Source organism: Capricornis sumatraensis, chromosome 3, assembly GCF_032405125.1.
Source record: "Capricornis sumatraensis isolate serow.1 chromosome 3, serow.2, whole genome shotgun sequence".
NCBI lineage: Eukaryota > Metazoa > Chordata > Mammalia > Artiodactyla > Bovidae > Capricornis > Capricornis sumatraensis.
The window spans coordinates 115,918,109-116,157,985 of record NC_091071.1 but is presented as its reverse complement, the minus strand read 5'-3'; the positions used below and the strand labels follow the sequence as shown (position 1 = coordinate 116,157,985).

The following is a 239,877-nucleotide window of genomic DNA, read 5'->3' as shown; positions in this document are numbered from 1 at the left end:
CTCTGTTTCCTCTGCCTTTTCTAAAACCAGCTTGAACATCTGGAAGTTCACAGTTCACGTATTGCTGAAGCCTGGCTTGGAGAATTTTGAGTATTACTTTACTAGCATGTGAGATTAGTGCAATTGTGCAGTAGTTTGAGCATTCTTTGGCATTGCCTTTCTTTGGGATTGGAATGAAAACTGACCTTTTCCAGTCCTGTGGCCACTGCTGAGTTTTCCAAATTTGCTGGCATATTGAGTGCAGCACTTTCACAGCATCATCTTTTAGGATTTGAAATAGCTCAACTGGAATGCCATCACCTCCACTAGCTTTGTTGGTAGTGATGCTCTCTAAGGCCCACTTGACTTCACATTCCAGGATGTCTGGCTCCAGAGTTAGGCATTGCTAAATGACACAAAGAAAACTAGAAGCTGGGGCAGAGGGAGGGCTGGTGATCTTCCACAGACTGGTAGGGAAAAAGAAAAGTCTTGGAGTGAGGGCCTGAAGGAGGTGAAGACGCGCCCCTGCATGGCCTGCTCGGTAAGCAGGGTGGCTAGGGGTAGGGGCAGAGGGAAGAGCCCTGGGACAGAGGCAAGTCAGACAAGACAGAATTGAGCTGAAGGGGCCCCCAGACCTTGGGCAGAACATCAAGGGGTTCAGTGGAGGACCTGCTGGCTGGAAGAAGGGCTCTTCCTAGGCTTTGGCACCACCCCAAATCTGAACAGCTGGGCTTGGTAAGCACAGCTGGCTTCTGCCCTCTGTGTTGTGGGCTGGGGCAGTTCAACAGGAACTGGAGTTGCCCAAAGGGCTTCACTCATCTGCGTGGCATCTCAGCTGGGGTGGCTCTTAGGAGCAACTGGGTTGTCTTGGGATCTCCAGCAGGGTACTTGAAATGACTCAAGCCCCTCAGAGTGAAAACTGAAGCTCTAAGACCTACTAAGGGCAACACCCAGAATCACACAAAGTCACTTCTGTTCTCTGTTATTGGGTGAAGCATGTCAGAAGGCAGTTTCAGGGATAGGAACAAGATTCCACCTCTATTTTTTTTTCCTAATAGTATTAAAGTGTTATTGTTGTTCAGTTGCTCTGTCATGTCCAACTCTTTGCAACCCCATGAACTGCACCACACCAGGCTTCCCTTTCCTTCACTATCTCCCAGAGTTTGCTGGAACTCATGTCCATCCAGTTGGAGATGCCATCCAACCATCTCATCCTCTGTTGACCCCTTCTCTTCTTCCCCTCAATCTTTCCCAGCACCAGGGTCTTTTCCAATGAGTTGGCTCTTCACATCAGATGGCCAAAGTATTGGAGCTTCAGCTTCAGTCCTTCTAATGAATAATCAAGATTAATTTTCTTTAGGATTAACTGGTTTGATCTCCTTGCTGTCCAAGGGACTCTCAAGAGTCTTCTCCAACACCACAATTTGAAAGCATCAATTCTTTGGTGTTCAGCCTTCTTGATGGTTCAACTCTCACATCTGTACGTGACTACTGGAAAAACCATAGCTTTGACTATATGACCCTTGTTGGCAATGTGATGTCTCTGCTTTTTAGTATGCTGTCAGGGTTTGTCATATTTTTTCTTCAAGGAGCAAGTATCTTTGAATTTCATGGCTGCAGTCACTGTCCACAGTGATTTTGGAGCCCAAGAAAAACTGTTTGCATTTACAGTATTAAAGTAGAGAAGCTTTCTTTCTCTACTTTTAAAAAATAGTTTCATCAATAAGTGATCTTTGAATTTTAGCTCAATAAAAAAGCAATGATACAGCCATTAAAAAGAATGAAATAATGCCATGGATGGACCTAGAGATTATCATATTAAGTGAAGCAAATCAAAAAGATAAATACCATATGATGTCACTTATATTTGAAATCTAAAATATGATACAAATGAACTTATCTACAAAACAGAAACTCACAGACACAGAGAACAAACTTGTGACTGCCTAGGAGGAGAGGGTAGGAGAGGGATGGATTGGAAGTTTGGTATTAGCAGGGGCAAACTATAATATACAAAATGGATGAACAACAAAGTCCTACTACATAGCACAGGAAACTATATTCAACATCCTGTGATAAACCATAATGGAAAAGAATATGAAAGAAGGTGGTATATATATGTATAATTGAGCCACTACCCTGTACAGCAGAAATCAACACAACATTGTAAATCAACTACACTTGAAAAAAAAAAAATGATGACAATGATGCATCATTGGGGGAGGGAACCGGTCATGTACAGATGAAACCAAAAAGGGCCAGGGCATGAAGCTGGGTGATATAATCATTAAAATATTCTGTCATTTTATGTACAGGTTTACATTTTCTTCCATAGTAAAAAGTTTCTCTAAAAAACTATCTGGGCCATGTACCCCATGGAAAGCCTTCCTGAGACCCAGGAATTAGATTACACTGTTTGAAAACTGTTTGGTCTTGAGTGCCATCCACTCAGTCTATCAGGGCTATCTCTACCCAAGCATTACCAGTGTTTATACAGGTGAAAGCTGTATTGTACTTTTTATGTTTACTGATCAACAATGGAAACATTTCTGTCAATATTTATAAACCTGCTTCATTGTCCTAAATTGTTGCCTACCACACTAGTTTAGAGAAAGGGTCCTCTTCTCCCCTTCTGCTTTATCCTTTTTGCTGTCTCCTGTCAAAGGTGGTGGGCTTCCCAGGTGGCGCTAGTGGTAAAGAACCTGCCTGCCAATGCAGGAGACATAAGAGACAGGTTCAATCCCTGGGTTGGGAAGATCCCCTGGAGGAGGGCATGGCAACCCACTCCAGTATTCTTGCCTGGAGAATCCCATGGACAGAGGAGCCTGGTGGGCTACAGTCCACGGGGCTGCAAAGAATCAGACATGACTGAAGCCAATTTAGCATACAGCATGCACATCAAGGGTAGTGTTGGGGTGAGAGAAATAGGCTGAGAAAGGTTATAGGTTGAAAGAAATATGAAATCTTGGTGGATGAAACCTAAGGACCTAAGTCATAGGCGGGTGTGCTCTGATCATGAAAGATTATTCCCTGTAACAATTCATCCCCTCACCAAATCCCCTCTTCAATCATAGATACCCTCTGCAACATTCCTGTTTTGTGGTGAATTAGCCCACTAACTCGGAGGAGGCAATGGCAACCCACTCCAGTACTCTTGCCTGGAAAAATCCCATGGACAGAGGAGCCTGGTAGGCTGCAGTCCATGGGGTCGCTAAGAGTCAGACACGACTGAGCAACTTCTTTCACTTTTCACTTTCATGCATTGGAGAAGGAAATGGCAACCCACTCCAGTGTTCTTGTCTGGAGAATCCTAGGGACGGTGGAGCCTGGTGGGCTGCTATCTATGGGGTCTCACAGAGTCGGACGCGACTGAAGCGACTTAGCAGCAGCAGCAGCAGCAGCCCGCTAACTGCCTCCTACATGAGATAGAGAATTCGGTCTCCTTAAACACAGCTGAATTAAGTAAAAATACACTTGGCTGCAAGTAATAGAGAACACGATTAACTGTAGCTTAAAAACATGATTTTTTTTTTAACCTAAGTAATCTAAAGGTAGTTGGCTGCCTATAGTGGTTCAGGTCAACAGTCCTATAGAATCCAAACTCTTACTTTTTCTATTCTGCCATCCTTAGTATGTTGATTCTGGTTTTTATGCTTCTAGCCTACTGACCACAGGAGGGCTGCAGTGTTTCCAGCTCTTCTTCCTGAGTTTCAGAAATGAAAGGGAATGGGGAAAATATCTCCTCTTCCTGTAGCCTTGTCTTTTTTTGGGGGGCGGGGGGCGTTGCACCATAAGGTTTGCAGGATCTTTGTTTCCTGAACTCTCAGGTCCACAGGAGTAAAAGTGTTGAGTCTTAACCACTGGACCACCTGGGAATTCCTAGTAAGGCTGTGTCTTTAATTCAGGGAAGGACGTCCCAACACACCCTGTCTCATCGAATGGGATTAACTGCCTGAAATAGCAGGAGAAAAGGATACCATCATTGGTTTAGACCAACTAAAATTCACACGGGGTTTGGGGGAGAACCTGCTGTCTCTGAGATTAAGGGCTCATTATCAGCTTCTTTAAAAAGTCCAAGATCTATCAGCAGGCAAGACAGGGTGTTATTAGGAAGAATGACTGTGGGCAAGGTGTTGAAAGTGCCGACTGGAATAACCCACTTTTGGTGGAATGGTCCTGGCCATGGAAAGATTTTTCCTCTAGTGAATGAACATCCTTACCCTAGATTTCCACCAGTATTTTAGGTCCTGGTTTTCTCTCTGCAGTCACAGAGAGGAGTGGATCCAGGTTTTGTTAGTTCTGAAAACCAAACAGGTGTGGGGGGCAGGGGGAGGGGGGGGCTTAAATGAAATAAGACAAATTTTAAGATTTAAAATGAGAATTAGGGTCTTGGAAGGGGCCCATACAAGTCAGGAGCCCTAAAGCTTAAACCTGATGATCTTCATGGTAAATCCGCCTTTGCCCACAAGAAGATAGTTGCTCTTTCATATCACAGCCCTTTAAATAATGAGGACATTGGTCCCAAGTCTACAAAATCCTTTCCTTTTGTCCTGATTTCCAAGCTCCTTACTTTCTCAGTCAATTTGGCTGAACTGGTTCACATTGGTGGGGCTATTCATGCTGAGGCATCCTGAGCAGAAAGAATTCCAGAATGAGTCAGTCTTACTGGAGGCTGAAGGGGCTCTGCCTTCCAAAAGCCTCCATTGGGAAAAGACCCTTGGTGATTAGTAGAACAATTCTTAAGTCAGTCTGTGACTTCCAATAAATGGCACTGTCCTGTCAGCCTTGACTCTTGAATTGTTCACTCTGGAGGCCAGCAGCCACCATGTGAAGATACTCAAGAAGCCGTAGGTAGCCACCTGGATGGAGAGGAACTTAGGCCCCCCCCGTCCAACAGCCAGCACCCAGTTGCCAGTCATGTAGGTGGTCTATGCTCCAGCCCCTCAAGCATTCCTGTGACAAGGCCCCACCAATATGTATCTGTGACTGAGTCAGAACCACCTACCTCCTGTCCCACAGAAACTATGAGCAGTAGTAAATATCTGTTGCTATTTTAAGCCATGAAAAAAAGGAAGGAAAGAGAAAGAGAGAAAAGAATAAAGAAAGAAAAGACCCTTTTGTTGTTTGTTGTTCAGTTGCTCAGTTGTGTCCAACTCTTTGGGACCCCATGGACTGCACCATGCGAGGCTTCTCTGTCCTTCACTATCTCCCAGAGCTTGCTCAAATTCATGTCCATTGAGTTGGTAATACCATACAAACATCTCATCCTCTGTCGTCCCCTTCTCCTCCTGCCTTCAATTTTTCCGAGCATCAAGGTCTTTCCAGTGAGTCGGCTCTTCACATCAGGTGGCCAAATTATTGGAACTTCAGCTTCAACATCAGTCCTTCCAATGAATATTCAGGGTTGATTTCTTTAGGATTGACTGGACAGTGGAAATCAGGAAGAGTTTGTTTTCCAGACACTGGATCAGAGGAGCACTAACTAGTCAAAAATGCATGTAAGTGAAAAAACAGAACACAAAAACTCATCAGGAAATACCACTAAGAGTTTCATTAGCATACAGCAGTCTAGACTTCAATTCAGAAGCTAAAAGACCCAAAATAACTTTAAGTCTGTAAAATGAGGATGATACCACCTTCCTAACAGGGCAGGTATGAGATTGGCATAAAATAACTTATCTGAAAATGTTTTCAGAAGCACACAACACTACATATAATGTAAATGTTACTGTCCAAGGAACAAAGGTACTTATGCACTGCCAGTGGCAGAGGCGGGGTCAGCAGTGTAGCGGGGTCTGTAGCCTGGACCTGCGTTCATGCACTTGCATGGCTTCCTTTACTCAGCTAAGTCCCTCCTGAGCCAGAATCTCATGTCTGCAAGTTCTCCCTCCCTCTCTTTGCAAGTATTCCTGGCAGGAGTAAGATCTTAAACTAATTCATACTAAAGTATTAGCCACACAGGCTAAACGAAGGACACCTTAAAAGAATGGGGAGAGTTGGGGTAGAGCTGTGCAGAGATGGGACGTGCAAAATAAACTGAAGTCAAATCACTTCCCCCTCCAAAGCACAGTCAGGCTTTTCCATACTTTTGGAGATTCAGGGCAATAAACCTGAGCATTCATATTCCATGAATCCATATTTCATGCTTCGTTTTGTTCAGAATTATCTGGAACAGAACACTGCTGATCTGGTGGTAGACACGCCTTGTTTATTCTGCTAGGGAAAAAAATTCAGAAAACCCTGGATGGCTCCAGGCAAGTTCATAATATTGAGTAACAGAGAGGCGGAAGTGAAAGCATTTTCCCATCAGATTTGCCTAGTGGTGAAACCAGGATGAGACTGAGAGAAAAGGGGTGGAGCCAAGGTGCAGAGCTTCTAGAAGTTACTGTGCCTCTGAGTCCCCTGGAGATTTTGTCACAAGGTTTATGTCTGGGCTGGGACCTGAGAGTCTGCATTACCCACAAGCTGGCCGTTGGTGACAATGGCATCCACAGGCTACACGCTGAATAAGGAAGCCCTTAGATGACGACCCCATACCTGTGACTATCGTGTGACAGGGCCCACGAAGGTACTAGGAAATCACACAGTAGGAAGAGCAGCACGGGCCATGCTGCCCTGAATTCACAAGGACAAGCACCTGTCTTTCCTGGTGTCAGTTATCTACAAAACGAGGTAATTAAGACACATGCTTCCTGAGGTCTCTTTCAGATCTTAAAATCAGTGATGCTATATCTATTTCAATGCATAAGAGGATTTCATTTAATTTTACGTAAACCAAACCTCAAAATTCTTTTGAAAGGAGAATTGAGAAACACAAATTATCATATATTAACACATAAATTTAGAATCTAGAAAGTAGTACAGATAAACCTATATGCAAAGCAGAAACAGACACACAGACGTAGAGAACCAGGAAGGAAAGAAGGGATGGGATGAATTGGGAGATTAGGACTGGGACTGACATATATACACTGTTGATACTCTGCTTAAAATGGATAACTAATGAGAACCTACTACAGACCACAGGGAACTCCATGCAATGCTATGGTGACAGAGGGGGCTATATATGCACATATGGCTAATTTAGTTTCAGTTCGGCAGGAACTAGTAGAGGGGCTTCCCTGGTAGCTCAGCAGTAAAGAAACTGCCTGCAATGCAGGAGACACGGGTTCAATCCCTCGGTCAGGAAGCTCCCCTGGAGGAAGGTAGGGCAACCCTCTCCAGTATTCTTGCCTGGAGAATCCCATGGACAAGAGGAGCCTGGAAGGCTACAGTCTATAAGGTTGCAGAGCGTCAGACACAACTGAAGTGACTGAGGACGCATGCACAGAAACAGAACATTGTAAAGCAACTAAACTCCAATTTGTAAAAAAAAAAAAAGTTTAATTTTGGAGGAAAAAAAGAGAATCATCCATTTTAAACGCTTATTTTCTAAACACTGATTTAGAATGTGAGGTCAGGTTAAAGTTATGACAGTGATTGTTCAAACAACTTCAAACATATAAATTGGTACTATTTAAAAAAAAATAATTTCTCAGAGAATATTAACTTTGGCTGTAGAATCAGACACCTCCATTCACTAGCTACTTAACTTCCAAAGAATAAACTGTTTTAATTCCCTCACCTGTAAAATGGAGATCCTCAAATAAAGCTTTGAGGATCAAATACAAAGGTGGGAGATGTGCCTTTTAGGGGCACTGAACCTCATTCTTAGCACAGTTAATGCCACAGAAAGCAGTGGGAGGGAGTTGGGAAGTGAAGCTGGCTGTTTAAGCAGTAACCACTTCATAGGCTTCTTGGTTTTCTCAGTGATAGCAAATCTTTATTTTCAAAGGATGGATTCCATTCCTGGCAACAGACAAGAGTCAACCAGAACATAGTCGGGTGAATGTGTTGAAAAAAACAAGGAGTCTGAAAGTAATGGGCTAAATAGAGCCCATGAAACTGACAGCGTAAGAACCTTGGAAAATCCTCTCCTTCAGAATAGCAAACAGCAAACAATAAAACATGGTCAGAATTAACTTTTTTAAAACTCTGGATATTAACCAAAGCTTTGCAACAATCCAGAGGTGTTTATCAAGAAAAAGAGCTGAATTTCGGTGAGAGCAGTGAGTTTTATGGCATTTTGACCAGCCCGAGTCTCATCTTCTCTCCCCAGTTCCTTTGCAGCCTTAAAACCAGCAGCTAAAGGGCCACTGGAGGGAGCAAAACAGCCTCAGAGTTCCTTCAAACCCTGTAGAGAACTGTTACTTTATTTGACCTAATTCATGGCTCAAAATGAAAAGCTGGGAATAAGATGTCCAGTTAAATGTTAGTTGCTCAATGTTGCTCAATTTTGTCCGACTCTTTGCAACCACATGGACTCTAGCCTGCCAGGCTCCTCTGTCCATGGGATTTCCCAGGCAAGAATACTGGAGTTGGTTGCCATTTCTGTAAGGTGTCCAGAGGAGGCTTTGAAAAGTTCTGACACATTTCTGTGAATCTTGAAGTCTACTTATGTGCACAGTGCTATGTGCAGGCCCAGCTCTGAGAACATGTTAATGTTTGAACCTAGTTATAATCCCTTAGTTTTTGTTGCAAAAAACAGATCCCAAGTGTATCATCTTTTTTCTGTTCCAATTCCAGTTCAGTTGCTCAGTCGTGTCCGACTCTTTGCAACCCCATGGACTGCAGCACGCCAGGCCTCTCTGTCCATCACCAACTGCCAGAGCCTACCCAAACCCATGTCCATTGAGTCAGTGATGCCATCCAACCATCTCATCCTGTCGTCCCCTTCTCCTCCTGCCTTCAATCTTTCCCAGCATCAAGGTCTTTTCAAATGAGTCAGCTCTTCGCATCATGTGCCCAAAGTACTGGAGTTTCAGCTTCAACATCAGTCCTTCCAATGAATACCCAGGACTGATCTCCTTTAGAATGGACTGGTTGGATCTCCCTGCAATCTAAGGGACTCTCAAGAGTCTTCTCCAACACCACAGTTCAAAAGCATCAATTCTTCGGTGCTCAGCTTTCTTTACAGTCCAACTCTCACATCCATACATGACTACTGGAAAAACCATAGCCTTGACTAGATGGACCTTTTGTTGACAAAGTAATGTCTCTGCTTTTTAATATGCTGTCTAGTTTGGTCATAACTTTCCTTCTAAGGAGTAAGTGTCTTTTAATTTCATGGCTGCAATCACCATCTGCAGTGATTTTGGAGCCCAAAAAAATAAAGTTAGCCACTGTTTCCACTGTTTTCCCATCTATTGTCCATGAAGTGATGGGACCGGATGTCATGATCTTAGTTTTCTGAATGTTGAGCTTTAAGCTAACTTTTTCACTCTCTTCTTTCACTTTCATCAACAGGCTCCTTAGTTCTTCTTCGCTTTCTGCCATAAGGGTGGTGTCATCTGCATATCTGAGGTTATTGATATTTCTCCCAGCAATTTTGATTCCAGCCTGTGCTTCCTCCAGCCCAGCATTTCTCATAATATACTCTGCATATAAGCTAAATAAGCAGGGTGACAATATACAGCCTTGACATATTCCTTTTCCTATTTGGAACCAGTCTGTTGTTCCATGTCTAGTTCTAACTGTTGCTTCCTGAGTCTCTTATAACAGTCTTGCTCATACCAATTTTTAGTAATTTTCAGGCTTTCACAAAGTTTCAGTGACATCTTTAAGAAGCTTTTGGAAAAACGCTACCCCTTTTCACATGCACATTTCATTGGCTTAGGTAACAGGTAATTCTAAATGATATAGATAAATATATTTGCATATGTAGGTTAGCAAATAGATTTTAGTAAGCTTCCAACAGAATTGGTAGAATTAGCAGAGCTCTGGCATAGTTGAGAGCACTCAGCAGTGGCAAGGGGAGAACATGAGCAGAAAGCAGAGTGCTAGTATACTGAGTAGGGTATTTGGATGCTAGTTAAGAAAGCTCCCATCACAGACAGAATATTAGTAGGAATTAGAGCAAGATTTGTGCAAGTATATGACAATTCAGAAGTCATAAAGGAGCAGATTAATACATTTGTTTATAAAAGTATTAAAAATATCATGTCCTCCCCTAGACCCAAATAAAGTCAAAGAATGCTGTAAGAAAAAACGTTTTGCAACATATATGACTGTCAAATGACTAATTAATTGCCAACATCTCATATAAACAAACATTAAACAACCTGATATAAAAGTGAGCAAAGGATATCAATATAGAATTTGGAGAATAAGAAATAAAAGAGATCAATAAAGATACAAAAATCTATTCAACCTGTTTATGAGTGAACTGTAGGTCAAAATAAGATAATAATTCACGTATGAGATGAGCAAATAAATTACTTGATATCAGTCTTAACTAGAATATGGGGAAATGGATATTCTCCTAAGTTTGGTGGAAGCATAAGCTAAAAAAAATCTTCTCTGAGAGCAATTATTAACATTTAAAAATGCAGGTGCCCAATGGCTTAATGATCCTACTGCTAGAAATTTACCTTATGCATAGACTTGCAAATCTTTAATGAAAATACTTGCCTGAAGATGTTCACTGCAGCATTGTTCATACAGTATAAACCGGAAACAAATTAAGAAATTAAACTATAGCATATCCATCTGTATGATGGAGGTCAAGGCAGTGATTAAAAAGAATGAAGTAGACCTGAGTGTGTTGATATGGAAATGTTTTAAAGAGGAAAAAGCAAGCTGCAGAATATATTGTACAATTCCTTTGTCCTTAACAAAATGTACATGTACACACAAATACTTGTGCAATATTTTCCGTTAGAAGACAGGAAATTAACAGAGGTTGCCATTGATTTGAAGGGGACTGTTCTTAGGGGCAGGCTTCCCCAGTGGCTTAGTGGTAAAGAATCCACCTGCAATGCAGGAGACTCAGGTTAGATCCCTTCATTGGGAAGATCCCCTGGCACAGGTATGGGACAGAGGCTTTCATAACTCCTCATGGGTCTTCATTATACTATTTGAAGCTTTAGTATCATGCACGTAAGAACAGAGGCATGGCATTTACTTTTGGCCCGGTGGCTCAGAGAGTAAAGAATCTGCCTGCAATGTGGAAAACCCTGGATCAGGAAGGTTCCCTGGTGAAAGGAATGACTACCCCCACTCTAGTATTTTTGCCTGGAGAATACCATGGACAGAGGAGCCTGGTGGGCTACAGTCCATGGGGTCACAGAATCAGACATGACTGAGTGACTAACACTTTCACTTTATTTCTAGATATAAAATTAAATGTTAATTTTCTCCAAGAAATTTTTTTATAGATGAGAAATGGCATACCCAAATGTACTTAGGGAAGATATGAGGCAAGTGGACTTCAGACACATAAAAAAAGGTCATTTACCTTGACTGACAAGGTCTTATGGTAGGAATACCAGAGCAGAGAGGCTAGTGCAGGGAGAAGTGAGGAATCCAGCAGTGCCCAGTGAAGGAGCGTCTCATCAGACGTGCTTTAATCTTCTAAACCCCTTTTAGTTCCTGACTCACCCACTCACCCGCAAACACAACCACTACATCAATAATTCTAGAAATAAAATTTGCATCTAACATTCTCCTAGTCTATGACCACCCAATAATGAAAATAACCATTGTTTGAAAAGCCCAACAATGAAAACTCCCATAAAATAAACTTTAAAACTCTTATACTTAAATTACTAAAGCACATCTTTATTTTGCAACTGAACAATTTAAAGTCACAGCTAGAGTTTTTTCACGTTGAACCTGAACAACTATTTCTCAGTCAAAATGAATTATGGCCAAGAAAATATGTATAATGACTGCATTTCACATAAATTGCTTTCAGGGTTAAACAGTTTCAATGCAAACCAACATTTTTATCCCATTTGCTGTTAGTACATAAAATTCATTGCAGGAATTCTAATTTTTCATGGAAATTAAGACAAATCCACAAGGTCTTTCAAGCACACAATAAGCTGCAGTGACAAATGCATAGAATGCATAGTGATGATTTCAAATAACCCAGTGTTGACCAAATTAAAGTTTACAGATTTTAAATGAACTATATGATTCTTTGTCTCCTAATTACGGGAAACCATATGGAAAGAGGTATTTCTGTGAAATGGGGGAAGAGAATTTAAAAAGTTAAGGGGCTAATTCCATTTAGCTACTAGTTCAGTACAACCAAACGTGAAATGGCAGCAAACAATGTAAAATCATAATCTAATTAGAAAATTAACTAGACTTTTAACTAGGTGACTTTTTGCCCTTCATATTTACATATAGCACCTGTTACAAGAAAAAAATCCCAAATTGAAACAGTCTCTACATAGAAATATTATTTTTAAAACTACTACTTAAAAATATCACTGATGAATCTATCATATACTATCTGTCCTAAAATTAAGCCTACACTGTAGAAAATAAAGACTAGCTTTTCTTATTTAAAAGATTACAATATGGGATGTAACTGCAACATCCTGATGCTGTTGAACACCAGGCTGGACAGTTTTTATTTGCCTAAGCACTAATACTCTAATGACAGAAAAGGAAAACAGCTTAATGTAAACTTTTAGTCTCTTAAATCTTGCCCTTCAACATGTATACAAAGTGTCAGAACTTTGCCCCTTTCAACTTGTGGTGAAGCACTGACTTAACACCTAAGTACAACTCAAAACAAAACAAATGGATTCCAGGTGTTCATCATGTAATGTACAAAAATGCAAAGCAGAACGATTTTAGTGAACCAAATGTGGCTGAAGCTAGCTGAGAGAACTCAGAGTCTAGCAAGACTGTCAACTGGGTAGTCTTTATTGTACCAAATAAATTACAGAAGAGTGGCAAAGCTAAAATCACACAAGTTACCTTTTAAATATCAAATAATCAAGGGATCATTGTAAAGCATTTAAACGTGGGTCTAAGCCAATGAGCTCTATGTGCTAATGTTATATTTTTCCATATTTACAAGACTCTAGGATAAATTTTATCTTTAAATGTATAAATTAAGTCAGTAGTAAGCTTGAAATAAAGTGCTATTTGAAATTCAAAAAATCAATTTCAGCAATGAAATATGACCTACTCTACTGGATACAAGAAAGCATGAATAACTGGAACACAATTCAGAAATAGAAAAGAAGCAGCTTCTTTTAGTAGCAGGTAAAATGGGTTCAAGTGTGCCTACAGTGAATTTAGGGAAAACACAAATCAGAACCTATTTTGGCCTAAGATTGTAGGGCTGAGTCTCCTTAATGATTTTATGGTGATAATTTCATGTAGCAATGTGACATTTTAGTTAAGATTATCAGATTATCTGCTAAATTTTGGAAACTCTCAAGGTTGAGGGGGCCTGATATTAATCTTTTAACAACTGTAACAAAAGTTAATGAAGGAAAATATTACATCACAAAGACTCTACTATAAATGGAAGTTAAAAAACCTTTTTTACCTTGGAGAAATTTAAGTAGGAGCCCAAATAATGAAGGCCCCACTGAGTCAAGCTCAGTGCATGATGAATAATAAATACTACCTTTCAAAGAAATTGTTGAACAAATTAATCATGCCTGTTGGTTTAAAATGTAGGGCTTTTTTGTCTTCTGTTCAGCTAAATTAATAAACCCTCAGCCATATAAGACACCACTGCTATAGGTCAGAGTTGGGCTCAGTGGTTTTACCTGTCCAAAATATTGAGAATAAAAAACAAACTATCTGTCAGGGCCTTTGCACCGATTTACTGTGGTGTTAGCCACAGTTTTCACTGAAGTCACATACTCAGACTGCTGTCCTCATCTGTAGCTGAGACAGTGACGAAGCCTGAGAACTTTCCTTCACAGTAAACACATGCAGCAGAATGCTTACTCTTACACATACATACTCCCCCACACTCCAGACGTCTACAATTTAATGATTTTATACTTTAAAACAGTATGCACACATTTTTTTGGAAAACTTCTGTTCTAGAGCTAACTCAAAGCAAAGTGAAAAAGAAGGTATTTGAAATATGCTTCAATAATGATCATTGTTTATAAAGAAAGTGACATTTTCTTCTAAAATTGCATTTTGTATAATGAAATGGGAAACACTCTTTCTTTCCAATTCCTTGCTAACTTTTTTTAAAACAAAGCATATCCTTACCCTTAAGATCAAGTCTTAATTCTAGTAACATTTGAAAGATACATTCATTTCTTTACAGCATGAAAGACAAATATCATTTTTTTTCCTTTTTAAAGAACAAAGCAAAAGAAGTTAACAGTTTCAATCTTTTGTCCATAGAAAAATATTTTCTATATAATTTACACAACAATAGGTAGGAAAGTTCTACAGTGTTTAACTGAAACTTTCTATGAGCAAAACAAGGCTTTCAAACATTTTCATTCTTGTACTGGTTTTAGGAACAATCAGAGCCTCCTCCTAAAACTATAGTCTTAAACTTGCAATATTGCTAATACCTTTCACTTTGTAAATTAAAAAAACAAAAACAAAAACAAAAACTGGTTTACTTATTCACTGAACCCTGCCTAGTCAGCATTGATGGACTGTACCCCAGTACCCCTGGCTGCCCAATCAGCTTAGATTATGACAATAAAGATAACAATGACCACAAAACTTTAGAAATCAACAATAAACTGTGGAAAAAACATACAAATAAGTAGCAGCAAATTTAGATATGGGAACAGAAATAACTATTTGGTGTCTACCCACAACAATTTCACCCAGATTATAAAAATAAAATGTGTCATTTCTCACTGAAATAGGGATTGTTTTTGATAACATTGTAAGGCTTATTGCAGGAATTGCTACTGAGAAAAATGAAGTCTGTGTATAGTAAAACGTTGTGTTGAAAATAGTTGTAGACATTGTAAAGTAAGTTAATCCCCAAAAGTACAATTTTGAGATTAACTTCATGAGCTCTCTGTAAAATTGCTGAAGTTGCCTATTAGCAGTTAGCCCTCAAATAAATTTTGCTATTATACAAATTCCTTTGGAGCTATACAATTCTCTAAAAACTTTATAAAACAGTTGCTACAAGCTGTGTTGTGATCACACTGAGACACCAATAAAACTTTGCCAACAGATCAGTAATTCTGATACTTGATAAAATTAATCCAATGGGCTTTAAAAGCATAGGTATTTTACTTAGAGGAAACACCAGGAAAAAAAAATGGTTGCAGAAACTGTAGTTGGCTAGCTGAAGCAAACATGAGTAGCAATAAGCTGTATTAATATAAAGCAGTTACTTTGTTGATGTGGCCATTTACACACAGAAGTTGTGGCACAATTTATCTTTCTCTTGTATTATTAAAAGGTATTTGTTCTAACAAATATTTACCTTAATGTAAATGACTTAAATGCAAATTGATCAGAACTACAAAATAATTACTACAAAATAAAAGAGGTGTAAACATATCCCACATTATTGTGTTATAAATAATTTTTATGAATTCAAAACTACTTTGGCAACCTTACCACCAGAATATCTTTAAATATTCAAAACACAGATATTACACAGAACATTGTTAAAAATCCTTATTTCCTTCTTCCTTCCTGATTTAAGATTATAAAACAAATATAAATGCTTTAATTCTACATGTTCACATTATGAACATAAATTATTTAACTGGACATACATTCGAAATCTTCGTTCTATGTTTCAAGTGCTTTTAAAAATCAGTCTTCTAATTTGCATTTTCGAATGTTTTCACACTGCATGTACATCAGCCCAAATACTTGACAAAAGCTATTGTTTAATCAGGGAAGCATGACAAGCAGACAGAGTGGAGCCCTAATTAGATTGCTTTTTAAAGCCTACTTGTTTTCTAAATGAAGTAAAAATACTGCCTGAGTATAATTCTTGAGCTGAAACAGACTAAACTTCACAAGAATTTATGATATTCACAAGTTACCTATAGTAATAGAAGGTGAGTCTTGATAAAATCTTTTCAAGTTTCTTTCAGCTCTCACGTTGTGGTACTTCTAGTGGAGACGGGAGACTTTTGTTCAAATAGCCGATTAGACCTGGCTAATCACCTGCCAACAGATTATGAACAACTCCCATAGTTAACATAATCCTTTACCCCTGTTAGTATCAGCCTTGGTGAAACACACAAATGCATAATCGCATAAAACATCTCTATGTGTATATACTAGTATTGAAACCTTCAAGCAACTGTCATAATGGCTTAACATATTTTTATACACTCGAAGTCAGTTTTTATATATAAATTTTCTCTTTATTCTTAATCAACATGGTCAACCCTTTCTACCCTCCTACTTGTGCCAGCAGGCTATACAAAGGAAGTGAATTCTTATGCTATTTATTCTGCCTTTATTTTGAATTATGCATTGATTTAATAAATACTAAGTGTTCTTCTTATGAATGCAGTCTATTCCAGAATATTCCTCAACCTGTGTACACAGTGCTGACACAAGTCAGCTGGTCAACACAACACCTAAAAAGAATGTGGTAAAACCATCCTGAATCAGAGGCAAGGTTTTTTACAAACATTCTTAGCATTTACAAAAGTCCTTTGATTCACCACTACCTATTTCCAGTTGTGAGAATAGCAACATTGATTTCTTGCACATGTGGGTTGTTTGGGGGAGGTAGGGTTGGCTGCTGGAGAGGGGAGTAGTTTAGATACAAGGAATTTGGCATTTTTGTCACATACTATTACACTGATATGAATGGAACCTAGAACTACCAAGTGTACGAAAACTGGGATTATTCCTAGAACTCTACTTAAGATTTATGAACAGATCAAAAATATTCCGAGGCAGGGAGTCCCATGGAATTCCAGTGGTTAGGACTTGGCTCTTTCACTGCCATGCATATGGGTTCGATCCCTGGTTGGGGAACAAAGATCCCAAGGCGTGGCCAAAAAATATCAGGCATAAACTCTTATTTGTTAGGTGACCAGGGAATCATAACTAGCAATGTTTACTTTAAAAAGCTGTAGGGATAATTTAAGTTTAAGATCCTAATAAATATGTCTTTGAAAAAGGATATTTTCTGTACATAAAAATACTGACAGGGTGTAGCTCCCAGAAGAAAAATCCATATATGAGAAATTTAAAGGTAATTAAAAATTTTTAATATATTATCATTTAAAAACTGGCGTTAATGATTTACAAAGGCAGCAGTGCTCATTGCCAATAAATGACCAGTTACTTTTCAAAGTGTAAATGTAACCCTAAGTCAAAAAACACGACAATATGATCTGCTTACATCTATACAACTTTACCTCTGTCTACGGTTGTCATATTCTGTCCATATAGTTGGATAGGTTTTCTTTTTAATTCAGGTAAAAAACTACTGCCAAAACAGTTACTCCCAACATTTTACTTTTTTCACATTTCACCTTACCATGATGTCATACAACAGTCTAGATCACACCTATCTGTTGGCAGAGAATGGAATGTTCAAATAAGACTGTGTAGCTATTTACTATCTTATACTGTCTTGACTGTGAAATTCAGAAATAGATAGAAGAATTTCACTTTGAAATAAAGGTAATGCTTACTTTTCTCTTTTAAAAAAAGTAAAATATTTTAATACAACAATGTATTTGGTATTTTGGCTATTAATGTTTAGGACTTAACTTCCTAAGATTTACTATTATGGATTTTTAACATTTGAAATAACATCATTTGGATTATACCAAAGATTTTTAAATGTACATTTTTCCGCTCACACTAAGTGACGTTCCAAAATATCTACCATTCAACTGTAAATTTTATCAAGACTATACAGAAATATTCAGAAACCACTAGTAAATGAATCTATTTTAACCATAATCCATATAAAGTAATTTGTAATGTAACATTTCAATAGCTGAGAAAATTCCCACTTATATTAAAACTGGATAATTTTAAAGTTCTATCTCTCTGAGGACTTAAAAAGAAAAAAGCAACGAAAAAACCTGAAGAGGATAATATACACACTCTTATCAGGTCCTCCATCAGGCTGGACAATCAAAACTCTCCATATTAACATGCCTGTAACTTAACAAGTATATATAAATTGGAGTAATTTAATTGTACACAAAATGACAAGAAAGTCCTCATCTTAGCTGTTGAGGGATTACATTTAGAAATAACTCAATAATATTTTATACTTTGTTTGTAGTATCCCAATCAACAGACCAGTGTGAACAAAGCTTGACAAGCACTGAAATGAATGCTAAAAAGGGGTAATTTAGTTAGTGATAGAAACAAGTCACAATTAGCTGCTTTAACTTTAGCTTATTCATATGTTTAACTTCAAAGTGTATATTAGGTGCCATTTCTAAAGGTAGGGGTAAAATAAATATGAAATTTGAAGAATAAAGCATCTTTTAACTTCAGCTGCTAAACTGTAACCCCTGTCCCTCAGGAAAGGAATGTGCAGGTTTTGAATAATTCCATAGCAGCAGAGCACTCACTCAGTAGGTCACAAATTATCTTGGCTTCTTGTGGCAAAATACAGGAATTGAGTAAGAAACAGAATTTCATTACCCTCCTTTGACTGCATAACTCTCAATACGAGAAGCCATTTTAAAAATGGTGAACTGATTCAAAATGCATAAAACTGTAAATGTACAATATACATACATACCTCCTAGTAGGGTCAAAGGAGTGCCTTTTCATTAGACATACAAAGACGTCGCAAGGCACTTAAGGGGTTAAGACACAATGCATGCATTCCTTTACATCAAGTATGTGAAATCACATGATTTGGAATAAGCCAACCTTATGATAAATGTAAGTTATATTGTTAAATTCAAGAAAATTTGTAGATTCATATTTATACTTTCTATAAGATGCTGGTAAATGGACAATGTGCAGCATTTCCTGGGAAAAGCAAATTCCACTTTCTTCTTCCAAACAGCAGGTCTCTACGGGGGGAGTGTAGGGGAAGATGTGCTGCATCCATAGGCAGTGTATTGGCTAATATTGAGAATGATATTGCTAACATTTAAAAAGTAACATCTGGTCATCAGTATAGTAAGAACACGAATCACTGGGAGACACCAGAGCAGACTCCTGATGTTGAATGCTTTTTGCTTTCAAGAGACAGGTATACAACAGAGATGCTGAGAATTCTGAGCCTTGTTTGTGGCAATTCTACCAGAAGGGGACGGCATGGCACCACCACAAGATGTCATAAATTACCCTGAACATACTCAGTTATTCACTATTTGTTTGGAGCAAAGAATGAAATAGTCTTCAAACACATGAATTATAGATTTTGAGAGAGTGACTTTTTCTTTAAAACATAAAGTGCAACAGTGCTGAAGTTTTCAGTTTTTTTAGTTCTTCTTCTTTTTTGTCTGTTTAGATGCCATTTCCTGTGAGCAGTGTTATGGCACAGTGACTATAAAATAGAAAGCAATTTCCAATACATTTCCCAGACCTTTGCTTTCTTATTTATTTGATGACGTCATTAAAGGTTTAACAAATCCTTCTTCATAAACTTTCAAGATAGCTTCACATACAAATCTGTATTGACTCTGAAAAATAAAATATAAAAAACAGAATTGATCAGAAAGACTAGAAAATAAACAAACAAAAAAGATAAACATCTCACCTGGCTTGCTTATACAAGAAATACAAAGTAAAACTGCACGGATACATAATTTTTCACTAAGACTGGCAAAAAAAGTCTGACAACATATTTTGTTGGCAAAACTCATTCATACATTGCTAATAGGAATGTACAATACTACATGCCCTATGGGTGAACACCTGGCAGTATCTAACAAAATTACATTAATTTATCTATTGACCCAGCAATCCCACTTCTAGGACTCTATCCAAAAGATAAACTAGAAAAAGAAATTGAAAATATTTATTCATAAATGAGGCTATTCACTGCAGATTTATAAAAACAAAAAAGTAGAAGCAATTCAAATTGTCATCAGTAAAGGGCTGGGTCAGTAATCAGGTACATTCTCAAAGTGGGTACTATGAAATGGAGAGAAAAGGAAAAAAGTCTACAGAATATTATAGAATGATTCTAGGATATTTTGCTAAGTAAAAAAAGGCAAGACAGAGAAAAGTGCATATATTATCTTTATAAGCGAAATGGGACAGGGATATAAATATGTACCTAACTCAATGTGTAAGAAAACAGAGAAGGAAGGATAAATCTTTTTTTTTTTTTATGGCTTGCTATAAGGAAAGGAGTCAACAGGGTGAAGGAGAGAGATAGAGATTAGACTTTATTGAATATACTTCCTTCTTTCATAAATTTCACTTTGGAATCATGTAAAGACAGTCCATAATTAGAACATGAATTTTAAAAGCCTCTATAAACTGAAAATATAAAACATATCCACGTATCTATCTAGTTGATGGCATAACCACACAGAAAGGAGCTATTTCAAAGGACTTTGAAACAGTAATTTGACTATATATCTTTTGTAGAATATATATTCCAAAACAAAATAACTAGAAAAGAACTGAAAATTCTTTTTGGCAATCACACTGTTTGTGGTGTTAGCTTTGTTATTCTGAGACTTTGTTGGGTATTGTGTAATAAAACAAATGAGTACTTGTGACATGCTGCTGCTGCTAAGTCACTTCAGTTGTGTCCAACTCTGTGCGACCCCATAGACAGCAGCCCACCAGCCTCCTCCATCCCTGGGATTCTCCAGGCAAGAACACTGGAGTGGGTTGCCGTTTCCTTCTCCAATGCGTGAGAGTGAAAAGTTGAAGTGAAGTCGCTCAGTCGTATCCGACTCTTAGCGACCCCATGGACTGCAGCCTACCAGGCTCCTCTGTCCATGGGATTTTCCAGGCAAGAGTACTGGAGTGGGTTGCCATTGCCTTCTCCAAGCATTTCCAGTACCATGGAGAACCTGCACTCTTGTTAAAGAAGAAAAGGGACAAAGATGTTAAGTAGAAAATGGTAAGTGAAAACACTGTGGTCTGAATCTATAGCAGAAGCACCAGTATTAACTCGTGATAAGTTTGTTTTCCCTCTTCTGGCAACCGAAGATTTTCAGAGACACATACTGACACTTACCCAACAGCAATAAAAATCCCTCAGAAGGTGGTCCCTAAAATAATTCCCCAACAAAAAGGACCAGAACTTTATGGAGAAATTACTAATGCTAAGTCTGGGACAAGAAATGTACAAGCTGGACATCTATACTGATAGCAAATAAGCTATCAAAGTCACTAGCTCTTGACATAAAGGCTCAGGAGCTAGAATGAACAGTCTCCCAGGAACCAAAAATGGAATAAATTATGCATATTTAAGAAAAATAATTGCAATGGGTTGAAACATATCACACATGTTTAAATACATGAATTCAAAACAATACCAAAACAAACAAAAGTAAGTGGTCGCCACTAGGAGAGGCCAATGAACTAATTCATTACATTAAAAACTTGTAAGTAAAGGGAAAGCATCAAGTATTTATCTTGCCTTTCCTATGCAGACTGTGTCACCAGTTAACCAAACAGCAGATGAGAAGTTTCTCTTTTAAAGAAGTATTCCAACTAATAAATAAAAAAAGGAATAATAGAATATCATCATTTTGCAAGCCAAATGGATAAGTGATGCAGACACTGATCACCCAAGGCAAAGGAAGGCAGACACATCATGTGCCTCTCGAAGGAAGAACGTAACACCACTGAAGGTGCTATAGGCTACAGATCCGTTTACCAGATAAGACAGAGAACACCACCTTGTTCCGTCTAGAATGCAACCAGCAAAACCTAGACTATGGGAAAACATGCAGCACAAACATCCTGGTTTGCTTATCAAATAAACTGCAAGATAAAGAAGAGAGAATGGACCTCTCTGGTGGCGCAGTGGATAAGAATCCTCCTGTCAATGCAGGGAACATGTGTTTGATCCCTGGTCCAGGAAGGTTTCACATGCGGAGCAACTAAGTCAGTGCACCACAACTACTGAGCCTGCACTCCAGAGCCCATGTGCTGCAACTACTGAAGCAGAGCGCCTAAAGCCTGTGCTCCGCAACAAGAAGTCACTGCAATAAGAAGCTCATTTACTGCACCAACGAGTAGCCCCAGCTCGCCACAACTAGAGAAAGCCTGCACAAAAGCAACAAAGACCCAGTGCAGCCAAAATAAAAAAGAGAGAGAGAGAGGTAGGAAGAAGATACAGATTAAAAGAGGTTTAGGAGACACAGACCAATCAAAATATGTAGACCATATTTGAATATTGACTTTACACAAACTCTAAGAACAAAATCAAAAACTTATTATATATGATATGATCCAGCAATTTGACTTCTGGGTATATATCTTAAAAGATTGAAAGCAGTGTCTAAAAGACACTCATGCTCACATTCATGAGACATTCATGCTCACAGCAACATTAGGCAACAAAACCTAAAAGTAGCATTACTAACTCAATAGACATGCGTTTGAGCAAATTCTGGGAGATAGTGAAGGACAGGGGAGCCTGGTGTGCTGCAGTCCATGGGGTTACAAAAGTTGGCCATGACTTAGCAACTGAACAACAACAAAAGGTGAAAACAAACCAAATGTCCAATAATGGATAAAAGGATAAGCAAAATGTGGTATACACATACTATGGAGTATTTTTCAGCTTTAAAAAGAAAGGAAATTCTGCCACACAACATGGACGAGCCTTGAGGATATTATGCTCAGTGAAATAAACCAATCACAAAATCATATATGTACGATTCCATGTATATGATATATCCAGAGCAGTCATATTCACAGAAACAGAAAATAGAATGATGGCTGCCAAGGGACTGGAAGAGAGGAAAATGGACAGTCATAGTTTAATGGGTACAGAGTTTTAGTTTTTCAAGATGAAGAAGTTTTAGTGATTGGTTATACAACAGTGTGAATATACTTAACACTACTGAATTGTACATTTAAAAATGGTCAAGATGGTAAATTTTGTGTTCTGTATTTTACAACAATTAAAAATAAATCTATTATGTATGGATATGGATATAAAAACCTCAAGAAAATACTAGCAAATGAAGTCAAGCAACACATTAAGAGAATTATATACCATGTCTAAGTAAGATTTAGCTCAGGAATGCAAGGTAAGTTTAACATTCAAAAATTAATTAATCTAATACACTATATTAATAGAGTAAGACACAAACCACATGATCATCTCGACAGATACAGAAAAAGCATTTGACAAAACTGAACACCTTTTTGTCATGAGACCACTCAGTAAACTAGTGAGAGGGAACCTTCTCAATTTGATAAAAAAGCATTAATGAAAAATCTTGATACTTCATGGTAGAAAACAGAAAGCTGTCTTCTAAGGTCAGGAACAAGACAAGGATGTCTAGTTTCATCACTTCTACTTAACACTATACTGGAGGTTCTTGCCGGGCCACTTGGGCAAGATGAAGAGAAGATATGAAATGAGATAAAAAGAAAACCATACCTATATTGGAAAGGAAAAACTAAACTATATTTGCAAATGACACAATTTTGTATAGAGAGAATCTTAAGGAATCTACTTTCACACATACAAAAAATTGAGTTAATAAGTGATTTCAGCAAGGCTGCAGGCTACATGGTCTATATACAAAACCAGCTTACTTCTATATTTAAGCAATGTGTAATCCTAAAACAAAATTAAGAAGACAAGTCCACTTACAATATGACCAAAAAGATTAAAAAACTTAAGAGTACATTTAACAAAAAGAAGTACAAGATTTGCACATTGAAAACTACAAAATACTGCTGAAGAAAATCGGTGAAAACATAAATAAATGGAAAGACATTTTGTGTTCATGCTTTTGAACATGGATTATTATTAAATGGCAACACTCCGCAAAATGATCTACACATTTAATGCAATCCCTATCTTGCCTTTTTTGAAGAGAGGACAAACTGTTTCTAATGCTCATATGGAAATCCAAGGGACCTAGAACAGCCAAAACAGTCTTTAAAAAAACAAAGTTGCAAGATACAGATTTCCTGACTTCAAAATTTATTATAAATTTTTAGTATTCAAGACAGTGTGGTAGTAACGTAAGAACAGACATAAAAATCAACGGACTACAACTGAAACTCCAGAAATAAACACTCATATTTGTGGTCAACTGATTTTTGACAAGCGACCCAGAAAAAATTCGTGAGGAAAGAATAGTTTTTTCAACAAATGGGGCTGAGACAACTGGAGGTCCATACAGAGAAGAATCAAGTTAGAACACTACCTCAAACCATATGTAAATATTAACTCAAAATGTATCAGACACCTAAATGTTGAGACCTAAACTATAAAACTCGTGGAAGAAAAGGGAGGGATAAATATTTGTGACTTTAAATTAGGCTGTGATTTCTTAGCTATGACACCAAAAGTATATGTGATTAAAAAGAAAACTAGACTTAATCAAAATTTTAAAAATTTGTGCTTCAAATTAATCAAGAAAGTGAAAGATCAGTATAAAACACTTGCAAATCACAGATCTATAACAGACTTTATTTAGAAAATATAACGAACTCTTTAACATTCAATGATAAAACAAAAACCCAAATTGCAGAACAGGCAAAAGACTTGGATATTTCTTGAACAAAGATACACGGATAAATGACCACATGAATCATTACTTATTAAAGAAATGCAAATCAAAACTACAATAAGATACCACTTTATATTTAGCAGGATGGCTAAAATAAAAAAAAGATAATGACAAGCAATGACAATGATGTAGAGAAAATGGAACGCTCACATACTGCCAGGGGACTGCAAAACGGTACATCTGCTTTGAACAGTTCCTCACATGACTCAGCAATTTCACTCCTGAGTATATACCCAAGAGAAATGAAAACATTTCCACACAAAAACATATATACAAATGATTATGGTATCATTATTCACAATAGTGAAAAAGTGGAAACAATATAGAAGAATATGTATCTATTCAGTGCAAAAGGAATGAAGTACTGATTATACTACAGAGTGTATATCCTTTTAATGTTATGCTAATTAAAAGAAACCAATTATAAAAATCAAATTATATGACTCCATTCACATGAATGGTCCAGAATAGGCAAACTATGGAAATAGAAAGTAGATTAATAGTTGCCTAGGACTAGGTTGGGGAAGGCTGGGGAAGATACTAGGAAAAATGGGTACAGGGAACCTTTTTTGGAGTGATGAAAATATGCTAAAACTAGATAGCAATGATGGTTGCCAAACACCATGATATACTACAAACCAGTGAACTGCACATTTGTTAAAAAGGTGAATTTTATGGTACGTGAATTATATAAAGCTATTCTAAAATATGAGAAGACATGATTAGTAAGAAACAACTGGAAATTTGAATACTGGCTATTGCTAATATTAGAGAATTATTGTTAATTGTAATTTGGTGTGATAATGGTAATACAGTTTTGTTTAGAAGGAAAAACACTCCTTATCTTTTAGAGAAACATACTGAAATACATATAGACAAAATGATATGGTATCCAGGGTTTGCTTCAAATATGAGGAGAGTAGGTAGTCATATAAAGGAAACGTGATGGCCAATGCCAGGGCTGAGTATGCAACACAGTGTTCAGTACATTACATTGTCTGTTTTTGTGTATGTTTGAAATTCTCTATAATTAAATGCTAATAATATAGCAGGCATTTATTAGACCACATAGGTCAGTTCACTTGAGTAACCTTAATGCTGCCAACAATGCAAACATTTCACAATGGCTTAATATAAAAAATAATATTAACTTTAAAATTTCATGATTCTTCTTTTGATTCTTGGAACATAATTCAGAGTCATTATAGAATACAGTAAGTTAATAGCTTAATTTCTATGATTTTTGTTGTTGCAATTTAAGTTCTTATGGAAAAAAGAGAGGCAATTTCCTTATAGGTGTTTCACAGAAAGCAGCTCTATCAAGATTCTCCAGTCTAGGGACACTAGTGTCTCCAGTCTAGGGACACTATCATTCTCAGCATTCCATTTGACTAAGTAATATAGGATAAGTTGCTTCTCTGCACCTGTTGAAGCAGTCAAAAACTAGCAAGCGAGGGTAGTGTTGGCAAACATTTTCTACCCCCAACCCCCTCTCAAACATTTTCTATAAAAGACCAGATAGCAAACATTTTTGGTTTTGCAATCACATGGTGGCCTGCTGCAACTTTTCAGCTCTGCTACTGTAATGTGAAAGCAGCCATAGATAATATGTAAATACATAGCTGTGGCTGTTTCCAATAAAACTTTATTTATAAACACAAGTGGCAGGCCAGGTTTGGCTCATGGACAGTATCTGCCAATCCCTATGCTAGGCTTATTACCTCCTGGAAGAGAATTAAAAAGAGAAAAGTATAGTCTGGAACATACACGGATAACAAAAAACCATGACGTTGAGAATATACACTTACACATGAGCTATGTAGTACTTACAGGAGTTTGGATCATCATGGCTCGCTGATCTCTCATTGTTCTCACAATATCTAGTGGATAAACTGGCTGATTGCATTCAATGAGACACATGGCTGTTTCCATAGTAATAAGAACCCCAGTTCTTCCAATCCCAGCACTAAAAAGGACAAATATGGGGCAAAGTCTTACTGAAACTGTTCTGTTAAACTTCTTATGCCTTTTGTGCAGAAACTTATAGAACTGAATCATATTACAGTAGAAGAACAACTTGATTTTAATATTTTATATTAACAAAAGTGGCAAGGCAACTGGAAACTATTTTGAAAACAACAAAAAAATTTCACTTAATACAGATTAAATGGTTTGTAACCACCTCTCCCCCACTGTTAGTTGCAATATACAACTTTAAAAGTGTTACATTTCAGTTTTTAAAATCTGAACAAGGCATAGAAGATTAGTGACATAACAGCTTTAAAATGCAAAATAAGAGAATTACAATAATAAATCATTAACAAAAGCAAAAAAGACAGCTAAAACACTCAAAAAATTAGCTTTTAAAGCCAAATTTAGTTTTCATTAAACTTTACCACTGAGGTAGTTAAGAACAACTTCGTGAAGCATTCTGTAGCTATTGAGAACTAAGGATACCCAACAGCCAAATGTGCCCACCATTCCTGTCATCTGCCTCTCAAATAACTAGTCTACAATCTGTTTTGATGGATGTGAAAGTCTACCCTTAAAAAGTACTGGAAAGTATAAGGATAAAGAGATACCTTAATACAACCTCTGAATCAAATCACTTAATAACAGAAGTAACAAGGAGAAGGAGAAAATAATTCCTGGCTCCTAATTTCTGGGTCTGTGGCAGTGAGGCTGGAGTCAGTGATTTCAGTCCCTTGAGGGCAGATGGGTACCTGAATCTGAAAGGAAGGAGCGTGTCCGCTACTGCTCACTCCTGCAAGTGGCACATCCTGAGGTAGTATTAGGTGGAATCATCACTGACTCAATGGACATGAGTATGGGTAAGCTCTGGGAGTTGGTGATGGACAGGGAAGCCTGATGTGCTGCAGCCCATGGGGTTGTAAAGAGTCAGACATGACTGGGCAACTGAACTGAACTGACTCCAAGGAGGTGAAATGCCAATGAAAGGTCTTAGGAGGGGCCAGGATGGAGTACCTCGATGGAGGGGGAAATCCAAACCTTATGATACAATCTAATTCTTACAATATTGTTATTTCATCAAATCTATAATACCATTAAATTTAAGACATAACTCAAATTCAGAAATGTCTGACTATGAAAAAGACAAACTTTTAAGAACTAGTATTATTTTTACTTTTTATGATAAAGTTTCTGTCAATTGTATGTATTCTTTGCTTTCTACCTTCAGAACACAGCTTTGAATTCTAATTACCAGAGTGACAATCACAACTTAAGGGCAAAATAAGAGTACGTATTCCCTTTAAAAAATGACCTATTTAGTCACTTAGTGTTAGTCACTCAGTAGTGTCCAACTCTTTGTGACTCCACAGGGGTCAGAGCCCACCAGGCTCCTCTCTCTGTGGGGTTTCCCAGACAGGAATACTGCAATGGGTTGCCATTTCCTTCTGGGCTTCCCTGGTGGCTCAGACGGAATCTAGTCAGTTACTCAATCATAAAAGACAGAAAATAAAATACCTGCAATGAACAACTATAGGTTCTTCCTTGCCAGCCCTCTTATTTCGTACGTGGCAAACAAAATCCAGAAAGTCACTTGAATCGTCAGGGACTCCATGGTCGGGCCAGGCTATATACTGGATCTGGGTGAGTGGACGACTCTCATTTTTCTACATATAAATGAAAGATTATACAACTGACTTAGAAATAATCCTTAAAATATATGTAAACATTCATGTCATTTTAATTTTAGAAGCAAAAGAAACTACTTTCATTATGCCCCAAAAGTAATGTATAAATTCAATAAATCTCAAAAGTTTAAGGAGAAGGAAAGAAACCACTTTATAGAAACAGCTCTATCCATTTAAGTATCAGTCACCTGGATTATCATTCTTCTTATAACTAAATTTCTATATTTGTATTTTTAGGATGATAATCAGGTAAACAGACAAAAGTATATTAAGATTCCAGAGAAATGTTTAAAACAATATAAAAATTAGGTGAGCAAAGAAGGTTAACAAAAATTTTTTTTTAATGAACAAAGTTGGGCTAATCCTGATAAGCACAAGTGAAATTATGGACATCAAGAAAATAAAATCTCAAGGTAAATGCAGATTAAAAACTGGAGACCATAAAACACAAAATCAAATCAATATTTAATTCTTCTTTGGGAACCAATTTCCCCACTGGTATAATGGAGAAAGTAAGGTATTGAATGTATACATCTTAGTTCAAATCTCAATTTCGCCGGTTAAGACAGTATTTCATGGTCTCATTTTCTTCAACTGAAAAATGAAACAACATCTACACCTAAAAAGGACAGTCTTAAGTTAAAATGATTCATTTCAAGGACCTGCAAATCATCCAATCACAGCTGTTTGGAATCATATACTCAGTCAGATTCCAACACTGTGAAATCTGGTTACTGTCACTTACATTGGATGAACTTCCAAAGAACATGAAAGTAAAGGTACTTAAGAAAAAAGAATTCCCAGAGAGACCTCAATTCAATCTGGTTACAGATAATTGAAGGCATCTAATACAGAATACCTTTGACTATTACTGTTAACAAAAGAACTTAATGGTAATAATTAAGTTCTTGCAGAACTTAATCTGCAAGAAGGGTAATTAAAATAATACTTTATTATGTTTTGGGGTAGTGTTTATCTGTTTGTCCATCTATCCATCCATGTACGTATGTTTTTATGGCAGCAAATTAATTTTCCCATTATATTTGGCTCAAACCTTAGAAAATAATTTGTGTCTCAGCACAGTTCTGAGATACTCAGGACTGCAAAGAAAAGCCACTATAACATGTAAAACTGCCATGGATAATCTGTAGGTGGAGAACAACAGGATATACATATTACCTGATGCGACCACTGACCATACACAAGCTCATCTTTCATGTCTATTTAGGAAAATGAAAAAAAACAGCTTCTTGGCTTGCTTTGTTACATACAAACACTAGTTATACAGCACACATGCCCAAACCCAAAATTCATTCTGATATTATTATTCTAGCCCATAAGGTTTTGAAATTGTATTTTCTTGTAACTTCAGTTTTATTCAGTGCCAGATTCCTGCAGTATATATTAGCACAACTTCTAGCTCCTTTCCTTTCCGGTCAGCAAGGTCCCATCTCACTGGACTCTTCTAGTCACTTTCAGGGACGGGGTGCATTAGGAGTGGTGTGTGAGTGGAGTTAGGGGAGATGTGGTCTCATCTCCGAAGGCTTCACCGTGGATGCCTGTGATATCGGCTCTTCTCCAGCAATCACTCCTTTCTTCCTACAGCCCCTTAGCCCCAGGATGGCTGGTGTAGGCACTGGCAACCTGACAAGACAAGCAGATTCTGCCTCCACATACATCTTCCGGTTGGGTTACTGAGCTGGCATTTATTCATCAGTTTGCACTTCTGGCTTTAATCTGGAAGCCAAATGGAGGGACTCAGGGAGCAGGTAAGGAAAACAAACAATTTAAAAGCTGTAAAGACACCCACTCCAGTATCGTTGACTGAGAAATATCATGGACAGAGGAGCCTGTCAGGCTACAGTCCATGGGGTCACAAAAGAGGTGAACATGACTTACTGACTAAACAGCAGCAGCAATCTGTCTGATGTTACAGTGTCCTGCCTACAATCTTACCCTCCTAAATAAAGAGGAGATTGTGAAACTGGTCTTTTGCACTCATTTCAAGTTCAGTCACTCAGTCGTGTCCAACTCTTTGTGACTCCATGGATTGTAGCATGACAGGTTTCCCTGTCCTTCACTAAATCCCAGATCTTGCTCAAACTCATGTCCATTGATTCAGTGATGCCATCCAACCATCTGGTCCTCTGTCATCGCCTTCTCCACCTGCCTTCAATTTTTTTCAGCATCAGGGTTTTTTCCAATGAGTTGGCTCTTCGTATCAGGTGACCAAAGTATTGGAGCTTCAGCTTCAGCATCAGTGCTTCCAATGAATATTCAGGATTGATTTCCTTTAGGATTGACTGGTTGGATCTCCTTGCAGTCCAAGGGACTCTCAAGAGTCTTCTCCAACACCACAGTTCAAAAGCATTAAGTCTTTGGCCCTCAGTGTTCTTTATGGTCCAACTCTCACATCCATAGAGAACTACTGAAAAAATAATAACTTTGACTATAGAGACCTTTGTCGGCTAAGTAATGTCTCAGCTTTTTAATACACTGTTTAGGTTTGTCATAGCTTTTCTTCCAAAGAGTAAGCATCTTTTAATTTTCTGGCTGCAGTCACCATTTACAGTGATTTTGGAGCCCTCCAAAATAAAAGTCTGCCACTGTTTCCACTGTTTCCCCATCTATCTGCCATGAAGTGATGGGACCAGATGCAATGATCTTAGTTTTTTGAAGGTTGAGTTTTAAGCCAGCTTTTCCACTCTCCTCTCTCACCTTCATCAAGAGGCTCTTTAGTTCCTCTTCACTTTCTGCCATAAGGGTGGTGTCATCTGTGTCATCTGCATATCTGAGGTTATTGATTTCTCCTGGCAATCTTGATTTCAGCTTGTGCTTCACTTAGCCCAGCATTTCACATGATGTATTCTGCATATAAGTTAAATAAGCAGGGAAACAAGACATAGCCTTGACATACTCCTTTTCCAATTTTGAACCAGTCTGTTGTTCCATATTCAGTCCTAACTGTTGCTTCTTGACTTGCATACAGGTTTCTCAGGAGGCAGGTAAGGTGGTCTGATATTCCCATCTCTTGAAGAACTTCCCACAGTTTGTTGTGATCCACATAGTCAAAGGTTTTAGGACAGTCAATGAAGCAGAAGTAGATGTTCTGGAATTCTGTTGCTTTTTATATGATCCAAGAGATGTTGGCAATTTGATTTCTGGTTCCTCCGCCTTTTCTAAATCCAACTTGAACACTTGGAAGTTCTCAGTTCACATACTGTTGAAGCTAGCTTGGAGAATTTTGAGCATTACTTTGCTAACATGTGAAATAAGTGCAATCGTGTGGCAGTCTGAACCTTCTTTGGCACTGCCCTTCTTTGGAACTGGGATGAAAACTGATCTTTTCCAGTCTTGTAGCCACTGCCGACTTTTCCAAATTTGCTGGCATATTGAGTGCAGCACTTTAACAGCATTAGCTTTTAAGATTTGAAATAGCTCAGCTGGAATTCCATCACCACCATTAGCTCTGTTCATAGTGATGCTTCCTAATGCCCACTTGAGTTCACATGCCAAGATGTCTGGCTCTAGGTGACTGATCACACCATCGTGGTTAACTGGGTCATTAAGATATTTTTTGTATAGTTCTTCTGTGTATTCTTGTCACCTCTTCTTATCCTCTGCTTCTGTTAGGACCATACCGTTTCTGTCCTTTAGTGTGCCCATCTTTGTATGACATGTTCCCTTTGTATCTATAATTTTCTTAAAGAGATCTCTACTCTTTCCCATTCTATTGTTTTCCTCTATTTCTAGGCATTGTTCACTTAGGAAGACTTTCTTATCTCTCCTTAATATTCTCTGGAACTCTGCATTCAGATGAGTATATCTTTCCTTTTCCCCTTTGCCTTTCACGTCTCTTCTTTTCTCAGCTATTTGTAAGGCCTCGTCAGACAACCACTTTGCCTTTTTGCATTTCTTCTTATTGGGGATGGATTTGATCACCACCTCCTGTACAATGTGACAAACCTCAGTCCATAGTTCTTTAGGAACTCTGTAAGATCTGAATCTATTTGAATTCTATTTGAACCCCTTGAATCTATTTGTCACTTCCACTGTATAATCATAAGGGATTTGATTTAGGTCATACTTGAATGGTCCAGTTATTTCCCTACTTTCTTCAATTTAAGTCTGAAATTTGCAATAAGGTGTTCATCATCTGAGCCACAGTCAGCTCCTGGTCTTGTTTTTGCTGACTGTATACAGCTTCTCCATCTTCAGTTGCAAAGAATATAATCAATCTGATTCTGGTATTGACCATCTGGTGATGTCCACATGTAGAGCCATCTCTTGTGTTGTTGGAAGAGGGTGTTTGCTATGACCAGTGCATTCTCTTGGCAAAACTCTGTTAGCCTTTGCCCTGATTCATTTTGTACTCCAATGCCAAACTTGCCTGTTACTCAAGGTATCTCTTGACTTCCTACTTTTGCAGTCCAATCACCTATGATGAAAAGACATCTTTTTTTGGTGTTAGTTCTACAAGGTCTTGTAGGTCTTCATAGAACCATTTTACCTCAGCTTCCTCGGCATTACTGGTTGGGGCACAGACTTGGACTACTGTGATGGTTTGCCAAAATGAATGGTTTGCCCTGGAAATGAACAGAGATCATTGTGTCGCTTTTGAGACTGCACCCAAGTACTGCATTTTGGACTCTTGTTGACTATGAGAGCGACTCCATTTCTTCTAAAGGATTCTTCCCCACGGTAGCAGATATAATGGTAATCTGAATTTAATTCATCCATTCTGGTCCATTTTAGTTCACTGATTCCTAAGATGTCGATGTTCACTCTTGCCATCTCTAGTTTGACCACTTTGTCCACTTTTAATTTACCTTGATTCATGGACCTAACATTCCAGGTTTCTACGCAATATTGTTCTTTATAGCATCAGACTTTACCTTCACCACCAGAAGCATCCACAACTGGGTGTGTTTGTAACTTTGGCTCAGCCTCTTCATTCCTTCTGGAGCTATTCCTCTGCTCTTCTCTAGTAGCATATTGGGCACCTACCAACTTGGCGAGTTCATCTTTCAGTATCATACCTTTTTGCCTTTTCATACTGTTCATGGAGTCCTCAAGGCAAGAACGCTCATTAAAAAGGGGGAATAATCTAATAGCTGTTTGTGGTTATTTCCATTTCCATCTCCATTTCCATTGGAGATGTACTCCAATACCTTACTGATATTACTTGGAGGAAGAGATGTATAATCAACACCCTGGTATGATTTTTATGAATAGGGAAAATAGTAATAAGTATTATTTACTCAATTATTTTTTCACTGATTATTCATACTTAGCTACAGAAATTGGAAATATTATACTAAAAGAACATATTTTATAAGATTCCAGTGTATCCTAATGAAGCAAATAGTTCAATAATTTTTTGTATTTCCTAATAACTAGGACTCAAGATTAAAAACATTTTCATCTTTCAAAGCCTTTACCTTGAACATAACAGCTCTAACCAGTAGGCACCCCGTTCCCCTACCTCCTGGTTGAACAGTGTCATCTTCCTGAAGACATATGCAGTGTTCCCCTCTTCTGAGTGGCAGGTGACTTGGTAGCAGCCGTAGGATGAACTTCCTGTGGGATCTGGCCAATACTGGTGACACTTAACCTGGTATCAATAAATTTTAGAAATAGACATAATTTAGGTTCTACGATTTTTTTAATATTTTAATTTTTAAGAACTTTCAAGCTTAAAGAAATGTGACTAAATAATTTAATGAATTCTCATATACTCTTCAATTGCACTCATCTCACATGCTAGTAAAGTAATGCTCAAAATTCTCCAAGCCAGGTTTCAACAATACGTGAACCACGAACTTCCAGATGTTCAAACTGGTTTTAGAAAAGACAGAGAAACCAGAGATCAAATTGCCAATATTCGCTGGATCATCCAAAAAGCAAGGGAGTTCCAGAAAAACATCTATTTCTGCTTTATTGACTATGCCAAACCCTTTGACTTATGTGGATCACAATAAACTGTGGAAAATTCTGAAAGAGATGGGAATACCACACCACCTGACCTGCCTCTTGAGAAATCTGTATGCAGGTCAGGAAGCAACAGTTGGAACTAGACATAGAACAATAGACTGGTTTCAAATAGGAAAAGGAATATGTCAAGGCTGTATACTGTCACCCTGCTTATTTAACTGATATGCAGAGTACATCATGAGAAATGCTGGGCTGGAAGAAGCACAAGCTGGAATCAAGATTGCTGGGAGAAATATCAATAACCTCAGATTTGCAGATGATACCACCCTTATGGCAGAAACTGAAAAAGAACTAAAGAGCCTCTTGATGAAAGTGAAAGACAGTGAAGAAGTTGGTTTAAAGCTCAACATTCAAAAAACTAAGATCACGGCACCTGGTCCCATCACTTCATGGCAAACAGATGGGGAAACAGTGGAAACAGTGGCAGACTTTATTTTTGGGGACTCCAAAATCACTGCAGATGGTGACTGCAGCCATGAAATTAAAAGACACTTACTCCTTGGAAGAAAAGTTATGACCAACCTAGACAGCATATTAAAAAGCAGAGATATTACTTTGCCAACAAAGGTCCATCTAATCAAGGCTATGGTTTTTCTAGTAGTCATGTATGGATGTGAGAGTTGGACTATATAGAAAGCTGAGCACTGAATAATGATGCTTTTGAACTGTGGTGTTGGAGAAGACTCTTGAGAGTCCCTTGGACTGCAAGGAGATCCAACCAGTCAATCCTAAAGGAAATCAGTCCTGAATATTCATGGGAAGGACTGATGTTGAAGCTGCAACTCCAATACTTTGTCCACCTAGTACGAAGAGCTTACTCATATGAAAAGACCCTGATGCTGGGAAAGATTGAAGGTGGGAGGAGAAGGGAACAACAGAGGATGAGATGGTTGGATGGCATCACTGACTCAATAGACTTGAGTTTGAGTAATCTCCGCAAGGTGGGAGAGGCCTGGCCTGCTGCAGTCTATGGGGTCACAAAGAGTCGGACATGTCTGAGCGACTGAAGTGAACTGAACTTATACCCTTCACAAAGATCTGCCAATGAGCAACATTTTTTTGGTCATTTCTTCTCTTTGTAATGAGAGTCTGTTTGGATATATTTTGAAACTTCAAATATCTTGTTTACAAGAAGCTTCCAACCTGAAGTAATTGTTACTATGAGGGTGGCAAAATGGTATACTAATCATTATATTTCTTAGATTTAATAGTAAGAAAGACTCTTCAACTAAAATGGGAAATGCAATCCATTTACTTTCATAAATTAGGATACAAAATAAGATTTAATGACATACAATTCTGTTACATTCTATTCAGCCATTTAAAACACACTACTCTATCATTTTTAGAATATCCACAGAGCTGTGTAACCCTCACCACAATCACTTTTAGAACACATTCATCACTCCCAGAGGAAGGCCCACATCCATTAGTAACGACCAGGCAACTCCTCTAATCCACCTGTCTCCTTCCATCCCAGACCTGGGCAGCCAGTGCTCTACTTTTTGTCCCCTGTGGCCTACACTGGACATCACATATAACTAAACCATAAAATATGTTGTGTTTGGTGACTGGCTTTGTTTACTTAGAATAATGTTTTCTAGGTTTATCCATGTTGCAACATGTATCATTTTTTCATACCTTCTTATTGCTAAATAATATTCAACCGTATGACTACACCATATTTTATCAATACATTTCGCTTCTTTCTACCTATGGGCTACTAAGAATAACACTGCTGTGAACATCTGTGCACCAGTTTTTGTGTGGACATGTATTTAATTCTCTTGGGTATTTCTATGAGTGAAATTGCTGAGCTGTAGTCACAGTGTGTTTAGCCTCTTGATGAAATGAAGGGTGTCTTCAAGGGTAAATAGTTACACCATTTACCAAATCCATCAGCAAGACAGCAAGTTCCACTGTCTCCACATCATTACCAACACTGATTATTTTCTGTCATATTTACTTTAGCTATCCAACTAGCTATGAAGTAGTATCTCATTGTAGCTTTCACTTGCATTTCCTTGGCGACTAATGATGCTGAGTATCTTTTCATGATCTTACTGGTCATTTGAATGTCTTCTTTGGAGAATCATCTATTTAGATCCTTTGGCCATTTTTAAATGGGATATTGTTATTTCATGGCTAAGTTATATGAATTCTTCACACATTATAAATACAAATCACTTATTCAAATATATATTAGTCCATTTAAATAATAATAATAATGGCTAACATCACATTTCTTTTAACATAGTATGTGTTAGTTGCAGTTTTAAGCATTTAACCATGATGATTTTAATCATGACACCATAAGAAAGGAAGTTTAAAGATTACAAAAGAGATTAAATCATATGAATATTTTAACTATAGATGTAACATAATTTGAAAAATGTCTGAACAATGTGTAAGATTCAAGTATGACTTACTCTGCCACGTTCAACCTGTGTGGTCAACATCACAACCATGGAGGAGCCTTGTTCCCAAGTCATCTGCCAAAAATCTGTACAAGTGTGTGGTAATGGCCCTTGACAAGCAATGTACTGATTTATAATTCTAGAAGAAGGAATTTCCATCTAAAAAGAAAAAGACACAAAACCAAAATCACTCTGCATTATTACTTTTTCTTAGGATCAAATATAGGAAAATCATCTACTAAATGATAACTAAATGCAATTAATCTCAATAAATTGCAAAGTCAGTAAAACAAATCTCTATCAACTATTTTATTTGAAGAAGTTTCTTGGCAATGTGCAGTAGCTATATATACTTATCTTTCAATTAGTGGAAACAAAAATTTAAATATTTTCCAAAGTACTCTTATGAAATTAAAAGCATCTATATAGAGAATCCTGTTTCACAGGCAGGGACTTGGTATAGAAATAAAAAATATTTCTCTCTATATAGGAAACAAACTACTATATATAAAAATAAACAACAAGGTTCTACTATAAAGCACAGGGAATATATTCGGTATCTTTTAAGTTAAAATGGAAAAGAAAAAAACTGTCTCTAAACAGTTTATTAGTAAATTTTGTGAGAAGCAAAAATTCTGCCATTTGCTTTAGTTTAGATTTTTCATATTACGTATGTGTTTATATATTATGTAATATGCATACAATTATATATAATATATATATAACATGAAAAGATTGCAAGTATTTTAAATTCATTATTTTCAGAAGTTAAGACTGTAACTATTTGGGGAAGATAAACTATCATCCTATTACATTTTAAACACTGAATTCAAAAGGTGTGTGTGTTTATTTCTGGGCTTCCCTGGTGGCTCAGCTGGTAAAGAATCTGCCTCCAATGTGGGAAACCTGGGTTTGATCTCTGGGTTGGGAACATCCCTGGAAAAGGGAATGGCTATCCACTCCAGTCTTCTGGGCTGGAAAGTTTCATGGACTGTATATAATCCATGGGGTCGCAAAGAGTCAGACATGACTGAGCAACTTTGACTTTTACCTCACTCACCATACTATTGTAACACTTTGAACAATAATAACAACAAGCACTTAAATTATTCACATAAAGGAAAGTACAAATCAAATGGTAAGAAATTACCATTTTTTACCTATTAGATTGAAATATCAGAAAATTTGATAATACCATATACACATATGTAGCTTTTATCAGAAACCACGGGTTCATATACGCATTGGAATTCAGAATTTGGGGGATTTTTGAAAGGTTCTTCAGTGCACACACCATGTAATGTAATAAGTAATGTTCCTTGCAGGCTACAGGTCATTACTCTGTAATCAGTCATTATCGAAAAGTCTACACATAATAAATGCTAGAGAGGGTGTTGAGAAAAGGGAACCCTCTTGCACGGTTAGTGGGAATGTAAATTGATACAGCCACAATGGAAGATGGCATGGAGATTCCTTAAAATTCTAGGAATAAAACCACCATGTGACCCAGCAATCCCACTCCTAGGCATACACCCTGAGGAAACCAAAACTGAAAAAAGACACATGTACCCCAATATTCACTGCAGCACTATTTACAATATCTAGAACATGGAGGCAACCTAGATGTCCATCGACAGATGAACGGACCATATACAAATGGTACGTATATACAATGGAATATTACTCAGCCATAAAAAGGAACACATTCAAGTCAGTTCTAATGAGGTAGATGAACCTTAAGTCTATTATACAGCATGAAATTAAGTCAGAGACAGAAAGATAAACATCGTATACTAACACATATATATGAAATCTAGAAAGATGGTACTGATGAATTTATTTCTGAAGAAACAGATATAGAGAACAGATTTATGGACACAGGGAGTGGGGTAGAAGGTGAGATGTATGGAGAGAGAAACATGGAAACTTACATTGCCATATGTAAAATAGATAGCCAATGGGAACTTGCTGTATAACTCATGGAACTCAAACAGGGGCTCTGTATCAACCTAGAGGGGTGGGATGGGGAGAGAGATCGGAGGGAGGTTCAAGAGGGAGGGGACATATGTATAATACTTACAGCTGATTCATGTTGACGTTTGACAGAAAACAACAAAATTCTGTAAAGCAATTATCCTTCAATTAAGAAATAAATGAACTTTTAAAAAAAAGTTCTCATCAGAGGTACAAAGTAAAGTTGATCCTCATTAATCATGGATTCTAGAATAAACCTCAAAGTTTAGATCAGCCCCTCTTATTCCAAATGACTAAGGTATAATTAAAGAAAAAACTTACATTTATATAATTTGCATTGATATAGTCTTCATTACCCTTTAAAATGACCCGTGTAGCATCATCTGAAAAAATTTAAAAGAAAGAATATTTTAATAAAGTTATATTAAGAAGATAACAGATACTTACAAAGAGAATAGATACTTACAAGGCGAAATATCTCTGTATCTATTTTTGGAAATATTCTGAGGTAATTTGGCACAACACATTGTCATTCCAGGCTTTTTCCGATATAGTTGCTAAAAAAAGAAAGTACAAGACAAGTTCAGAAAGCCATTGAGAGTTTTTACTTTTTTAGACTTGATTCTACGCTATCAAGAAATGGGTTTTTGCCTTGGAATACCTCCTCTATACAATGATGTATCTTAGGTTAGTAAAATATTGAACCAGGTTTGCAAAGCTGAATTCTGCAAAATTTCTAATATGATTTATAAACATTTTGAAAAATGGTAAAACATGTAAAAAAACAATTTTGCTTACAGAAAGAGTACCTGAAGTTTTAAATAGCAAATCTATAGGAAATATTTATTTCATTTATTTTATATTTGAAGGTACTCCTTCATTTCTTTTTTAACATATATCCACTCTTTGTTAGATTTTTCTTCCCATTTAGGTAGTGTTCATTTAGAGGTGTTTAAAAGGAAAACTGATGTGCCCTAAATATGTTATAATCATTATCTATAACATATACTCCAGAGCAACAGATATTAATGATGGATAACTACATTGAAAAAAATTAGAGAAGGATTAAATATGACAAGGCACAAAAACTATTCTTTAATTCAGGATTTTTAAGTCTATAATAGTCTATCTTCATCTGAAACCTTTCATAAAAACAGCTATTTAATTATAGAAAAAAATGTTTGATGACATAGACCTATAAAATCTCCCTCTTTTAAACTGATACCTATTAGTGAAACCACAGCTAGAATTTGGGGAGTAATTTTTAAAGCTTTACATTTTACAGCTCTTTTTGCCAATATTTCTCAATAATATTTTATTAATACATTATAACTGATACTAGATTAGGCAGTTAAGAAGTCATGAAATTAACAAGAAAATATGGCCAAACACCTTTTCTATATCATGTTACTTACATCAAACTGTGTCAGTACTGTTCCAGTGATAAGGCCCTCAGCCAGCTGGATCATCGACTCTCGCAGGGAGTGGTCATCCTGATGGATGCTGTCGAGAGGGGCTTTCTCAGGAATGTACTGGAAGTCTGGCTCATTTTCTAGCTTTTCTTCCACTACATCATACACAGCTACAAAAACAAAACCAATATGGAAACCTTAATGAACTGGCAAAAGGAATTTACCAGATATTATTTAATTTTGTGTCAGAAAAAAATATTCACTTATTTGTCACTCATCAGATCTGAGTCTAGGGTCACTGCATACGGGCCAAGAGTGTTGTGGAGTTGAAGAAGTACCTCTGGGGATAAGAAGGGTTCTTGGCCATTATTGCTGAAAATGTCTGCAACTTGCAGAGACAGTAAGAAAAAGAGGAATGTCAAGAAGATCTGCTCTGAACATATCTGTCCTTAATCTGTGGAATCAAAAGCACCAATAGAGGCCTATCCACCACACATGTAGACAGGAAGAGTTACACATGAACTGAAGAGAATGCTAACCTAAATATGTTCTATTGTTGTTTCTCGACATATTTATCAAACAACTTAGAGGACTAGATTTTTTTCTTTTTTTAATATATTTCTTTATTTGGCTGCACAAGTTTTAGTTGAGGCACTTGGGATCTAGTTCCCTGACCAGGAATGGAAACCAGGCCCTCTTCTACCTTGGGAGTGTGGAGTTCTAACCACTGGACCACTGGGAAGTCCCAGGAAACCAAATTTCAAAGGAGAATTCTAGGCCAGAACTCATAGTCATGGGAGTGAGGGGAGCCAAACTCTAAGCTGTAATCCTTAGCCCAATCTCAGCCTGCCCTCCTCTTCTTTCCACCCTCAGCTCCACTCTGTAATTCGGGGGCCTATAAACATACCATGAACAACATCTCAGTCCACACAGAAGCTCAGTCTACACCCCTGTGGAAACTGCTTCTTATGATACCTTATTGGCCTATATCCTGTCATCAACCCTTGGGAGAACAGACCTGGGAAAACTGGCCACAAAAACCCAGGAAGCAGGCTCAGAGATATTTGGTCAGAGAACTGAAGAGTTGAAAAAAGTGGTCTAGAAAGGAAGGAGAGGTCATAGGTGCTGGCTTGCATGCACCCTTGGTCCTGCAGAATCCTGACCCCCATGGGGACAGCAGAGCTCAAGAAGAGCAGAACCTTCTAAAGGACAGAGTCAAGCTCCTGCCTTTAAGAGGCTTTGTTTCTGCTCAGATATAAATGCATTTTTGAGAAGAACAGATTTCTGAAATGAAGAATGCAAAGACAAAAAGATATAAATGCATTTTGTCTAAGAAGAAATAAGATTTAAAGGAGAGAAGACCAGGAAAAACAAGCTCTTATTCTCTGATATTGTAACCTAATTAACTGATGACAGCTGTGCTGGGTCTTCACTGATGCATGTGGGCTCTCTCTGGTTGTGGTGCAGAGGGTTCTCACTGCAGTGGCTTCTCCTGTTGCAGAGCACGAGTTCTAAGCTCTCAGGCTCTAGAGCGCAGGCTCCGCGGCTGTGGCACATGGGCTTAGCTGCTCTGCAGCATGTGGAATCTTTTGGACCAGAGATTCAACCCATGGCCCCCGCACTGGCAGGCAGATTCTTAACCACTAGACCACCAGGGAAGTCCTTTTCTGATATTTTTGACAAACATAATTTAAAATTTTGATTATACATATATATATTTTTTTTAATGGACATGACACCTGCACTGAAAGTGAATCCTGGTCCAGATTTTATTGATAAAACAGTATTAGAAAGATATTTGCCAAAAGAAGTAGGTACCAGGTGGGTTCCTCTCCTAGTTTAAAGTATAAATGGGGTAAATCGGAATTGCAAAATGACCATGCCTTTTCCATTATATAGACTTTTGTTCATATTCTCTCTCTGTACTAGTCATGAATTTGCAAGCAGGTAATGAATGTCTTGGTGAATAAACGTCTTCAACTATAAAACGATGCTAATTCACTTGTCTCACTGGATGGCTGTAAACATTACATGAGAAGGTATGAAAGAGCCAGGTCTATGGAAAGCATTTTAAAATTATTAGCTAATATGATTATTAAGTTCTCCAGGGTCTGTTATCAAGAGAAAACTGAAAAAACATCAAATTCAGAGACAACTCTTAGTATGAAAATTAAGTTGTTTTATGTGACAGAAAATGCCTGAAAATGAACCACCTAAATATCAGATCTAAATAAATGAGTTCCTTTAAAAGTCAAAAATGGAATGGTCTGTTGAAGTCTTCTAAATTTTCCTAGAAAGCTGATTTTTTTTTTTTAACTAATTGAAGGTTTATGGCAATTCTGTGTTGAGCAAGCCTACTGGTATCATTTTTCAAGAAGCATTTGTTACTTTGTGTCTCTCATATTTTTGTAATTCTCCCAATAAATTTCAAACTTTTTGTTTTTATTATATTTGTTATAGTGCTCTATGATCCGGAGAAGGCAATGGCACCCCACTCCAGTACTCCTGCCTGGGAAATCCCATGGGTGGAGGAGCCTGGTAGTCTGCAGTCCATGGGGTCGCTAAGAGTCGGACACGACTGAGCGAGTTCACTTTCACTTTTCACTTTCATGCACTGGAGAAGGAAATGGCAACCCACTCCAGTGTTCTTGCCTGGAGAATCCCAGGGACGGGGGAGCCTGGTGGGCAACCGTCTATGGGGTCGCACAGAGTCGGACACGACTGAAGTGACTTAGCAGCAGCAGCAGCTCTATGATCAAAGATCTTTGATTTAGTATTTCAAAAGATTATGACTCCCTGAAGGTTCAGATGATGACAGCAATTTTTAGCAATATTTTTAAATTAAGGTATGTACCTTACATACTTAACAGACTATAGTATAGTATAAACAAAACTTTTATATGTATTGAGAAATAAAAAAAATATGTGACTTGCTTTACTGTAATATTTTATTTATTTACTGTGATATTTATTGTGATGGTCTGGAACTGAAACTGCAATATCTCCAAGGTCTGCCTGTAGAGAAGATAAAATGAAAATGTCTGTACCCAAGAGGCAAAATAGGTGTGTAGGGGAGTAGATATTTCTAATTACATTTTGTTCCTTATGGTATGTAGTCAGCAACTAACAATGTAACATTAACCAATAATTACTGTTCTGACTAAAACTATGATTAACAATAAACTGTTCAGAACAAAACTAGAAGAATATGTCCAACACTAGACAGTACAGGCACTTAAGAATTTTTTCTCAGAGGAGAATGATTAATGTTGAGGAAACCTGAAACTATGCCATTATGAACACAGGTTGAAGGACCTGGGATTGTATAACTGGAAAAAAAAAAAAGGACAGCTTCTAGTAAAACTCACTGCAAAACACTGATGAGGGATTGAACTTATTCTGTATTACATTTATTCTGCATAGCACAGAGAGACAGAACTAGAAATGCTGGGATTGAAGGAAGATGGACTTTTAGGTCAATTAATAGTTTCACACTGTCCACAGGGGGAATGAACTGCTTCAGGAGTCACTGAGCACTCCATGTGGCAGGATATTCTTGAGGTTGTCATGGAAACTAAACTCTAGCTTGTTGGTTTTCTACAGGTGGAACAGCAAGTACATCTGAGTATCTAGGACTCCTTGAGCACCTTGGGGGTGAGAGAGGCAACTGCAGTCATGGTGGTCTGGAGAGAACTTCCTGAGGCTGACATCTCAGCAGAGACCTGAACGATGTGAAGGTATACACTGTACAAACATCAAGAGGAGTGCTTTAAGCAGGACCATCAAGAAGGCCAGCACAGACAACAAGAGAGTGAGGAAGGCAAAGGGGCAGGCAAGGTGGCTGAGAATTTGCATTTGACTCTACATGTGAACACTTCTCTGGTGGCTCAGTGGTAAAAAAAAAATCCACCTACCAATTCAGGAAATATGGGTTTGATCCCTGGGCTGGGAAGATCCCCTGGAGAAGGAAATGGCAAACCACTCCAATATTCTCGCCTAGAAAATCCCATGAACAAAGGAGCCTGGTGGGCTACAGTCCACGGGGTCGCAAAAGAATTGGACATGACTTAGCGACTAAACAACCACCACTATGAATGGAAGCCACAGGTCAGTCTGATGTGACCAAGTTCTAAGAAGTCCACTCTAGCTGCTGTGTCTAGTAATAAACATGAGGGAATTATTAAAAACATGCAGTAAATCACGGAGTACTCACCATTAGGTCGAACTAGAAGGACTAACTCCCCAGAATGTCTCTCACAGCTCGCTTTGATCAGCAGGACCACCTGGTCGTGGGTGTGCTCTGCAATGTCCTGACCATTGATCAGTACCACTTGGTCCCCTTCATTCAATCGAGGGACACACAGGTCAGCCTATCAAGGGATGCAAAGAAGGTTTCAAATTCACATGTAGCTTTCTGGAAGTAAGGGATGCAAAGGTTTCAAATTCACATGTAGCTTTCTGGAAGCAGTTCATTCCCCCTGTGGACACTGTGAAACTATTAATTTACTTTTATAGACTCCAGAGCAGAAATAAAATTACATACAGAAATCATCTATCCATTCACTCATCTATTAAAAAAAAACAGAAATAGAAAACTCACTTTCAGACCTCCCTGGTGGTCCAGTGGTGAAGAATTCATCTGCCAATGCAGGGGACACAGGTTCAGTCCCTGGTCCAGGAAGATGGGGCAGCTAAGCCTGTGCACCATAACTACTGAGGCTGTGCTCCAGAGCCTGTGCTCCGCAACCAGAGAAGCCACCAAAATGAGAAGCCCATGTACAACTAGAGTAGCCCCTGCTTGCAGCAACTAGAGAAAGCCTGCATGCAGCAATGAAAACTCAGCACAAACAAAAAGAATTAAAAACAAAACTCACTTTCCTATAAAGACATTCTTTTTTTCCTTCTTCATTAATAATTTTTCCCCTGATGCCCTAGTACAATTCCAGACATACAAGTAAGACCAATGCTCTCAAGTGCATAGATCAAGGTAGCTCTCACTTTGCACTGTCCAGATACATACTAATTTCAGTTGCACAGCTGAGTTAAATAACACCAGTCTGCTAACATCATGCGAATTTCAGTTACTGCATAAATTACAAGTAACTGCATAAAGTTCAAAATTCGCTGTTAGCCTGACAGTCCAAAAATCACTATATAAATCATAAATATGCAGCATGATCAATGACCAATCACATCCCTTCTTTCCAAGTGTATTGGTGGCCTGTTGTTATGCATCAGTTACTCAGTTCATGTGGAGATAGCAAAGCAGGTACTTGTGTGGTCTCCTTGTCTCCCAAAGATAAACCCACTTTGGGTAAGGAGCAACTGGCCAAAAAGTTACAAGAGCAGCAAAGAAACAAAAAGGGACAGTGCTGAAGGTAAAATTCAAAGTGAACATAAATGGAGTTATAGAAGAAGTAATTTACTATTTAACTATCAACATTTCTATTGTTTGAGACCCTAGATATGCAGGGAAAGGAATTTAGAGAAGATGAACTTATTAGCACAAATGATGAAAGTGGCTGTGACAAGAAGGATGAAGGTGTCCAAGAAAGTGATGCTGGCAAGAAACTTCTTGGGACTTCCCTGGCGGTCCAGTGGTTAAGACTTCACACATCCAATGCAGGGGATATAGGTTCTATCCCTGGTCAGGGAAATACCATCCCACATGCCACAGTGTGGCAAAAAAAAATTAAAAATTGAGAGGAAATAAAAATGGAAACATCTTTAAAAAACAAAAACTCAATACAGGAACTCCTGGAAGGCATTTCATATCACTGAAAGTGCAAAGGACAAGTGGAAGTGGGATTCAGACTTAGAAAGAATTATCACTATTTGTTGAGATAAATAAGGAAAAATGCACAGCCTGTAATTTAAGTTATATGACAAGAAAAAGAAAAGCACTGTTCACAAATTACCTTTGGTAAGTTTTCACAAAGAAATAAAAGACTTTGATTCTCAATGTTTCTGACGTTCTGAATTATAGGATAATTAATCAGTATTATTTTATTATTTCTTCATTTCCCAATACATTTAAAAGAGAAAGCATCAGAAATTTTAATGTTTTGACAAAAAATTTAAAAGTCATGGAAAAAAACACAATTTTCCCCATTGACTCAGTATGGATTCAGGCCACATGGTTATCTTTATAGCTGTGCACTACTGTGTGAAAACAAACAAGTAAATAAGGTAAAAGAAATCAACAGAAATATGGACAGCCTGTTCCAGGAATACAGTAATGAGAACACAACAGAATTAAGTTTGCAGGATGATGGGGCTGGGCCTTACAGAAAGGGCTGTGGCAAAGGCTTGAAAGATGGAAGCAGGACTAAACTCACTCTACAACACCAAGTCAACACAATTCAACAAGGTACTGTCATTAGTAGAAAGAGTACTGATCCAGAAGTCAGGTTCTTCCACTGCTGCTTATGAAATGTGTGATTTTAGACACCTGAAATGCTGAAAATGGAACAGGTATCTATTTTAATTATGCATAGTTGTAAAATTTTAAAAATGAGATATTTCAATGTAAAGAATTAAAACCTGGGAAAATTTAAAATCAAGGTTCGGACCATTCCCTTGAGGTGCTCTTTCTCTACTTTTCTGCATGTTATAGCACACTATTAGTTACCTGTTATAACTGAAGGGAACCCTCTTACACTTAATCTTCTTCTGCTCTTTGTCAGATAATTTCTTACTTGCATTTCATTCTGATTTGGAGTCTACATCAGATGAATTTTGCTGGGACAACAGCTATTGGCTTGAATATGATCAGACAGGAAGAAATATACGACTTTGGAAATTGCTGTTGTTCAGTCACAAAGTCATGCTTGACTCTTTGCAAACCCATGGACTGCAGCACGCCAGGCTTGGAAATAACTTGAAAATTACTCTGTCCATTTCAAAAGGTGTCCAATAGAGAAAATGACGTTAAAATATTTTAAACACTGCCCTTTTCTACCAATCACCTAAAATGAGGCTTCTAAACACTGTAATGGTCTCTAAATTAATAATATTTCATTTATTTTGTATTTATTTAATTGATTCTAAAGTCAGCCACTATTTACATTGTTCTGGTAGAAAGGAAAAATTACCAATATAGTAATCTGTATAGCCTAAAAAGAATATATAGAATCATAAAGTTCTGTTTGGAAATTAACCTGTCTATAGAGTGCTCCCTGAATATCCTTGACTGAATTGCAAACTATCCACGTTCACTGCTCAGAAAAAAATCAATATTCATTTTATGACTTTACCTGGCATACAAATAAAAAAAGATTTCTTTCCTAATTTTAAGGGCAAAACATGCTCACCATCACGATTCAGACAATTAAAAAAAGGAAGCAAGAGATAAATATCAGTAATTCCACCACCATGATGAAATACTGCTAACGATTTCAGCATGTTTCCAGATTTTTAAAATATAACTCACAATTTAAAAAACTGGATTAAACACATATGAAATTATAATATGTATTTTCATTGAGTATAGCTGATTTCCAATATTGTGTTAGTCTCAGATGTACAGGTAAGTGATTCAGTTATACATATTAATATAGGTATGTCTTTCAGTTCTTTTCCATTACAGGTTATTACAAGTCATTGAATATAGTTCCCTGTGCAATAAGGTAAATCTTTGCTACTTATCTATTTTATACACAGTGGTGGGTATCTGTTAATCCTGTACTCTTAACTTATCCCTGTTAGCCTCTTCCCTCTTTGGTAACCATAAGTTTGCTTTTTATGTCTCTGAGTCTATCTTTGTTTTATAAATAAACTTATTTATATTATCTTTAGGTTCTAAATATAAATGATACCATATAATATTTGTTTTCTTTCTGTCTGACTGACTTCACTCAGTTTGATAATCTCTAGGTACATTCACATTGCTGCAAATAGCATTATTTCACTTTTTTATAGCTGAGTAGTATTCCATTGTAAAATGTTTTTCAAAATACTATCTTATGAAAACCTTTCCATACTTACATAAAACATCATCTATTATTTCAATAGCTGCAAACCAAAGCATAATTTATTTAGTCAGCTCTAATGATGTACATTTTGATTTTCCCTCCAATTTTAATTTTCACCAACAATACTACAATGAACATTGTTGTATATCCTATGTTCTGTTTCATAAGAGGTAGTTCCTAAAAGTAGAATTATCAGGTCAAAAGACATATATTTGACTTTTAGTTAAAACTTTTGTATTGGGGAAAACTATACATTGCACAGTTTAAACAGCTGACTTGCTCTGTAAGATTATGACAACAAGAAACCATTTCCTATATTCTTCCCTATGCTCCCCTCACCAACACCCACCCTCGCCACCACCCGGTGTGAGGCAACTTATTTCAACATTTTAGCTACAGCTTTTGTATTTACCTTAGTATCACTATGTAACTTTCTAATTTCATTATTTAGTTTTTATTTTAGACATTATCTTTCTACTTGATAAATGAGAATACAGCCCCCTCTCACCTCCTCATCTTGCAGTACCCCCGTCCCCCAACACATATTTTCCAATACATACTGAACAAATAATTTTGGACTACTTCCCTTATCTTTCACATGTGTAGTAAGTTTATTTTATACATCACATCCCTGTCTTGTCACTTTTGATCACAAGGGATTTGTTTAAAAGAGGACATTTGATCCGAGATGAATCTATGAGGTCTTACTTTCTCTGAGTCTGTAATTTAGAGTGAGGAGTCTAATGATTCTGGGGTGCTAAGCTGGGTACATAAAACACAAACCCAGAAGTTGCTGGTAGGCACATCCCTTCAAAAGAACTGTGGGACATAATGGTGGTAGCTACACAATTTCTATTTAGTTGAAATTTTGGAGTCACCATCATATCTAAACAAAGAGTGTGTCTGTGGTGCTTGGCTTGAAGCTGCTACTAAGTACACTTTTCATTTAGAATGTATTTTATTGTAGCTTGAGAGATTAAGCTGATTCTAGTACAAACCAGTTTACACTGAGAAAGAAAAATTCACAAAAACAAAAATGGACATGAAAAGTAGTTCTGATGATTTGTAAAATTCTTTCTAGAAGTCTGACTACATTCCTGTCCTGGGGTTTTGTGATACACCTCTACAGCTGTACGAAAAATTTTGTATTTATAATTAAGCCAGGGGTATGCAGTGACAGACTTTATTTTCTTGGGCTCCAAAATTACTGCAGCCATAAAATTAAAAGACATCTGCTCCTTGGAAGGAAAGCTATGACAAACCCTAGATTCGAAAGCTGAGACATCAATTTGCTGATAAAGGTCCACGTAGTCAAAGCTATGATTTTTTTCAGTAGTCATGTATGGATATGAGAGCTGAATCATCATAAAGAAGGCTGCTACAGAATTTCTATTCAGTAGGGATTTTGGAGTCACCAAAGAATTGATACTTTCAAATTATGGTGCTGGAGATGACTTTTGAAAGTCCCTTGAACTGTAAGGCGATCAAACCAGTCAATCCTAAAGGAAATCAACCATGAATATTCATTGAAAGGACTGATGCTGAAACTCCAATACTTTGGCCACCTGATGCAAAGAGCCGACTCACTGGAAAGGACTCTGATGCTCGGAACAATTTAAGAGGAGAAGGGGGCGACAGAGGATGAGATGGTTAGACAGTATCATCGACTCAATGGACATGAATTTGAGCACACTCTAGGACACAGTGAAGGATAGGGAGTGCTGGAGTCCATAGGCTCACAGTGTGCTGTAGGCCACGGGGTCACAAAGACTCAGACACAACTTAACAACTGGAAACAACAAAAATTTCACAAGTACCCTGTTATTTGCAATCAACAAGTTCTTAAAAACCAGAACCAAAAGTATATATCATGATATCCTTGATCAATCTTGACTGTGATCTTCAAATCAACTTTGAGGTTGCTGCAAAGCACCAAAATCCCATAACTGGTCTCTTTCTCTCAGGCTGTAGGTTCCCACCTTTCCCAGGACAGAGACAGTTAAATGATACCGGGTACTGACTCAAAGTTCTTAAAGAAAAATACAGTTAAACAAAATAAACAACAGAAACGGGAATCTGAAAGCAGTATTTACTATACAAGGAGCAATAAAAATGATGTACCCACAATTTATTAAGAATTGTCCTTATGATTCATAAGCAGAAAGTTTATGAGTACTGAAGCTGAAGGATAGGGCAAGGGGGTGGGAGTGTTTTCATCATCATGGGTACATACAGTATTTTCTTTACTTTTGCTTAGCATGTTCACAATAAAGAGTTTCAAATAGATATTTTAAACAGAAAGTAGACAAATAGAATGTAAGTAAACAATTCTAAATGAAAAAAGAAGTCAAGGAAAAAGCAAACAAACTATACCTCTGTCTACATTTTGCTATTTAGAGGGGTTATTTTGATAGAGTCTAGAGTATTTGTAAAAACAAGTATTTGAAAAACTGTTCTAGAAGATAGGGAAGAAATAAAAATTAACTTCCCAGCAATTTAGGAGATTCAGCAAACAACATGTGATACTTGACAAACTAAATGATTCATTTTATTGTTTTATTTATACTAAGAAAATAAGTATGTATTCTTGAAGCTAGGATCACTGAGAAGGCTGCTGAACTCACAGGGGTTCCTGGCGCAACTCGGGACACGATCACAGGCATCTTCTGGTCACATCCTCCCTTTACATTAGAGCAAATCAAGCATTAGTCAGCATTACAGATACAGAAACACCTTATTTAAAAGATGAGTGCAATACAAATTCTAAGTTACCTTTACATTGAATCCAAACCTCCCATTTTCATCAGGTTTCATTCTGATTAGAACGAGATTATCATGTGGAATACCACCATTAGGCTTAAAAAGACAAAAATAGATGACTCATCATTCTCATTTATAGGCTACTTACTTTCAGATATACAGGAAGCATGCTTTGTGTATGTTGATATTACCTAAAGTGTATAAAGAATCATAATTCAAATTTCTCTCTTGCCTTACCGCTGTATACTAGACTATAAGTGCCAGAGTAACAGGGCCTTTATTACTTACCTAATTAATTAACCACAGTGTCCCTAGAACCTGGCTCAAAGCTTTGCACAGAGCAAGTATCTGTAAGTTTTATATGAATTCATTATATTCCCTCTGCTTTTTAAAAACAGCTTCATTGAGACACAATTCACATACTACACTTCACCCATTCAGAGAGTATAATTCAGTAATTTCTACTACAGTGACAGAATTGTACCAACACCGCTACTATTTAATTTTAGAACCTTTTCCTCATCCCCCAAAGAAACCCTGTGTCCATCATCAGTCACTCCCTCTCTGCTTGCCCCCATCCCCCAAGTCTTATTCAACTCATCTATTTTCTCTCCCTCTATATATACATACTTGACTATTCTGAACGTTTCATGTATGTTGAATTACACAATATATGGTCATTTGTAACAAGCTTCTTTCACTTAATGTCGTATGCCTATTCTGTAAGGTAAGTATCTGACTAATTCTTTCTTATCCTTCCAAGACACAGGTCTGAGACGATCATTTCTGGGAAATCTTCCCTTAAATCCACAGCTGAATTAGTTGTATTTATATACTTGTGAATTCCCTAAAATCACTTCTAATTACAGAACTCATCGTCCTCAAAGCACCGGTAGCTTCTGACACAGGTGATTACTCTCTCCGTGACCTTCTTCTCATCAGCTAGCTGGCTAGTTCTCTTTCCTACCATTTTGGCTGCATCTTTTCAGTTTCCTTTGCTTTGATCTCCCTCATCTTTATAGCTTGGAGGACTAAAATTTCAGAATCTCTTATTAAGGTAATCTGAACACTCTACACTTCCTGCCTCATGCTTTTAAATATTTTGTCTACATGCCATCAACTCTCAACATTATAACTTCAGCTTCAATCCCTCTCTTCAACTCCAGAATCATGTCTCTAAATGGATTCCTAGTAGACATATCATTGTGCCCCTATCGAGCTTCTGATATCCCCCCACACCTGTTCTACCTGGAACCTTTTACATCCCAGCAAATGGCAACTTCATCCTCCTAGCTGTTTAGGCCCCAAATCTTATTATCCTTGATTCTCTCTCCCTAGTACGCTACAACCAGTCCATCAGCAGACTGTGTCAGCTGTACTCTAAAACTCCCCCAGAACTCAGCCATGGTCTTATTTCTTCCACAGCCATGCTGGTCCAATCACCACTGCTTCATGGGATGACACCTCATAGCCAGTTTCTCTACTGCCACCCTGCTTTTGATTTTTTCTCAACATAAAAGCCAGAGTGAAACCATTCAAACCTAAGTGACAGCACACTGCTTCTCTCCTCAATTATGTCCATTTGCTTGCAATCTCACTTACAGACTGGACAAAACCTTTACAAAACCAGGCATTTAGGATCTGGCCCTTTCCTGTTCCTTCTGGTTTGCTCATTCTGCTCTGGCCACACTGACCCCCTTGGTGTCCTCTGACAGGATCAGTCACACCCTGTCTTTGCACTGTTGTTCTCTGGGCTTATCTGCTCTCCTGTCAAGTATCCATGTGGTTTATCACCAAACTCATCCCTGGCTCAAACTAAGTTAAAACTGTAGTACTCCACTCTGGAAATTTCCTAGCCCTTTTCTGCCTTGTCTCTGTAGCGTTTATCTAATAGGTTATAAATTTATTTACTTTGTTTACAGCTTGTCTCATCCTTATCCTTAGAATATAAGTTCCTTGCAGGCAGAGTTTTTAAAATTTTATTCTACCATATTCCCAGAGCCCATAACAATGCATGGCACAGAGCAGGTATTCAATAAGTAATTTTTGCTTGAGTGATAAAACAAACTAGACTGTAGATTATTTAATAGGAGGGATGATGTCTGATTTATATTTGTATGCCCCAAGTGGAGTCGCTCAGTCGTGTCTGACTCTCTGCGAACCCATGGACTGTAGCCCACCAGGCTCCTCCATCCATGGAGTTTACTAGACAAGAGTACTGGAGTGGGTTGCCATTTCCTTCTCCAGGGAACCTTCCCAACCACTACCTACCTTAGTAGGTAAAGAAAGACCTCAGTTAACTATGAACCAATGAATGATACATAGGAATCACCACACAGGTAGCACTAAAGCTGTCATTCATTTTGAGTAAGGATTTTGATCTCTATGATGTGTCTGTGGTGGTACAGTGAGTGTGGGAGAACTTTAAATGGCCGCCTCTGGCTTTTCACTTTTAGACAGTGCAGGAGGACTATGGGTGAAGAACAAGAGGGAAAGTGAGCAATGGCCAGCAGGGCGTTTGGCATCACCCACACTTGCTGTGGGGCTTCCTCTCCTTGTATCTCATTTTATTCCTTGATATCGCTTTAAGTTTCCTGAAATACACCCATATTTCTGTCTGTCCTATACTTCTTCATAAACACAATGTATCCTTAAAATTTATTAACAATCTGACCTTTGATTCATCTACTTGAAAAAGCAATGAAAATTCACAAATCAGGGGATTCTAAAAATTTACCATTTTTGTTTGGTACAAAGTACTAAAATATCTCATGGATATATTTTTAAGAACACAGCAATTATATATTCCAAAGACCTGCATTCAATTTCAAAAGGTTGATTAAAACGATAAAGTTGCTGCACTTAACTATATAATAAAATTAATGGTATTTAATAGGCTATTAGCATTTGTTCTGGAAATGTGTTTTGCAAGGCTGAAAACAACAAATCTGTCAAAAATTAACTTCTAGAGCAATGAATGTTTTATAAACGATGATAAAAGAAAATTCCACAATTGGGTTATATGGTGGCACAATTTATGAGTAAACATATGATGAAAAAGATAAAGTACTGTAATATAATTTACAGATAAAACAGGCTAGGGTACAAAAGAAATTTCATTTACAATTAAACATTTTCAAAGAAATGTGAGAATATTTGAAGAAGCTACTTACAGTAGATTTTTCAGGAGATGATGGAACATCGAATGTTTCATTAACATGGTTTTCCAGATCTTGTTGAGAATGTGAGTAATGAATCTGGCTCCAACTGTTCTTCTTTGATTGTTTGGGTGGTAATGCTGGAGGCTGCCCATCTCCAGGAGTCTCTTGTGATCTAGTTAGGAAAAGAAGGGGAAAAAATTAAGTATTTTGGAAGCTGTCTTATATAATTATTTTAAAAGCTAGGGTCAAGCAACTCAGATATTTACTATGTCTAGTAGGAGACAAGCTTTAAATACCATATTTATTTGCAAGTGCACTGTTTAATGAAAACTTTCTTAACTTTGAAGTTTAAAGTAATATATCTAATTTCTTAATTTATCAAATCTGTAAACAATTCTACAGATTGTTTATATAATAAATAATAAAATATACTTTAAGGATACCCCTATGAAGAGATTTATCGATCTACCATAACAATGTATATATATTTCCAAAAACCCCTTTCTAAGGTCTTCAGTGGAGTTCTATGGGCAGGCAGAGATGAGAACTGAGAGCCACGCTGTGCACAGATACCAAGCTATAACACATATACTCAGTGCCACCTTAGAAATCAAGGGATTGTCCATTTTATTTGGAAATAAAATGCAATTTATGGAAGTGATGAACACAATGGGTAGGAGTGCTGAGTTCACTGAGGAGACAAAACTGGAGAACACAGTGTGGGAAAACCTGATTTTAGGTGAGGATGCAAAAACCCAATTAACATTAGAAAGCAGACACCTGAGGCAGAAGCAGCAGGAGCAGATGAGCTGAGTCTGACAGGGGAAACCTCAAGGTTAAAAATACACCTTTTAGGAAGGAGCACACTGTATGCAGTAAAAGGTGAGTTTTTCACAAAGGCCAGAAGGGGGAACCAGTGGTTCAACTTGGACCCCAGAAAGCCTGTGTCCATAGAAGTCCTGGACTTGAAGGGACCCGGAAGGGGAAAACTGACCATCAGTGGGGTTTTTATTTATCTCAGAGGTAGCAGAAGATCCTTTGGGGAAATAAAAGAATTTTTATCCCACTGCCTAAGGACAGGTGAGAGAGTTGACAGCTGCTGTCTCAACCTCATGGCTGCTGCTGTGGTAATTAGGACAGAGTACAGATAGATGCTAAAGGCACATCTACAGGCCTGCAAGCAGCAGAACTGTACCCTTCAGTCCTCCCTGGCTGACATCAGGACTGGCTGTATGATGTGCTCTGGCCAATGAAATATGAGTAGTCTCTTCTGAAGGGAATATTTGTGTTTGTGTTTCTCTCTTCCCTCAGGCAGGAAACCAGCCATGTCCCAACAGGGGCTGCTATCAGTCTGAGCCTTAAATGACCATGACATAGAGCAGAGCCACAGGTGATCCGTGAGTATACGGAATGTAAGGAAGAAAGAACCCTTGTTGTACGTTATGGGGAGAATCTGCTACCATGGCATAATTTGGCCCAAGATAATTGACACAGAGGTTATTGCCAGAGTGGCTCTTGGAGATATGCTGCTATTGGTAGAGAAGCTATGAACTTACTGAGAGACTTGCTGCTAGACACCTGGTAGATATGGTACTGATACTAAAACCTGCTTAGTGCCAAGGTAGTGAGCCAGGATTAACACTGAATGATCTAACTTCTCCTAAGAGAAAATATAGCTCTTTTAATCTAGTATAAATTATACTCGCTAAATACACAATAACAACCACTCAGCAGTCTACGTGGAAGACTTCAGGGCTCAAAATGCTCTAAATTCTGCTAAGTCTATAAAGACCGCATCAGACAGCATATCTCCCCATTTCAGCAAAAAGCTTCTCTGAGGTCTATCTTGATGGCTAGAGACTCCAGGTCCCAGATATACTAGTTTTTATTCTGCTAATTTCAACTGCCAAGAACTCAAGCCTCTAAGATCCAATACATTCAAGGGCTGGTGGTCCAAGAAAATGTCCTCACAGATTACAATAGAGATGTGTGCTTCCACCATGGCCTGCTGTAGGGGATTAGGACAGGTAACTATAGGCAACCCTCGGCAGAGCCTCAGATATGAAATTTCTAAAAGGCAGTTGATTAAAATACTCCAACACCTCAGGAAAACCAGAAGTCATTGGACTTCACATGGATTAATCAATAGGTCTCATCTCTTCTTTAGGACCAAGTGTAACCATGAGGGGAAGGTGAAGAGAAGCTTTTTTTTTAGTTTTGCGTATGGCTGTCACACCTGGGAAGCATTTCATATTAAAACTAAAGGTCTTGGCAAGACTACAGGGTTAAGATCAGGTGGGAATGGAGTCAGAGCAACTATCTTTATCCTTGGTTCAGCTGTCTAAACATAGTGCCAAGACAAACAACAGGGACAAATGTAAGCCTGATAGGCAGCACGGTGTCTAAGTGAGCCATGCCTGGTGGGCAGGGGCATCACGGTGGCAGCACTCAGTTACAAGAGGGGACAGCGCTGACACACTGACAACATGGGACATTCTGCTCATTGATGAATCCGCATTTCTGGGATTAGAGACTAGGGGTATACAGTCCAAAAAACTACAGACATGATTTTTATTATGTGCTTTTGATTAGTACCTAGAGAAGGAAGTGGCAACCCACTCCAGTCTTCTTGCCTGGAGAATTCCATGAACAGAGGAGCTGGGCAGGCTACAGTCCATTGGGTCGCAAACAGTCAAACACGACTAAACAACTAACACTCGTTTTGATTAGAAATCATTGTCCAAGAACAGTGGCTGCAAATTCATGGCTTCTGGGCCAACTTTAGCTACAGACATTTGGCCTTTTCACTGTAAAACTGTGAGTTGACTACATTTAAAAAATTATGTATCTGGATTTCCAGAATGAAAAACTTGGAAGCTCTGGAAAAAATGGACTAGCATTACAAGTTGTTAACAACTGAACAAAGCCAAGTGATAGCTGCTGCTTTTAGGTGACCATGGGCATTCCAGTCCACGTGAATCCCACCCACACTCTGGTAGGTGTCTGACTGTACCTTCTCCTTTACTTATTCAGAGTCTGCAGGAAGACACAGGAAGGAAGAGAGTTTAAGTATACTGGCCTGAGTTGGGATTTGAGTCGAACTCTAAAGAAAAGGTAAGGAGAATACAGTGCAGGCTGGAAGGACTAGGCAAGATCTCGGAGAGGAAAAGACAATACAATTTTGGATTCAGGATAGGACTATCTGTCTTCTTTCATTGTTTTGTTACTTTTTTGTTAAAGTAACTTCACAGAGAGTGAGACAGGCTCTCCACAAGTCTGATTTATTGCAGAATGGTCTGGGGAACTTTCACTAATTATGTGCTCTCCCAGTAATCCTGGCAGCAATTACCCTTTCTGTTTTTTCAACTTCAATAACCAAACATTCACTCTCTCTTCTTTCTTTCTTTCTACCTACCTATCTTTCTACAGTGTATAAAAGCAGTCAAGAATATAAATACAGACTCCTAAAATTCTTATTCTGGGCAAAAGCTATCAATTACATTTTAAAAACATACCCATATTAACTCATCTTATTTTAAGAAATAACTCCCATGTTCATATTTAATGTAGAAGTATTACATGCAGTCAATCTATTACTTAAACAATTATCTAGGAAGATGACATTTTTTAATGCAACAAATTTTATTTAGCGTAGTCAGTCCCAACATTCAGCACAAAAAAAGTTTACAGAGGATAGAAAGTGCATTAATAAAAGCCAGTCTTTACCAAAAGAAAACAGAAAACATATTATTGATTCAAAATATTTTACACTTGAATGATAAACTGCAATAATATGTTTTCTGTTTTCTTTTGGTAAAGACTGGCTTTTATTAATGCACTTTCTATCCTCTGTAAACTTTTTTTGGGGGGGCACCTACTGAATTAAGGTGACTTCCCTGGTGGCTCAGACGGTAAAGTGTCTGCCTGCAATGTGGGAGACATGGATTCGATTCCTGGGTCGGGAAGGTACCCTGGAGAAGGAAATGGCAATTCACTCCAGCACTCTTGTCTGGAAAATCCCACGGACAGAGGAGCCTGATAGGCTACACCCCATGGGGTCACAAAGAGTCGGACACGACTGAGCGACTTCACTTCACTTCACTGATATAAGAGAAAGGAAGAGAAGAAAAGAATACTTTAGAAGAGTTCAATCTCCATCTGGTATCAGGGAAGTCAGTAGAGGTCACTGAGACCAGTAGTCTCTCTTGCTTTCTGCATTAGTGCCCTCAGCTGGAACTGTTTATGGGACAGAAGACGCACATGCTTTAGGAAGATGTCTAGGTCTATTACTCCCCGCCTCAAAGCTTCTCCCAGGTGTCTTCAATAGCATTTTCCTCTGCATACAGATTTAGGATCTGTTTGTATAGTGGGGCTGTGGGAATGACAACTTCATCAATATCATTGTTTTCAGACTGATTTTCCATTTTCTCCAGAGGAGAACTGAGTTCTTTCTCAAAAGTTCTATGTTTTTATCAACCTCAGCTACTTCTTGATCTAAACGGGTAACCATCTCTTTGAGTTTCTGGTGACCTTTCTTCAGGTCTTCCTCTATTCATTTCAAGGCACTGAATTCTGCCTGGGCACGATCCATTTCCTCCTTCATCCGCCATCTCAGTCTGTCACTGACCACTGAGATGAGAGAGGCTCGGATAGTGTCCTCACTGATTGTGCCATCCCTACTGGGACCAAAAGTGGTCACAGGAGGCTGGGAAGGGTACTAGGAACTTGTTGTGGCAGGATACTGACCACCAGGTCGGTAAGGACAGCCTGGGTAACCACTGGGATTGGGAGGGTACCCGGATGGGTATGCAGAAATCCCACTTGGCAGACCTGGCACGGAGGAAGTATTTGATGGCTCTACTGCCTGGTATGGTGGATAGGATGCTGAAATAGTAGGACGAGAGAAGACTGGAGATTCATCTCCAAACACCACAATCATGACTTGAATAAGCTCCAATAAGTCTGACTGTGGGTGCTTCCATTCATGTAGATAAGGAAGATATATCTTACCATTAGCATCCACATGCTTTCCCGTTTTAATAGTCATTGAGCTAGTAGGCTTAATGAAACAGATAGGGGGATTATATGGATTTGTGTCCAGCAGCCACAGGCAGATTGGAATACTATATGTATTACTTCTATAAGGCACAGGAATTGTGCCAGTAAGGTTCATTAGTTCTCTGGAATTGCCGTCATTAAAAACGTATGAATCCAATACAGGTTTGAGATCTTTGTATAAAGTAATAACGTTAACAGTTTCACATACAGTTAGGTCTCTGTATTTGTACTTGGACACCATTTTCTTGAGCTGGCTCTTCGACACCACCGTGGCAGCCGCCTCGTGACTCTGGTCCCTGCAGGCAGAGGATCAGCCACTCCAGGGCCGCCCCAGGCCACCCCACACAACCACACATGGACGAGCCAGCCGCCCCACTCCCACCCTCCCTCTAGCAACAGGAAGTTGGCCTCCACCGGAAGATGACTTTCATAGGTAAACCATGTATTGTAATTTAAAATTATAATACATTTGAAATAATATCATGAAATAGGCCAGTTCTTTAAAAAGCTTCTATTTCTAGGACAAAACAAAAACAAACAAAAACTGCCAAGGAAAACAGAATGAAGAGACATCACATACTCTGGAAGGACAACCAGGCAGTGTAGTGGAATGAAGCCCCACAAGGAATAACAGCTAGCATCTGAAAGAAGGGACCTATAACTTAAAGGAAGACCAGCATCTACTATCAGGTAGTTTAGACAGGACTTGGGAAACAGGAACAAAGTAAGAAGAGGGATCAGGGTGTGGCTGGGGTCTTACAAGTAGAAGTAATCAGTTGGCTTTAAGTATGGGAGCTGGGGAAAAAACTGGTCATACAGACAGTAAAGAAAATATAATCCCAAAGAGATTATTATAATTACTCATAAAAAAGAAAAATGAACAGGATAAACCCTGAAAACTGTAGAAAAAAAAAAAAGCTGCCCAAAGTTTAACCGTACCAATACATCTTTCATACATATAAAAGTTTATTCTAAGTTAAGAGTAGAAAACAAAAACCATACTCTTGGTAGACACTAATACAAACTTAACAGAAATGATGGCTCCTTTTTCATTAAAACTCTTATTTTCTTAGATACACACCAGGAGCTCTTGTCTCATTCAATTACAATCACTAGTGTCACCTGTCTTCATTAGGCATTTACCCTTGCCATACTTCTGTGAGATACAGATAAAATTCTGGTTCAAAATTCAGGCTTCTTGATATTTTGGCTAATTTAGTAACATTTAGAGTATTTCAAAGTAAACACCATTTCAAACTGATTACTAATTTATGCTCAAGACAATTCAAGTGTTTAGAAACTCCCCAGGATATGATTGGTGGTGGTGGTTTAGTCGCTAAGTCATGCCCGACTCTTGTGACCCCATGAGCCGTAGCCTGCTGAGCCCCTCTGTCCTTGGGATTCTCTGGGCAAGAATACTGGTGTGGACTGCCATTTCTTTCTCCATAAGATATGATTAACAGAAGAATACACTTGAAAATGTCATATTGTTTTATCACTAGGCATCTACTCCAGAAGCAAGGTGCCAGACCTGAGATTTCTGGTTTCAACCAAACTCTAAGTCTCCGACCTTCGCTTCCAAATGCAAGTCCTGGAGACTTTTGCCAGAGCTGGATGGCAGGTAATCATACTTCAGTGAAACAGCCTATACCTGCACTTAGTCCTGCTCTCACAGGTACAGCATCTCACATGGTGAATCCTCTGAGGCCCTGTGGCTTAATACTCGTACATCAAACCCTCTTTCGTTTTTTTATTTCCTTGTCCTAGAGCAGTTGAGTATTTGCAGGCTAGACTGGATCAAGAATGGCATGGGAGCTGGGTTACACTGAGCCTGCAGGCAAAGTGATCAGTGCCAATAGTTCAGAGAAGCAGAGGGAAAGCAAAGCTTTGAGGACTAGTCAAAAGGAATTGAAGAGGTAGGACAAAAACACAGTGACTCATTAGACACGACTGGAATGGGGCAGTCTAGGAGAGAATAGCTCAGGGAACTAGATTTAACATTTGATGATTATGAAATCTGCAGTCTCTGGTGATTAGGAACTGAATAATGAAGTTGAGAATTTGGGGAATTCCTCATTGTGTTCAACCGAACATCCATACTTCAGACATGCAGACAGACAAAGGGTTGATAATATACTTAAAAGCTACTGGTATATACCCTCCCCCAATTAAATGAAAGATGTATTTGTATTTATTATAATTAACATATACTAAGTACATTTTCCTCTGCTGAACTACTAATAAGCATCTCATTAAACGTTCACAGCAGTCCTATGAGGTAGATAAGATCGTCCTGCTTTTACAGACAAGGAAACTAAGGCTTACAGAGACAAAATAACTCACCCAAGGTCACGTAATTAGAAGTGGTGGAACCAAATTTTAAACCCAGTCTGAATCCAGAGCTTGTGCTCTTAACACTAAGTTATAGTTGCACCTCAAAGAAAACAACTGCAAAAAGCAGGAGGAAACTTATTTTAAATCAGGGGTTTCTTTTAACCTGCAGCACGCACACATGGTACACAAACTTTATGGGCTTCCCAGGTGGTGCTAGCGGTAAAGAATCCGCCTGCCAGAGACCAAGGTTCGATCCCTGGATTGGGAAGATCCCCTAGAGAAGGCCATGGCAACCCACTCCAGTATTCTTATCTGGAGAACCCATGGACACAGAAGCCTGAGTCTTACAGTCCATGAAGCCACAAAGAGTTGGATATGACTGAAGCAACTTAGCATGCATGCAAACCATGACTCTTTTCTTCAAATGAAATGCTGCTCAGAAGCCAGTTTTTAAGACAGACAAAAACTAAGACACATACCAGGAGCTCTTGTCTCATTCAATTACAATCACTAGTGCCACCTGTCTTCATTAAGCAACCCTCCTATCTACTAGTATCTGAGGCTTCAACAGACCTTATCAGAGCAAATGCTGAACATGACTATTTTCTTTCATTCCATTCTGCTTTTAATGGTAGTATCTTACATTCTACCAGAAACTGTTTGTCTTTAAAATGAACAGAATACAAGATCAGGGCTCTAACAACATCCATATTTACTTTAATTGATAATATATTCCTAATGGAAAGGTTTTTGATATATCTGAAACCAATAACTTGCCTAAAATGATCCAAAGTGGGGGCTGGATGGGAACAAGGACTTGAAACACATACTGTTCAAATTTTATCCACATAAAAAATTTATGGACAAATTACCACCCGTCTTAACTTTTGGATGTTAAGAAAAAAGGAGAGCCAGGAATGCAATTCTACAAGTGTTCCAATGCCCAACTTTCAATAATATGCTTATCTTAAACTCGGACATTTTGGAAAATGTTATGTGAAGAGCAAAAAATGAAAATATTATACTTAAGTGCACTTTGCTGTTACAGGCATATTTTAACACAGCAGCAAAAGAGTTGTTAAAATTGTCAATCAAGCCAAGTGGGTAAAAAACTTTCCTGACTTATTTCAGTCCAGTCAGTTTTAAATTTCCTCATGAATGCTTCAACAACATCAGTGATGTCATTTGCTTACTCTGCAGTCAAAACAGTTCTCTATTACAGCCTTTAGCAATCTGTATCATAATAAAAATAAAATTTATCCATCTCCCATTCACATGCTCTGCCAATTATTTTTTAGAAATAATCAAACTTCCCTGTTACTTATCGGTATTGTGGTGTGAATTTATTTTTTCAAAAATCTGTTAGGTATTTTACAAGTAATTTAGGGCTAATGATTATCTTAGAAAAATTACAAACTAAAAATAGTCTGATTTTCTGTGGAACATTTAATGAAAGGAAGGAAATGGTAGGATGTAGTTTCAATCACCCCTGCCTTTAAATGGTAACTTTATTCTAAGCAATAAAACAGCCTCCTATTTGTTTCTACAATAAACACACCTGTGAGTTAATAGCATTTTCTCCTGTGAAGCGAGCAAGCTCACCCAGTGACCCAAATCAAGACTCACCTTAATTCCCATGGACTCATTCAAAAACCAGGCAACTGGTGAGCTAGCTCAACATCTACTTCCATGCACTACTCTGAGATGCTCTGTGCTTAATCCAACATATTGCTGGAACTCTTTTCACATTTGACCAAGGTAAAACTAAAATCTATGGAGTCCAAGTTGAAAAATATTTGCTCTAAATGGAAAAAAAAAAAAATCAACAAAGCCTTGCCCAGGAAGTTCTACAAAGTTCTACAGACTGGCTCACGTAAGAAAATCCGAGTTTTAGTTCTGTAATTTGGAACAAATGCTGTATGTGTGGCTTTTTCTCTTCTATAAAGTGGGGTTATATATCTTTTCTATTTTATTGAGTTCTCTGAGTAGAACAGTGAGATAATTTATGAAAAAAACTGATTGTAAGCTACTAATGTTAGTTACTATTATTAGTTTACCATTATGCTTGTCTTTTCAGAACTCTCTCATTAAATTGGCCGAATTTCAGATGCAGTGTTATAGATTCAAACTGAATACAAACATATAGGCTTCATAAAATACACATCCAAAGAGAAAGCCTGAAACATCCGAAATTCTTGTGGACTGGGCAGGGGAAGCAAACACTCTGCATGGTTCCAGTCTATGCCAAACCTGCTTTTCCATTTCAGGTCAGGAAAAGACAACAAAGGTATTCTGAAGAGGGTAAGTGATTTGGGGGATTTGTGATTCTATACAATTCACAAAAGGAAATACTCAACTGTATGTGTATGCAGATGTGTATGTGTCTCCATGAAAGCAGCCCTTCAAAAACCAGACTGAGACCATGTGGTCAGGCCCCGGGAGTGACACTGATCTGTCTATAATGAGATGGGCTTTGTCATTCCTCTATGTGGTCAGCTTTCATGTGCTGAAAGCATGTCATTCTAAAATTTAATCAGTTGGCATTTCAATCACATCCTTAATTACTGTACACTTCTTAAAGTTTCAGAAGTAGAAAATACCTGCTTATTATTTACAATCAAACAAAAAGGTTACAGTTATAATTTTTAAAGTGATAAAACATAAATTTCCACCAATCTTAACTCTCGTCCATTCACAGTGCACATAGGGCACATTCCATGGTGTGCAGTGTGTATCTTTCTATTCCTCCATCCTTTATAAAGTACATACTCGGTCAAAATCTTTCATGCAGCTCCACATTAGCCAGACTAACCACCCAGTGGTCTTGACAGCTTGGCCGCCTTCCCCGGTGGCCACACACTGAGGACAGCAGTGCCTCCTCTGGACCAGGCGGGCTTTCCTGGAGAACAACACTCCACCTGCTCTCCATCTTTCCATCATTTAGACCCACCCTTTCTTCAACCCTGATTACTTTCATTATATTTTAAACCTCTTTTTCCTTCTCAACAATTAACAGATCTTATCTATTATCTTATAAAGTATCTTTTTCCTAATTTGTACACTGTATTTTTACTTCCACATGAATTAACTGCATTATATGAACCAATAAATCAGGAAACTGCCTATTAATATGAGGTAAGCATGCTGGCATTAAACTGACATACTGAGTTATGAAGTTTAATTTACGCAGTTTGTAATGAGATAGAAATGAATTTTAGAAATGGTACATGCATGCTTTCTAGAACTTATTGTCAGTGTGATCTTTTCCCTTGCTACTTAATTTCCCCCAATACTGCCTATTTATTCCTATGGCTTCCTTCCTGAAAAATATTAAGAAAAGTCTACCTTTCATCACCTTACTGCCAGACCACAGTGATACATTAAACTACAGAAATATGTAATAGTATGAACTCAAGTTCAAGTATACACAGAGTCAAAAATGATAACAACAGTGATTCTGTGAAGTGAGGGGCCACCAAGACCTTCAGGAACACATAAGCACATTTACAAATATATGACTTTTTAAAACATTGTACAAATAAAATCTTGTATCAAATACCATAATTTCCCAGATTATTTCAAATGAAATAATTTGGGGCATTATTATTTATAAGAAGGAAGCTAAATGAAAAAAAGGCTTACGGTGATGATTCCAAAACAATGCTATTAGCTTGTGTGGAGGATGGAGAGTGATGATTCCCAAAGGCCTCGCTTGGGGAAGTGTGGACTACGTGGCCCACCAGATGACCCACCGAAGATGGCCGCAACCGGGTTCCCTCTTGGGTGAATGCAGAATTTCGACTATGAGAAGAGGAAGAGAAACTGAGTGAAAATGTGCTTTACCTCAGTATTTTCAAGTTTCTTAATTATATGATTGCATTAGAAAGTGGATGTGTGTTTTTAAGACTAACCACATTTTACTAAGCTGAGTCTCTGACAAAGACAGTATGGGGTAAACAGAAAGAACACAGTAAGTCAAAGATCTGAGCTATAGTTAGCAATCTGCCATGGGGATTTTATCTATTTCAATCATCTGTTATCTCTACCAACCTTAATGTTTCTGGGTTTTAGTCACTACAGATTTGCATCTTAAGCAGCATTTACAAAATAAAAGGAATAAATAATTCAGAAATATCTTTTCATATTTGGTCTGAACTCTTTTTTAATCCTTTAATAAATTCTTTCATTTATAAATGGGGCTTTCTATAATTTCTAAGAATAGAGATACTGAACACAATAGTTCCATCCTCATAAGAGATGTAGTCACTTTAAAATTTATGGAAAAAAAAATTTTTTTCAGATCATACCTAAAATTGTTTTATTACCAGAAATTTTGACCAGAGTTAGTGACAATTAATTAATTCAATTGTCTGGTTTAAATTTCTTGTGTTTTCTACAATTTTCTGTAATTGTTTAGAGGGATACTGGAAACAGGAAAGGCTGGCTGGAAAAGAGACCAGGTTCGGGATCTTCTTCAAGCAAGTTGAATTCAAGCCTTTGAATTTATACACGGTCTATTATAAGAAAGATAACTTAGCAAAATACTGAGAAACTTTGAGTCTATTTTGTTTCTAGTAGTAAGGAAGACAACATGCTATGAAAAAAACTGTTTATGACCATACTTTACATCTAACACAGTAGAAATTTACTCTTAAACTGACACTCATTAGCAAAACAACTTTTAGGATTTAGTGCACATTTACTGAACATTAATGTGCATAAAATAAGTCCAAAGGAACTTCTTTAAATATTACATTCCATGTCAAACTTCAAATATTTTTTGGGTTAACGGTCAAATTCAACTGACACTCAACAGTCAACTGACACTCATATTGTTATCATTATCTTAACCACATACATATAATACAACACATCTGTTAACTCTACAAAATTAAGATAACATCTTTGGCCAGAACACGTGTATTATTATTACTCCCTACACCGAAGCATCCAGCTTTTGTCAGAAATGCTAGGATGAAACATATTCACAGAAACTGCTGAATATCTGTGCTCCTCAGCAGAGCTATGGCTGCGCCTGTGGGAACTGAAGCTGGAGACCACTGTTTCCTAGAACACAGTCGCAACCCAAGAGCAGGGTAGGAACTTAAGTAAGAAAATCACAGCACCTAGCATATTCAAGTAATGTGGTCCCCTAGAAACTGTGTTGGAGACACACAAGGAAAAGGATTATGTCATCAACAACCATACCCCCAGATTTTAAGTCTACTAAGAGATCTTTATTTATTGGTCAGTAGCCTGACTATGAAGGTCAGCTTTGTAGTTAAGTGAGCATTTTTATTTCCTGCTCTGCTTACACTGGGAGTTCCAAGATAAGAAAAATAATGCCCTGGAGCAATGACAATCATACCTGAATGAACTATTTAAATTTTACATATTATGATGTTCAGCCCCTGGAAACATACAGCCAAAAATTTAGAACCTAGCAAAACGTACTCCTGATGTACTTACTGGTTAGGCGTTCCTGGTGGAGATCGTGATGGAAGGCTCTGTGTTTCTAACCTGTCATCAGATAGTGAATTCCTGCTGACTACTTCCCAATCCATTAATTTCCGTGCCAAGGGCTTACTTGGGGATCTGGAGTAACAATTTAAATAATATGTAAAAATTTTTATTTTTAAACCCCAAACTATGTACTAAACTTTAGAAATCATCTTAATAGATTACAGTCTAGATGAGTAAACATAATGCTTTTACTTGTAAGAAATCAATGCATCTGGAGGCTATTTACCAAACAATTTCTTAAGACAGTAAATCTGCTTTATATGAAGAGAGAAGGCTAAGAAAAAGAAGGAAAGAGAATAAGGAAATAGGAGAAAAAAGAAACAAGCAAGGACGGTAAAGAAAAAAACAATGAAACAGCTGGTTAGCAAGTTTTCCCGGATACTATCAGTATTATAGACATTGTCTGTCTCTTTTCCACAGTTTCTGTGAATCTTATCTTGGGATGCTTTAATTCCTAACGTATCATTTCCTGGGTGTCCTTAAACTGAAACCCTGATCCTCTGACTCAATGAGGACAGGACAAAAACGCTGTGTATATTTATTTAAATTTTCCCCTTTTAAATACAGTAGGCCAGTGGATTTTTTTCTTCTTTAGGAAACATTTAGAAAGTTAACTATTTTGTCTCATGGTGGGGCACAGCATATGTTTTCTTAACTTTATATGGTCAGTTACTATAGTGATAAAAAGACTAAGTGATCTTTGCAGAGAACAAAAACCCTTAGAATTTTAGGTAAATTAACAATTGAAGTCATTTGTTATACAAATTCAAAAAGTGGTCAAAGTTTATGAAACATATATGATATCTATTTAAATGCTTAGCTTTTTGACATGCAGAGAGTCATATGAAGATTAATGTAATGAATTAAGTAAATTACATAAAAACACATACTATATCATCTTCTAAACTCAGGTAGTTTTATATTTCAGCAATAAATTCACTGATGCACACAGACCAGATTTTAAAAACATGGTAATACTGAACAAGAGTACCCAAGAAAATTTACATACATAGTAGAAAACATTAAAATAATGACTGGGGACCATCAATCCTAGCTTTGACCTTCCTTTAGACATACCACTTAGGCTTCTCCATCTAAATACCTAAATTTACTTGTAAAATATATGCTCCTAAGGTCCTTCCCTACCTTCTGAAATGACCTATGAGCATATAAATTTGCAGTGCAATGTTTTAGTTTATTAATTTTACTAAATCACAAATAACTTTACTTCTGAATTCAAACCACACAAATGCTCTATCATTTCATGTACTCATAGACAAAAATTTTTACATTGGACAATGACATTGCTTTTTTTTTTTAAACTGAAATATAGTTGACTGACATCTCCTTAAGAACACTGAAAGTTTTCTAAAAGAGAAGTAATGTTATCAATCAAAAAAAAAAATCATTGACTCAGACTTCACTTTTCATAAGTGAATTTGAAGTAATTTAAACACAAACACTTCCCACTATCATGAGTTTAAATTACAGGATTTTCTGATTTGAAAATAACTCGGTATACTATTTAGTCTGCCTCATCATTCACAAAAAAGTAAATAATCTCATGTATTAGATTTTTCTAAAACTGAAATAAAGATTATTACAATAAATAGTATTTATACCTTTTCTATTAATGCTAATTCTTACTGTAATAAATAATTACTCACATATTAGATTATAAAATGTAAACTGTTTAAGTGAGTTCACTAACCACAATCAGATATCACCTATTTTCATTTTCTAAAGGAGGGAAAGAGTTATTTGAAGGAGGAAAAAAAATCTAGTTATACTCACCTAATGTAAAGCATCAGAACACTTTACTGTTGTTAATAAACTAAACATGGATGGAACTGCTTTGCATTTAAAACTAAATTTCAAAGTATTTTATTTTATTAACAGTTTTAACCTCAGAGACCCACCCACTCAAGCTTGCTGTCTATGTTTCCTGTTCAGTGTGGAAATTTCAGAGAAAAAAATACCACACTTCATCAGTGTTTGCAATGTGGTAAATTTATTTTCTGACCATGGCACTTTATTTTTCTGTTGCATGGGAACATTTTTTTGTTTTTTCCTTAGATATTATGTGACAATTGAAAAAGTCTGGAAGGAATTCAAAGAACTGATGTATCAGAAAAATAAATTAATATTTATTATTGCTGAAAAAGCAACATTACATAAAAAGTTTAAGGAGAAACCTTTTCTATCTATTTATACTGCCAACTGAAATCCCAAGGAGTGAGCAAGGGTTCTAGAATTCTCTAATACTCTAACAAAATAATTAAATAATTGCTAAAAACCTCCAGGGTATTGTGATAGATATGCACCAGATTACCAGAATCCCAGAAAAGCTTAGTCTTTCAGAGCTAGTAAGATCATTAAAACAATACTAATAAAAACCCCATCCTAGTGATGACTTATTATTTCAAAGAGGATTCATACAATTTCAGCAACAAAAGGAACATGACACTTCTTTGGGGCCCATCATATTGGAATTTTAGCTCTGTCAGTCACTAAATACTACGTATTTGTTTTATAAGATAACCAATTAAAACAATTTCACACTTTAATGATGTATATATAAAACAAAGAACTATCTGACCAGTGATCATACTACTAACTGACGTAAGTCAGACAGAGAAAGGCAAGTATCATACAATACCCCTTATCACATGGAATCTTTAAAAAATGATACAAATGAACTCATTTACAAAACAGAAACAGACTCAAAGACTTACAGGACAAACATGGTTATCAATGGGGAAAGCTGAGGGGCAGGGATAGATTGGGAGTTTGGGACTGATATGTACACACTGCTATATTTAAATAGATAACCAACAATAACCTCACATATGCAGATGATACCATCCTTATGGCAGAAAGTGAAGAGGAACTAAAAAGCCTCTTGATGAAAGTGAAAGAGGAGAGTGAAAAAGTTGGCTTAAAGCTCAACATTCAGAAAACGAAGATCATGGCATCTGGTCCCATCACTTCATGGGAAATAGATGGGGAAACAGTGGAAACAGTGTCAGACTTTATTTTGGGGGGCTCCAAAATCACTGCAGATAGTGACTGCAGCCATGACATTAAAAGACGCTTACTCCCTGGAAGAAAAGTTATGACCAACCTAGATAGCATATTCAAAGTAGAGATATTACTTTGCCAACAAAGGTCTATCTAGTCAAGCCTATGGTTTTTCTTGTGGTCATGTATGGATGTGAGAGTTGGACTGTGAAGAAGGCTGAGCACTGAAGAATTGATGCTTTTGAACTGTGGTGTTGGAGAAGACTCTTGAGAGTCCCTTGGACTGCAAGGAGATCCAACCAGTCCATCCTAAAGGAGATCAGTCTTGGGTGTTGATTGGAAGGACTGATGCTAAAGCTGAAACTCCAATACTTTGGCCACCTCATGAGAAGAGTTGACTCACTGGAAAAGACCCTGATGCTGGGAGGGATTGGGGGGCAGGAGAAGGGGACGACAGAGGATGAGATGGCTGGATGGCATCACCAACTCGATGGACATGAGTTTGAGTGAACTGTGGGAGTTGGTAATGGACAGGGAGGCCTGGCGTGCTGTGATTCATGGGGTCACAAAGAGTCAGATACGACTGAGCGACTCAACTGGACTGAACTGAACTGAACTGAAAGGCTTACTATATAGCACAAGGAGTTCTGTTCGACATTCTGTAATAACCAAAATGGAAAAAGAATTAATATTTGTATATGTGTAACCGAATCACTTTGCTGTCCACCTGAAACTAACACAATATTGTTAGTCAACTATACTCCAATATAAAATAAAAATTTTTTTTATATTTAAATAAAATTGAAAAAATAAAATGTATTGGGAACCACTCTGGGAAAAAAAGAACTAAGATGCAGGTGTAACTATCTGCATTATTTCTCAAAATCTGATATGCTCAAAATATTAAAGCATTCAGTTCAGTTCAGTCGCTCAGTCGTGTCCGACTCTTCGAGACCCCATGAATCGCAGCACGCCAGGCCTCCCTGTCCATCACCAACTCCCGGAGTTCACTCAGACTCATGTCCATCGAGTTGGTGATGCCATCCAGCCATCTCATTCTCTGTCGTTCCCTTCTTCTCCTGCCCCCAATCCCTCCCAGCATCAGAGTCTTTTCCAATGAGTCAACTGTTTGCATGAGGTGGCCAAAGTAGTGGAGCTCCAGCTTGAGCATCATTCCTTCCAAAGAAATCCCATGGTTGATCTCCTTCAGAATGGACTGGCTGGATCTCCTTGCAGTCCAAGGGACTCTCAAGAGTCTTTTCCAACACCACAGTTCAAAAGCATCAATTCTTCGGCGCTCAGCCTTCTTCACAGTCCAACTCTCACATCCATACATGACCACAGGAAAAACCATAGCCTTGACTAGACAGACCTTTAACACATACAAATAAAGGAAGTCACTTGCATGTGATATTAATATTAACATATAATACATCTATGATTTGGTATTCATAGTAGAATATCATATTACAATAGAACCAGTTTTGAAATCATGTTCAGTGTTTTTATAAATATCAAGCAGCAAAATAGTTAAGCTTCTTGTTAGGAAAAGAATTTAAAAAATATAAGTATTTTGTTATGGTGCAGTTTTAACAGAGAAGAATCAGGGAAGTATTTATTTTGATTTTAACAAGTCTGAAAGGAGTGTTGCAAAAAAGTTATAGTACTAAGAACTAGAATAAACACATATACTCTAAGTTAAAGCAGAATTGATAGGAAGTAAATTATTTCTTTCTCAAGAGCAATTTCATGGAAAATTATTTCAAATTAACATTTTGCTGTTCATTTTATCTTTATACAGGTCCTTAGAATTTTCTAACTGGAAACAAGGGTATCTACGACTGTAGAAAGGAGGAATTTGAATAATTTCAGTAGGCATATCTATTAGGGTAGACAACTTAAGTGTTTTTACTCTTTTTTTTGCTCCGTTCTGAATAACCAAAACACTAAGATGACACTAAGATTTGTATTTAATAGAGAAATAGACAATATTCCCATCAATAAATCTAAAAATAAAGCCAAAATAAACCAATTTCAAAACTTCTTTGAACAAATGCCAAAATGAATTATATCATTCCAATTCAAGTTAAACTCATCACAGCAAAATGCTATAGCCCTGACCAGCTAAATCTTTCCTGTATCAAGGCATTTTTCACCAACAATTTTCCAATTGGGTAGATTATTCATAGACAAATCAGGATGAAGGTAAATCAGGAAAGAAGAAAAAAAATTAAGTAAATTTTATTATTCAAACACACAAAAATCACATTTTAATGATTTTGTTTCAAATGCCTTACTCAAAGGTACTTGTAATATTATTTATTATTTATTTTTACAAGCATTCCAGGAATAGTGCTGGCACAGCCTCAGATTAAGTAATGACCCTTGACTCTGCAGGCAGATAAGTGGCAGAACAAAGGGAAGAATCTTAAGAGTTAAAGCTACACATTAGGCTAAAAGGATTTAGCTGTTTAAGATTTATTGGCATAAATGACTGCAGATTTTTCAACACTGAAGAAAATTCCTATGATATGCTGACAGAAAAACAAGCAAGAAAAAGCATGAAACAATTTTTGAAACAAATACAGACATACATAGAAACATCTCGGTGAGCATACATATGGTAAAATTTTGAACAGTACACATTGTTTTGGGGTCAAATTTTTTCTTTACATTATTTGACATTGTTGGAACTTAAAAAAAAAGTGAACTCTCATTTATATGAGCAGAAAAAAATAAAGCAATTTATACTTTTAGAGGAAAGAAAAAAGAAACAAAAACTTTTTACTCTAGAAACACAAAACAGAGAGGTCTTTCGGATAAAGACTAAGAAGAAAATTAAAGTCAAAAACAAAATTCCCTAATTCTCATTTATTAAAACTCTCAGGCCTCCACTGGCAGCAGACTCTCAGCACGGGAACTCTTTAAAGAGCTGTGGTTACTATGGTGAGTAAGACGGAGGAACTGCCATCCTCCTAGAGTTGACATCCTAGTGCAGGAGACAGACAATAAATAGGATCATCGTTCACATCTGTGGCAGGGAAGGAATCAAACAGTCACTTGTCTGATGCACAACAGCAAAAACTACCGCAAAGAGGTTAAAAGTGTGGTTAGAACCTAGGATACCTGGTTAGAATCTCATCTGCATCCCTCACTATCTACATAACTATCTCAGGTATGTTATTCAGACTTACTCAGTTTTCTCATTTGTATTAGATTTACTACAGTAATTCACTGAGTATGGAAACTGTGAGTTAACATACAAAAACTGACCGGCACAGATAAGTACAAAATAAGTATGAGCCATTATGAGATTACCTGATCACTCTCTTTTCATTCACACCCCATACAGTGATCCTACCCCAGCAGCCAGGATAATCTTCCACCCTCCCCTTTATTTTTATTTTGAACATTTCAAACATAAACAAAGTAGAAAGAAAAGTTTGATAAACTCCATGTACTCAGGACCCAGGTTTAGCCATCAACATCATGAGAATCTTGTTTTGCCTTTCCCACCAATTTTTCTGAAGCAAATCCTAGAAACCATATGATATTTGGAAATATTTCAGTTTATCACTCCAAAGCATGAGAATGCTACCATATTTTTTAAAAATGTAAGTCAGTTTACATCCCTCCCAGGCTCTCAGTCCCCGTGGCTCTTACTTACACTCCTAAGTGCTTACCATTCCCAGCACAGGGCCACAGAGACTCCAGCTGCCGCCAGCCACTCTATTTCCTTGACTGTGGCCTTGCACACTCTGGCCCATTATGGGCTCCAGCTTCACGGCCTTCCCTGCCACAGTCCTTTACCTACTGTAGGTCTCTGTTGCACCAGTTAGAGTTTAAACTTCATTAGACTCAAGATGTCTATCTTGTTCTTCACTGTATTTCCAGGGCCTGAAATAATGTTCAGCATGGTAGGTCTTCAATTTAATATTTGCTGCCACCAATCTGGTCATTCTCCTTCATCAGCTCTAATTATGTAATCATCTACTGGATAATACTGTTAGGTTACTGCTCAGACATCTCAAACTAGACCTGTGCAGTTTAACTTTTCTATTACTATCCGTTTTCTCCTGTACTGCTACTGCTAAGTCACTTCAGTCGTGTCCAACTCTGTGTGACCCCATAGATGGCTCCCCCGTCCCTGGGATTCTCCAGGCAAGAACACTGGAGTGGGTTGCCATTTCCTTCTCCAATCCATGAAAGTGAAAAGTGAAAGTGGAGTCACTCAGTCGTGTCCGACTCCTCACAACCCCATGGACTGCAGCCCACCAGGCTCCTCTGCCCATGGGATTTTCCAGGCAAGAGTACTGGAGTGGGGTGCCATTGCCTTCTCCGTTTCTCCTGTAACCCCTGTCCAATTTGCATCACTCCAATCTGGTAGTCTTTTCCAGATACTCCTGTCTCTCACATACCTCCACCAACTGGTCAAGGATTTGTGCTAGCTCTACCCACAAAGTAAATTCCTCAAATTTGTTCCCAATTAAACATTTCATTACCAGTGTTTTAGTTCAGGCCTTGGCTATTTTCATTTGGATTACTGCCTAACTGCTCTCTGGGTATCCAGTCTTTACTTCCAATTCATTTTCTGTCCTTACTCATAAAACTATTTTCTAAACCACAAATCTGATCATGTCATCTCACTTTTAAAAACCAAACTGTTATTTATAGATCTTAACAAATGAAGATAACAAAATAGTACCCAAATAAAGCAACTTAATAATATGATTTAAAGAAAGATGGAAATGGGCTGGATAATACATGAGTTATGTTTTTCAAAAGTGTTAACAAAAGGAAAAACTTCCAACAAAATTTAGCATTTTTTCCTCAACATAATTTATTGTTTAACTAAAGACAGGATTATGTGGTAACTCTGTGATCATATGTGGGAAAAGAGTTTTTAGTAATTTTAATCTTGCTTTGAAAACAACTCAAGACACTGAATTAGACGTCACTTACCTTGCAAACACTCTGTCTTTATTTGCCTTTTCTTTGCCATACTGAACTGACTGAACTTCAGTTCTCCCACTGAAATACATAAATATGTACAATAAGAAAACCTTAAAGACAACTACAAGATAAAATGACACACAACATGATGAGATTACAACTACATGAGATGATATTTCTAGTGGAGAAAATAGCGCAGAGGGTAAAAAAAATGGACTATAATCCACTTCAGTCTGGATGGATGAAATTTAATTAGTTCTTCCATTAATGAACAAGAACTTGTTCCAAAGACACTGTTTTCAGATACTCTTTCATTTGGAAGTTAGTGTGAAAGAAGTAATTTTGTGTGAGAGGAAACCCCCTCTGCTATGCTCTGGAAAGGCACTCCCTCTAGACTCAGACCAGCTCATATAAGCCCGGCCGTCACTCCCCACATCTGTGGTTTGGCTAGTGTCTTTACTACTACTATGACTGAAGTGACTTAGCACAGCACAGCAGAGCACAATCAAGGGCCGGATACATGCGGACATCTTCAAGAACTAACTGCTCTTTCCCTGGGAAGCTTTTCTTCCTAATCTACTGATAATGATCATAGATATATCCTCAAAGCTCTTCATGTCCAGAGATAGGCAACTCCAGATATTTGTCATAAGAGAAGGAACAAAGGATAGAATGTGGTTGGGAGTTGGGTACTTAGAGCTGATCTGTCTCCAAGCACACCATTTATGTATGAGAAGTGAGATTCCTCTGTGGTACTCCAATAGTTCAGAGAAAATTTATTAATTAAAAACCTGGTTCTCAGAGAACCCATTACCTGACATGTAACATACCTGAGTGAATGAATATAAATGTCTAGAATACCAAATAAAAAACCATTTACATAGATAGAAATTTAATATATACAAAAGCAACCAAATACAGATTTCCAAAGCTAAGCAATTTTAAGATCATCTTCTATGGACAAGTATAGATAAATGTGAACAGAATGGCATGTTTGTTGAAGTTTTAATGCAAAAGTCAGAAAAATTATCATGATTTCAAAATTTAGACAGGTTGATGTTTCTTGAGAAAACATATTTCCTCTAAGGATAAACTATACTTGCAACTGTGAACAAGGTAACAGATTTAGGTTCACTATTGCTTTGTATTTCCACACTAGAACAAGGACTATAATGCCCTGAATATTTTGGAACGGCGATAATAAGGGTATGCATATGAGGAAGTTGGTAGAGGGAGTACTAAATCCTCTGATACTCCAAATTCCACCCCTCAGTCTTCATAATATTTCAACATTTTAAGTATGACAATAGTTCTAGTATTCCTGTGTACGTGCTAAGTCCTAAGTCACTTCAGTCGTGTCTGACTTTTTGCAACCCTATGAACTGTAGCCCGCCAGGTTCCTCTGTCCATGGCATTCTCCAGGCAAGAATTCTGGAGTGGGTTGCCCATGCCCTGCTCCAGGGGATCTTCTGACCCACAGATCGAACCTGCATCTCCTGTGACTCCTGCATTGTAGGTGAATTCTTTACCGCTGAGCCACCGGGGAAGCCCCCTAGTATTCCTAACCACTGCTTGTTATGAGGGAGGGAAAAAGCATTTATCTAATGTGCATCCATTAGGCACAGGACTGTGTCCAGACAAACATTTGTCCTGCTGCCATTCCTATATCATTTACAATACTATTAATCACTTCAGCGATTAAAAATATTTTGGATACGTCTTTTAAAGTTCTTAGGACTAGAAACATAAAACCTAACTTTTATAACTATAGACATACATGGTTTACTTATACACTCATTTAACTGCATGTTAACTGAGCCGCCAGAGGCCTCAATCTGTCCTCTGCTCAGCTCAGCTCTGCGAGAGGCTGGAGGCTCCTCTGCAAGCTGGCTTTGTTAGGTTCTGTTTTTTTCTGGTTTGGAGATCAGAAAGTGGAGCAAGTCAGAAGCTGGGGACTGTCAAATGCTGGAGTTGCTGGGATAGAACACACAAGGAAACAGAACCCTGTGGATGGCGCCATCCCGTCAAAGCGGCACCTCCCTGGCAGGTCCAGAACCGACCTACGGTGCTCAACAGTGTAGCAGCAGGTCTAGATTTGTGGGCTCTGTAGCCCATGAGTGACACAAGCTTCTAATCCTTAGGCATTACCCATTCTTCTTGTTTGCTTCTCCAAAAGCCCCCTTCCCTTTTGGATTTTTCAGTCTTTTTAACACCTGTGTAACCAACTGCCATAATTAAGTTGTCTTTATTTGAAAAATCAAAAAGGCTTTCTATATTCCTAACTGATATGGTACTTTTCTGGTGAAGAGGATTCAAACGGGACACCACTACTCAAAAGGCTTAATTAACAAATCAAATTTCATAATAAAAATATATAAAGATTAAATTAAAATATAAGGGAGAAATTGTTTATATATCATATTATCCATAACATTATTCTATAAGGGTTTAGTATAATTAGAACACAGTGAAAAACTGTACCACAATCTAAGAACAATAACCTCTGACAGTAAGATACTTGTCTTTAAAACAATGAGAAAATACCAGTTGGTGAAAGAATACAGGTTTATTTTAAATGGTGCAAGCAACATATACAAGCACAACAAAAAAGTAAACAGATTTAGCCACAGCCATACCCCTAAGAAATAAACCCCATTCTAAGTAGGCAAAAATCATTCTGAAACTCTCTACTTACATAGGAAAGACTACAAATATGGACATAATTCTATTACAATGTCACTATGTTATATACATCACAATAAAAATATTAAATGGATTGCCTTTGAATTAAAAGAAAGAAAAACGCTACCATTCATTGTTTTTTTAAAGAAAGGAAATGGAGAATGAAAAGGCCAGGGAAAAGCTTAAAAACTTAGCATATTAACATTTAATTGTTAATATGCATTCTCATAGTTCACTAGTCCCTGCTTCCTCTTGCCTTCTTAGTTATATTATTGCTTGTACTTTGTCAAAGTTTACAACATATATTCTATTTTGAGGGGTTTACACTGGGTCTTCATTGCTGCACACGGGCTTTCTCTAGCTGCAGTGAGCAAGGGCTATCTTCACTGTGGAGCACAGGCTGCTCAGTGTGGGGGTGTCTCTCACTGCGAAGCACAGGCTCTAGGCCTGTGCACTTACAGCATGGGGCCTCAGCAGCTGCAGCTCGTGGGCTCTGGAGCAAGGGCTCAGTAGCTGTGGTGCTTGCACTTTACTTGTTTGCAGCATGTGGAATCTTCCTGAACCAGAAATAGAAGGACACAGGTGTCCTCTGCACTGGCAGGTGGATTCTTATCCACTGTATCACCAAGGAAGCTCATAATATTTTAATACTATTCTATAGTTTTAATTTTCATAGTTGTTAAGGATTGGTTCCATATTTAAAGATTTTAATCTTTATTCTTAATTAGCTCATCAAGATTATTCTTAGTCATTTTGATTTCTCTTGAATAGCTTAAACTTACCATTAAAAAAATTATTTTTTTCAAAATGAGGTCAGACATGTTATATTCCCTGAGGTTTTATATATGTGATAATGCCTATCTACTGGCCCTTGTTCTGAATGGGAACCTGGTTAAGTTTAATATTTTCTGCTTACTTTTTTCCTTTAAGACTTGGTAGACAAAGAGTGGCCCATAAGCTACATATAAACTTGAAGCAAGGTTTTATTTAGCATTTACAATGTTTAAAAATATTTAATCTAAAGTGTTAAACTTTTAACAAGACTAGTAAGGGATAATGACAAATTATCAATAACAAGAATGAGAGAAATGACAGTAGTAGATTCTAGAGATATTGAAAATATAATAGAGAAATATTGCAACTTTTATACCAAAATGTTAAAGAAATTAGACAAAACACATTCCTTGAAAAAACATGAACTGTCAAAGCTCACCTAGGAAGAAAGAGAAAACCTGAACTGCTTCATTTGTGTTAAAGAAAAAATGTGCTGTTCTAAAGCCTCCTAAAAAAATCACACTTCTGCATTAGAAGAATAGAACAGGAAAATTCTATCAAATATTTAAAAGGAAATAATATTACTACAGAGACTCTTTTAGAAGACTGAAAATGAAGCAATACTTCCCAACTCATTCAACGACGCCAAAATTACCCTGACACCAAATCTGTTAACAACATTACAAGAAAACTGAAGATAAATATCCTTCATGGACATAGATACAGACATTCGAAACTAAATGCAAGCAAACTGAATAAAATAATATACAAAAAGTATAACAGATCATAACTAAGTGGGATTTCTTTCAGAAATGTAGGGTTACTTTACCACTTGAAAAATCAGTCAATATAATTCAGCAAATAAATAAAAAGAAATCCCATATGATCATTGTAATAGGCACAGAAAAAGCTTTTGATGAAAATTAACATCCAATCCTAATAAAAACTTACCACAAATGAGAAATAGAGGAACTTCCTTAACGTGCCTGATATACAGCATCTGTGAAAGCCCAAAACCAACAGCACACTTAAGAGTGAAAGACTGAGTGTCCCCCACTAAGATAAGGAACAAGACACGATATCTGCTTTCACCACTTCAACTCAACACTATACTGGAGCAATCAGTAAAGCAAAAGAAATAAAAAAGATTACCACTACCCTGGTGGTCCAATGGTTAAGAATCCACCTGCCAATGCAGGGGACATCTATTCAATCACTGGTCCAGAAAGATTAAGACGGTGTGCCAAACTACTGAGTCCACATTCTAGAACCCACAAGTCACAACTACTGAGCCGATGTGCCACAGCTACTGAAGCTTACATGCCCTAGAGCCTGAACTCTGCAACAAGAGAAGCCCAAGCACAACCAGAGAAAGCCTGCATGCAGCAATAAAGACCCAGCACAGCCAAAAATAAAACAAATGATTTGAAAAAAGATCAAAACAGAAAGGAAGAATTAAACTGTCTTTATCCTACAGGAAGGAAATCTGCTGGAAAAGAGTTTTTAAAAGCTCCTAGAAGACACGAGCTAAAGCAAAGCTTAAGAAAATGTAAGAGCAACATAAAAAACTGCACTTATAACTGTGATGAACAATCTGAAATTAAAACACAGTAAGACAATTTCTAATAGCATCAACAAAATGAAATAATTAAGTATATATTTGACAAAGATGTGAAAAACCTGTATACTGAAAACTACAAACAGAGGAATAAGATTTAAATAAAAAGATACCATGTTTCATGACTCAGAAAACTCAGTTCAGTTCAGTTCAGTCACTCAGTCGTGTCCAACTCTTTGCGACCCCATGAATCGCAGCACGCCAGGCCTCCCTGTCCATCACCATCTCCTGGAGTTCACTACGACTCACGTCCATCGAATCCGTGATGCCATCCAACCATCTTCGTGGGTCGTCCCGTTCTCCTCCTGCCCCCAATCCCTCCCAGCATCAGAGTCTTTTCCAATGAGTCACCTCTTCGCATGAGGTGGCCAAAGTACAGGAGTTTCAGCTTTAGCATCATTTGTTCCGAAGAAATCCCAGGGTTGATCTCCTTCAGAATGGACTGGTTGGATCTCCCTGCAGTCCAAGGGACTCTCAAGAGTCTTCTCCAACACCACAGTTCAAAAGCATCAATTCTGCGGCACTCAGCCTTCTTCACAGTCCAACTCTCACATGCATACATGACCACAGGAAAAACCATAGCCTTGACTAGACGGACCTTAGTCGGCAAAGTAATGTCTCTGCTTTAGAATATGCTATCTAGGTTGGTCATAACTTTTCTTCCAAGGAGTAAGCGTCTTTTAATTTCATGGCTGCAGTCACCATCTGCAGTGATTTTGGAGCCCCAAAAAATAAAGTCTGACTGTTTCCCCATCTATTTCCCATGAAGTGATGGGACCAGATGCCAGGATCTTCGTTTTCTGAATGTTGAGCTTTAAGCCAAGTTTTTCACTCTCCTCTTTCACTTTCCTCAACAGGCTTTTTAGCTCCTCTTCACTTTCTGCCATAAGGGTGGTGTCATCTGCATATCTGAGGTGATTGATATTTCTCCTGGCAATCTTGATTCCAGCTTGTGCTTCTTCCAGTCCAGCATTTCTCATGATGTACTCTGCATAGAAGTTAAATAAGCAGGGTGACAATATGCAGGCTTGACGTACTCCTTTTCCTATTTGGAACCAGTCTGTTGTTCCATGTCCAGTTCTAACTGTTGCTTCCTGACCTGCATACAGGTTTCTCAAGAGGCAGGTTAGATGGTCTGGTATTCCCATCTCTTTCAGAATTTTCCACAATTTATTGTGATCCACACAGTCAAAGGCTTTGGCATAGTCAATAAAGCAGAAATAGATGTTTTTCTGGAACTCTCTTGCTTTTTCAATGATCCAGCAGATGTTGGCAATTTGATCTCTGGTTCCTCTGCCTTTTCTAAAACCAGCTTGAACATCAGGGAGTTCACGGTTCACGTATTGCTGAAGTCTGGCTTGGAGAATTTTCGGCGTTACTTTACTGGCATGTGAGATGAGTGCAATTGTGTGGTAGTTTGAGCATTCTTTGGCATTGCCTTTCGTTGGAATTAGAATGAAAACTGACCTTTTCCAGTCCTGTGGCCACTGCTGAGTTTTCCAAATTTGCTGGCATATTGAGTGCAGCACTTTCACAGCATCATCTTTCAGGTTTTGATACAGCTCAACTGGAATTCCATCACCTCCACTAGCTTTGTTCATAGTGATGCTTTCTAAGGCCACTTGATTTCACATTCCAAGATGTCTGGCTCTAGATTAGTGATCACATCATCATGATTATCTGGGTCATGAAGATCTTTTTTGTACAGTTCTTCCGTGTATTCTTGCCACCTCTTCTTAATATCTTCTGCTTCTGTTAGGTCCAGACCATTTCTGTCCTTTATTGAGCCCATCTTTGCATGAAATGTTCCCTTGGTATCTCTAATTTTCTTGAAGAGATCTCTAGTCTTTCCCATTCTGTTCTTTTCCTCTATTTCTTTGCAGTGATTGCTGAAGAAGGCTTTATCTCTTCCTGCTATTCTTTGGAACTCTGCATTCAGATGCTTATATCTTTCCTTTTCTCCTTTGCTTTTTGCCTCTCCTTTTCACAGCTATTTGTAAGGCCTGCATTTCTTTTCCATGGGGATGGTCTTGATCCCTGTCTTCTGTACAATGTCACGAACCTCATTCCATAGTTCATCAAGCACTCTATCTATCAGATCTACACCCTTAAATCTATTTCTCACTTCCACTGTATAATCATAAGGGATTTGATTTAGGTCATACCTGAATGGTCTAGCGGTTTTCCCTACTTTCTTCAATTTCAGTCTAAATTTGGTAGTAAGGAGTTCATGATCTGAGCCACAGTCAGCTCCCGGTCTTGTTTTTGTTGACTGTACAGACCTTCTCCATCTTTGGCTGCAAAGAATATAATCAATCTGATTTCGGTGTTGACCATCTGGTGATGTCCATGTATAGAGTCTTCTCTTGTGCTGTTGTGGTTAGGGCTGAGAGCAGAGCCCTTGGGGGATTAAGCTTACTTAACCTCCTGGCACTAACTCCAGTATTTGCCCCAAGTGTTACCCCAGCTTTCTTTCCTATAGCTCTCAGCTCCCTAAAGCATTTTATCTTGATGTCCTTTTCTTTCCCATTTCTTCAAAGCTCCTGGGAATTTCCTTCACTTTCTTAGAACCCAAGAATGCATGTTTGTTTCAATGTATCTAGAAGCTATTAAAAAAGTCCTTCAACTGACTAAACTACAGAAGGTGAAGGCAATTCTTTCAATGATTCATCAAACAAGTCTTTATAGAGCCCCTATTTTTGCAGACTGGGAGCTGGGCTGGCAGACACTGTATAAGACACTCTCTGCCCTCTCAGAGCTAGCAGATTCAGCTCAGTTCAGTTCAGTTCAATTCAGAAGAAAACTCAATACCATGTCAACACTCCTGAAAGTGATCTATAGTTTCAGCACAATTCCAGTTAGATTTCCAGAAGTGTTTTTTGTAGAAACTGATCAGCTAATTCTAAAATTCAGATGGAAACACAAACAACTTTTAAAAAGAACAAAGGTAGAAGACAAACGCTACTGGATTTAAGACTGTTTATTTAAGACCCATTTATTCTCTAGTTTTGCCAATATGGAGACACCCTCCTTGAAAAAGGCATTAAAATCCTTCCATTCACTTAAACACCCTGTGCTGAAAACACTGTGTTTCAAGGTTTAACTATAAGACTCAAGTTCTCAGCACTAATTCTTAAGCCTCATCTAGATTTCTCCCCATGGGTCAGGGGGAGATGATTCAAACACAGTGAAGAACATCTTAGGATTGTAGGCTGGGCTGGCCCAGAAGATTTTGCAGCTCCCTGACCACCTGGCTTGAGGATTTCAGGGTTAGGACCCCAAATGGGCTGTGGCCACCAGCGGTGGAACACCCCTGTCCTGGGTGCACCTGCCTGCCACCAACACGAATGGTACCCCAACTCCTCTTGTCCTCTTCACTGCATATGCTGTGACCTGGAGTTTCTGGATTCCAGGCAATCTCCGGTTACACTTCTGGAAACACACCTGCTGCCTCAGCCCTGCTGATCCACACCAAGGTGGGAATGACACACAGAACTGTTTTTCAACATAGCATCATTCCACACAAAATTATTTTCCTAAGCTTGCAGATTGTTTTTCATTGGAGCACATTCTCAAGGCTGTGACTTTCTCTGACTCTGTGGCACCACTGTGAGAAGGCTGGATGTGCGTGTCCAGTGCTGTGTGAGTTGGGCAAGCCCCCTGGCTCCACGCTGGTGCACTCTCCTGAGGAGCTGAGGACGGGGCCCTGGACTCCGCAGCAGGACCCCATCTTGGGGGGGAAACTCAGGACTGCAGAGTAGTTCTGTCCTGAAGTGAGTCCTGGAGTGACAAAAGCCACATGCACAGGATTACTCCACGGAGCAGCCGTACAGGACTAAGCTGGACCCACAGATGGGTCGTTGATAGCTGACCATTTTTACCTATCTTCACAGACTAAGAGTCACTGTCCTTCCTTTCCTGCCCATAACTGTACCTGTTGCTGGCACACACAAGGCAACCTTGTGTTCTGGGACTAGCCAAGAACTGAGACCCTAGCAGGAGGCCCTTAGTTCACAGTAGACAAACTCCCCATTGAATGACTGCTACCTCATGGTGTTCTCGATGCTTCAGAATTGGAAAAGGATGGAGAGCACAGCAGTGTGCAGGCACCTCACCGTGATACTCTGAGGGGCACCAGAACCTCACCTCACTCGGCCCCCCAAGCACAGACGACCTCTGTGCCCACCTGTCCTATGGGCCCTGGGCGCACCTCCAGCCACTGGCAGCCAGGACAGAGATGCAGGTGCAGGGCTCAGTGCGCAGCAGGCTCTGAGTCCACCCAGACCTGCCATGGTCCCCAACATCCCCTCTGCTGGGAAAGCTGGACTAAGACTTACTATTTAAAAAAGAGTCCAGAAATATATCCACACAAATATGGACTACACTGATTTTCAGCAAAGGTGCAAAGGCAATGCTGTGGAGAAAGAGTAACCTTTTCAACAAAAAAATGCTGGAACTGGATATCCATATACAAAAAGATAAACATCAATCCATACTTCACACCATATACAAAAACTACTTTCAAATGGATCACAGACCTAAATATAAGAGTTTAAACTATAAAACTCAGAAGAAAACAGAGGAATAAATCACTCTGTCAGTTAGGCAAAGATTTCTTAAATATGACAAAAGAAAGATCTATGAAAGAAAAAACTGGTAAACTGAACTTACCAAACTTATATGCTTTTCAGAAAACTAGCCACATGAAAAGATACCAGGAGGCAGTGGTTTGAATGTGGTGGAACTGGAACTCTCAAAAAATGATCTAAGTTCTTTGGAAAATGACCAACAGTTTCTTAGAAAGTTAAATACACATCTACTATATGATCTGGTCATTCCACTCCTAGGGAACTTAAAGCAAATGTCCAAACACATCCTTCCACACTAATGTCCACAGCAGCTTTATTCCTAACAGTTCAAGCCCGAAAGCAATCCAAATGGAGAAACAGTCTGTCTGATATCCACAATTAAGTGAATGGATAAGCAAATTATGTTATACCTACACATGGAATACTACCCTACAATAAAAAGAAATGAACTATCAATCCAGGCAAAAAAATGGATCAATTTCAGAATAATTATGCTGAGAAACAGAGCATATAACAAACAGAATATTTTACATGTGTGGTTCAATTTATATAAAATCCTACAAAATGCAAACTGATATTTAGGTATAGAAAACATACCAGTGGCTACACAGAGACAAAGAGAGGTGGGAGAAAGGGCATTTCAGAAGAGTATGAGGAAAATCCCAGGGTGGATATACTTACTGTCTTAATTGTGGTATGGGTTCAAGGATGTATATACATTATATATTTAAAACAAAAAATTTTGATCTTTAAAAATGGTAGCTTATTGTGTATCAATTATATCTTAATAAAGTTGTTTTTAAAATGTAAAATCTGCCAGGACTAGATCCACATTCCCCCAGGGCAGGAACAGCCTGAATGGCAAGTGTTGCTCCCACGCAAACCAGTATTTTCTTCTTATACAGTTCTTGAGCTCATTTTTCAAAAAGAACTATTTAATTTACTATTCAGTACTTTAACTTCCATAATGAGAAATCTGCCTCCTCCTTTTTTGTTTTGTTTGGCTGCACCACGTGGCATGTGGCATCTTAGTTCCTTGACAAGGAATCGAACCTGTGCCTTCTGCAGTGGAAGCACAGAGCCTTAACCACTGGACCACCACGGAAGTCCATTGAGCTTTTTTTTTTCTAATTAATATCCAGGTAAAAATTTCATCCTGTTTCAGGGATGATTTTCTCCCAAAGTCGTTTCTTTAACCGTCTTTTGTATCTAGTCATCATGACTAGATTTTGTTTTCTATGGTACAGTCAGGGTAAATTACTTTTCTTTTTTCACCTGAGTCTGGTTTAAATTATGGTTAAAGACTGGTTACTATTATTAATTTTTTTATTGCCTAAATGAAGTGGTATGTGTATATTTACTGTGTATATCATATTTTCAAGAAGAGAGGGAATAAAAAATTCTGCAAAAGTGTAGTTCTTGCATAACAAGCCTGGTGGTCTTTAGGTTAGGGATGCAGTTTATTGGGGGAACGCCGTTATGGTCTGCACTGCTCTCTCATGGGGATCTCATCTGTCCCTACTAAGATTTAGCACCAATAGATAACACTGTTTGATTTTTCCTTGACTGTCACAACTGTTGTCATACTCACTATCTAAATCTAATTACCTTTAAATTTACAAGTACCAATACCTTACTTTTCCCAATACGGCTTTTGGGATGGTGACAGGGAAGTCAATCATAACATCAAGCCACTTAAGAATGTTCTGTGCCTTTTTTGTGATTACAATTTCCTTAATTCTAGTTAAGTGCTGATAATGAGTTTTTGGGCTATTGTTACTACTTATTTGGAGAAGGATGTCTTTTTGATGGTATATCCTGTACTACACTACATGCTATGTTTTGTTTTTTCTGACTACAAATAGGGCAATTATAAATGCTTGAGGTTTATAATATAAATCTTTTCTGGGCCACACGTGAATATTTTCCTCATGAAAAGGTTTTCTTGTAAATATTTAACAAAGATACAACGGAAATTATAACATGGGTAGGCTGTAAATAATATGGTTGATTTTCTTTAGAAAACTATGACCTGGAATTGTCAATGGAACAGGTTTCTTAAGTCTGTTTATATGTTGAGAACCTACAGAACTTTTTGCTGATATAAATAAAGGAGGCCACATTTCATGGAGATTTTGACTCAGTTGGCATGTATGAGTTAACAGATTCTCTGGTTCAATAAACTAGACCTTTATTTAAGGGGAGGAAAAATCAACAGTAAAGAATCAAAGCATAAGCAATACTTACCAGTACCGAAATTTTGAACCTAATGTAAAATAATGTGCAAAAAAATTCTTTTGAGGTGGAAGTGGTCTGTCCAAACGGAAGAATGTGTGATGTTCTACACACGCTTTCCATAAGTTTTTACATGCTCTGTAATTCACCATGTTAAATCCCAATAATGTTTCTCTAGATTCATGCTGTAATAAATGACAAAAGGCAGAGAATATCATGAAAATGTCAGAATCTAATGCTCCATTTATTTTTTTTACAGATAAATATTCTAGTCCTACGAACGCTAATCCTTCTTGTGTCTTTTCTGCTTATTCAATAAAGAAGCAGTAATATAAATAGGTGGCAAAATGTGGACCTTATTTGGCAATGTTACAACTCATAGGAACTTTTACTTTAGAGTACAGTTAGAAATAAATTTAGGGCTTCCCTTGTGGCTCAGCTGGTAAAGAATCCTCCTGCAATGTGAGAGACCTAGGTTTGATCCCTGGGTTGGGAAGATCCCCTGCAGAAGGGAAAGGCTACCCACTCCAGTATTATGGCCTGGAGAATTCCATGGACTGTATAGTCCATGGGGTCGCAAAGAGTTGGACACAACTGAGCAACTTTCATAAATAAATTTAAAACTTGATATATACCTATTTTCAAAACTTAATAGCTATAAGCATTTCAAAATGTAATCCTTGCCCACAAATTAAACTTTAAGATACATCACCACACCTTTCAACAATATTTTTAAATTTATAAATCTGTCTAGATTGTAAATAAGTAAATAAAAACATTCAGTACTTCAGAACACTATTTTGAAACTCATTTTAAAAATAAGTAGCAACAGAATAGAAGTATTCTTTTAACTTTTTAAAAACTTTGGCACCAATTACTATTTAAGTAAACAGTTTTACTGAAATAATAAACTATTTATAGCAAGGCAGACATGCCATAAATGTAGAGCTCTGATTTTCACAGTGACTGTAACCTTTGACCCTCCCAACCTGATTCAGAAATGTGTCATTAGCAGCACCTGTGAGTATCCCTCATCCTCCCTTTCTACCAGATCACCTCTATAAAGGTGACTACGCTTCTGACTTTATGACCACAGATTGGTTACGCTTGTTTTCAATTTTATATACATGGATGCATACATGTGTATCTTGACTTCTTTTGTTCATTATTATGTTTCTATAGTCCTCCATTTAATTGTGAAGCAGTAATTGACTCATTTTCACTCTACACAGTATTCTCTTGTATGAAGAGACCACAGTTTATTTATCCACTTACTGTTGACAGACATTTACTGTTTCTAGCTTGGTAATGTAAAAATATTGCTCCTATGTATATTTCCATATTTTGTCTGATGCATGTAGGTGTGAATTTTTGTTGTTGGATCATAGATGTCATGCGCTCAGTTCAGTTCAGTTCAGTTGCTCAGTCGTGTCCAACTCTTTGCGACCCCATGAATCGCAGCACGCCAGGCCTCCCTGTCCATCACCAACTCCCAGAGTTCACTCAGACTCATGTCCATTGAGTCCGTGATGCCATCCAGCCATCTCATCCTCGGCTGTCCCCTTCTCCTCCTGCCCCCAATCCCTCCCAGCATCAGAGTCTTTTCCAATGAGTCACCTCTTCGCATGAGGTGGCCAAAGTTCTGGAGTTTCAGCTTTAGCATCATTCCTTCAGAAGAAATCCCAGGGCTGATCTCCTTCAGAATGGACTGGTTGTATCTCCTTGCAGTCCAAGGGACTCTCAAGAGTCTTCTCCAACACCACAGTTCAAACGCATCAATTCTTCGGCGCTCAGCCTTCTTCACAGTCCAACTCTCACATCCATACATGACCACAGGAAAAACCATAGCCTTGACTAGACGGACCTTACTCGGCAAAGTAATGTCGCTGCTTTTGAATATGCTATCTAGGTTGGTCATAACTTTTCTTCCAAGCAGTAAGCGTCTTTTAATTTCATGGCTGCAGTCACCATCTGCAGTGATTTTGGAGCCCCCAGAAATAAAGTCTGACACTCTTTCCACTGTTTCCCTATCTACTTCCCATGAAGTGATGGGACCAGATGCCATGATCTTCGTTTTCTGAATGTTGAGCTTTAAGCCAACTTTTTCACTCTCCACTTTGAAAGTGAAAGTCATGTGCTCACCTCTAGTAGATACCAACCGTTTCCCAAGATGATTAGCTCAATATTCACTTCCCCTACAAGCAATGAAGGCTCCACATACTCCCAAATCACTGGGTTTACCAATCTTTTCATTACACTATTCTGATGGCTGTGAGGAATTATCACATTCTGATTATAATTTGTATTTCTCTGCTGTTTAACAAGGTTCATATTACTGGACGAGGAGATATTTTCAGTTCTGTTCTGAATTCTGGAGTGTCTGTTCAAGTCACTAATGTATTTCTGGATTGGCTTGGATATACAACCAAGGACATGGTGTGTGTGTTTATTATACACATATTCTATGCTATTTGCCATAGTTCTTAATTTTAACACAGTCTAAATTATCGATCTTCTCCTTTAATGTTTGTTTTCCTTCTACGTCCTGCTAAGGCAATCTTTGCCTATCAAAAGGTCATGAAGATTTTTTTCTGTAAGTATAATATAGTAAAATGTCCATGTAAAAATATTAAATAATGATGCTATAAAATACGTTAAAATATTACTTATTGATCATCAGAGAATTCTTAATTATGCTTAAGAGTTGCTTTGTATGTACTAACACTACCTCAGAGAATCGCTGTGAAGACTAAATGATATGAAAATAGTTAATACACATTATCAGGCACGTAGTAAGATCTCCAGAAATGTTAGATACTATATTATTACAAATAACAACAGTACCACAGGAAGCAAAATGGAAAAATTGGCTTCAATATCACCTACCAATATAACTATCGAAAGTAAAATGTCTGTTCTCCAGTTTCCAGACATGATTTAATATATTTTATTCCTCTAAACATATATTGAAACATGTACAACAGTGTTCATTAACACCATTAATCATAATAGCCACATTCAGAAATGGCAAAACTATCCATTAACATAATTAAGAATGAGTAACTAATTGATAGTATATTCATTCAGTAGAATTCCAAATAGCAATGGAGCAAAATACTGCTCTATGTAACAACACAGAGGAATCTCCCAATGCTAAGGGAAAGAAGGCAGACAAAAACATTCTGTATGATTTCATATTTTAAAAGTTCAAAACAGGACAAACAAATTAATGATGCTACAAATGAGAATAGTATTTACCTTTTGGGAGAGTTAATAACTGCTATTGCATCAGCTCTATTAGCAATAATACCAGCTTCTGAGGTGGCAGTAATGTTCTACATAATAACATTGTATATTATATACCTATCAAGCACTATATTTAATTTCTGCCTGATTTATTTCAAAAACTCTCTTTAAAAAACTTCCATATTTTGTGAATATAAATGATGATGAATTATACTCAATAGATCAAGATCCTCTATAAAATACATTTGATTCAAATACATTTTGCACACAAATAAACACCCTAAAATATGTGTTCATTTGTCAAGACTTCTAATAATGTCAGTCAAAGGATAAGGCTAATTTAATTCAATGAAATAGATAAAAACCATTTATAAGATGACACTCTTTACAATACTGTACTTTCTACGATAACTCAACATGTTGTATTTATTGATAATATAAAAAAGGACATCACCATTCTAACAAAGGCAGGAAATGTACTACACGTTCATGAACTACAAACAAAACTAAACACTCAGATTCCCTACAATGAAATGAACTTACAAATAAAAGGAAGTGCTACAGATTTCGTTAACAAAAAGAAAGATACAAAGAAAAAGGACATATAAATCCTCAGTTACTGACCTTATGAATAGAATACGGGGACTGACAATGACTATCACAACTGAAATTAGTTTTTATGTTCAAGAGACAGCAGAACAGCTATCTAGAATAACCTCAGATCAGAACCACAGAAACACTGGAGAAATACTTTGTCACAAACTATAAATTAACTTAGTTGGCAGTTATTAGTAGTATTAATAAAACTTTTATTTACACTAAAAGTTCTGTAATATTTATTTCTTTATAAAAAATTTATATTAATAAGAACAATACTCACCAATTCTTTCCTTAACTGAATAAAAAACTGTTTGCACTTAAAAGAAATTTTCACAATTTTCAACCTGGATAAAAAGAGAATGAATTGAAGTATTTAAAATATTGAACAAAGATAAAAGTATCAACCAAAGAGTAGTTAAAAATAATCTTTTAATTGTATGTTTAGTATATCCATTTAACTATATGTACATATACACCAAAGAATATATATATATATATATTAAAAAATCGAAAGTTTTTGGTTTGTCATGAAAAAATAATTAGAATTTATACAGTGAGTTGAGCTGTTTTACCAGAACATTTATTGAGAACTTATCCATTTTTCAATTTTGTATCCGAAATTTACATAAAAACACATATTACAAGTTAAAAATTCAAGAATACCAAAAATATAGTTTATTCTTTAAAACTACAAGTAGTTTCCTTGTTCTATATGCAAAGAGCTTAGAAATCACCACTACATCCTAGCAACAAGTAAAAAGCTCAAAAGGCTTAAACATCATCAATTCTTCTTGGATCCAAAAGAGAAGAGCACAGAGCAAACTCTACCTCCAAGATTTGAGAGATGAATTGGAAGCAGAAACTGCCAGAGGAAGCAGTGCCAGGGTAAGAAAACCGGAACTGTATTTCATGAATTGTTGAAACTATTGTTTGTCATGTTGGTTAACTATGAGAGTGAAAAACTCCAAGAGGACCCAGTCATAGGGAGGCCCTCACAGAATTCTAAGATTAATCTCCAGAAGCTCAAACAAATTTCAACAGTAAATATCAGAGGAAAATACCCTCAGGTTTCCGACAGGGAAAGGGGAAAAGAAACCATGCTGAAATAGGCCAGAGCACGCTGCTCTTAACAAGGTTTGCATTTAGGGGAAACAAGTTAACAAGAGCCTTAAATGATCCAGGGAAAGAAAATACCTGATTTTAGTCCACTCTAGAAATCTTGCCCCATCCAAAGAGGGAGAAAAAATTGAGAAACACTTGTGAAGCTCACAATCCAGAGGTGGAGGCTCAAAAAAACACAAAGCTAGTCATAGGACTACACCCACCACCACTCCCTCATCACTACATTCAGTTCAGTTCAGTTGCTCAGTCGTGTTCGACTCTTTGCAACCCCATGAATCACAGCACGCCAGGCCTCCCTGTCCATTACCAACTCCCAGAGCTTACCCAAACTCATGTCCATCAAGTCAGTGATGCCATCCAGCCATCTCATCCTCTGTTGTCCCCTTCTCCTCCTGCCCACAATCCCTCCCAGCATCAGGGTCTTTTCCAATGAGTCAATTCTTTGCATGAGGTGGCCAAAGTATTGGAGTTTCAGCTTCAGCATCAGTCCTTCCAATGAATACCCAGGACTGATCTTCTTTAGGATGGACTGGTTAGATCTCCTTGCAGTCCAAGGGACTCTCAAGAGTCTTCTCCAACACCATAGTTCAAAAGCATCAATTCTTCGGTGCTCAGCTTTCTTCACAGTCCAACTCTCACATCCATACATGACCACTGGAAAAACCATAGCCTTGAGTAGATGGACCTTTGTTGGCAAAGTAATGTCTCTGCTTTTCAATATGCTATCTAAGTTGGCCATAACTTTCCTTCTAAGAAGTAAGCGTCTTTTAATTTCATGGCTACATTACTAACAGCCTATTTACAGCAGTTCCTTTTACCAGTTCCTTTTACCAAAGTTACCAATCAACCCTGAATATTCATTGGAAGGACTGATGCTGAAGCTCCAACACTGGCTATGCTATGTGAAGACCCAACTCACTGGAAAAGACCTTTGATGCTGGGAAAACTGAGGGCAGGAGGAGAAGGTGGTGACAGAGGATGAGATGGTTAGATGGCATCACTGACTCAAGGGACATGAGTTAAAGCAAACTCCAGGACATAGTGAAAGATAGGGAACCTGGAATGCTGCAGTTCATGGGGTGGCAAAGAATCAGATACAACTTAGTGACTGAACAACAATCTTTTACCAGGATATCAGATCGGCCCATCAAGAAAAAATTACAAGGGATACCAAAAGGCAAAAAAACAACATAAAGACACAGTATGTATCAGGACCAGATGTGAAAGGAGTGCTGGAATTATCATTCTGAGAGTTTAAAACAACTTAATTAACATGCTAAGAGCTCCAGTGGATAAAGTAGAGAGCAAGAAAAGACAGGCAATGTAAGCACAGAAATGAAAAGCAAGAAAAAGTGTACCAAAATATAAAATTAATATTCAGAAACTGGCTCCACTTCTATACATTAACAACAAACTAACAGAAAGAGAAATTAAAACAATCCCATTTATTATCACAGTAAAGAGAATAAAATACCTGGGAATAAACCTACCTAAGAAAATGAAAGACATGTACTTGGAAAACTGAAACACACTGCTGAGAAACATTGAAAATGATGTAAACATATGGAAAGATACACCGTATTCTTAGATCTGAAGAATTATTATTGTTAAAATGACCATATTATCCAAAGCAATCTACATATTCAAGGCAATCTCTATCAAAATACCAATGCATTTTTCACAGAACTAGAACAAACAATTTCAAATTTTGTATAGAAACACAAAAGACTCTAAACAGCCAAACAATCTTGAGAAAGAAAAACAGCAGAAGGAATCATGCTCCCTGACTTCAAACTATACTACAAAGCTACAGAAATCAAAACAGTATGGTACTGGCACAAAAACAGACACAGAAATCAATGGAAGAGGATAGAAAGTCCAGAAATAAACTCAAGCATGCACCTATGGTCATGAATCTATGACAAAGGAACAAAGAATATACAATGAAGACAGTCTCTTCAATAAGTGGTGCTGGGAAAACTGGACAGCTATATGTTAAAAAATGAGGTTAGAAAATTCTCTAACACCATATTCAAAACTAAACTCAAAATGGATTAAAGACTTAAATATAAGACTGGATACCATAAAACTCCTAGAAGAAAACATAAGCAAATAGTCTTTGACATAAATCATAGCAACATTTTTTGGGAACTACATCCTAAAATAAATGAAATAAAAACAAACAAATGAGACCTAACTAAACTTAAAGGCTTAGGCATAGCAAAGGAAACCAACAACAAAAAGACAATCTACTGAATAAGAGAAAATATTTGCAAATGATATGACCAATAGGGGTTAACATCCGACATATATAAACAGCTCATACAATTCAACATAAGAACAAAACAAAAATCAAACAACCCAAGTAAAAATTAGAACTGAATAGATGTGCTTCCAAAGCGGAAATGCAGATGGCCAACATGAATATGAAAATATGCTCGATACTGCTAATCATCAGAGAAATACAAATCAAAACCACAAAGGGATACCAGTTCACACCTGTCAGAATGGCTAGCATCAGAAAGACAATAAATGTTGGGTGAGAATGTGGAGAAAAGAGAGCTCTCATGCATTGTTGATGGGAATGTCAATTAGTACAGCCACTTGTGGAAAACACTAAAACTACACCAACTAGTTAAGGGATATACAGATCAAAAGATGCAAAATATAACATTAAAAACATATAATATGAAAGGGGAGGAGTATAAAAGATATTTTTCACAGAACTAAAACAAATAATCATCTAATTTGTATGGTACTACAAAAGACCCAAATATCCAAAGCAAACTTCAGAAACAATAAAGCCGGAGGTATCAGGCTCCCTGAGATCAGACTATATATTACAAAGCTACAGTAACCAAAACAGTCTGGCACTGGCACAGAAATAGATATAAATATCAGTGAAACAGAATAGAGGGCCCAGAAAAAAACCCATGCTCACATGGCCAATTAATTTATGACAACAAGGAAAGAATGTACAATGGAAAAAAGATAGTCTCTTCAATAAATGGTATTGGGAAAACTGGATGCTAAGTGCAGAAAAATGAAACTGGACAACTTTGTCACACCATACACAAAAACAAATTCAAAAGGGATTAAAGACAAAAATGTTAATACCTGAAAACATAAAACTCCAAGAAGAAAACACAGATAGTAACCTCTTCTGACATCAGTCTTACTAATATTTTTTGGATATGTCTCCTCAGGTAAGAGAAGCAAAAGCGAAAATAAACAATGGGATTGCATCAAATTAAAAGATTTTGCACAGTGAAGGAAACCAACAAAAAGAAAAGATAGCCCACCAAATGAGAGAAGATATTTGCAAATGATACACCCAGTAAGGGGTTGATATCTAAGTATACAAAAAACATACAACTCAATACAAAAAAATTTTGATTAAAAAAATAGGCAGAAGACTGGAAGAGGCATTTTTACAAAGATATACACATGGCCCACAGCGACATTAAAAGATGCTCAACATCACTAACTATCAGAGAAATGCAAACTACAATGAGACACCATCTTAGACCTGTCAGAATGGCTATTATTAAAATGACAAGGAATAACAAATGTTGATAAGGATGTGAAGAAAAGAGAATCTGTGCATGGTTGGTGGGAATGTAAATATGTGCCATTATCATGGAAAACAGTATGGAGGGCCCCCAAAAAATTAAAAGCAGAACTACTGTATGATCCAGCAGTTTCGCTTCTGGGTATTTATCCAAGTAAATAAAAACACTGAATCAAAAAGATTTATGTATCCTTCTGTTCACTGCAAGAAGCAACATTTAGAACCTTATATGAAACAACTGACTGATTCAAAATTGGGAAAGGAATACAACAAGGTTGTTTATTGTCACTCCATTTATTTCACTTATACACAGAGCACATCATGTGAAATGCTCGGCTGGATGAGTTACAAGGTGGAATAAAGATTGCTAGGAGAAATATCAACAACCTCAGATATGCAAATGATACCACTTTAATGGCATAAAGAGAAGAGGAACTAAAGAGCTCCTTGATGAGGGTGAAAGAGAAGAGTGAAAAAGCTGGTTTAAGACTCAACATTCAAAAAAACTAAGTTCATGGCATCTGGTCCCACCACTTCATGGCAAGTAGAAGGGGCAAAGGTGGAAGCAGTGACAGATTTTCTCTTCCTGGGCTCCAAAATCACTGCGGATGACTGTAGCCATGAAATTAAAAGACAACTGCTTCTTAGAAGAAAAGCTATGACAAACCTAGATAGTGTATTAAAAAGCAAAGATACCACTTTGATGACAAAGGTGTGTATAATCAAGACTACGGTCTTTCCAGTAGTCATGTACAGATGTGAGAGCTGGACCATAAAGAAAGCAGAGCACTGAAGAACCAATGCTTTCAAACTGTGGAGCTGAATATGACTCTTAAAGAGTCCACTGGACTGCAAGGAGATCAAGCCAGTCAATTTTAAAGGAAATCAACCCTGAATACTCATTTGAAGGACTGATGCTGAAGCTGAAGCTCCAACATTTTGGCTACCTGATGTGAACAGCCAACTCATCAGAAGACTGCCGCTAGGAAAGATTGAGGGCAGGAGGAGAAAGGGGAGACAGAGGATGAGATGGTTAGATGGCATCACCGATTCAATGAACATGAACTTGGGCAAACTCCAGGAGATGGTGAGGGACAGGGATGCCTGGAGTGCTACAGTTCATGGGGTTGCAAAGAGTCAGACACAATTTGGCAACTGAACAAGAATGTTCACTGCAGCACTATAAAGAAATAATCTAAGCGTCCACTGATAATGAATGGATAAAGAAGATGTGATGTATGTGTGTAGATGTGTATGAATATTCAGTTCAGCTCAGTTCAGTTGGTCAGTCGTGTCTGACTCTTTGAGACCCCATGAACCTCAGCACACTAGGCCTCCCTGTCCATCACCAACTCACAAAGTCTATCCAAACTCATGTCCATCAAGTCGGTGACACCATTCAACCATCTCATCCTGTCATCCCCTTCTCCCAACCTCATCTTTCTCAGCATCAGGGTCTTTTCAAATGAGTCAGTTCTTCGCATTAGGTGGCCAAAGTAGTGGAGTTTCAGCTTCAGCATCAGTCCTTCCAATGAATACCCAGGAATGATCTCCTTTAGGATGGACTGGTTAGATCTCCTTGCAGTCCAAGGGACTCTCAAGAGTCTTCTCTAATACCACAGTTTAAAAGCATCATTACTCAGTCATAGAAAAGAAATTCTGTCATTGTGGCAACATGGATGGACCAGGAGGGTATTATGAAAATGAAATAACTAGAAAGAGAAAAACAAATACCTTATGATTTTATTTATATGTAGAATCTAAAAAATGAAAAAGTGACTCATAGATATAAACAGCAAATGAATGGTTGCCAAGGGGAAGCGTTGGTGCAGATAAAGACAAATATGTGAAAGGGATTAAGAGCACAAACTTTCAGGTATAAAGTAAGTCATAGGAGTGTAATACACACAGAGGGAATACAGTCAAAAACACGTAATAGTTTTATACAGTGACGGATGAACACTGAACTTGTTGTAGTGACTGTTTCATAATGTATACAAAATACTAAACAACTATGCTGTATACCTGAAACTAATGTTATGCTAATTATCACTCAATTTAAAAAACTGTTGAAGCTTGTTTTATAGCTAGCATATTGCTTCTTCTAATAAATAAGCTATGTATCCTTGAAAGGAATATGTATTTTGCTATTGCCAGGCACACTATTGAAACAAGAGGGAAGTGGGCAGGGCACAACCTTTAAAAGAATGACACAGCCACAGGACATGACACAAACTGGTTAGAACCAACTAGATCCTAGATGGTGGAAGATCTGATTTCCAGTGGATCTTGAGCCTCATTATTTGCTTACTGTAATGCATTAGCTACATGACACACCTGAGCTTCCCACTGAACCTGACATTCAGTGCTAAAGAAACCACATGCAATGTAGGAGACATGGGTTTGGTCCCTGGGTCAGGAAGTTCCCTGGAAAAGGAAATGGCAACACATTCCAGTATTCTTGTCTGGAAAATCCCATCTTCCCAGCTTATTATTATTTGGCAGTTTACTTGCATGAACTCTGCACCCCAATCTTCAGTTTATGTTTCTGCTATTGCTCTTCAGGAAGGCACAGCCCTGGGTGTGTCCAAAGTAATACTGAAATGACAGTAGTATCAGTCACCCCATCCTTTCAAAAACCACACCCAGCTGTGAACTTCTCTAACTGCCAATACATTGCTCTATTATTTTCAACAGTGCCCTATGTCATGAACTCCTTTAGAAACTAATTCAATTCAAATGGTGGCTATTCTGAAGGAACAGTTTCTGTGGTAAGCATTTGAGGCTTTCTCTTCTACTGTCCTTGATTTTCTCTCCCCTTTTACCTTTGGGTTTCCCAAGACAGTCCTTCTTAATTGGTCTGAGCTTTATAGTTAAATTTTGAACCTTTGTTATTATACAAGAGCCCTGGTGATGTGGCAGTTAAGTCTGGGGTTGGGCAGATGCCAGTCTCTACTCCTGTGATATGGTCTCAGTGGGTTAGCGGGCTGGGCCTCCTGGCTGCACCCTTCAGTGCTCTGCAACTCATCCCTCCCGAGCTGAAACAAAAAGTAGAGAGGGCTTCCCTTCCTCCACCTCGGTTAGGCCCTGGTAACATCCATTTTGATTAAGTATAAATAAACTTCCTTAAGGACAGATCTTTGCTAATAAGAAAAGAAGGCTCTGAGCATATTTCAAGCTACTTTCCTGCTCAACCCCTATACCCTGCCCTTCGATCACAAGCGGATTTTCTGTCAATCTTGGCCCTGAGATCACTGGTAGCAAAGGGCCCTTCCTAAGTAAGCAGGGCCTGAGGGAGTGTTTATCTGACAAGCTAGTCTCTGCTCTGTCTCCAGCAATTTGTCAACCACCCTTTATGTACTCCTGCCAGGTACTGCTGTAGCGGTGGTTTCTAGACCTGGTAAGCTGTCCTTTCTTGTATTCATCTGTTTCTCCAGTTTTCAGAAATGCAGTATGCCCTGTGTTTTCAATTCTCTGACAGATCTAAAAAGAGCTGTTGATTCTAAGTTTTTTCAGTGTTTTTTTTTTTCTTCTGAGAATACGAGTAACAAGTTGCAAAATCTTTACCTGCTAGACTGGGAACCACAACTGTCCCCTTCCCTTTTTGTTTTACTAATGATGTTTTTTTGATGAGCAATAATTTTAATGAAGTTTAATTTACAGAATCCAAGTAATTCCCAATCCAATACTCAACATTTTAAAAGCATGAACTTGAACTGGATAATTTAGGGCTAACCATATATAGAAAGAAATGAGGAAGTATATTTATCACATGGAATGTAACTTTTCTACACATAACTCTACTTTTGAAAGAAGAGGTTAAGTGAGAAGCTTGTGTTTCAGAATCTGAAAGATCCAAGTTTAAGGTTCCACTTCATATTTATCAAACTTATTAACCTTGGCCCAGTTAGCTTCTCTGGCATTTCTTATTCCTTATCCACAAAACAATGCTAAGGATATCCAAGTTGCAGGGTTATCAGGTACAGATAAAATGCATTAAAATCCATGAGTGATTTTCTTCCTTGCTTTAATCTCCTTCGAAAGGACTTAGGCCAGCCCACTGTGGCTCCCAGGACTGTTGTGGTCAGTGACCCTGACCCTGTTGACCCTGATGCTGGGAAAGATTAAGGGCAGAAGGAGAAGGGGGCATCAGAGGATGAGATAGCTGGATAGCATCACTGATGCAACGGACATGAACTTGAGCAAATTCCAGGAGATGGTGAAGGACAGGGAGACCTGGTGTGCCGAGGTCCATGGAGTCACAGAGTCGGACATGACTGAGCAACTGCACAACAGCAGATGGAACGTACAAGATCCTTTCAAACTCTGAATCCAACTTCTCTTCTAAGCAATATCATCTTAAAATCTTACTCCCTTGCTTTGTCCTCAGTGAAGATAACTAAAAATAAAAAAAATCAGGGGCTTCCTTGGTGGCTCAGTGGTAAAGAATCCACTTGCCAATGCAGGAGATGTGGGTTTGATCCCTGATCCAGGAAGACCCCACAAGCCACAGAGCAACTGGGCCCAAGCACCAAAACTATTGAGCCTGTGCTCTAAAGCCTGTGAGCTGCAACTACTGAGCCCACATGTCACAACTACTGAAGCCAATGTGCCTTAGAGCCTGGGCTCCTCAGCAAGAGAAGCCACTACAATGAGAAGCCACTGAAACTAAAGAGTAGCCCCAGCTCTCTGCAACTAGAGAAAAGTCCGCACAGCAACCAAGACCCAGCACAGCCAAATATAAATGAATAAAAATCAAACCATGTATCTCATCATTTGAACTTGCCACATCCTTTCTTACTATGAAAGAAAGAAAGAAAGTGAAGTCGCTCAGTTGTGTCCGACTCTTTGCGACCCCATGGACTGTAGCCCACCAGGCTCTTCCCTCCACGGGATTCTCCAAGCAAGAGTACTGGAGGGGGCTGCCATTTCCTTCTCCAGGTTCTTACTACGAGGCCTCTGCAAATGTTGGGTACCTTTACCCCAAATTCTGACTGAACCTTCCACACACACATTCCTCTTCCATACTCCCTCTTCATTGAGGAAATTTCTATTCACCCTTTAAAAACCACCTCAAACATGGCAAAGGCCAACACAATATTGTAAAGCAATTATCCTCCAATTAAAACAAAACAAAACAAAAAAATCACCTTAAATATCATGAAGACATTAAAATTTTCCCTGGTAAAATGATATCATTGGTACTTCCAAAGTAATTTGTCAAAAACTCTTCCAGAATCTTTATTTTATAATAATAAATATATATATATATGCACACATTAAAGAATTTTGAAAATACAGAAAAATTTAGATTATCATTTTAACCCATATCATCTGAAAAGAATTTCTGATTTTGACATTTATATAATATGTAAAGTTTATAAAAAATGTTTAATTCTCTTCAGTAAATCAGAAAAACATTAAAATTGAAGATACACATTTACCATTATGAAAATAAACAATCATAACTGTTTTTTCTGGAACACTTAATTCACCAATCTTATGTTTTGTAATTAATTTTATGTGCTCACTTTTAGGTAAGTACCATGTCTCAAGCTGTTTTGTACTTTCCTCTAACCATAACACAAGTTGAATTACACAGAAGAATTTAAAGATATGACATGAAATATTAAATGACCTTTGGCTTTCTTTTATGAACTTTAGAGAGGTATAATTTATATATAAAATGAAATATCCCAATTTTAAATGAACAATTCAATGAGTTTTGACAAATGTATTGAGTCGTATAACATCCATCCACCAAAATCACCATATAGCAATTTGCATCACCTGAAGATGTCCCCTTAGCATCCCTTTGCAGTCAATTTCCTCCCATTTTTAATCCCTGGCAACCAAGTGGTCTGTTGTTTCTATAATACGTGTTTTCTAGAATTTCATATAAATAGAAACAGAGCACGTCATCTTTTGTGTCAGGCTTCTTACACTTGACATGTTTTGAAGGTAGGGTCACCCATATTGTTTAGTGTGTCAAATAGTTCACTTCTTTCACTGCTAAACAGTATTCCACTGCATAGATGTAATTTGCTTGTGCAGTCACCAACTGCTGGACATTTAAATTCTGTTTTGTGCTATTATGAATAATATAGCTATAAACACAGTGTGCACATCTTTATATAAACTTACATTTTCATTTCTCTTGGGCAAATATCTAGGAACAGAATTGCCAGATTAGACAGTTAATCTAAATTTAATCTTTAAGAAATGCCAATTTTCCCAAGTTGGTCTATTACTCTGCATTCCCACCAGCAATATATGAGATTTCTAGGTGCTCTGCTTCCTTGCCATCACTTGGTGCTATCACTTTTTAAAATTTTTAAATATTTATTTGGCTGCACCAGGTCTCAGCTGCAGCATGTGAACTCTTATTTGGGCATGTGGGATCTAGTCTGCTGAGCAGGTATCAAACTCAAGTCCACTGCACTGGGAACATGGAGTTCTAGCCACTGGACCACCAGGGAAGTCCCACTGTTCTTTTTAATTGGAGCTATTCCAGTGGGTACATGGAAATAGTTCACTGTGGTTTTAATTTGCATTTCACTGATGACTGAGCATTTTTTTGTATTTATCTGCCATTTGTATAACTCCCTTGGTGGAAGTATCTATTCACAAATTTTGCCTATTCTTTTAAATTAAGTTAAAAAGTTAAGGACCTAACAGTCTTTTACATTTTTTGGATAAGTCCTTTATCAAATATATACTTTACAAAAGACTGAGTTTTACCTTTTCATTTTGTTTTGAGTGTCCTCTGGAGAACAAAAATATTTAATTTTGAAGAGGTTCACTGCATCAACTTTTTATTTTATATTTAATTTTTTCCTAGATAGTGACCTGCCAGGGAAATTTATGTTTCTTTTCTCAACATAATTGTGGTGATTTTCTAAAATAAAAGCTTCTGTCAGTTATCATATTTCTATTAAATGTTATATAAGTGACTAATTACAAAAATCTATCAATAATAATCACAGATATTGAAAAGCCTGGCCATCTCATTTCAGAGATATATAAATAAACAGATTGATCCAATATAATTGTTTTATACTTTTTTCTTCCTTAGAAAGGGCCTTGGCTTGGCCTTAGGGCTTCCCTGGTGGCACAGACAGTAAAAACTCTGCCTGAAATGTAGGAGACCCAGGCTGGATCCCTGGGTGGAGAAGATCCGCTGGAGAAGGAAATGGCAACCCACTCCAATATCCTTGCCCAGAGAATCCATGGACAGAAGAGCCTGGTGGGCTACAGTCCACTGGCTTGCAAACAGCTGGACATAACTAAGCGACTAACTTTCCTCCTTTCTTCCCTTAGTGAAAAATCACTGCGTTTAGTTTTTTAAAAACCTAAGGTATTTATATGATATATGCTCAAAAATCAACGTGGTTTTAACAATTTTCAGGCTATCCCTTAAAGGGTAGTGGTAGATGCTGCTTCTCTTTCTACCTCACTCTGGGATACTAAAGTGATGGTTGGTGAGTCAATGGACAGTAAGGACAAGGACAACATGCTAAGGGCAGTAGAGCAACGAGACAAAAGAAACATGAGCTTCAAACCACATGGAGTCACCATACTTTCCCAGCACCAATCTAAACCATGCCAGTGTTCCAACTAATAAACTAGCACCCATCAAATTCATTTAAATGAGGTACTGTATTCAATACTTTGTACAATGCTCCAATACTTTCGCCACCTGATGTGAAGAGCCAACTCACTGGAAAAGACCCTGACGCTGCAAAAGACTGAAGGCAAAAGGAGAAGGGGGTGGCAGAGGATGAGATGGTTGGACAGCATCACCAACTCAATGGACATGAGTTTGAGCAAACTGGGGGAGATAGTGAAGGACAGGGAAGCCTAGCACGATGCAGTTCATGGGATTACAAAGAGTCAGACACGACTTAGCAACTAAACAACAACAACTGTATCCAAAGCAACTGGCAAGGTGCAAGAAACAGAGTATACATGATGATATTAGCTATTATACTACAGTACAAATTTAGAGATTGTCTCAATAACATCAGATATGCAGATGACACCACCCTTATGGCAGACAGTGAAAAGAGGAGAGTGAAAAAGTTGGCTTAAAGCTCAACATTCAGAAAACGAAGATCATGGCATCCGGTCCCATCACTTCATGGGAAATAGATGAGGAAACAGTGGAAACAATGTCAGACTTTATTTTGGGGGGCTCCAAAATCACTGCAGATGGTGACTGCAGCCATGAAATTAAAAGACGCTTACTCCTTGGAAGAAAAGTTATGACCAACCTAGAGGGCATATTCAAAAGCAGAGACATTACTTTGCCGACTAAGGTCCGTCTAGTCAAGGCTATGGTTTTTCCTGTGGTCATGTATGGATGTGAGAGTTGGACTGTGAAGAAAGCTGAGTGCCGAAGAATTGATGCTTTTGAACTGTGGTGTTGGAGAAGACTCTTGAGAGTCCCTTGGACTCCAAGGAGATCCAACCAGTCCATTCTGAAGGAGATCAGCCCTGGGATTTCTTTGGAAGGAATGATGCTAAAGCTGAAGCTCCAGTACTTTGGCCACCTCATGAGAAGAGTTGACTCATTGGAAAAGACTCTGATGCTGGGAGGGACTGGGGGCAGGAGGAGAAGGGGTCGACAGAGGATGAGATGGCTGGATGGCATCATGGACTCGATGGACGTGAGTCTGAGTGAACTCCGGGAGCTGGTGATGGACAAGGAGGCCTGGCGTGCTGTGATTCATGAGGTCGTGAAGAGTTGGACATGACTGAGCGACTGAACTGAACCGAACTGAAGAGGAAAAACTTGCAAAGTAGTATTTTCTTTAAGCTAAGAAATTTTTGAAAAAAATTATTCAACTATTTTTGTAGTAGATTCCAAATAAGTGGGATAAAGTTGTATGATAACATTAAATAGTTCAACAAAAATATGAACTACATTTGGTAATACAATAGTAAAAGTGAAAAGTACTGACAGAAGTTCTTACCATGGAAAGGTATTCATTCGTACTCTGTTCTTATAAATCAGAATTCCTCCTGACATCACTCCAATCATAATTTCATTGTTACTTTGATCCTTCAAAAAACAAACAAAAAAAAATGGGAAATCTAAGATAATGAGTTTTAACTGATAAAGATAAAATTTTTAAATATGATTAGTTCTTTTACATAATGTGACATTATATAAAAGGCAGCAGTTAACTGCACAATATATATAAACCCATATGGTAACTATTACATCATAAAAATAAGACATGCTTCAAATCAAATTTAAATGTTGCATTATTAAAATTCATTAATATAAAGCAAAAATAAACTTTTCCATAGTTTATAACTGGAACTGACTCTCTGGGATAGAAAATCCAAGACTACATCTCGTGGAACGTTAAGTTAGTATCCATCTTTCCATTTCTAAAACTATTACAATCCAATCACTGTGTAAATATGGTGTTAGGATTGCAAAAGTGAATAAAACCTGGAGTTCAGAGCATGGAGAAAGGCAATTGATAATAAAACAGTATTTCCAATATTAGGAGAAATTCTTTAACTAACATAATACAATAAAAACATCACAGGAAAACAGAGTGGGGAACACTGCTGGAGAGAGTGGAAGAAAATTTGAATTGTGTTTTGATGAGTGAGTTTTCATGCTGTTTCAACTTGAACAACTGACTTGCAACTATTAACAAAGTAAGTAGAATTAAAAGTTTCCTCACTTGCTAGAAAGTCTTGAAATAGTTTTGCTTAACTTGAGACCCACTCTAGTATTCTTGCCTGGGAAATTCCATGGACAGAGCAAACTGGCAGGCTACAGTCTATGGGGTCACAAAGATTCACACAACTGAGCACGCATGCAAGAGTGCTTAATCTGAGACATACTATAGGCAAACTAATATGGCAATAATGCTTTTATCCCTAGCATTCATGTGATCAGAAGATAGAACTGACTGATGAAAATATAACCAAGAGTTTGTAACTGTCTCCCTAGGAAAAAATCTCTAAAACATAGTTTCAATAATTTCTAATTACTACAGTAAAAACTTGTTTCCCATCAGGTCACTTCCATCTGTTTTGTATATCCCTAATTATATGTTCTATTAATACTGTTCTCATCTCTTTTTAATGTTTCTCTGATGGATCATATCAAACCTAACCGAAGTCTACATCAAGTCCAACTTCTCTGTGAAAATTTCATTAGACCTATAGAATGTACTGAATTATACCATGAATATATGATCTGCAAAGTCCAGACTGTGGGAAACTAAAGGTGAAATGGCCCAGTTCTTTAACAAAAAAATTCTATACAGTAAAGGAAGAAGGCATTAAAAGACATTTAAAGTTATTCAGTTAAAAACATAAAGCAAAATAAATTATAGTATCTAGAAAGGCACACTGGGTGATAAAACCACAAAAAAATGCATAAGGTAGGCAGGAGCTGGGACAGGGTGTAAAGAAGGTTTCTGGAATGGCTGGCAGAAGTCTAAGGATGGCCTGGGTAGTATTTACAAAACTGTCACGAAATCAGATTGATTATATTGTTTGCAGCCAAAGATGGAGATGCTCTATACAGTCAGCAAAAACAAGACCAGGAGCTGATTGTGGCTCAGATCATGAACTCCTTATTGCCAAATTCAGACTTAAATTGAAGAAAGTAGGGAAAACCACTAAACCACTGAAGTGAAGTGAAGTGAAGTCGCTCAGTCATGTCCAATTCTTTGCAACCCCATGGGCTGTAGCCTACCAGGCTCCTCTGTCCATGGGATTTTCCAGGCAATAGTCCTGGAGTGGATTGCCATTTCCTTCTCCAGGAGATCTTCCCAACCCAGGGATTGAACCCGGGTCTCCCACATTGTAGACAGATGCTTTACCGTCTGAGCCACCAGGGAAGTCCCTAAACCACTGAGGTACAATCCCTTATGATTATAGCTCCTGCACTGCTTTCCTGGTGGCTCAGACAGTAAAGCGTCTGCCTGCAATGCAGGAGACCTGGTTCGATCCCTGGGTTGGGATGATCCTCAGGAGAGAGAAATGGCAACTCAGTCCAGTACTCTTGCCTGGAAAATTCCATGGACTGAGGAGTCTGGCAGGCTACAGTCCATGGGGTCGCAAAGAGTCGGACACAACTGAGCGACTTGACCTTCACTTTCACTTATGATTACACAGCAGAAGTGACAATAAATTTAAGGGACTAGATCTCATAGACAGAGCACCTGAGGAACTATGGACGGAGGTTAATGACACTTAAGGAGACAGGGATCAAAACCATCCCTAAGAAAAAGAAACACAAAAAAGCAAAATGGCTATCTGAGGAGGCCTTACAAATAGCTGTGAAAAGAAAAGAAGCGAAAAGCAAAGGAGAAAAGGAAAGATATGCCCATATGAATGCAGAGATCCAAAGAAGAACAAGGAGAGATAAGAAAACCTTCCTCAATGATAAATGCAAAGAAACAGATGAAAACAATAGAATGGGAAAGATTAGAGCTCTCTTCAAGAAAATTATACATACCAAGGGACCATTTCATGCAAAGATGGGCAAGAATAAGGACAGAAATGGTAGAGACCTGACAGAAACAGATATTAAGAGGAGGTGGCAACAATATACAGAACTATACAAAAAAGATCTTCATGACCCAGATGATCACAATGGTGTGATCTCTCACCTAGAGCCAGACATCCTGGAATGTGAAGTCAAGTGGGCCTTAGGAAGCATCACTACAAACAAAGCTAGTGGAGGTGATGGAATTCCAGTTGAGCTATTTCAAATCCTAAAAGATGATGCTGTGAAAGTGCTGCACTCAATATGCCAGCAAATTTGGAAAACTCAGCAGTGGCCACAGGACTGGAAAAGGTCAGTTTTCATTCCAATCCCAAAGAAAGGCAATGCCAAAGAATGCTCAAACTATTGTACAACTGCACTCATCTCACACGCTAGGCAAACTAATGCTCAAAATTCTCCAAGCCAGGCATCAACAGTATGTGATATTCAAGCTAGATTTAGAAAAGGCAGAGGAACCAGAGATCAAATTGCCAACATCTATTGGATCACTGAAAAAGCAAGAGAGTTCCAGAAAAACATCTATTTCTGCTTTATTGACTACAATAAAGCCTTTACTGTGTCGATCACAACAAACTTTGGAAAATTCTTCAAGAGATGAGAATACCAGACCACCTGACCTGCCTCCTGAGAAATCTGTATGCAGATCAAGAAGCAACAGTTAGAATTGGACATGGGACAACAGACTGGTTCCAAATAGGAAAGGGAATATGTCAAGGCTGTATGTTGTCACTCTGCTTATTTAACTTATATGCAGAGTACATCAAGAGAAATGCTGGGCTGGAAGAAGCACAAGCTGGAATCAAGTCTGCCAGGAGAAATATCAGTAACCTCAGATATGCAGATGACACCACCCTTGTTGACAGAGAGCAAAGAACTAAGAGCCTCTAGATGAAAGTGAGAGAGAAGAGCAATAAAGTTGGCTTAAAGCTCAACATTCAGAAAACTAAGATCATGGCATCCAGTCCCATCACTTCATGGCAAATAAATGGGGATAGAGTGTAAACAGTGACTGATTTTATATTCTTGGGCTCCAAAATCACTGCAGATGGTGACTGTAGCCATGAAAATTAAAAGAAGCTTGTTCCTCGGAAAAAAAGTTAAGACCAACCTAGACAAAGGTCCGTCTAGTCAAAGCTATGGTTTTTCCAGTAGTCATGTATGGATGTGAGAGTTGGACTATAAAGAAAGCTGAGTGCCGAAGAACTGATGCTTTTGAACTGTAGTGTTGGAGAAGCCTCTTGAGAGTCCCTTGGACAGCACAGAGATCCAATCAGTCCATCCTAAAGGAAATCAATCCTGAATATTCATTAGAAGGATTGATGCTGAAGCTGAAACTCCAATCCTTTAGCCACCTGATGCAAAGAACTGATTCATTTAAAAATACCCTGATGCTGGCACAGATTGAAGGCAGGAGAAGAGGATGACAGAGATTGGGATGGCTTGGATGGACTCAATGGACATGAGTCTGAGTACACTCCAGGAGTTGGAAAGACAGGGAGGCATGGCATTCTGCTGTTCATGTGGTCGCAAAGAGTCAGACACAACAGAGCAACTGAACCGAACTGACCTGATAGGTCAACTGGAATTCCATCATCTCCACTAGCTTTGTTCATAGAGATGCTTCCTTAGGCCCACTTGACTTTGCATTACAGGATGTCTGGCTCTAGGTGAGTGATCACATCATAGTGGTTATCTGGATCATGAAGATCTTTTTTGTAAAGTTCTTCTGTGTATTCTTGCTACCTCTTCTTAATATCTTCTGCTTCTGTTAGGTCCATACCATTTCTGTCCTTTATTGTGTCCATCTTCACATGAAATGTTTCCTTGGTATCTCTAGTTTTCTTGAAGAGATCTCTAATCTTTCCCATTCTATTGTTTGCCTCTATTTCTTTGCATTGATCACTGAGGAAGGCTTTCTTATCTCTCCTTGCTATTCTTTGGAACTCTGCGTTCAAATGGGCATATCTTTCCTTTTCTCCTTTGCCTTTCACTTCTCTTCTTTCCTCAGCTATTTATAAGGCCTCCTCAGACAACCATTTGGCCTTTTTGCGTTTCTTTTTCTTGGGGATGGTCTTGACCACTGCCTCCTATACAATGTCATGAACCTCCATCCATAGTTCTTCAGGCACTCTGTCCATCAGATCTAATCCCCTCAATCTGTTTGTCACTTTCACTGTACAATCGTAAGGTATTTGATGTGGGTCATACCTAAATGGTCTAGTGGTTTTCCCTACTGTCTTCAATTTAAGTCTGAAATGTGCAATAAAGAATTTATGATCTGAGCCACAGTCAGCTCCTGGTCTTGTTTTTGCTGACTGTATAGAGCTTCTCCATCTTTGGCTACAAAGAATATAATAATCTGATTTTGGTACTGACCATTTGGTGATGTACAAGCATAGAGTCAGTTCTCCTACATTGCAGGCAGATTTTTAGCAGCTGAACCACGAGGGAAGCCCAAGAATACTGGAGTGAGTAGACTATCTCTTCTCCAGCAGACCTTCACAACCCAGGAATTGAACCTGGGTGTCCTGCATTGCAGGCAGATTCTTTACCAACTGAACTACCAGGAAGCCCGTCAACATTAGTCATTAAGAAAATACAAAGTAAAACCATGATGAGGTAAAACACACTTATCAGAAAAGCTTAAAAAGTAACAAAACAAAACGGGCAGTACCATATGCTAAAAAGGATGTAGAACTATTGGAACTTGTAAATAAGCTGGTGGGGATGCAATGAGGCTCAGGTACCTAGAAAACAATCTGGTAATTTCATATAAAGCTACATATACACTTACTGCATGGTCTAGAAAGACCTTTCTAGGATTTGCATTCTACATAAATGAGAATTTAAACCCACACAGAAATTAGAAATCAATTTTTGCAGTAGGCCTATTTAAAAAAAAGAAAGAAAAATTACTGGAAGCAACCCAGGATGTCCTTCAATGGGTGAATGGAGAAACAAACTATGGTACATCCATACAACAGAATACAATTCAGCAATAAAAGGCATAAACTACTGAAGCACAGTATCTCAGATCAATCCCAAATGCATTACTCTAATTAAAATAAGTGAAGTGCAGTGAAGTGTAAGTCACTTAGTTGTGTCCGACTCTGCAACCCCATGGACCATACATAGTCCATGGAATTCTCCAGGCCAGAATACTGGAGTGGGTAGCCTATCCCTTCTCAGGAGATCTTCCCAACCCAGGGATCAAACCCAAGTCTCCCACATTGCAGGTGGATTCTTTACCAACTGAGCGATCAGGGAAGTCCCTAAGTAAAAGAAACCAGTATCAAAAGGTTACATACTATAGTATGATTCCATTTATAAGACACTCTGGAAAAGACAAACTATGGAGTCAGGGAATAGACCAGTTGTGGCCAGAAACTGCGGGTAAGAATGAGGCTGGACTACACAGGCGGAGCAGGCGCAGCAGTTTTTAGGGGCAAGGCAGGGGTGGTGGTGATAGAATTTTTCTGTATTCTGTTTGTGGCAGTGGTTACACAAATCTACATGTGTTATAATTCACAAAACTGAACACCAAGAAAAAATGTATTTACTGTGTTACTTTAAGAAACAAATATTCCCATGCTCCCTCCCCTCAAATCTTTTTTCCTTCCCTTTAATCATGAAGTTGTCATTCACTCTTTACTTTTCTACAGTTCTCTTATTCATATAATCCTCTAGGCATACCAAATGTCTTCATGTTTTCAACCAAGCCATGTTCTCTCTTGATTTCAGGTCTTCCTTCATTCTGATGGCTCTACGATGGGAACTACTATTTTAGCTAATTAATTCTTACTCATTTTTCTGGCTTCAGTAAATTACTCCTAAGAAGCCTTTTCTACGCACTGCTCCCAAGCTGGATTAGAAGTTCCTGCCATAGGACCCCACAGCATTCTGTACTTTCTCTTTCATGTTCTCAAATGTTCGTTTGTACAGGTCTAGTCTTTTCCCCTCACTGTGTTGTGTGCTTCACAAGGACACGGATGACTGATGTTTTGTCCACTAAGTCATCCTCAGTGCCTACAGTGTATAAGGCGTGTGACAGATGCACCACAAAGAAGGTTCTAAGGTGTTTCGTATCTTGCAGATTGCTATATGTAACTTGGTTCCACTCTGATCTTTCTTCAGCCTATAGTCTAGAGGTAGAGAGAAAAGATCTTACTTTGCTTTTCAAAATAAAGTATTATTGTATCTTCAATTAAATACTGTGATATTCAATTAAAACAAGTATTTTCTTTATGTGTCCTCTTCCCTCTTCCCTTTGTCCCTTTTTGTTTCTGATGCTGCAAATTTCCCTTCATGTTCACTTAAAATCTGCACATTTTCTTAAGTTCTCCATATCCATATACAATAGAAACACCTTTTCCTAGCTCATTTTTTTGGGAGTCTGTACAAAATACTTAAAATTTAAATTCCTTTAATTTGGTACTCCACATTTATGGTTTTCTGAGAAAGAGTTTTACAGTGTAATAATTTAAACAACAAAAAAGCAAATCAATAAAAAATAAAACAGTTAATTATGTATGAGATCCAGCCATGTCACTTAAGTTAAAAAAGGAGTATCTAACATTCTTTGGTGGGCTCAGCGGTAAAGAACCTGCCTGCCAATGCAGGAGATGTAGGTTCAATCCTTGGGTCAGGAAGATCCCCTGGAGAAGAAACTGGCAACCCACTCCTATTCTTGCTTGGGAAATCCCATGGACAGAGGAACCTGGTGGGTTACAGTCCATAGGGGTAGCACAGAGTCAGACACGACTTAGAGACTGAAGAATAACAACAAACATTCTTTGTACTTCACTGACAGTCAAAGAAAGCAGATAGCAGTCTAAACTACCTTTAGAAAACTGTTCAGGACTAAAATGACTGACTTTAGTGGTCTCTTTACTGTTAACCACAGTCTAGTATACATATTTACAATTCCATTTGTTTTAAGCTGTATTATAATAAAAAAACAAAATCTAGTGACAACTTGTTACCTTTGGAGAATCATGTCCAAAAGTAATAGCCACAAAGAGAGAGGAAGGGTGAAGGGCCCATTTTAAAGAATATAAAAAGTTCAAGAGGAACTTACTTAAAACACTTTAAATTGAACCAGACAGGTTTTCAAGTCACAAATGCTCAGAATTACCAAATACAGTCATGTGAGTAAAGCAAGTCATTTGATTATTTAAAGGAATGACTGACACAAGCTTTGCAAAAAGTAAGAACTAATCAATCCTCCTCTCCAAGAGAATGGCGAAAAGAAGCCCTATATAAAACCATTACATGGAGTAGGACTCTGAGTTCTCAAACTGTCTGTGGGTCTGTGTATGTCTGTATACACAAATAAATTCAGAACAATTATCTAAGGAAAACTTTAATCCCTTTCAGGTTGGTATCCTTGTAAGGCTTAGTAGTTGTCCCAGAAAACATAAGCCTATTACCAATTCAACTGATGATTACCTATAATTCCACTTTTCATCAGGTATAGAGAACAGCTGCACCTCAGGTACTTCTAAAGGAATATAGCCTCTTGATAAAACAATCATAAAAAGGAACAGAGGTGAAGAGGCACACAAACAAAGGACAGCCACATACATGTATGCTTCTAGTAGGAGGAGAACAGTCTTCTGGAAGCATCAAATTGACACAGTGAACAAGAAGTTAGGGTGTTATACAGGAAAAGCCAATAATTATAAAATTTTGTGTTAACAAAGGCACGGTGTAGGGGGAAAACTAAAATATGCAAATACAATTGATTTTGTGCTTTATAAGTAAAAAATTATAATGATATCACTAGATAATGAAAAGAATGTAGTAACACAGGCATCGGTGAGGTGAAATCATCTTTTATAATAATGATTTTCATAAAAACAAAACTACAAATAACTGCTCTTCTTATAACATTTATTTTGCAAAATAAAAATTCTAAAGACACTGTCTCTTATGGTCAGCAAAAATTATCCTTGTAACACACTACCATGAAGAAAAATAATATGTAAAATTCATGATTCTTCTTGTCAGGTAATGAATCTTGAGTGACTGGGTTAGTAAAATTACTTATATTCAGAGGAAACTGTCAATGCAATGTTGGTGGCACTCACTATTCCATTTGTTGCCTAATCCTATCAGGGAATCAAAAACTTTTTTTTTTTTTAACTGAATATTTATGCTTTAAGTCAACAACATCAGAATGTTTTCTTCACTTACCCTTGCATAGTGGAATTCAACTCCATAGAGTTCTAAGGTACGTGCTGTGTTCAGGTAACTAAATTCTGCTTCTGCAGGAGATAAGCCTCTGTAAAAACATCACTAGGTTAAAAACTGTAACAATCACAAATATGACCAAGTTACATAAAGGTTATTTATCTAGAAAATTTTCAGCATTCTAATTAAATCTTTTACAAGATACAAAATGTACGAGTATTCCTCTTAGTTACATACAGTAACAGCTACCTTTTCTGGAGGGTACATTTTAAGTAATGCTAACTATTTTGTAGAATATGTTCTTATTTTCCAGAAACACAAGAATGGGTTAAGTTTTTAAAGTTCCAAGCTATACTCATGGATGTTACAAAGTCACTCTCAGACAAAAACAAGTATTCTTCAAAATTTAGTCTACACTCCACATGTGCATTTTAATCACACAAGGTACTTCTGACATGCAGTCTTTGGGGCAAGCTCCAGAGCAGGGTTTCTCAGGGTGTGGTGCCCAGACAGGTGTTGCCTCATAACAAGGACAGAAATTAAGAGGGTCACAGCCTTTTGTACCACTTTGGCAGAGTTATTTTACATCTGTTGCATCTAACGACAACAAAAAGTAACTGTAATCTTTAAAGCCTTTGTTTATTGCTCCATTTTGTTTTTTGAGTAATTCATTTTTATTATATTTTTCAGAAGTATTGTTCCATGAGAGACTGGGGGAAAAACTGGTCTTTCATCACAGATAGTTTCAGAAGTACTGTTCTATACAACCCAGTATTAGAATAAAAGGGGTTCAAGTCGTTTATATTTTAAGACATATTCCAGTGATTCTTATGAACACAAGTGTGAGAACTACTACTGTAAATGCAAAGCCTTTAAAAAGGTTCTATTATACATAGTTCTAACAATCTTGGTTATCTGATATCAGGCTCTATCAGAGTAAAAGCAGCAAATTAAAAATGCAAAGATAACCATTCACTAATGACACCAGAAAAGGGAGTAAGCAGCTTGCCAATGTATGAATATAAAAATAGGATTCCTCAAAAAAAAAAAAAAAATGCAGTATACTTCAGTTTTCTATAAAATTCAATTAAGTTAAATAAATACTCTACTTTTCCCCCAAACCCCACAGTTACACTGGTTGATTCTATTTTTTTTTTCTTTAAAAATTTGCAAAATCATTTCTTACAGGCAAATAGAAATATATAACCAACACTTTGTAAAATGTACAAACATTCTTCTGACAGAAGAGGCTTTCCATTACTGGTAAATTTTTTAAAAATTTGATTTATCTTCAAACCCTTAGTTCAGATATGCTATATGAAGAACTTTTATAACAAATGGCATTTACTTTTAGAACAAAACAGCCCCCACACCTCATGAAGCCAATCTATTAAAATTTTCAGTCATTAGTCTTATTTTAGATTAGGGGTCAGCAAACCGTTGCTGGAAAGAGGTAGATAGCTAACACTTCAGGCTTTCAGGCCATAGAGGTCTCTGTTGCAACAACTCAGCTCTGCTGTTACAATGTGGAACAATGAGGGAATCTGTGTTCCAATGTTCATTTATGGACATGGAAAGTGAAATTTCTCAAGCTTTCATGTGCCATGAAATGTTATTCTTCTTTTGATTTTCTTCAACCATTTCAAATGTACAAACCATTTTTATTAACCTGTAGGCCATACAAAAGGCAACAGGGGGTCATAGTTTGCTAACCTGTTTTGGACACATGGGCCATTACTCAATGAAATTAAGTTTATTACTAAGAGCTAATATTTCTTCAGTGCTTACTATGTGCCAAGCACTATTCTGAGTATTTTGTATGTATAAACTCATTTGATCCTTAAAATAACACCAGAGGTAGATTGCTTTATCATCCCCAATTTACATATAAGGAAACAGAGAAATAGAGTGATTGGGCCAAGGTTTTAAGATAGTAGGCTGCCTCATTAGAATTTCAAACCAGACTGAATGACTCTGATTCAGACTCTTAGAATCTAGTCTTTCAATCAATATGTAACACTGCAAAATACTCCAGGAGTATTTTGAAAAGTGTGGTAAAGCAAAACTGAACTCTAAACCAATAAATAATACAACTTTCTATTCAAAGCAATAAATCTCTTCTTGAAAATTCATGTCATAGAAAATTAGACTCACAAAATATCAATGTTGAATATTGTTATGAATGAAAAAAGTTACTATTTCAAAAGAATGTTTTTTATTCATTTAAAATTCCATGGATAGAGGAGCCTGGTGGGCTACAGTCCATGGGGTCGCAAAAGTTGGACACGACTGACTAACACATACAGAGTCATTACCAAACAGAATGGATTCCTTTCACACAGCTAAAAACTAGAAAAGAATGCTAAGTAGATTGATCTGTATATTATGAGTACATTATTAATATTCTAAAATTCCTTTCTAAAGAACTGGCAACTTTGTAGAATAGCAAATGCTATGTCTATTAACATACAGCTTTATGTTTCTTAACAGACATGAAAATAAGCCTCATATATTCTATGAAATGGGCTTCACTGATGTCTCAGCAGGTAAAGAATCTGCCTGCAATGCAGGAGACACAGGACTGGTAGGTTCAATCCCTGGGTCAGGAAGATTCCCCTGGAGAAGGAAATGGCAACCTACCCTAGTATTCCTGCTGGAATAATCCCACAGACAGAGCAGCCTGGCAGGCTATAGTCCACAGGGTTGCAAAAAGTCAGACATGACTGAGCATGCATGCATTCTATGAAATAAGTGATATTTTTTAGTATAAATTACCTACATTTCTTTATAGTAATCACACTATTTTATATAATAGCAACTGTCCTATATAAAGTAAATAAAACCACCACATTAGAAATAATTTAAAACATTTCTCTAAAAGAGATACCATCAAGAAGTTTACTAAGTAAGCAGAAAAGTAAATAAATTCTTACATATGTTGCTGATGTAATTTTGCAATTTCTTTTTCAAAATCTTGAGGTTGATTAGGAATGAAAGAATAATCTGAGAGGTAGCCTGACAAGTTTTCTGATTGATTGTAGTCTCCAAGTTCAGCTAATAAATGGAAAAAATATTAACACTTTATAAACAAATATTCAAGTTTCATAGCCAAATCAACAATGTCATGAATTCCATTTATTTCTAGAAGTTAAATACCTGTTTCTACTGTTACCATTTAAGCAAGTTATAATGATGCATTTAACATTTTTCTAGGTCTTAAACAACTTCAGAAAAAGTCTTTCCAGGAACCAAAGTAATTGCTAATTGGATGTTTTATTATGTTTTCTATGCAGTCACTTTTTTCTATATGGTGACATATGTCTGAATAACTCATACATTAAAGGTAATGCTCTATCAACAGAAACCATGCAATCATATGCTATTTGGCCAAAAACTGGGCTGATACTTACACTGAACAGCAAATGAAGCCAGAAGAGCAGCAGTATTATAAGGACAGGGCAATCTAATAAAATAAAACAGAAAATAACCCAAGGTTAAACACAATAATCTTAAAACCATTATAATTTAAACTATATTATTCACACTTGAAGTTTCCAGGTGATTTACATGTTCATTAAGTAATGAACTTATCTGATGAAAGGAATTCATGCTACATAGAGCCATCTTTCAGTAGATCATCTTTCAGTAGATCTGTTTGCAATGATCACAAACTACTAAATGCAGAATTTAAAGTATTTTTAAAGCCCATTACTAAAAATTTAAAATAGCCCACCTTCCAGTAAGAATGTCTTGTTTGATTTGCAAAAAATACTGGTACCTTGGGAAAAAAAAAGAAAATTAGTATTTATTGGAATTACAAAATTTAGAGTTTTAAAAACTGTAATTTACATTAACAAATAAAACTGAAATATCTGCTTTTATAATGAACATATTAGCACATGTAAAGATATTTTAAAATAAACTTTCATAAATTCATCAATCCAAATATTTAGATTTGATAAATGAAATTTTATACTCCAAACATTTTGTTTCCCTAGCTTCTATTATAAAACTTTCATGATTTTAAAAATTACATGACTAAAGATGAGGGAGAAATATTCTGAAGATTGGTGTTTGCCAAAACTAGAAATGGGAAGCACAGGAAACGTAAGTCAGAGACAGACAGAACTGACAGTAGCAACACACTAGCGATCAACTGCAGAAAGTCACTCTTTCTGCTGAGCCAGGAGGCCAGCTCAACATGGTGAGCCTATGCTGCTCACTACAGCATCAGGCAACAAGAAGTTGCTAACTGTAAAAAAGCACTTTTCCATCTTCATTTGAGTTAAGAAAGCTCTCTTTGATCAGGGTGGGGGAAGTTCCCTTCCCTACTGTTGCTCTACTATTAATATTGCCAAGTAGCCAATTTCCTTTAAAACCAACAAAAATTTAAGTATCCTATACTAAGAATACCAAAGTTGCTCACAAGATGGCCTTGCCCTTCTGTCCCTGCTGGTGGCTACAGTCATCCCCTGATTGGGTTTATCGGTGCCTGGGTAAAGGCACTGGTGCTGTATCATGTTGGCAGAAGATAAAATTGTGTGATTTTTAATGTTTAAACAGAGAATTAAGACTTTCATTTCACCCCCTAAAAAGAGTACACAAGAGTCAAAATTATTTACAATTTTAGTTGTTTGGCTATTACAGTTATTAAAGAGTTCCATGACAATCAAATTACCAAAGAATGTAATTAAGATTTTCAGAGAATCAGATATAAAACAGCTGATACAAATATCCTGGCTTCATATATTAGTGAAGTACATAAACGCCTTGTGAGGCTTAATACATACTATTACAATATTACCCATGTACTCAACCCAAGACAACATATTTCTATCTGGTTTACTTGATTTCAAATTGAAAGTTAAAAATTTCTAGTGGGATACAGTCTTATAGTTAAGATTGAAATGTGTATATCCTTGATATTAATACTGTAAATCCTATACAAATAACATCTATGCTTCCTGAATTTGATTTACACACTGAGCAGTAAGAACTGATAGAATAAAAACCAGAATTAAAGTCCTAAGCTAAACCAGCCTATGATCTTTGGCAAATTACTTAAAATTTGGTGGAGCCTTAGTTTCTCTATTTGTAAAAAGGAAGTAATATCACTTGCCTAGTATATGTAACCCAGGGGCCCTAAATATGGTGATAAAAGTCCAATTTTTAAAGACAATTAAAGACCTTTAAGATAGATTAATAATGACTGAGCTAAACGTAGAGATGATCTGTTCAAGTTGTAAAAATAATACAGTAACAGATCATGCACTGAACACCTACTATGTACTGAACATACTGAGCGCTAAAAAGGTACGAAAGAAATGTCATTTGTATTGTAATGGTGCTGCTGCTGCTAAGTCGCTTCAGTCGAGTCTGACTCTGCGACCCCATAGACGGCAGCCCAGCAGGCTCCGCCGTCCCTGGGATTCTCCAGGCAAGAGTACTGGAGTGGGTTGCCATTGCCTTCTTCAGTGTATTGTAATGACCCCTAAGAAAATGCCAACTCTAGTTATGCCAGCACCTGTTAATACAAATGACATTTAACCTGATGAAAGGTCTGTAACTCCTTTTTTTTTCTTTTTATAACCACTAATCCAAAAAAGAATCTCAAGGCAAGGAGGTACAGAGGTAGACTTCCTTTTTGTGGGGCTTAAACCAGTCCTTAAAACTGAGCAACTGTGTCTAAAGGTGTCCTACCCCTACTCATGACCATAACAAGAAGGCTACCCAAGCACTAAAGTTTAAAGGAGTCTTTTTTTTAAACCCTGGCTGCATATTATTAATAGAATCACCTGGAAGCCAGGTCTCATCTGATACCTATTAAATCAAAATATCTAGGGGTCTGGCCATGCTATCAGTATGTTTTAAAGCTCCCTTATGGTGATTCTAACTTGTAATTAGGGTAGAAAATCCTTCATGTATAAATGGTAATAAAATTAAAATTTGCCATTTACTCATTTTACCAAAAAGCACCAGTTACAAGATTCCAGGACACTACACTATAAAGGATTTTTAAAATAATGCATTATTTCTAGGGAAAACATATTTTAGACTGATAAGACTTTAACACAATTCCACTACTACTACCAAATGTGATTTTACTTTATTCTACTTCATGAAGATAGTTTGACTTTAATTATCAGTGAAACATTTATTCCCTGGTTATGTTTTCAACACGGGCTATAAAAGAACCAACACATCAAGCTTATTAAGAAATTTAAAGACAGTGTTTTGAGTGGAGTAAATTATGACTATAGCTACAATTGACAACATTTAAATTGCTATGCTAACAAAGTTTTCATAAACATTAAACACATTATAAATACAATAAAAAATTACTGGTCTTTTATTTTTCATATACATTTAAAAACTAATTACATAAATATGTGTTATGGAATACTTGGTTACTTGATTTCAAGTTACATGTACCAGTAAAAAGTGCATTTTAAAATGCTTTATAATTCCCAGTTTTCAGTAATTCAGAGCAGTTTCCTTGCAGTTCATCCAAAATTTGGGAAAGTTTTATTATACTGAGAACTATTTGTTAAGACAAAAGATTCTATTACTTTAACTATTTAACAACAACAAAATCTGACTGATTAAGAGTTACAATATTAAACTAAGGTTTTCATATGACACAACTTTGCCTTTCAAGATAAATTATATTGGACATTATTAGTGTCAAAAATTAGGACTACCTAATCCTGGATCTATATTCCTGAGTTGTTACAAAAATGGTAACACCCTGCCCCACAACAAACACATAGCAAAGGACTCTCAACAGTACTTTGCTTCTCCACTTTACTGAAGTATTCTAAAGGATAATGAAGACGTTAGCATCTAACAGCCTACCTACAGATAGCTTTAGGTGTGTGCGCGCGTGCTAAATCGTTTCAGTGTTTTCAGACTAATTGCAGCATCAGGGACTGTAGCCCAGCAGACTCCTCTGTCCATGGTATTCAGATATTTAATTTGTCACTTATCTTTTAGAGTAATTCTGAATACAGCCAATGACCTATATTCTTATATTGTGTGGAAGGTATAATATACTAATTTTTCATTCTGTCTTTAGAAACAAAAACCACTAATTCTGTCTTTCAAGCAATACGTAAGGTTATCATTCAAGTTATTTTAATAATGACAGTTACCACACTGCAATTATTCCCCATGGTTTCTACCTTAAACAGTTAAGCTAACATTTATGTGATATCAAAATGCTCATCTGGGTCATTCTTGTGTACATTATGTCAAGTAGAAGGGACAACAGGATTAACTGTAAATGAAGATCAAACTTAAAATGGCCAGTGATGTGGGGATTTTCAGCCTGAATGTGCTAGTGCACTCTCTACCAGCATGCTCTACAAAGATACCTGCTGACCATCACTTCTACACACAGTGGTTATACATTTAATAAATTCTATGCTCTCTTCAATGGAAGTAAAATACAGAATATGCTTTCACAAGGGGGAAAAAAAAAACTAGATAACTGTCACTATGCAGAATACCTGGAATACAATTGTAGCATCATCTAATTACTACAATTAGTGACAGCAGTGCTTCTGAACCTTTTTTCATAAAGTTAGTATCTCTATGGCTCAGGAAACTGCTTACAGCTGGATGAGCTAGCCCTAGGGTTACAACCTCCTAAATCTCTCCCAGCCATCCAAAAGAGGAGGAAGAAATTTATCTTAAAACATCCACAACCTATTCTGTGTGCTGGCAGGGAAGCTCAGAACTATGTCATGGTCATCTATTTTTGCCTAATTTCAAAATTTTGTAAGAGTTTTGACAATACTTTCAAGTAAAAATATGCTCCATAAACCCACCTTGTATATTCTTCTTGTAACTTGTTGGGGTCACTTACAAAAAATTTGACTCTAAAGTTCAAACTGTAAGGAGATCCTCCTAGAATTAATAAAAGCAGTTCTAATTAATCAGATTATATTAATCCTTTATATTTATAAAGTATATTTGTAGAACATCAAGTAAATATGTTTGCTCACTCTTTAGCTGCTTCCTTATTGGTTTGTTTGGATCCAGCCACCTCTGAAAAATAAATAAATAAGACTGATTTGTTTTTCCCTTGATGAACTAATACATCAATTCTTGCAAATCTATTCCATTTGAAGATTAATGCTAAAAATTGCATTTTTTGAAAAGGCCTACTAGGTGAGGGGGAAAAAAATCACTAAATTACAAACTCATATCAAATGTAACAAAATTCTATAAGAAAGTACTGAATATATTTGTGATTTAAGATTTTGATTTTAATTTCTCATTAAGTTATACAGTATATAATAAACTCTATTCCAAAAGTAAAAATGCTTCATCACTACAATATGAAGTGGTTCTGTTAAGTATTAACAGCCTATCAATTTTTAAAAATTCTCTTTATCTCTCATAAAAATACACTTGGCTTTATGCTCTCATTCAGGCAAAATTTACACATCATGAAAATCTACTATTATGAAAAAAATTTAACTCCTTCTCTATTCCTCAAAAAAGAAAATAAAATACTCCCCCCCAAAAACATCCCACACTAATTTTTTTAAGAGACAATGTTTAGGGAAAGATTGCTTTTTTGTATATGAAAATTTCAAGTAGTCTAAACACTTCTGAATGCCACTTAAGCTCTATTTCAGAAAAACTATAAATTCAGAAAACATTTCAGCAGCCAATATTTCAGTTAAAAAAATTAAACAAACCAAAACGAGGTCATAGATATGGCAGTATTTTTAAAGCACTAGAAAAATATAAGCTTATATGTCGTTACTTATAAACTATCCTACTACCACCCACAGTAGATCCAATAAAGTGCACACAAATAGATTTTAGAAACAAGAGGCTGAAAGTAATCCATGAGTCTTCTTTCCACTGTCAGTAACATCCAACATATCAAATCCAACTAATTCTACCTCCAAATCATCCCTAAAATTTAACAATTCTTCTCCACCTACTCTGCTACCATCCTTTAGCCTCTTAATAATTGTAGTCTGTCTCTTCTCTTCCTCTCATCCTTCATCCTCCAGAAGCTAGTCCTATTTTTTTTTTCTTTTTGGGTCTTAGTTGTGGCCCTTGGGATCTTTGACCTTCATGTGGCATGCAAACTGTTAGTTTAGGCACGTGGGACCTAATTTACCAAGGACTGAACCCAGGCCTCCTGCTTTGGGAGCTTAGCCATTAGATCACCAGAGAAGTCCCTAGAGTAGTCTTTAAAAAGTGTCACTCCTTTGCTTGGCATCTCTTGATCATTTAAGATCCAAAGGCCTTACTATGGCTTACATGGTCTCTCCTTACCTCTTCTTTTTTTGTTTCTTTAATGTTTTATTTGCCTCAGTTAATTTTAAAAATGTATATTTCAAAGAGGCAATTCTAGACTCCTGATAAGTTTTAGAAGCCTTACAATACCAATCAAAATAGGTGTCCAGTTCAGATTTGCCAATTCCGGATCTGTGGCTGTCAAATTTTTTTTTACATATCCACATATCTACTCTCTTTTAGATTATTTTCCCAAATAAGCCAATACAGAGTACTGAGTATAATTCCCCTGCTATACAGGAGGTCCTTACTGGTTAATTATTTTATATACTGTAGTGTGTATATGTCAGTCCCAGTCTCCCAATTTATCCCCCTTCCCTCCCTGCCCTGTAACTCTTAAGTTTGTTTTCTACATCTGTGACTATATTTCTGTTTTGTAGGTAAGTTCCTTTGTATCCTTTTTTTAGATTTCATATTTAAGTGATATATTTGTCTCCTTAACTTCTTCCACCACAGTTTTCCGAGCTTCGGTCATAATGGCCTCCTTTCTGTTTCTCCAAGATGCCTTAATTCCAAGCATCCTGATGCGAAGAATGTCCTTTCCCTGCTTTTACCATGGTTGACGGCTTTCGTTATCTGTCTCAACTTAAATTTCACATCATTAGAAAGGCCTTCATTGACCACCCTATCAAAAGTATGTCACAAAGCTCCTATCTACTTAGTTATTTTCCTCTGGTAAGGAACATTAAATTCCTTTGTAACATTTTAAATGCAATGTGTTTGTTTTACTTTTTATTGTCTATATTCTTTTGTAGATTATGAACTCCTTAAGGTAAGGAATAATACCTGATTTATTCAAAGCTGAAGGGTCAGTACCCAGCACAAAATATAGCATATAACATCTACTAAAATTATCTGGTGAAGGGCTAACTAACCCTGTTGAATGAGTCAGCAGTTTCTATTTCTGCGCCAATAATCAGATGGTTTTACCCCTACTTAACATATCTGTTCCCCCTAGGCATCCACCCATTTATCCAGTCTCACTCATGTATTTATTAATCTAGTGACTTTTTTCCTGCATATTTTCTAGAAAAAAAGCATAAATTATATTTATTTTACTGTCTAAAATCAAAATTTGGGACCATTTAATTCCCCATAGCCTGCCTTCCTCACTCAGTTCCCCTTCAAAACATTCTGATATCATAGATCCGCACATTTAAATATACAAGATCTGTGAGGCTGGCACAGCTTGCACTGGGAACTGTCACAGATTTCCTCAGTGATGGCAATTAGATAGGAGGTATACTCTTGACTTTAACCATGAAGATGGAGCAAGATGAACTTGAGGGTGATGGGGTCAACTTCACTCCCTCCACCCCAAAAATTCAGTTCAGATTCTAACTAGCAATTGTTAGTGAAATCTTCATAACATTCAACATTCCTCATCCTGAACATGCTATTTCCTCATTTACTCACGTCGTCTATTATCTTTTCCTGTTAAGTTTTACGGTTTTCTTCCTATAAGTTTTGATACCTCTAATATCGAAAGTTTATTCATAGATATTTAATGGATTTGGGTTTTCAAAAGAAAATCTATTTAATTTGCTATTTTGTTGGATTATGTTCCCTAATCAGTTCATAGAAAGTGATTGACACTTTTTTTGTTCAGTTTTAAGTCCTACTAGTTGTAAAAAGTTTTCCAAATGATTCATTTGGACTCTCAAGGCAGATTAATTATATCGCTAAGAAGATATGAGTTCTCTGCACCTTCATGCCAAACATACAAATATATTTATTCCACAAAGAACAGTACACGCTGCCTGAGGGGTTAAGAGCCTAGATGTTTCAAACAGTTTCTCAGTGAACTGTTTGACAAACTGTACTGTATCACCCTGAAAACTCTCCCACCTCCGCCATATTTCTCTTCTACATTCTCTTTTTTATTCCATTTGATTCTTCCACTAATCCTTATAAGCACAGAATCTAAGAAGTCCTTAAAATTTCTTGTCTGCTCAAGGCACTCATTTTTATTCTGTGTGTATGTACAATATTTGACATCAGAAAGCAACCAAAATCAGGCAGAAGAAACAGTACCCAAGTTTAATCTTGAAAAACAGAAAAACTGCAAGGGTAAGATTTATACATTTGCATTTTTTTCCCTGAAGGCAACCTCAAATCCAGCACAAGGTAGGGGACAGTCTCACTAACTTGAGGTGTCAATGGACAGAGTCCAGGTGGAGGAAATTCTGAGAGACAGGAAGCAGTAGAAGGGTTTAACTCAAGTCTAGATATAAAAGCCATCACAACTCTGGTTGACGGTTCAGCTTTTGCATGCACAGGAAGATCCCAAAACCCCAGGGAAAAGAAGCAGTTGGAAATATAAGGAAATGATATTCATTTCCGATAATTGAGATAACTGTTCACCCAAAGGGAAGCAGCATTTGGATGTGGGTCCAGCCAGACTGCACTCATTCTCCATCCACACTCCATCCACAGTCCAAGTCATGCAGGGCCTCACTACCAACCTCTTTCTACTACCCTGAGAGGTTCCCTGTGTCCCTTCGCAATCAGCCCCTCAATGGCCCCAGGCAATCACTGATCTGCTTTCAGTCACTATGGACAAGTTTTGCTTGCTCTACAATTTACTATGAATAGAATAATCGAGTATATATCATATACTATTCCACTATGTAAAAACATAACAATTATTTTTCATCCATTCACTTACTGATAGATGCTGAAGCTAATTCAGGAATGAGCTATTATGAATAAAGATACTATGATCATTTGTGTACAAAGTTTCACAGAATGTGTTTTCATTTCTCCTGGATAAATACCTCAAAGGTAGGACTGCTTGGAGATATGTATTAAACCTATGTTCAAGTTTATAAGAAACTGCCAAACTATACTTTCCAAAGTGGTTGTATCCTTTTAAAGTCTTACCAGCAATTCTTAACAGTGGCTCCACATCCTAGCCAAAACCTGGTACTGTGAGATTCTCATCTTTTAACTATTCCCAGTGGACGTGCAGTGACATATCATTGTGCTTTTACTTTACAGTTACCTGATGCACGTGTGCTTAGTATATGTCCTTTATCACAGCGGATTGGACTGTGAAAAAAGCTGAACGCCGAAGAACTAATGCTTTTGAACTGTGGTGTTGGAGAAGACTCTTGAGAGTCCCTTGGACTGCAAGGAGATCCAACCAGTCCATTCTGAAGGAGATCAGCCCTGGGTGTTCTTTGGAAGGAATGATGCTAAAGCTGAAACTCCAGTACTTTGGCCACCTCATGCGAAGAGCTGACTCATTGGAAAAGACTCTGATGCTGGGAGGGATTGGGGGCAGGAGGAGAAGGGGACGACAGAGGATGAGATGGCTGGATGGCATCACTGACTCGATGGACGTGAGTCTGAATGAATTCCGGGAGTTGGTGACGGACAGGGAGGCCTGGCATGCTGCGATTCATGGGGTCGCAGAGAGTCGGACACGACTGAGCGACTGAAATGAACTGAACGACTGAACTGAACTGAACTCAATGTTCCTTTTCCAAGTTTGCTGATAGTTTTCATTATGAATGGGTGTTGGATTTTATCCTATGTAAATTATGCCTTGGGGCTTCCCTTGTAGCTCAGTTGATAAAGAATCTGCCTGCAGTGCAGGAGACCTGGGTTCAGTCCCTGGGTTGGGAATATACTCTGGGGAAGGAAATGGCAACCCGCTCCAGTACTCTTGCCTGGAGAATCCCTTGGACAGAAGAGCCTGGCAGGCTGCACAGTCCATGGAGCTGCAACAGACACAACTTAGCAACTAAACTACCCAATTATGCCCTTATTATACTGGTTTTTTTTTAAAAAAACAAACCCAGCAGCTAAAGGCATACTTAATGGTGAGACACTGAGTACCTCCCTCTGACAGAGAACAGGCGAGGCAGTTTGTTCCCTTCACCTCTATTCATCAGTATCCTCATAGTCTCAGCTTTCATGTAACAAAGAATGAAAAAATAATGGGCAAAAAAGAAAAAGAATAAAGACTGGGAAGGAAGAAGTAAAACTGTTGCTATTCACATATGACATGATTTATACAGAAAATTCTAAGGAATCAATGAAAAAAAAGATACCAGAAGTAATAAGTAAATTTAGGAAGGCCTTAAGATACCAGGTTGATATAGAATCAAGTGTATATACTGGTTTCTTTCTTGAATACAGAGTTGGTTAAAAATTTTTAAATAAATGTAATTGACCGTATGTTTACATGATAATCTCTATAGAAAATTCTAGGGAATTTACAAACAGTGACTAGAATTAGTGAGTTTAGGAAGGTTGCACAATAAAAAATAAACCATTTCAATAAATAATTGATAACTGAAAAAGAAAAATCAACAATACCATTTGGATGGTTCTTCTATTTACTTACTGAAGAATCTGAGATATCAAACTCTCTGAATTTACTCTTTCCCTCATGAACCCTTCTGACTTTATCGCCTAAATATCTTGAGCACTTACCCATCCATCACCACAGCCAATTTAGTAACTTCATTAGTGCAACAATCTCCCAACTGTCTCTACTTGTCAGCTTTACTTGCCACTGGCTATACTGCAACCAGAGTAATATGTCTAAAATACAAGTTTCATGATACTTGTGTAAATAAATCCTTAGGCCAGTACAACCTTACCTCACATCAAAAGCACTTGATATCTATTGTACTACTCATATCTCATCTTTGACCCATCTTCTCTTCTGGCGCTATAGTCCAGCCACAGGTGTTAAGATTTTTTTCAGTTCCTCAAATGCAACAATCCTCTCTTCACTGTGGAACTCTGTATATGCTACTCTGTATATGTATGATTCTCTGTGAAATACTTCTGTGCACCCCAGATCCCTCTGCCATTCCCTCCACAAATGAAACCAGGAGAGAACAAAAACAAAGATCTACCATTTGGCAGACTACTGAATAGGCTTATACAAAATGTAATAAGAGCTGAATTGAGGTACACAGTAGAAACAGATAGAAGGTAAGAGAAATACAGAAAATAAAAACAAGCATTTCAGCAACTATATTGTACTAAAATGTGGCGTGTCGAAACAAATCATCCTCAATGTGACTGCTATATTTCCTCAAACTGGATAAAATAATTCAAAAATACTGAGTTATGGTAAAACTAACTCAAATAGTAGACTAAATTATTTTCTATGAATCATTTGTTACTTAATTAACAGCCCACTGGGTTAGAGCAGTGGTTTTCGAAACTTGGTCCCTTGAACTAGCAAGCAGCACTAGCATTATAGCGAAATTTGTTTTAAGTGTGAATTACTGAGCTCCACCCCAGACTTTTTGAATCAGAAATTCTAAGCATAGAGTCCAGAAATCCTGAACTGTGAAAACCCTTCAGGTGTTTCTGATATCGGTTCAAATTTCAAAGTCACAAGGTTAGGGGATATGGAAATAGTAGTAAACCAGTAAAATACCATAACCATAACAAAACTATCATCAGAAGGATGAAACTGCAGAAAGAGTAAGTTAAGAATAATCAATTTAGTCCACTCTTTGTCTCACTGAAAGGCACTATAATTCACTCGGGGGGGGCGGGGAGTAAATATATTACCCTTGATGCATACAAGTAATGTAAGGCTCAAGGCTCTGATGAAATCATGCTGATAAAGGCCACCAAGGTACAACACCATTGTGTATGAAATTAAAGAAATCATGGATAATGAATTATAGCCATTTACTCATTATTTTGCCCTCTCATTCAATACATATTTACTGAACAAAATTATTATATAAGACATTATGCTAACAGCTAAAGCTGTGATAAATAGGTTTTCAATGAAAGCAGAAGAAATTTCAAAATTCAAAGCCTTTCTTTAAGTAATTTTGTTTGCTGCACTGAAACTCGTTTCCAGGGAATATTCTAAAGCAAAGGATAGTCAATTATGATTCTGTATTTCCACATATAACTCTACAATCAAGTGTTAAGCGCTTTTTTAGTTTATCAATTAAATTGATATCAGTAGCTATGTGCCTAAGACAATATTAATTCTGATCCCCTAAAGTGAATATATAGTGTGTATGTGTCTGTATATATATATATATACAACATACATTTATACACGTACATGTATAAATAACATATATAAGCTTTAAGATGAAAAAAACTGTTTACTAATAAGAATTGACAACAATTCATTTTTTAGGAATATTACCAAATTCCTTTTGATCACTGCTGGTAATTTTATGGCATGATCACCCCCTCTCCTCAGTATGTTCATTTTTATAAGTCCTATGTATCTATATCATTACCTCTTGGGAAGCAATAGTTTTCAGTAGATAAATAAAGGCTTTGGAGTCAGATAGATATGACTTCAAATCCTTTCTCAGCTACTTAATTATCTATGTAATTAAACAAGTTTTGTAAGCCTCAGTTTTTCATCTTCAGGAAAATTTTAATAACAGTTTCATAAAATTATTGTGAGAATTTGGTTTACTAACAAGTACACAATAGATGTTTCATAAATGTTACGCCCTTACTCCTTCTCTTTTTAAAAATGGCATTTTTCTCCTTCAGTCCGTTAATTATCCTTAAAGTCTTGTTACACTTCATACTGACAATCAGAAATGGGACAATGAGATTTGTGCCCTAAAGGCTCCTCCTCAGACATGTTTTCCCATTACACCGATTCTCCTGAATATTTCAATACTGAAGTTGTAGTGCTGTGAAAAGACCTGTAGGGGGACTTAGGAGATTCAAGTCTAATTTCATTAATACTAGCATGTAGCTTGGGCTTTAGGGCTTCCCTGGTGGCTTAGACAATGAAGAATCTGCCTGAAATCTAAGAGACCCAGGTTCAATCCCTGCGTGGGGAAGGTCCGCTGGGAAAGGAAATGGCAACCCACTCCAGTAATCTGACTGGAAAATCCCATGGAGAGAGGAGCCTGGTGGGCTACAGTCCGTGGGCTCGCAAAAAGTCAGACATGACTGAGCTACTAACGTTCTTTTTCAGCTTGGGGTTTATCTCTTTTATGTCCTTGGATTGGGGTATTTCTCATGAAAATTAAAGGTGGTAGACAAAATAATTCGGTCTCTTCTTTGAAACTGTATGATTCTAAGGCGGGGGTGGGGGGGAGTGCGCAGGGAGTGGTAAAATTCTTTTGGATCATCAGCAACTGGCCCCTGGGAATGTATCTTATTTCAGAAGGAATGCTCAAGATAGAAAAGTAAAGCAAATTAAGAAAAAGTATGTGTGTTAACGCTCAGTCATGTCTGGCTCTTTGTAACCCCATGGACTGTAGCCCACCAGGCTCTTCTGTTCATGGAATTCTCCAGGCAAGAATACTGGAGTGGGCTGCCATTCCCCTTCCAGGAAAGAATACTGGAGTGGGCTGCCATTCCCTTCTCCAGGGGATCTTCCCAATCCAGGGATCGAAATCAAGTCTCCTGCATTGCAGGCAGATTCCTTACAACTAAGCCACCAAGAAAAAGTAGGAGACAGCAAAAAGACGAACCTAGCTCAAAATATCTCTGCTTCCTCACATTCATCCTGCTGTAATTGTTTTAGAGAAGAAATGTCTTTTTGTGTATAAATTTATGTGACAGAATTTTAACTTCCTGTAATACATGTGGTCTCACATACAAGTCCTTCTGGAACACTTTCTTAGTGACCATGGTGGTTAAGTATTGATAGTTGATCTCTTTCTCCTCTGTTTTCCAATCACTTCTTCAATCTATCTAAAGACAGGCTTATATTTAGAAAGTCTGACCTATGAGTGTCAGCAACATCAAGTAAGAATTGTTTATTTTTTTAAATCTCAATATTGCACATTGCAGTAGATACCTTTCAGGTGTTTGCCTGGTTAACAATTTATCTTTAAGTGAAAGGCGGCATTACTGTCATTTCTCCTCACTTCTATTATCACGTGCATTTATTTATTAAGAAATAACATTGTTTCTTACAGGCCCTTGGAGCAGCCCAAGTCATCTGTTGAAGTCAAGAAAGTATGAGAAAAGTTTGTTTTTATTTCAGTTCAGTACAAAAGGATTTATTTCCACTGAGACTAACTGGATCTTGCTTTATTTCATCCACATTATCTTCATAGTTTTTCACACAAAATCAGTAACCAAAGCCAAGAAAAAGTAATGTTTAACATTTTATATTTACTTCCCACTAACCATTCATTCAGACACCCAGGACCTAACCATGAGAGCAAATGAGAACAAGAGATAGAAAGAAACTCTACTTTTCTCACAAGAGTTATTCATATTTTCCATAGTCCTTCTATTAATAAGGCCTTACAAACTGATTTCTAAAGCTCTGATTGAGAGAACCATTTCTTCAGCCACTCCTGTATACAAAACATTTCCTTCCAAACAGTCATTCTCCTTTACTAATCAAAAGGATATCATATTCTTTTGTGAAAAACCCCAACTGTATAACCATATAAATTTACAAAAAATTCACTATTTCTGTTATTCATCACATGATATCTATTTCTATCACTCGATCTTTCTAATAAAAAGAATCATTACTGCATTTACTAAGGAATTAGTTAACAATCAAAGGAACTTAATGCTCAAGAGTTGTAGACCTTTGAAATTTAACCTCTGTCATTTGGAAGCATCTCCTGTGAATCTTTGTACTTGGAAAATTTACAGTTAATAAATTAAGAATTTTTGTCAGAAACAGCTTGCCATGAATGCCACAAAAAACTAATTTCCTCTTAATACAGCCTGATTTATGAAAGACTCAAGATACATTAGTATTTTAAGTATTTACTTCAAAATTTTAATGTTAACATTTTAACTTTTATGCCCAATATTTCTCGCAAAGAAGTATGAATGAGGTTTGCCATTCAGTTGTCTAAGACATACAGAGAAAGAAACAGGCATTTGATCAGCAGACTGACTTACGATCATGAAAGCCTAAAGGAAATAACCTAAAACAGATTAAAACATAAGAAACTGAAGTTCAAGGCTAAAGAATTACCTCTAATCATTCAAATTAAAAATTTTTTTAAAACTCACAAAATCAGTGAACAATGTAAATCAGAAAGGACCTAGTATAAAGACAGAAAAATTGCAATTGCAATGACAATGAAAGACAACAGCTTAAACTTACTGGGTTATCAGTGGAATCGTCAGTCAACTGCAAACCAAAATAGTCACGCTCAGTCAAATCAAGATGCTTGAAGACTATATCCAACAGAACTTGCCCCTGATCATGTTTCTGGAAGAAAAACAAAAAGGAAATCAAACTCACAGGCTATATACTTACAGATTGTTAAAACTGTTGGACTCTTCTCTCACAATAAGTTTGCAACTGTTTTCATGCCAATGACTTGGTTGAGCAGAAGGACTTCATACATTACACAGTACTTAAAAAAGTCTGCCTCAGGGCAAATTGGTTCAAAGAGTCTATAATAAAAATGAAGATATAAGGAGAACTTTGCAAATGTCTTCTGCTTTCAGGTTATTCAGTTCAGTTGCTCAGTTGTGTCCAACTCTTTGCAACCCCATGGATTGCAGCATGCCAGGCTTCCCTGTTCATCACCAACTCCTGTAGCATACTCAAACTCATGTCCATCACATCAGTGATGCCATCCAAAGATCTCATCCACTGTCGTCCCCTTCTGCTCCTGCCTTCAATCCTTCCCAGCATCAAGTTCTTTTCAAATGAGTCACCTCTTCGCATCAGGTGGCCAAAGTATTGGAGTTTCAGCTTCAACATCAGTCCTTCCAATGAACACCCAGGACTGATTTCCTTTAAGATTGATTGCTTGGATCTCCTTGCAGTTCAAGGGACTCTCAAGAGTCTTCTCCAACAGCACAGTTCAAAAGCATCAATTCTTCTGTGCTCAGCTTTCTTTATAGTCCAGCTCTCATATCCATACATGACTACTGGAAAAACTGTAACTTTGACTAGATGGACCTTTGTTGGCAAAATAACGTCTCTGCTTTTTAATATGCTATCGGTCATAGCTTTTCTTTCAAGGAGCAAGCATCTTTTAATTTCATGTCTGCAGTCACCATTTGCAGTGATTTTGGAGCCAAAGAAAATAAAGTCTCTCACGGTTTCCATCATTTCCCCATCTATTTGCCATGAAATGATGGGACTGAATGCCATGATCTTCATTTTCTGAATGTTGAGCTTTAAGCCACCTTTTGCACTCTCTTCTTTCACTTTCATCAAGAGGCTCTTTAGATCTTCTTCGCTTCCTGCCATAAGGGTGGTATCATCTGCATATCTGAGGTTATTGACATTTCTCCCAGCAATCTTGATTCCAGCTTGTGCTTCTTCCAGCCCGGCATTTTGCATGATGTACTCTGCATAGATGTTAAATAAGCAGGGTGACAATATACAGCCTTGACATACTCCTTTCCAGATATGTAACCAATCTGTTGTTCCATGTCCAGTTCTAACTGTTGCTTCTTGACCTGTTACTACATTAACTGCTGTATTTAATCCATGTCTTATTGTCCTTTAAATTATGGCACGAAAGTGACATATTTGACTAAATACAATGTAAAATTTGCGTGTGTAGAATAAATAATGTCACAAAAAAGAAAATAAAAACCAAGAAACTGATTTGTAGGAAACTGATACTATTCTAATTATGCAAATACACAGGAAACTTAAGGAAAATATCTCATTTTAACCTCACACCAATTTTATCATGTAGGCATTACTACTGTTGTAGTAATAGAATAGTTAATTCCAACTTGCCAAAGTCCCATAGCTACTAAGCTGTGGAACAAACAGAATGATAACTCTAAAGTGTAACTAATCAATAAAACATGGAGAAACTACTAACACGTTCAGCAATAAAAAGAATCAAAGTGGAAAACCATAATGACACATTATGAGCAAAGCGAAAAGTGAAAGTCACTCAGTCGTGTTCGACTCTTTGTGACCCCATGGACTATACAGTCCATGGAATTCTCCAGGCCAGAATACTGGAGTGGGTAGCCCTTTCCATTCTCCAGGGAATTTTCCCAACCCAGGGATCAAGCCCAGGTTTCCCACAATCAACCAAAAAGTAAAATACAAGGAGCAAAGTAAAAGTCACTTGATGCTGTTAACCTTGTAGACAGGTATATCTATCCAGAAAGCACTTTGGAAACATTAGCAAAAGCAACAGCATATGAGAAGGGTCATCAAGTGCCAGGTTTCCACCTCTCTAATCTGCCTTCCTGATGTTGGCTGCATTTATAGGCTGTTAGTAAGATGGCCAGAGCAATGTCAAAATTAAAACCCACAGGTAACAATGTTCAAAAGGAGAATCTTCCTTGTAAAAAGCTTCCCTTCCTGTTTCAGGGCCTCATATAGTTTCATCAATGGTAGGAAGCATGTGCTTCAAACAGTGCTTCACAATGAAGGTCCCCATCTGAATAACCTGTGAACATTTTCCACATTAATGCAACTCAACTCCTCGACCCCTCTACCATTCTCATAAAAATGGCCCAAGATAGAAAGGGGAGCAGACAGTTCAGTTCAGTCGTTCAGTCATCTTCGACGCTTTGTGACGCCAAGGACTACAGCATGCCAGTCCATCACCAACTCCTGGAGCTTGCTCAGACTCATGTCCATCGAGTTGGTGATGCCATCCAACCATCTCATCCTCTGTCATACCCTTCTCCTCCTGCTTTCAATCTTTCCCAGCATCAAGTTCTTTTCAAATGAGACAGTTCTTTGCATCACGTGGCCAAAGTATTGGAGCTTCAGCATCAGTCCTTCCAATGAATATTCAGGGCTAATTTCCTTTAGGATGGACTGGTTGGATCTCCTTGCAGTCCAAGGGACTCTCAAGAGTCTTCTCCAACATCACAGTTCAAAAGCATCAATTCTTCAGTGCTCAGCTTTCTTTATGGTCCAACTCTCACATCTATACATCACTTCCAGAAAAGCCATACTTTTGACTAGACGAACCTTTGTCACCAGAATAATGTCTCTGCTTTTTAATATGATGTCTAAGTTGGTCATAGTTTCTCTTCCAAGGAGCAAGAGTCTTTTAATTTCATGTCTGCAGCCACCATCTGCAGTGATTTTAGAGCCCAAGAAAATAAAGTGTCTCACAGTTTCCATTGTTTCTCCATCTATTTGTCATGAAGTGATAGGACCAGATGCCATGATCTTTGTTTTTTGAATGTTGAGTTTTAAGCCAGCATTTTCACTCTCCTCTTTTATTTGAATCAAGAGGCTCTTTAGTTCCTCTTTGCTGTCTGCCATAAGGGTGGTATCATCTGCATATCTGAGGTTACTGATATTTCTCCCTGCAATCTTGATTCCAGTTTGTGCTTCATCCAGTCCAGCATTTCACAAGATGTACTCTGCATGTAAGTTAAGTAAGCAGGATGACAATATACAGCCTTGACTTACTCCTTTCCCAATTTGGAAGCAGTTCATTGTTCCATGTCCGTTTCTAACTGTTACTTCTTGACCTGCATACAGATTTCTCAGAAGGCAGGTAACGTGGTCAGGTATTCCCATCTCTTGAAGAATTTTCCACAGTTTGTTGTGATCTACACATTCAAAGGTTTTAGCGTAGTCAATGAAGCAGATGTTTTTCTGGCATTCTCCTGCTTTTTCAATGATCCAACAGATGTTCGCAATCTGATCTCTGGTTCCTCTGCCTTTTCTAAATCTAGCTTGAAAATGCATAAGTTCCTAGTTCATGTACTATTAAAGCCTGAAGTGGAGAATTTTGAGCATTACTTTGCTAGCATGTGAGATGAGTGCACTTGTGCAGTAGTTTGAACATTCTTTGGCATTCTTTCTTTAGGACTGGAATGAAAACGGACCTTTTCCAGTCCTGTGGCCACTGCTAGGTTTTCCAAATTTGCTCACAAATTGAGTGTAGCACTTATACAAAATTGTCTTTTAGGATTTGAAATAGCTCAACTGGAATTCCATCACCTCCGCTAGCTTTGTTTGTAGTGATGCTTCCTAAGGCCCACTTGACTTCACATTCCAGGATATCTGGCTCAAGGTGAGTGATCACACCATCGTGATTATCTGAGTCATGTAGTTCTTTTTTGTATAGTTCTTCTGTGTATTCTTGCCACCTCTTCTTAATATCTTCTACTTCTGTTAGGTCCATACCATTTCTGTCCTTTATGTGCCCATCTTTGCATGAAATGCTTCCTTGGTATCTCTAATTTTCTTGAAGAGATCTCTAGTGTTTCCCATTCTATTTTCCTTTACTTCTCTGCATTGATCACTTACGAAGGCTTTCTAATCTCTCCTTGCTATTCTTCAAAACTCTGCATTCAGATAGATATATCTTTCCTATTCTCCTCTGCCTTTCAGTTCTCTTCTTTTCTCAGCTACTTGCAAGGCCTCCTCAGACAACCATTTGGCTTTTTTGCATTTCTTCTTTTTGGGGATGGTTTTGATCACACCTCTTGTACAACGTCACAAACCTCCGTCCATAGTTCTTCAGTCTGTCTATCAGATCTAATACCTTGAATCTATTGGTCACTTCCACTGTATAATCACAAGGGTTTTGATTTAGGTCATACCTGAATGGTCTAGTGGTTTTCCTTATTTTCTTCAATTAAATTCTGAATTTTGCAATAAGGAGTTCATGATCTGAGCCACAGTCAGTTCCTTGTCTTGTTTTTGCTGACTGTATAGTGCTTCTCCATCTTTGGCTGCAAAGAATATAATCAATCTGATTTCAGTGTTGACCATCTGGTGATGTCCATGTGTAGAGTCATCTCTTGTGTTGTTAGAAGAGGGTGCTTGCTACGACCAGTGCGTTCTCTTGGCAAAACTCTATTAGCCTTTCCCCTGCTTCATTTTGTATTCCAAAGCCAAACTTGCCTGTTACTCCAGGTATCTCTTGACTTCCTACTTTTGCATTCTAGCCCTCTATGATGAAGAAGACATCTTTTTTGGTGTTAGTTCTAGAAGGTCTTGTAGGTCTTCATAGAACAGTTCAACTTCCACTTCTTCAGCATTAGTGGTTGGGGCATAGACTTGGATTACTGTGATACTGAATGGTTTGCCTTGGAAACAAAGAGAGATCATTCTGTCGTTTTGAGACTCACCCAAGCACTGCATTTTGGACTCTCGTTGATTATGAGGGCTACTCCATTTCTTCCAAGGGATTATGGCCCACAGGAGTAGATATAATGGTCATCACAATTAAATTCACCCATTCCAGTCCATTAGTTCACTGATTCCTAAAATGTCAATGTTCACTCTTGCCATCTCCTATTTGACCATTTCTAATTTACCTTGATTCATGGACCTAACATTTCAGGTTCCTATACAATACTGTTCTTCACAGCATCAGACTTTACTTCTATCACCAACCACATCCACAACTGGGTATTGGTTTTGCTTTGGCTCAGCCTTTTCATTCTTTCTGGAGCTATTTCTCTACTCTTCTCCAGTAGCATATTCCACACCTACCGACCTGGGGAGTTCATTTTTTAGTGTCATATCTTTTTGCCTTTTCATACTCTTCATGGGATTCTTAAGTCAAGAACATCAAAGTGGTTTGCCAATCCCTTCTCCAGTGGACCATGTTTTGTCAGAACTCTTCACCATGACCCACCCATCTCAGGTGACCCTACATGCCATGGCTCATAGTTTCATTGAGTTAGACAAGGCTGTGATCCAAGTAAACAGTTTGGTTAGTTTTCTGTCATTGTGGTTAGTCTTTAAGACTGACTGAACATTACTGTTTTTAAAAAGCTAATAAGGTGAGTCTAATGTGCTTGTTTAGAAAAAAGAGTACATACATTTTCCCCTATACCGCCACCTGAGTGAAATCAACAAACAACAACAACAACAAAAGGAAGATAAACATTTTTTTTAACTCTGAAAGAAAAGAAGTAGCAAGCAGCAGGGCTACGGAACTCCTTGTGTTTTCCTTCTGTTTCTTTCTACTGAAATGACATTCACACAATGCAAAAGTAACCATTCATGAATATGCACTTTTGGGAATTCCCTGATGGTTCTGTTATTTAAAATCTGCCTGTTAAGGCAGGGGACACTGGAGGGACTGATGTTGAAGCTGAAACTCCAATACTTTGGCCACCTGATGCGAAGAGCTGACACATTTGAAAAGACCCTGATGCTGCGAAAGACTGAGGGCAGCAGGAGAAGGGGATGACAGAGGATGAGATGGTTGGATGGCATCACTGACTCAATGGACGTGGGAATTGGTGATGGACAGGGAGGCCTGGCATGCTGCGGTTAATGGGGTCGCAAATAGTCAGACATGACTGAGAGACTAAACTGAACTGAACAGGTTTGATTTCTGGTCCACAAAGCTTCCAAATACCATGGGACAACTAAGCTTACCCATGATAACTACTGAGCCCGCAGACTCTAGTGCCTGTGCTGTGCAATCAGAAAAGCGACCGCAATAACAAGCCTGCGCACCTCAACAAAGAGTAGCCTCTGCTCACCACAACTAGAGAAAGTCTGCATGCAGCAACAAATACCCAGTACAGCCAAAAATAAACAAACAAGTAAATAAATAAATTACAAATAAACAAAAGTGTGCAATTTGTTGCATTACTATATTCAGTATTGTACAACCATCATTTCTATCTAGTATCGAAACATTTCCATCAACACCGAAAGAATACCATATCCATCAAACAGTATGTCTTATCCTAGCCCTGGCAACCACTCATCTGCTTTCTGTCTCTATGGATTTACTTACTGTGAATATTTCATGTAAATGGAGCTGAACAATATGTGGACTTTTTTATCTGGTTCCTTTCATTCAGCACTAATGTTTTCAAGGTTCCATTCTGTACTATGTAATTACAGTTAAATTCTTCTTATGGTTAAATAATATCCCATTATAAATTATATATCATACATTATATATTATGTTTGTTTGATAAACAAACGTAACAGTTTGTTTATCGGTCAGTGGACATTTGGGTTGTTTCCACCTTCTGGGTACTGGCATTATGTACAAGTATCTACAATGGCAGATTTTATTTTTCTGGGCTCCAAAATCACTGCATTGGTGTCTGCAACCATGAAATTAAAAGACGCTTACTCCTTGGAAGGAAAGCTATTACCAACCTAGACAGCATATTAAAAAGCAGATACATTCCTTTGCCAACAAAGGTCCATCTAGTCAAGGCTATGGTTTTTCCAGTAGTCACGTATGTATGTGAGAGTTGGACTATAAAGAAAGCTGAGTGCCGAAGAATTGATGCTTTTGAACTGTGGAGTTGGAAAAGACTCTTGAGAGTCCCTTGGACTGCAAGGAGATCCAACCAGTCCATCCTAAAGAAAATCAGTCCTGAATATTCACTGGAAGGACTAATGTTGAAGCTGAAACTACAATACTTTGGCCACCTGATGCAAAGAACTGACTCATCTGAAAAGACCCTGATGCTGGGAAAGATTGAAGGCAGGAGGAGAAGGGGACGATAGAGGATGAGATGCTTGGATGGCATCACTGACTCAATGGACATGAGTTTGGGTAGACACCGGGACTGGTGATGGACAGGGAAGCCTGGCGTGCTGCAGTCCACGGGGTCGCAGAGTCAGACACAACTGAGCGACTGAACTGAACGACAAGTATCTGAGTGTCTACTTCCAACTCTTCTAGGTTCACAGGCAGAAGTGGAATCAATGGGTTATATGGAAACTGTTTGCCTTTTTCAGGAACCACCAAACACTTCTCCACAGCAGCAGAACCATTTTACATTCCTACCAGCAATGCCCGAGGACTTCAATTGCTCCTCAGCCTTGCCAACATTTTTTCTATTCTTTTGATGAAAGCCATCCTACTGGGTATGAAGTGGTACTTCACTGAGATTTTTGATCTGATTTGCATTTTTACAGTAACTAATAATGTTGAGCATTTTTTTTCATGTGCTTGTTGGACATTTGTTTATCTTTGGAGAAAGGTCTAATCAAGTCCTTTGCCCATTTTCAAAATTGGATTGATAATCTTTCTGTTGTTGGGTTCTTTTTATATTCTAGATGCTAGACCCTTATCAGATTTATAATTTGTGAATATTTCATTCCTTACCATAGGTGTTTTTCCACTTTCTTGATCATATACTTGTATACACAGAAGTTTTAAACTTTTGTGAAACCCAGTTTATTCATTTTTTATGCTTGTGCTTTCAGTGTCGTGTCATATCTAAGTACTTATTGCTAAATTCAAGGTCATAAAAAATTATCTATATATGTTCTTAAAGTTTTAAATCTTACATGTAGTTCCTTTAGCCTCTCTGAGTTTGTTTTTGTATATGGTAGCAATATACCTAGCTAAGGATGAAATTTCATTTTTTGCATGTGGATATCCAACTGTCCAAGCATCATTTGTTGAAGAAACTATTCTTTCCTCACTGAATACTCCTGATAACTTTGTTGCAAATCTGCTGACCACAGATATATGAGTTTATTTCTAGACTCTCAAGTTTTCTTTTTACCTCCCACATACCAAAGACTGGGTACTAGCGACTCTTACAACCCAGAAACACCAATAGGCTGGATGGAAAGAGGCCATGTAAACCTGTTTTCTCCAGCAAATGACCAAGAAAAGGATACCTAAAGCAGGACAGAAACCTTACTGCTAATGCTGATTCAAATCCTGCCAAACCCAATGGAAAACACAGCACCTGTCTCCAACAGCACCATGGAAATCAAGTAAGGAGCCTGGAGTTCTATCTGCCTACTGGTACTGCTGCATCAAGTGGGAAGCCTAGTCATCTACTCTTTCCCAATCAACAGCAAGCTGCAATACATAGTCTCTCCCCAGGCATTGTATCAGCTGAAGCTGAAGACACAGGCTAAACCTCTGACTAGTGGTAATAGGCAGTGCGCTAAGATTCCCCCATCGGGGTGGTGACAGCAGGAGCTGAGAGGGAAGCCTAGACTCCCACCTCCACCCAGCTGCAGTAGGAGCATCTGCCAAACAGAAACAGGACCATCTGGGAAGGGAGGTTGCTAGAAAAAGAGAAAGTTAAATCCTGAAATAAAAATTTAAATAATGAACCATATGTAAAACTGACCAAAGTTAAAACAGCAAAGGTTTAAAACTTACAGTGTGGAATACATGTATAATTTTGAGTAACGTCTCTAGATAAAACACACACACACGTATAATTTTGACATGAACACACACACACACACACCACCAAAACAGTAATGCAAAGGATCTGGAAACTAGATTGCCATTAGGACCACAACTCAAAAAAGCAGGCCAGGACGTATTTACTACCAGGTTGACTCTGTGCTACAAAGCAGATTAAATATAATCCACAATCTCATAATTGTCCCAAATGTCCAGGATACTAACTAAACTCAGTAATCATAACCAGGAAAATTGCAACTAGAATAAGAAAAAAAATCAACAGATGCCAACACTGACATGACTCAGATGTTGGAATTATCTAACAAGTGTTTTGAAGTAGCTATCATGAAAATGTTGCAATGAGCCATTACAATGTTGTTTAAAAAATAGAACATTTCCACAAAGAAACATGTGGAAATTATATAACTAAAGAATACAGTAATGAAATAAAAACTGACTGGATGTGCTCAATAGAAGAATGAAGATGAGAAAGAAAATAATGAATTTCAAGACAAATTGATTAAAAATTACTCAGTCTAAACAACACAGAGAAGACAGATTGAAAAAAAAAAAAAAAAGACCACATCCTTAGAGACCTATGGGACAAGAAGAAAAGATGTAACAGTCATGGCACTAGAGTACTTAGAAGAGAAAGAGCTTCAGGATGATAAAATATTTGAGAAGAAATTCACTAAAATTTTCACAAGTTTGGCAAAAAGTAAAAACACGGATCTAAGAATCCAATTGAGGGTTTCCCTGGTGGTTCACTGGTAAAGAATCCACCTGCCAATGAAGGAGACACAGGTTCAATCCCTGATCCAGGAAGATCCCACATGCCATGGAGCAGCTAAGTGCGGGCACTGCAAATACTAAGCCTGTGCTCTACAGCCCAGGAGCCACAGCTACTGAATGCTGCGAGCCCTAGAGCCCGTGCCCTGCAGCTACAGAAGCCACCACAGTGAGAAGCCTGCTCACTGCAACTAGACAGCAGGACCTGCTCATTACATCTAGAGCAAAGCCCCATGCAGCAGTGAAGAACTGGCACAGCCAAATAAATAAAATTATATACGTTAAAAAAAAAAAATACAAGTGAACTTCAATCAAATTGAATCCAAACAAATCTACCCAAGACACATCATGATCAAACTACTGAAAACAAAATGAAGAGGAAAAACCTTTAAGGCAATAAGAATTTACCTATAGGGAATGATAGCTCAATTAGAATAGGTTTATCATCTGCAACCATAAGACCAGAAAAAATGGCACAACATTCTCTAGGTACTGAAAGAAAAGAACTATCAACCCAGAATTCATTATTAAGAGAAAATATTGCACGGCAAAGAAACATAACTGAAGAAAGTAGGGAAAATCCCTAGGCCATTCAGGTATGACCTAAATCAAATACCTTAGGATTATACAGTGAAGGTGACGAATTAACTCAACGGATTAGATTTGGTAGACAGAATACCTGAAGAACTATGGACAGAAGTTTGTAACACTGTACAGGACGCAGTGACCAAAACCATCCCAAAGGAAAGAAACGCAAGAAGGCAGGGTGGTTATCTGAGGAGGCTTTACAAATAGCTGAGGAAAGAAGAGAAGCAAAATGCAGGGGAGAAAGGGAAAGATACACCCAACTGAATGCAGAGTTCTACAGAATAGCAAGGAAGAGAGAAGGCCTTCTTGAATGAACAATGCAAAGATACAGAGGAAAACAACAGAATGGGAAAGACTAGAGATTTCTTCAAGAAAATCGAGGATATCAAGGGAACATTTCATGCAAGGATGGTCACAATAAAGGACAGAAACTGTAATGGTCAAACAGAAGCAGAAGAGATTAAGAAGAAATGGCATAACACACAGAAGAACTATACAAAAAAATGTCTTAATGATGGGATAACCATGATCGTGTGGCCACTCACCTAGAGTCAGACTTCCTGGAGTGTGAAGTCAAGTGGGCCTTAGGAAGCATTAGTGAAAACAAAGCTAGTGGAGGTGACAGAATTCCAGCTGAGCTATTTTAAATCCTAAAGATGATGCTGTTAAAGTGCTGTAACTCAATATGTCAGAAAATCTGGAAAACTCAACAGTAGTTACAGGACTGGAAAAGGTAGTTTTTATTCCTCTCCAAAACAAGGGCAATGCCAAAATATGTTCAAACTACCGTACAATTGTGCTGATTTCATATCCTAGTAAGGTTGTGCTCAAAATCCTTCAAGTTAAGGTTCAGCAGTAATGTGAACCAAGAACTTTCGGATATACAAAATGGGTATCGAAGCTGGGTTTTGAACAGGCAGAGTAACAGGAGATCAAATTGCCAACATTCACCGGATTATGGAGAAAGAAAGAAAATTTCAGAAAAATATCTACTCTTGTTTCATTGACTACTACACTAAAGCTAAGCACCAAAGAACTGATGCTTTTGAACTGTGGTGTTGGAGAAGACTCTTGAGAGTCCCTTGGACTGCAAGGAGATCTAACCAGTCCATTCTGAAGGAGATCAGCCCTGGGATTTCTTTGGAAGGAATGATGCTAAAGCTGAAACTCCAGTACTTTGGCCACCTCATGTGAAGAGTTGACTCACTGGAAAAGACTCTGATGCTGGGAGGGATTGGGGGCAGGAGAAGGGGATGACAGAGGATGAGATGGCTGGATGGCATCACCGACTCGATGGACATGAGTTGAGTGAACTCCAGGAGCTGGTGATGGACAGGGAGGCCTCGCGTGCTGCGATTCATGGGGTCTCAAAGAGTCAGACACGACTGAGTGACTGAACTGAACTGAACTAAAGCCTTTGACTGAGTGGATCACAACAAATTGTGGAAAAATTCTTAAGGAGATGGGAATACCAGACCATCTTACCTGCCTCCTGTGAAACCCGTATGCAGGTCAAGAAGCAATAGTTAGAATTGGACATGGAACAACTGACTGATTCAAAACTGGGAAAGGAGTATGACAAAGCTTATATTGTCATCCTGCTTATTTAACTTACTTGCAGAATACATCATACAAAAAGGCAGGCTGGATGAATCACAAACTAGAATCAAGACACCCAGGAGCAGTATCAACAACCTCAGATATGTAGATGATACCACTCTAATGGCAGAAAGTTAAGAGAAACTAAAGAGCCTCCTGATGAGGGTGAAAGACGAGAGTAAAAACGCTGGCTTGAAACTTAGCGTTAAAAAAGCAAATATCATGGCATCCAGGTCCATCACTCCATGGCAAATAGAAGGGGAAAAAGTAGAAGCAGTGACAGATTTTATTTTCTTGGGCTCCAAAGCCATTGCAGACGGTGACTGCAACCATGAAATTAAAAGACGCTTGCTCCTTGGAAGGAAAGCTATGACTAACCTAGACAGCGTATTAAAAAGCAGAGAGACCACTTTGCCAACAAATGTCTAAATAGACAAAGCTATGGTTTTCCAGTAGTCATGTACGGATGTGAGAGCTGGACCACAAAGAAGGCTGAGTGCCAAAGAATTGATGCTTTCAAATTGTGGTGCTGGAGAAGACTCCTGAGAGTCCTGTGGACTATAACAAGATCAAAGCAGTCAATGCTAAAGGAAGTTAACCCTGAATATTCACTGCCAGGACTGATGCTGAAGTTGAAGCTCCAATACTTTGGCCACCTGATGTGAAGAGCAGACTCACTGGCAAAGACTCTGATGCTGGGAAAGATTGAAGGCAAAAGAAGAGGGCAGCAGAAGATGAGATGGTTAGATAACATCACTGACTCAGTGGACATGAATTTAAGCAAACTCCAGGAGATAGTGTAGGACAGAGGAGCCTAGTATGTTGCAGTTCATGGGGTTGCAGAGTCGGACAGGACTTAGCAACTGAACAACAATAAATGAAGGGTAAATAATGACATTCTCCGGAAAAACAAAAAGTTAAACTAATTTATCATCAATAGGCTACCACTAAAAGAATGCCTAAAAGAAGCTCTCTAGCCAGAAAGGACATAACATGAAGAAACACAGAAAAATAGAAAAGCAATGACTAGGAGAAACTGAGAAATACATAAAAGCCTATCCTCTTCAGTATTAAATTATGCTTGATGGTTAAAGCAAAACATTTAACTTTATCTGATATGCTCCCAAATGTACAGAAAAAAAAAAAAATCAAGACAATTATAAAGGCGAGGGGAGGTAAAAGTACACATTAAGGTACCTAAGTCTTCTATACTCCACTCAAGGTGGTAAAATGCTATTACCAATATTCTATGATGATTTATATATGTAAAATATAGTAACAAGAGCAACCACCACCAAAAACAAACAAAAAAACCTACTCAGAGATACTAAAAAATACTAAAATAAAAAAGTGAAATTCTTTTGAACGCTCACAAAACGCATTTAAAAGGCAAGAAAAAGAAATGAAAAACATAAAAACAGGAAGCAAGTAAAATATGGCAAACTTAAACACTAACATAATAATATTAGGAAAGTACATGGTCTAAATATACTAATTAAAATGCAGAGATTTTATATTGATGTATAGTTGATTTACAATGTTAATTTTTTAGGTATTTATTTAATATTATTTTCTATTATGGTCTATCACTGGATGTTAAATATAGCTCTCTATGCTATACAGTAGGACCTTATTTATTCTAAAACACAGAGATTGACAAAGTAGGAGAAAAACCATAATCCAACTACATACTACCTAAAAGAAATTTACTTCAAACATAATATCAATAATATATATGTAAGCAAAGGGACAGAAAATTTCAAAACTGTTTGTTTTGTTTCTTAACCCTTTTGAAAAGAAAGGGATAAGAAAAAGATATATCCTATAAACATTAATTTTAAAAAGTAGGTTTGAGAGAAAGTAACTTTACCAAGGGTAAAAAGGACATTAAAAAATACTTCTACACAAAAGAATACACTCGGAAAACTAATGAACCAAAAATTAAAAGAATCGAAAGAAAATCAGAAAATACGAAAGGCAAAAGGATAACTAAAGATGTCAACAATTAAGTAATTGCTAGAATTATTAAATAGAAAATTAGCAAGAATACAGAACTAAATGATACATCAACAAACAGGATCTGACTGACATTTGAAGAACACTCTACTCAACAACGGAATACTCATTCATTTCAACTGTCTATGGTAATAAAACAAACCTTACCAAACTGAAAACTGGTATCATACAGAGCATGTTATATAATCGTAATCAATTGAAAATAGAAAACTGCAGAGAGATAAGAAGAAAAATTTAGAAACTAATCACCTGGTGGGGGGCAGCGAGGGCAGGGACACAGTTTCAAATAATCTATAGGATAAAGAAGATTCAGGAAATTTTCTTTTAAAAAGGGATAGACCTCACGCATCAGTAGACTAAGGTATAAGCTCCCTCATAATAAAAACCGGAAAAAGAGCAAAATAAATAGAAGGAAGGGAGTAATACAGGTAAGAGCAGAAATCTATAGGAAAATTGGATATTTACATACAAAAGAAGGAAACTAAAACCTTATTAAAAAAAAATGAACTCCAAATGAATCAAGTTCTAAAATTAATAGTTCAGTCAGTTCAGTTGAGTCACTCAGTCATGTCCGACTCTTTGCCACCCCATGAATCACAGCACGCCAGGCCTCTCTGTCCATCACCAACTCCCAGAGTTCACTCAGATTCATGTCGATCGAGTCCGTGATGCCATCCAGCCATCTCATCCTCTGTCGTCCCCTTCTCCTGTGCCCCCAATCCCTCCCAGCATCAGAGTCTTTTCCAATGAGTCAACTCTTCACATGAGGTGGCCAAAGTACTGGAGTTTCAGCTTTAGCATCATTTGTTCCGAAGAAATCCCAGGGTTGATCTCCTTCAGAATGGACTGGTTGGATCTCCTTGCAGTCCAAGGGACTCTCAAAAGTCTTCTCCAACACCACAGTTCAAAAACATCAGTTCTTTGGCACTCAGCTTTCTTCATAGTCCAACTTCTACATCCATACATGACCACAGGAAAAACCATAGACTTGACTAGACGGATCTTTGCTGGCAAAGCAATGTCTCTGCTTTTGAATATACTGTCTAGGTTGGTCATAACTTTTCTTCCAAGGAGTAAGCGTCTTTTAATTTCATGGCTGAAGTCACCATCTGCAGTGATTTTGGACCTCCAAAAATAAAGTCTGACACTGTTTCCACTGTTTCCCCATCTATTTCCCATGAAGTGATGGGACCAGATGCCGTGATCTTCGTTTTCTGAATGTTGAGTTTTAAGCCAACTTTTTCACTCTCCTCTTTCACTTTCATCAAGAGGCTTTTGAGTTCCTCTTCACTTTCTGCCATAAGGATGGTGTCATCTGCGTATCTGAGGTTATTGGTATTTCTCCTGGCAATCATGATTCCAGCTTGTGCTTCTTCCAGCCAGGCGTTTCTCATGATGTACTCTGCATAGAAGTGATAAGCAGGGTGACAATATACAGCCTTGAGGTACTCCTTTTCCTACTTGGAACCAGGCTGTTGTTCCATGTCCAGTTCTAACTGTTGCTTCCTGACCTGCATACAAGTTTCTCAAGAGGCAGGTCAGGTGGTCTTCTATTCCCATCTCTTTCAGAATTTTCCACAATTTACTGTGATCCACACAGTCAAAGGCTTTGGCATAGTCAATAAAGCAGAAATAGATGTTTTTCTGGAACTCTCTTGCTTTTTCATTGATCCAGTGGATGTTGGCAATTTGATCTCTGGTTCCTCTGCCTTTTCTAAAACCAGCTTGAACATCAGGGAGTTCACGGTTCACGTATTGCTGAAGTCTGGCTTGGAGAATTTTCAGCATTACTTTACTAGTGTGTGAGATGAGTGCAACTGTGCGGTAGTTTGAGCATTCTTTGGCATTGCCTTTCTTTGGGATTGGAATGAAAACAGACCTTTTCCAGTCCTGTGGCCACTGCTGAGTTTTCCAAATTTGCTGGCATATTGAGTGCAGCACTTTCACAGCATCATCTTTCAGGATTTGAAACAGCTCAACTGGAATTCCATCACCTCCACTAGCTTTGTTCCTAGTGATGCTTTCTAAGGCCCACTTGACTTCACATTCCAGGATGTCTGGCTCTAGGTGAGTGATCACACCATTGTGATTATCTTGGTCGTGAAGATCTTTTTTGTACAGTTCTTCCCTATATTCTTGCCACCTCTTCTTAATATCTTCAGCTTCTGTTAGGTCCAGACCACTTCTGTCCTTTATTGAGCCCATCTTTGCATGAAATGTTCCCTTGGTATCTCTAATTTTCTTGAAGAGATCTCTAGTCTTTCCCATTCTGTTCTTTTCCTCTATTTCTTTGCACTGATCGCTGAAGAAGGCTTTCTTATCTCTTCTTGCTATTCTTTGGAACTCTGCATTCAGATGCCTACATCTTTCCTTTTCTCCTTTTCTTTTCGCCTCTCTTCTTTTCACAGCTATATGTAAGGCCTCCCCAGACAGCCATTTTGCTTTTTTGCATTTCTTTTCCATGGGGATGGTCTTGATCCCTGTCTCCTGTACAATGTCACAAACCTCAGTCCATAGTTCATCAGGCACTCCATCTATCAGATCTAGGCCCTTAAATCTATTTCTCATCTCCACTCTATAATCATAAGGGATTTGATTTAGGTCATACCTGAATGGTCTAGTGGTTTTCCCTACTTTCTTCAATTTCAGTCTGAATTTGGTAATAAGGAGTTCATGATCTGAGCCACAGTCAGCTCCCGGTCTTGTTTTTGTTGACTGTACAGACGTTCTCCATCTTTGGCTGCAAAGAATATAATCAATCTGATTTCGGTGTTGACCATCTGGTGATGTCCATGTATAGAGTCTTCTCTTGTGTTGTTGGAAGAGGGTGTTTTCTATGACCAGTGCATTTTCTTGGCAAAACTCTTATTAAATAGTCTTTGCCCTGCTTCATTCTGTATTCCAAGGCCAAGTTTGCCTGGTGTTTCTTGACTTTCTACTTTTGCTTTCCAGTCCCCTGTAAAGAGCAATATCGCATACAAATCTGGAAATTCCGGTCCATGAATTAAGGCAAATTGGACGCGGTCAAACAAGAAATGGCAAGAGTGAATGTCAACATTCTAGGAATCAGCAAACTAAAATGGACTGGAATGGGGAATTTAACTCAGATGACCATTATATCTACTACTGCAGACAGGAATCCCTTCATGGTCAACAAAAGAGTCCGAAATGCAGTACTTGGTTGCAATCTCAAAAACGACAGAATGATCTCTGTTCGTTTCCAAGGCAAACCATTCAATATCACAGTAATCCAAGTCTATGCCCCAACCAGTAACACTGAAGAAGCTTAACGGTTCTTTGCAGACCTACAAGACCTTTTAGAACTAACACCCCCAAAAATTAATAGCTAGAACTATAAAAGTCTTAGAGAAAAAATATCTTTGTGAATATAGACCAAGGAATGATATTTTAGATATACCAAAAGCACATATGATAAAAGAAAAAAGGATAAATTAGAATTCATCAAAGAGTAAAACTTGTGCTTCAAAGGATACCATCAAGGAAGTGAAAAGACAGCTTATGGACTGGGAGAAAATATTTGCAAATGGTATATCTAATAAGTGATTTGAATCAGAATATAAAAAGAATTCTTATAATTCAACAATAAAAGGCAAATAATTACAAAATGGGCAAGGGGTTTGAACAGACATTCTTCCAAAGAGAGCAAATATTATATAGTTCTACTTTTCTGAGATATTGAGAACAGGTAAAATCATAAAATTTGGGGGCAGGGAAAATAGGGAGTTATTGCATAATATTTACAAAATTTCAGTTTGGAGTGATGAACTGTTGGAATAGACAGTGATTGTAATGACTGAACAACTGTGTGAATGTAACTAATGCCACTTAACTACTGCCTCTTGAGAAATCTGCATCCAGATCAGGAAGCAACAGTTAGAACTGGACATGGAACAACAGACTGGTTCCAAATAGGAAAAGGAGTACCTCAAGGCTGTATATTGTCACCCTGATTATTTAACTTCTATGCAGAGTACATCATGAGAAATGCTGGACTGGAAGAAACATAAGCTGGAATCAAGATTGCCGGGAGAAATATCAATAACCTCAGATATGCAGATGACACCACCCTTATGGCAGAAAGTGAAGAGGAACTCAAAAGCCTCTTGATGAAAGTGAAAGAGGAGAGTGAAAAAGTTGGCTTAAAGCTCAACATTCAGAAAATGAAGATCATGGCATCTGGTCCCATCACTTCATGGGAAATAGATGGGGAAACAGTGGAAACAGTGTCAGACTTTATTTTTGGGGGCTCCAAAATCACTGCAGATGGTGACTGCAGCCATGAAATTAAAAGACACTTACTCCGTGGAAGAAAAGTTATGACCAACCTAGATAGTATATTCAAAAGCAGAGACATTACTTTGCCGACTAAGGTCCATCTAGTCAAGGCTATGGTTTTTCCTGTAGTCATGTATGGCTGTGAGAGTTGGACTGTGAAGAAGGCTGAGTGCCGAAGAATTGATGCTTTTGAACTGTGGTGTTGGAGAAGACTCTTGAGAGTCCCTTGGACTGCAAGGAGATCCAACCAGTCCATTCTACAGGAGATCAGCCCTGGGATTTCTTTGGAAGGAATGATGCTAAAGCTGAAACTCCAGTACTTTGGCCACCTCATGCGAAGAGTTGACTCATTGGAAAAGACTCTGATGTTGGGAGGGATTGGGGGCAGGAGGAGAAGGGGACAACAAAGGATGAGATGGCTGGATGGCATCACTGACTTGATGGATGTGAATCTGAGTGAACTCTGGGAGTTGGTGATGGACAGGGAGGCCTGGCGTGCTGCAATTCATGGGGTCGCAAAGAGTCGGACATGACTGAGTGACTGAACTGAACTGAACTACATGTAAAAATGGCGAAATCAGTAATAAATTTTATGTTTTGTATGTACATTATAACAGTGAAAAATTAATGTTATGAACACACAAAAATATACCCCCAAACCCACTGAATTATATACTTAAAAAGGAAGAACTATACATTTTAAATGTAAATTAGCTCTCAAGAAAAATATTAAAAAATACACAGCATAAAAAGCTGAAAGGTCCTATAAGAAGAAACTGATAAATCTTCTTGATTTTAACAAAGGGGAGCCAAATTACTGACAAACTATAGCGTGAGGTTAAGAGCTAGAAACCTAAATGATCAATAATTATATGGAAAAATCATACAAACATAAGTAACAAAAACATCAAAATGAGGTGGTGATAGTGAACATTCTTGTTTCCAGTTTACAGGCAGAAATTTTCAGTATTTCATTTCTAGGTATGATGTTTGCTTTAGGGTATTTGTAAATACTCTTCATAAGTTAACAGAAATTCTTCTCTATTTCTGCTGCACTAAGTTTTTGTTTGTTTTTAATACAGTGAAGAAAAGATTATATGGCTTTTCTCCTTTATTTTACATCTCACATTCTTTGAACAAACCTAACCTGAAGGCAATGGCAACCCACTCCAGTACTCTTGCCTGGAAAATCCCATGGACAGAGGAGCCTGGTGGGCTACAGTCCACGGGGTCGCCACGAGTCGGAAATGTCTGACCGAGTTCACTTTCACTTTTCACTTTCACGCATTGGAGAAGGAAATGGCAACCCACTCCAGTGTTCTTGCCTGGAGAATCCCAGGGATGGGGGAGCCTGGTGGGCTGCCATCTATGGGGTTGCACAGAGTCGGACACGACTGAAGCGACTTAGCAGCAGCAGCAACCTGGTATTAACACATTTATATGAGAGTGTGTGTGTGTGTGTGTTTATTATAGATTTAATTTGCTAATAATCTGTTTGGAAATTTTATAATTCTTGTTCACAAAAAACTGGTCTATAATATTTCTTTTTTGTATAATGATATTATTAGCTGTTAGTATGAAGGTTATGCTGGTTATCATGAGTTATGCATCCTCCTATTCTCTGGAAGAACTGCGAGAATAACATCATTTTCAAATGTTTGAAAAATTCATTAGTGGAAGAAAAAGTCACAAACAGATCTACAACACTAGCATCAGAATGACCAAAAAATGTTATATACCAAGTGTTGATGAGGATGTAGAACAAATGTGAATCTCATAAACTGCTGGTGAAAATGTACATAGATATAAGCAATTCAGAAAACTGTTTCATAACACCTGATTCAGCATTTCCACCCTTAGACATCTGTTCAGCAGAATTATGTGTGTGCTCAGTCGCTTCCGTTGTGTCCAACTCTGTAACCCTATGGAACGTAGCCTGCCAGGCAACTCTGTCCATGGGATTTTTCTGGCAAAGAATACTGGAGTGGGTTGCCATGCCCTCCTCTAGGGGATTTTCCCATCCTAGCGAGTGAACCCATATCTCCAGCATTGTAGGCAGATTTTTTACTGCTGAGCCACTAGGGAAGTATATATTGATATATACACAAATATACACATGTATAAGACTTGTTTAGAGCTGCAGTATTCATAGAAACCCCAAAACTATAAATAAAAAAAACCAAGGGTAAATTTGATAAATTTTGATATACTCATGCAAGAATGTCTCACTATCCATTTCTAATACAGTAAACACACCACAAAAAAAATTTTTTTAAGTATTAATATATCTCATGCTTCAGTGGCTTGACTAAGCCTAGCTTCAGTTCTCACTTTTGATTGCAGTTAGATGGCAGTGACTAGAGTCCTTGAAGTTTGACTGGACCTGACACACAAGATGGCTCCCTGGTATAGCTGACAACTGTTGCGGACTGCTGGCTGGACAATCAGCTGTGGTTGTTAACCAAAGAACCTATGTCTCTCCATATGGGATGGACTTCTTACAGAATGACAGCTAAGAGGCTGAGCTGAACTGTTACAGAGTGAGTGTCCTATGAGACCCAACTAGAAGGTGGAAGGAAGACTTCTTACTTTACTAGGCTTCACAAAGACCGGCAAGATTCAGGGGAGAGGGACTCTGCATGGGTGTTAGTAGCAGGAGGTGTGGAGGGAGGCCACCTTTGGAGACTAGCTACCACAAATGTAATACTATACAGCAATGAAGAAACAAAGAAATGTATGCATTGAGCCATACGTGAAACTGTTAATATTATGACCTATATAAATAACGATTATACAGTTTATTCTAATAATGTTAAAAAGACAAGCAAAATTCATCTATGGTGATAGATGAAGTAGAATGCTAATAACTACTTTAGGCAAGGAACGCATACTAACAAGGAGAAAGTACAGCTATCTTTCTACTGGAGTGGGTAGCCTATCCTTTCTCCAGTGGATCTTCCCAATCCAGGAATCGAACTGGGGTCTCCTGCATTGCAGGCAGATTCTTTATCAACTGAGCTATGAGGGAAGCCACTATCCTTCTAAGACACTGGTAATGTTCTTCATCTTGAGCTAATGGTGGTTTCACAAAGTATTATGTTTTGCAATTCTTATCAATCTTATGTTTATTTATTTATTTTTAGCCATGCTGTGCAGCATGAGGGATCTTAGTGCCCCAATCACAAGTAGAACTCATATCTGCTACATAGGAAGCACAGAGTCTTAGCCACTGGACTGCCAGGGAAGTCCCAATCTTACATGTATTTAAGATTTGATTTCTACTGTATGCATACTATACCTCAAATAAAAAGTTACTTTCACCCAGAATGCACTATCAAAACCCTCAATGAAATACCACCTCATACTCATTTAAACTGGTAACAGTTTTCTGTTTAACCAAGGAAAACTAGCAAGTAAATGGGAACTCTCATTTACTGATGATGCACACAAAACTTGCAGTTTTACTCTTTGCATATTAGGAACTACCTACTTCAAAATTAATACTGGGAATATTCTACTTTTCGATTTTTTCACAGGAAGAAGACAGATTTGCACATTGATCTGTCTTAATTTAGCCATTTTTATTTATAGAACATGATTAATATACAAATATACAATGCAAACTATCAACTTAGAAAATATTTGTGTAGGGGGGGTGTGAAGGGGATAAAACTAAATGTTTTAACTCTTTCAACTTTCAAAAGTAAAAACTCCTAACTGGCAGAAAACTGCAACTAACAGAAGATTCTTTTAAAAATTAATTTATTCATCAAAAAATATTTATTGAACACTAACTTTATAGAGTACAGTTTCTCAACCAATCGTGGCACTGTTGATAATTTTTGTCAGATAAATCTCCATGCAGGGAGTAAGGGTATGGGGGGACTGTCCTGTGTATTTTAGGATTTTAAACAGCATTCCTGGTTTCTACACACTAGATCCCAGTAGCCTGCATGGACTTCAACAACCAGGAATGTTATGACATCGCCAACTCAGTCCCATCTGAATATCCCTGCTGTAGAGGTACATTCACAGTTTTGTATAGGGGCACAAAACCTCTTGCTAGAGATTACCCTAGTAAAATATAGATTACTTTCTCATTCAGTTTTAGAAAAACACTAAACAGAAAACCCTACTCTATGAGTGATAGCAACGAGAAGTATAATACAGCTGGGATTTAACATGGATTCTGATTCTGTCCCATTGACTATATACAATGAACAAACAGGAAGATGTGCTCTATAAATAATGGCTAATAATAGAATGTTAATGAGGCCACAGCAGTCTCCATCCCTCCCAGCTGTTTCTTTGCAAGGCCAGAGACTACATGCATCAGTACCATCTTGTGTTCATATTTAAAATACAGACTCTTGAGACCCAATGGACCTATGAAGTTGAGGTGTGGGGGCAACAATGTGAACTTTCAGTAAGTCTTCCTTAAGGTCTCACCATTAAATTCTTATTTATTCTTAAATATAAAAATGTAAGAAAAACAGCACAAGAGACTACTTATTTCCAATCTTTCATGATCACACGGTTTTTTGGCTGGGCTAGGTCTTCCTTGAGGTGCATGAGCTTCTCTTTGTTGTGAAGCATGGGCACTAGAGCTAAGTAGTTGTGCTGCATGGGCTGAGTTACCCAGCGGTATATGGGATCTTAGTTTCCTGCTCAGGGATTGAACCCATATCCCCAGGATTGGAAGGTGGATTCTTAGACCACTGAACCACCAGTGAAGTTCCCATGACCACATTGGTTCAGTTCAGTTCAGTTCAGTTGCTCAGTTGTGCCCAACTCTTTGCAACCCCATGAATCACAGCACGCCAGGCCGCCCTGTCCATCACCAACTCCCAGAGTTCACTCAGACTCATGTCCATTGCGTCAGTGATTCCATCCAGGCATCTTATCCTCTGTCATTCCCTTCTCCTCCTGCCCCCAATCCCTCCCAGCATCAGAGTCTTTTCCAATGAGTCAACTCTTCTCATGAGGTGGCCAAAGTATTAAAGTTTCAGCTTTAGCATCATTCCTTCCAAAGAACACCTAGGACTGATCTCCTTTAGGATGGACTGGTTGGATCTCCTTGCAGTCCAAGGGACTCTCAAGAGTCTTCTCCAACACCACAGTTCAAAAGCATCAATTCTTAGGCACTCAGCTTTCTTCACAGTCCAACTCTCACATCCATACATGACTACGGGAAAAACCATAGCCTTGACTAGATGGACCCTTGTTGGCAAAGTAATGTCTCTGTTTTTCAACATGCTATCTAGGTTGGTCATAACCTTTCTTCCAAGGAGTAAGTGTCTTTTAATTTCATGGCTGCAGTCACCATCTGGAGTGATTTTGGAGCCCCCAAAAATAAAGTCTGACACTGTTTTCACTGTTTCCCATCTATTTCCCATGAAGTGATGGGACCAGATGCCATGATCTTCGTTTTCTGAATGTTGAGCTTTAAGCCAACTTTTCCACTCTCCACTTTCACTTTCATCAAGAGGCTTTTGAGTTCCTCTTCACTTTCTGCCATAAGGGTGGTATCATCTGCATATCTGAGGTTATTGATATGTCTCCCAGGAATCTTGATTCCAGCTTGTTTTTCTTCCAGACCACATTGGTATAACGTTTCAAATTTGTGTCACTGATCACAAATTTAAATATATAAAGAAGCAGTAGAAAACTGTTCAGTTGATAGCAGATAGTATGAAAAATAAAACACTAGTGTGAACAAAGTCCAGGATTCTAGCCTCAGTTCTGTCATTTAACGGCATGTATTTATGAGAAAGGCACAAAACCCCTGGGTTTGAAGTCTCTATTTGTAAAAAAGAAAAAATTGCTGTACCACATTAATATTGATATAAAGAACCAAATACAGATATGAAAGCTCTGAGGAAATAGCACAGCCATCTATATGAAAGATCACTGGACAGATAACTGAGAGACAGATTCCAGTACAATTATCCAATGCACTACTAACTAGGATACATTTTAAAAAAACCTGTTTCTGCAGAAACATATCCAAAATACTACAGGAAGGGTTGTGAGCAACTGCCAAAGGTAAACTTACTTTAGTATACTGTAGCTAAAAAAAGATTTATCTTTAAATCTTGGTGTAGACTAATATGACATAAGCATACCAGAGGCTGCTTTTCCTGCTGATTACCGCTAAGACTACAGATAAAATTACAGAAAGCAGTTATATGAGAAATCTAAGCAGCAAATTATAGAAAGCCATGTATTATAGAGAAAAAAAATTATGGACCAAAGTATGATGAGTTTTCTGTTATCTTTTTTTAAACTTTCTGTCCCTCTACTGTGACTCCAAGGTGGGTTACACTGAAGAACAGCACAGCAGGCATGGGTAGCAAGAGAGACAAGGGAAATGCCATTTTCTAGTAAGAAGACCAGAAAAGGAGCTCTATCAACTGGAGTGCGTTGGGCGGGGGGGTGGGAGGGAGGCTGTCCACTGCCCCAGAGCTAGACCCAGTCCTGGAACTTTCCACACAAAAAGAGAAGAATACACTTTCAAGTGTACATGTAACATTCACCAAAATATGCCATAAACCTTACCAAATTTAAACCTTATAAAAACAAACTATCAAATTTAAGAGAACTAAAGTCATATGAAGTATGTTTAGTAGCCATAAAAGAATTAAAATAGACATTAGTAAGAGAAAGATATTTGAAAAATCTTCAAATATCTGAAAACTAATATACATGTAAACAACCCATAGAACAAAGAGAAAGTCTTATGGGAAATTAGTAACTATTTTGAACTAAACTGAATATGAAGAGAAATGACCTATGACACTGTAGGATACAGCTAAATCTGTGCTTTGAGATGCTTACATTAAAAAACAAAAAATATCTTAAATCAATAATGTATGTTTATACTGTGGTCTGTGAAGATTCCACATGCTGCAGGGCAACTAAGCCCATACACCACAACTACTGAGCCCATGCTCCCCAACAAGAAAAACTACCACAATGAGAAGGCCACACAACGCAGCTAGAGAGTAGCCCACTCACCTGAACTAGAGAGCCCTTGCGCAACAACTAAGACACAGAACAGTCAAAAATAAATATATAAAAGATATACAGACAGCAAATACACACAGAAAAAGATGTTGTACATCATATGGCATTAGGCACATGCAAGTTAAAACAGTAAAATACCACAACATATCAATAAAACTGACAAAAATCCGTAACACTGAGAACACCAAATGCTGGATGGGGAGCAACAGAAATTCTCTTTCAAGGCTTATGGGAATGCAAAATGGAACAGCCACTTTGGAAGACACTTCGGCAGTTTCTTACAAAAAGAAAGACTCTCACCATAAGATCCAGAATCATGCTCCTTGGTACCTGCCCAAAGAGAACAGAAATGTATGTCTACACAAAAACCCACACACAATGATTACAGCAGGTTTATTCACAGTTGCCACAACTTGGAAGCAACAAGATCCCCTTCAGTAGGTAAAGCGATAAACTGAGGTATTGATATATTCAAACAACAGAATGAACAATCAACAATAACCGAGCACTAAAAAGAAATGAGCTATCAAGCCATGAAAAGATGAAAAAAACTTTAAGTACATATTATTAAGTGAAAGAAGTCTATCTGAAAAGGCAACATACTGTATAATTTCAAGTGTATGACATTCTGGAAAATGCAAAACTATGAAGAGGGTAAAAAGCTCAGTGGTTACAGGGCTTATAGGAGGAAATGGGCTGAACAAACAGAGCACAGAAGATTTTGGGGGCAGTGAAATTACTCTGTGTGATACTTTAAATGGTGAATATATGTCATATACATATGCTTAAACCCACAGAACACACAATATCAAGAGTCAACCCTAATGCAAACTATGGACTTACGGTAATAATGTGTATATCATCATGTATACCACTCTGGTGGGGAGACTGAAAATGGGGGAGGCCACGCATGTGTGAGAGCAGGGGTATATGGGAAATCCCTGTACTTTCTGCCCAATTTTGCTGTGAATCTAAGACTATTTCAAAAGAGTCCAATCTAAGACTGTTCTAAAAATGTTTATGCTTAGTATAAATGTGATAACTGAACACGTGTTTACCTTTGCTCCTTCCTGAAAAACTCATTATATTGAAGAGAAAAAATAAGACAGACATGGGCTTTTTCTCAACTAGAGAAAGCCAGCAAGCAGCAACAAAGACACAGTGCAGCCAAGAAAAAAATTTAAAAAGTTAAAAAAAAAAAAAAAGGAGGATAGACATTAAAAACATAAAAACCACAAAGACACAGCAGAGAGAAGACATCAGTTAAAGAAATATGAACACGTTTTTTAAAATGAAAGCATAAGGAAGAGATGGTAGAGCTAAACACCAAATACCAGAGAGAGAAGGATCCAACAAAAAGGAAGTCAAAGGCATGCAAAAGCTTGGAAATTGAAGGCATGCGTATCAGAAAAGGTGAGAAGAAAGCATGAGGCTAAAATCTGGAAGAAAAGTGGCAAAAAAAATTTGTCGGGAACTGTAACATCCCTCAATTTCCAATTCCATTTGCTAAAGCTAAGTGACTATACAATTTCCGAGACATTCCAAGATAAACACAAGTGGCTGCAAACCTAGGGACACTGGGCATAGTGGAGGATAGGGAGGAGTGTCATAATGGGAACCAGTGGATTTTGTGAATAATCTACATGAACCTTCAAAACAAGATGATAACAATGGGTGACTCTAGTTACACACCAAGTGTATGGAGCAACCAAGCCAAAAAGGGGCATAACAGAAGGGTCTTAGTTTTCTCCAAGAAGGTGAATTTGATAGAATATCTGACACAAAGAACATATTAAGAGAAGATTCAGACAACTATTAAAGAGTCTGGGGTAATTAATAATATATACAGGAATTTAAGAGAAGAGAGAGAGAAAGGAAAAGGCAGTAAGGTAAGAAAGAAGGAAGGAGGGAAGGAGAGAGGAAGAGAAGAGAAAAGTACCAACTGTGAAAACCAAGGAGTTCAGTACAAAAGAAAAGGATAACGTGCTATGTGGCTCAGCTATGAAGAGCATTTTCGTACTACCCATTGAATACTAACAAACACATTATAAAAGTCAATTATATTGATAAAATGAGAAGGGTTAGAAGAATCAAATTCTCATCTTTTTAAGTGGGGAATCAATATATAATGCCTAAAACTGAAAAATTAAGTATTAGCAACACAAACATGGTATTTAGAGATATATACGCTGCGATTCATGGGCTCACAGAGACTCCAACACGACTGAGCAACAGAACTGAACTGAACTGAAGCAAATATCAAAAGAATCTACTGAAAAGAATGAAGCTGGTTGTTTCAGAGGTGGCACTAGTGGTAAAGAATCCGTCTGCCAATGCAGAAGACGTAAGAGATTCGGGATCAGTCCCTGAGTCAGGAAGATCCCCTGGAGGAGGGCATAGCAACCCACTCCAGTATTCTGACCTAGAGAATCCCATGGACAAAGGAGCCTGCCGGGCTACCATCCATAGGGTCACAAAGAGTTGGACACAACTAAAGCAACTTAACACACACTCAAGCAAGCACACTGTAAGGACAGGGGCAGATGACTGCTACTTTGTAACAGAGATAGGACTTGTAACAGAGGTAGGACTAGCTAACTCTTTAAATACAACTGGAAAAGAAAAAAAACTGAAGAAAGAAAACTAACCATACTTTTAAAAAAGATGCAATGAATAAATTCTAGAAGAACAAAATATTGTATAACCATACTACACTACATGGCTTAGCAGTGAATTAACTTGCATAGTCACAAAAAGGTAATCAGTGAAGTCAATTAAGGGAGAAAGCACTAACTGCTTCTGTCATATCCATTTTCTATTATTTCTTTTAAACAAAATTTCAATATTGTTTGAGATAGCAACAGGAACATAAAATACCTGGTGTGCTGACTAAATGAGGGCCTGTGACTAAATTTAGGTCAATAAAGTATAACTAGAAGCTACAGGGTATAACTTTTAAGCAAAGTTTCTTAAGACTGGGAAAGAAACTGGCACATATGCCCTTTTTGATTCTCCATCCTTCCCCTCTCCACCCTCCAACACCCCTCCCTTCCTTCCCTGCTGCTGCTGTTGCTAAGTTGCTTCAGTCTTGTCCGACTCTGTGTGACCCCATGGACGGCAGCCCACCGGGCTCCCTCGTCCCTGGGATTCTCCAGGAAAGAACACTGGAGTGGGTTGCAATTTCCTTCTCCAATGCATGAAAGTGAAAGTGAAGATGCTCAGTCATGTCTGACTCTTACCGACCCCATGGACTGCAGCGTACCAGGCTACTCTGTCCATGGCATTTTCCAGGCAAGAGTACTGGAGTGGGTTGCCATTGCCTTCTCCAACCTGCCTGAAAACTGAAATTATTGCTAGAGGTCTAATAGCTATCTTGGATAATGAAGTGATCTTATGTACAGCAATGCTCTCAGCAAACTGAAGGAAAAACAGGGAGCCTGGTTCCCTGATAACCGTGAAATTGCTATCCCATTCCTTGGACTGTCAGTCTCGAGAATTCTATGTGAGAAGAAAATGAACTTAACTCATTTATGTTACTGCTATTTCCAGTTTCTTTTAGTACAGCCAAATGCAATTCTGACAGAGAAGATTTAACTAAAAATTATGACCTAAGAATTTTAGGAGGGGGAGTGAGGATGTAAAATGTACTAAGAATATGAAATTCTCAACCCACGTAATAGGTAGTCAATAGCTAATGCCCCAAACAGAAAATATAAACCAGCATAGAAAACTAGTACCAAATGCATGAAGGAAATCTCCAAACCTATTTGGAATCTAGCACTAAAAGAAAAGGGAGGGCACGTTCCATTCACTTCAGTTCAGTCGCTCAGTCGTGTCCGACTCTTTGCGACCCCATGAATCGCAGCAGGCCAGGCCTCCCTGTCCATCATCATCTCCCGGGGTTCACTCAGACTCAAGTCCATCGAGTCCGTGATGCCATCCAGCCATCTCATCCTCAGTCGTCCCCTTCTCCTCCTGCCCCCAATCCCTCCCAGCATCAGAGTCTTTTCCAATGAGTCAACTCTTTGCATGAGGTGGCCAAAGTACTGGAGCTTCAGCTTTAGCATCATTCCTTCCAAAGAAATCCCAGGGCTGATCTCCTTCAGAATGGACTGGTTGGATCTCCTTGCAGTCCAAGGGACTCTCAAGAGTCTTCTCCAACACCACAGTTCAAAAGCATCAATTCTTCGGCGCTCAACCTTCTTTACAGTCCAACTCTCACATCCATACACGACTACTGGAAAAACCATAGCCTTGACTAGATGGACCTTAGTTGGCAATGTAATGTCTCTGCTTTTGAATATACTGTCTAGGTTGGTCATAACTTTTCTTCCAAGGAGTAAGCGTCTTTTAATTTCATGGCTGAAGTCACCATCTGCAGTGATTTTGGAGCCCCAAAAAATAAAGTCTGACACTGTTTCTACTGTTTCCCCAACTATTTCCCATGAAGTGATGGGACCAGATGCCATGATCTTCGTTTTCTGAATGTTGAGCTTTAAGCCAACTTTTTCACTCTCCTCTTTCACTTTCCTCAACAGGCTTTTTAGCTCCTCTTCACTTTCTGCCATAAGGGTGGTGTCATCTGCATATCTGAGGTGATTGATATTTCTCCCGGCAATCTTGATTCCAGCTTGTGTTTCTTCCAGTCCAGCGTTTCTCATGATGTACTCTGCACAGAAGTTAAATAAGCAGGGTGACAATATACAGCCTTGACGTACTCCTTTTCCTATTTGGAACCAGTCTGTTGTTCCATGTCCAGTTCTAACTGTTGCTTCGTTACCTGCATACAGGTTTCTCAAGAGGCAGGTTAGGTGGTCTGGTATTCCCATCTCTTTCAGAATTTTCCACAGTTTATTGTGAGCCACACAGTCAAAGGCTTTGGCATAGTCAATAAAGCAGAAATAGATGTGTTTCTGGAACTCTCTTGCTTTTTCCATGATCCAGCGGATGTTGGCAATTTGATCTCTGGTTCCTCTGCCTTTTCTAAAACCAGCTTGAACATCTGGAAGTTCACGGTTTACATATTGCTGAAGCCTGGCTTGGAGAATTTTGAGCATTACTTTACTAGCACGTGAGATGAGTGCAATTGTGTGCTATTTTGAGCATTCTTTTGCATTGCCTTTCTTTGGAATTGGAATGAAAACTGACCTTTTCCAGTCCTGTGGCCACTGCTGAGTTTTCCAAATTTGCTGGCATATTGAGTGCAGCACTTTCACAGCATCCTCTTTCAGGATTTGAAACAGCTCAACTGGAATTCCGTCACCTCCACTAGCTTTGTTCATAGTGATGCTTTCTAAGGCCCACTTGACTTCACATTCCAGGATGTCTGGCTCTAGATTAGTGATCACATCATCATGATTATCTGGGTCGTGAAGATCATTTTTGTACAGTTCTTCCATGTATTCTTGCCACCTCTTCTTAATATCTTCTGCTTCTGTTAGGTCCAGACCATTTCTGTCCTTTATTGAGCCCATCTTTGCATAAAATGTTCCCTTGGTATCTCTAATTTTCTTGAAGAGATCTCTAGTCTTTCCCATTCTGTTCTTCTCCTCTATTTCTTTGCACTGATCGCTGAAGAAGGCTTTCTTATCTCTTCCTGCTATTCTTTGGAACTCTGCATTCAGATGCTTATATCTTTCCTTTTCTCCTTTTCTTTTCACCTCGCTTCTTTTCACAGCTATATGTAAGGCCTCCCCAGACAGCCATTTTGCATTTCTTTTCCATGGGGATGGTCTTGATCCCTGTCTTCTGTACAATGTCACTAACCTCAGTCCATAGTTCATCAGGCACTCTGTCTATCAGATCTAGGCCCTTAAATCTATTTCTTTTACAATTTATCTTCTTGGCTTTTAAAAACTATTTAGTATTTATTATATATTATTATTTAGATAAAAATCCCTCTGTCCATGGGATTTTTAAGGCAATAATACTGGAGTGGGTTGCCATTTCCTTCTCCAGGGGATCTTCCTGACCCACGGATCAAACCCAGGCCTCCTGTATTGCAGGCAGTCTCCTGCACTACAAATGGATTCTTTACCAACTGAGCTATATATACTGTTATTTAGGTAGGAATTAACAACCAAAATATTAAGTACTGAACAATTTAATGAACCACTACAAAAATACAGCACTAATGTACAGTGAAGAAACAACCTTTTCCAAAGAGAGAGCTGGCCTTTGTCCTCGGCTACTGAAGGACGTGATCTCTAGGCCTCCGGAATGCCCTACTTATCTGATAGGGCTGTCTTTGTCTGCCTGGGGACTTTGGTCACTGGACAACATGATTTATAATGGAGGCTTTGGACTGCATCATATCAGTTCTGACTTCAGAGGAATGGAGATTAAGGGTATTAGCCTGACCTCTGTGAAAGGACAGAGACTGGGTAAGTCACACAAGAAGTACATGACTGAGTCCCAGTAAAAAGTTTGGACCCAACGGTTCAGGGCAGCTTCACTGGCTGGAAGTGCTCTGAGGGTAAGTGCCACACGCAGTGACCAGGAAGTGGCAATGTCATTCTTGACTCCACAGGGAGAGGAGGACTAGAAGAACCTCTCCATTCAGACTCCTTCTGACTGCCCAAGGCAGTCAGTGTTTCTTTGGACTGGTTTTAATTTGTATCCATTCCCTGTAGTAAACCATAACATACAAGTATTTAAGCTTGCAATGAGTTCTGTTGAGTCCATCTAACAAATTATTGCAACTCAGAGTGACTTTAAGAATCTCCCAGAACTTCCCCGGTGATCTAGTGGTTAAGAATCCACCTTGCAATACAGGGGACGTGAGTTTGATCCCTGGTCAGGGAACTAAGATCCCACATGCTGTGGAGCAACTAAGCCTGCATGCAACAGCTGGAGTCTGTGTGCCACTGTAGTGAAAAAATCCCATGTATGCAGATAAGACCTGACACAGCCAAGTAAATATATAAATATTTTTAAAATATAATAAAATGAGGAATAACCTTAGAGATATTTAAAAAAAAAAAAAGAAAGAAAGAATCTCCCAAGCTTGCAACTGCTGTTGGAAGTGCAGGCAGTTTGGGGATCACTGTGCCCTCTGAGCTGTGCCTTGGCTAACTCTGAGCAACTAAGGAAGAACAAGAGAAGAGAAAACAAAGGCAAAGGGTGAGGATGGTGTCGTATTTCTAGAGCATCTACTAGAATCTTTATTGGGTGCTTGATACACATTCATTTAACCCTGACAACCCTAGTATTAAAGATAGTCTTTCTACTTCAAATATAAGTAAATTATATATAAAAATCAACTTAGTGGAACGATGTCACAGAGCAAGTACTCAGTATGTCCAGGATACAACTCCAGCCTTTGGGATTCCCAGGTCTGTGCACTTTTCATTGTAATACACCATACCACAATGCTTCCTGTAACAATTCATACAGGGCTTAGGATCTTAATTTTGACATCACTATATGCTTAAATGATCTGTCTGTGATAGTCCAATACCGAGAATCCAGGACCAGATTTATGTAGTATGTTCTTTGTAGAACTATCATAGTTCCCATCCAAGGTATTTTTGATGAAGGAAAAGAAAAGTTACCTCATAGTAATTCAAAGTAAAGTAATATCAAAAGAATACATAGTGAAACCAAAGTTGTAAATTAATCGAGTACCAAATTTGAGTACCTACCCAGTCAATGTAATTAAGGGCCTTATCTCCTCCAGATTTCCTTATCATGGGAAAAAAGTTAAATAATTGCAAAAGAAACAGCAAAAACTATACACTCTCAAGTTTAGTTTAAACAAATCAAAGGAAGCATCAAAAGGGAGTATAAGCACATTCAGAAAAATGTCTGTCATAACAGTACTACTAATTCCTCATATGTTACAGCTGTTGCTTTTCTTTGGGGAAACTAAACAAACTGTTACATTAAAAAATTATGTGTGGAATTCAAAAGACAAACAAAAAAAGTCAAAAAATCAGCTATTAGGATAAATATTTAAGAGGAAGACATATTAGTATACTGAATTCCCAAACAGGAGGAGAAAAGAGTTTCAGGATAAGTAAAAGTTTTTGAAAGTGATCAATTTTGCTGCATGTGTACATGCAATGCACGTCCAGTGTTGTTTTAAACTTTTGGAAGCAAAATTATTTTAAGTCTTTTTTAATTAAAAATAATGTTAAATAAAGGCAAAGACTCCAATAAGGCTAAACAGATACTACCTCTAATATAAAACCAAATTTCTAATATACAAATACTTAACTACCTAACCTCCTAAATGGGTACAAACCTGAGAAGAATTTCCTTTCTATAGTACGGTATTCAGGAGACTCCAACCACAAGCCCCAGCATCAGCCTCTGTGCAAAGGGTCACACTGGGCTTCCTCTGGGGGAATGTTGGGTCCAAAAGGGACTCAAGACAGAGAATTACCCAGGGAAGGCGCTCTCACAGGTATCACAGGCAGTGGGGCCTCAAAGAGTCCTGTAGTTCACTTATGTGACAAAAAACTCCATCTCTTTCTGTGGTCACCAGCACCACTCCAAAGAATACTGACAGGTTGTTTGCTAATTCTAGTAGAGAAACAAAGCTATGTCATGTATCTTTTTCCAAAGAACAGGTCACATCTGAGAAGAGCATGCCATTCAACTTCAAAAGAGACACACATAGAACAAGAGGAAGAAAGCAGACTCCCAGCTAACCACTGAGTTTCATCAAATTAATCTTGGCAACCAGTGCCTAGACAGACAGTCCTTACGTGCAGTACAATATAAAAACTCCATATGATGGCAAAAACACTTAAATGACTATTCCCTCAAAGAACATTAAGCAAGCCATACAGTAGTGCATATCAGCCCTGTATTCCATGCATACTGTGAATATGGCAGTTAAGAGACAAACCATGGGTTAAAATATTAATAAATTGTTTTAAAGATGCTGGACATGTAAATGACAAACTCAAAATTGTTAAATAATCATTAAGAATTGATCAGCCAAAGAGTTTCTCTGATGCTGAGCCCAGCTCATCTAGGGTTAAGGTGTACCTTAAATGTGGCAAGTAATTCGTGAGTTGAAATATTCTAAAAGAGCAAGCTGTTGGCTCACCTGGTTAGGGCCACATTCTCTGGAAAGCAACTGCCATTTTATTTCTTAAAATTAATTATTTTAGTTATTTATTTTTGGCTGCACTGTTTCTTCATTGCTGCGTGCAGGTTTTCTCTATTTGTGGCGAGCAGGGATTACTCTTTGTTGTGGTATGTAAGTTTCTCATTGTGGTGGCTTTTCCTGTTCTAGAGCACAGGCTCTAGATGCGTGGGCTTAGTAGTTGTGGTGCATGGGCTTAGCTGCTCCATGGCACATGGGATCTTCCTGGACCAGTAGTCAAATCCATGTCCCCTGCACTGGCAGGCAGATTCTTAACCACTGGGCCAACAGAATGTCCCAGTGTCATTTTATACCCTTTGCCAAATCTATGTATCTTAGAATGATCTGATTTTGTAAGATGCATATATTTACCATTGTACACTGAGATCCAAGTCCTTCTATTTGGCTCAAGTGAACAATGAATCAAGGAACAGAGAAAGCAGTATGTTCAGTTCAGTTGCTCAATCATGCCCAACTCTTTGTGACCCCATGAACCACAGCACACCAGGCCTCCCTGTCCATCACCAACTCCCAGAGTTCACTCAAACTCATGCCCATTAAGTCGGTGATGCCATCCAACCATCTCATCCTCTGTCATCCCCTTCTCCTCCTGCCTTCAATCTTCCCCAGCATCAGGGTCTTTTCCAGTAAGTCAATTCTTTGCATCAGGTGGCCAAAGTATTGGAGTTTCAGCTTCAACATTAGTCCTTCCAATGAATATTCAGGACTGATTTCCTTTAGGATGGATTGGTTGGATCTCCTTGCAGTCCAAGGGATTCTCAAGAGTCTTCTCCAACATCACAGTTCAAAAGCATCAATGCTTCAGCACTCAGCTTTCTTTACAGTCCAACTCTCACATCCATACACGACTACTGGAAAAATCATAGCTTTGACCAGACGGACCTTTGTTGGCAAAGGAATGTCTCTGCTTTTTAATATGCTGTCTAGGTTGGTAATAGTTTTCCTTCCAAGGAGTAAGTGTCTTTTAATTTCATGGCTGCAGTCACCATCTGCAGTGATTTTGGAGCCCAAAAAATAAAGTCTGTCACTGTTTCCACTGTTTCACCATCTATTTACCATGAAGTAATGGGACCAGATGCCATGATCTTAGTTTTCTTAATGTTGAGTTTTAAGCCAGCATTTTCACTCTATTCTTTCACTTTCATCAAGAGGCTCTTTAGTTCTTCTTCACTTTCTGCCATAATGGTGGTGTCATCTGCGTATCAGAGGTTATTGATATTTCTCCCAGCAATCTTGACTGCTGTATTGTCTTGACAGCAGTATGTTAAGTGTTCTCAAATCAAAATCCACTATTATGTAATGAGATATAGTTCCCATTTCAAAACAATCAGAATTATGGTCTTGTCATGATGGAGCAGCTAGTGTTAGAATACCCTTCTGCTATAAACCATCTACAGAAACTGGATCAAATATAGAAAGAGAGACAGAGAGAACACTATTTATAAGCATTAGATGACAATCAACACAACACTATTATCCTAGATAGAAGAGATCCAGATCAATCAAATCCTACATTCACACCAGCTTTATCCTTAATGGCATTTTCCAAATTATGGTATAGTGAAACAGAGCCTAAGCAGAGTGGCTGTCTTGCTGGGATAAGAAAACTTTGGGACTGCTAAGATAGCTAGATTGGGGTGGGGGCAGGTTATTAGAGGAAAACAGTGAAAAAAAAAAGCTATAGAAATCTACATAAAAATCCCCTCCAGGTCCTCATCTGCCTCCTAGACTGCACACACATAGGGTGAGGCTCCTAGAGGCCTAAGAGAGAACGGCTGTTAGGAGGTTGTTAGCTAAATGAAGATTTCAAAGGCTGCACAGTTCCAAAGAAATGGAGCTCAGCCTTCATCAGAGAAGAAAAACCTTGATCAGCCTTCATCAGAGAAGAAAAACCAGCATTGAGCTGAGACCCTAGACAACCCACGCTCAAATTCTGAAAGAAAACAAAGTTAAAACAGATCTGTCTTACTTACCAACAATCAAAACTAAGTTTCCACAGGATCAAAGTGGTCCACACACATGTGCACACACACACACACACACTCTACATTACCCTCACAATATCAATCATATACATAAAGCAAGAAAAGCGACTAATAATCAAGAGACAAAGCAGTCAACAAAAATACAGACTTATGAGGGATCTACATGTTGGTCTTGGTCAGTAAGGGCTTCAAAATAATTATGATTAACATATGGACAGTAGAGGCAGAATAGACAAAATAGATTAAAATATGAAATACCCGAGAGTTATAATCTATAAAAATGATGTCTGCAGAATACAGTATGTGAAACAGGAATTGGCTGGATGGTTTTAACAGCAGAATAACCACAGCAAAAAATGAAATCAGCATATTCAAGAACAAGTTAGTAGCTATTCAAAACACAGAGATAAATTATAAACAACAAAACAGAACATATGTTAGATGTGGGATGTAGTCAAACAGTCTAACAGATGCAACTGGAGTCCAGAAGGAGAGAAGGAAAAATGGGCCAGAAGCAATACTTAAATCTGTAAAGGATAAGAAATTTTCAAATTTTATAAGATATCAACCTATGGATTCAAGAAACTCAGTGAATACCAAGCGAGACAAATGCACAAACACAAAACCATATCTATGTACATTATAGACAAGAGACTAGAATCATAAATAAAGTGAGAGAACTAAACAACAGAGGGAGAAAGGACTTATGTCTCATCCTGCTTGGAAAGAAGAATAAAATACTACTTCTCAAGGGAAACTATGAAAGCCAATGAAATGGTACCTTTAAACTACAAAGAAAAATGCCTATCAATGTAGAATTCTATACCCAGAAAAACTATCCTCCAAAATAAGGAGTAACTAAATGCATTTTCAGACAACAAAAAGTTGAAAGACTGTTAATAGACTCTATTTCAAAAAATAATAAAAGAGGTTCTTTAGGAAGGGAAAGATTCTAAATGAAAGCACGGATATATAAGAAGTGAACAGATGCAAATAGTGTAAATATAAAGGAAAACAGAATATTGACAGTTTAAAGCAATGTTTTATAGGGCTGGCTTCTTATGAGAAAGGTTTGCTGACCCCTATTCAACCCTAGTATAGAAGCTCTGGAGTGTTATCTTCCTCTAAATAGTATTGGATTTTATTCTGACAGCCAGTTAAATTGGTAGTAGACCACTTTGATCCTATGCTCAGTCCTGTCTCTCTCTTTGCAACCCCATGGACTACAGCCTACCAGGTTCCTCTATCCATGGAATTCTTCAGGCAAGAATACTGGAGTGGGTTGCCATTTCCTTCTTCAGGGGATCTTCCTGACCCAGGGTTCAAACCCAGGTCTCCTGCATTGCAGGCAGATTCTTTACTGTCTAAGCCAACGGGGAAGCGCAAAAACATGAGGAGGATGCCCCAAAATATATGAGGAGAATGGTAAGCATAAGAATGATACCAAAAAAACAAAAAGGACACAAGTAAACAGATTCAAACTGCTTTAAGTTTTTGGACTTGGAGTAAACATGGTATAAATACAGTTGACCCTTGAACAACCTGGGGATTAGGAGTACAGATACTCTGCATAGTAGAGAATCTGTGTGTAACTCTACAGTCTCCATATCCATGATTCCATATCTCCAATGTTAGCCAAATGTGGATTGTGTAGTACTGCAGTATGCATTCATTAAAAATATCCATGTACAAGTGGAATCACACATTTCAAACATGTTATGTTAAAGAGTCAACTGTATAAATAAAGGTAGGCTTTTGTAAGTCGACAAATTTTGCAATCTCTAAGGTAATCATTGAAAGCATAGCATTAAAAGGTTAACCAAAAATTATCCTAGCAAAGATAAAATGGAGTAAGAAATACTTAACACAAGAATCTTTCTTGCTGAGGGAAGTATTCAGTATCTTAATCTCTGCATGGTAGTTCCACAGATACATACGGAGATAAGCATTCATTGAGTTGTAAAGATCTGTGTACCACACTGTATAACATGTATTATACATATTATAATAAATAAACAAGAAAATTATACATTATTTCTAAAGTAGAGGGCACTAAGTTACAGAATCTTTCTAAATAGAATCCATTATAGTCATCAAAATTTTAATGGCCTACAGCTGTTTTCTGAAACTTTTCCCCGTAATGTATAACATGCACTAAATAACTCATTAAATGAAGTCCATGAACAATGACAATTTACTGTAGTAGCGAAGATAAAAAATATCTAATTCTCAAAGATGTAACATTTGACAACTCTTTAAGAATAAACTTGCATCTTTACAATTTTCATGTATACTTCTTTTTGTTTGTTTTTGGCTCTGCTACTTGACTTTCAGGATCCTAGTTCCCTGACCATGGATTAAATCTGGGTCCTCAGCAGTGAGAGCATGGAATCTTAACCACTGGACTGCCAAGGAGATCCTCTGTACATGTGTTTTTAATCAATATGCCAGAAACAAGCTGGGTTTTGGAAACTGTACATGTACAAAGCACATGGTAAGAATATCATATACACATATTAAACAATTAGGAGATTGCTATTTTGTGAAATTTTAATAATAATATTCTTTGAAGAAAACACTTCTGGAACTAGAGAATAGGTCGACTGGATCACAAGCAATAAAGAATCAATCTTGTGAGTCAGACACATACAGAACACTTCATAAACACTCTCATTTAATTCTAAATGTCCTATGCAAGACATGTGTTCTTTCTTAACAAATGAAGAATCTGTAATACAGAAAGGGAGAACAACTTGTGTATAATCACAGAACTAGCAAATCTTCAAAATAAAAACTTTTAAATTCATCACTCTGTAACTGCCAAGAAAATCTCTAAACAGAAGTAACTGTCTTGAGACTTCCCTGGTAGACCAGTGATTAAGAATCTGCCTTTCAATGCAGAGGACTCATATTTGATCACCCTGGTCGGCGAACTAAGGTCCTATATGCCGTGGAGCAAACCCATGCATCACAACCACTGAGTCTGCATGCCACAACTACAGAGAAGCCCATGTACCGCAACTAAGACCTGACACAGATAAAAATAAATACATTTTAAAAATAGTATCTATCATTTATTTTTTAAAAAGAAATAAATGTCTTTATCAGTAAAGACTTATACATGACAAACGTGATACAAGACCTAAGAACTACACATGCGTGATAAAAATAAACAATCAAAGAATAAACCAAGAAATATGGTGACTTTATCCACAACTATAAATCTAATTGATATTTCTCTAGTGCTTAATATTTTATAGCTTAGAGAAAAAATATTCAAATTAAAGAAAAGATTTAAGGATCTATCACATACTACAATGTTGGAATTTTCAAACACTATGACAATTTTCAAACACTATGACATGGAACAACAGACTGGTTCCAAATAGGAAAAGGAGTACATCAACGCTGTATATTGTCACCCTGCTTATTTAACTTATATGCAGAGTACATCATGAGAAACGCTGGGCTGGATGAAGCACAAGCTGGAATCAAGACTGCTGGGAGAAATATCAATAACCTCAGATATGCAGATGACACCACCTTTATGGCAGAAAGTGAAGAATAAATAAAGAACCTCTTGATGACAATGAAAGAGGAGAGTGAAAAAGTTGGTTTAAAGCTCAATATTCAGAAAACTAAGATCATGGCATCCAGTCCCTTCACTTTATGGCAAATAAATGGGGAAACAGTGGGAATAGTGGCTAACTTTATTTATTGGGGCTCCAAAATCACTGCAGATGGTGACTGCAGCCATGAAATTAAAAGATGCTTACTCCTTGGAAGAAAAGTTATGACCAACCTAGAGAGCATATTGAAAAGCAGAGACATTACTTTGTCAACAAAGGTCCATCTAGTCAAGGCTATGGTTTTTCCAGTAGTCGTGTATGGATGTGAGAGTTGGACTATACAGAAAGCTGAGTGCCAAAGAACTGATGCTTTTGAACTGTAGTGTTGGAGAAGACTCTTGAGAATCCCTTGGACTGCAAGGAGATCCAACCAGTCCATCCTAAAGGAAATAGGTCCTGGGTGTTCATTCGAAAGACTGATGTTGAAGCTGAAACTCCATTATTTTGGCCACCTTATAGGAAGAGCTGACTCATTCAAAAAGACCCTGATGTTGGGAAAGCTTGAAGCCAGGAGGAGAAGGGGATGACAGAGGATGAGATGGTTGGATGGCATCACTGACTCAATGGACATGAGTTTGGGTAAACTCCGGGAGTTGGTGATGGACAGGGAGGCCTGGTGTGCTGCAGTTCATGGGGTCACGAAGAGCCGGACACAATTAAGCGACTTCACTTTCACTTTCCACTTTCATGTATTGGAGAAGGAAATGGCAACCCACTCTAGTGTTCTTGCCTGGAGAATCCCAGGGACAGCAGAGCCTGGTGGGCTGCCGTCTATGGAGTCGCAGAGTCGCAGACGACTGAAGCAACTTAGCAGCAGCAGCAGAACGTCTTTTCATGTGCTTATTAGTCATCTGTATGTCTTCTTTGGGAAAATGTTTGTTCAAGTCTTTTGCCCATTTTTTTGATTGGAATGTTTGTTTTTATGATATTGAGTTATAAGAGCTGTTTGTATATTTTAGATATTAACCCCTTTTCAGTCATATCATTTGTAAATATTTTTTTTTCCCCACTTCATAAGCTGTCTTCATTTTGTCGATAGTTTCCTTTGCTGTGCAAAAGCTTTCAAGTTTAATTAGATCCTATTTACTTTTGCTTTTATTTCTTTTGCTTTGGGTGACTGAGCTACGGAATCATTGCGATAATTTACATCAAAGAGTATTTTGCCTGCATTCTCAATACTGTTAATTATTAAAGCAACACAAATCAAAACCACGATGAGGTATCACCTCAGAATTGTCAGAAAGACTATCATCAAAAAGTCATAACAAATACTGGAGAGGATGTGGAGAAAAGGGAAACCTCACACACTGTTGGCAGGAATGTAAACTGATGCAGTCACTATGGATAACAGCATAGTGGTTCCTCAGAAAATTAAAAGTAGAATTACTATATGATCCAACAATTCTACTCCTGGGTATATATCTGGAAAAAGCAAAAACAGTAATTTGAAGATACATGCGCCCCAATGTTCACAGAAGCACAATTTATAACAGCCAAGAAAAGAATTCAGCCAAGTGCCCATCAATAGATGAATGAATAAAGAAGATGTGGTATATATGCATAATGGACTATTAAAGTGAAAGTGAAGTCGTTCAGTCGTGTCCAACTCTATGCGACCCATGGACTGCAGCCCACCAAGCTCCTCCGTCCATGAGATTCTCCAGGCAAGATTACTGGAATGGGTTGCCATTTCCTTCTCCATTCTCTGAGTAATGGAATATTACTCAGCCATAAAAAAAGACTACATTATTGCCATTTGCAGCAATCTGGATGGACCTAGGTATTATCATATCAAGTAAGCAGAAAGAAAAATGCTATGTATCACTCTTCTGTGGAATCTGAAAAATAATACATGTGAATATATATGCAAACAGAAACAGACTCACAGATATAGAAAACAAACATGTGGTTACTAAAGGGAAGGGACAAATTAGGGGTATGGAATTAACAACCTACCATACATAGAATAGATAAGCCACAAGGACTTACAGTATAGCATAGGGAATTATACCCAGTATCTTATAATAAACTATAATGGAATATAATCAACAACAAAAATGAATCACTACACTGTACACCAGAAACAACATAATTTTATAAATTAATCAATACTTCAATAAAAAATTATCAGTTATTCTTTATTGAGTACATCAGAGATACATAACAAAGAGAACAAAAAGGAAGCTGAGAGAATAATGCTATGTGGACAAAAAAAAAAAAGAAACAAACATAAATCCTCACCACATAAGTCTTGTTTTGTCTTTAAGTACTGCTACCTATGAAGTGCCTCAGAACTGTGCACTGAATCATGTGTGCTAAATAAATGATCATACATTTTGAGTATTTTTCAATTTTTCCAAATATCACTATATATGTCAATTTTACAAACATTCACATATAAAATAAATATATAAACCCCAGAAAAACAATTTAAATGATATAAAAGGTAGACAGTAAAAATTAAATCTCCCTCTTATCTCTGACCTCTAATATATCAGCCATCTTTCAAGTAGCAAGGGAGACAATTGTGGGAGAACATTCTTAAGAACATATGAAGGCAAACACAGGTATAGTTGTGTGAAGAGAATGTGTTAGATGGAAGCCTCCCACCAGAGGGACACGCTGGCAGATTATACTTTCCCCAAAGAGTCTACAGCAGTTATCTGACCCCATGTGATCTTCTAGAACCTTGCTACTTTCCATCAACTGACAGTCTATTCCCCTTTCCTTGATCCCAAGTGTGACTTTGTGATAGTCTTGACAAATGGAGTATGATGGAGCTGACATTATGTGCCTTTCAAGACCAGATGAGAAAAGGTAATATGGCCACATCCTGGTGCTGTCTCTAAGGATGCTTACTTTTAGAAGGCAGTCACTGTGCTGTGAAGAAGCTCAGGACACAGAGAGGTCACATACAGATGACCATCTAAGGTCTCAGGTAACTGTAATACGAGTGAGCTAGACCTCAAACAATTTTAGCCTCCAGCCTTTGAGTCTTTCAGCTGAGGTCCAACATACGCAGCAGCAGGTATAAATCATCTCTGTTGGACCCCTGACTCACAGAATCCCTGAGGATAATAAACACGCCATGAAGTTTTGGGGTAATTTCTTGCACGGTCCTAATAATTGCAACAGGCTGGTTCTATAGAACCCTTCCTTGTCACACAGACTACTGCTAAACAGCTCTACCAAAGTAAAAATAAAAACAGAAATTAGGAGAAAATCATCATAGACTGAAATCAATCCATGTATAATACAAATTCAGTTCAGTCCAGTCACTCAGCCATATTCGACTCTTTGCGACCCCAGGGACTGCAGCATGCTAGTCCTGTCCATCACCAACTTCCGAAGCTTGTTCAAACTCATGTCCATCAAGTCGGTGATGCAACCGACTCATCTACCATGTCATCCTCTATCACCATCATAATCAACCGTGTCATCCTCTATCATCCTCTTCTCCTCCTGTCTTCAATCCTTCCCAGCATCAGGGTCTTTTCTAAGGAGTCAGGGCTTCCAATCAGGTGGCCAAAAGTATTGGAGCTTCAGCATCAGTCCTTCCAAAGAGTATTCAGGACTAATTTCCTTTAGGATTGACTGGCTGGATCTCCTTGCAGTCCAAGGGACTCTCAAGAGTCTTCTCCAACACCACAGTTCAAAAACATCAATTCTAGGGTGCTCAGCTTTCTTTATGGTCCAACTCTCACATCCATACATGACTACTGGAAAAACCATAGCTTTGAGTAGACAAACCTTAGTCGGTAAAGTAACGTCTCTGCTTTTATAGTACAGATACTATATTGTTTTAAAGTTTCTAATAGAAACATGTTTTTGGTAAACTGATGATAATTTAGGGCATGACGGAGACAGATCTATAGGTCGGTTACAGTAAAATGAATGGCCATGAAAACAGAACTTGAAAATGAGGTAACAGTAATGAGCTTATGTCACTCCTATGTCCACACAGAGAAAGAGAGAGAACTAATAAAGTTCTATCAATGCCTTTAGCACAACAGTTTCAGAAAAATATAAAGGAAAAACTTCAATGAGATGAATATCAGATGGAAAAAAAAAGCAGGCTTCGGCAACAATGAATATTTTACCTATGATATAAAAATCTTTAGGCAAAGTAATGGCTCCAACAACTAAGATGTTACAAATCACTCACTGGTAATCTCCAAACAAAACAGAGTGGTTCTCCTTCCCAGTGAAGAGATGCTGGAGAATCTAGAACTGTCCACAATGGAGATTTCTGAGACTTACAGGTACTTAATGGACATGAAAGAATAGCTAGCAAACTTTAAGCTCCTCTACTAGTGTGCAGGCTATCATGAACCACTGCACAGATTGTAAGTTGCATAACTAGGGAACTGTTCACATAGATTAAAATATGCAGCATCAATAACAGAAGTACAAAGCAACTCTGACACTCTGAATGATTCCAGACCTGACACCAAGAGGAATAAATATATTACATATCCAACAGTCAATTTCTTATATTGTTTCCTGTAAGTTTTCTGATATCCGAAAGTAATGATACAGAAAGTTCCTAGTAATATACTCAACTCTATTACAAATGATATTTAAGTATACAAAACATATGAAAAAGATCTAAACATATATAAAATAAATATACTAAATATATATCTTCCTGAAAGAATAAGTAGATAGCATGCTGATTACATTGAAAAATATAAAACTATTATCAACTAAAGTACACAAGAAAATTATGTCACACAGCAAATGTAACATAAGCACAGTATGTGGTGAGAACAATTATGACTCATTCTCTTAGCAACTTTCAAGCATGTAACACAGTACAGTTGCCATTAGACCCCATGTTGTACATTAGCTCCCCAAAACTTACTTATCTGATAACTGAAAGCTTAACCCAATCTCCCCATCTTCCCCATCTCTTGGCCCTGCCAAAACTATTCTACTCTCTGAGTTCAGGTTTTTTTCAGATTCCACATATAAGTGAAATCACACCATATTTGCCTTTGTCTGTCTGACTGATTTCACTTAAGTGTGAAGTCTATCCATGCTACTACAAAAGGGAGGAATTCTGAAGATTAATATTCTATATTACATAAAGATTTCAAAGTCTAGAAATACCTGGGTAACAGCAGGAAGCAGACCAATGTTTTATCCTGGAGATGCGGAAATGAGGAATTCCAGTTTCAATATGGACTATGTATTAGGTACTACTGTTTTCATAATGTTAAATTTTGGGATGTGACAATGGCATAGCAGTAATTTATGAGATTCTTAGGCTGCCTTTCTTGGTGGCTCAGATGGTAAAGAATCTGCCTGCTATGCAGGAGACCCGGGTTCCGTCCCTGGGTCAGGAAGATCCCCTGAAGAAGGGAGTGGCAACCCACTCCAGTATTCTGCCTGGAAAATTCCACAGACAGAGAAGCCTGGTGAGCCTGATGGGCTGTATGTACCCCATGGGGTCACAGAGTAGGACTCGACTGAATGACAAACACAATAGGCTCCTGAAACACAGATAAAGTGTATCATCTACTTTCAGAAGGCTAGGAAAATAAAGACAGAAAAAGAAAGATAAAAGAAACAAGCAAGATGTTAACAACAGGTCAATCCAGGAAAAGGGTAGGTGAAGTGAAGTTGCTCAGTCATGTCCGACTCTTCACGACCCCATAGACTGTAGCCTACCAGGCTCCTTCATCCATGGGATTTTCCAGGCAAGAATACTGGAGTGGGTTGCCATTTCCTTCCCCAGGAGATCTTCCTAACCCAGGGATTGAACCCGGGTCTCCCACATTGTAGGCAGACGCTTTACCATCTGAGCCACCAGGCAGATCTCTCTCTTTTTTCATTGCTGGGTTCCAAAGGAATAGTAAGAAACGTGCCTTCTGAGGCGCCTCAGTGCTATTACACTTCATTTTGTTTAATCTTCAAAGCCCCAATTTGCTTAGCTCTCCTATATAAAACTATGTGCACATTTAAATAAGTACCCTGGACCTTATTCAATAGGTCAGTGGTTTCCAAATGTTATTAAATTAGAAGGAAGGACAGTGTTGCTGGCAGGTGGAACTCCAGGCCTGTCCAGAGTCTTTTGACTGTGCACACTAAGTCGCTTCAGTCATGCCCAACTCTTTGTGACCCCACGGACTGTAGCCCACCAGGCTCCTCTGTCCATGGGATTTTCCAGGCAAGAAGGGTAGGTGGGTATTATTCTTTCACCTTTCTATAGGTTTGAAATCATTTAAATTAAAAAAAAAAAAAAAGAGGAATGCCTTTGTTCATACTTTCAAACACATTTACAAAAACCTCAGTGGTAAAGAATCTGCCTCCAACGCAAGAGACACAGAAGATGCAGGTTCAATCCATGGGTCGGGAATATGCAAAAAAGGAAGAGGAAGAGGAAATGGCAACCCACTCCAGTATTCTTGCTGGAAAAATTTCATGGATAAAGGAGCTTCAAAGGCTACAGTCTGACACAACTGAGCACACACATGCATGCACCCATATACTACTGATGTGCTCCACTAATAATCCACTGCTGGCTTGTCAACCTCTTAATAGACCCAATTTGAATTTAGAATGTGTATTTGATAGTTACAAACCCAAACTAACAAGACTTTCCCCACTGAATAAGGCTTTTCAAACTGTACTATAATTAAACAATTTTAGCTTTAAAACTCAGTATAAATTCAGATTTATAACCAAAATATCAAAATTTTTAAAGACATAAAATACTTACACTAACTTTGAAAGCTTGTACAGTGTTATCCAGAAGAAGGATGTTGCAAACCACCTCTGTATGCTGTCTATCTCGGGCCAACTCTGATGCGCGTACATTGTAGGTTCTGCCAGCAGGCAATCGGAAACGTGAGGTCATTACTGTCCACACAAGGTCTAAGTTGAAAAAAAAAATTAACTAAATAAAGGGACACTTGAATATATAAATTATTTATATAAAAAGATTCAAAGTTATTACATACTTTTCAACAACCAGTTAAAAAGCAATTACAAATTTTGAAACACCTGGATAGGAATTGTAGGTATAAAAGAAGACACCATCTTTAGCTCATCATCTAAACTAAAATTACAATTGCCTGGAGGAGGAGCTTTATTTTGAACTGTCCATTAAGAAGACAATAAACAAACTGTTGAGGAAGCTATATTCCAACTCAAAATACATAAATTCAGGCGTAGTCAAAAAGGAGGAAGGAAAATATGCTACCTCAGGCAACTGGCCATTACTCACTGATGCAAGCATTAAAAAGACACTGCAGGATGACAACAGGAGGGAAGGTTATTTCACTCCGAGGGGCTTTCCTTTTATTCAAGCTTAAGATATGGGGGGAAATGGGAGTTTATTAGTTGGGATTTTTAAAATATAACTATACCCTTCATCTTACCTATCTTCAAATTCAAACTAATTCTAATAGAACTATTCTTAGGAAAACAAAAGCAAATTAGAAATGTTAAGACTACAGACCTTTGCTTCTCAATTTTTTTAACTTAACAGGGAACAAAGACTGCCTACCAAAAAATCCCCCGAAAAACTGGTATCGTATCATTTTTGGCATGTTATGATGTTAAAAGACAATGAAATGTAGCTTTTAAGTTCTGAAAGAAAATCATATGAAACAGAATTCTATTCCCTCAAAATATTCCCTCAAAATCAGCATTCATATAAAAGAATAAGGCTAAAGCCATTTTCAGACATTCCAGAATTTGCAGTTTAAAATTCATAAAACTTCCCTCTTTCAAAAGACAAATGGATAAAGGAAACAAACTACACTACAAATAAACACAACTCTATAGAATTCTTATATATGAGTAATCAGTAAGTACTGAGAAATTTAATAAGTAAAAATTAATAATAAATTGCAATTCAAATCGATGGTATTCAATAATACTGCTGACATCATACTGCTCATGTCAAAATGATTAAAGCTAGGAGTAAATGTCAATGTTATATATGGATAAAAATTGTATAGAAGAAAATAGCTTTGGCACGTTGACAGAGATGGGCTAGCGAAGTAAAATTCACAATTAAAAGACAGTGACTGACTGGGACTTCCCTGGTGGTTCAGTGGTTAAGCATCTGCCTTCCAGTGCAGAGGAGGTGGGTTTGATATCCAGTCAGGGAGCTAGATCGCACATGCCTTGGGGCAACTAAGTCCGCTCACCCCAACTAAGACCCAACACAATCAAAAATAAGTAAGTAAATAAATATAAAAAATAAAGTGGAAGAATTTTAAAAAAATGACAGTGACTGGCAGTGATTTCCAGTTCCATACGTAAAGACCTCAGAAGTCCTCATTCTGTCCTAACAAGTAAAAAAAAAGGCAGAACAGACTGGAAAATCAGCAACCGTTCCTAGACCCATAAGAGAGGACACAGGGAAAACTGCAAAGATTGGAGAGAGAGGCAAAAACAATGAGTCACAGCTTATGGGAGCAGAGATTTGAAGCAGAAAGTGCCACAGAAACCAGCACTCAGGTAGGAAAGACTGAATTCAGCTGATAAATTGCTTGCAGCTCAATGTGGATAATTTTAAAAGTTGAAAACTTCAGGAGGTGGGGGTGGGGAGCAGTCATACCAGGACTCACACAATATTGTGAGATATAGCTGCAGCAGCAGTGTGAAGGCTAGTGTGCATTGTCAAGGATAGTGCACACTTGGAGGGGACAGAGTTGGCTTGGACAAGACACTGCACTTGAATAGGGAGAGTGCAACCACTGCTGATACTAATGGAGACAACTGATGGGGAGCAGTATTGAGCTCTGGGTGGCATGCTGTGACCGTCCTTGCAAACAACTTGGCCTATACCAGCTCCTCTTGCTCTAGTGCTGTTCCCCTTTGGGACAACAGTCCCATTGCTGAGAGGGGAGAGAGAACACACTTAAAGGGAACAGAACCACCTCGGACCCAGACTTCAGGGCTTTTCCTCCAGCATGTTAGGACGTGACTCTGTGCCCAAGAGGGCAGTGACAACCACTAAGCACAGCTCTGGCTCAAACCTGAGAATAGCTCCAGCACCTTCATCTCCAGTCTCATCTCCTACCAAGATGATAGCTGTGAGTCTACCCTGAGTGAACATGTGATCCGTACTCACTTCAGATCCAGCTCTCCTACCAAAGTCACAGGGCATCTGCAGAGTGTACAGGGACACTCCCATGTCAATATACCTTCAAGACCAGGACAGATAATGTGCTTCACCCAATTTCATAGACACAGAGAGTTTACCAAAATGAGAAGAGAGAAATTTGCCTCAAATGAAAGAACATGAGAGAAAACCCTGGAAAAGAAGAAGGGAAAAAAAAAAAAAAACCTAATGGAAGAAATAATTTACCGGATAAAGCATTCATAGTAAGAATGCTGCTTGAAATTGGGAAAAGAACAAATGAAAAAAGTGAGAAATCTTACAAGGAACCAGAAAATATAAAGAAGAATCAGTCAGAGCTGAAGAATACAATAACTGAAATGAAAAATACACTAGAAGGAAATTAACAGCAGACCAGGTGATACAAAAAAAAAGCATAAGCACTCTGAAAGATAGAATAATGGAAATTACTCAATGAGAGGAGCAAAAACAAAAACAATTTTTTCAAAAATGAGAAAGGAACCTCTAAGACAATATTAAGCATATGCTATCCACATTATAGAGGTCAAGAAGAAGAAAGAGAAAAAAGGGTTAAAATATTTGATGAAGTTATGGTTGAAGAATTCTTGAACCTGAAGAGGGAAACAAGTATCTAGGTACAGGAAGCACAGAATCCCAAAAAGAGAAAACCAAAGAGACCAAGACAAACTGTAAGTAAAATGGCAAAAGTTAAAGACAAAGAGGATTGTTAAAGACAAAGAGGATTCTATACAGGATGCTTGGGGCTGGTGCACGGGGGATGACCCAGAGGGATGGTATGGGGAGGGAGGTGGGATGGGAGTTCAGGATTGGGAACATGTATACACCCATGGCGGATTCATGTTGATGTATGGCAAAACCAATACAATACTGTAAAAAAATAAAAAATGAAATAAATAAATAAAGGGAATCCTCTAGAGGAAGAGTCACATACAAAGGAACTCCCAATAAGGTTTTAAGTTGATTTTTCAGCAGAAATTTTGCATGCCAGGAGGGAGTAGCATGATATATTTAAAGTGCAGAAAGGGGAATAAATACAACCTAGGATACTCTATCCAGCAAGATTATCATTCAGAAATGAAGAAGAGAGAAGCAAAAACTAAAAGAATTCATCAATACTAAATCAATTCTAAAAGAAGTGGTAAAGGGCCTTCTCTAAGTCAAAAAGATAAAGCTACAAGAAGAATTTATACAAGAGGAAAAACCGCACTAGAAAAGCCAAATATATAGTAAAGGTTGTGGATCAACTATTTAAATAAGCTATTATGAAGATTAAAAGACAAAAATCATAAAATAATCATAACTGCAAAGAACTGTTCAGGGATAAATAAGATGATGTAAAATATGAATTAAAAAACACAAAATGTAGGGAAAGGGAGTTAAAAATGTAGATCTTCTAAAATGTGTTTGAACTTCTGTAACTATCAGTTTAAAACAAGTAGATATAATTATATGTCAACACATATGAATCCCATGGTAACCATAAATAAAAAACCTACAATAGATACAGGAAATCAGAATGAAAGGAACACAAGCATACCACTAAATAAAATAAAATCACAATGGAAGAAATGATACTAAGAAGAACACAGAATAACAAATCGCAGAAAACAACAAAAATGTCAAGAAGTATTTATCTAACAATAATCATTTTAAATGTCAACTGACCAAAACTCCAATCAAAAGACATAGGTGTTGGATAGACCTAGAGAGTGAAGTAAGGCAGAAAGAGTGACCTACAGAGTGAAGGTCACTGATAAGTCAGAAAGAGACAAACATATATAGTATATTAAGGCATATATGTGGAATCTATAAAAATGGTATAAATGACCTTGGTTGCAAATTAGAAATAAACTCACAGACATAGAGAACAAATGAATAGATGCCAAGGGGGAAAGGGGTGGGATGGAAGGAACTGGGAGATTGGGACTGACACATATACACTATCAATACTGTGTATAAAATAGATGACTGATGGGAACATACTGCATGGCACAGGAAACTCTACTTAATGCACCATCGTGTCCTAAATGGGAGGGAGATCCAAAAGGGAGTTAATACATGTATACATATGGCTGATTCATTCTGCTATGTAGTTGATGCTAAGACGACACTGCAAAGCAACTATAATGCAATACAAACTACTTTAAATTTTAAAAGGAAAAAAAAGATAAGGTGACTGATTAGATTAAAATGACCCATCTACGTGCTGCTTATAAGAGACTTACTTCAGAGCTAATGACACACAAAGACTGAAAGTGAGGGAATGGAAAAACGTATCCCAAGCAAATGAAATGAAAAGAAAGCTAGGGGAACTAGACTTTAAAATAATCTATAACGAAAGACAAAGAAGGGTATTATATAATGATAAACAGATCAATACAAGTGGATGGAACATTTGTAAATATATATCTACTGGTATAGGAACACGTAAAAGCAAATATTAACAGATATAAATGGAGAAATTGACAATATAATACAATAATAGTAGGGAACATTAATACCCAACTTGCATCAATGGACAGATCAATCAGTCAGAAAATCAGTAAGTAAACAGTCACCTTAAATGACACATTAGACCAGACTTAGTAGATATCTATAGGATATTTCATCTGAAGATAGTGGAATACATATTATTTCCAAGTACACATGGAACATTCTCCATGACAGATCACATTCTAGGCCACAAAATAAGTCCCAACAAATTTAAGAGGACAGAAATTATAGGAAGCATTTTTTCTAACCAAAACACATTAAACTACAAATTAACTAGAGGGGGAAAAAATGGGAAAACACAAATATGTGAAGACTAAACAACATGCTATTAAAAAAAACTACTGGGTCAATGAAGACGTCAAAGAGGAAAACAGAAGATACCTGGAGATGAGTAAAAATTAAAACACAACTTTCCAAAATCTATGGCACACAGGAAAAACAATTCTAAGAAGGAAGTTTAGGGCAAACACCTCAAGAAACAAACAAAAAAACCCCTCAAATAAACAACCTAAGTTACATGAAATTAAAAGACGCTTGCTCCTTGGAAGAAAAATTATGACCAACCTAGATAGTATATTGAAAAGCAGAGACATTACTTTGCCAACTAAGGTCCGTCTAGTCAAGGCTATGGTTCTTCCTGTGGTCATGTATGGATGTGAGAGTTGGACTGTGAAGAAGGCTGAGCGCCGAAGAATCGATGCTTTTGAACTGTGGTGTTGGAGAAGACTCTTGAGAGTCCCTTGGACTGCAAGGAGATCCAACCAGTCCATTCTGAAGGAGATCAACCCTGGGATTTCTTTGGAGGGAACGATGCTAAAGCTGAAACTCCAGTACTTTGGCCACCTCATGCGAAGAGGTGACTCATTGGAAAAGACTCCGATGCTGGGAGGGACTGGGGGCAGGAGGAGAAGGGGACGACTGAGGATGAGATGGCTGGATGGCATCACGGACTCGATGGACATGAGTCTGAGTGAACTCCAGGAGTTGGTGACGGACTGGGAGGCCTGGCGTGCTGCGATTCATGGGGTCGCAAAGAGTTCGACACGACTGAGTGACTGAACTGAAGTTACTTATAAAAAGAGCAAAATCCAAAGATAGCAGAAGGAAGGAAATAATAAGGATCACAGGAAATAAATAAATGGAGACCAAAATAAAAATCAATAGAAAACATCAATGAAACCAAGAGCAGCGTTTTTTTATTTTTTATTTTTTGAAAAGATAAAATTGGTAAGTCTTTAGTTAGGCTCACCAAGAAAAAGAGAGCCTAAACAAATAAGAACTGAAACAGGAAAAATTACAACTGACCTCAGAGATACCAAAAAACCATAAGAAAACACTACAGATATTTACATGCCAACAAACTGGACAACCTTGAAGAAATGGATAAATTTCTAAATACAATACAATTTCTAAAACATACAATCTTCCAAGACTGAATCAATCCAAACATACCTGCCTGCCAATGCAAGAGACGCAAGAGACACGTGTTCAATCTTCCTGAGTCAGGAAGATCCCCTGGAGGAGAGCATGGCAACTCACTCCAGTATTCTTGCCTGGAGAATCCCATGGACTGAGGAGCCTGGCAGACTACAGTCCACAGGGTTGCAAAGAGTCAGACATGACTAAAGCAACTTAGCATGTACACAAGCTTTGTATATCCTTTATTCAACTGCTACTGACCTGCTACAAAGACTGAACTACAATATGATATTCATTGTGAACTACGAACACAGGAATTGAATTGGAACCATTCTGTGTATCAAAATTACTTCTCTGAGGCTTTTCATTTTCTGTTACTTAATATTTTACATCTCATTATCCTATTTATACATTATATCATTTAAAGTACTATGTGCCTGTGTGTCTGTGAGATACAGACACATAAGGGACTAAGGCCCCTAAAGAGTTCCTTAATCCTGTGCCTTCAATACACCTGCTTACTCATGTAAACTTGTCAGCAGCCCTAGTTACTAGACACAGCATTATATGCTAGATACACACACACACACACACACACACACATATATATATATCTAGATCTCTGCCCTCAATGAGCTCACAGTCTAGTTGGGAAAGAGACTTTAAATAACTCAGTGAAACAGTAATACTAAAAAAAGATATAAACAAACTGTCCCAGTGACTCCAAGAACTACTTCTCTTCTGTCTGTAGCTCACTACCTAAGTACTAGAAACAACTTCAGCAGCCACCAGTTCTTTCCCTCTCTTCCCCTCTTCATTTTGTAAACTTCCAAAAATAAATCCAATCCTTTGTGTACCAACAGTCAATGAAAAAAAATTTTCTTGTCTAAAAAGGGCCAGTCATGTAGTCTATGTGGTATCATTTTGGGGGCTCTGGTGTTCCCCTCTTATTCACTCAGCAAAATGAATGAATATTAACTAGGGGTTTAATGTAGAGCATTTTTAGAAAGAAAAGACAGAATGCTGGGCTCTAGAATTTTGATCCTTCCTTTAGAAAGCAACTACTTCAGGAAAGTAGTTTTCTTTGTAACTGACCACAACAATAGAGTTGATAGCATATAAATGTTTAATGAAACGTTTCAAACTATAATTTGAAACTCACTGGCTATGAAATCAAATTAGTGGACCAAACACCAATGTTTTTAACAAAATAAAATAGCATAAAAGAGAAGCTATCAAGAGCATGATATAAAAGGTACCTCTTAATTAAGTGAAGTGAACTGAAGTCGCTCAGTCGTGTCCGACTCTTTGCAACCCCGTGGACTGTAGCCTGCCAGGCTCCTCTGTCCATGGGATTCTCCAGGCAAGAATTGGAGTGGGTTACCATTTCCTTCTCCAGGGGATCTTCCCGACCCAGGGATTGAACCCAGGTCTCCCACATTGGAGGCAGACGCTTTAACCTCTGAAGTGCAAGCAGTTATAAAACTATTGACTTTACATTTCCTAATACCATTACATTTCCAATCCTATTTATTCTCTCATGTTTTCATGGGTCCTTTCTGTTTGTTGTAAAGAACTGATTCTTAGTCTTTTACAAATAAAGTTAGATTAAAAGAGAAGGTTGCTTGCAAAGGGGTCAAGACTAAAAAATACCAACTATGGGAAGTAACAATGATTAATAGTTAAGACTGTGGCCTCAGAAATCAGAATGTTTCAAGGCTCAAATCCCTATTACTTTTATGATCTTGATAGCTGCCAAACTGCTGTGCCTCAGTTTCCTCATTTATAAAATGAGCTGCTATGAGGATTAAATAAGATAACAAGAAGCCTTTAGCACAGTACCTGACATTCAGAAATATCTAGTAAGTGTTAGCCATATTATCATCATCATTATTAGGTAATACCTCTCTAAATACTAAAAACTGACTTTAAGAAGAAATTTGGAAACGTACATGCTTTTATTAAAATAGTCTAGTTACACCAGAATTAAAACAGTATTATTAAAAGCCTCAGAAACTAATATCCAAGAAACAACAGTAATCCAGTTGGATGGAACACAATTCATCAGAGGAACAGCAACCATTGTAGGTGGAAAGATACTAATAACTACTGTGGAGGAATTTGCATTAATTTGGGCAAAGGTCACATAGTTCAGAGGTCAGCAAACTACGGCCTACAGACCAAACCTGTTCACTGTTTTGGGGTCACGAGGTAAGAATGATTTTTCAAATGAACATTCTCAATTGACCCAATGATAGGGGACACTAACTTTGAACCCTACTGAAGGTAAATATTATCCTATAAAAAAAAATTATATGCTTCTCATTATTAGACTAAATACAACAAAATATTATATTCAATTACTGTATTTTGATTTCACCAATAAAACTCTGAAATTTAAAAAAAATAAAACTCTCAAATTAAATGTCTATATGTTAGATATACAGGGAAGCAACATGACTATATCAACAAATAAAAGAAGGTAAAAGCTCCTGCCCTTATGAAGCTTCTTTCTAATGAAGAAAGAAAAAAGTTACATGGTAGAAAGCAGAGAATGTTCGAGTGAGCAGAGAGCAATTTTAGATGCAGTACTCAGGGGAGGCATGACTGAGAAGGTCATTTTTGGCAGACTTGAAAGGGAGTGCAAGAGTGAGTCATATGGATACTCTGCCTGGAGCACGTGCCTTGAAATGTGTTCCAGGCAGAAGGAAGAACAGCACGAAGACCTGATGTAGAAGCACACACGTAGAAGCCTGTCCCCGGAAGAGCAAAGAAGCCAGTGCACGCTGCGAAAAGTAGACAAGGAGAGTAGTCAGAGAGCGAGCAGGAGCTGCAGGCAACGTAGGGCTTTGGTGGCCGTGGTAAGAAACCTCAGCTTTTTTACTTCTAAGTAAGACAGGACCTTGTGCAAAAGAACCCAGTCACCCTCTTACACGACAAGTTCATGAATTTTCACCTTGCTTCTTTTCCTACTGATGTGTTGGATACAAAAAGCTTAGACTATGTCATAAGCATGCTACTGCACTAACAGAAAAGTCAGTTAATGTCTGTAATATTACAAACTGGCAAGAAAAAAAAAATTAAGATCCCATCAGAAAAATGAACAAAAAACTTAATATTTCCAATAAGAAATGAAATCAGTAATTTGTTTTAAAAGCCTAGCTACACTATCACTAAAAGAGATATTCTAATTAAAGATATCTTAATTAGGTAAAGTGTAAATAGTCAGAAAATTATTATAAATACTTAAATTAGTTAAATATTGTTTAACTATTAAAACAAAATAAAACAAACTGTCATTTATCACTGTCCTCTAGGGAAACTAGTAGTAGTAAAAATTGCTTCAGGTCTACAATCCTGTATCTGAAACCTCTGGTTTCAAAACACTTTCCGAAGTGTTTTGAACTTCAGAATAGTTAAATTATAAAGAGGTGATATTGCACAGCTACCTTAGATTAAGTAACATTCTTGGTTGGGTCTGTCTGTATTAGCCACACTGCTATTAAAATTTCTTTGGAAAACCTTAAGAATGTTCACTCTAAGGACTTCATTGGTGCCCAGTGATTAGGAACTCGCCTTCCAATGCAGGTTCAATCCCTGGTCAAGAAACTAATATCCCACATGCCACAGGGTGGGCATCTGGGCCCACGCCCCACAACTAGAGAGAAGCCTGCATGCTGCAACTAAAGAGGCTGACACACCACAATGAGAGCTCATGAGCCACAACTAAGACCCGTCACAGTGAAATAAATATTTTTTTTAAAGAGAATGTTCACTCTATGGGGAATAATGTATAACAACCTAACATCAGTACAGGTCAAGTATGACTGCCAAATTAATTACAATAACTTCTGTAGTTCAAAAACCATAAAAATAACCAGATTGAAGGTGGGTCACAATATCAGATCACTTGGGGGAACTTTTCCAAATCAAAAAACCCTTTCCACTGAAGATTCCCCATTTCCCTATTAGACTGTGTAGTAAGTCACCAGGACTGACACAAGTATGGATTGGGCATACTACACAATTTGGAAATTCTTGAAGTTTGTGAAATATTTTATAATTCACAAGAAGTATCTTGAAAACTGAAAAAAAAAAAAAGAATACCAACTTATTTCAAAGACTGAAATTTCCCAAATATTAATCTCCTTGGAAAATTCTATTCACTTGAAGAGTGAAAACTGAAAGTGAAAATGTTAGCCACTCAGTTGTGTCTGACTCTTTGCAACCCCATGGACTATGTAGCCCACCAGGACGATGTAGCTCCTTTGTCCATGGAATTCTCTAGGCAAGAATACTAGAGAGGATGGACACTCCCTTCTCCAGGGGATCTTCCCAACCCAGGGATCAAACTTCAGTCTCCACACTGCAGGCAGATTCTTTACCGTCTGAGCCACCAGTAGTCTGTATTAATGAGCACATATCACATTCAAGGCATTATAAGTACCATGTAATACCAGTAGAGAGGCTTAAATAGGTGGACAAGGGGCTGACTACGGGTTTAGATTTTACTTTACAAGCAGATGAAAAGGAAATAACAAAATTCTGAGCAGAAGTATCAAGTGGTCAGATGTGCATGTCAGATCACTCTGGTAGTAATAAAGAGGATGGATTAAAAGGGCAACACCAATGGCGGAATGCACCTTAAGTAGACCATTATAAAAGTCCAGATAAGATACAATGACCTTTCCAAAAAAATCACCCATAAGTTGTGCCCAAGCCATCATCCTGCCAAGTGGTGATAGGGCTACAAGACAGCACCATGAGGGCAGAAAGAGAAACTGAACAGTGATGAGAGGCAATCCAGACAGGCGATAAGAAAATGATATCCATTTTAGAGTGCCAGGCAATAGGCAGTGACCCAGGGAAGCGGAGCCCAAGCTGTAGAGAGCAGATAAGCAGGTGGTACCCCAGCCGTCAGAAACACACATTAGGGAAACATGTCTTATTTCATGGTTCTTAAGAAAAGGCTTACAGCACAGTACAGAGCTCCAGTTATAATACTGGAGTTCACGAATTCAAAAACAGGAGACAGAAAATAGGACAGCAGCAGAAAAGACACAGGTTCAGTACTCAAATTAACCTACTTTCAAAACCTAAATCCATTATTTTCTAGCTGTGAAGGTCTAGACAACTCAGCTTTTTGAGCCTCAGCTTCTCTATCTATAAAAAGCAGATAATACTACCTATTGCACAGGGTTGGTAGGAGAACGAAATGTGACCTCATACATTAAAACATCTGGTAGAGTTCAAGGAATATTAGTTTTATCTTTTTCTTCTTATAAAAAGATAAGTTACTGAGTTGTTTCATCTAAGCTACAGAAATAAAAGTCTTTTGCTTGGCCACAAGGTCTGAAAGCTTACCCAAAGGGGCACTGTGCTGTGCTTAGCTGTTCATTCGTGTCCAACTCTGCAATCCCACGGACTGGAGCCCCCCAGGCTCCTCTGTCCCTGGGGATTCTCCAGGAAAGAACATTGGAGTGAGTTGCCATGTCCTCCTCCAGGGGATCTTCCCAACTCAGCGCCTGAACCCAGGTCTCCCAAAATGCAGATGGATTCTTTACCATCTGAGCCACCAGGGAAGCCCAAGAATACTGGATTGGGTAGTCGATCCCTTCTCCCGGGGATCTTCCAGAGCCAGGAATCGAGCTGTGGTCTCCTGTACTGCAGGCTGATTCATTACCAGCTGAGCTACCAAGGAAGCATTAGAGGACTTCAGGTAAAGAAAGTAAGGCTGGTCACTGATGCAAAATGCCTCACAGGAGCTCCAGTCCATACTGAGGTGAAAGTAAATGAGTTACACAAGTAAAAGAATCTAAAAAACTAGAGTAGAGTATAAGTTTAATTAGGATCAGCTAGCCTAAGAGTATACCCACACAAGAGAACAAGTCACTGTATTTAAATAAGGAAGGAAAAACGTGGGAAGCTCTCTGAATACTGAGTCAAAGGCTCTCCAAGGTATGTTTTAAATAAAAGAATTACTATATAAAACATTAATATAGTGGGCTACCATCTACATACAAAGATAGGGGAAAACAATAATTTACATTTTTATTTTATCTCTCTTTGCATAAATACTGGTAAAATATACAAAAACAAAAGTGGTTACCTATAGAGAGCAGGGATGGGAGAGACAGAGATAAGAGTAGTATTGAGACTTCTAACTATATGCTTTTTTATATTATTTTGAAATTTGAATGAAGTAGCCATACTTAACAATTATCTAACAAAAGGGCAATACACATATTTAATTAATAGCAAAAGTAACAATGACCCCTGAGCAACTCCAGAACTCACTGTAAGATGGCAATCATTTGAAATGGGTGTAGGGAGTTGGCTCAGTTGTCCACCAAAGTTCATTCAGGACATTTTTTTGATAGCAGCTGTTGCTATGTAGTTTCTCTTACCTATTTTCAAATAATTACTACAGTTTCTTTCTCTTAATCCCCCCAAAATATTAAGGTGCATGTAATCTTAAAAAAAAAAGAGAGATTTTTTCAGGAATTCCACGGTGTCCAGTGGTTAGGATTTGGCGCTTTCACTGCCAGGACCTGGGTTTGATCCCTGACTGGAGAACTAAGATCCTGCAAGACAAGTGGCACAGCCAAAAAATAAGATATTTTTCTTGATTCTGTTCCCTATTCCTCTCTGACCTAAGAGATCTTCCTTCTTTCCCTTATGACCAAATTTCTTAGTGTCATCTAGTCTACATTCACTGCTATGTCTAGTTTCCTCTATTTACTCTCATCACATCCTTCTATTGTAACTCTTCTGCTACAATGAATCTCAAACTTTACTATACCTTAGAATAACTGTAGCAGCAGCAGCAGCAGCAGCAGCAGCAGCACAGCATTTAAGCAGGTTTCCTGGTGGTAACCTCCACATTCTTCACCTACCCTTTAAAAACTCTATGCAGTCTGAAAAGAAACCTGCAGAATTGATATTATTATTCAGTAGCTCACTTGATTCCGGTACAGGTGGTCTGCCTAAACACCTGAAAACCAATTAGCTAAGGTCATAATATGCTCTTGTTTAGTCACTAAGTCATGTACAATTATTTTGCAACCCCATGGACTGTAGCACAATAAGCTCTTGCGTCCATGGGATTTCCCAGGCAAGAATACTAGAGTAGATTGCCATTTCCTTCTTTTCAACCCAGGGATTAAACTGACATCTCCTGCACTGGGAGGTTGGTTCTTTACCACTGAGTCACCAGTCATCAGGATCATAACAACCTTCCCTCAAATTCAAAGCACTTTGCATTTCATCTCTCTCTCTGTAGAATCTGACACCTTACACTAACTTCTTTCATCACCTTCCCCCACACAATTGGACTCTCCTCTCTTTGCTGAGAGCCCTTATCCTTTACATGATGCTGGAGGGGCCCTCACAGTGGCCTTTGTCCTAACTTTACACACACTTCATAAGCAGTACAAGTCACATCCACTGCTTCAACTACCATCTGTATAACACTAAATTCTGACACTTTGATTTCCCAAGAATTTTCAGGAAGTTGGAGGTTACGCAGTCAGTACAGGAGGAACATGCTTCAACATCATGCACATCTGAATCCAAAGTATCTGTTATTTACATGGTAATATATCCACAGTCACACATCTTTCTGAATTTCATCATTGTTATCCTAGGGGTTAACACCTTTAAAACTAGGGATAACACCTTTCTGACAATTTTTGTTTGGATTAAATAAGGAAAATAAAAAGATTAAGTGAGAATTCTCCTTCCCTTCCTAGCTCAGACTTGACAGCATGCCCTGTGGACCCCATGCCACGGGCCTGAGGTAGAGGGCAGGAAACAACTAACCTGGGGCAGAGGGACTGGCACCTACAAGGGGGCTGAGCAATAAGTAAGTGTACTAAGGATAATGGAGCCAATCTCTCACTGCTGAAGACGAGACTTAAAAATATAGAAAAGGGACAACTGGAAAGAACTCTTGAGTGTTGGACTGGAAATGGATTATCAGTGTGAACTTTTGAATATCAGTTCAGTTGTTCAGCCATGTCCAACTCTTTGTGACCCCATGGACTGCAGCATGCCAGGCCTCCCTGTCCATCACCAACTCCTGAAGCTTGCTCAAACTCATGTCCATTGAGTCAGTGATGCCATCCAATTATCTCATCCTCTGTCTTCCCCTTCTCCAGACTTCAGTCTGTCCCAGCATCAGAGTTTTTTCAAATGAGTCAGTTCTTCTTTTAAATATATATACATAGTTAGATGAAGAAAGAGATTCAAATGTGTATACAAATACGTATATGTATATTCAAATGCATATATATATATGTATTTCCCAGTTCTGTCTGCTCAAAATTCTCCAAGCCAGCCTTCAACAGTATGTGGACCAAGAACTTCCTGATGTTCAAGCTGGACTTAGAAAAGGCAGAGGAACCAGAGATCAAATTTCCAACATCCGTTGGATCACAGAAAAAGCAAGAGAATGCCAGAAAAACATGTATTTTTGCCTCACTGACTATTCTAAAGCCTTTGTGTGGATCATAACAAACTGTAGAAAATTCTTAAAGAGGTGGGAATAACAGACCACCTTACTTGCCTCCTGAGAAATCTGTATGCAGGTCAGGAAGCAACAGTTAGAACTGGACATGAAACAATGGACTGGTTCCAAATTGGGAAAGGAGTACATCAAGGGTGTATACTGTCACCCTGCTTATTTAACTTGTATGCAGAGTACATCATACAAAATGCCAGGCTGGATGAAGCATAAGGTGGAATCAAGACTGCCAGGAGAAATATCAATAACCTCAGATATGCAGCAGAGAAGGCAATGGCACCCCACTCCAGTACTCGTGCCTGGAAAATCCCATGGATGAAGGAACCTGGTGGGCTGCAGTCCATGGGGTCGCCAAGAGTCGGACACGACTGAGCAACTTCACTTTCACTTTTCACTTTCATGCATTGGAGAAGGAAATGGCAACCCACTCCAGTGTTCTTGCCTGGAGAATTCCAGGGACAGGGGAGCCTGGTGGGCTGCCGCCTATGGGATCACATAAGAGTCGGACACGACTGAAGCGACTTAGCAGCAGCAGCATATACAGATGACATCATCCTTATGGCAGAAAGCAAAGAGAAACTAAAAAGCCTCTGGATGAAAGTCAAAGAGGAGAGTGAAAAAGCTGGCTTAAAACTCAACATTCAGAAAATGACGATCATGGCATCTAGTTCCATCACTTCATGGAAAATAGATGGGGAAACAGTGGAAACAATGACAGCCTTTATTTTCTTGGGCTCCAAAATCACTGCAGATGGTGACTGCAGCCATGAAATTAAAAGATGCTTGCTTCTTGCAAGAAAAGCTATAATAAACCTAGATAACATATTAAAAAGCAGAGACATTACTTTGCCAACTCAGGGCCATATAGTCAAGGCTATGGTTTTTCCAGTAGTATGTATGGATGGTGAGAGTTGGACCATAAAGAAAGCTGAGCACCGAAGAATTGATGCTTTTGAGCTGTGGTGTTGGAGAAGACCCTTGAGAGTCCCTCAGACTGAAAGGAGATCAAACCAGTCAATCCAAAGGAAATCGGTCCTGAATATTCACTGAAAGAACCACTGCTAAAGCTGAAGCTCCAATACTTTGGCCACCTGATGAGAAGAACTGATTCACCAGAAAAGACCCTGATGCTGGGACAGACTGAAGTCTGGAGAAGGGGACGACAGAGGATGAGATGGGTGGATGGCATCACCAACTCAAGGGACATAAGTATGAGCAAGCTCCAGGAGTTGACGATGGACAGGGAAGCCTGGCGTGCTGCAGTCCATGGGGTCACAAACAGTCAGACACAACTGAGCAACTGAACTGATAACTGATTTACAATGTAGTTTAAGTTTCAAGTGTACAGTACAGTGATTCAGTTTTATATATGTCTGTGTGTGTGTTAGTCACTCAGTTGTGTCTGACTCTTTGTGACCCCATGAACTGTAGGTTGCTAAGCTCCTCTGTCCATAGAATTCTCCAGGCAAGAATATGGAAGTGGGTAAACATTTCCTTCTCCAGGGGATCTTCCCGACCCAGGAATCAAACCCGGGTCTCCTGCATTGCAGGACAATTCTTTACTCTGTGAGCCACCAGGGAAGTCCCGTTATTCTTTTTCAGATTCTTTTCGCTTACAGGTTATTATATATTATTGAGTATAGTTCCCTGTGCTATACAGTAGGTCCATGTTAGTTACCTACTTTATACATAGTAGTTTTTACAAAGGGGTTTTTCTAGTGGCTCAGTCGGTAAAGAACTGACTGCAACGCAGGAGACCCAAGTTCAATCCCTGGGTGGGGAAGATCCCCTGGAGAAGGGAATGGCAACCCACTCCACCAGAGTTTCAGAGAATAGCAAGGAGAGATAGGACCTTCTTAAGTGAATAATGCAAAGTTATAGAGGAAAACAAGAGAATGGGAAAGACTAGAGAGATTTCTTCAAGGAAACTGGAGATATCAAATGAACATTTTGTGCAAACACAGACACAATAAATGACAGAAATGGTAAGGACCTAACTGAAGTAGAAGAAATTAAGAAGAGGTGGCAAGAATACACAGAAGAACTATACAAAAAGGTGTTAACAACCTGGATAACCACAATGGTGTGGTCACTCATCTAGGGCCAGATATCCTTGTGTGTGAAGTCAAGTAGGCCTTAGGAAACATTACTATGAACAAAGATAATGGAGGTGATGGAATTCCAGCTGAGCCATTTAAAATCCTAAAAGATGCTGCTGCTGAAGTGCTGCACTCAATCCATCAACAAATTTGGAAAATACAACAGTGGCCACAGAACTGAAAAAGGTCAGTTTTCATTCCAATCCCAAAGGGCAATGCCAAAGAATGTTCAAACTACTGTACAACTGCACTCATTCCACATGGTAGCAAGGTTGTGCTCAAAATCCTTCAAGCTGGCATCAGCAATACATGAACCGAGAACTTCCAGATATACAAGCTGGGTATACAAGCTGGATTTCGAACAGGCACAGGAACCAGAGATCAAATTGCCAACATTCATTGGATTATGAAGAAAGAAAGGTAATTTGAGAAAAACATCTACTTCTGCTTCATTGACTGCTAAAGCCTTTGACTGTATGGATTACAACAAACTGGAAAATTTTTAAAGAGATGGGAATACAAGACCACCTTACCTGTCTCCTGAGAAATCTGTATGTGGATAAAGAAGCAACAGACACAGAACAACTGACTGGTTCAAAATTGGGAAAGGAGTATGACAAGGCTGTATATTGTCACTCTGCTTATGTAACTTCTATGCAGAGTCTATCATGCGAAACGCCAGGCAAGATGAATCACAAGTGGGAATCAAGATTACCAGAAGAAATATTAATAATCTCTGATATGCAGATGATACCACTAAATAGCCTCTTGATGAAGGCAAGAAAGGAGAGATGAAAAAGATGGCATGAAACTCAGCATTAAAAAAACTAAGATCATGTCATCCAGTCCCACTGCTTCATGGCCTATAGAATGGGAAAAAGTGGAAGCAGTGATAGATTTTATTTTCGTGGCCTCCAAAATCACTGCTGACAGTGACCCTAGCCATGAAATTCAAAGACGCTTGCTCCTTGAAAAGAAACCTATGACAAACCTTGCTATTGTTCTAAGTCATGTCCAACACTTTGTGACCCCATGGACTGCAGAACGCCAGGCCTCCCTGTCCTTCACTAACTCCTGGAGTTTGCTCAAACTCATGCCCATTGAGTCAGTGATGCCATCCAACCATCTCATCCTCTGTTGCCCCTTTCTCCTTCTGCCCTCAATCTTTCCCAGCTCAGGGTCTTTTCCAGTGAGTCAGCTCTTCACATCAGATGACCTAGATGCAAAACCTAGACAGTGTATTAAAAAGCAAAGACATCACTTTCCCAACAAAGGTCCATATAGTCAAAGCTACAGTTTTTCCAGTAGCCATGTACGGAGAAGACTGAGCACAGAAGAGTTGATGCTTTAGAACTGTGGTGCTGGAGAAGACTCCTGAGAATCCTTGGACTGCAAGGAGATCCAACCAGTCCATCCTAAAGGAAATCAACTCTGAATATTCACTGGAAGGACTGATGCTAAAGCTGAGGCTCCAATACTTTTGGCCACCTGATGCGATGAGCTGCTAACTCATTGGAAAAGACCCTGATGCTGGGAAAGATTGAAGGCAAGAGAGAAGAGGGAGGCAGAGGATGAGATGGTTAGATAGCATCACCGTCTCAATAGACATGAATCTAAGCAAAATCCAGGAGACAGTGAGAAGAAGGCAATGGGACCCCACTCCAGTACTCTTGCCTGGAAAATCCCATGGACGGAGGAGCCTGGTAGGCTGCAGTCCGTGGGGTTGCCAAGAGTCGGACACAACTGAGCGACTTCACTTTCACTTTTCACTTTCATGCCTTGGAGAGGGAAATGGCAACCCACTCCAGTGTTCTTGCCTGGAGAATCCCAGGGACGGGGGAGCCTGGTGGGCTGCCGTCTATGGGGTTGCACAGAGTCGGACACGACTGAAGTGACTTAGCAGCAGCAGCAGGAGACAGTGAAGGACAGAAGAGCTTGGTGTGCTACAGTCCATGAGGTCGCAAAGTAGGACACAACTTAAAACTGAACAACAAGTGTTACAAGTGTGTAACTTCTAATTTATCCCTGTCCCTGCCTCCTTTCCCCTTTTGATAACACTAACCACACATAGTACTTCCCTGGTGATACTGAATGATATTTGTCTTTCTCTGTCTGGCTTACTTTACTTAGCATGACCATCTCTAGGTCCATCCATATTGCCACCAATGGCATCAATTTCTTTCTTTGCTATGGGCTGAGTAATATCCTATCATATATATGTACCACACCTTCTTTTTCCATTCATCAGTCAATGGACATTTAGGCTGCTTCCATGGCCAGGTAAATAGTGCTGCAATGAACACTGAAGTGCAGATATCTTTTCAAATTACGGTTTTCTCCACAATATATGCCCAGGAGTTGGACTGCTGGATCATATGGTAGTTCTATTTTCAGTCCTTTAAGGAACCTCCATACTGTTCTCCATAGTGGCTACACCAATTTACATTTTCACAATGTTGTAGGGATCCTTTTTGTCCACATTCTCTCCAGCATTTATTATTTGTAGATCTTTTGATGATGGCCATTCTGACTGGTGAAAGGTAATATCTCATTGTATTCAGTTGTTTTGATTCACATTTCCCTAATAATTGGTAATGCTGAGCTTTTCAAGCGCCTGTCAGTCATCTGTATGTCTTCTTTGAAGAAGAAGGTCTATGTAAGTATTTTGCCCAATTTTTGATTGGGGTTTTTTTTTTTAATACTGAGTTGTAGGCATCTGGAATTTTGAAGGTATTGCTGTGTCAATGCTGATCTCCTGATTCGGGAGTTTTGTAAGAGACTGCCCATGTTCTGGTAAAAACACACTAGGTTATTTAGGAATGATAGGCATCACGTCTGCAACTTGCTCTGAGATGGTTCAGGAAAGTCTATTTAGATGAGAAGTGGTACATTCCTCTGAAATGGTTGTAAGTAGAGATGAAAATGAGAGACCCAAAATAAGATGATTAGGTAGTTTCACTGAAATTTGAGAATTCAGTAACAGAGAAGGAAAGGGTTGACGACAATGTCAAGGTTCCTTCTCTGGGCACCTGAAAGAGAAGGCTTCACTGCAACCCCTAGAGTGAGCCAAGTACAAGATGTGCAGGCTTATATTCTGTTTACACACAATATATATGTAGTACTGTGTCCAAAACTGGTTGAGGTTCATGTGTAGAGATGAGAGAGCTTATGGGTCATAAGCCCTCAATCTTGCTGTGAAACTAAAAGTGCTATGAAGAGTCAAGTCTTACAAAAAGTATTTTTTTAAGAGGTAAGAATAGTTCAAGGAAAAGGAAGTTGGTTGAAGGGGATTCTGGAGCTCTTTGTGCTATTTTTGCAATTTTTCTGTATGTTTGAAATTATTTCAAAATAAATTAATTTTAAAAATTCAGTGAGAACTCATGACAAACCTTGGTGCCTAGCAAAACACCTGGTTCACTATAGGTAATCAATAAAAATTATTTGGTCTTCCCTTTCCAGTTGCCCAAAGAGAAGTCTTAGCAGCAGCATCAAGTCTTCCTCTTCCACTACAACCAAATGGACTCTCAGTTCTCAGGAAACTGCCTCATCAGTTTTCAGTTCCAGACTGACACCCTCATCTTTATTTCCTCATTTCTGGCTCTTATCACCTCTCACCTGGACTACTGCAAGAGCATCCTAACCAGTTTCTCTGCTCCTTCTAACCTCATCTTTGCACCATCCTTATATCTTTGCATCATTATTTAGAAGTCAAGGTTAATCTTTCCTTATTTAAATACCTGTAATTGCTCCCAAGGTAAATGTTGATTTCCCAACAGGCGGACAAAAGACTCCTGTAGGGCACTAGCAATGCAGAAGCACCAAAAAGATATTTCAGATACACATATAAAATAATCAACTAGTAATCCCTGGGGGGAGGAGGAAGGGAGAGGAGAGAAAAGATGAGGACTTTGACAGGACTTCCTTCATTTTTATATTAAGGTTTGGTATTGGTTTCATTTTTGATTGCATACACGAGAATGCCAGGAGAAGTGTGGGTACCATAAACTTTCCAATACTAACAGTGCTTTTCCCAATGCTTTTCCCAACTTGCACCAAAGAAAATAATTTTTAGCACACCAGGACAAGCCAAGGAGATTATTCTAGGTCAAAAGAAACCACCCTGGTGGGTCCAATGTGCTTTGGTCACATACACTGACAGCTATCTTATTCTCTGCCACGATAGTAAGCCATCAGGGCAGCCCAGTTGGGAAGCTCCATTCTAAAGGTCTCAATATGATTGCACTCACAGCCCAAACAAGGACCCCCACAAGGTTTTATCTCCTACCACAGTCAATAAACATATACAAGCACACGGATTCACACATAAAATCAGACACCAACACCCATCCAACAGACCACTTCTCTAAAGCATGGATCCTCTCATGCTTGCCTTTTTGTACATGCTGTTCTCTCTACCCAGAGATCAATCCCTACTCATCCTTCAAGACGCTGTTCAAATGCCACTCTCCTTTCCACAGATCTTATTACACTTGTCACTCTGAATTGTAATTGTTGACATACGTTACCACCCTAGAATTTGAGCTCAGGGACGAGAATCATGTCTTATTTACTGGTATACCAGTGATCTCTATAACAGACATTCAAATGTCTGTTTAATTACACACAAATAAATGTTCACTATATCATTTCCCAATAAGCCAAAATTTTCAAAATACATTAACTAAAATAACAAAGTATAATTTTATAATAAAATTTGCATTTTTCCCAAAAGAAGAACACCCATTGTTCTACAAGAGATTTGGCAGAGAGAGATATTCAAACCATTATCCTAGTCCTAGAGTTTTAAGTTTTAGTCTGAGGAAACAAACCTATAAACAAGCTATAAGCACAAAAATCTTCACTGCAGATTGTAACAGTGGGAACTTTAGGAACAACCAAAATATTTAACAAAAGGTAAAAGACTAAACCACCTGATTGATAAATCACCTGAATGTCTACGCAATTGTTTACATTCATGAAGATGGGAATGGGAAAACAGGAAATAATATGTTACCACTTACTGATCATCTCTTCTATTTAAAGATTAATGCTGGATGCTTTATATATATTATTCTAATCCTCCCAACAATTCAAAGGCAAGTACCATTATCCTAAATTCACAGACAAGAAAGTAAGCACAGAGGTTACATAGTTTTTCCAAGGTTTATGAGACCAGATTCCTACCTATATCTCCCTCACTCCAAAGTCTGTCTCCTTTTCCCTATATTGTTCTTCCTCTACAATGCAACATTTCCAATATACTAAACTCCAAAACTGTTATCTCTACAACTGTATAAAAAACTACAATAAGACAATGGCCTGGAAGGAAACAAAAATATCTTTTAGAGTAGTGATATGGGTGAACGTTGTTATAGTATTTATAATTTTTTATTAGCAACTTTTTAAAAGCAGAATTGCTGAGAAATGGTCTAAACTCATAAAGCAATACAGAACAAACACCCCCTATTTTTCATTTTGTAACATGTTTATTAAGGACACACAGTAGGTAACATATAAAAACTTAATAAGGAAGAACTCTAGGGGCCTCCTTCATGGCTCAGTGGTAAAGAATCTGCCTGCCAATGCAGGAAACTCGTGTTTGATCCCTGATCCGGCAAGATCCCACATACCACAGAGCAACTAAGCCCATGTACCACAACTATTGAGCCTGTGCTCTAAAGCCTGGGAGCCACACTACTGAGCCCATGTGCCACTGGGCTCCTGAAGCCTCTGCACCCCAGAGTCAAGCTCCACAACAAGAAACCACAGTAAGAAGGCCGAGCACTGAAACTAGAGAAAAGGCCCCACAGCAACCAAAGACCCAGTACAGCAAAAAGATAAATAAAACTATTTTTTTTTAAGGAGAAGGAAGAACTCAAGAAACTATATCTAAATAATCATATAGTAACACCAGGGTACTCATTACTAGGATTTAAAAGCTGATCATGACTGGATTAAGCAGCATTCTTCCACAGCAGAATTCTGTGGAAGACTTGTGGACTGGAGATGTGCATGCATGCTAATAAGTCACTTCAGTAGTGTCCAACTCTGTGCGACCCTATGGACTGTAGCTTGCCAGGCTCCTCTGTCCATGGGAATTTTCCAAGCAAGAATACTGGAGTGGGCTGCCATGCCCACCTCGAGGGGATCTTCCCAACCCAGGGATCAAACCTGCATCTCTACCAGGCAGGTTCTTTACCACTAATGTGCCCTGGGAAGCCCTGTGGACTGGAGACAGGAATGTTTAAACTGAAGAAACGAGGGCAGGGGGACGAAAAAAGAATGCTTTCTCTTTAAGCAAAAATGAGAAACAGGGTTAGTGAGTTGAAGTTGGCAGGAAACCTGTAAGGTCAAGCAAATTAATTCCAAAGTTTGGAATTAACCTGACAAGCAACAAGAACTGTAATATATTCTCAAATTATAAGTGGCATTGGGCTTCTCTTGTAGCTCAGTTGGTAAAGAATCTGCCTGTAATGCAGGAAACCTGGGTTCGATCCCTGGGTTGAGAAGAACCCCTAGAGAGGGAAATGGCAACCCACTCCAGTATTCTTGTCTGAAGAATCCCATGGACAGAGAAGCCTGGCAGGCTACAGTCCATGGGGTCCCAAGAGTCCATGAGTTGGACACAACTTAGCAACTAAACCACCACCAAGTGGCATGCTGAAAATAAGACATTTAAAGATTCACCATTTGTTTCAAAGTAAAGTACTGTCTTTGGTTACACAGTGTTTTCGCCAAACAACTGAGGATAAAATAATCCATTATCCTTCATGTACTTTAAACATAACTCTTTTCCCAAAGAGAAACTGACTAAACAAACAAAAGTTTTTATATAAGGAGTGAGTATATGGGGAAAGAGTGAGTATATGGGGAAGGGGTTCGTTCAGATATAATGCTTGCAAATATGAAATGCTACAGCATATTTTAATAAGAATCAAAGAACTTTAGAGCAAGAAGGGATACTAGACACAATCTTTTAGTGATAACATCTTCATTTTCACAAGGGATTAAATTGAGGCTCATGAACTAAGTAACTTAACTAACATCATATATAAGCTAGTGGCAGATTCAATATCAAAACTCAGATTTTTGGGTATTCCCTGCTGGTCCAATGGCTAGGAGCTTCCCTGATAGCTCAGATGGTTAAGAATCTGCCTGCAATGCATGAGACCCTGGTTTAATTCCTGGGTCAGGAAGATCCCCTGGAGAAGGGATAGCCTACCCACTCCAGTATTCTTGGGCTTCCCTTGTGACTCAGCCAGTAAAGAATCCGTCTGCAATGCAGCAGACCTGGGTTCAATTCCTGGGTTGGGAAGATCCCCTGGAGAAAGGAATGGGCTACCCACTCCAGTGGGTATTCTCGATTCTGGCCTAGAAGATTCCAGGGAATGTATAGTTCACAGCTCAGTTCAGTTCAGTTCAGTCGCTCAGTCGTGTCTGACTCTTTGCGACCCCATGAATCGCAGCACGCCAGGCCTCCCTGTTCATCACCAACTCCCGGAGTTCACTCAGACTCACGTCCATCGAGTCCGTGATGCCATCCAGCCATCTCATCCCTGGTCGTCCCCTTCTCCTCCTGCCCCCAATCCCTCCCAGCATCAGAGTTTTTTTCAATGAGTCAACTCTTTGCATGAGGTGGCCAAAGTACTGGAGTTTCAGCTTTGGCATCATTCCTTCCAAAGAAATCCCAGGGCTGATCTCCTTCAGAATGGACTGGTTGGATCTCCTTGCAGTCCAAGGGACTCTCAAGAGTCTTCTCCAACACCACAGTTCAAACGCATCAATTCTTCGGTGCTCAGCCTTCTTCACAGTCCAACTCTCACATCCATACGTGACCATAGGAAGAACCATAGCCTTGACTAGACGGACCTTAGTCAGCAAAGTAATGTCTCTGCTTTTAAATATACTATCTAGGTTGGTCATAGCTTTTCTTCCAAGGAGTAAGCGTCTTTTAATTTCATGGCTGCAGGCACCATCTGCAGAGACTCTGGAGCCCAAAAAAATAAAGTCTGACACTGTTTCTACTGTTTCCCCATCTATTTCCCATGAAGTGATGGGACCGGATGCCATGATCTTCGTTTTCTGAATGTTGAGCTTTAGGCCAACTTTTTCGCTCTCCTCTTTCACTTTCATCAAGAGGCTTTTTAGCTCCTCTTCACTTTCTGCCATAAGGGTGGTGTCATCTGCATATCTGAGGTGATTGATATTTCTCCCGGCAATCTTGATTCCAGCTTGTGTTTCTTCCAGTCCAGCGTTTCTCATGATGTACTCTGCACAGAAGTTAAATAAGCAGGGTGACAATATACAGCCTTGACGTACTCCTTTTCCTATTTGGAACCAGTCTGTTGTTCCATGTCCAGTTCTAACTGTTGCTTCGTTACCTGCATACAGGTTTCTCAAGAGGCAGGTTAGGTGGTCTGGTATCCCCATCTCTTTCAGAATTTTCCACAGTTTATTGTGAGCCACACAGTCAAAGGCTTTGGCATAGTCAATAAAGCAGAAATAGATGTGTTTCTGGAACTCTCTTGCTTTTTCCATGATCCAGCAGATGTTGGCAATTTGATCTCTGGTTCCTCTGCCTTTTCTAAAACCAGCTTGGACATCAGGGAGTTCACGGTTCACGTATTGCTGAAGCCTGGCTTGGAGAATTTTGAGCATTACTTTACTAGCATGTGAGATGAGTGCAATTGTGCAGTAGTTTCAGCATTCTTTGGCATTGCCTTTCTTTAGAATTGGAATGAAAACGGACCTTTTCCAGTCCTGTGGCCACTGCTGAGTTTTCCAAATGTGCTGGCATATTGAGTGCAGCACTTTCACAGCATCATCTTTCAGGATTTGAAACAGCTCAATTGGAATTCCATCACCTCCACTAGCTTTGTTCGTAGTGATGCTTTCTAAGGCCCACTTGACTTCACATTCCAAGGTTCTAGATTAGTGATCACATCATCACAGATGTGGCAAGAATACACAGAAGAACTGTATAGTCCACGGGTCCCAATAAGTCAGACACGACTGAGCGACTTTCACTTTCACTTTCCAGTGGTTAGGACTCTGGGCTTTCACTGCAGGAGGCAAGGGTTCAATCCCTGGTAGGGGAACTAATATCCCGCAAGATGAATAGTGAGGCTTGGCCAAAAAAAAAAAAGGAAAAAACTCCGAAATCAAAACCAAACAAAACTTCAGGTTTTCTAGGTAGCAAGATCTAAAGTTGTCATGCCCAATACTATGTTACTAGCGAAATCTGATTATTTGTATTTAAGCTGATTAAAATTAAATACAATTTAAAATTTAGGTCCTTGGGCACAACAATCACATTTTTAAGTGTTCAATATGTGCCACACACGGTTAATGGCTACCACATCTGACAGTGCAGAATAAGAATTCTGCCATCACTGCAAAAAGTTTAACTGGACAACATGATCTAAAGAATAAGCTTCAGAATCAGACAAATCTAGTCAAATTCTAGTTACTAGCAGTATGATCCTTGACAAGTTATTCATGCTCCCATTTGGAAGAGGGGAGGAGAAGTAGAGGATTAATAATTTCCACCTCCCAAAGTATACTTGATGCTTATGTGGGATAACATGAAAAGCCCCTTTACATTGTCTGGCATGTAACAGACAATAAACACGTGCATTCTGGATCCTTTTTCCTTTATATTCCTCTATAAAAACCTCCTTGTTAAGATACACAATAACTCACAATAATGCAATAACTCACCCAAATTAATATCTTTCCCACAAGATAATCCACAGTGCCTAATTTTCATTCTATTCCCCTCAATTCCTTCAAATACTTGCACCTCTCTTCCAGTGTTTCTGCTTAGGAATAATGAAGAATGAATGTGGGAGAAATCACCTCTAATGAAATGGAGGAGAATGTAATAAATTTCCCCTCTAGTTTCCCATTCCATTTTAAATATGACTGTACTGACTGATCATGCAAAGAAAAAGAAATAAATTATATTCCTCCTAGGTACCATACTTCCACATTAAGAGAAGATTCTACAATCCTTCTTCACTATACTTCTTCTCACCATCTGTGCTAATCGAATATTAAATGAAGAAATAAAACCTTCCTCCTACAGTACTTTTCTGGCAAACAATAAAAAGATTTCCAGAATACTAAGCCAATCTTCAAGGCTTCACAGCTTAACGTAGTAAACTAATTTGACAAATCTAGACTACTGAATATAAAAAACTTCATAACATGCATGTTATTACCCAGAAAAACAACAAAATTCAACTCAGCTTGGAACCAGTGAATTTCTGCCAATACTAAATTTTATTTAGAAGCAACAAATCATACTACCCACATTAAGTCACACAGACTTGCCATTTCTAGTGAGGTCTCCAACTTTACATTTCTAATAACTAACAATTAAAGGACAGCTTTAAAACATGTCTTTAAACATCCACAAACAAGGTTTCTACATATTTTTAAAGCTTCCTTGTTGTTTAAAACTGACCATATTAATCCAGGGATGGCGGTGGGGGGTGGGGGGGGGAGGAAAGGAGGGAGTCCTCTCAGTAACAGTAAGAATGTCTCCTTGAAATTATCTGTCATTCTTACTTTGTTCCTTAAAGATAATTTACTTAAAAACATGACCACTGACGCACCCACCCTTAAAGAGCTCAGAATAAATCGTAAGTAAATACGAAATAGATAACATTGCACACTATACTATCACACAACTTAAATTATGTTTAGTAGACAAAATTAAAATATTAGTATCTCAAATACACAAATCAGAGTTTAATAAGTCTAATAAGTCTACGGAAGTCACATAAGTTTAAAAAAAAAAAAGGCACTGTAAAAAGTTTTCATTACTATCCCACATGAAGTACTTTATATTAATACATTAAACTTAGGCTTCTATGCCTGAACTGATGAAACTACGTGAGAGTCTATAATGTTTTAAGTCCTTCTGTAATAATGAAGTGTACATTGGTCACAGTAGAATAGTTCAAATGAATTTTCCTGAGGCTGCATTCTAAGTACATCTGACCCAGAAAGTATTTTTAGCAAGTGTGTTCAATCAATGCTGGTTTATGCCTAGTCTAAATTAGAAATCGGGTGTCACAAATTTAAAGTAACAAAGTTACTAGGGATATTTTAAAAGATATTCAATTAGAAAATCAGGGGAAAACCACAAAGTTTAAACAATTCAATACCCACAGCCTATAATCTAAGCAGGTTCTAGGAAAACAGACAATAAGAAACCCACACCTTCATCCATAACTACTTTTGAGGAACCTATGATTTTCTAATTTTAACCTACTCAATAAAACTGCAAAACAGTGATGGCTCCCTGTTTTCAAAATCTCTTGCCAAATGTTTAAAATAAGCTAGCTAAGTCACAAACACTTCCATATACAAAATTAAGATCATAAGTCTCTTCTTAAAAATCACTCAAGATCATGATATTGTCGGACCATGCACATGTTTCAAAGAAAAGAGGTGACAAAGATATGTGTGCCATTAAAGAAAGAGAGAGAGAGAGACAGACATAAAAATAGCTTCTGTGGTAATTAGAGCATAAATTTATTCTGACAAAAAATGGTGGGATCCAAAAAATGATTGTGTTCTACTATGAGTTAGTAAAGAAGCTCTGTAGAGAAAAACTTTTGCTTACAAAAAGCCTTTAAATATATATATATAGGTTGAATTTCTCAAATTCAAGATTTAACTGATGTACTATCTAGCTCTATTCCATTAAGCACATTTTGGGCTCTGAACAATCGATTAAGGTCATCTCCTTCCCCCTTAAGAAACATTTTCCCCCCCCTCTGGCAGCAAAGATTAAGGTTCAAAAATCAGGATAAAAAAATACCCTGGCCTAACAGTCCCACAGTCTTCTTTTTACTCAAACCATACTTTACAAGTCGGATACTTGGGGCGTTTTGATTTTTTTCTCCATAAACATGGTTTAAATTGTAATGTTGCAACTGGGCCCAAGATTTGGTTACATAAACCGAATATTACTCCAATTTCTGATTTTAACAGCAGTTGGTATATTGCAGATACACAGACTGTCCTAGAAAAAGCGCCTGAAAAACCCTACCCATACACATTGTCCTCCGCTGTGGTTCACTGTACAATGCCTCCCAGGCATAAAGTCTCCCATTCTAAGTTTCCCAGAACCATCCGTGCGTATATATGTGCCACTGTAAACTACTCCATGTTAAGGAAACCCTGGGAAGCGCATCCGTACGTCTATTTTGCTACACCTCAACTTTTTCTTTTGGCTCAACTACAGGTTTCTAAACACAAGCATGCAAAGGCAGAATCATAAAAGGCTTAAAACTTCAAGGGTAGGACAGTATGCCCAAGTAGCAAGAAGGAAGCTTTCAAAGGAGCCAATTTTTTAAAAAAAGGAATCCTATCACCAATGGAAAACTCTGAAGATTCTAAAACCTCACCTAGAGTTTAGGGGCCGTGGAACATTCCATCTCCGCACCTATTCCATCCCTTCTCCCCTGACTCCCCCAGAACAGAGATTCCAACTAAAACACCAGGAGGCTGAGAGCAGGGGTCCCACGAAGAAGGGGAGTAAGGCAAAAAGCATCCTTCCCCCCTGACTTGAAATCAGCCTCACGCCTTCGGCCGGCCCCACCTGGCGGGCCGCAGGTAGCAGCCTCGCGTGCCACGCCGGGCCGAGAGGCAGCCGGGACCCGGAGCCTCTTACCTTCGTGTCCCAGCCGCGTCCTCCGGGCTGGAGAAGAAAAGCCTGGAGGCCCGGCCGCGCCGACCCCGGGGCTCCGTCAGCGTCCGCCCAGCAGCCGGCGCCGCAGCGGCCGCGCGACGGCCCCGAGCCGCCGGCACCACCTCATACTGCGGGGCTGCCGCGCGCTCCCGCACCTCCCTGCGGGGATGAGCTAATCCAGCCCCGCAGCGGTGTCGCGGGGGTGGGGGCCCCGGAGCGGGGCCCAGAATCCAGCCCCGGGGACCCCGGAGTCCTGAGGGAACAATGTGGGGCCGCGAGGAGGAGCGGAACGGCGCGGCGAGAGCGAACGGGCGGCAATCCTAAGCAGCGTTTGTGTGTGAGAGTGCAATGGGCGCTCAGTCCCTCCCGCCGCCGCCTCCTCCTCCTCTTCCTCCTCCTCCTCCTACTCCGTCTCCTCCTCCTCCCTCAAGCACACCCCGTCTCCCAGGCCACAGCATAGCAACCGAACATGGCGGCTGCGCAGACGCCGCCAGTCAGCCGCCCGGAGCTGCGGCCGCGGCCACGGGAGGCGATCTCGCGAGAGGTGAGGCCAAGCCCCCTCCCCGCCGGCGCGGACTGGAAGCGGCCCCACCAGCCCGAGCGCGGGGGACGCGCAGGTGCGAGGGAGGAGGGACCTGAGCGGATGGGAGGGGCTACGAGGGGCGGGGCGCTGTGGCTCCGCGGCGATTGGTTACTGAAACTGGGACCCTCCCCCGTTGGACCTAGAGACTCGAGGGACCCCCACAGAGAGGGGGGAAAAAAACCTCAGTTTAAAGTGGAAAACCGGACCTTTTGGCCCCAGGTTGTCCCAACTTCAGTGCTGAAAAAGGATACAGGTTTTAGGGTGCAGATTTGAATGATTTCCTCTCCTAAATATAGACCCTGAAACAAAGAACAAACAACGTTCATTTACAGCGTTTGAGTGCCTCTGTGTGCCAGGAACGATGTGCTGTTAAATATGAGATTAATTCATGCTAACCAAGTGTATGAATCAGTTACCACCAGGCCAGGGTTTTTAGCCAGGTGATTCTAAAATCTTTTTGATGATACAAACTTACTGACGGTGAGACAAATGCCTGTGGGCTGGATGATAGTGGAAATGACGGCGGGAGGAATTTTTGCGTTCATTTTTGTCAGAGTCCCCTTCTGTCATCAGACTCCTTCTTGCTCTTCCTCGCTCTTAGCTTCAGCACCCCACCAGGGCTGTCCTTCATGAAACATTCTTTCAAAAATCATTTTCCCTCCAACCCGACAAAAGGCCTATTTACTAATCAGGGATGGTTTTTGCAAGCTAAAACCTTGCAGATCTGTACAGATCTGTGAAATCTGCAGTTTCTAGGGACTCTCACCTGGCTCAGTTTTTCTGTTTTAAAAAGACAACCCATCAGTCCATGTTGTTCTGACTTTCCTTCCCACAGCTTGGCTCCAGCCAGGTTCCTTCCTCCTTCCCAGACAGGTTCTCCGGCTTCTGTGTCTTGTTCTCTGTGCCTTTATTCATACTGTTCCTTCCACTGAAATGCTCTTCCCTTCACCTCCATCCTGTCTACACTCAGTCATCCTCCAACAATGGATCTTACTTCTACCAAAAGTAAGAATTTCTTCCTCTTTGACATGATACTTATAGGTTTATACCTCCTTTTTCTTACAGTGTTCTTTTTATTATAGGACATTTATCCCTGTGCAGGTTTTATCCCCACTATCCATGGGGAGCTACTGGAGTCAAGGATCTTGTCTTGGTCATCTTTGTATCCCTTCTGATGCTGGGTGACAGTGACATTGTCCAGTGTCAAAAAAGTTTGTTGAGAGAACGAAATGCTTAAATCTTTAATTGGTGGGATTTGGAGAAGGTACTTGAGACCAGCTCCAGCTGGTCTTGAGACCAGTACCAGCTCCAAATCTGGTAAATTGCTGTGACTCTGAGTGACACTCACCTGATCTGAATTTGTCTTTCTTGATGTCCCATAGAGCTTTGTAACCAGTCCTCCAACTAACCTTCATATCTCCAGACCTTCTCCCTCAGTCCATTCTGCCTACCCTCATCCATAAAGCACAGTGACCTTCTATACAAATAGAAATCTTGATTGTAATATAAGTATAACTGGAGTCTCAAGATTGGCGAGGCAAGAGGGGGATGCCCTTTGTTTTGGAAAACTCCACAGGATGAGTCCTTTAGGTAAATGGACTATCTATCTACTATTCTTTAGGAAAACTATGAAGTCACTTTTTAAAAATTGAGTTATAATTCATATACTACAGTGCTTTTTGGTATAGTTGCAAAGTTGTACAGCCATCACCTCTACCTAATTCTGGAATATTTTCATCACCCCCAAATGGAATCCCATACCCATTGGCAGTCACTCCTCATTCCCTCCCCCCCTAGCCCCTGACCACTAATCTACTTTTTGCCTCCAGGTATTCACCTACTCTGGGCATTTCATATACATTGAATCATACCATCTGCAAATTATCTATCAAAATGGATAAATGTTTGTTTTTATTTAAATTATAATCTTTATAAAAAGTAATCGATGCCTATTCTGGATAATTTTGATGACCACCTTGTCATCAAATGCTGGCATTTGATTTTGTATTTGGCACCAAGAATTATAACTTGCATTTCTTGAGCTAATCAGAAAAAAAATAGAATACTCTTTGTAGACACGACAGCCTTCTTACTAGGAGATGGTCAAATGTCCTCATGGCTCAGTTCAGTTCAGTTCAGTCATGCAGTCATGTCCGACTCTTTGCGACCCCATGGACTGCAGCATGCCAAGCCTCTCTGTCCATCATCAATGACCAGAGTTTACTCAGACTCATGTCCATCAAGTCAGTGATGCTATCCAACCATCTCAATCCTCTGTTGTCCCCTTCTCCTCCCGTCTTCAATCTTTCCCAACAGCAGGGTCTTTTCAAATGAGTCAGTTCTTTGCATCAGGTGGCCAAAGTATTGGGAGTTTCAGCTTCAGCATCAGCCCATCCAATGAATATTCAGGACTGATTTCCTTTAGGATGGACTGGTTGGATCTCCATGCAGTCCAAGGGACTCTCAAGTGTCTTCCCCAACACCACAGTTCAAAAGCATCAATTTTCGGCACTCAGCTTTCTTTATAGTCCAACTCTCACATCCATACATGACTACTGGAAAAACCATAGCTTTGACTAGACGGATCTTTGCTGTAAAACTAATGTCTCTGCTATTCAATATGCTGTCTAGGTTGATCATAACTTCTCTTCCAAGGAGCAAGTATCTTTTAATTTCGTGGCTGCCGTCACCATCTGCAGTGATTTTGGAGCCCAAAAAAGTAAAGTCTCTCACTGTTTCTATTGCTTCCCTGTCTGTTTGCCATGAAGTGATGGGACCAGACGCCATGATCTTAGTTTTCTGAATGTTGAGTTTTAAGCCAGCTTTTTCACTCTCATCAAGAGGCTCTTTAGTTTATCTTCACTTTCTGCCATAAGGGTGGTGTCATCTGCATATCTAAGGTTATTGATATTCCTCATGGTACCCTGTGCAAAAGTTTCACAGAAATTCATGTCTAAAAAAGACAACACCATTGGGGAAGAAGGATAAATTAGGAAGTGGGGATTAACACATACACACTACTATACATATAACAGATAAACAACAAGGTCCTACTGTAAGGCACAAGGAACTATACTCAATACTCTGTAATAACCTATATGGGAAAAGAACCTGAAAAGGATATGCAAATATGTATAACTAACCCAGTTTGCTGTACACCTGAAACTAATACAACATTGTAAATCAACTATACTTCAGTATAAAAATAAAAATTAAAAAAAAAGACACTACCACAGCAGTGAGTTTCAGAATCTCATTACAAAAAAAAATTAATTTCAGCAAAACATCATTTACATTACATACTTAACATTAATTGAATTTTTAACTTTATTAATAAAATGTTCAAAATTGTCATTTTATAGATGTAGAAGGGCTATGAGAATGAGTACTTTATACCTAATCTTATGTTTACACAAAACAAAAACATAATCTAAATAATTTAATATTACATTGAGAGCAAGATTTTTTTTTCAGTTCAAAGTGGCAGCAAACATTCCTGGATATTGGCAGACAGTGCTGCTGACTGTGACTTTTCCCCTTTGTCTGTGCCTGCTCTTGGCTGTGCTTTGGGAGTGAGGAGCAAGGGTTGTGTCCACACTTGGAGGGTGTTGGCAGAAAGGACTGGCCTCGCACTGTGTGACTGACTCCCAACCCCGGGTAGCTATAGCCAGAATGGAAAAGGCATCCGTTCTAGCTTGTGCAGCCAAGCCAGGCTGCCTGTGCTGTGGCAGTGACCTCTGGCAGCTGCAAGGCAGCAGAGAAGGAGCTTTGATCAGGCCTTGTGGCCAATTCACCAACCACTGTCTCCCCCCGCCCCAGCCTCCCCATCAACACCTTAGGAGGACCCCTTTGGAAGAATAATAAACTCTTGGGTCACTGGGGATTTCTGAGGAGGACAACCCCACGGGAAGCTAGACTTGGTTTGCTGGGTGGAACTCAGAGTGGTATGAATTTTAACATTAAAAACACGTGACTTAAAGTGACCTGGTTTTGTCACCTAAGCTGGTGAGGTAGGTCATACAAGGAAAACAGGGTTTCAAACACCTGGTCTCTGACATGTGACCTTAACTGGATATCTGTCTGCCTTAGCTGGATTAACTTCATTCTTTCATCTGTCTGGAATCTTCAGACATAACTTGAAGCAAAGCAAAACAAGACAAACAAATTCAGACTTAAACCTCTGAAGTGTCATACATTTTCCCAAGAAGTTTAGAACTCGATGGCTTGGGCTTTCTTTAATCGGAGAGCTCCTTTGCAGCTCCGTGTTCTGTGATAACGTAGATGGGTGGAATGGGGGGTAGGGGTGGGGGCAGTGGGAGGAAAGTGCAAGAGAGAGGGGATGTAAGTATACACATAGCTGATTCACTTTGTTGTACAGCAGAAACCAACACAACATTGTAAAACAATTATACTCCAGTAAAAAAAAGAAAAAGAAAAAACCCGTAGAGGTCCTTTGAATGTACTTTTTAAAAATAGGTATTTATTTTTAAAAATTACATAACTTGTATCTCTAAGGCAGGTGACCCAGATTGGTCACTCTTTAGATATAATCTGCTTCCTCTTCACTTGCCAGCAATTCTTTCTTATTCTTTCTTTTCTTCTTCCTTCCCTCCTTTCCTTCCTTCCTTTCTTTTTCCCTGACTTCTCTCTCAATCTCTCTTTTCCCTCCTTCCTTCCTTCTCCCTCTTCTCTTTCTTTCTTCTTTCTCCCTCCCTTCCTTCCTTTCTATAGCAGGAAAAGATCCACATTAGCAATCCCTGGGATCAAGAACTATACAGAAAAATGTAAAATTTAAAAAATCAAAGACTTCCTCCTACTCCCAGCACCAGCGTCCAAAGGTAAGCAGTATTCACAGCTTCTTGAGTGTGCTTCCAGAATTTTCTCTGCATTCATAAGCTTAATATCTTTTCTGCCTAACTACAATCAATGTCTTTTTTCCATACTTACTATATTTTACTTACAAATGTTCTTAATAGAACATATGGATATATGTCATTCTTTCAAAGGGCTGTATCATAGTGTATTTAATCTTCTCTACTGGGCATTTAGGGACTTCCCTGGTGGTCTAGTGGTTAAGACTACGAGCTCCCAATGCAGAGGGGCACAGGTTCGAGGAACTAGGGTCCAGCATAGTCAAAAATGAAGGTGGGGAACATTTAGGCCATTTCTGGTTCTTTGCTATGACATACAATGCTGTAAAGTACATTTTCATGACAAAGCTTTGTACATAAATAAAAGCATTTCTTTCAAATTTCTGGAAATACAATTGCTGGCTTGAAGTATCTGATATGTTTAATTTTGACAAGTATTGCCAACTTGATTACCAGTTGCACCCATCAACTATGTGTGAGTTATTATTAATTTCTTCTTTATCATTTCTAGGTTTTGTGTTTTCCTCAGTCCAAAATAAACAACAACAAAAGAAAAAAAAACATTTTCTTCTAGTACTTTTAGGTTTTTTTTTAATACTTAAGTCTTGACCCATCTGGAAATAATTCTGGTGTAAGGAAATAGGGATCCTACTTAATTTGGGGGAGTGAGGTGGGGGATCCTGCTTAATTTTTTAATGGTTTTCTAGTTGTCTCACTATTACCTTGTTGAATAATCCATTACACACACACACACACAAACAGTAAATTTCTTTTTTCAAATACTAAATTCAAAATTTTGAATTAGGGATTTTTTTAGTTTACTGCACAGAGCTAACTATCTTTCCTCTGTATATAAGTTTCCTCTTGATGCTATAACAAATTACTGCAACTTCAGTGGCTTAAAACACAAATTTATTAAACTGCAGTTCTGGACATAAGAATTATCTAAAATGGACCAACATGCTGTGTGCCTCTGGAGGGTCCAGGGGAGAATCTCTTTTCTTGTCTTTTCCAGCTTCTAGAAGTCACATGGCCCCTGCATCCATCTTCACAAGCAGCAGCCTAGCATCTTCAGATCTCTGGGTCTCGTTACCTTCTCTGTCTTCTAAAGCCCTCTATAAAGTCTCTTATAGAGACCCTTGTGATTACATTGGATCCACCCACACAACACAATACCATCTCCCCATCTCAAGAGCCTTCATTTAATCACATTGGCAAAGTCTCTTTCACCATGTCAGCTATGTATTCACACAGTGACCCTGTGCATGAGGTTGTGATCATCTTTGAAAACTATTACTGTATGAGTCACCATGTCTAATATCAAACTTTTAAGCTATTAGAGTTTCTAATAAGTTATAACATCTGAAAGCATGAATTTCTAACTTTTTTCCAAAATGAACGTACTTTTACTTGTATGATTTTAAAATATTTGAGCCCCCTAGAAGACCTAAATAGATATTTCTTCAAAGAAGACATACAGGTGACCAAGAGGCATGTGAAAAGATGCTCAGTGTCACTAATTATTAGAGAAATGCAAATCAAAATTACAATGAAGGTACCACCTCACACCAGTCAGAACAGCCATCATTAAAAAGTCTACAGACGATAAATGCCAGGAAGGATGTGGAAGAAAGGGAAACCTCCTACACTGTTGGTGGAAATGTAAACTGGTGCAGCCACTATGGAGTACAGTATGGAGGTTTCTAAAAGCAAAATACAAATAGAGTTACCATATTATCCGGCAATCCCACTATGGGCATCATGCACCTCCATGTTCATAGCAGGACTATTCACAGAAGCTAAGACATGGAAGAAACTTGAGTGTCCATTGACAGGTGAATGGATAAAGATGTGGTACATATATACCATGGCATACTACTTAGTCATAAAAAAGAATGAGATAATGCCATTTGCAACAACATGGATGGACCTAGAGAAACATCATATGACATCACTTATATGTGAAATCCAAAATATGACACGAATGAACTTATCTATGAAATAGACTCATAGACATAAAGAACAAACTTGTGGTTGCTAAGGAGGGGGAGGGAAAGATGGGGAGTTTGAGACTAGCAGGTGCAAACTAGTATGTATACAATGGATAAACAACAAAGTCCCTGCTGTATAGCCCAGGGAACTTTATTCAATATCCTGTGATAAACCACAGTGGAAAAGAATATAAAAAAGAATGTATATATGTATAACTGAATCACTTTGCTGTACAGCAGAAATGAACACATTATAAATCAACTATACTTCAATAAAATAAAATTTTTTAAAAGAGAAATAATAAAATATACAAGCCCCAGATCATGACTAAAATACTAAATTGTATTAATAGCATATAGGGTGTGTGTAATTTAGGATCTATAGATTATCTGAAAAAAATTATTTGTAGATGTATAGTAGATGTAGGTGAATTAATCTTTATAAGTACATTCATAGGACACTGATCATCCATAAGTCGCTTAACCTATAAGTCTTTTTAATGTAAATATTAAAGCAAATTAGTTCTCATAATTTTCATTTATTTAAAAACGCATGCATTGCTCACACACTATTTGAGAGCCACTGGTAAGAGGTGGCCCTTGCCCTCAAGGTAAGAATTTTTCATTCTTAGATTGTGACTTATCAGAGGGTTTTGAAATCAATTTAGTGGATTCTGAAAAGAGAAATGAACTAGAGTAGACAAGAAAACAGAATGTGTCACACAAAGTGAAGGTAAACAAAGGACTGTGAAACTTTAGGTTTATGCTTGTGTGTATGTGAATTTTGATGTGAAATCTCTCTCCTGTTTTGGATGTGGTGGTCAAAAAGGTGTGAGAGCCTCTAGTTGAGGGAGAATGAATAAGTACACAAACGATACTAATTAGTCTGAGATGTGCTTTCACAGATTAAACCCCTTGAGGGCGGGCACCCTGGCTATGTCACCAATATTTCATCATAGCCTGACCTAATGTCTGAGATATAATCAGCCCTTGGTTATTCTTCTTGAGTCAATGAATGAACGAGGTGGGCCTGGGATGCCAGGGACAGCACAGGGCTGAAGAGGAAAATGATCCAGTGAGGAACTGAAGGCTGGGCAGAGGGAAGCCTGAGGGACCTTGAGTGACATCTAGTGGCATCTTGGACCAAATGGCAGCCCCAGCCTCAGTGATCTCCCATTAGGTGGAGCATTATTGCATAAACTGCTTAAGGGGGGAAAAGGGACTCCATTTCTTCATGGAGTGTAAGTGTAGATGAATTTGTAGATGAATCCTGTGGGTTTATTTTTTTTTTTTTTAATATATGTTGGCTTTGTCCGAAGAGGCTTTCACATCACATTAGAAAATCTGGGTTAATATTCGTGACTTTGTAGTCTGTTACTCAGCACCTGGGACACCACTTTCAGGTGTGGTTCAGGTGTGTAATAAATGCCTGCTGGTGGCTGGCTGACATGTTTAAACATTCATTCAACCTGCGCTCCTTGATCAGCTATGGCCCACATTAAGGATTCTCATCCCTGGTCACACATTAGAAACATTAAGGGCATTTTTTAATAAATATAGGAGCCTTGCCCTACCCTGACCCCACCTCCATGCTTAATTGATTGGGATGGATCCCAGACTTCTCTTTAGATATGGATGTAGGTATTTTTTTCAGCTCCCAGGGTGATCCTGCTGTGCAACAGGGTTGAGACCCACAGCTCCCATTTGAACAGGCACTGGAAGTAACAGAACATCAGTGGAAAATGGGACTCCCTGAATCCTACATCAGCGCTTCTCAAACTGCCTGGGGTGGAAGGACCAGTCTTCATGGACCCATGTTTTTGTAAAATACAAATAAAAAGAAATTCTGAGAAAACTAAATGAGGAAACAAAGACATATTATAAAATCTAAGCCCCACTGTTCAACAGAAATGATTTTCTCTGTTTTATTTCTCTTAAAGGTTTTAACATTTTAATCTGAATTTCTGTACTTATGAGCTGGTGACACACCCTCTGCAGGGCAGCACTTTGTCATGGTCTGGATGAAGGTGGGGGCACGAAGAAGACAGGAGATCCAAAAACACACCAGTGCAGTAGTGACAGGACACACATGTTGTTCTTGTGCTTTTGAGCAGGAGGCCTGTGGACCCCTCTGCCCCCTCAGTCACAGCCCTGTGGGGCCATCAGGGCCAGGGTCCCAGGCCTCAGCTCCCCAGAGGCAAACCCTGATCTTATCAGAACATCCACATGATCAGGCACTTGGTACTACCTATGAGATAAATGTGGGTTGTTTGTTTGTTTTTTGTTTTTTTTTTTTTGCAAACTGGTTTATAAAGCAAATATCACTCTCCTTTTAAAACAAATTTAAAAGCAAACCACTCCCCTTTGCTGAGGCCAGAAACTGATGTTTGTTACAATGATATCCTCCTTCCAGGATGAAGGTCTTCAGGCCTGAGACGATTATTTAGGGAACAGGGGATGAAGCCCTGCTCTGTGATTGAGCATTCCGTCCAGCAATGTGATGCTCACACGCACTCCATGCAGGTGTCTCTCTCTTAAACAGTAATAAATAACCACCATCAGACTGACAGCTGTCACACTTCTAGCTGTACCTCTGTCCTTCCCCACCTCCAGCAGGCAGGCTCAACACCCTAGATTGTTACCACTTCTTCTACACCTGGCTCTTTGTTCTAAGCTTTTTTTTTTTAGTGCTTTAAGATATCCCAATTTCATCACAGTAGTAAATTGAGAATTTTTCCAAAGCTGTGCCTTGTTTCTGTTTTGGGCATATGATGTTTGGAGTGATCATATGTATCAGAATCTTTTCATATATGAATGTTTATGCTTAGGGGATGCAGAAGGGAAGGAAGGATTTTACAGGAACACTGATCTGATCCCTGGGGGAAAAGAGGAGAAACAAACCCAACAGGAGACGATTGCAATTGTATCTTCATTTGGTGTATAGGGAAGAGGGAGCAGATGTCACTACAAAGCATTACTGTAAGGTGATCTTTCTTTTACAAGGATATATCAGAATCTACACATTTAAATTGATACTGCCCTGCAACTTAGTCATTTGGGGAAGCTATATGTTTTCCAACAACTTGACTATTTCTCAAATACCATCAACCCTCACCTAAGTTCATCTCTACCACCCAACTTCCTTTACGAGAGGATGCTTTGACCGGTCCTTTGGGGCTATTCTGCCACCCCACCTCTATTCTAAATCCTGGTTGAAGCAGAAGGGATCCAAGGACCTCTAACCCCACCAGCAGGACTGAGCACTTAACTTAGTTCAGTGCCTTCTGGTGCCTGTGTACTGGGCATCATGCCAGGATTGGGGTTTGCAGAGATGAAGACAACACAGCACCTGCCCCCAAAAACTGCTCAGACCAGTGGAGAAAGGGTTGACCTAAAAGCCTGTACACTCATTCTCCCTCTCTTTATGAGGAGTAAATCTCTAGGTATTCATATAGTTGAGACCAAGTATGGGAGACTTGTGAGTGTTGACGTAAGGTTCTTGGGATATACCTTTAAAGCTGCCCCCGGATTGTTGAAAGTTTGGCTAAAATCCAACCCAATGGTGGGGGGGGTGGGGTGGAAACTAGATAAATCCTGTGAGTGTGGAGCACATTGCTCCAGATAAAAGCCACGTTTAACCAAATGGACAGCCACAAGTGGTCCTGTTTTAAAGCTCCTCTGAAGTGAAGACAACATAAAATGGCAGTTTTGAAAAGAGCAAAAAATGTCAAAGTGTCTTTGAAGCTCTTTCCAAACTCCTTCATGTACAAGGTGAGAGCTTTAATTTTGCTCTGAATTATTTGAGTATCAATGATCTCAAACCAATTAGTTACTGGATCAGTTCAGTGGAGAAAGCCTTTTTAAAAAAAAAAAAAGAAGAAGAAGAAGAAGTGGAGGTGTTTCAGTATGGTTGAGGACATATTATTGACCTTATACTAACATTCTAGAAATTAGTTCTTAGATTTTTGTGTCTGCCTCAAAGTAATTTGTAACATGCTTATTAGAAACTCTGGTGCATATAGTTAGAGCAAATGGATTAAAGTGAATGACCTGAAGTCAAGAGGAGGTAGGTTTGCACCATGGTTAAGGGCGGGGTGTCCTGTGCTGCCCTGCCAGGATTCTAGTCCCGTCCTTGAAAACAATCAGGGTGTTATTAGATAAGGTACTTGTTCTGAGCTGAATTACGTCCTCCCCCAAATTCGTATGTTGAAATCCTAATCCATAATACCTCGGAATGTGACTGTATTTGGAGGTGGAGATCTCCAAACAGTAAGTTAAAATGAGATTATTAAGGAGGGGCTCTCATCCAGTGTGACTAGTGTTCTTTTTCTTTAATTTTTATTTTTGGCTGTACTGCATGGCACATGGGATCTTAATTCCTCAACCAAGGATCCAGTCTACACCCCCTGCATTAGAAGAGTGGAGTCTTAACCACTGGACCACCAGAGAAGTCCCTGGCTCTTTCTCGAAGTTCTTTCTTGAAGTTCCTTGAAGTTCTTTCAAGATGAAGAAATGTAGACACATACACACACAGAGAGAGGACCACATGAACACACTGCAGGAGGTGGCCATCTGCAAACCAAGGAAGGAGACCTCAAGAGAAAACAGACTGCTTGCACTCTGATCTTGCTCATCTAACCTCCAGAATGGGGGGAAAATAAACTTATGTTGTTTAGGCCACTGAGTCTGTGGTCCTAGCTTACCAATATGCTACTCAAACCCCCTGTGCTTTCTGCTGCATCCACAAAATGGGACTAAGAATATGTACTTACTGCAAAGGATTATTATGAAGATGAAGAGAACTAGCAAATATGAAGCACTTAGAATTATTACCACTGACTGGACACTTAACATGTGTCATGTCCATTAATGTACTCCTCCCATCTCCCTTCTGAATAAATCATATGTCTCCATTTTGCAGATATGGAAATTTGAATTTGGAGGTTTCAGTAAGCCCAGCCACATTTAATATTGGCCTCCCACCATGGAGCTATAAAGATCGAAAGTGTTATACATAAATGCAAGCCACCCACATCATCAAAGCTATAGCAGTGTCTTGTTTGCAACAGACAGAGGGAGAGTATAATCTAGAGGAAAGAACAGGAATTAGAACAGAGATGTGGATCGCCTTTGCATTTGTGTGCCGTAGATGGTACTGGCAGCAGAGGAGAACCATGGAAGGAGATGTGATTGCCTTCATGTTTTATAAAGTCCATGGTGATGATAGGGGAGCATGGACTGGGGGTGGAATGAGGGATCAGTTTCAGACCATTGTAATAACCCAGAAGTTTATGATAAGTGCTTGATCCAGGGTGGAAATTGTGGATATAAAAGAGAACAGAGATCCTTGAGATACTAAGGAACATAACTCAATCATTTATTATGTGATCCAGGTGAGACCCAGGTTTCTCAATTGCCAAGGTAGCTGGACAGGTGGCACAATCAGTCACCAGCATCAGCAGCACAAGATAAAAGAGGGTGGGTTTGAAAATGATGAGGATGAATCCAGTTTAGAAGAAATTGAACTAGAGGTACCTGTGAGATTCCAGGTAGAGCTACCCAGGATTCAGTTAAAGACATGGATCTGCAGCCCAGGTCTCCAACCTGCTCTGGAGTTAGCGGTTTATGATGGTAGCACAGGTCATAAGGACAGTGTCTGGAGGAGGAAAGGAAAGAATCCTGGGGAGTGAGCACCATCATTTGGGAATAGGCCCCCATGGTGGCCCAGTTGGGGTGGGGAGAGAGGAGGGTCCCAGGCTCCAAGGGAAGAGAACCCCTCCAGACTGCCACAGAGGTTGATGGCGCCAAGTACCCTGGAGCTGACTGAGTAAGGGGTGGGTAGGAAAGGATGCCCGGGATTGAGAATTCAGTATTCAGTCATGACCTTTGCCAGACAATTTCAAGGAAGAGGTGGGGGTGGAAGGCAGACGTCAGTGAAGAAGGAGTGGGAAGGAGAGAGAGAAGACAGGTTGCAAGGAGCTTCGCTGAATAAGGGAAGTGACAGGAATAAAGGGCGGGGGATAGGACTGAGGGGAAACTTTGATTAGAACATTGTGCCAACAACGTTAAGTCATGAGGTTCAAGTTTTCATGAGCATCAATGAATATGCTCTTTTTAAAAATCACAGTTAATAAACCCTAACCTAAGGTAACCTTTTGGTAAATGAATAATCCGTGCTTCACCAGCTCCCCAGTGAGTCTGGAGCAGCCTGTAGGGTTGTTGGCCTGCCTTTCTGACTACATTCCCCCAACTGTCCTGGGCTGCTGGCCCACTGAGCTCACAGACACAGTGCTCAGACCTTGTACCCCCTCCAGCACCGGGCAAGCCAGTGTCCCCAGCCCTGGTTCCCATCCACTGGGCCTGCCCACTGCACAGTCAGCCAGGTTTTCCCAGGCCTCCTCCTATGTTACAGCAGGTGCCAGGGAACTAGCCCCTATATCCGACCAAAAACCACAGAATAAACCTTGTGGCCAGAAGGTAACATCAACCAAATCCACACCCTTAGCTATTGTGACACTCCTTGGGGGGTGTCTCTGTCTGTGTTTCACTCTCAGCTTAGAAAGACGGTGCTGAGTCATGAAGAGAATGTATACTTTGGATCAAGGCAATGATGCAAATCCCAGCTTCAACTCTTAATAGCAACTTGAATTTGAACAAACCATGTCATCTTTTTAATCATAGCAATGACAATAGTGGTAACTAGTATTTATTGATTGCTTATTTCTCTGCTAAACACAATGTATTCCTTCTATCCCCTGCTGCTGCTGCTAAGTCACTTTAGTCGTGTCTGACTCTGTGTGACCCCAGAGACGGCAGCCCACCAGGTACCCCATCCCTGGGATTCTCCAGGCAAGAACACTAGAGTGGGTTGCCATTTCCTTCTCCAGTGCATGTCAGTGAAAAGTGAAAGTGAAGTCGGTCAGTCGTGTCCGACTCTTAGGGATCCCATGGACTGCAGCCTACCAGGCTCCTCCGTGCATGGGATTTTCCAGGCAAGAGTACTGGGGTGGGTTGCCATTGCCTTCTCCTTGGGTACCCTATAATGGCGAATGTGTTGTTCTCACCATTTTACAGATGAAAAGCCCAAGACATAGATTGTTAAGTAACTTCCCAAAATCACAACCAGTGGGTGGAGGAGCTGGATTGGCTTGATTCTGGAGTCCAGACTCTTTGAGACTCAACTTCCTTATGTGTGGAATGTGCACAATGATAACAACTTCTTGGAACTGATCTAGAATGAGACATAACTTCTATGAGGCCCCTAATAGATGCCTGGCAACGTGGGTTCCCTCCTGCTGTCTTCCCTTCTAAAGGACTCTACACAGACTGTTAGGACAATGGCTCTCAGTGAGGATTTATCCCCAAGGCCATTTCCTGGTGAACTGATTTGCAACGAGGAATCACTATTGTCATCTTGCAGGTCCTTCATCGGTCCTTTTGAAAGGGTTCTTGCAGGTTTCAGTCCTCAATTCAGTACACTGGACACGCAGAAACAGTAAAGACTGTCTTCACATTCCATTACTCAGACACCAACAAAACGCTGTTCTCTTCTTTCCTGGACACCAACTGAGTGTCCCACCATTTAAATCAGTTCTGACACTAATTACCAAGAGTTAGTGTCTGACCCCACAGGTTAAGGACTCTGTCACACAAAGTGAAAGTGAAGTTGCCCAGCCGTGTCTGACTCTCTGCGACCCGAGGGACTGTACCAGGTTCCTCCGCCCATGGGATTTTCCAGGCAAGGATACTGGAATGGGTTGCCATTTCCTTCTCCAGGAAGTCTTCCCAACCCAGGGATTGAACCTGGGTCTCCCGCGTTGTAGGCAGACACTTTACTGTCTGAGCCACCAGGGAAGTGACTAAACTCAATCACAAATCTGAAGTCACCAGCCTCCTGTATTTACGATCCACTGGTCATAAAGAGGGGTCCCGTGACTCTGCCCTTCAGCTTGATAGTTTGCTAGAATGGCTCACAGAACTTAGGAAAACAGTTTATTTACTGTTACTAGTTTAGTACAAAGGCTACATACAACTTAGGAAAAGTCAAATAGAAGAGGTGCGTAGAATAAGATATGGGGTGAGGCATGGGGCTCTCATAACTTCTCTGGGCGCACCATCCTCTGAGGACCTAAATGTGGTCACCAACCTGGAAGTTCTCCGAGCCTTGTGGTTTAGGGGCATTTATGAAGGTTTCATTACATAGGTATGATTGATTAAATCATTGGCTAGGGGTGATTATCTTAACCCTCATCCCTTTTCCCCTTCCTGGAGGTGCCAGGCTGGACTGCAAGTTCCAACCCTCTAATCCACGGCTGGTCCATCCTGAAGCTGTCTATGACACCCTCATCCAAGAGTAAACTCATTAGTTTACCCAAGGCACCCCCAATCATTCAGGAAATTCCAAGGGTTTTAGATGCTCCTGTGCCAGGAACCAGGGACAAAGACCAGATATATATTCCTTATTATATCACAGCATCACACAGTGACACAGTTGTTGAGAAAAACATCTTCCAGAAACACACATGTTCTTAGAGGACAACCAGTATTAGCAGGGACAGGACAAAGACCATGGACAAAGACCGTCTTTGGGGAGGAGGCAAACTTGGATACCAAACGTGTGTGAAGTTCCTCCGAGTTGACTCAAGTCTGTAATTTAGAACCGCACATAAAAATTACTTTTTTTGAGAAAGGCTCAAAATTACTTAAATGAAACTTCTTTCTTTCCACAATGTGAGAGCAAAGACTCCCAGACCCACCCACACGCCAGTTTCTTCCACATTCTCTTACAGCTGGTTAGTTTGCTTCCTCTGCCCATCCCCTGCCCACCTCCTTGGGTTCATGCTTTTCCTGGCTCTGTTAAGAATAGCATAATTTGGAGTGGGGTTTTTTTTTTCTCTTTTGGTCTATGTAAACGGTCTGTGGATGTATTTCATTCCAGATGTTTTTCCCCAACCTGTCTTTCTTAAGAAACCCAGAATTATTTTTAAACATAATTTGGGGGCTTCCAAATAAAACAAATATCCTAACTGCCTGCGGGTTCCTAAGTTACAAGTCCTTGCTTGGTGGTGGGGAGAAAAGAAGACATAGAGCAAATGGGGCCAGCTCTGGAGACGAAGTGAGGCCTCCGAGTCTGTCCCTGGCCTGGCCTGTTTTCCTCTTCTCTCTTTTCCACTTCTTGGGTATTGTTAAGGGCTGAATTTTGTGTCCCCCAATACCTGAATTCACATGTTGGACCTCTAATCTCCCATGGGAATGTATTTGGAGATGGGTCTTTTAAGGCAGTAATAAGGGCAAAATGAGGTGCTAAGGGTGAGGCCCTGATCCCATAAGATTCGGGTCCTCATAAGAAGAGACAGCAGAGAGTTCTCTCTCTGTCCACACACACTCAGAGGAAAGGCCATGTGACAATGAAGTAGCCATCTGCCAGCCAGGAAGAGCGCTCTTAGCAGAAACCGAACCCTGTTGGATCTTGATCTGGGACTTCCAACCTCCAGAACCGTGACAGAATAAGCTTCTGTTGTTCAGGCCACAGCAGTCTGTGATGGTTTGCTCCGGCAGCCCTAGCTGACTAATACAGGCCCTCTGCCTGTCCCTGAGGTACCCTTCTTGAGATACTCACTTCTGTCCCCTAAAACACATCAAGGAGGTCTTCTGTTGAATTTTGTCAGCCTCCTTGTCCCCCAGGAGCTAATCTGAAAGAGTGACTCATCCAACAATAACAGCAAATCACACCACTTCTCCCAGGTAATACATTGGTGGGGACCCTTAAGGCTTTAACCCGCGGATTCTCAATTCTGGTTTCATATGAGAATCATACAGAGAACTTATTTAAAAGATTTTATTTGTATGGGAATCTGAAAAAATAATAGGAATGAATTTATTCACAAAACAGAAAGAGACTCAACAGACACAGAGAGCAGACTTGTAGTTAACAACGGGGAAAGGTGAGGGGAGGGATAAATCAGGAGTTTGGGATTAACAGATCCACATCACTATGTACATGATAGATAAAAAAAAGGACCTACTGTATAGCACAGGGAACCATACTCAATATTTTGTAATAACCTATAAGGGAAAAGAATCTGGAAAAGAGTATAAATATGCTCAGTTACATATATGCGTATAGTTACATACATATAACTGAATCACTTTGCCCTACATCTGAAACTAACACATTGTAAATCAACTATACTTCATAAAAAGTATTTTCCAAGCCACACCAATCCCAAATCTGGGAATAATACCTCAGAAACAAGACCTTAAAAAAAAATTGTTTCATTTTTTATTATAAATGTAACATGTTCAAATGTCCAATTTGGTTCCTCATATAATTAAACTAATACTCTATTTTCCACTCTTTATGGGGAATTACCCTTCTGCCCTGCCTCATAGTCCTGGTTCTGTCACTACCTTGGTGTATAAGGTGACATAAGTCTTGTAACTTGACTCGGTACCAGCTTCCTTAACTATGAAATGATGTGAATAAGTTAAATGATTTTTAAGGTCTTTTCCGGCTTACAAATTCAAGGTTCCATAACAATGACCATACACAAACCATAAAGGAAGTTTTTAAAAACTACAGCTGAATTCAGACAGTAAAATCCCACCACCAAGCTGGGTGGTTCCTATTTACACAGTTGCTTTCCTGACCTGAGTAGCTCTTTCCCTTTCAAAACTTGCTGTAATTGGTTTGAGCTTGCTTTTTCCCAGAGTCACCACCACCCTGTCACTTATTTCATGAGAATATTGTCCAGTGTAAAGCACTGTAATAACAGTGATGTCCTATTTGTATGAGCTTTAGTAGTGTATCATGAATGGCATTTTAGAAAGCACATGGGATTTTCAGGAAGAGATACCAGGGTTTGAACTCAGCATTGTAGCAGTCTGGGACTTAGATGCAAATAGAAACTGTTTCTGGTTAACTTATGCAGGAGAGGATTTACAAGAGGATCAATGGGTAATTCACAGAATCACTGGGTGCTGGGAGGTGCTGGCTGGGCCAGGACCAGAGGGGGAGAGGCACTTCAAGAGGAGGCCTGGGGACCAGCTACCTGGTGGGGAAGGGGGACGTGCTTGTCACAGCACTTCAAGCCACTTCACAGAACCTCTTATGCACCTTGTGTCCTGGCTTGTCTCCCTCAAGGGTCAAAGTTTTGAACAACCAAAATGATACAACTGACAAGGGCCTAATTTCTAAAATATACAAACAGCTTATATAATTCAATAGCAAAAAACGACCCAATTGAAAAATGAGCAGAAAACCTAAAAAGACAGTTCTCCAAAGGAAACATACAGATGGCCAGCAGGCACAAGAAAAGATGCTCATCATCGCTAATCATTAGAGAAATGCAAATCAAAACTACAACGAGGTACCACCTTACACCGGTCAGCATGGTCATCATTAAAAAGTCTACAGATAATAAATATTGGAGAGCGTGTGGAGAAAAGAGAACCCTCTTATCTCTTGATGGGAATGTAAACTAGTACAGCCACTATAGAGAGCAGTATGGAGGTGCATCAAAAAAACTAAAAATAGAACTATCATATGACCTAGCGATCTCACTCTTGGGCATATATCCAGACAAAACTATAATTCAAAAAGATATAGGACTTCCTTGGTAGCACAGTGGAAAGGAGCCCACGTGCCAAAGCAGGGAACATGGGTTCGATTTCACAAACCACAGAGCAAGGAAGCCTTTGTGCCACAACTACTGAAGCCCGCACACCTAGAGCCTGTGCTCCACAATCACCAAGATGAGAAGCCTATGCATGGCAACTAGAGAAAGCCCTCTTGCAGCAACAAAGACCCAGTCCAGCCAAAAACACAAAAACAAAAGATACATGCACCCCTATGTTCATAGCAGCGCTATTCACAATAGACAAGACATGCATACAATCTAAAGGACCACTAACTGATGAACGAGTAAACATGTGGTACATATATACAATGGAATACCACTCAGCCATAAAAAGAATGAAATAATGTCATTTGCAGCAACATGGATGGATCTAGAGATTATCACAGTAAGTGAAATAAATCAGACAGAGAAAGAAAAAAATATCATAGGATATCATTATATATGGAATCTAAAATACGACACAGGAAATCCCCTGGCAGTTCAGTGGTTAGCACGCTGAGCTTTCACTGCTAAGGACCTGGGTTCAATCCCTGGTTGGAGACTAAGATCTCACAAGCCACATAGGGCAGCCAAAAAAAAAGAGAAAAATGAACTTATCTATGAAACAGAATAGACTCACAGAGGTAGAGACCAGATCTGTGGTTGTCAAGGGGGAGAGAGTAGGGGAAGAATGGATTGGGAGTATGGGGTAAACAGATACAAACTGTTATATTTATAATGGATAAACAACAAAATCCTTCAGTACAACACAGGGGACTATATTCAATATCCTGTGATAAACCATCATGGAAAATAATATGAAAAAGATTGTATATATGTATATAACTGAATCACTTCACTGTATAGCAGAAATGAATACAACATTGTAAACTAATATACATCAAGAGTATAAATTTAAAAAGAGAACTATAAAACTTATAGAAGAAAGCATAGAATAATTATTAAATGTATCCAGGGACTTCCCTGGTCCAGTGGCTAAGACTCTGCACTTCCAATGCAGCCCAGGTTCCATCCCTGGTGAGGGAACTAGATCCCAAATGCTGCAAATAAGCATTCTGCAAGCCTCAACTAATGACCTGGCACATGACTGCTTGCTTAGTTGCTTCAGCCATGCCCGACTCTCTGTGACCCTGTGGACTGTAGCCGGCCTGCCAGGCTCCTCTGTCCATGGGATTCTGCAGGCAAGAATACTGGAGTGGGTTGCCATGCCCTCCTCCAGGGGCTCTTCCTGACACAGGGATTGAACCTGTATCTTCTGCATTACAGGCAGATCCTTTACCACTGAGCCACCAGGGAAGCCCCCAAAGACCTGGTACAGTCAAATAAATAAATAAATATATGTATTTAAAGTATATCTAGATGCTAAGTAGTCAAAATGACATTTACCACATGGCCCTAGCACCTGCTGCCGCTAGCTGAGTGACCTTGGTAAAACGAGGATGGGGGTGAAGCTCATCTTGGGGCAGCCCTGTGGATTCGGTGGGCACATGTATGAGACCTCAGCCCAGGGCCTAGTGCTGCATCCCCACCCTTGGCGTGGCTACGTTCCCCTGGCCTGGCCTGAAGCTTGGGTTCCTGGGTTCCTGGCATATCTGCCTTCAGATGTCATCCTGCTGGGAGGGAGAGGGGGTGGGGATGGAGGGGGATCTGAGAGGGGACAGACCCTTTTTGATACTTCTTGGGTTTTGCAGCTTTGAGAACCCTGGAATTTAACCTTTCCTGGGGGCTATGGATACATGAACAGAGACCCTCTGAGGCACTTATGGGGTGGGTTCTCCTGAGACACTCCCAGTGTGTTAGTCACTCAGTTGTGTCTAACTCTTTTGGGACCCCATGGACTGTAGCCCAGCAGGCTCCTCTGTCTGTGGAATTCTCTAGGCAAGAGTACTGCAGTGGGTAGCCATTCCCTCCTCCAGGGAATCTTCTCCATCCAGGGATTGAACCTGGGTCTCCTGCATTGCAGGCAGATTCTTTACCATCTGAGCCACCAGAAGCTCCCCAAATATCTCTGCTGAAACTTCCATGATGGGGTTGGGGGCGGGGGGTTTGCTGGAGGCATGAGCTGCCATACCTGTACCGTGAATTCGTCTGTCCTCTGGCTGCTGGGGCCTGAGAGAAGGTGGGACACGTACACTCTCTCGTCTTGGGTTGTCTTCACAGCCCTCAGGTCCGCAGAGCAACTACGCACAGGCTCATTTTTCTCCCTGGAGGGGGAAAGTGAGGCTGATGAACTGAGTACAAGAGATTTGCTGAGACCATTGAGCTCGGTCCAGGGGCTTGTTTTCCTTATCCTGAGCTCAGCATCCTTTCCACCATCTGATAGGCTTTCCTGTTCTGGTCCCTCCGTTATTAGAACACCTGGATATTCTTAGCTAACAATGGGTGACAGAAATAAACTCTCTGCGGTTTCCCCGAATTTCCGCACAGACCCGCTGCAGGTGGCAGAGGCCTTGCTCTGAACACACCGCATGAAAAAGCATTTCAGAGGAGCTCCGGCACTAATGGAATGAATCATCACTGGGCGGCAGGGAGTGGCCCTGCAGGGGCCGGAGGCTACTTTAGGGGGACCCTCATGATGGGAGGTCAAGGTTGTCATCCCAGTCTAGCTGGGGGCTGACTGCTCCAGAGAGCAGTGTTTGCACTCAGTCTTCATGGATCTCACCGTCTGCCGCCCTCCCCTACAGAGCCTGGCCTGCAGCTTTATTCCGGGGCCAAGATCCGGCCTCATCCCAGGCCGAGGTGGGGGAGGGATGGTGTCTGCCTGTGAGGCCGGCCTGGAATTCTCCACGTATTTATTGAGCCAAGGAGGACAATCAAAAATAGATCCTGGAAGAAAGAAGAGGTCAGAGGCCAAGAGAGGCCGCTTCCTGTGTCAGGCTGGGAGGTTGTGGAGCTGAGGTCCAGGGGGACGGCGTCCTGAGCCCATGGGGATGGGGTTCAAGGGGGAGAATCAGAATGCTCTGTGCCTGGCAGAGGGGAGACCGGCAGTCACTGTTGGTTGAAGTAATTATTTTAGGTTAAGTCAACCTTTAGAAAACAATCTGCAGTGTGGAAGAAACAGTGTGTCCATTTAGTAACTTGTACAGATTGAGGATTCTCAGAAGCTGGACTCTGAGGTGTGGGCAGCTCTGTTTATCTGGCGGGTGACCTTGGTCACATGGTCTCTTGCTGGGGAGGTGACAGAGGCCGCTGAAGCCCTGTTCCAGCCCACCCCCGCCCCCTAAGTGCCCACCCGGGCCACTGCACTCTCTGAGCCCTTGGGGGGTCCTGGGGCTCTATGATTTTGTTAGCCCTCAGGGATGCCCTCTTGGATGATGGCACCGCGTCCGGTAGCTCTCAACATTCCTCGCCTTCTAATTTTCATGTCACGCCATCCCTTGGAATCCTGCCACTGGAAGAGGGATTTTTCTGGCTGTTCACTCCAGCTTCCTCCTTCTCCCCCTTCCTTCCTTTCATGTAAAATGACACGATTGGGCTGGATCAGCTCCAAATCCTTGCTGCTCTAACTGGCCCATGGGTTTAATGAAGGTGCCATCGACATACCCAGGCAGGGGTCCCTCTCCAAAACCACTGAGGGAGATGGGTGGGTACTCCATGCACTGCGTCCACACAGGTTTGCTCCCTACGCAGAACTGAGAGGGCTTTCTGGACAAAGCTAGAAGACATAGGAGCCAGATGGGGAGCAGGACTGAAGGCCGGTTTTCAAGGACCATTGTGCCATGGAGGGAGGAGGGCCTGCCAATGGCACTCAGGGCTTTTGCAAAGTGGATTTGTCATCCCATTCCCTCAGGCTGACAAGCAACCCATTGTTCTCAGAAAACAGCTGCATCTGGGGAGTTTCAGCATTTGGGTGTGACAGCACAGGGAAGCTCTTCCTAGCATCAGGCCAGAGGCTCTCCCCTCACCAGGAAGGGGGGAAGTCTCCTGGCAGGGCCTTGGTTTTCCAGGCCATTGCAGCAAATCTGGTGCTTCAAACAACACAGTTTACATACAGTTCTGTAGGTCAGGAGACCGACACGGGTCGTGTTCCTTTGCGGCCATGCCGTGAGCAGAACTCAGTTCCCTGGCGTTGTACAGCTGAGTGTCCACTTCCCGGCTGGCCGTCAGCTGGGGGCTGTCCTTAGCAATTTGAGGCTTCTTTCTGGTTCTTCCACCTGATCCACTGCATCTCAAAGCCAGCATCAGGGCCCCTCCTCCTGCCATCTCCCTGACCTCTCTCCCCTTGTCCACAGCTGGGAATAGTTCTTCACCTTTAAGGACACATGTGATTAGATTGGGCTCAGCTGGATAACCCAGGTGACTCTCCTCACCTCAAAGCTTTAACTTAATCACACTGGCAGAGTCCCTTTTGCCATGTGAGGTAACACTCATAGGTTCTGGAGATTAGGGCATGGACATCTGTAGGTGTGTGCTAAGTCGCTTCAGTCGTGTCCGACTCTTAGCGAACCCATGGGCTGTAGCCTCCCAGTCTCCTCTGTCCATGGGATTCTTCAGGCAATAATACTGAAGTGGGCTGCCATGCCCTCCTTCAGGGGATCTTCCCAACCCAGGAGTCGAAACCCAGGGATCTTGCATTGCATTGGTGAGGGACACACATTCTGCCTCCCACAGTCAAGGTGAGGCAATATGGTTTGCTGACCCTCTGCTAGAAGTCACATTGCTATGGTAGAACTTTTGCAGGTGACTCACATCTCCTGTGCAAGTTGAGAGGTACAGAGGTATGTGAGCTACAGTGAGCCAGGGCCAGCTGGCATTGGCCAAAGTAAGACTTGAATGCATGTGTCCCAGGCACTTTGTGGTCAAGCCATCAGATTCACTGCATAATTAATGCTCACACAGCTTTGTGAAATTCAGTTATGTAGGCTTGCTCATAAAGTGGTTTTGTACAGGATCTGACAGTTAGAACCCACTCAGCCTGCTTGTCCTGTTCTAGCCTTGCCAGGTGTAGTCGGGACCCTTCTGGACCTTCCGAGCATCCCCCTCTTACCAGTGTGGTTGGGTCCCTTTCAGCCTCTGAGCTGCAGGCTGGATCTACGAGGGCACGTTGACCCACCCTGGACTCCTCCTCTATGTTCACACTTGCCATTCTGCCTGCAGTGCCAGCCCTCCCCATCAGGAGCTGAGCAATCCCCTCTCTGCTCAGAGTTCATCTGAGTTGCAGGAAATGTAGAGTCTCAGGCCCAACTCCAGACCTATTCAAGTCAGATCTGCTCTTTAAATTTCTTTTTGATTTACAATACTGTGTTAGTTTCAGCTGTACAGCTTCAGGTTAATTTCTATTATAGGTTATTACAAGATATTGAACGAAGTTCCCTGTGCTACAGTAAAACAACTGAATCTTGTTGTTTATTTATTTTATATATACGGTGTATATCTGTTCAAATCTGCTTTTTTTTTTCAGTCCCAGGGATCACAGGCACTTTAAAGTTTGAGCAGCACTGGATGAGGGCCTGCTGGGGGGCTCCTCTTCCAGGAAGCCCTTCCTGATTGCCCCAGACTTAGCTAAATGAGTTCTTCCCCAGCTCCCACTGCACCCCATTTGCCCATCATTCATAAGAACGTCATATAACTGGATGTTAACAGGGAGTTTTTCCCTGTGACATAGAAGTTTCAGCAGAGGCCTCAAAGTCAAAGAAGCACCGTCTCCAAGTGAGGTGCCAAGACCCCACATAGGTCAAGCTTGGAGAAGGTGAAACTTCCTCTGTCAGCTTCAGCCCTTCCCCACTTCCAGCCTCCGAAGGACAAGTCAGGGGTTTCTCTGGAGAGAGAGGGTTGGCAGGAGGCTGGGTCCACACATCCCTGTTGCCCTTCCCTTGGGGAGGGGGAACAGCAGCCTCCCCTCACCTCCAGGTAAGCCAGAAGGACTTCAAGGGTGGCGTTCCTTGTACCTGTAAGTGTCTGGGGAAACGTAAGGATGGGTTGGAGAAGTGGGGGCCAGTGCAACCCCGTCCCCGAAGGCAGTGAGACAAAGGTGAGTGGTTTCCATGGATCTGATGAGGCTCATGAGCTGGGGAGACTTCCTGGAGCCTCCTTGAAAGGGACCCCACCCAAGAGAGCTGCCTGAGGAGGGCTGACAAAGGGACCCAGCAGAGAGAAATGGACTGCTTAAAAACCAGAGGCTGAGGGCTACTGCAACCCCTTCCCCAACACACATACCCTAACCTCACAGTGAAAACTACCAGAATTAACAAATACATTAACAAATACAAATACAAGGTGGCCATTTAAATTTGAATTTCAGGTAAACAATGAATGGGTTCTCATAAGTTTTCAGTGTGTCATATGTGATATCTCAAATAGAGATACACTTAAAAACAGAATTAATTGTTTATCTGAGCTTCAAATTTAATTAGGCATTTTGTATTGTACCTGGCAACCCTGAGTTAGAAGCTTTGCAGCAGAAATCCTTGTGGGTTCTCAAAGAAATCCACAGAAGTGGCCCAAATGGTAGTTTGGACCCCAATGCCAGATCACCACTGAAGCAATCAAATAAGATTCTTGTTGCTCCTTCATCCTTGTTCCTTACCCCTCCCCTTCCAAATTTCTCATCAATTACCCTGGCTGATGAGTGGGAGATGGAAGAAGGGAGGGAGAGTCCCTGGAGACAACTCTCAACCTCTCCCTTCCACCACCACAGAACTAGTGGACAGAAACACTTGGAGTGAAATTGAGCATTTGGATTATTACCTGGATCAGACTTCCAAACTGTCACTGTTCGTGTGACTTAAAGGGACCTAGAGATGCTGCCTGCCTGAGACATCATGCAGGGAAGGGGAAGGAAGTGGACCCCGGAGCCAGATTGAATGACAGTGACTGAAAGACTAGCATTGCCTTGTGGTTGTGCCCTGCTGGGGGTGCTGGCTCTAAATGGATTTCTCCTTTGCATCCATCTCTCTCACTTGTGTCCTCTTATTCATCTGCATCCCAGTGCCTGGTGTGTGTAGAAGATCTTCAGTAAATGTTTGAGTGTTGAATGTAAAAAATTCAGTGAACTGACCCATTTTTTCACCCACAGAAGCTACAGAGAGTTTTCCTGGGGTTGTATACTCCTTCCCAAAGGTTCTTTGGCTGTGCTAAGCCTTCTTGTTACAAAACACACCAGGTGCGATGATAGAGGTGAGCTCTGGATCTGAAATCATCTCAGAACGTTTCCAAGCATCTATGCTCTCAGCCAGGGCTTCCCAGGTGGAGTCAGGGGTGAAAAACCTGCCTGCCAATGCAGGAGACAAAAGAGACATGAGTTTAATCCCTGGGTGGGGAAGATCCCCTGGAGGAGGGCATGGCAACCCATTCTGGTACTCTAGCCTGGAGAATCCCATGGACAGAGGAGTCTGGTAGGCTATATAATCCATGGGGTCGCAGAGTCAGACAAGACTGAAATGACTTAGCACACATGCACATGTACTCTCAGCCGGGGCAGAACCATGGTTTAGGGAAACTGAGGCTTATATAAACTGGAACCCTTTCTGAGAAAAGAATATCAAATGGTGAAGTAAAAATTAGGCATAAACATGAACATTAATTTTGGGGAAATCAAAACAGATTACAAATTTTTTTTAAAAATTGAAATTTTATTTATTAAATTTAAACTAAGAGACACCAACCCCCCCTCCCCACAAAACCCAGGAAAATAACACAGTATTTGTAGTGTTTAACTGAAGGACAAATTGCTATAATACACTATATATAATCTACCTTTTTTTGCTAGATTATTTTTCTACATTGTTTGGTCAGTGTCCTTTTAGGTGAAACTTGCTCAGTTGTGTCTGACTTTTTGCATAGTTCATGGGGATCTCTAGACAAGAATACTGGAGTGGGTTGCCATTTCCTTCTTCAGGGAATCTTCCCAACCCAGGGATCGAACTGGGGTCTCCCACATTGCAGGCGGATTCTCGACCAGCTGAGCAGTGTACTTTTAGTAGCAGCCTGTTATGAGTCTGTTGATGTCAATATTTTGTGGTCAAATCACAAAGACTGCAAATCTTTTAAAAATATATTCATATGATTCATTTTTCTTCATTAAATTGGGATTTATTCAAACCATTTTTTATGGTCAAAACATATCTCTTCCCCTTAATGAAGTACTGCTTCTGAACTGATCTGATTCTTATAAACTTGTCTTGTCATTTTCATGATTTATATATTCTTAGTTGTGATTTTTTATGACTCCTTCCCTTAAATTCATGCTTTTATCAAGTAGACTCTTTTAGCTTCTGTTGTGATAGAACAAGAGAGTTTTTGACATTTTGAAGCTTCTTCGAGTCAGTTTTTGTCTAAAGCTTCCACTAAGATTTTTTCTAAATACATTTGAATTTTGTATAATCAAGAAATCTGAGGGAATTCCCTGGCTGTTCAGTGTTTAAGACAGCACTTTCACTGCCAAGGGCATGGGTTCAGTCCTTGGTTGGGAAACTAAGATATTACAAGCCATTTAGTATGGCCAATCAAATCAATAAAAAGGATAATAAAATAAAATTTAAAATAAAATAAAAAGGATAATACAATAGTAAATTAAAAGGATAGATTAAAAAAATTTTTTTACAGAATTCTAAAAAAAATATACAAAATTAATCAGAAATAAAGGCTTCCTCAAGAACAATTCAAAAGCACTTAAGATAGTTTGAAATGAAAAAAAAATTTTTTTAAGCACTTAAAACTTGCTGAAATTTCTGTTGAATTAATACTGCCTAATTAATTACTCTTCTATATAGACTGGTCTGTTGGTGAGTATGTGTAGGGGTTTGGTTACCATGAAATATTCTTTTTTTTTTTTTTCTGTATCCGTGGTAACTTGGTGCACAGTTTCATCGTGAACTACCAGAGCTCATCATGACAGAAGCATCACTCTCAGGGCGATCTGCTCAAAGGAAAGCTTTGGAAAGCATTATATGTGAAGCGCAATCTCCTTTCTTTACAGAGAAGAGCAGGAAAGCTATATTAAATGGAAAGCATAGACTTCAGACCAAGACTTGATGTGAATTGGGATAAAGGAGTTGGAAAGCAGTATATATTGAAAACCTTAAAAATATGTATATGCCTCTCAAACACACTTTGCTTTGACTTTGGGGTGTTGCTCTTAAGAAAATACTACTTATGAAAATGAATTAAAAATATTATGCCCCAAATGTTAACAATATATACCTAACAAAAAAACATTTGGAATAACTTGCTCTAATAATAAATGACTGATTATCTAAACCATGAAACAGCAATTTGATGAGTATTATTACTATTGAAGTTTGTGGAAGCTTTGTTATATGGTGCAAAATAGTGCTTATATAATGTTAAGCCAAAAAGAAGCAAGTTATAAAATTATGTATACATTCTCATTTCAAGTGGACTTTAATAATACCTATGCTCTGAAAAACCTTAGAATATACACTATTTTATATTGTATAAAATACATTTTAAAATGTATATTCTGTAAATACATACACTATACATATTGTGAACATCTTCCCATGTTAATAAATGTAGATCTGTGATATCACTTTTAATAGTCCATCAACAGATGAATGGATAAAGACGATGTGGTACATACATACAATGGAATTACTTAGCCATAAAAAGGGATGAAATTGGGTCATTTGTAGAGACATGAATGGACCTAGAATCTGTCATTCACAGTGAAGTAAGTCAGAAAGAGAAAAACAAATATTGTATATTAACACATACATGCGGAACCTAAAGAAATGGTACAGAGGAACTTATTTGCAGAGCAGGAATAGAAATCCCAATGTGGAGAACAGACATGCAGACACGGGGCTGGGGGAAAGGGGAGGGTGGGATTGACATACATACACTGCCACGTGTGAGATAGATAACTACTGGGAGTCTGCTATAAAGCACAGGAAGCTGAGCTCTGTGCTCTGTGATGACCTAGACAGAGGGGGTGGGGGTGGGGGAACAGGAGGTCCACGAGGGAGGGGACAGATAGATACACATAGCTGATTCACTTCCTTGTACAGCAGAAACTAACACAACGTGGTAAAGTAACTATAACCCAATTTGAAAAAATGTTTGGATTCTTTCCAAGCATTTCCTATGTTAAGCATATTTGCAGTGAATAATAACACACATTAATCTTTAGCCAGTCTTTGTTTCCTCAGAATAAATTCCTAGAAGCCGAGAATTGTTGGGTCAAAGGCATTTTTAGGGCTTTTGAAACTTATTGCTAAATGATCTTCCAAAGAGACTGTAAAACTCTCCCAAGCAGTGGATGCATATGTGGCCTTTCCCTGGAGCCTCTGCAACACTGACTCATTAATCTGCTTTCAAGTAGAGAAAATAGCTTAGGAAAATACGCCTGCAACAGATTTGAAAGTTTTAATAGTTTTTATTACCCAATCCCAGATTGCTGTAATAATGTTGGTAGAACTAACATTTATTATGCAATTTCTATGTCCCAGACACTGTGCTACGTGGGTTAACTCATCATCCTTAAGGTCTTCTGGGAGGTACGGACCATTGTCAACCCATTGCACAGGTGAGGAAATTGAGGCACAAAGATGCTAAACAACTTGCTTGAGGTAACACAGCCCAAGGTAATGAAAGGATGAACTAAAATTTGAACCAGGCCACGATCTACATCCTGTTGCACAATTTCTCTCTTGAAAATCCCTCTCTGGAAATCCCTACTGAAAATACCAGGTGTCCTTAAGCACCTGGGATGGGGTGGGTGGATCTCTTTAGTTCAGGACTCACTGCAGCACTGGAAATTTCTCTGATCCATTTGGGAGGATGGGTTCCCATTTAGGCAGAGGTCTCCAAGGCAACCACTTAGAAAATGCCAAGGGTCTACACCTTAGAGCGAGGTAGACGCACTATACTGAACCTGCTGAGACCATAAAGTTGGTCTGTCAGTTCTAACCCACTGGTCACCCCGGGCTGAAGAGTCACAAGGAAATGGATCCTTTGGAGGGAGCTGAGGAGTATGGCACGTGCACCCCCCTGAGTAAGGTGACCAGTGCCTCCTGATTTGTCTGGGGCTGTCCCAGTTCTAGCGCTGAAAGCCTGCATCCTGGAAATTCTGCAGCCCCGGGCAGATAAAGACAATCGGGTACCAGATTCTTGGGAGAGGGTTCTGGCACTTTTCTTTCCCCTCCAGAAAAGTGCAAAAGGCTTTGAGGTTCCACTCTGGAGCCATACTCCTGGGCCAGAGGGAAGGTCCAGTGAATCAGACACCCAGACTTGGCCAGAGCTCCCAGGCCCTTTGTTTGTGGAATCTGACCTCAGGTGGTCTGAAACCCGGTGAAGGAATCTGGGGCTGGGACGGAGCTGGAAGAGAGAATTGGATGACACAGACTCCCTAACCTTGCCATAGCAGCTTCTAAGCCTGAAGTAGGCCTCAGCCTGCAGCAGCAGGACAGCACAGAGCTTAAATCTAATGCAGTTTTGAGTTTGATTATCACACTGGTTGGTACATTTTAGTCACTGAAATGAGACTTGAAAAGGCCCAGACACACAATGGGAGGTTCAGGAGATGGTCCCCGGGGATGCAAAGATGATTGCAGAGGGCAGCCTGCGTTATAGTTGCACACTGCTGAGTCCAGCCCTTTCAATAATGAGGTTACCTGCAGTGGATGCGGAGGGCCCCCCTAGGGCCCTGCTCCCCTCGGTCAGGGGTGGAGCCACAGCAGCTGCCACTGTTGCTGCCTAAGGGACAGGGGTGGGGCTGAGAGCCCAGGGCGCCCTCACTGCCTCCAGTTCTTCAGGCTATGGCTGGACTCTTCTTCAGAGTCCAGAGTCCCTCCCCCAGTGGAGCATCCCAGTTCCTCAAAGTGCTAGGGCCACCCCTGCCTCCTCTCCTGAGCTGCTACAGTGATAAACGATGGCTTGCTATAGACACAAGAGCCTTTACGAGGTCCTCCTAACACACTGTCTTCTTTCGGGCTTGTATGTCACCTGTGAGGTATTAGAATCATCCTCATTTGTCAGAGGCTCAGAGAAGTTAAGGAACTAGCCCAGTTATTTATTAGCAGAGGTGACTCAAAACCAGCTCCACCTTCATCCGAAGCGCATGCCCAGTTCACAGGTCTGTGGGGCCTCTTAGCTCTCTGGGCCAGACCTCTTCCTGCCGGGGGCCCTGGTGAGCTTGCTGGTTCCACCTGCTGTTGTTGATTAGTCACTAAGTCATGTCTGACTCTTTGCAACACCATGGACTGCAGCCCGCCAGCCTCCCTGTTCATGGGATTTCCCAGGCAAGAATACTGGAGTGGGTAGCGTTTCTCTTCTCTAGGGGATCTTCCCGAACCAGGGATCGAACCTGTGTCTCCTGCATTGCAGGCAGATTCTTTACTGCTGAGCCAGCAGGGAAGACCTGCTGGTTCCACTAGTCCCACTTGAAACTTAGAATGTGCTTCTGCTTGGAAACAATAGGATGGAAGGTTGTTTCGACTCCACTGTGGTCACTTCTTGGTTAAGTCAGCCTTTGTGACCTGGCCTGGGGTTCTCACCACATCAGATCACATGATTTCCTGGGAAGAAAACACATCCTGCGTCCTAAATAGCAAATTCCAAACACACTGTTAGAACACAGCTTATTTGTGAGTTAGGGAAAGTCTGCCTGAAACTATTTGATTCCACATTACAAGAAAAATAAGCTGGGTTCTTAAATTTGACTGTTTGGGTTGTTGGTTTAAAATAGCCTAGAAGCCACCGGGCTGCCTCTCACGTTGTCCTTCTGCAAGGGCGGTGTCTAGTTGAATCATGAAATCTTACAAGAGTCTGTGACTGTGGTCGTAAGAAATCGTCAGTGGTGCAGCGGGTAAAATCTAGCTTAGGACCAGGTGATGTGGGTCTGATTCTGCCCGTGCCCTTGCTGGTTGAATGGTGTTGGGTGAGTCGCTTGACCTCACCAGACAACTGCTTCTCCATCTGTAAAATAAGGGGTTTCATGAGAGGGTCCCCAAGCCCCCTTCCTGTTCTCAGATTCAAGGAAAACAAACAGCCTCAGGTGTGGAATTACAAATGAGCATTGGCTCAGAAATCGTGTTTTTTTCTTTTATTTCCTTTGTAATTTTTGTCTCTTGGGAGGGGCCTTTTAGCTGCAGCAGAAGAGAAAAAGGGAGAGAGAGGTTCTTTTGTGCTAAATGGAGCATTGAATGATGGATAAACAGAAAGATGTGTGATGGCTCTTTTTCTCACATTAGGCATTTGACTAATAGATCAGCAGATTCTGGCATCCAAGTGACA

At 38.9% G+C, this 239,877-nt stretch overlaps 1 protein-coding gene and 1 pseudogene across 1 annotated transcript; both read right to left on the bottom strand.

Annotated features, from left to right (window-relative positions):
• Positions 1-19,283: 19,283 nt before the first annotated feature.
• On the bottom strand, positions 19,284-178,099 carry PTPN4 (protein tyrosine phosphatase non-receptor type 4). Its single transcript, XM_068967919.1, has 26 exons — positions 177,962-178,099; positions 131,245-131,352; positions 120,875-120,917; positions 120,698-120,776; positions 116,602-116,646; positions 116,279-116,331; positions 115,802-115,922; positions 112,872-112,959; positions 104,107-104,195; positions 90,719-90,782; positions 86,605-86,777; positions 74,704-74,772; positions 66,667-66,792; positions 64,840-64,998; positions 53,818-53,977; positions 50,657-50,740; positions 50,509-50,565; positions 44,125-44,281; positions 39,915-40,081; positions 38,966-39,056; positions 38,821-38,882; positions 36,538-36,684; positions 33,600-33,728; positions 27,945-28,093; positions 26,289-26,424; positions 19,284-19,412 (listed from the first exon to the last, which is right to left on the bottom strand). Exons 1-26 carry the CDS (start codon positions 178,097-178,099, stop codon positions 19,326-19,328), a joined length of 2,781 nt encoding a protein of 926 aa, XP_068824020.1. The 3' UTR covers positions 19,284-19,325.
• On the bottom strand, positions 57,979-64,137 carry LOC138075542 (tumor susceptibility gene 101 protein pseudogene; annotated as a pseudogene).
• Positions 178,100-239,877: the final 61,778 nt, after the last annotated feature.

Bases quoted from the DNA above. Each gene is read 5' to 3' on its own strand.
- PTPN4 (XM_068967919.1), bottom strand. From the start codon at position 178,099: ATGACCTCACGTTTCCGATTGCCTGCTGGCAGAACCTACAATGTACGC. The intron at 39,057-39,914 runs GTAAGTAACATG...TTCTTTTTTTAG, and splicing joins CAGTACTGACACAGTTTGAT to CAACTATATCGGAAAAAGCC. The intron at 33,729-36,537 runs GTAAGTCATACT...TATTGATACCAG, and splicing joins CACAGGTTGAACGTGGCAGA to GTTAAGTGTCACCAGTATTG.